Source organism: Ambystoma mexicanum, chromosome 10, assembly GCF_040938575.1.
Source record: "Ambystoma mexicanum isolate Mex_15411 chromosome 10, UKY_AmexF1_1, whole genome shotgun sequence".
Lineage (NCBI taxonomy): Eukaryota > Metazoa > Chordata > Amphibia > Caudata > Ambystomatidae > Ambystoma > Ambystoma mexicanum.
Window position 1 is genome coordinate 771,735,568 of NC_090932.1, and position 288,358 is coordinate 772,023,925.

Here is a 288,358-nt window from a genome sequence, read left to right on the forward strand (position 1 = left end):
GTCCCCGTTGCTGTATCCGTCGCCGTATCCTCTCTAGGGTCTGGCGAGGGGGATGAGGGGTCCACGGGCCTCGCGGGCACGAAGGGCGGAGAGGGGTGGACTCTCCTCTGCTTGTTCGGAGGGTTTCCCGACAGGCCCGGTTCTGGATCCTCCGTCGGGGTCCGTGGTAATCTCGTCCTTATCTCGGTACATAAGGATTGGATCGCCAACAAAATGGCCGCCGAGCTATCCTGGGGCTCGGGTAATGGCTGCGACGGACGAGATGGCTGCCCCATTGGGCCCTCTTCGTCGCCATCGTCGCTATCTTCGATCACGTCAGCGGGGACCGTTCCCTGGGATCGAACCTTCTCGAACCTCTCGTTGAGGCCTTTGAACCTCTCACTGAGGCCCTTCTCGGTTTCCACCAGCTCCTCCTCAGAGGCTGATTCAGAGTCTGTAATGGCCACCGCCCCCCCCCTCTTTTTCCGCCGGGGGCTTCCCGGGGGTCTTAACGATGGGCAGGAAAGAGGATTCCCTCTGCGGTGGCAGGGATGCTCTGGGCCCAGAGGCCATTTCCACTGGCGTAGTCTCAGCCGGCTTCGCCAGGGTCGCAGCGACCACTTCAATAGAGGCCTTTGCCGGCTGGATCAAAGCCCTCACCACCTTAGGTGCGTCCTGAGCCTTCGCCTTGGGGGGAGGGTCAGCACCTCGCTCCCCCTTCGAGATCAACCGGGGCCACTCCAGCATCTTACCCGGGTTCTCGGACTTCCTCTTCCCCGAACCAGAGCGCTGGCTCGTGGTTGAACGTGCCGGGGAAGTCGCGCCCTGCCTGGCAGCCGAAGAGTCCGACCTTTCGGCACTCCCGGTGCCTGCAGACTCGCAGTGCTTGGCCTTCTGTTGGGCCCCCGTCGCCGGGGCGCCCTCACAGGACTTAGAAGCCCGCTCAGACTTTTTCTTCGCCTTCTCACCTGCTGTGCCCTTCTCCAGCCAGGCGGCGAGGCGGGAACAACGATCTTGTTTGTTCCGTTCCGAAAGGTTCTTGCAGAACGCACAGTCCTTCTCCACGTGCGTCTTGTCCTCATGAAGGCAGTAGAGACATATGCTCGTCCTCCTTGAAAACGTTTTGTAATCCGCATCCAGGGCAGCACCTGAACAGCTTGGAACTGGGCGTCGAGCTTCCCTTGTCCTGGGCCATGTCCGTTGAGGTAGGCCGCAGATCTTCCGGAATCCTCCAAGAAGCGTAAACTTGATGAAAACTTCACCCTTGAGGGGCGTAGAAGAATTCCAAAACGGGTCCCCATTATCGGAAGTAGAAACGGTGGAGCTTGAGGCTCGATTAAACCGAAAAAATGAGAATCTCCTGGAAAAGTGCGAAAACACAGCAAAAACTCAAGAGCTAAAGCATGAGGACTCCCAACACTTGAGCGTGCGGTAAAAATCTGAGGATGGCTGCCAAAGGCGGGGCTTAGGGAGAGGGCAGTCATTGCCTGGGGCAGTATGACCCAGAGATCAGTGATTGGTTACTACTAAGAAAGACAGATCAGAAACGAAACTGGTACTGATTTTTTCTTTACCGAGGATTCCCAGCCTGACGACAGGGAATATTCATGAGCATGTGAATCCATGCCAGAGCCCATGCTGGAGAAACAAAAAGCCTTGTCCACCATACTGATACCCTTTCGAAAAACCTGTGTGGGCATTCAAGATTAGGTTGTTGTCATAAACCCTTTACAGAAAATGTTTCAGCAAAATTCTACCATGCACTTTTGAAAGACTGTCAATAAGTGAAAAAGGTCTATAATTACATGCAGATAGCTTATGCCCTTTCTTCAAATCTAAGCCCCTCCACCAGCAATCTGGCTACCTTTAGTTCCCGATACTCACCAATCCCCACTCATCGCTCTAATGCCCTACTTAATTTAATTGACCCAACCTACTCTTTGCTACCTCTAACTTTGAGTCCTCCACCCTTTTTGACCCATACCACTGGAACTTACTCCGGGCCCAATATCAAGAACATCACTACCATTATTTAATTCAAACCTGCCTTTAAACACCACTTTTTTTGCCCCTAAAGGAACACCTGCACTGGCCCTCCTTATCCCTTCACCCAACTAGCCTCATCTTTTAAAAAAGGTAGCAGGTGCCCCTCTCCAGAAAGAACATAGCATGATAACCTGTTCTGTGGTTTTTTCCCAATTTGAGAGTTCACAGCCATCGCTTTTTTGCTCACTGTACTTTTCACACTTGGGAAATAGCCATTTGCATATCAGTCTTTGTCCCGCCCACATGGGCAGTCCATCACTGAAATGCTATGGCAATTCCCCTCTGAACAAGAGTACCAACAGCAACCCCATACACGTGTTTCAGCCTTGTTGGGCCTCATCAGTGAGGTTGAGCTGTGCCTCTCTGTGCACAGCGAGTAGGGAGTCCACGTATGGGTTCCCCCAGGTAACTCAGGGCGACCAACCCCAAGTTCCTTGCAAATTTTTTAAAAAAAGGTAGCAGGAGCACCTTCTCCTTAAAGAACATGGCATGATAAACAGTTCTGTGTTTTCTTCCCACTTGGAGGGTTTGCAGCCATCGCTTTTTTCTCACTGTACCTTTCACATTTGCATATCAGTCTTTGTCCCACCCACATGGGCAGTCTAGCATATGGCTGCAAACTCTCAAAGTGGGAAAAACCACAGAACAGGTTATCATGCCATGTTCTTTCTGGAAAGGGGCGCCTGCTACCTTTTTTGAAAAACCACTAGACTCGAATGTAGTTTTTGTTTACTTAAAATCTGATAAGGAGAAACGTTTGATTCACAGTGTTATGATCAAAGAAATACATACAACTAAGTGGGCAGTAATACACACCAACTACAAGATTTAGTATCTTCATTATCCTTAAGTACTGACGCCACAACACATTAATTATTAAGTAGAACATTAGACAGTTTAATGTAATCACATTCTAGCCTGGACTGCATTAGCAGTCTACAAGCGATTCAGATTCCAGTAGCCTCCTTACAAAGTCTCAAAGTTGCAGGCCCAGGGTCTCTGACACAGAAGAGGAATGCAGCCGCTTCATGGAAAAAGATCCCTTCTAGCAGAGTCACATTTGTAGAGCAAGATTGGGTCCATGCCCTTGCCTTACGCAGCCCAAGGAAGTAGGGTAAACACATAGGCGTGCAACAGTGCCACCAGGGTGAGGTTGACAGGGTCGCCAGCAAGCAGTGGTGTGTTTTTCCAGGTGGACCAATGAAGATAATGATTCTGTAGTATAAGGCAATTCTGCCATGCTCAATATTTTAGAGACTTTTCATCCTACCTGGCAACATAAAGCCATATTCATGCCCAACTCTACCACAGACCTTTATCTTTATGAGGTCCCCTAGTTGAACTTTGACAAATGAAGGCTGGAAAATGTTTCACTAATATATATCATAATATGCTCCAATCAAACACAATTTGAGGACATTTTAAGTAACCTCAGTTTTCGGCCATATGACGAAGTCTCTTGCCTAGCTCTGCAGACAGATGTGAGAGTGGCCATGATGGCAGGGTGTATCCATGAGCCAGTGGATGGGCCCATGGTCAGAACAGGGAGAATCCCAGAGGCACTCTACTTCTGTCCAGGTCACTTAGTGTGGGTCAATCACAATAGCGATACTACACCCCTTGTCCAACACAGGCCAACAAAAACCAGGTCCCTCCCTCAAAACTGAACCATTGAAAGTCAATCGTATTCGCAATATCATAACCCCTCCCCAACATAGGTCAGCTAATACCAGTCCCTTCCTCCAAAACAGAATTCCTGAGAGCACTTCAGGATCTGCTGAACGAGATTCTGTTTCCTCAACCTAGAAGGTTGTGATTCCACCTTTTCACAGGTACGGCATGGGTCACGGCCCTGTCTGCATCAACGGACCAGAGTACAAAACGTGCAAATACTTTGCAATACTTTAAATACAGCATAGAGCATGGTAATAGTGGTAAAAACACCCCCAACTCTTCCCAATCTTCCTTATTAAACCAAGACCCAATGAGTGACAGTTCTCCTTGGTGCAACAGACACGCATCTGATTCCAAGATGGCCACTAGGTTAAAGGAAGCTCACACTGGCCCCCTCAGCCTCATTCTGACTCACAGGAAGCTGGGACCCACAGCCAATGCCAGCCCTTTAATACTTTGGGACAGATGCAGATCCTTCTCCATAGTCTCACACAGTAGGAGGGGGAATGTATATAACCTGGACAGTACAGCACAATAGTGCGAGTTGCAGGAGCAACAGGATCATACTTGTTGAAAGCTGGAAGCTGAAAGGAAGAGGAAGACCAGGAAGCAGCAAGAGCGAAGGAGACCGCAAAGGTGGCAGAAAAGGAGTGGAGGAGGAGATGGTGCAAAGGTGTGTTGAGGCAGGAGGCTGTATCATCTGCATTAGAATTCAAGGAGTTAGTAAAACCAGTTGGAGGGAGGCAGTAAAGTCAGGAGTGGATTAAAAGAAGTGATACTAACAGAATAACAAAGAGGTGTGGAAGTACCATCTCTAGTATGTTGGAAAAAGTGGAAAAGAACTGTAGTGGAAAGGAAGGAGGAGGGAATATCAGGAGTGGTAAGAGAGGATCTGATACCAACAGAGTAGACGGAAAGGAGGTGGTAATATAAAGAGTATAGAGGAAATAGGCAGTAATGTCAGAGGAGAGTGAGGGAGTCATGGCAGTCCAGAAAGTAGTAACATTAGGAGCTAAAGCTTAAAAGGGAGAAGATCAGATGACAGTGAAAGGAGAACCACCCTCCCACCCCCCTCAGACAAGGATGGGCGAGATCATCAAAGTAAAAGAGAAAGAAACTAGAAAAATATGGGTAGATCTAAGAGCTAGAAAGCCTCTGAGGAAGATCAGGGACTACCCAATCAGAATAGACAGGTTCCGGCATGACAGGCCAGCCCTAGGCAGGCTGAGATGGTAGGAGGAGGAATGCAAAAGTGTCAGGGAAATTCCGATCAGGATCGAGAAGAGGAGGGTAAAGTCTCCTGGGTTTGGCCACCACAGTCAAGCAACCCTTCTCTAGTTTTCACTGCCATCCACGCCCAATGACCCAGCTGCTGAAGAAATTTGGGAATTGCAGTAGTCGAGAGGTAAGAGACCCCGGTTAGCCGACAATTAAAACCAACCAAAGAAGAGGGTTTGGGATCCCTGTGAGTCTGCATGCAAGAGCAGAGGGCAGTGGAGCAGCCTTCAGAGGGCTCTAAAGACTGGGACTTTAATGCCACAGTTAAGGAGGCCTGAAAGCCGCACCCAACACAAAAGACATTTAGCTGGTGTCAGAAATGTCCTCTGTAGATTCACTTTGCCCAATCGGTACCCCTTCCTCCTTCTCCTCACCCGATTCTTCAGAATTCAATGAAGGTTTCCTTTCTTTTCTTTTTCATGATACCCTTTTCTTTTGGAAGAGATATGGCCTCCCTCGGATGGAAGCCACAATGTCACTGTACAAAGCACAGCTGACAGAGGGACAGTAAATGGCGGTGAAGCCTCCAGGAATAGCACAAGCGCCAGGAAGGCAGGCGCGTGACAGTATGCCAGGGGCGAACTACCAGGCTTGCCAGGGTGTGATCTATGATACAACCAAACCAAGACAGGTGCATGCACCTGAGAAACATGTTCCCAAGAATCCTCTTGCATGCAAGCAACCTTTTCAATGGATCAGGTATTCCAAACGCCCCTTCCTGTACCTGGAGTCCATAATTCTTGCCACCTCGTACTCCTCTGGGGTGTCGTCAACCGGTAGATGCGCTGACAGATTTGCCCTCGAGTAAGGATCCTCATGGTACTCCTTCAGTAAGGAAGAATGGAAAACAGGGTGTATGCACTTCATGCTCCTTGGCAGTTTTAGACAGTAAACTAGCAGATTGATCCTTTTGAGGATTGGGTAAGGACCCAGGTAATGGGGTGACAGTTTTGAAGGATGTAACCATCTCGGTAAGTATTTAGTTGATAGCCAAACTCGGGAACCAGGGGTCCAGGTAGGAGATTCTTGGCGATGTGGGCTGGTCTGGGCCCGGTAACGGTTTTGGCTGTCAAGAAGACCTTCCTTAGCGACCTTGCGAGCTTCTGAAATGCGGACTTACACAGCGTCCACTGAAGGCACAGAGGAGGCTTGCAGATCCTTAGGAAGGAGATCAAGACAATGGAATCCATAGTTACAGTAGAAGGGGCTTAGGTTAGTGGTAGAATGCTTTGTGTTGTTGTAGGAGAACTCAGCAGTAGATAACAGCGAAACCCAATTGTCTTGCTGATTATTGGTGAAGCAACTGAGATATTGTTCCAAAGACTAATTCAAACGCTCAGTCTGCCTGTTGGTGTGCGGGTGGAATCCTGAGGATAGAGTCCTTTCGATGCCTAACTTGCCACACAGGGCCTTCCAGAACCGAGAGGTATACTCGCTTCCCCTGTCAAAGGTGATCTTATCGGGTAAGCCGTGTAGTCTGAATATATCGCTAGCAAACACGGTCGCCATAGAATCAGCGTCAGGCACCCCAGGCAATGGAGAGAAGTGAGCCATCTTGGTAAAGGCATCCACCCTGACCATGATACAGGTACACCCATCCAAAGGGGGAAGATCAATGATGAAGTCTGTGGTGAGATGGCTCCACGGCCGTGTGGGGGGCTTATCCTGCTGGAGCAAACTGAGCAGTCTTTGGGTACTGTACTTTCCTCTACAACAAGTAAGACAGGAGGCGACATATCGTTTGACTTCTGTGGTAAGACCCGGCCACCAGAACTGTCGCTGAAGGATATCCACCGTAGAAGAAACCCCTCTATGTCCAGCCAGGGTACTATCGTGGCACCATTCCAGGGCAAACCGTCTTGAGACAGGATCAGGAAGGAAGAGGAGTTTGTTGATGAATATAAGTCTGTCTTGTCTGTGGACCGTATCCTGAGGTATAAACTGAGGTACCTGCTGGGTAGTGAGAGAGGCTTCCTTAACCTTCTGGAGAAATGAGGAAATGGAATACACAATCTTGTTACAAGGAAAAATGTATTCTGGTGTGTGTTCGATAGACACCCCTGGAGTGGGTATTCTGGAAAGGGAATCAGCCAGGACATTCTTACTCCCTGGTAGATAGGTTATTACTAAATCATATTGGGAGAAGAAGTGTGCCCATAGGGCCTGCTGGGAGTTGACGCACTCCATCTGTTGGATGACCTTGAGATTTTTATGGTCAGTTCTGAGTTGGAAAGGGTGTATGGCGCCTTACAGCAAGTGGTGCCACTCTTCGCATGCGGTTTTCATGGCTAGCAGTACCTTCTCTATAATGGAGTAATTTGCCTGTCTTGGGTTGAGCGTTCTGAAGAGATAGGCCACAGGATGTTCCACCCTGTCATGTTCTTGCAACAAGGGTGCCCCTAGGGATGCTGCTGAAGGGTCTGCCTCGACAATAAAAGGAAGAGTCTGATCAGGCTGGTGAAGAACAGGAGCAGAACAGAACAACTTTTTAAGGAGAACGAAAGCTTCTTCAGCCTTGCTTGACCAGACAAACAGAGCGGAAGTCTTCTTAAGGAGCGTGGTGATCGGGAGGACAGCCTCTGAGAATCGGGGTATGAAGCGACGATAGAAATTGGCTAATCCCAGGAATCTCTAGACCTCTTTGATGGAGGTAGGTGAAGGCCATGCAAGAACTGCAGACAGCTTCCTAGGATCCATCTCAACTCCTTGTTCGGTAAGGACAAAGCCCAGATAAGGTACCGTAGATTCCCCAAAAACACATTTCTTGGGGTTGACCAACAAGTGATGTTCCTGGAGACGTTGAAGGACCTGATGATGATGTTCCTGATGAGCCTGTTTAGTCGTAGAATATACCAGGAAGTCATCGAGGAACACGATGGTATGATGAAAAAGTAGGTCGGAATAAATACGGTCCATGAACCGCTGAAAGATGGCGGGTGCGTTCACCAAACCAAACGACATAACCTTATATTCATAGTGACCGAACGGGGTACGAAAAGTGTTCTTCCACTCATCCCCCACCCGGACACGTAGCAGATTGTAGGCTCATCTTAAGTCAAGTTTAGCGAAAACCACCGCTCATTCGACCACTTCCAGGATGTCTTTTTCAGAGGCATGGGATATCTATCCCTGATGGCAACTCGGTTAAGACCCCTGTAGTCAATGCATGGCCTTAACTCAAGGGTGTCCTTCTTTGGAACGAAGAATAGGGAGTCCCCAGCGGGTGAGCGAGAGGGTTGTATCAACCCGTTGTGCAGGTTTAAATAGAGGTACTTGCGGAGATCCTCCTTCTCCTTGAGGGAGAGCAAAAACATGTGCCCAAAAGGTACCAAAGCATCGGGTACCACATCTATGGTGCAATCATCCCGTCGATGTGGTGGTAGTTCTTGGGGAATTTCTCCAAAAAGACCTCACTTTACCTGCACAATTCAGTGGAAATATGATGAACTCCGAGAGCAGATGGAGAAGCTGTTGTGCCTTCTACGGCCTTCACTGTTTCATAGGCAGCACCATCGGAGCAAGACTTGCGACAAAACCCGGAAGTGAAAGCAATTTCGTTCTAAGACCAGTCGATCACCAGGTTGTGTTTACGAAGCCATGACACTCCCAGGATCACCGGAAAATGGGCTGCTCTGATAAGATCGAACTGGATGACCTCAGTGTGTTGCAAAATGTCCATTTCCATCATGATAGTGGTATGGGTAATCAAACCAGAACTTAGTGGTGTGCCATCAACACCCTCCCCCTTTTGGTCCTCTTCCTTTTCCACTCGGTTAATTTCCATCTTGTTGGCCCACAGGATATCCATGAAGTGGCCGGCGGCACCACAGTCGATGAGTGCCAGTGTGTCCACCAGTCCTTGCTTCATGAGCTTTATAGCCACCACCATAAGCCTGTTGTCTTCAGTGCGAACAGCAGAAGTGACTGTGATTGAAACATAGGGAGTTGGAACTAGGCCTCAGTAACTTGTCCCTATCATTTCTGAGGATGCCCGTTTCCCAGGCGACGAGGAGGCACCTCAGAACATTCCCGTAATAAATGCTGGTCTGAGCCGCAGAACATACATAGGCCTTTTTCTTTTGCCTCTTTCGTTCATCTGGTGTCAAAGAGCCTCTGGTGGTGCCTATCTTCCATCGGAAGACAAGGTGAAGAGGGAAGAATGGTAGAGACGTCGGGTAGAAGCATGGGGGTACATCCTTTTCTCCTTTCCGTTCTCCACTCAGATAAGCAAAAATCAATCTGTATTGTGGTGGTCAACAGCTCCGAGAACCCAGTAGGCCTGGGGGTACGTGCCAGCTCATCCTTGAGCTCTTCTCAAAGACCTTGTCTGAAGATGGTATATTGAGCAGCTTCAGGCCATCCCGCATCTGCAGCGATTCTCTTGTACTGAGTTATGTATGTGAGTAGATCGGATGTCCCCTGCCGGATATCGAGTAGCTCTTCACTGGCAACTTGTGTAGATTCTTGTCTCTCGAACACTTGTTTAAACTGGGCAGTAAATCCCCCATAATCCTGCAAGAGTGGACTGGCACTAGTAACGAGCGGAATGGCCCAAGCCAGAGCATTGCCAGTGAGATTAGAGACCAGAAAGCCTATCCGGGCTTGATCTGAGGCATATGTATGAGGCCGGAAGGTGTAGTGGATGATACATGCTTCCATGAACTCCTTAAAGCATCTCGCGTTACCCTTGTATTTGCCCAAGGCTAAAGGCAGAGGCGGTAGTTCCACACATGGTTGGTCCTGGGCTGTTACCATGTGCCGCAGCTTTGCGCTATCTGTCTTCAGGGTCTGGACCTCCTGTGAGACCCTATACGGCATTCACTAATTCTGTAATCTGCTCTGCGGTAGGTAGTGTTCGGGCAATGCAAACTGTCAGAAATGTCCTCTGTAGATTCACTTTGCCCAATCGGTACCTCTTCCTCCTTCTCCTCAACGGATTCTTCAGAAGTCAATGAAGGTTTCCTTTCTTTTCTTCTTCGTGATACCCTTTTCTTTTGGAAGAGATACGGCCTCTGGAAGCCACAATGTCACTGTACAAAGCACAGCTGACAGAGGATCCCCGACCGCGAGCGCCTGGGATAAGAGGAAAAAGCCAAAGGCTAAAAAAAAACTCTTGTGCATTTCCAGTTGCTTGATGGTAGGTGGTGATGTTGAAGGATTCTGGGAATTCGAGTTCTGTGATACAGGTAAGGTGATCCCAAATGAAGCCTTAGGTATGCAGAGGCTTTGAGGTACAAAACAATTCTCAAGCTGGAGTTTTAGAGAGGCCGGGAGCCTACAGGTTATGTACTGGCAGATGCGGTGTATACAATGCGTGCGAACGCACAAGAACAAGAGAAAATGAATACCGCAGAAAGCTGTGGTGAGGGGGAGAGAGAAACCCTGTATGAGGGAGTGGTAGAGAAGACCAGCAGAACAGAAAAGGATGGACCGCTGAAAGGAAAACAGTGCCCTGGCAAACACCAGAACAACCGAGAGGCGGAGAGGAAAGGAATTCCCGCGGTACCAAAGAGATACCATGGAGAACACAGGCTGGGAAGCAAGAACAAGGAAGACCGGCTGAGCCCGGAGGAAAGGCAAAGAGGACACGCTAGCACCTAGGAGAAAGGAAGACAGGAAAGTAAGGCAGCAGCAGCCACAAGAGGAAAAACACTTGCTAGCGTCGGACCCAAAGCAAAAGCACAGTGGGGTAGCAACGCGAAGCCCGGAAAGGGAGGCGGGGCTAAGAAGGGAAAGCAGGCACCCAACCTCAGAAGCTCGAGCGCAGCAAAACAAAAACGTGAGAAACGTTAAAGGACAGTCAATGGCGGCAAAGCCTCCAGGAATGCCACAAGCGCCAGGAAGGCAGGCGCTTGACAGCGGTAGAGGACCATCCTATGTTTTTGGTGACCTCTTTAGTTTATCTCCTATACATAGTATAAACCAGTGTACAAACGACAGTCTTGACATCCTTCTTGCTCCCATTGTCTCCAATGTGCGGCCTATAGAAATAACTTCCCTCCTTCGCGATTCATTTTATATCGGGAAGAGCTCCTAGGAGACAGTGTAAGATTATTAACTTGTACAGATGTAAATACATGTATCTATCATGTGACGGTTTTAGACAAGTGAAAACAATTGTTTCTGTGATTCCTGTTTTAGTGAACTGCAACTTTACCCTCTTCAATGTATATTATTAATCTTAGGAAGCAAATCTAATTAGTTATTTTCCTCTGCATATTCCATAAATTTATAAACAGACAGCTTATGGTGTTCCTTATTTTCTTTACTTTCTAAAAAACATGAGCATCCCATTTGTCAGTCGTTTTATCTGTTGCATTGCTGTATTGGTATTTAACCAAATTGCCACCTTTTCTGTATATGTCCTTTCTTTCCAAATGCCTTTCCCTTTTTTCTGGGCTTTCAATTCTGCTTGAAGTAATTTCTTCTGCAGCTTCCAGTAGAACGTAGAGTCTTGGTGTGGTCCATCAATGAGTGCAGTTCTACCCAGTCCTTGTCTCAAAACCTGTTCATTGACACAGACATTAAACAATCCACCCTATAAAATAAAATCAATTGTAAATATTGATATGCAACATCTTTTTTTTTCTGTTGAAGAAAATTACACCATTAATTATTCCATCATTCAGTTGACTACTTAACTTTTGAAAAGGACAAGACTCCAAAACATGCTTCAAAGTATTCATCAGCGAAGACCAGAACTACTCATAAAAACATACCTGACAATTTCCAGATAGTTGATGGTGAATGTGAAGATGGAAGAGCTGAGAGTAACAATGATCATGAATACAAACAAAAGCCTCCAGATAGGATAACAGAAAACTGAATAAAACAAAAATATCCACCTTGCCAGTCCCATTTTGTTAAAAGAAAAAGGCACTGACAACACCCCCAGAACCGACTGAGAAGCACCCACAGCACCTGGATGGGTGACGTCGGGCAGAATGAAACACAGGCGACACCCATAGAGACAGAGTTAACAACCCCAGCCAATCCCATCCAACATCTTCACTTGCCCCTTCGTTGCTACTAGGTACCAGAATGTTGTGGAATTACTGGGATATTGCCAATCACCATTCTAACTGAGTTGTGGACACTGGCAGGTGCAATGGCCATTTGAGTGGGTAGGGAGGACGGGTGGGGTTGTGAGGGAGGGAGGGTGGAGGTGGGAGAGATATGAGAAAGGGACACTGAATGCCAGACAGGCCCAGATCACGACAAAGGCGCAGGGTGCCTCCGTCCCATCTGGAGGGACTACACTAGCCCAACAGGCCAATTCAGGATAGAGATGCCAACTAACCAATTCCACTAACAATTTCCACCTCTGCATACGCCTCTCAAACTCCTGACCAAACACAACCACAAACTTACAGCACAACAAACCGCACAAACTTCACTACACTGAAACAACCAAAACAAAAAACACACATAGACTAGCACAACAGTACACAACGACTACCGGCCGCAAACACCCCAGGCCCAGCCAACGGACCCACCGGGCTGAGGCCGCCAACAGCACATCACTGCTCGCTTGCACTTTTCCAGCTTCCTCCCACTAACTCACCCTCCCTCCCTCCCTCTTTCAGAGCCGCCAGAGCGCCAGGGGACCACTCCGGTGGTGATAGTGCGCGGTACAAATGTCCTTTAACATTAACATTAACATTAACAATACTAAATGAAGATTTTTTCACATTTTCTTTTTGAATGGGCTTCAAGTATTTCAATTCATTTATTTAAAGGACAACAATTTTAATTTACATTTTTAAAGCACTCACACAGGCCTCGGGCATCGAGGCGCTGCTGTACAGGAACAATGGTAAAATATGTATGAATTTATTTACATTTGATTGGTGATTGTCAAATGTATTCTGCCAACAAAATCGTCTCTGGGCACAGAGTGAAATAGAGTAGGTGATGGCTACCAATGAGAGGATCAAGGCGTGGCCATATGTGGAGTGAAACCTGGTCCTATGGGTCAGAGATTAAACAATGTGATAGTATGTCCTACAAATTAAATGGGACTGGCAGAAGTGAGCAGCAATTGTTTTAAAAATCCGAAAGGTTTGTTATATGCAGCAAACAGTACGTTTAGCAGCATTTGGGAAGTTCAGTAATTAGGAATTGGCATAGTTAATTTTGGACAACAGTTGTGCCATGTAGTTCTAAGTCGACATTGGGGAGAACTCTGCAGTATTAATTTAGAGTGAACAAGGTTAATGTGATAACTGTGTTGACCTACAATGTTGTGCTCTGGTTGCTGCTAAGAGATGCAACCAAGATTTTGCAAATCCGGCATACTTGGTACTTTAGTTGAATAATGTAAAAGTATGGCAAAAGGTGGAATGAGATCTCAACAAGTGATGTGTGCACAGGGACAGAGCTTTATTTTTCTTTGATCCAGCTTTAATGTGATTTTCTTTATGCAGTCTGTTTGAAGCGTCCAGTCCTTTGGGTACATTGTGCACACACAGATGAAGGAAAGGGTGAAAATTCAGTACACCTTAGTCTATGTCGCCTACGGTCAGTTCTTCAGGAACCAGGCTATTAAGCTCAGCAACAGTTGGAGGGCTGAAGAATCTGGCCCACCTGCTGGCTGTTGAGATTGGGTCACTTGGTAAAAAACTAAGCAGGGGACAGAGCTAGGCTCAGGAGAACCTAACCTTAACTGGCTAGTTAAAGGCAATTTTGATCACACTACAATTCCAGCTTATTTCTTAAACTTGGACGGTATCTTTGCAACAAGGTAAAGGGAAGGAACACATATATGCTGGTGTTAGCCCAAAAAGGGGTCGGGCATCCCAGTCAGCAGATGGGACCCTGGCTCATCCAAGATGTGTATTACAGGCATTTGGAGTTGCTGCAAGTTACAAACAGGTGTGACCATGGATGAACATAACGCACAAGTCAGAAATGTGGTTTAACACCTTTATTTCCAAGTAAAAGGATGGAGTTTGGGTTGAACGCCTGTAGGGCCTAGCATGGTTCTACAACCTTTTGCTCGCCAGATGTTTTGCACTACAACTCCCATCGGCCATAACCATCCTACACAATAATGGGAACATCATGGAACTTGTAGTCAAAACATCTAGAGGACCGCAGATTGTAGATTCTTGGCTTAGGGTTTTCACCAAAACAAAAGCAGAGGAAACTACCCTAGAAAGTGTCAGGATTGGTTATTAAAACTGGTGCAAGGGCCTATCTAGGGGACCAGTGGCTCTTTCAGGATTCCCTTTTCTAACACACAGTCTCATGGATATAGAGCCCAGCTTGCCTGTTGGCTCAAAAGTCCCAGTGCCATGGATATAACTCCCAGCTTGCCCCATGACTTCACAGTCTCAGGGATATTTCACCCAGCTCACTGCTTAACTTTACAGTCCCCAGAAATAGATTGAACAGCTTTGTCTTGACTAACTCCTACCCTCAGGTATTTCCTCCACCTTTGCTTGTGTGCCACCATGGTGTACATATTCTCGCCCCTTTCGCTGAGGTTGGGTGGGGGGACTTTGTGCTGGGGAGTTGGTGGTGGGTGGGGGAGGGTAACTATGTGCTGGGGAGCTGGTGGGCAAAATGTCAGGTGTGATGCGGCATGAAAACGAGGCTCGGCTTCGTTTCGTTGCTAGGCAACGACTAATATCAGCAGAAACATCCGCCGGCAGGCGGAAGAGTCGGCCACGTCCAAGGCCAGCATAAGGCCCTGGTTGCCCCTGTTCGCACCAGGGCACGCCCAAAATGATCTTTCGTCAGCAGCCGCATCGATCTGAACTTCCCCTCTGAAACACTACGAACAATTTGGAACTTTTCGGATTTCTCCTGGCATACACAAGAGTGAGTACGCTTAACCCTGCTTTACAAGCCTAGCGCCCCACGCTTGTTTTCCGACACTGTATGAACATATACTATCTCGCCAGAGTACTATCGGCTATCCCACGCGAACACTAGCAACATTGTATGTTTAAACTCCCACCCGCAATCCCTGCTTGATTCCTAAATCTTACTCATTGCCCAACTTACCAGTGTTCCATATTAACTAACCCATAATTGTAACTGTACCACATTTGTCTATCGTCTATGGAGTTCCTATTCAATCCTGTAAGCCACGCTGCTCCCGCAAAGTTTTAATTACCTTAGCCCTCGAGTGAACGGCTCTCTTGTACCAGTCCTATACGATACACTACTACCATGCCCAATTGCAACAGTCCTTGCAATCCAATATTGCATGTTACAGTAACCATCTTGACTAAAACACATTTGCAGCACTCTGATGCCGAATTAGTTGTAGTTGTCTAGCGCACTGAGCCAGCGCACATGGATATACTTGGTTAAGCCCACTAAGTTCAACTCTACTTGCATACTTGAACTTTCCCACTGATCTCATTTGTATCGCCCCATATGAGACCAGCCCTCTGATTTCCACTGGATCTGTTTACTTCACACTAGCCTAATGATACCAATTGTATGCACCTATATCAACTGAGCCTTCTGAACTCAACTGCACTTGCCTATTTCAGACTAGCCTATTGATCCTAATTGTATTTGCCCATCTGAGACTAGCCGACTGTCTTAATTGTATCCGCCCATATCAGACTAGCTTACTGATCTCAATTGTATTTGCCTACATTGTCCAGCCCATTGGCCTATTGTATCTGCCTTTATGAGACTAGCCTACTGTTTAATTGTATTGGCCTACATCAGACTAGTTCATTGATCTCAACTGTATTTGCCCACATCTGACCATTTCATGAAGACTATTGTATCTGCCCTCACCAGACTAGACTAATATGTCTAACTAACCCATACCTGACTAGCTTATTGTATCAAAGGTCCTAGCATATGCCTAGCCTGCCCTACTTGCCGAACTATACTAGTCTATGCATATTTAACCCTCTATGCTGCACGATCTGGCTACTAGTACTGTGTAACTAGACCTACCTCTACTACACCTCAACACTACTCTGTGTCTCCCTGACCTGAAGCATTATGTACATCACCCAATCAATCATAGTCGCACTAGGCACGTTACTTAGCCTAATGGCAATAATGCGTTCTTCAAGCTCCCCTTCTCATTCACTACCCACTCATGATATTCCTATCACTATGTTTACATGCAACACTGCCTACAGAAACTCCAGGCTTCGAGCACGCCTGCCAAAACTGTTTGAACCCCCGACTAGATATCCGACCAGCCTAGACAATCAGAGGACAAGTTTATCAAATAATCCATTAACGAAAACCAAAAAAACATTCTTAACTTTAATGCCCAAATCAAACCACATATAACCAAGCCACATACTGGTGGTCATGCTGCTGGAGTTACTCCCAGCATCCCTACACCCCAACCCTACCAGAAAACTCAACATCTAACCTTAAAGGGACTCTAATAAATGCTAGATAACTAGTCGCGCATCACTGAGATAGCTGACCTCATCGCGTAGGCGTGAATCACGGGGAGGAGGCCTAGCTATCATCGCTAAAGCCAATCTCTCCATACAATTAGCCCCTTCGCCTGGCATAAAATCCTGCAAATCCCTATCAGTCAAACTTCCCACCGCCAACTCCCAAACCCTGAATATCCATCTCATACACAGACCGCCTGGACCTATTGGTACCTTCAATGAAGATATCTCCACTGTCCTGTCGGATAATCTAAAAAGTACCTCACAAACCCTACTGTTGGGAGATCTTAACTTGGGATTCAATGATGTGAAAGACCAACATGCAATCACCGTGGCCAACATATTGGTAGATCTCGGTTTCACCCAGAAAGTGAATACACCGACCCACAACAAGGGAAGAATTCTGGATTGGGTGGCAGATCACAATTGCAATGCATCTATCACTGCCATCTCCCCTCAAATCTGGACTGACCACCACCTCCTGGTATTCACACTGGCTACTAAAAGACCAGCCACCAAGTCTACCCTAACCCCCCCTACGCTAACCAGAAATAAAAAGAATATCACACCTGACAAACTCCTTCCTCGCATCCTACCCAATCTTAACTCACTACCTGACAATATGGACCGTAATCTACTAGTTGATGAATACAATAAAGCCATGTCCACCGCTCTTGATGAAAATTAAGAAATAGTAAACCTAAAAGTCACCTTAACACCTGGTTCACCCCACACTTGAAAAACTAAGGTTAGACAAGAGAAAATGAGAAACTGCGTGGAGACTACTCCCCTCTTTAGAAAACAAAACTAATTAAATCAATATATCAGCTCAATACAAGAAAGACATCCTCTTAGGGAAACAGGAAACCTATAATAACAGAATCCTGCAAGCTAACTCCAATATGAAACAATTATTTACAATACTAAAAGAATTAAAAGCTCCCATTCCTACAAAAGACAAGTGTGTCAAAAATAAAACTTGGTGCTCTAACATTCAGCATGCTCTAGCCAACAAAGTCTCCAATCTTCAGAATAAGATAGCATTAAAGAAAGCCTCCCTAATACCTTCCACCTCCTCTAACAAAACGCCTACGCTGCCTCTTAAACATCTAACCCGTTGCAGCTTCTCCAAAGTTTCCACGATAGAGGTGGAGAAGGTCATACTCGCACTCAAACCCTCAAATTGTCAGGGCGACCAGTGCCAAGCTCAACTAATCAAGGACGTACCAGAGATCGAGCTCCATTCATCTGCAAACTTATTAACGCCTCCTTTTCATCAGGTACCATCCCTTGCAACCTTAAAGAGTCGTGGGTACTCCCTCTTCTCAAGAAACAAACAATAGACCCCACTTTACCGACTAATTACAGGCCCATCACAACAGTGCCTTTCCTTCTAGGAATTTTAGACAAGGTAGCATACATCCAAATTCAGAATTTCTTGGAAACCAACAAACTCCTAGGACCCCGTCAATCTGGTTTCCGGCCACAACATGGCACCGAAACAGCCTTAATTGATCTCAAAGCTCAAATAGACGAACTTAGAGACAACGGAAAACTAGTGCTACTCCTCCTTCTTGACCTCTCGGCTGCATTTGTCTTAATTGTCCACAGGGTCTTATGCAGCCACTTGGACTCAGCAGCCCATTTCTCTAAGAAGGGCATAGTCTGGATATAGTCCTTTCTCAGTAATAGGACCATGAGAGTCTTCTCTCCCTCAGCAGCAGCAGACCTCATCCCCATCAATTGCAGGGTGCCCCAGGGATCATGTGTCTCGCTGATCCTATATAACGTATTTACCAAGCCCCTTTTTGATGATCTGGATCATCTGGGTATCACCTACACTAACTATGCAGATGATACTCAGATCCTCTTACCACTTACTGGGGATTATGATAAGGATTTGGACTTGGTAAATAGGGTTTATAGTATCGTTCAGGCATGGATGGCCAATCACGATCTCTGTCTGAACGATGACTCCTTGGCACTACCTCCATCCTTACCAGATTAGGCCCTGATTATTCCCCTTTCACCATTGATGGGAACTCCATTAAAGTGGCCAAAGAGGTAAAGACGTTAGGTTTCTACTTGGACTCCACTCTTTCACCAAACTGGTAAACGCCTTGGCTTCATCCACTGCATATACATGTAAATTAATTAGAGCAGGTAAGCAATTCCTATCTCCTAACAGCTGCATGATACTAGCCAGACCGCTCATCCTGTCCAAACTGGACTATTGTAATGCTCTCTACATAGGAGCCAACAAATACATCATAAAGATAATACAGATACTTCAGAACAACACCTCAGAGCAGCACTTAGAATAACTAAGAAAGAACATATTTCTGAGAATAGGAGACAACACAAGTGGCTATCCACTTACGATAAAATCCGATTGACAACAGTAGCTCTCATCCATAAATGCATAAATAAAAAGGCACCATGTTACTTAACAGAAAGAATCACCAGAAAATCCTCAAGCAGACCCACCAGAACAGCTAACTCGAACTGTCTCCTTGTAACACATTTCAAACTCTCTACAATTGGGGGAACCAGCTTCACGGTCAAGTCAGCACAACTGTGGAATTCCCTGCCACCACCCTTGAAAGCAACTCAAACATTTACCAATTTCAGCCAAAATCTGATTAACTGGTTTAAAGAAAACGACAAGTAAACCATTCCAGCCACACACCACCTGCAAACAACTTTAACTGCCTTGGATATCACATTTCTGCCTGTACATTGCTACAGTATCATACATGCATATATCTTCCTATGCCTGTATACCTTCTTTCGATCTCTGTATACTATGTTTTGTACTTTTACCACATGTAATAAGCTCAATGCTTGTCCTTTATCTTATGCCTGTATTACTTTGCTTGTCCTTATGCCTGTATTATTTGTCCTTATGCCTGCATTCTATGATCTGTATTTGCAACATATGTAACCAAGCTGAATGCCTTCTTGTAGCCTCTGCACCCTGATACCTCTGGGTCTGGCGCACACTATAAACAAACAAACAAACAGACTGGGCTTGGGAGTTGGTGGTGGGTCGGGGTAGGGAGGACTGGGTGCTGGGGAGTTGGTGGTGGGTGGTGGGGATGTGTACTGTGGTGGGCTAGGGGTTACAAATATATACATTAAAGCCAGTTCAAAAGTGAAATAATGCAAGGACATTCATGATTGTGTACTAGGTATCTCTATTCATATGCAGGTTGTGTATTGGGTCCGGTAACCCTGCTAAAAGAAATTATCTATCAGTGCCTGTCGGGCCAGCCTCTCATCCCTCACACCATCCCTGTGTGTATATCAGCCCTGGCTCCGGCCACATGGTCATTGTCATCATCATCAACTGGGGATTGCCTGTCTGCGTCGTGGGGCAGGATCCCACTACGCCTGAGGCAAATGTTGTGCAGGATTGCACATGTCAAGACAATTTTCCTAACTTTGTCTGGGGCATACATGAGGGCTCCTCCAGTGCGATCTAGCCACCTGGATTGTGCCTTGAAAAGTCCAAAAGTACGTTCCATGCAGATACGTGTCTGGTCGTGGGCATGGTTGTATGCGTGGACATGTGGTGTTCGTGGGTCACGCACAGGGGTCATCAGCCACGTGAGCTGCTGGTAACCGGAGTCACCTGCATGGGAGGGAATGACAACATCAGGCATTTGTGCCATGCATCGGTCTGCAGAATAAGAATATTTGGCCATTATGCACCGTGGGCATTCCTGTGAGCAACAGGCCCATGCAAAGTGTATGTGTGATGGGTGTATGTCCTTCCTGTTTCATGCCATGCATTATTTCTCCTGTACATGCACGCTGTGTTGTTGAGGTTGCTGTTCTGTGGCGGGGATGGGATGACTGCTGTGGCACGGGTGGACAGAGCACTACAGGTAAGGGGATGTATGGTCCACTTTCCCTCATTATGAATAGGCATGAGCTCACATTGAATTGTAATAGGATGTACTAAGACTCCCTGCATTATTTGGGCAAAGGACACCGGGAACGTTGTGCACCGGGTCCCACCTTTACCACTATATGGATATGTTTGGGCCGGTGGTGAATGGAGTACCACAGGATGGGGCTACTGTTATTACTAGCTGGGCAGGGGAAGTAGGCATTTGTCTTTTGATGTGCCTGGATCACTAAATGCTGATTAATGTTCAGTACATCGACAATTTCTTTTTACAGTTGATACATGCTTTTATGTGCTTATGGGATACTCTCTCTGAGGAATTGACTTACATGTTTACTCCTTGGGACTCATTTTACACAGTACTTTAGGGAATAGGGAGTGGTGTCCTCTGTCTTCGGATTCCTATCTGCGGCCCTGGGTGGACTCGCTGTTGGGTGATGGGGTGTGGATCTGCACAGCAGCACAATCAATGTGCATTGTGGTTATTGTGGTCTGATGTGTTGTTTTTGCAGCGGTAGCGGTGTGTCCCCATCACATATTTGGGTCCAAATGTGGCCGTCGTGTGCATGCGCCCTAGCATGCCCCCCGTAAATGGTGCAGGTGCTGCACAGGTGCTGCCAGTGCGTCCTCTTGCCATGCAATGCTTCCTGTGGCTACACCACTGCCCCGTTCTGACTTGTGCTTAAACATGCATTTGTGGCAGGGTTTGTAATCACCCACTATCCAGGTCTGTTGTCCTCTGTGCCTCTCCATGTGTCCTGGCAGTGTGCTGTTGCGTAGGACCATGGAGTCGTGGGTGGATCCAGAGTAGTGGGCACAGCAGTGGCTGATGATTAGGTCAGGCCCACAGGTCATCTGCACATTCAAAGACTGCCTCATGGGCCTTGGGCACAACCAATGCTACATGGCAGCAACGGCATTGGGCACTTGTGCTGTGGCATAGAAGCATGCCTTGAGGTCATTCACCTGGGCCTGGGTGGTGGACAGCGCGATGTGCATGTTGACATGGCACAGACGGTCATCCAGCACATGGCCCAGCACTGCACTTAATGTTGACTGGGCCATGCCATGCATTGCTGGAAAGTGCCAGTCCCCAGGAACTGCAGGACTACCACCAGCTTGACCAGTGGGGGCATGGCTGTGCAGATGGCAATCCTGCTCCCAATATCGTTTTCTATTATGACAAGCAGCTCAGTAATGTCACCCTATCCAGCCGGTACTCTGTTAGGAACTGGGTGTCACTGAGGGCCCAGGGTGATAGCCTGACCATGGGGATGGGTGCACGCCTTGCTGGGGCTGGTCTCCTCCTCCTCCTCCTCAGCCTCCCCTCACCCCCGTGCTCCCTGTGTCCTGCCCTGGTTGTCCAGCATCTGTAGCTCCAGGCGCAGCATGTGAAACTGCATGTCAAAGTTCCCAGCAGAGAATGGCAGCATGGTGTTGGAAAGTGTTTTTCGGGCCTGGGTGGGTCTTATGTAGCCCTCTGGTGTGCATTGTATACACCTGTGGCTTTATTCCTGGCACCTGGGGTATTATCGCTGGTAGGTTTTGGGGGCAATACCGCTGGACATGGAGTTGTGATAGGTCTGTGATAGCGCTCTGTGTTGATGGCGGTATTATACCACCGGCTGTAATAACGCCGGCTGTAATGACGCTGGTTCCATTTGGGTCCGGTGCTAATTTTGCTGGGTCATGATGGGCAGAGCAGTAGTCCAGGCACTAATACTGTTAATGCTGCATTTAAGGGTTACCCCCAACTCGTGATGAGGCCCTGTATGTATCATACTGACTTCTCTATGAGATTTATTGTGAAAAATGTATGAGGTTTCTAAGCTGGGGGCCAACCTTCTTGGGATCAGGATACTATGCTGGTTTGCCGACCCATTTCTTCATAGCTGTATGGAAGTAAATCTTGTCACTACCTGTTACGAAAGACTCAATGGAAGCAGCATATGAAACAATGATAAGGCAATCAAGACCAAGAAGTGGGACCACACCTCACTAATGGGAGGGGTAGCCTACCCTTGGGCCGGGAACCACTGACAAGAACCTACTTGAGACAGGGATGACGTGGTTCTTAACAATGAGGATGCCTAAAAGAGAGGCAGGATCGTCAACGAGTAATGGGACTAAGGAAACACGGAGATACCATTAAGGACTTGGCCTAGGATGTAATGCAACCCTCTACCCCCTGCCCACTCTCAGATGGGACCTCAGGAGTGAAACAACTACCAGGATGGCTAGTTTCGGCAGGTTTATAACACAAATGGGTCACTCCCTATCTGTGAGAGAGCTGGGAGGAAACATAGAAAAACACAAAATCGCTCTTTCCGAGTAAGCTTAAAGATGCTTGTTTCAAAGAAAAATGCATGTGGTTAAATTCCGTTGTAATTTTTTCCCGTATACTTTTTTAATATGAAAATATTTTTATGAATACACTTCACAAAGCCTGTATAAAGACATAATGTGACAAAGAAACAAAATAAATAAAATATGTATCTTTTACAAGCAATAAGTGCTGACTGAGTCAGCGTGTGAAAAGTATTGTGTAACCAAAAAACATGAAATTATTTTTAAGTAAATAATGTGTTAACATTTATCAACAAAGGAGTGCTAACACAGTCAGGTTAAGTGAAAAAACAAATACAATTAGAAATATATACATTGAGACATCCTTATGAATAAATTACAAAAAGACATGAATTTCTTTAACTAAGTTAGTCAATTGCATGAATAAAACTACAATGAAAACATAAATGTCTCACTTAGATGTGGGTTCAAGAAGATTGTCTGAAAATCACCAGTATTAGGAGAGAATACATCTTAATTGTTTACAAAATGTATTGGGCGAGTTTGGCAGAAACATGTTCTTGAAAATGACAAAAGCTGGAGCATATTCTCTCATTTAGATGTGTGCTCAACAAGATTGTTTGAAAATCGACACTATTTAGGGAAAGTGAAGTGAATTACAAGGACCCTAATCACAAGTTCGATCCCGCTCAGAAATCTACAAACCAGAATGCTTTACTTAAAAACTAATTTTAATACCCCTAATAGGGGACTGTGGTAGATCAGAATCCGGACTCGTGGTACAGGGTTTTTTATTTTCCCTCTTTCAAAGTCAAAGCCTACCCTTTACCTACTCTACAAGATCAAGCCCTATTCTATAGCAACAGTAAGTCAAAAAGAGTGCTTGTCAGGATGTCAATACACAAAAGAGTCATCAGTCCAGAAACCTTTTCCACCTAACCACTTTCCCTGTTCTACAAAAGAAAATGGAAAATGACAAATCCAACAGAAGTAGATTAGGGAACTAGCCCCTCAAAAGGGATTACTGCTGGCTTTCCACCACAATCCGTATCCATATTTTTCATAGGCCTCTCGCCTACGTTTGCAGTCGTCCAAGTTCATACAGCCTTTGGCAACTTGGATGTTGTACGGTTTCTCTAGCCCAGGTTTCTCTGGGTCTGGTCACTGTTTGGGTTTTCCTTCAGTCTCTTCCCCCTTCTTACACCCATAGAGACGTTATTCCATCCCTCCCCACTGTGGGACTTCTGTCCATCTTAAACCACACTTCAGAGTTATTTCAGTGCCTCCCCACACTGGGGTGTCTGTCCTTCTTACTCTACACTTGGGAGTTCTTTCAGTCTCACCTCACCCTGGAGATTTCCTCTTTCTCAGTCCCCAATGTGGACTTCTTTTTTATTGCTCTCCCAACTCCAGACTTTACTCTTTCTCACTCCCCACTTTGGGTTCTCTCTGCCCCTCCACTTTCCACCCTTCCTTCTCTTCCTCACTCGCCCACTCACTGGAGCTGTATCGGGTCAGGTTGGGTTTCCTGTTCCTGCGGAGCCCCTTACAGTACTCTTCAACTGGGCTCTGCATCAGCCTTTGGTGAGTCCACCGTCCTGCTCACTCGGTGCTAGGTTGTGTAGGCAGCTTCTCGGCTGCCTTGTGATTCGGCCCTCTGAGGTGCTCATTCTTGCCGCCTCTGGGGTGCTCTGGCCTCCCGTCCTCCTGGCCTTGCTGCACTCTTCCAATTCACATCACAGTGCCGTAGGCTGACACTGCTGCTCTCGTTCTCTCACCTTTCACACTTTCTATGATCTCCTTGATGTAGATAAACTCTGCGGGACATGCAGAGACTGTCTCCTGATTGGTTCTTCTATCACCACTCCTCCAGAGGGCTGGTCAATTCTTTCCTTTACCATCTTTCATGGTGATTGGGCATAGTTAGGCTCAGAAGGCGAGTCAGCCATAATAAAAGGGTGTATGGGTTTTGCACACCACCTAGTCCCTATTTATCCCAAAAAGTTGTTATGATCTGAGGGGCAGGGATGGTGACATGTATTCCTAAGGGGGAGTCACCTCTAGCAGGATCCCACTTACCCTGTCCCCTACTGGGTGCTAAGCATAGTAGGCTGACCTCCATTGTCCCAAAAGCAGTGGCTCCCCCTTGGGAAGAGGTGACAACTTTCCTGGATTCATCACAGGACCTTTTATTAATCCTAGCAACAGTGATCGACTTTTGGGCACACAGCCACTTGACACTTAGGGCCCTTCTTCAATCTCAGCCCTACATCTAGTCTTGCAATCGTTAGTTAGGCTATATGTGACGAATCCCAGGGTATCGTCACAGCTTCCATGGGGGAAGCCCCTTCCCATGAGACCAGGGAGGTGAGACCGCTACCCGATAGTCCCCCAGGGGTGGCACTTAGTGGGAGGACCTCATGGGGAGGGAATCCCAACATGGGACAAGTGATGATCACCTTGGGAGAACATGGTATTCAGCTTCTTTATTTCAGTCATTTTCTTCTTTAACCCTCACTCAGTCCCCTGTACTTTCCAACACCTCTACGTATCTTTGTAAAATAGGAAGATCTGCAGAGGAGGCAGAAGCCAATCGCAGAACCAACACACGTGGTACAGTCTATTACATATTGCATGTGAAGAATCGTATGTATCCCTCACTGAAACCCTCCATAAAAGTCTCATCCCAGGTGGCATGGGGAAGGCAGACACTTCCTGCTCCCAATCAAAAAATAGTCATAGGCGCCCCTCTGCGAGAACGAACACGGCTAAATCACCTGTTCTTTGGGAAGGTACCCACTTGAATCCGCAGCCACACTTTAGTTCACTGTACCTTTCACAGAAGGGAAATTATCCATTTGCATATCAGTCTTTGTCCCGCCGACACAGATGAGGCCCAACAAGGCTAAAGTGTGGCTGTGGACTCTCGAGTGTGTACCTTCCGAAAGAACAGGTCATTTAACCATGTTCATTCTTGCAGAGGAGCACCTATGACTATTTTTTGATTGTTTCAGGGAGTTATTTTTTTAATATAATTTCATTTATAAAATGGCATTTATTTAGAATTCTACAAACAGTTGTCTACCTCGCATTACAGACCCCTCACATATGGTGTCAGTAGTGGGATCGGAATCAGCTGATACAAACTGGCGATCCACAATGTATTTGGCAGACTCTAATCAAACTGAGGCTGAATCAGAGAAGGGTTGGTCTGAGCCTATTCCTCCTACGTCTGCCACTTGTACTTCCCATTCAAACCCTGGTTCTCATACCTCCTTACCACGGAGGAAAGGAGTTTTGATTCCTTTCCCAGCAAAGGAGCTGGGAAAATAAGAGAAGTCCCTTGTAATCAGTGGTCTCTTAATATGAATGTAGGAATACAAAATGTCAAAGTCTCAGGCAAAGCTATTCTTCCTAAAAGACAACAGGTTGAAGAGAATGTGCATCATCTATATTTCCCTCAGAATCATGTGCTACCAGGACAAGACGGAATGGTAGTGGCTTTGCTACTATAGGTAAAATTTCCCATTCATATATCTACCTATATTATACCTGAAAAAGGACCCAGATTTAATATTTATCCCCTTATATCTAGTGGAAAGGAATTGAAACTTATGGTTCTCAAATTTTCAACCCTTACTCGTGCAATACATTGAGGAGAAAGATTAGGCAGGTTGATGTATAATGTAGCTTGGGAGTCATGGCATCAGGAGAAAAATCCACCTGCAAATGCTTTGAATGACCATAGAACATTTGTTTCTACCTGTGAACTTTATGACACTTCTTCTAGTAAGATCAAACAGGAAGATCACCAGAACACCATGTTATATTGCATGAGGAAAGAGAGTTGGTGCCCTAACCTTGGACCACTGCATAAAACAAAAAACTAACATTTTCAGACTAGCATGCTATACAGACTCTTGAGAAAGACACTAGTCGCCCGGAACTTGAACCTCTTTATCAATAGCAAACAAGTGATACTTGGAATGTGGAGGAAGAGCAAAACCCGGATACCTTTGAGTAGACTATCAGATTTAGTGATAGAAGGTCAAATGGCTGTGCTTCTTTCTCTCTAACTAAAACATTTTCCACACAAGAGGAGAAAGATAGATCCTTACCACCAAGTCTTGATATATCTGAAAAATCTACTTCTAGAAGTTCACAGGAAAATACCTTTCCTATGAAAGATCTAGGTTTTTCAGAGAAAGATGTATCTCGCGATGTGGACATTTTGAACCACATGAGTATGGATGTAGAGCTTATCGTCCATACAGTGTCTTAAAAGATGAGCGGGGAAGAAGAAAATCAAGAAGTCTCTGAAAAAAGTATGGCATCTGTAAATATATCTAAATACAGGAGAGAAGACCAATCAGATAATATGTTCTGTACTGGGGAGACAACTAATTAAAGAATACCTGTAGTATTTCAAGTTAAAACGATTTGGGCACAGTTACAACCCAGGAGTAAAAACTCTTTATGCAAGCTAATTTTCTTCCCTCTAGTTGGAAAACTATAGGCTATAAGGAAATACATCGTGTACATGGTCAAATAGAGACACATCCTTTAACCATTCTTGATGTTATTATTATAGGGAAGAATTGTTCAATATTTGTGGCAATAATATATTAATTAAAGATAGCAGCCAGACAAAGCTCACCCTTGGAGACTCCTCAATTTTTTCAAATAAATTTGGTTGTCTAGGAGAGAAAATTCCCAAAAAGAGTGTGGCTGCCCCACAATCAAATAGTAACAATAGGTGCGAATGGGAATGATTCTCAAATGCGCAACATTTGAATTAAAAAAAGCGTAATTTTTTCAGGCAAGTCAAATATTGAAATAACAAGCTGACACTGGGCCTCATTATGACCCTGGCGGGGACGGTATGAACGGTGCCGGTAAGCCACCAGCACCGTTCATGCCATCCCGCCGCATTAAGAGTTCTGCTCGCAGGTTCCTGTCAGCCCGCCAGGTCCTACCTGGTGGGCTGTGAGGCACCCGTGAGCATAACTGGTAATTGCGCCGGCACAGTTATCAACGGTGCTGGTGCAGCCATGCTCCCCAACCCCATTCTGCCCTTTTGGGCAGAATGGGGATGGGGAGCCCGGCAATACTGCCACCCGCGAATGGGCAATTACCGGCCCATTCATCTCATAATGGGCCAGTTATTGCCCAATTGCGGGAGGCAGTGCCGGTAGCGAGCATGCGGTAGCCGTGCCTGCCATACAGGCACGGCTTTGGCCATGCTCGTAATGTGGCCCACTGAGTTGAATTGTTATAGAGTTTGTGCTCTATTTTAAATTTTATTGTTGATATGCTGGTGTTGCTTCACACCTTAGTCACTCAAGTTAATTGATTTCAAGTTTGTTCAATAATATAGATCTTAAAGATTTTCCTGATTGATTAATCTCTCAACACGTGTTTCCCCATTCTTGTTTGTGAATTTGCCCTTATAGAATTGTGTTCATTACTCCTAATGCAACTTCCACTCTCCGTTTCTCTTTGGTGATTACTGTGACAAGGGAGACTACTTCTAGTGCAATTTCCACACTCTGGGCCTCATCACGAGTTGGGCAGTATCCCCGGCGGTATTACCGTCATTACCGATAAACCCACCGGCAGTATTAGCGCGCAGTAATAGTGCCAGAAATCGGTAAAATCGCAGCAGATTTGCCCCCAGCTCAGAGCTGGGGGTAAATCCTGCCAAACGCGGGATTTGGTGGACCCTTAAATGCAGCGGTAACACTATTACTGCCGTATTTAAGGGTTACCGCCAAACTTGTGATGACCCCCTCTGTGTCTTCTTGGTAATTACTGTGACGAGGGAGATTATGCGCAATGCAACTTCCACTCTTTGTCTTCCCCAGGTTTCCCACAGTTCTGTTGCCTTGTTAGTGTTGGGAAAGTATGTTGGTTTTTCCCAGGGTTGCAGGCAGTTTGCTGTTCACTCGCCGCTTCCTTCTGGATCACCTGTACTGCTCTGCAAAGGCCTGGGCCCGGTGGTCTCAGTGTTGTTGTTGGACCCAGCGTTTCACCACCCTGAGGTCACGCCACCACCTCAACTTCCTCACCATGTAGTGAGTAGGCTCCCTACCGGCTCACAGGGTTCTTCTGCTGCTTCCACTCTTCTGCCTCCTCTCTTCAGAGGACCAGCTTCTTTGCACAGCTAACAGGTTTCCAGGTTCTAACCTCCCGGGCTTTGCTGCCTCATTGCCAGCTTCTCTTCTTCCTTCAGTCCTTTCTCATTTTGTATCTCCTAGCTGGGCACACCCCCACGCAGTGTTATCATCTTTCTGTTGTTTCCATGATGTACTCTTTATGCCTGCTTGTGGCCACCACTTCCCAGTACCCTTAGAAAAATTGTTGCATCATTCTTGCTCTTCCCCCTCTCAGTGGTGTCAAGTCTCAAGGAAGGAAGGGAGGGAATGTTACAGTAACACACAGTAGTACTTTCAGTTGCACTCTTTGCAGACCTTAGGGTTTTTATAGGTGCAAGGGCAAGAGGGTTAGGGAACTCCTTCATGGAACAGGAGTACTTATCCACATGAGGGGAGTCTCTCTCCATGTGAGGTCCCGGTTTCCACCACCCCTAGGGGGACTATTGGGTAGCGCCCTCGCCTCCCTAGCCTCACAGAGAAGGGCTCCCCTCCCGGGAGAAGTGATGAGCTCCCACGAATCGTCACAGTACATCGAAGATTGATCTAGAAACTATGAGACATTTACTTAGCGCCTACAAAGCTACATTGGACATTAGGAAACTATGTTTCTCAAAATATGTACATATATAAACTAACCTAGCCACTGAGCATCTTTGGCCACTTATGATGAAAGGACAAGTATCCTTAGCTTCAATTTTGTCTAGCTTTTTAACTCAATTGTCTGAAATTTTTAGATATGCAAATGAATTAAGATAATTTTTTCTTTGGATTGATATTTGTGTATGCCACATAAGAGGTGATATTTAAAAAAGAAAAGTGTTTGTTGTGAAAGTTTTAAAAAAAAAATACAATGAAGACATAAATAAAACACTGGCTCCTTGTCATGGGCCGTATATATACACGACCAGAGAGACCAATCGGAAATTCCATCTTCCTGTCATCATCCAAGGAGGCCAGTCAAAGCCTTATTAGGTTTGGGAAACAAAAAAACACCCATCAGGGCTGACTTAGTGATGCCTGAAGAGCTCAACCAGGGACCACTAACCCAAATTATCTCTGTCCATGGGTATTTGGATTTATACGTTCAAGCCCAAGTAGAGATAAAAGTTCTGGATACGACCCATTCAGTTACAATGATTGTAATGCTAGGACTGCCCAATGATTTTCTTCTCTGAACTGATCCCCTTTTTTTTTACCAATGTCTAAGATTTCTTTGGTCCAATCAAGGGAATCAAGGGAATTGCCTGACTCTTCAATTGCCTCATTTAGTTAGAGAGCCAGAGAAAGAGGGGTATTCAGAAGGAGGGGTGGACGTATGTGACAAGGTCAGGGCCATGAGCCTGTCAGGGGGGAGCAGGGATACTCTTGACCTGAGGCAGGAGGCCTACTAGGGTTTTCACCAGAGCCAGTCTTGCCCCAAGCGTGGGGTCAAGGAGTTGTGAGGGCCCTAATGTCTGCCCCCACTCCATGTGCCATTCTTGTTGAAAGTGGTACCACTGCGATCATCCAATGCCTGCTAAACCATATTCAGCACAGTATATTCTTTTTGTTTCATTAGAGGACTACCAGTCCCAGAAGGCCATGCAGCAACTGAAATCCCTGCATGAAGGCTTCGCAAGTGATTTAAGAACAGCAGCACCGGTCAAACAGAACATCCAAAAAACAAAAGGGAACTCATCCCATCTCTACGATAGCAGCACAGAAACCGAGCCCCATATCAGAGAGACCCATTCAACTGCTACACAAAAAAGAATGCAGGGATAAATGCAGGATTTACAACTCCCAGGTGTTGTGGCCAAAACCCGGAGTGAGGAGTAAGCCCAGATTGGTCCAAAGATTCAGATGAGCAGGGTGACCAATTGAAGGGGGAGGAAAGGAAGGCAAAGAAAATCACGGGTATAACAGTCCTGCGAGATCCATGAGTGATTTAAGGGTGTTCGCTGAGGTCAGCTGGAGTGGAGGCAGATGGAGAGACCAGGTGGAGGAACTATGATCAAGCAAAGCATTATAGAGATTGTTACAGATGAGGTGTTGATCGTAAGAGAGCGGTGTCTGATTGGGAGAGTGAGGCTATGAATGAGTGAGTATTTGATAGACCGTGTGAGAGGAGATAGGTGATGAGTAGAAGGCTGAATGAGTGCAAGAAGAGTAACTGAGGGAGTTAAAGGAGTGTATGAGAGTGTGGAGTGGGAAGAGGGGGGCAGAGAGGGGAGAGTACAGTTGTGAGGGTTGAGAGAGGGTATATGTGGAGAGTGGGAGAGGTGAGTAGAGAGGGAGAGGACAGTAGAGTGGAGAGGAGTGGAGAGGAGAGTTGAGAGCGGAGTTGAGAAGGGAGCAGATTGGTTAGGAGATTGAGGAGAGAATGCAGACACTGGGGACTGCGCTCGGGCCGATAATTTGGGCTTCTGGGCCGTTATCCCCTGTTCCAGCCCCTTAGAGCCATTTTTACCATTCTCAAAATATAAACCCTTGAACCGACTTTAAGAGTCTGGGAGTTATTGAAGCCCTCCATTACACTAGAATTGGTGGTAAACAAAGAATGTCATGTCTTTTTCAAGTACAGAATGATCATTGTCTGGACGGCTTTTTAATAAAAGTGGTAATTTCTATAATTACATGTTAATACAAATCCTTCAATTACTGTTTTGACTGCTTTCTTTATTTTAGAAATCATATTATTAAAAAAGTTTCAGAGAAGAACGGAGAAAGGCAATGTGGTTATGCATTACTAGGTGACACCTGATTCTTTATATACGCTAATGGAATGCTGTTCTCTGGCAGCCGCAGAAGTGAACACAAAGGGAATTTCCTCCAGTTTTGCAGCCAGAGTAGACAATGTTAGCGCTCCTGTGTGTGAATGTCTGTTACCACAAGATGGTCATGGCAAACAAGAGTGGCTAGCAGTGATAACTGCATTGAAATCTAAGCAATGATCCATATAAAACACATTTATAATACATCGCTATGATGTGTAGAGCAGGTGTACTGATGATTTATCGAGAAAAAGTATGGTTGCGCGGGTTGACCATTCAGTGATGAATCTGATGATTTCATCACTGCTTTCACTGAGATAACCTTTCCTCATGTGGCCAGCGTACAGTAGCTGCTACCTGATCCTGGCCCTGGGTTCCGCTATTTGAAGGAGGACCACATGGGGGGAGGTGACCCTCGGGGGGACGACATAACATCATCAGGTGAGACATGGTATTCCCCTTTCCCTTTTAGGGATATCCCCTCTATTCATCATGCCTTAATGGCTTACTGCTATAATCTGCCTCAACAATTCACCAAGTCTACTGACAGAACTCTTTGATTTCAGATAATGAACAAAGTAACTGAGGTGAGGAATGATGATGATGATTACTCCCAATGAGAACCAGCACCAGCAGTCTAGTAGCTGGAATAATCTGATTGGCCTGACACAGTTTAAAACCATGCCGAGAAGAGAAGCATGGAGTTTGTCTTCCTTTTCATTCTGGTGCAGATCGAGGAAGCTGCGAGAGCGTAGTGCGAGTACTGGCAGCAGTGCAGAAGACAGAGCAGCAACACAGAACGGGAAGGCAGCCTGGTGAGCGACATGCTCATGGAAGCACGGCGGAGGCTGTTTCAAAGCAGAAGGAACCAAGCCGTGCTTCTTGATAGCCGAGGGACCTGGGACGCCTACCGAGGACGGAACACCAGCCGGAAGTGCCTGCAGGCTCAGGAAGAGCCACAAACGGCAAAGAAGCACCCGATGCAGGGTAGGGAATGCAGAGAAGCTGCAGGATAAGAACTGGTGAGCCCAGGGAAAGGGTTGGGGCACCGAAGCACTATCGTGCAAGGCATCTGTAGCCCGAGACAGTGGGACTGGGATCTGGCACCCGCAGTACTAACTTGGGGAAGACCAAGATGGGAAAATCAGAGGGACGTTGTGCATAAGAAAGTCCTTGCAGGAGAGTATGCCCATGCAAAGCCACGAGGGTGTTAAGTCCTGGCAGGAGAGTATACTAGGCAAAGCTAAGTGAACTGCATAAGAAAGTCTTGGCAGGAAAGTATATCAGGCAAAGCCAAGAGTGTGTTAAGTGAACTGCATAAGAAAGTCCTGGAGGGAGAATATACCAGGCAAAGCCAAGAGTGTGAAGTGAACTGAATAAGAATGTCCTGCCTGGAGAGTAGACCAGACAAAGTGAATTATCTGAAGTGAATTGCATAAAAGGGCCTGGCAGGAGAGTATACCAGGCAAACCCAAGCATGGAGATTTTACTGAATGATAAAATCCCAGGTAAGAACCATACCAATAGAATTTAAAAATACATTGAATGTGGAAGAGAACCTGGCTGTGGAGTATACCATGTGTTCTGCGATTCTGGGAACTGCACCAAAGTTGTGGTATTGTACAAAATCCCAAGGAAGACACATGCCCTTAGGATTGTGAATTAAATTGAAAGTGGAAAGAAACCTGGAGAAGGGAGCCATTTCCCTGGGACTAGATTACAACACCACGAGAAGGGATCTATCCTCTTGATGTACAAAGAACTTGATAATTCTTTTGAACTTTTGTTTTTGTGGCCGAGAAACCTGGGGAAGGGAGTCGTTCCCTGGAGCTGTGAATATTTACCAGTTGAGACTTGTGTTGGCTTTTTACCTTTTTGGTTGGATTTAAACATTTTGTGCATTTTCGGGCTTCATTACAAGTGTACCGGTCTAGTAACAATGGTGCAGGTAGCCCCATACCGGCACCATTTACTGACCTGGCACATGCAGACCTTCGTGGCGTAAACACTGTCAGCGCAAAGTGACTCCCACAGTGCTACCGAACCCGTTATACCCATGACTGCAAACAGTGGGACGGCTCGCCGGACCTTCCTAAATTACCGGCACAGCGTTATACCGGGTACATTACGAGTACCATGTACACGGAAACACCTCCATAAAAATGGCGGTAACACCGTGAACTCTGCGCCTGTAATACCGGCCCCACGTACCAGGCATTAAATAGTGTCAGGTGAGCTGCACCAAGCCCTAGGTGTGCAATATTAGGCCAGCTGCACATCACTGCCCACTGGGAACCTACAAAAGAGCCACACCCACACCCAACCCATCTCCCAACACACACACATGGTGGCAGTCGGCCTAGCAGCAATTGGGATGGGGAACTTGCAAACAGCAGTGGAGTTAGAAGCAGCACTGAAGCAGAGAAAGAGGCGTAGGCGCAGGAGGCAAATGAGGAACCCGGTGGCCATCCCAAACATCAATGTACAGCAGGTACCACCCCACAGTCAGCCACCAATACCCCGCATCAGGCCCTCACCCTGGAACCTGACCCCAACTCAAATCCACACATTACACCGGCTTGACAGGGCCACAATAACATCAATTGTCACCCTCATCAATGAAGACATCAGCAGCATAATCAACATCCGGACTGCTATTCCACCCCTGCTGAAGGTAGTCTCGGTACTACACTTTCTTGCCACTGGAATCTATCAGCACACTGTTGGGGAGCTGCACGGGCTGTCACAACCCTGTTTTTCAAGGATACTCTTCCAGGTACTGGATGCGGTGCTGCGCCATGTGTCAGACTGCATTGCCCTATCCGAACCCCTGCACAGGTCAATGCCACCAAAGCGGCCTTCCATGCCCTTGCCAGCATGCCCAATTGCATTGGTGGATTAGATTGCACGCATGTGGAGCTGACTGTCAGACGTGCAATTGATGCGGTCTATTGCAATCAGAAGCAATTTCACTCACTGAACGTGCAGATGGTCTGTGATACATTGCTGTTCACGTTTCCCAGGGTCCACACACAACTCAATGGTATTACGGAACTCCACGTTGCCAGGGTACATGGCACGTTATGCGGAAGAAAGAACCTTGATGTTGGGTGAGTAGAACAACCAATGCATGACCTCTGTGTAGTGGGGGAGGGCAATAGACACTCACTGCAGTGTCCCTGGCTGTTGGGTGAGTAGAACAACCAATACATGACCTATGTGTAGTGGGGGAGGGCAATAGACACTCACCACAGTGTCCCTGGCTGTTGGGTGAGTAGAACAACCAATAGATGACCTCTGTGTAGTGGGGGAGGGCAATATACACTCACCACAGAGTCCCTGGCTGGTGGGTGAGTAGAACAACCAATGCATGACCTCTGTGTAGTGGGGGGGCAATAGACACTCACCACAGTGTCTTTGGATATTTGGTGAATAGAAGAACCAACGGATGACCTTTTGTGTAGTATGGGGGCAATAGACCCTCACCACAGTGTCCCTGGCTGTTGGATGAGTAGAACAACCAATGCATGCATGACCTCTGTGTAGTGGGGGGGGCAATAGGCACTCACCCCACTGTCCCTGGCTGTTGGGTGAGTAGAACAACCAAAGCATGACCTCTGTGTAGTGGGCAGGGGGGGGCAATAGACACTTACCACAGTGTCCCTGGCTGTTGGGTGAGTAGAACAACCAATGCATGACCTCTGTGTAGTGGAGGGGGGCAATAGACACTCACCAGAGTACACCCAGCTTACTGCTGCAACAGGCAAATGCCAGCATGCCATATCATGGGAATACATACCCTGGCTAATCGAAAAAAAACTCTAGCCATGGAGTGGCACACAATGCAATGCCAACATGAGGGAGCGAGTATCTCCACCGGTGAATAAATAGTAGGTACACCCATGTGCACGACGGCTACTCATTGTGCTGTGCGCAGTAGTCGCTCCAATCGTGTGGGCTGCGTCTGCCTGACGCAGATATTGTCAGCACCTTACAATACATGAGGCACCTCGTACATCTGAACACACCATTGTGTAAATTGTAATGAATGAGATATATAGTTGCCTATCAGCACATCACAAATGGAGACATCAGACAAAACAGTCTCAGTAGGAATGTGTGACCCAAGTGTGCAAAATTGAAAGGTTCATCAAAGTCAATATACCATATAGCACATTGACATCTGTGGTTTGTACTATGTTGTGTGCGGATCTTATATAGGGAGACTGTACATGCTATCATTGCCAAAAACAAACCACAAACACAAACATATCACCTTATTGTCACTCCCATGTAGGTTATGCCGGATACGCACTCATGCCATGGCTCATGACACCCATCCGACGGCAACGGAACAGGCATGAGGAGGCCTACAACCGGGCACACATACGGACACGGGGTATGATCGAGCAGACCTTTGGACTGCTGAAGGCCAGGTTCCACTGCCTCAGATGATCCGGCGGGGAATTGCTGTACAGCCTCGTGAAGGCAGGCAAAATTGTGCTGGCATGTGCCATGCTGCACAATATGTGTATACGCAGGAACATTCCACTGCACCCGGACATGGAGCCAGCAGATGAGGGTGAAGAGGATGAGGACGATGACGATGGGATGGGTGTACAACCAGGCCAGGGTGCCATTGATGGGCTACATGCACGGGAGCACTTATTGACAATTTTCTCGGATTAAATTCAAATGCACATGGTGCACATCAGTTTGTAACACTTACATTAAATGATTGATACATACACGAAATAAGATTGTCCACTCGTAATTCACATTTGCAAACCAGTGTATTAAGAAAACAACAAATAGGAACAGGTGCCTTGAGAAAACATGCCCACACGTACCCTCCCACCTCCCAAACGTACCCACCCACCGCCAAGGCCCCAACTACCTATTCCCACTATGGTCCACCCCCACCTCCCCAACGTACCCACCCACCGCCCAGGCCCCAACTACCTACTCCCACTATGGACCACCCCCACCTTCCCAACGTACCCACCCACCGCCCAGGCCCCAGCTACCTATTCCCACTATGGACCACCCCCACCTCCCCAACGTACCCACCCACTGCCCAGGCCCCAACTACCTATTCCCACTATGGACCACCCCCACCTCCCCAACGTCCCCACCCACCTCCCAAGCGCAAGGCACAATATATCAACATGTGAAACTTTGGCATGTCACACTACACTCTATTTCTTCCCACGCTTGGGCCCAGGTATGTCCCTCAGAGTTGACCCAGTCAGCCGTGTGGACCTCCTACTGGGGCTTCCAGCCTGCGAGCTAGATGGAGTGGTGCTTGTGGAGGGCATAGTGGGGTTATGTGTGGGTAGCCAGCTCATGATGGCCTGCAGGGCCAGTGACATAGTTTCTGCAATATTGGACTGCTCAATGTTTCCCTCACGTACCCGTCGGGAGATCAACATGTTCGAGGCGGCACAACGCCCAGTGGCACGGGCAACCCTGCTGCCTATTCTCTGGTTTCTCTCCCGCTGCAAGCGGGACTCCTCGCGTTGGAGCCTGGGCTCTTCCAGGTGTCACTCCACCAGTGCGGCCAGCATGTCCTGCCGTTGATCTATGCGCTGTAGACGGCTGGTTAACTCCTGGAGTGATGGTGGTGGGGAGCACATAGGATTCCTGAGGCCCGTTAGGCTGAATGTGCCCAGTCGGTAAGGGGTGGGTGGGTACCTCTCATTTCCTGATCCAGGTGCCTCACTGGCATGATGGTCTCGGGTGCTATCCATGCCATCGGACTCAGACTGGTCTGGTGGTGCTGCTGCACTCTCCGGTGTACTTGCTGTGGCAGCAGGGGTATTTGGCCGAGGTGCCTGCTGGTTTGCCGACGCTGCATGGGTATTTGGCTGAGGGGCCTGCTGGGTTGCCGACACTGCAGGGGTGGTGGTTTCCTGAGCGCAGTGCACCTGGACAGTCGTTACACCATGGGTGTCTGAGGTGCCAGCACCGGATGTCAATTGACGTCTTCGACGATGGGCACGTCTAATCCCCCTCGACGTCTCCAGGTGACCCCCGTTGGTCTCAGATGATGTTCCTGTAGGAGATTGAAAGGCATGCTGTTAGTGGTGTCACAGGATGTGTATGGTACAATTACATGCAACGCAACAAAGAGTATAGAGGCAGGTCTGATAGGTTAGGATAAATCCTGGAAGCTGGGGTTTACTTCCAGTGTTTAAAATCAATTTTAATCATCAAAATTAATCATACAAACATTAAAATATAAAAACTACAATTTAAATGTCATTATTATGTAGTCCAAATCTCGTATTCGTAATAATGCATTGAACACATTTCTAAAAATACCGCAGAGTTTGCCAGGGTAGTAGTTGTTGTTGTCCTTAAATATATCCTAGTATTCAGTAGTCTAGAGATATCATAGATTAACTGCATATACACTTATGGGGTTAATTGCACGTGTTTTCACAATGTCTTAACTATAGACAGTACACTTTCTCAGTGATATCTCTAGACTACTTAATACTAGGATATATTTAAGGACAACAACAACTACTGTCAAGCTACCCTGGCAAACTATGCAGTGTTTTTAGAAATGTGTTCAATGCAATGCAATGTGTTTGTGCTGCCGGCTCACTGGAATCCTGGAAGACATCTCCCTCGGTGGTTTTTGACTGTTACAGTAGCTGTGGGCCTTCTGGTACCAGAGGATTGCAGTGGATTGTGATTTATGTAACGGCCGCTGCTCTCTTTCCGGTTTCAGCGATAATGGTATTTCTGGCTCCGGTATTTCCACCTCTGCGTAGGCAGTGCTGCTATGTCCGGCATGCACGGGGCGGATACGGATGTACCACAGACATTTATGGTGGTGCATCCGTCTACTGGCGGTAGCCCCAGATTCACACTTTGCTGAGGCGCGCAGCCGCCAAACCATAATTTGACCTTGTTTCCGCCTCCACGCGTTGACGGAACCGGTGTCACCGCCATCACTGTAACACCGGATTTCTACTGCCAAACTTGTAATGAGGGCAAAATATCCCGTACACGTTAGAGTTACTTTTCGAATGTGAGGGCTAGGATAGGATGTCAGACACAGTACATTTTTGCTTTGGACATCTTGACACAGGACAGACCCTTAGTTTTGATTGAGGAAAGGACATACCTCTTAGATTAGTGATAGTGAGGCATTTTCCAAATTCTTTATTATTTAATAAGAGCCTATAACCAAAAACATGAGTTCTCGGTGTCTGCGTCTCATTCCTGGCTCTTCACAAATCCTTAAAGAAATTCCCAGCACAGTGTCAATTAATGAATTACATTTCTGCTGAGAACTACCATTCTTCACTCTGCATGTTTTAGCCACACTATGCTGTGAAATGCCACTACTGTAAATCAAGTGTAGATCAACCTAACTGAGAAGTATCAGTATTGCCTAAATATAAAATGGCAGTTCTGATAGAAAGTATTGATAGTAAAAATACACTGCACTTCAGAGAAGGTACTGAGTCATTAAAAATATAGTAAACCACCAGAGACGTATTTAAAACAAGGCTGAGGAGGCCCAGACCTAGGGCTGCAGATTGCCAGGGGAGCAGCATTTTATTGCAGTTTATTTTCAATTTACTGTTTGTCATTTTTTAAATATAAGGCCAATTTTGGTTCTCTGAGTCTGGCTGATCCACACCAGTGTGCGAGTAATTTTGAGCTGTTCGCAGTCATTCCACTCTGACAGCTAAACTCTTTCCTGACCAAACATAGATATATGCTAGATATTTGTTTTTAAAATTGTATTGTTAGGGTGACTATTAAGGAAATGCGTACCAAACCCATTGAGTTTTAGGTATTTAGTGATTCAGTCATACAACTCTCAGAGACATATGCCAGATATAAAGCTCTTTGGTCATTCTTATCTTCTCAAAATTCTCTTTAATATACAAAGCAGCCAAAACCTCATTGGTTTTATTGGTGACACTTCACCATATCTTTGGAGTTGTTTCTATTCAATACACACATCCACACAAATCCCGACTTCCTCAACCATGCAAATCTGCGTATTACGGTGCTAGTTGCCATGGCTCGGCTGATGCTATCAGCAGAACCCAGACCCGACTGAAGAGACTTGCACATGGCTTCTTTGCCGTCTCTAACAATAGCCAAGAATCTGTCTCTTTCCTCCCCCTCGGGGATATGCTCTGCCGTCATGGAAATACAGTCCCATAGAGTGAATGAGAATTTTGCTAAGGCACATGTGGAGTTGGCTGATTTAAGAGCCATGCTCCCTACAGAAAATAATGTCCTTGCCCATGCATCTACTCTCTTGTTATCCCTATCTGGAGGGATGCTAGGATAAGCAGCCTGTTTTGAAGTTGCCGTAGCTGCCTGCACCACCAGACTTTCTGGAGTGGGGTGTTTCGATAGGTGGTTTGGGTCACTACTAGATGGCCGGTACTTTCTAGTCAGGTTTGTGTTTACTGCCGGATTAGACTTGGGCGTTTCCCATTTGCAGACCCTTATCAAGGATGTCCGCCATATCATCCTGCTGGAAGGGGAGAGTGAGCATAGTCCACCCCAGGCAGTCTATAACTGTAGATACCAACTGTCTATATGAAGCATCTGTATGCTCACCAGCATCAGGCCTACCAAATTCAAGCTCTGGTGAAGTGTCCACCCCACTGGCTGTTTGCAGGTTGTCACAGAGATCTGTTAATCTAGATTCTTCTGAGATAAAACTCTCAGGGAAATTAGGTGTACCATATTGAAGCCCAAAAGGCGCATCAGTATATGAAGGCTTATTTTCCTCATAAATTGAGGTTAGTGACTTGAAGAATTCTTTCCTTGGAAAAGGAATATAGGTTTAATCATATTTGGCGCAATGCTGCCACCCAGAGGCCAGTTGCGCATAGTGACACTTGTATTTGCTATTAACGGTTTCTTTTCAATAAACAGAAATTCCCCCTACACATAATTAAAACTAACTACAAATCTGGCATGTTCAACTTTCAGAAGACATGGGGAATGGGACAGGAGGGACACACAGGGCCTCATTACAAGTTTTGTGGTAAAAAATTGAAAATAGCGGCATGCCGGTGCTACCGTGTCCGTGTGGCACTGCTGCCAGAATCAACTGTTTATTATGAGTCTGCGTGCGCGCGCATCCCGGCACACCGGAGATGGTAGCACTGGAATGCCAGTAACACCATCAAATGGCCCCAAAACCCCTATACCGGCATCCTCGCTGGCGCTGACTCCGTTTCTGGGTCAGAGCACACCGCTGTTATTGGCCACCAGTATTACTGTTACCGGAAATAACATCATCGCCAGAACAGGAAATGTATCGGTGGGCATTATAAAAACACAATCCATTGCAATCCTCAGTGCACAGGAGTCTGAGGCACAATCTGAACTGAAAATGCTGGTGGACACGCTGGTCGAGCACTCTGCAGAAGTCTTCTGCAATGACCTACGGCGCCAAACACAAATCAGAAAGGCGGCCATCTGGGAAGAGGTTGCCCAGAAGGTGTCGGCTGTGGGGACAACCTCCAGGACAGTGAGGGTCTGCAAAAAGAGGTGGGGCAATCTACGTCTACGTGTGCGGAACCTTCTTGCGGCAAGGCGCGCCCAAGGCACGGCCACAGGAGGGGGACCACCATCTCCAATAAAACTGCAGGCATGGGAGGAAACTTGCAGCAGTATAATGCATATGGAGGCAATAGAGGGAGTCGCAGAGGCTGGAGATGTCTCGTCCAATGATGCTGGTGAGTCCCCGTAAGCCCAATGTCACATCACACATCTTGTAGCCGCAATGCCAGTGTGTAGGCCTATATGTCAAGTGTGATGTACCCGAGGACAGTATAGCCCTGCTGGTATTCCACCCACCGTCAACCTCGTTGCACACATGCACATCGTACTTGCCTGCAACACACACCCATACACCACTCACACATCACACAGGTCCCTGTATTGCCCCTACAAGTTGCATCTGCAGGCACTCAGAAACACATCCCCTTGACACTGCACAACTGCTGTTGTCAACGCTGTTCTACCACATGCCCAAAGACACGTCAGTGTAACGTACCCCCACCACCAGCAGATGACAAGATGCACACATCAATGATACATGTGGCACACTTGTCCCACCAACCATGTCCCATCCCGCTAAATCACCATCTATGCAGAAACTGCCAGAGGCAGCAGTCACATGTGAAACACATCCATTTCACAATCAGAAACAACACCATGTCATAGTGTTTGTGTGGCACTCCCATAACACCCAAACAGCGATACACCAGTACCCCAGGCAACAGACATTGCTCAGACCATGTCCGCACAACACACATGCACCCACACAGCATCCCTGACACATGCATGTGTGCACCATGCCATGCCCACCACCATGTCCATAACAACGCGCATACATTGGAAAGTACTAGCACTGATGTCTGTCTGATGAATCCACACCCATCACTGATGCCCTGCCTTACTGTCCCACACAGGAACATCATCTGGCAATGACGGCGAACAGCCAAACACATCCAGGGCCACCAGGGCACAGCCCCCTCGCCGGACAATAACCACCTCCGGCCAGGATACAAACGCATCCACCAGCAGACGGGAGCGGGCAACTACACCTGCCGCCCAGCCACCCAACTAGCAGGATGAACCTGCCGCCCAGCCACCCCGCCTGCAGGATGAACATGCCGCCCAGCCACCCTGCCAACAGGATGAACCTGCACCACTTCCGCAAGGCGGCAGACTGGAAAAATATTGGGGAAGACGGTGGTGTCGACAACATACTCAGTGACCAGAGCTATGCAGATGCTGCTGGATTCAGTCACGTGGGCCCTTGTAGCCCCCAACCAAGATAACCACCACCCCTCCGCAATGCACGTGACATCGAGGGGCACCTCTCTAGGATGGAGGCACGACAGCAAGCCATGCACACAATGGTGCAACAATACCTGGCTGAGGCCCAGCTCATGCGGCACACTCTACAGGACACCTCCAGGAACACTGCACGCATGCTGGGCAGAGCCACAGAGGGAGTGTGGGGATGGTTGGATGGTATCGTAGAGGTAGTTTAAGCTAATCACAATTGTAAATAGGTATTCAAGTCACAATATATCTGGTGTTGCAAAAAGACACATGAGTGGACATTGATCTTTCAGTGTGAGTGCATTTATTCATGCACAGTGTGCAGTGCCCAGTGCGATCCATGTCCAGTCCCGTATGTTTGATAGGTGTTCAAAAGTAGTGGTATATAAGTTCTTGCCATGTGGCACGTCCATCATTGCCATTGCAACGATGTGCATCATCCTTGTTGGGGGGCAGGGGCACGTTGCGCTGGATGCACATGTTGTGAAACTTGGCACATGCCAGCACAATTTTGCTCACCTTCTCTGGGCTGTACATGAGAGCTCCCCCAGATCTGCTGAGGCAGCGGAATCTGGCCTTCAACAGGCCAAAATTATGCTCAATGGTGCAGCGAGTGCGTACATGGGCACGGTTGTACTCCCGTTTGTGCCTGTTGTGGGATTGGTATTGTACGAATGGACCAAAAAAAAGGTCTGACTACGAAAAGTCTGAAAATACAGGATAGTGAGCGGGGGTTGAGGGGACACCCCCGCTGCACACCCGACAAAGGGAAATAAATGTTAAAAAAAAAAAAAAACAGAGGCTGTCATTAGCCATGCCATCAGGGGATAACCAGCATCACATGCAAGGGAGCAAGAGAATGAGTCCATGTTAATTTCCTGGGCATTTCATGTTAGCACTGGCTGTATAGTGTTCATTTGAGGAGACTAACATTAATTTACATAGCATATGTTCTTTTTCGTGTTCCCGAAGGGTAAATTGTCAGGATGCGTGTGTGGGGTGTGTTGTGCAGTTGCTTTCACATGGACCATTCACAGACAACATGACCTCTAGGTATTTCCGTACATCTGACACAAATGTTTTTAAATGTCATTATTGTGTCACAAAAGAAAATCTAATGTCCATGTACAACGGTACTTTTAGCATTGAAATGATTTGCATTTGTGATTTAGTGGTAGTAACGAGATGCAGTCTTTATTAGCAATCCTTCCTCTAGACATCCTTATATATCGTTACCCATATGACGAAAACACATATTGATCTAATATGTGTGTGTGTGTGTGTGTGAGAGGGGTGAAGGGTTACATAATTGCAACCCTAATTGCAATAAGGGTGGGGGAGTGTATTTAGCATTGGGAAAGGCTGAATTGGGTGACAGCGCCACCTTCTAATCAAGTATTAGTGGTAGTTAAGTATTCTCTCTATTTGAAGGTGTTCCTTAAGGAGACATGACACGGTACTAACAGGCAGTCTACCTGTGGAATGTGTGTGCAGGCACAAATCATTTTTGTGCGGCAGCTTCTGGATTCTCTGGGCTGGTCATTGTCACTATGGTGTGCTGCATTCTGGTACATGTGGTTTTTGTTTATTACTGGCCAAACTAGATGTAGTAATGTATGCACTGTATGTATTACATACATGGAGACACGGCTGTCAAGGACTTGTGCTTTGGCATGCTACTACTGTGTTGTACCTTCAGCTACATCCAAACACTTGCACATTTCATGCCCTCACAACGCTGAGTATGGTCATGTCCCGTTCAATGTGTGAGGTTTATTATTGTGCAGATTGTGGGTAATGAGGTTCCTTGCTCTTATTCCTCATCTACCTTTGCCTTTTAATGACCTATACAGCCTCTGTGCACTTTCACAGAGGTTTGGTAAAGGTTGCAGGAAATTGCAGTAGGAATAATGATGGATTAATGCATGCAGTGTGCACATTCACTGGTTATCCATCTCATGCTGGGCCATAGTTCAACAGTCCACTGTAGTTAGCAGCCAGCTTTGCTATTGATGATTACTGCCCCCCGCTCTCCCCCAATTGAACAGTCCACATGGCCTTGTAGTCAGACTCACCCAGCAGCCAGCTCTGCTATGCTAATTACTACCCCCCCCCCCAATTCAAAAGTCCACATGGCCTTGTAGTTAGATACACCCAGCAGCCAGGTGCGAGGTCCAGCGTGTCGTGCCATGTAGCGTGGAGTTCTGCAGCACCATGGAGTCATGTGTAGAGTCAGGGAATCTTGCACAGCAATGTATGATGAGTTGGTGGGCATCACAGACCATCTGTACGTTGAGGGATTGTTACAGCTTCCTGTTGCGGTACACTACTCCCACAGCATGCCTGACCACCAGCTTCACATGTGTGCTGTCAACTGCACCAATTACATTAGGCATGCCTGCAAGTGCATGGAATGCTATTGTTGTGGCATTCACCTCCTCTGCAGTCTGTGGTAAGCTGATATAGTCGCGTACGTGGGACAGGAGTGCATCTAGTACCTGGAAGAGCACACGGGAGAACATGGTTTGGAGATACCATGCAGCTGCCCCACTGTGTGCTAATATGTGACTGTGGCAAGGAGGTGTATCACTGACACTACCTTCAGCAAGGGGTGGATGGCTGTCCAGATATTTATGACGCTCACCAGGTCATCATGTATCAGGTCCACTATAGTAGTGATGCATGCCACTTCTTCTCCTTCTATCATCTCTGTCTGTCTGCTATCCAGGAGTGGTGTGCCGCCAATGATCTCTGCCTTAATGCCAGTAAGACCAAGATTCTCCTCATCGGCACACCTGCTCCCTCCTTTCCTGTCACTCTCTGGCCGGCCTCTCTTGGCCCTCTTCCAGCTCCCAATTGTGAGGCTAAAAACCTTGGGGTCATCTTTGACTCCACACTCTCCTTCTCTCCTCACATCTCTGACGTCTCTAAGAAGTCACACTACCAGCTGCACCTCCTCAAAGTTATTATTCCTTTCCTCTCCTTCCCTAGAAGCTCACTGCCTCCAGAGCTCTGGTTCTCTCTAGGCTGGACTACTGCAACAGCCTCTTTCTAAATCTTCCTGCCTCTACTCTACGACCTCTGCAACTCATCCAAAACAGGACTGCAAGACTTGTCCTTGGCCTCAAGTCCAGGGATCGTATCTCTCCAGGAATTAAATCTCTGTACTGGCTCCCAGTGGCAGCAAGGATTATGTTCAAAACCTTCTGCATTGTCCACAAAGCCTTATGGGGCTTGGGGCCTCAATACCTTCAACTCTCTCTTCCTAAATATCTTCCTTCTCAAGCTCTTCGCTCAGCCACCTACAAATCTCTCAGGGTCAGTCGCTTCTCCAAGCAACGAGTTGGTGGTAGATCTCCTTCTTCTGCTGGGGCCTCCCTCTGGAACAGCCTCCCTGCCTCACTGAAACTTGAGGAGAACCATCTCCTGTTCTGGAAGCACCTCAAGACCTTCCACTTTGCTTCTGCTTTCTCTCCTCCTCTCCCCTGATGATCGCCTGGCTGAAACTGAAACTGCACTGGTTACCTGGCTACCCTCGATCTCAGGCCCAGGTACCCTCCCCGCCAGTTGCACACATGCACTGCCCTCTGGCAACCCTTGCACTCAGGGACTGTTCTGTATCCCTACAGCCCCCTACCAGCACTTGACACCTGGTGTCTGCACTTACCCTTGCACTTGCCACGAGCTGGCCGCACTTTTTATTTATTGTCTTTCTTTCTTTGTTTTACTGTTTATCCTATGCACTGCACTCCACACCCTCCCTTTCTCCCCGCACTTTTCCCTTTCCCCCCTCCCCTGCACTTGCGCGATCTCAATGTCACCTGGCCTAGTAAGATCGTTGTCTCTGTCTTCCCTCTGTTCCCCCTCCTTTACCTTGTCGCGTCTTGAAACACTGGTGTATAGGTGAGTTATAAATGCCATATCATATCATGGTGTCCCTGTTCAGCCGGTACAGGGTGTGGATCTGACCGGGGTTGAGATTGAATGGGGTGGCCCTTAGGCGAGGGATTGGTGGCTGCCTGCAGGATACAACCTGCTGCACATTGGGGATTTGCTGGGCCATGATGGCCCTCCTTCTCCTCATACGCCTTTGGTGTGTCCTTCGCCTCACTGCCTCTTTAATCAGTAGCTCTGCAGGCATTTCCTCCAGCTCCAGTACTGCTAGTGCTAATGGTAGCATTATGGTTTTGGAAGGGATGTGGGGTGTGGGAGTGTGCCCTTCTGTGCTGGGGCACAAACGATTGGGTCCACCTGTTCTGATTTTGAGCACCTGTGGTATGTTTCTACACACCAGAATCCACTTAACGCCTGGTCCGTGATGCCAGTGTTTCCGGCATCATGTGTCATGTTGTTACCGGCATGTCAATGCCGGTGGTTGCATGTCCGTGCACCTCAGAGTGTGTACGTACTTAAGCCATGCCGGTATCATTGGCATGGCTGCCGTGTGTCTCCGCAGATACCGGCAATGGTGTTGCCGGGCATGCCGGGTCCCTGACGATGCCAGTGTTACTGGCGTCACTACTCGGACTACACCAGTCTGGAAAAAGGTGCCGGTATGGATATACTGGCAATGCAATTTGCGGACCGGCATACTTGTAATGAGGCCCATAGTATTGTCAAGTTGTACAGCTTCTCACTACTTAACAGTACCAGATATGTTCAAAATAGAGAGCCTCAGCCCTTCAACTGGTATGACATGTCAAGTAAGCTCCAACATTTTCCAAGTGATTTCAGAAACATGCTGGCGGAGCAGTAGAGAGGAAGATTATAGTCTACACATGTAGTGCAGTTGCCCTAAACTGAAGATATTTTGTACTATATTTTGGAGTGTCGTTTAACAAATTCTAGCATATCATATTACAAACACATTAAAATAGACATACGGGGCTTCCATAATAATGGACACCAACTGGAAGAAAAGCGATCCCAACGACAAAAAGTCAGTGGCATGAAGAGTTTAGAAATATGTCGCCCATTGAACAAGGTCATTGAAGCGCTCATCCGATTGTGACAGACAACCCAGTGCTAGAAAAGCCCAACGAAGCTAAGTGCATTGACTCTGTCCGTAAAACAAAGGTGTGGAATTGCGGTGTGCAAAAAGAGGGTATGGTTTCATAAACATTGAGCACATTTAAACATTCGAAGAAGGGAGGTGGACATGTTTCCTATTTGTGTTGTTTAGTTCTGGAGCCGGGTTACTATTTACTTTCTTAACAGAAAGACCCAATTACACAGAGAAAAGAGGTTGGGATGTACTAGAAACGTAGGGACTCGGCATTGTTTTATTTAATGTAACGCGGTCAAATGTACAGCAAGGAATGTTAGAGTGCGTATACACTGACTGAGGCAATGTAAGGAGCATAACATATAGCCAAGTCCATTCAATTATGTATGTACTTACCCTGTTCACTAACACCAAGCAATCAAGCACTGAATCTTCTCGTCTAAGTAGTTGGAACCACAGCATTTGGGAAGGCTTCAAGTGCTCCTGAAGCCATGCTTGGCCATTCGGTGTCAGTTCTACTCCAGCAAGCCGGACTACCAAGGCACCATTTGACTGCCCTGAAGAAAAAAAAAAACATGTCATATTTGTCAGCCCGGGTTGTCAGCATACTTTATAAAAATGTAGGTTCCCAGAGCGAACGGGGGCCGACAGTAGGACTATTTTGGGTTTGACTAACCAAAAATTGACAAAACCATATGGTCAAAATGATTTTTATGATATGTTATCCTGCAGTTGTATACCGCCTCGTGCCATACGTTATGACGCTGAAGAGCTTTATTGTTCAGAAAGGTAAAGGAGGAGTATGATAGAACTTGCAGTAGTGGTAGGGAGGAGCAAAGTCGGGTAGATAGTTTAGGTGAGGGCAGAGGATAGGTGAGATACTCAGGAAAGCATGAGAAGGAAAAAGTCCAGGAGCAATGTGTTCAATTGGATTGGATTTATTGAGGGATTCATCTCCACTCTATTGTATTGTAGTAGTAAATTATATAGCGCCTTTTACCATTTGTATGGCCTCAAAGCACTTTGTGTAGGAACACCCTCAGGGACCCATGTCCAGGTAGGGGAAAGTCCTCAGAGGAGGCTTAAGATGCGTGTGTGCATTTGACCAAGATTCTGATGGCTGGCTAGGCGCCAGTAAGCAATCCAAGAGGTCAGGCATGTGGACAGGTGCTGAGGAAGGTCACAAGGGAGTGCAAGCGCAGGAGACTCGATATGTACCCAGCTAGACCGAAATTTGCTGTAGGTTGTTGCTGTATTCTAACGGCAAAGGTGTTGAGGCAAGTCCGGTGTTTCAGTGCAAGGCGGTTATGCGACTAACTAGATTAAATTTGTTGCAGCCGTAGCTGCATTCTGAAGTGCGTGGATATAGCTGTGCCTGCGGCAGATGTCCACCGAAGTGGTGTGTTTACACATACCTTAGGCTCAGAGGGAGCTTATCTTTAATGTTGCTGTGTCATCCTGTCTTCTGTGGGGAAGAAAAAGCCAACTACCTTTGCAGAGTTGACAGGATACCCTAAAGTCTAACAAGTGCAATATACTGGATGTCCTAGAACATCTTCTAGGCAGGGAAAGACAGGCTACCATAGAAACTACGATAATGGGATTCACTGAGCACAACAGGTTACCTTTATAGTCTTAATATATATCTTTCAAGTTCTACAAACGCTATCCAAAGGCGTCTAATAAGTGTGATATCAGGAATACCTGCATATAACCCCTGTGCATTACAAATAACTCAGCGGCAACATGCTCGCCTTGGAAACAAGACGACACGAAGCAACACAGGTTCGATCCCCAGGTCTGCGCTTAAAAACCTCTTCATATTAAGCGTGTTATAAATACGCAACTAAGACATATTCCTGTAACAGCACCTCGATGCCCCAGTGCTGTGTGAGCGCTTTAAAAATGCTAATAAAATTAAAATTAAATGGCTAACCTAAGCAGTTACCAGTGCAATGGAGGGTTACCAACATATATATTTGAGTGTCAAGGATGGGCTATATATTATAAGGTGTAAATGCTCTAAGTTTAACACATGTGTTAACCTGCATGTGGTTTCTTCTAGGTACAATGCCAGGCTACCCGCGTATATAGGTATAACCCCATGGCTGTCCTTATAGGTATTGTAAGCGTATAAGCAGGCTGAATATCAAGAAACTTTCAGGTCCAGTACCAAGTCTCCAGAGCAGTGGCAAGCTATTCTGACAGATCCTTAAGCACAGAAGGGGCAATCATCATACATCTTCTTGGTGCAAATGGGTCCGTCCTCAAAGGACTTCAAGTGCATCAGGCCAGTTCTCCCTATGATTTTCAGAGTTTTGGGGATATCATCATAAAACAGCTGTGTAAATTGACAGGCGGGCAAGACAGTGCTACACAATTCCTACCCCCCCTCCTAAAATCGATTCGGTGCGTCACAATTCCTACTCCCCAAAGTCCATCTAAGTTCACCACATTTCCTATCCAGAACTATCCATCTAAGTGCGTCACATTTTCCACCCAGCAAAATCCATTTTAGTGCATCACATTTCCTACCCCCAAAACTCCATCTAAGTGCGTTGCATTTCCTACCCACAAAAATCCAACTAGGTGCACCAAATTTTCTACCCCCATCAATCCATCTAATCGAACATTCTGTGTGCTTTTTGGCAATCCCTTTAGACATTGGGCCTCATTACGAGGTTGGAGGTAGCCATGGCGCTATTAGCGCCATGGCTGCCTCCAAACTCGTTCCGACTCCGCCCTGGTGAATGGAGCAATTACCGGTCCATTCCAAGGTTGGCGGGATTGGTAATTCCCCATTCACCAGGGCCATTCCCCATTCCCATTGAGTCCCTATAGGGCTCAATGGGAATGGGGAAGGCGCTAATAACGGTACCGCAAATTGCGGTCCTTAAAGCCTGGAAAAACCAGGCTTTAAGGGAGGACCCGCAAAGGGAACTCATAATAGGGCGGTACGGGATTACCGGCACCGGTGCCCTTACCAGTGCCGGTAATCCCTTACCGCCTACCTCGTAATGAGGCCCATTGACATGAGAAGGGCTACCAGTATAGGTCCTCTAGGTATAGAGCTGAGGCGGGTCTAAGGACAGGACCCCAGTGCATATTCCATGTCCTGATCGGATGTCGTGAAACCTTTCATTGGTAATGTACAAGCTACCATCAGACTGTCAGAGGTTCTATACCGTTAGCCTGAGCGCAGCAGTCAGAGCGAAGGAGGCCTAGGGGCTAAAGTGTGATCATGTTCAAAGTGTGGTCTCGGGGTTGATTTAGCAGGGTGGGCCACCGCGACAATGGCCAGCATCAGCCTGTGGGTTTGTGTATGAGAGGTTGCCAGTGATTGATGTGTGTAAGGTGGGCCGCCGCAACAACAGCTGGCATCCACTGCAAACGTGACTCATTGGTGTTTCGATGAGAGTGAGGCTGGTGCATGTGAAAGAGGCTATGGTGATGGAAATGAGTGGGGAAGAGGATTTCAGGTTATAGTGGGAATAGACAAGTTTTGAGGGCCTTTCTGAATGAGAGGTGGTTATCAATGGGGTGGATGTGGAGAAGAAGCGAGTTCCAGATGGCAGAGGCTAAGATGGAGAAAGAGGAGCCTCCCAATCTGGTGGAACTGTTATGGGGGATAAGGAGATGAAGAGACAGATCTGAGGTTACTGGTGTGTTGATACGCATGAGTTTATCCTAGAAGAATTTGGGTCCAGTCTTGTGGAGGGCACGGTAAGTGATGCACATGGCTTTAAAAGTAAACCTTTGACCGATAGGGAGCCAGTGTAGGACTCTGACTGCAGGGCTAATGTGTTCTCTAGGTGAGAGGCCAATAAGGAGACAGGCAGCAGCATCTTGGATTCTATGGAGTTTCCTGAGCTGGAATGTTGGGGCACCTAGATAAAGGCAGTTTGCATCATCTGTGCGGGAGAGGATGATGGCAATGATAGCAGAAATTCAGTGTGGGTAGGTGAGGTACAGGAAGATTTGCCTGAGGATGCGTAGGTGGAAGAAGTAGTTTCTGAACACAGAGTTGATGTGTTGGGAGAGGGATAGATTAGGGTCCAGCGTACATCCAAGGTTTTTCCACAGAGGTGGATGTTGCCAGGGGTCCTAGGGAGTGTGGCCAGGGGATTGGTTGGGGAAGTATGCAGTTTTGCCACATATTAGGATTTCTGTTTTGCCTGGGTTGAGTAGGAGTTTGTTGGGTGCAATCCAGTGGTCAATATCATAAAGGCAAGAGAAGTCCGGACGGGCGGAGGCTGGCGATTTTGGGATCTTGAGGATGATCTGGGTGTCATCTGCTTAGCTGTAAGAGATGAGGTTATGGGATCGAATGAGTACCGGGAGAGGGCTTAGGTAGATATTGAATAGGAGGGGAGACAGGGAAGCACAATGCAATACACCTTTCAGCACTGAGCAAAAGAGGGAGGAGAAAGGGCGGTGCAGCATGATTTGCAAGAGATTCACGATGAAGGAGGAGATCCATGTTTGAGTGGAGTCCTTGATTCCTAAGGAGTGTAGCCTGTCTGTGAGTATGGTATGGTCAATGATATTGAAGGCGGCAGATAGGTCGAGAAGGATAAGCGCTGCACTTCCTTCCGCGTCTGCTGTTCTTTTTAAGTCATCCCAAACCGACACAAGGGAGTACTCAGTTCCTCTGAGGGGCCTGAAGCCTGTTTGGGCTGAGTCAAGAAGGTTGTTGGATTCTGTGAAGTGGCAGAGCTGTTTATATGCAGTGCGGTCCAGGAGTTTGGCATTGATGCAGGTGTTGTAAATAGGCCGGTAGTTCTGGGGAATGAGTGACCGTAGCAAGGGTTTTTTGAGGAGAGGTTTGACATAGATATTTTGAAGGCTTTCGGGAACATCTCTGAGAGGGACCGGTTAAGGGTAGACAATGCAATGCTGGGTACTCAGGCTGTTGTTACGATGTTCTGAGGAAAGCGGGGGAGGACGCTGGAGAGCCAATGATCAAAGAGTTGAATGGCGGAGGAGCTTTTCTGGAGTGAGAATGCTGGGAGTGAGTTGAGGAGGGAATTGGCTATATCCGGGTTAATGGTGACTTTATTCCAGAGAGGGATGTGACAGGAAGTGGTTGGAGAGGGCAGGCTGCTGATCCCGGGACAAAGGGAGATGGGAGGAGAGAGGGGAGAAGAAGATTGTGGAGTGATCTATTCAGATTTTAGGACAGGGGTAGGGTAGATAGAAGGTTCGTGGCACTGAATACCACATCAAGGTTGTAGGTAGGGAGGGATATATTGTGTCAAGTTGAGGGCTTCTAGGTTATCCGTGCGTGAGCTGGTCACAGGGTTTGAGGGAGTGTCAAACCAGATGTTGAAGTCTCCTAGTATGGTGAGAGAAAGATGCTGATTTAAGTAGGTCAATAGTGCATCACTCAGGAAGTCTGCAAAATTCCTGTTGTAGCCAGGGAGTCTGTATAGGAGTAGAACCCTGAGGGAGATAGCAGGGGAGAGTTGGAATTTTACAAGCAATTATTCACAATCAGTGCTGCAGGCTAAGGTGTCCTTAAGTAGGACTGGGATCTGGTGTTTGTGTACGATGCCAGCCTTCCCCCTCTTCTGGGTCTGTTCTGAACAATCAGGTTGTACACGGGTGGAAGCCCTCATGTGCAATAGGTGCGCAGCGACAAGAGGAGAGATAACTGGAGAGACGTGTTCACCGCGCCAAGTGGGCTATCTGGAATATACTCACCCCTTGTATGTTATGTAATCCAATATTTACACTGCACCCATCACCACTTTAGTGGTCTTACGGCGCCTGACCTTATTCGAAAGTTGTACTATTACGACCCTGCCAGGGTGACAGCAATCATTTCTGAATTTGGCTGCACCCATGACCAACCAAGTGGTCTTATGACACATAACCTTTTCCGAAATATCCTTGTTACCAAACTTGGACCCCAACAGACTGTATAAGTATCATATTGAGCTTTATTTATTTATTTTAAAACGGTATGCTTATTTGCACTGATGATTTATACGGCTTATATCCCCCTGATATTTTATTATATATATATATATATATATATATATATATATATATTATATGATGTGGCAAAATCGAGTGCGTTACACATCATAATGCAGTGGTTGTACAAGTTAAAGAACTATAACGATAATCGTGTTTGGGATCTTCAGTATAAATAGCAGATATAGTAAACGACAATTGAATTACTGTTCCCAGAGTATGGTGAGCCAAACCTGATGACGAAGCACAGGCCATCACGTGACATTACTAATCTGTTTCTGTTCGTATAAAAAGGGTCAGAAATGGTGATCGCGTTTATGAACTATAAGGCAAGAAGACGAAAGTCCACTATCAAATAGTTAAGTGCAAATGCAGTAGCTAGGTCAATAATATTAGAACATTACTAATTAGATGAGCATGTAAATCTAATCCGAAGAAATCAATTTAGAAATGAAATAAGGGGCATTTAATTTGGTTTAAAGTATGTGTACCAAGAGCCATAGTAGGAGATAATAAGTTCCCTAATGGAAAGTGAAGGGTCATAACAGACAACGGAGGAAATATGTAATAGAATTTTATCTTCCCTTACAGGTATATAGGGATTTATCCCTGTTAGAATGAATGAAGAATAACGGATCGTCAAAGATCATAGAACAAAGTCAAGGAAGCAAAGGCTAAGTAGAACTTTGACATTATTAAGTCTGGATACAGGGTACTCTTAGGAAGTAGGCAAAAAGAAATAGACTTCCAAAAAGGAATCAATTATTATTACTAAACACAACAAATGCCTGTTTGTTCAAGCAAATGTTGACAGCACACAATTGATATAACAAATATGGGGCCTGGAACTAGTGGACTCTACATATGTGTTGCAATGAATACTTCAGAGGTTGATTAAATGCTAGGAGTATCTAACTGTTAATTTTATTTGAGAATGTTATCACTAAATATGGTATTTTCTATATTTTTCTTCATTTCCCTAATCAATCCTCCCTACGACCAATCCTTATTTTCTATCTCAACAATGTATAAATATACCAAATAATTATTGGGGATATTTATAAATATACTGACACACATAATTTTTGTCGTAGAATTGATTTCCTATAATTGTTACGCTCACCTTGTATCCACAGGGGCGCCACAGGATACTGGATGGAGGTCTAAGCGCTATCCCGGACCCCTCTCTGCTTGGTTATGTGCCAGACGTTGGGTAGCGCCTATAACAGGAGAATGGAGGGTTAAGATACTGGTTCTGTGATGGGTGGACTCCCACCTTCGTCTGGTCCAAATCCCCTCCCTTGGGGTTATTGCTCACCTTAGGTTTTTGTGCGTTGAACTCTCTGTCCTGTGTCTCTGTGCAGGGGCTCGTGGTTGGTGCGGGCATTCCGTGGACCTATTTGCTTCACTGGTCCGTGTGCCCTTATGTCGGGTCCAGACCGGCTGTGACTCCGACTCTGCTTGCTATCTTCCAGGTGAGTTACAATGTCTTTTCCGTCTTTATTCTGTCTCTTTCTTTCCCTCCGTTTTCTCTGTCTTCTCTGCTTCTTGCTCCACTACGCTGTTCCCCAACAATGTCTCTTTTTGTTTTCAGAAGGATGGTTGCGATCTCGGAGTTGCCGCGCCGATGGCGAAGACCATGGTGAGTTGTTGATGTGCGGAGCGCTGCGCTGTTTATTGGTGTTAACTGCTAACCTCTTCTCTTTGTACAGGTTGCAGTGATGTTCCGAAGTGATGAGCGATCGAAGCGCTGCTTGTCCAGGTAAGTGCTTTGTTAAGCCTGACCTTGTTCCTTCTCCCTTGCAGGTTGTGGTGAAACCCGGAGATGGGTGAGGTAAGAGAAGGGCAGGGTGCTGCCAGGACTCGCTGCTTGCCCAGGTAAGAATTGTTATTAATGCTGTCCTTGCTTCTTTGCCTTTGCAAGTTGGGCGAACTCCGGAGATGGGCGAGGTAAGCGAAGCGCAGGATGGATTCAAGACTGGTTACTTCACAGGTAAGTGTTCTTGCTTGCTAATGCTGTTCACTCTTCTTCCATGTTATTAATGGAATCTGGATCTAGGGCTTCAGGATCGGGCCGCCGGAGAAGCAGATGAGCAGGAGCTGGACACAGTGAGCATTACGGTGCAGGAGTGTGGAATAACGCGAGGCGTGTTCTGATGTTTGGGTGTGGTTTAAACAGCCCAGGTAAAGTAGTTCCAGGCCAAGTAGTTCCCGACCCAGCCACACCCAAAACACCAGACCGCAAGGCTTGGTTCTAAAGAACTGAGCTGTGTCATAGGCCTACATGTTGGATTAAGGTCCAAAACTGGTATTGCTTCATTCCTGATAATGAGCCTGACGCCAAAGCCGCCGGGACTGACTCCATGTATGTTTCTGATGGAGTTTTAAGGCCCTTGGGGCCAGTGTGAAGGGCTTTAGCCCCACTGCTGCCAGGGGGCTGTTATACCTGAGGGGGTCAGGGGCATGGATCGTGACAATAATAAATAAAGTGTAAATGCACAATAGCCAGTTTTAAAAAATGGTCAGGTGGCCAAAAGATGTGTAAACAGTTGGACACTAACATGGAATAAACAAACCTTCAAGAACTAAAAGAGGTTTTGAGATACCTTTTGTTTATGGCGCAACGTTAGAGTATATCATTTGTTATGTTATGTTATGTTATAGAGGAGTGGGTATCTCCTTTTACCCCCAAGAGTGCGACGTACAGATCTTCTAGGCACTTTCATGTGCAGAAGGAGGAATAATAGAAAAACTATAAAAGAGTAATTGATAATTGGGCAATGTTGTGAATAAATGAAATCTATCCCCAATGCTATTAAAATGAACCAATGTACACTGCATGATCTAATATGTTTATGATTAAAAAACAGCAAATGCTTGTTTATATATCAGCCCTCCTCATATGTACTGAATTTGAGATCTGAAGAAAAGTAACTTAGAGTAGCCTGTTTCTAGTTTACTATTCTAAATAAACAGATCAATATAAAATATGCATTTAACCCGATACATGACATGACTGTCCATCCAAATGTGCCCACCACAAAGGATGCATAGAGAGTCTACTATATAAGAGGCAAGTGTACGACAAATAGGGCTAAAAAAAGCCTAATGGTCCTTTTATTAACTATCTTAATTGGTCAAAACAGTTTCCTTGGGGCAGCTGCTCAATGGGAGGAAGCAGACCTTTCCCAAATATGGTCAAGTATCGCATACATACTACCCCGCCCCTAATTAGGGTGTGTCATAAGTAAAATGTAAATCTTTACAAAAAATGATATTACCCCCACATCCTCTCTTCCTCGTCCCAATCCTAACTGAATGAAGACCCCAGAAATGTTCCCTGAAAGGTGTTTTTTAACCCTTTCCCCTACACCAAGAGGGCAAGAAATGGCCACCGAACTTCAGGCAGCACTGTTTGCTCTGCTGCACCCCAGGCAGCCAGTTTAATGTAATGGAGCCTTCTGGGTCCACTTCTTTGCTTCATTAGTCACTGTGAGGATACACCCCCGGAGTCACCTAATTTGAACAGTGGCGGGACATCTAGCCCACTCACCAACATAAAGTTAACAGAACACCCTGTACCTGCAGTCATGGACAGTGAAAACATGCCGCACATAATGAAAAAACCAACTCTGCCAGGAGATTCCAAAATAAAATCTACAGAGACTACATGTCCGAAAACTACTTCTCCCACAATGCACTATGCTGAATCACGAAGAAAAGCTGCCAAATCACTTAGTTCCAAAATGCATAGTGACCTTCACCTACCTTATTACCTCAGCAGAAGAAAGGCATTCAGAACGGACAGAATATCAGGAGGGTGGGTGGAATCCAATAATAACCAGGGAGGTCAGGTGGGAGAGCCCAGAGAGAAAAGCGAGGAAAGGGTGGGGTTGATTCATGAGAGCACGGAAAGATTGAACACACCTGGACTTGGGAGGGGAGGACAGCATTTTTAACGCGTGCGTGTATTCAGAGAGGCTGTCTGTTCTTTCTTTATCCAGGGAGAAGGCGAGTGCAAGGAGAAATGGAAGGAGGAGGCAGCAGGTTTTAACTGGGCATACTGATTGCCAGAGCCACAGGCATGCAAGAAGTCCGTATGCGCAAACTCTCGCCGCAGAAAAACGCAGAGTCCCTCTGACAGGGGCTTACTTGAAAAGCACCATTTGGCCGGGATAAATGCTGGCTGTTAGACGACACGGGCATTGATTTATGGACTGTTTACTTTAACCCACGGAACCAAGGAAAGAAAAGGTTACCGGAATGGACATCTCTTTTTTTTATTGAACTTCAGATAGGAAGTCTGAAGCAACGCTTAGTGAGTGCCTTAGGAGGAAAAAGAAGCCCACAATAAAAGGCAAGGACATTTAAAAGACTTCTGTTTTTTTTTCTTTCTTCACATTAATTTGGCCTTAACCCGTGTCACAGCACCAACCCTGATTTAAGGCCTTGTTCAGGAAAGTGAAAGAAGTGCTTCCTTGAAAAAACGAAAATCGTGCTTGTGTTGAAAACTGCATTTAAAGTTTTTTTTTTTTGTTTGTTCTGAATAAAAGGATTTGGTGCATCCTCAAATACGCCTCCCGCCTGCTGATTAACAGTGGTGGCAGCGGTGGGATAAAGATAGCGCCTCGCCAACCACAAAACAATGGAAGCGGTAATAAAAACCTTGGCTGAGGGTCAGCAACAGTAACAGCAACTAATCCAGGTGCAGGGACACCAAGCACAAGTAGATCGCCAGGCCCTGCAGCAGGCAATCCAGGTACAGAATGCCGCCCAAGATCAAGGTAGAGAAGCACTACGAATACTGGGGGAAGCCGTAGCAGCAACAAGAACTCAACAGGCAGTTCCACCCACAGTACTTCAGAAATACCAAACGGGGGATGACCCAAGTTTTTTCTTTGTCAATTTTGAACGAATAGCAAGAGCCGCCCAATGGCCACAAGAGAGATGGGCTTTCTTTCTGGCCCCTTTGCTGACTGGGGTAATGCAGGGAGCCTATCAAGCAGCAAATCCCACAGGGGATACCCCATATGTCGAACTGAAAAAAACTATCCTAGAAAGACTGGGAATGGATGAAGAGTCCTATAGGATCAAGTATCGGGAGACCAGGCTCAAACCAGGAGAGAGCCCGAGACAACTATTTTATAGAATTCAGGACCTCGCAGAGAAATGGTTGCAGCCCAGCACCTCCACCATTGAGCAAATCAAAGACAAAATCATCCTTGAACAATTTGTAGAGGCCATGCCCGGACCTATACAGAGGTGGGTCAGACAACACCACCACCTAACACTACCAGAAGCCATAGACGTAGCAACTGCCTTCCAAAAAGCCGGTACCCCAAGGTCCTTCCTGACACCCCAAGTGAAACAAAGCGGAGACGCGGCCACCCTGCGCAATGGGCCTTACAGATCGATATCGGCAGAGCCCAGACCTCGGCCAGAGATCAGAGCGTCCTCAGGTAATGGGGGTCCGAGAACCCCTGGGGGCCCACAATGCTTTGAGTGTGGTGAATGGGGGCACATAGCAAGATTCTGCTCCCGAAAAGCAAAACCAGAACCGATGGATATTGGAACCATTCAGTCCCAGGAAATCCGAAGACGGCGACTCCCGTACGTGATAGAAGTAACAGTGGATGGACACACCGCCCAGGCCCTGATGGACAGCGGAAGTCGTCAAACAGCGATCCAGCCCCATGTAAGCAACCAAGAAGATAACCAGGTGAGCGGAGTAGTTGTGAAATGTGTGCATGGGGAAGTCAAAGAGTATCCTACCAGAGACATTACTTTGGGGATAGAGGGGGAGCAGATTCCAATAAAAGCAGCAGTGATACCTACACTACCAGCCCCAGTCCTGATAGGTACCGACTTACCCGGATTTGAAAAATGGCTAAAAGAAGCACCGTATTACGGATCAGAACTGAAAGGGTGCCCACTTCGGGAACGGTTGTCACGGGCACAGAAAAGAGAGAATAAGTGGGGATGGAGGGCAGAAGCCCAGGAAATAGCCCTGATAGATTGGAAAGTAGAGGATCATATACCCTCATTCCGCACCGAAACAGAAACGGATGACTCACTAAAACGGGCAAGAGAACAAGCTCATGACACAACCCAAAATACAGGCTCCACCCCATATTTTAGAGAGAAGCAGGGTCTTTACTACAGGATAACCAGATGGGTAGACCACACAGAAAAAGAACAACTATTGGTACCTCTGACCTATCGCAAGAATTTGGTGCAACTAGCACATGACCACAACACAGGGGGGCACCTGGCAGAAAATATGACTCTGAAAAGACTACTCCTGAACTTCTACTGGCCGGGGATATATGCAGAGGTGGCTAAGTATTGTCAGGAATGTTCCATCTGCCAAAAGACCAGTAATCGTATTCCGCCTCGAGCCCCGTTGCAGAGCATGCCCCTTATTAAAGAGCCTTTCCAACGAATCGGGATGGATATTGTCGGCCCCATAGAACCTAGCAGCCGAGGGTATAAGTTTCTCTTGGTGGTAGTGGACTATGCCACAAGATACCCGGAAGCGTTTCCCCTACGAGGTATCTCAGCTAAACAAGTCTGCGACGTCTTGCTCCCATATTACGCCCGAGTGGGAATACCCCAAGAAATAGTGACAGATCAAGGAAGCAATTTCATGTCCCTTGTAATGAAAGAAGTGTGTAAAACATTAGGAATAAAGCATCTGAAAACTTCTGTGTACCACCCACAAACTGATGGACTTGTGGAAAGATACAATCAGACTATAAAACAAATGTTAAGAAGGGCCACAAGTCCCACAGGATTGGGGTGGGACAGAACACTACCATGGGTACTAATGATACTGCGCGACACACCCCAATCCTCCACAGGACTTTCCCCTTTTGAACTGTTATTTGGAAGGCAACCAAGATCTATTCTGAAAGTGTTAAAGAACACGTGGGAGAATCAAGAAGAGAAAACGTTGTCTGAGTATGTAAATGACTTACAAGAACATTTGGGGCACCTCCGGGAATTTGCACAAGAGAGGTTAGGTCGAGCCCAACTACAACAAGAAAAATATTACGACCAAGGAACCCGATTACGCACCTTTAAAGTGGGAGACAAAGTCCTGGTCCTATTACCAACAACTACCAATAAAATGCTGGCACAGTGGAAGGGTCCTTATCAAGTCACAAAAGTCTTAGGACCGGTGAACTATGAAATAGCCCAGCCCGACAGAAAAGAAAAAAACAAAAATTATCATGTAAACCTGCTCAAATTGTGGAGAGAGGATACCCCACAAATACTTTGTGCAGCCCTCTCAGAATTATCGGTGGCAGAACAGTTGGTGCCCAACGCACCCAGTGGTTTACATGATGTGATGGTCGGGCAACAACTGAGTAAGAATCAACTAGCAGAGTTGTTTGGATACCTTGATCCTGTATCAAAAGTATTTTCCGGACTGCCGGGGCAAACCAACCTGGTGTCGCACCACATAAAAACAGAACCAGGCAAAATAGTCCGCCTCAGACCTTTTTGGATACCCGAGGCCAAACGGGAAGACATAAATAAGGAAATAAAGGAAATGCTGAGACTGGGCACCATCATACCATCCAAAAGCGCCTGGTGCTCACCAGTGGTACTCGTACCTAAGCCTGATGGGTCCACAAGATTTTGCATGGATTTTAGACAATTGTATGCAATATCTCGCTATGAAGCTTATCCCATGCCTAGAATTGATGAGTTATTAGAAAGGTTAGGAGCAGCAACATATCTAAGCACACTGGACCTCACAAAAGGGTATTGGCAAATACCACTGCACCCGGAGGATCAAGAAAAGACAGCGTTTGCAACCCCTCAAGGCCTCTTCCAGTTTACTGTCCTTCCTTTCGGTCTGCATGGGGCACCGGCCACTTTCCAAGCCCTGATGGACCAAATCCTATCACCACATGAACCATATGCAGCTGCCTACTTGGATGATATAGTTATTTTCAGTACCACCTGGGAGGAACACTTATCCCATCTTAAAAGAGAAGCCGGCTTGCACATAAACCCTAAAAAAAACCAAACTGGCAGCAAACACTACCAAATACTTAGGATACTCAGTGGGTGGAGGAGTGATAACACCTCTGTTAGACAAAGTACAAGCCATACAACAGCTCCAAGTGCCCACCACCCGGAAGGGGATACGAGCTTTTCTAGGATTTGTGGGATACTACAGAAGGTTCATTCCTCACTTTTCCTCTATAGCTGCCCCATTGACAGACGCCCTCAAAACCAACAAAACGCTAACAATCACCCCAGAAGTAACCCGGTCCTTTTATTCTCTGATCAAACTGATCGCTAACAGGCCGGTTCTACACTGCCCCGATTTTTCCAAGCCTTTCTTTTTACAAGCTGATGCTTCAGGGTGCGGCCTGGGGGCTGTACTATCACAGGGAACAGAAGATGAACTCATCCCATTTGTTTTTATAAGCAGAAAACTGTTATCACACGAACTTCCATATTCAACCCTGGAAAAGGAGTGCTTAGCCATAAAATGGGCAGTGGAATCTTTACGTTACTATCTGCTGGGTAGACAGTTCACCATTTTCACGGACCATGCTCCTTTACGGTGGCTAGCAACACAGAAAGATTCCAATCACAGGGTATTGCGATGGTTTCTTACATTACAGCCATTCCGATTTGTAACCGTGCACAAACCAGGAAAATATCAATTGGTAGCAAACTATCTGTCTCGTTCCCTAGATCAGCCCGATTGGCATGATTCCTTGAGGGAGGTATGTGAGGATACACCCCCCGGAGTCACCTAATTTGAACAGTGGCGGGGCATCTAGCCCACTCACCAACATAAAGTTAACAGAACACCCTGTACCTGCAGTCATGGACAGTGAAAACATGCCGCACATAATGAAAAAACCCACTCTGCCAGGAGATTCCAAAATAAAATCTACAGAGACTACATGTCAGAAAACTACTTCTCCCACAATGCACTATGCTGAATCACGAAGAAAAGCTGCCAAATCACTTAGTTCCAAAATGCATAGTGACCTTCACCTACCTTATTACCTCAGCAGAAGAAAGGCATTCAGAATGGACAGAATATCAGGAGGGCGGGTGGAATCCAATAATAACCAGGGAGGTCAGGTGGGAGAGCCCAGAGAGAAAAGCGAGGAAAGGGTGGGGTTGATTCATGAGAGCACGGAAAGATTGAACACACCTGGACTTGGGAGGGGAGGGGAGGACAGCATTTTTAACGCATGCGTGGATTCAGAGAGGCTGTCTGTTCTTTCTTTATCCAGGGAGAAGGCGAGTGCAAGGAGAAATGGAAGGAGGAGCAGCAGGTTTTAACTGGGCATACTGATTGCCAGAGCCACAGGCATGCAAGAAGTCCGTATGCGCGAACTCTCGCCGCAGAAAAACCTCTGACAGGGGCTTACTTGAAAAGCACCATTTGGCCGGGATAAATGCTGGCTATTAGACGACAAGGGCATTGATTTATGGACTGTTTACTTTAACCCACGGAACCAAGGAAAGAAAAGGTTACCGGAATGGACATCTCTTTTTTTTTTATTGAACTTCAGATAGGAAGTCTGAAGTAACGCTTAGTGAGTGCCTTAGGAGGAAAAAGAAGCCCACAATAAAAGGCAAGGACATTTAAAAGACTTCTGTTTTTTTTTCTTTCTTCACATTAATTTGGCCTTAACCTGTGTCACAGCACCAACCCTGATTTAAGGCCTTGTTCAGGAAAGTGAAAGAAGTGCTTCCTTGAAAAAACGAAAATCGTGCTTGTGTTGAAAACTGCATTTAAAGTTTTTCTTTTTTTGTTTGTTCTGAATAAAAGGATTTGGTGCATCCTCAAATACGCCTCCCGCCTGCTGATTAACAGTCACCAGTACACTTTAGTGAGTAGAGAGGCTGAGTTACCAAGATCAGGGCCACAGGGAAACTCCAGAAGGACTACTCCAGAAATGTGCCATGGATTACCCCAGGTTTCACAGCAATTATACATGGCTGGTAAGCAGTACTAATGTTCAACCTACCAGATCACATTGGAGCAGGGGGAGGAGTCTTACTCCAGCTTCTGCTTAAAGCCAGATTGCTATAGGTGGAGTGTATTGTGTTTGCAGCGTTTTGCCTTCCAAGCACAAAGAGAAACAAGACGCAGAGGAGCCTTCCATCGCCTGCTCTTCCAGCTCTCCTCCTCATACACCCAGGAAGAAAAAACAAAGGTCCAATCAGAAGTTAATATCCCTAATCAGAGAGAGTTTAGGGGAATAAAACAGGTCTGCTCTTCCCAGGGGCAGAGCCACGGTACACAGGACCGAGACTGTCTTTTCTCCCATTCCTCTTCCGCGTTTTCTCCTTGTACTCCATGGTCCTGTGTGATATCCCTGCAGTGCTGACCCAAGAGGGCAGTACTTTGATCAGGAAGCAAAAAAACTAAATGCTGTGAGCACGTGGCAGCTAGAATGCAGGTGTCTGGCAATGAAACTCAAGTCCTGACAGTCCAAAGATACTATCTAATCACTGATTAATAATATTAAGAACAAAGTCTTCCATGAATGGAAAGAGCCAGACCATATTTCCACTCTGAGGTTTATGGGGAATACCCCATTGGAGGTGAAGAACAGTCCAAGTCTTCAGAGGAAACAGCTGTTTGTGACTCCTGTAAGGGAGGCATGGTATCACAAGTATGACAAAGACACAAAAAGTACAATTTGTAAAACCTTTATTCAATTCTCGGGGTTTGGAAAAACTCCTACTTTGCCCTATAGCTAAGATAGGAGTAGTCTTTACCAGGCCTCCAGATAATGTGGGTACAGGGCCTTTTTACGCATGAAAATCTTGTAAATACGACAGCTTTATTATTTTTCTGGGTACATTTACACACAGGTTTAGAGCAGAGGGCAGTGAAAAGGTCAGGTTACTTGACAGAAACAGAAGACTTCTTTTGATTTTTATCTACATGGATGTAATTACAAGCCACCTCTGAAACAGCATGTATTTCTCTGAAGCCTTTCAAAAAAATAAACTGCACTCTCTGATATAAGGAATGGTTTCTTTCCATTCAGCTTTAGCAGCACTGTGCATGTTTTCCTAGAATTTTAGGATTGTATAATTAATAAGATGGAAAACTAAGTTTCCATTGAGAATTAATAAATTTTAAGTTATGCTTTTTTCCAGTGAAAGAAAACCAGTATTGCACAATTGTATTTTTCAGAGTTCCCGTGCTGTGTGCATAATCCTGCTGAGGCAGATCATTTTGACACTTATGATTTAATTTACACTCTAATTATAAAAACAGTGTGTAAAATGATGACTATGCACAGTCTATTTTACATCCATTCAACCTTGCAGTCAATGGGGTACGTTACTATAAACGGTCAGTGGCAGCAGAGTCTTTGCTCAAGGGTGAGTGATTCTCATTACACTGATCACAGGTGTTCTAGCCTCTCAAATCTTCAGGACTACGATGAAACCATCCAAAACCTGACCCTCCAGGAAGTGCAAGCGCTGTTCAAAAACAAACAAATGAAAGTTACATTGGTAATTGAAATAGAAACTCAGCAAAACCTGTCCCTGTGATAATCCAGATAGGTATTTAACTTTGTGTAGCGCTTCACAAATGGTTCGTCATACATCTAAGTACTGTGATTATTATACCTCAGTTGATACTAAGTTAACCAACCTCAGAAGGACGTTAGCCAATAAGATAGCTCAGCCGGTTGAGCAATCGTTGCTGCAATTTGTGCGTGATCTGTAGGTTGCGGGTTCTAATCCCGGCAAGTCCAACTCAGCCTTTCATCCTTTTGAGGTTGATAAAGGAGTACCGGTTTGGTGGTAATTGCGATAAATATGTTCTATGCACAGCGCTTTGCCAAAAGAGCTATATAAATAACCCTTTGACCACAAGATTAGATATATAATTTAGCATGGAGTCCTTGCCTCTCAGCACTGTTGTATCATAACACTGGCATACCATTAGGTAGTAATAGCTCCAGGAAATTAGGACTTTCATTAAACATCAAAAGACAATTCTGCTATTGAATCTCAAAACACACAATTCATGTTTGCCTTCCCTATATAATTGGCTAGGTTTTTGTGATTTCAACATTTAAATATATACAGGAGAGATCAAATGGACAGAAATATTCTTAAAGTTTAAAAATAGAGAGTAAAATACTCCCACCTCAAAATCTTATCTGGAGCACTGGTCTCTACTATCAAATAATAAAGAAAACGCAGCCCTAGTCAGTCTCTGTCAAATCAAAATGGCCTATACTAACAAAACCTAATGTCCGCCCTATCTCTATATGTATGCAAAGGAAAATCAGTGTTCGAATATAAAGAATTAAAGTGGCTGAGTCAACTCTCCTCCCCAGATTGGACAGCATGGAGTAAGGCGGTCCACGTAGATAGGATGACACACTCTGGCTCAGGTTCTTAAAACAAAGCAGTTTAAAACATGGATTGATGCCCGCCTGGCTTTCAACGTTAAAGTCACTTTTCCATTGTTCCAAAAGTTCCTTTGACAGTTCAACAAAAGGTTCACAGTTCAACAGAAGTTCACCTAGGCATCCCTCAATCGGTCTCGGACCTCTCACTCACAGCACTTGTATGGGTCCCCTTCCCCAAGCTTTATTCACCTTCGTTAGGGGTGCCATTCCCCTAACTTATCACACTTCACTTCTGGTCTCCCTCAGTCGGGCTCAGACCTTTTTTCAGACGTCGAAGGTGTTTGAATGTGCGAGGCTTTTACTATAGACCTCCAGAGGACCAATTCGACTTTCCCTTCAACTTGCACCCTTGTGTTATTTGTCCCAGTGTCTATGTAGTTCAATCACATGAGCACAAGAGTTCAATACTCCCAGGCCTATCTCCCAAGGGGTGATTTGAAACTGCCTACCCCACCATGATTTTACTCCTATTTGCCTGCATCTTTTAGTGGAATGCCTTCCTTTCCGAGCGAGTGCTCAAGCTGACCTCAAAAGTATCTGCTGGACCCATTTTGTGTGTGCTTTTGCATCTTTCCACCTCTTTTGCACTGCATTCTGTGTTCCTTTTGAAAATCGAATGAGCGGTGTGGGCTTTTACATCTTTGCACCTCTTTTGCACGGCATTCTGTGTTCCTTTTGAAAATCGAATTTAGCAGTGTGTGCTTTTACATCTGTGCATCTCTTTTGCACTGCATTCTGTGTCCCTTTTGAAAATCGAATTTAGCTGTGTGTGCTTTTACATCTGCGCACCTCTTTTGCACTGCATGCACCTCTTTTGCACTGCATTCTGTGTTCCTTTTGAAAATCTAATCTTGCACCCCTCATTTTGCATTGTATTTTTGTGCCCCTCCTGTTAATTACTAGGCCACCTGGTGAGTTTGAGTCCGGGTGGTGCAGTGCAGCCACCCCTCTTTCATTCATCTATCCTCTGCCACCCTGATGGCGCTCACCATCTCTCATATCTTCTCTAACTGCTACACTATCACCTATTTTCCCTCTCTCACGAAGTCTGTAAGGAAAAAGCACAAAAAAGACATCCTCAGTGCAAACCCTGGCCTACCCATCGCAAAAACAAAGAGGTGATGGCTGGAAGGTTTAGAATTAATCTTAGCCACTGGCAATGCTCTGGGCAACCCTCCAGACCACCGTTCTTCGCCTGCCAAGCCATTACAGAAGGGAAAGACCATATGCAAATCAGGCTTGGCCCCACCCCAAAAGGGGCAGTCCAGCCCGAACTGCTAGGCCACATCCCCTCTGCACGAGACCACAAGCATCCCCAAACATGTTTCGCCCTTGTTGAGGCTCATCAGTGAGGAGTAGCTTGGGTCTCTAGGCCCAGCAGGCACGGGACCCACGTCTGGGCATACCCGTCCCACTCGGGGTGACATAGCAAAAACAAAGAGGTGATGGCTGGAAGGTTTAGAATTAATCTTAGCCACTGGCAATGCTCTGGGCAACCCTCCAGACCACCGTTCTTCGCCTGCCAAGCCATTACAGAAGGGAAAGACCATATGCAAATCAGGCTTGGCCCCACCCCAAAAGGGGCAGTCCAGCCCGAACTGCTAGGCCACATCCCCTCTGCACGAGACCACAAGCATCCCCAAACATGTTTCGCCCTTGTTGAGGCTCATCAGTGAGGAGTAGCTTGGGTCTCTAGGCCCAGCAGGCACGGGACCCACGTCTGGGCATACCCGTCCCACTCGGGGTGACATAGCAAAAACAAAGAGGTGATGGCTGGAAGGTTTAGAATTAATCTTAGCCACTGGCAATGCTCTGGGCAACCCTCCAGACCACCGTTCTTCGCCTGCCAAGCCATTACAGAAGGGAAAGACCATATGCAAATCAGGCTTGGCCCCACCCCAAAAGGGGCAGTCCAGCCCGAACTGCTAGGCCACATCCCCTCTGCACGAGACCACAAGCATCCCCAAACATGTTTCGCCCTTGTTGAGGCTCATCAGTGAGGAGTAGCTTGGGTCTCTAGGCCCAGCAGGCCCGGGACCCACGTCTGGGCATACCCGTCCCACTCGGGGTGACATAGCAAAAACAAAGAGGTGATGGCTGGAAGGTTTAGAATTAATCTTAGCCACTGGCAATGCTCTGGGCAACCCTCCAGACCACCGTTCTTCGCCTGCCAAGCCATTACAGAAGGGAAAGACCATATGCAAATCAGGCTTGGCCCCACCCCAAAAGGGGCAGTCCAGCCCGAACTGCTAGGCCACATCCCCTCTGCACGAGACCACAAGCATCCCCAAACATGTTTCGCCCTTGTTGAGGCTCATCAGTGAGGAGTAGCTTGGGTCTCTAGGCCCAGCAGGCAAGGGACCCACGTCTGGGCATACCCGTCCCACTCGGGGTGACATAGCAAAAACAAAGAGGTGATGGCTGGAAGGTTTAGAATTAATCTTAGCCACTGGCAATGCTCTGGGCAACCCTCCAGACCACCGTTCTTCGCCTGCCAAGCCATTACAGAAGGGAAAGACCATATGCAAATCAGGCTTGGCCCCACCCCAAAAGGGGCAGTCCAGCCCGAACTGCTAGGCCACATCCCCTCTGCACGAGACCACAAGCATCCCCAAACATGTTTCGCCCTTGTTGAGGCTCATCAGTGAGGAGTAGCTTGGGTCTCTAGGCCCAGCAGGCACGGGACCCACGTCTGGGCATACCCGTCCCACTCGGGGTGACATAGCAAAAACAAAGAGGTGATGGCTGGAAGGTTTAGAATTAATCTTAGCCACTGGCAATGCTCTGGGCAACCCTCCAGACCACCGTTCTTCGCCTGCCAAGCCATTACAGAAGGGAAAGACCATATGCAAATCAGGCTTGGCCCCACCCCAAAAGGGGCAGTCCAGCCCGAACTGCTAGGCCACATCCCCTCTGCACGAGACCACAAGCATCCCCAAACATGTTTCGCCCTTGTTGAGGCTCATCAGTGAGGAGTAGCTTGGGTCTCTAGGCCCAGCAGGCACGGGACCCACGTCTGGGCATACCCGTCCCACTCGGGGTGACATAGCAAAAACAAAGAGGTGATGGCTGGAAGGTTTAGAATTAATCTTAGCCACTGGCAATGCTCTGGGCAACCCTCCAGACCACCGTTCTTCGCCTGCCAAGCCATTACAGAAGGGAAAGACCATATGCAAATCAGGCTTGGCCCCACCCCAAAAGGGGCAGTCCAGCCCGAACTGCTAGGCCACATCCCCTCTGCACGAGACCACAAGCATCCCCAAACATGTTTCGCCCTTGTTGAGGCTCATCAGTGAGGAGTAGCTTGGGTCTCTAGGCCCAGCAGGCACGGGACCCACGTCTGGGCATACCCGTCCCACTCGGGGTGACATAGCAAAAACAAAGAGGTGATGGCTGGAAGATTTAGAATTAATCTTAGCCACTGGCAATGCTCTGGGCAACCCTCCAGACCACCGTTCTTCGCCTGCCAAGCCATTACAGAAGGGAAAGACCATATGCAAATCAGGCTTGGCCCCACCCCAAAAGGGGCAGTCCAGCCCGAACTGCTAGGCCACATCCCCTCTGCACGAGACCACAAGCATCCCCAAACATGTTTCGCCCTTGTTGAGGCTCATCAGTGAGGAGTAGCTTGGGTCTCTAGGCCCAGCAGGCACGGGACCCACGTCTGGGCATACCCGTCCCACTCGGGGTGACATAGCAAAAACAAAGAGGTGATGGCTGGAAGGTTTAGAATTAATCTTAGCCACTGGCAATGCTCTGGGCAACCCTCCAGACCACCGTTCTTCGCCTGCCAAGCCATTACAGAAGGGAAAGACCATATGCAAATCAGGCTTGGCCCCACCCCAAAAGGGGCAGTCCAGCCCGAACTGCTAGGCCACATCCCCTCTGCACGAGACCACAAGCATCCCCAAACATGTTTCGCCCTTGTTGAGGCTCATCAGTGAGGAGTAGCTTGGGTCTCTAGGCCCAGCAGGCACGGGACCCACGTCTGGGCATACCCGTCCCACTCGGGGTGACATAGCAAAAACAAAGAGGTGATGGCTGGAAGGTTTAGAATTAATCTTAGCCACTGGCAATGCTCTGGGCAACCCTCCAGACCACCGTTCTTCGCCTGCCAAGCCATTACAGAAGGGAAAGACCATATGCAAATCAGGCTTGGCCCCACCCCAAAAGGGGCAGTCCAGCCCGAACTGCTAGGCCACATCCCCTCTGCACGAGACCACAAGCATCCCCAAACATGTTTCGCCCTTGTTGAGGCTCATCAGTGAGGAGTAGCTTGGGTCTCTAGGCCCAGCAGGCACGGGACCCACGTCTGGGCATACCCGTCCCACTCGGGGTGACATAGCAAAAACAAAGAGGTGATGGCTGGAAGGTTTAGAATTAATCTTAGCCACTGGCAATGCTCTGGGCAACCCTCCAGACCACCGTTCTTCGCCTGCCAAGCCATTACAGAAGGGAAAGACCATATGCAAATCAGGCTTGGCCCCACCCCAAAAGGGGCAGTCCAGCCCGAACTGCTAGGCCACATCCCCTCTGCACGAGACCACAAGCATCCCCAAACATGTTTCGCCCTTGTTGAGGCTCATCAGTGAGGAGTAGCTTGGGTCTCTAGGCCCAGCAGGCACGGGACCCACGTCTGGGCATACCCGTCCCACTCGGGGTGACATAGCAAAAACAAAGAGGTGATGGCTGGAAGGTTTAGAATTAATCTTAGCCACTGGCAATGCTCTGGGCAACCCTCCAGACCACCGTTCTTCGCCTGCCAAGCCATTACAGAAGGGAAAGACCATATGCAAATCAGGCTTGGCCCCACCCCAAAAGGGGCAGTCCAGCCCGAACTGCTAGGCCACATCCCCTCTGCACGAGACCACAAGCATCCCCAAACATGTTTCGCCCTTGTTGAGGCTCATCAGTGAGGAGTAGCTTGGGTCTCTAGGCCCAGCAGGCACGGGACCCACGTCTGGGCATACCCGTCCCACTCGGGGTGACATAGCAAAAACAAAGAGGTGATGGCTGGAAGGTTTAGAATTAATCTTAGCCACTGGCAATGCTCTGGGCAACCCTCCAGACCACCGTTCTTCGCCTGCCAAGCCATTACAGAAGGGAAAGACCATATGCAAATCAGGCTTGGCCCCACCCCAAAAGGGGCAGTCCAGCCCGAACTGCTAGGCCACATCCCCTCTGCACGAGACCACAAGCATCCCCAAACATGTTTCGCCCTTGTTGAGGCTCATCAGTGAGGAGTAGCTTGGGTCTCTAGGCCCAGCAGGGCACCTATGTCAGCGCAACTTCCAGACAGGTCTTCACCAATATCCTCTTCTCTGTCCCCTCCCCAGGTCTATGGACTCCTCATCTCATCTCTACTCTCTCCGCTTTCCCATCATCTTACATTAATGGTGGCACCAAGTGGGAAGTCCTCTTGGCAGGCTTCTTATCATCACACTGCATCATTAATGTCTACCACACTGGCACTATTTTGGTTCATGGTCCTCAACCCACCCTCCTTTTCTTTGATCAGCGCCTGCCATCCATCATCAACGTCCTTCCTTCACCTGCCTCTCCCCCATCTGCTATCTCTGTCCTTCCCCCTTCGAATGGTGTACCACGCCTCTGTACTCCTCCTCGGAAACCTTCAAAGGCGTAGACCTCCTTCACCTGGCTACTCTTAATGCCCTTTCAGCCAAGAAACACTTTGCCGACAACTGCCTCCTTCTTGAAGACACTGACCTCGACATTCTCGCTCTTACCAAGACTTGGTTCAATGCCAGCTCAGTCAGTGCTTTTGACTCCCTTCTTCCTCGTGGCTTCAAGATTGTTTCCAAGCCACAACCCCACTGTGCTAGCGGAGGGGTTGTCTTAATCTTCCCAGAGTGGGTCCCATCCTCCCTCATACCCAACCATCACTACTCTTCCTTTGAGAGCCTGGTCTGCAAGTTGGTCAACTCTCCCACCTCCTCTCTGATCATTGTCACTGTATACAGGCCCCCCGGCACTACCACCCTGTTACTCTCTGATTTATGTTCCTCTCTCCTCTCAACCACTGCCAACCTCCTCCTACTGGGCGACTTCAACATCCAATTGGACTCACCTGGCACAACGGCCACTCTCTTCCGTGACCTCTGCCCTTCTCTATTCCTCTCCATTCTCCCCTCGGCTGAAGCCACTCGGCTGGACACACTCTGGACGCCATCATAGACTCTGACCCCCCCAATCTCCTTCTGGTCACACCACTCTCTTGATCTGACCACTCGCTCCTCTCTTCTCACCTGGCTCCCCTTGGCCCAGACTGCACCTCCAGCCCTGCCAACCTTGTTTTATCAAACAGATGTTCGTGAACGAGTGTCAGCTGCTGCCTTCGCATCAACCTTCGCCACCCCTCCACCCACGACTCTACCACTGACTCTGCTCTCAGCAACCTCCACCTGGCCATAACAAACACTCTGGATATCCTTGCCCCAGTCATTCGGATCCACCTGAAACCTGCCTCTAAGCGTACCACCTGGTATGACTCCGAACTTGCAACCCGGAAACGCAAGTGCAGAGCTATGGAAAGGAAGTGGTAAACCTCAGGCAAACCCTCTGACAAATTAGCTTGCAGCCTGCTCTAGAGGCAATACAGACCCTCCATCCGTGCCAAGAAAAGGGCCCACATTCAGGCTCGGGTATCGGGTGCTTCCAACAACACGGCTGAACTCTTTAAAATCTGCAGGGAACTAGCCAAACCTTCTGCAGTGTCCTCCTCTCTTCTTCCTTCCCAGGCCCTGTGTAATGCACTGGCCGCACACTTCGCCACACAAACTCTGGACATCCTGAGCACCCTTGCTTCCCAATCCCCGGACCTCTCTCCACCCCCTGCCTCCTATGATCTCTCAACCTCCTTCCTCCTCACTCCCCTCCTTCTCCCCTGTCACACCTCATGAGGTTACCAGAGTTGTCCACTCTATGAAAGTGCTCCTCCAGAACCATCAAAGACAACATTGGCTCTCTTGCAACCGCTCTTGCTGATTTCTGTAACCATTCTTTTGCTACTGGATCCTTCTCCTCTTCCCTCAAGCACTCCCTTGTGTGCCCCTCCTGAAAAAACCTTTAGCAGATCCTTTTAACATGTCCAGATAACTACCACCCCATTTCTCCCTTCCTTGGGAAACTCCTGGAAAAGCTGGCCTTCCCCCAACTTACGTCACACACTGAACTTGTTGGCGGTCTCCACAACCATCAATCTGGAATACATACATCCAGAGGCACGGAAACAGCTCTTCCGAACACCCGTGAAGAACTGCTTGCATCCCTTGACTCCAACTCTCCAGCTGTCCTAATTCTACTTGATCTCTTCTATGCCTTTGACACAGTCAGCCACTCTAACCTCATAAACGACTCCACAACCTCGAAGTGGCCACTGGGCTGGCTGACCTCTTTCCTATCTGATCGACCGTCCCATGTTATTCTAGGCACCTTCTCCTCACCAATCTCCTTCTCCACCTGTGGTGTCTCCCAGGGCTCCAACCTCTCCCCCTGGCTATTTAACACTTAACTTGCTCCGCTGGCAAACATCATTTCCTCCTTCTCCCCCAATTTCCAGGCCTACGCAGATGGCACTTAACTCTTCTTCAAACCTCCTGCTGACTCTCTTGCCTTTTCCATCAGCCCAGACTGCCTATCTGCCATCCAGTACTGGTGCACTTCCTATGATCTCAGCCTTAATGCCAGCAAAGCTGAGACTTTTCCTATTGGGACCCCTGCTCCCTCCTTATTCCCCTCACTCTGGCCATCCTCCATGGGCTCTCCCCCTTCTCTTTCATCTAAAGCCAGAAACCTTGGAGTCGTCTTCAACTCCTCTATATCCTTCCTCCCTCACATCCAGGACATTGCCAAGAAGTACAACTTTCAACTCTTCCTTCTCAAAGGAATTCTCCCTTTTCTCACTTTCTCCCAGATGCTCAATGTCACCAGAGCTCTGGTTCGTTCTAGGCTTGACTACTGCAACAGCCTTCTCCTGAATCTACCTTCTTCCTGTCTTTGACCATTCCAGATAATCCAGAATAGTGCAGCAAGACTTATCCTTTGCCTCAAGCCCAGTGACCACATCTCTCCTGCCCTAAAAACTCTCCACTGGCTCCCGGTTGCTGCACGGATTAAATTCAAATCCCTCTGCATCATCCACAAGAGTATCTGGGGCTGGGGACCACGGTATCTGCAACTTGAGATTACTAAATATTGTCCCTCCAGACCTCTACGCTCCTCCGGAACCAACTCTCTTTGTGTGAAGCATTTCGCTAAACAGAGGGCCAGAGGCCATTCTCTTGCTTCTGCTGGTTCCCTCTTGTGGAACACCCTCCCCCTTCCTCTTCATCTTGAGCCGGACCTTCTCAAATTCTGGAAGCTCCTCAAGACTTTCCTTTTCACTTCCTCCTTCCTTTCCTCCCTCATCTGCTAACCTCACAGTCACTTTGATTGGTGACCAAGGCCCTTATGTGTCCTCGGGGCCCTGGCCTCCCACAACCAATCACCTCAGCTTCTGCTCACACAAAGCACTTGCCTCAGCACCCACTGGCCTACACCATTGTAGGCCTGCACTTATTTCAGCTCTATGCTCCCTTGCACTTACTTTATTCGTCACTTCTGCTGTTCACCCATGAGCACGGACACTCGAGCACTTACCCCGACTCCTTCTTCCCCGCTTCTCTCTCTGCACTTGCACGTTCTCAATACTCACAAGGCATAGTAAGTTTGCATCTTTTAACTTGTGTATACATTGCTTTTTCAATCCCATGTTCCCTCCCTGTTGCCATGTGGGTGCTTTGAAACACATTTACTTGTATAAGCGCCAAACAAATGAACAATAAATACATAAATACATAAATACTCTATGCTGACACAGTCGTTTACTCAAATTCTTTCTTTCCTATATTGTTCAGTTTTTATGTTGATTTAGTATTTTCTACTTTTAGAGCCAATTCTGTTATTTTTAATTGATAATGTCTACTCATTTTGTAGTTAGATTTGCAAAACATCTGCAGTTGTACGGAGAGTGTCAGTAGTCTGCATGATACAAATGTTAAAATAAAAGATATATGTACTTACATCTCTTTTGCCAAGATGAAAAAAAAGGAAGCGTAATGGGAACATGTTCAACTTCCAATCCTTTTTCAGTTATTTGGAGCAAGCGCCCTCGAAGTTTAACATTCTTTTCTATAAACTCAACTGGAATATCTAGCGCCTTTGTGAATTTAGATGTCTGTCAAAGAAACAAAAACAGCCAGCACATTAGACAAGATAGACTATTGTGAATGCTAGCCAAAGCCACTTTCAGATACACCTGTGAATACTAGCTTGAGTCCCATCTAGACAGGATTGCGAATACTAGCCAAAGCCACATTCAAATAGAACTGTGAATACTAGCCAAAGCCACATTCAGATAGAACTGTGAATATTAGCCAATGCCACATTCAGATGGAACCGTGAATACTAGCCAATGCTGCATTCAGATAGAAGAACAAGTTACTTAACCCTGGTAACGTTCTTTCGACTGGATGTTCCTCCCACGTATTCCTTATTTTTTGATATTTCCAATATCCAGCTTTGCTGCTTCTGAAAAAAAATGTCAGCAAGGGGCACTGTGCATAAATGCCTGTCGACTCGATGTCCCTCGGAGGCCTCCGTCACGATGTCAATCTCACCGAAGGTTTATGTAGCACGCCCAGCGCCCTTTGGCTTCAGTTCTGTTTTTACGAGTGAAGGATTTATCTTTTACCTGACGGTTACTCCTCCTGAGAAAGCGCAGACTGTAATCGCAAGGGAAATTCTACTGGAGGGTAGGTTGGGAGGGGCGATAAGGAATACATGGGAGGAACATCCAGTCGAAAAACGTTACCAGGGGTAAGTAACTTGCTCTTCAAATGGATTCTATCCTCCCACGTATTCCTTATCTTTTGATACACTCCAGAAGCAGTTTTACTGGAGGAGGGAGTCAGAATTTTATATGACAATTTAATAGTTTTCATTGTTGTGTGTGCACGGAATGCAACACTGCTTTGCCAAATACAGTTTCCTGACCTGCGGAAGAGTCTAAACTATAATGTTTAGTGAAGGTGTGTACAGACAACCATGTGGCAGCCGCACAGATTTCCTTTATTGGTACTCCCCTCTGTAAAGCAGAGGAAGTTGCCATGTCTCTAGTTAAATGAGCCCGTAGGCCTTCTGGAGGATCTTTTCCCGCCAGTCTGTAGCATTCTGATATTGCCAATACAATCCATCTGGATAATGTCTGTTTGGTGATAGCCATACCCAATTTGTGGCCTGAATAGCCCACAACTAATTGGTCATCCTGTCTTAACTTTGTCATTCTAGATATATAAAAGCTCAGTGCACGTTTAGGGTCAAGCCTGTGAAGCCCCTGCTCTTCCTTCCCAGGGTGAGGAGGAGGGTAAAATTATGGTAAAGTTATCTTTTGTGCGAGATGAAACTCAGAGACAATTTTGGGTAGAAAAGTGGGTTTTACCTTCAGCACCCCCTTATCTTTACAAATTACAGTGTAAGGAGGCTTGCTGAATAAAGCCTGAAGCTCACTCACCCTTCGGGCAGATGTAATAGCTACTAGAAAGATAGTTTTTAGGGTTAGCAGCTTCAAAGGACAGGAGCGTAAAGGCTCGAAAGGAGCACGCATCATAAACTTCAATACCAAGTTAAGATCCCAGACTGGGACTTGAAAAGGGATTGTAGGGAAACATTTGTCAGTCCCTTTAAAATGGTATTATTACAGGTATCTTAAAGTAAGAAACGTCTTCTGAAGTGACCTTAAAAATAGAAAGCGCCGCCAGATAGCCCTCGATGGCTCCAATCTGGACCCCCAGATTAGCTAGATGTAAGAAAAAGGATAACACCATCAGTGTATTACATGTAAATGGGTCAGCATTCTTATATCTACACCAGCTGCAGAACTTATTCCAATGACAGCGGTACAAAGATTTAGTTGCTGGCTTTCTGGCCTAAACCAAAATCTCCATTACGTCGTCCGGGATGTCCCAATACTTGTATCTCAGCCTCTCAGAAACAATGCGTGAAGGTTGAGCTTCTTGATATCCGGATGGAGAACTCGACCCTCCTCTTGCAAGAGAAGACCCTCTCTTTTGTGGAAGTCGTATTGGAGGGCAGATGGACATGTCCAGAAGGTCAGAGTACCACGTCCTCCTGCCCAATCTGGAGCAACTAGGATCATGGATTTCCTGAAATTTCCCAACCTCCTGATTATGTGAGGAATGATGGGGACTGGAGGAAACGCGTACAGGAGTGGGAACTCCCAGTCCACCACGAACATGTCTCCTAGAGCTCCACTTGGGGGAAATTCCCTTGAGCAGTAAAGCTTGCACTTCCGGTTGGCACCGGTCGCGAACAGATCCACTTGAGGGGTTCCCCAAAGGGTGAAGATCTCTTGGAGGAATTCCTGAGCTAGTTTCCACTCGTGGGAGACTGCGCTCTGCCTGCTCATGAGTGTCTGCCATTGTGTTGTGCTCTCCGGCTAGGTGAACTGCTGACAGAGAGATTCCCTCTTGTATTGCCCAGAACCAGAGCTGCATTGCCTCTCTGCACAGTGGTAGTGACCCTACAACTCCTCTATTGTTGAGGTAGTACATGTCCACTGCGCTGTCTGTCATTATCTTTCCCCGTACAGAGTGCAGAAAGGCCTTCAGCGCTAGTCTGATTGCCCTCAGCTCCAAAAGATTGATATGATATGATAGGTTATTTTTAATGCGCTTAATACTCAGAGGTTCCTAAGCACGGACCCGGGGATCAAACCTGTGTTACTCCATGTCGTCTTGCTTCCAAGGCGAGCACGTTGCCCCTGAGCTATCCTCCCGAGACATGTAGTGTGGACTCCGCTGATTGTCAGATCGTGGTATGGGATCCCCACCCGGTGAGTGAGGCATCCGTCACTACTGTTATCTGCGGTCATGGTTGCCAAAATGGTTCTCTTTTTTCAAAGATGTTCTCCTGAAAGGCCCACCACTGAAGGTTCTGTGAGACTCTGCTCGGAATTTGTAAGATGTCTGACATGCTTCCTGAGAATTGGGACAACTGAGTCCTGAGAGCCCATTGGAGAGATAATCATTCTCAGGCGAGCCTCTGGCACCAGAAAAATGCAGGATGCCACGAGGCCGAGCAACCTCAGAAAATCGAATGGAATTTGGTCTCCATCTGCGAAATTACTTGAGCCCTGACCACTGGTGGCAAGGCTTTTCCCAGGGATGGATCCAGGACTGCCTCAATGAATTGGAGTCTTTGTGATGGTATCATGTGGGACTTCTTGAAGTTGAGGGAGAAGCACAGTCTGTGAAGGGAGAGACAGGTGTAGCTGAGATGTTCCAGGGAACTGGCCCTAATCAGCCAATCGTCTAGGTAGGGGTAAACGTGAACTCCCCCTCTCTTAGGCTCGCTGCCACAAATGCCATCAGTTTGGTGAAAACCTTTGGGGAGGATATCAGCCCTAATGGCAGAACCCGAAACTGATCATGAGAACCGCCAACGGCAAACCTCAGGTACTGGCTGTGCTTGAGATGGATCGGAACATGAAAGTAACCATCCTGAAGGTACAATGATAACATCCAATCCTGAAACTGGAGGGCCTGAAGGATCTGAGAAACGGTTACCATCTCGAACTTGTCCTTCCTCAGGAACTTGTTCAAGTCCCTCTATCCTCCGTCCTTCTTGGGGATTAGATAGTAAGAGGAGTACCAACCCTTGTTCCTCTCCGCTACAGGTACTGGTTCTATAGCACCTTTCTCTAGCAGTGTTAGTATCTCCTGCATAAGGAGCGGATCTGGAACATTGTAAGGGTTGTTCCCCGGTGGATGACTCTCAGGCTTTTTTAGAAAGGGAAGGCAGTAACCTTGGGCAACTGTTTCCAATGCCCATGCATCTGTAGTAATAGCCTGCCATTCTGTCGGATGTTGTGACAGTAGGCCTCCCACAGCAGTCTTGCGAACCAAGTCCTCAGAGAGGCTTTGGGGCAGCTGACTCAGTGGCTGATGGTAAGGTAGCCGCTGCTGTTGCGGTCTTAGTACTTCTTCCCCGTCCACCACGGGAGAATGTTCTCTGGCCTCTTTGAGCTAGCTGTTCTGTGCCCCTTCCAAATGTGGAGTATCGACGAAAGGACCTAGCACCGCATGGTGCACCTGTGGGTCGGTTTGGAGGTTGTCTGATTGCAGCACCAAGTGATTTGGCTGCTGCCTTAGAAGTTTGCAGCTTCTCTAAACTCTCATCAGCCTTGCTTCCAAATAAATGAGTGCCGTCAAAGGGCATGTTGAGAAGTCTGGATTGTACGTCTGGAGCAAATCCTGACTTTCTCAACCAGGGACACAGAGAAAAAACACACAGTGGCTCAACTTCATTTCCAAATTTTAGAGGTAGTACCACGAGCACCAAAGGGCGGAGACCACGCTAAAAGAATTGACCAACGAGAACTCTATTGGATCGACAAGTTAGACAGCATGAGCCCTCATGGAATGAAGAAAGACTTTCATTTAGGAACTTTTCTATAAAAAACTGAAATATCCCTGAGGGTTTAGTATGGGGTTGTATTGCCCCACACAAGCAGTGGCGTAACACAAGATGTGGGGGCCCCCCTGGGAGCCATGCTGAGGGGGCCCCCCCAACTCAGTAACAAATCAAGGGTCGCGCCACACTCTGGGCCAGCCTAGATTATCACACTTGCGCAATACGCACAAACGTGCTGCTGAACGGATATGCCGCACACTGCACTAGGAGAAAGATATACATATGTGTTTTAATATAACATACAGCACACTGTCTGAGAAAAATTGGCTAAAAAGCCAGAGTGTTTCCAATTGTTTTGTAGGATAACACCAATCCAATAGGTGCAAGTCACCAACAGAGCACAGGAACATTAAAGTTTTGCTATTAAAAATGCCATGCCACAATGAAAACATGTCCAACTGGCTGCACAAGGTAGACCAGTGTCGACATGTAATAACAATATAGTAAAGCTTGCCAGGCCACATTTAGACATATCTAGACTGGTTGCACCAAAATGGCAGTCGAAGCAATAACACTCATCAAGAATAGTACACACATTCAAGCCTGTGTCTCTGTGGCCTCTAACAACACGGCCAAACTCTTTAAAATTTGAAAAGAACTGGTCAGTCCTGTTGAGGTCTTTACATCTCCTGTTCCCTTCCAGGCCCTCTGTATGGCTCTGTCATCTCACTTCTACGCTAAAACTCAGGACATCCTGTCCCCCATCTCCTCTTCCTCTCCCTCTTCCTCGCTCGGCCCTCCTTTGGCCATCTCTACCTCTCTTCCTCCTTTCTCCTCTTTCTCTCTGACAACACCTGACAAGGTTTCTAGACAAGTCCGATTTATGAAAGTGTCATCCAAAAGAGGTGCTCTCCTGCTCCACCAGAACCATCAAGAACCATATTGACACCCTCGCTCCAGGCTTGACCGATTTCTGTAATCGCTCTTTCCCCTCTCCCGTTAAGCACTCCCTTATGCACCCACTCCTCAAGAAGCTTTCTGCCGATCCTGCCTGCCCGGCAAACTATCGCCCAATCTCCATCACCCCTTTCCTGGGCAAACTGTTGAAAAAGCTGGCCATCTCCCAGCTTACTCTCCACACGGAATCTGTTGGTTGTCTTCATGACCATCAGTCCAGAGACACAGAAACTGCTGTCCTGAAAACCAGTGAAGTTCTGCTCTCTAACCTTGATTCCAGCATTCCTTCTGTCCTCATCCTCCTTGATCTTTCCTGTGCTTTCGACACGGTCAACTATGCCATCCTTATCAATCCTGATCAATCTACTCCATGAGAACCTGGGCATCACGGATCAGGCCCTTGAGTGGCTGACCTCCTTCCTCTTGGACTGCCCCTCCCAGGTCCAACTTGGTCCCTTTCTCCCCGCTCCATCCTCTCACTCTGGTTTTTCAACCTCTATGTGGCCCCTTTGACCCAACTGATCTCTACATTCTCCTCTAACTTTCAGTGTTATGCGGATGACACTCCGCTTTCCTTCAGGCTCCACTCAGACTCCTCATCTCTCGCTCATTCCCGACTGTCTATCCGCGATTCAGGATTGGTGTGCCTCCAACTATCTCTGCCTTAATGTCAGTAAGATGGAGATCCTTCTCATTTGGACTCCTGCCTCTGCTTTCTCTCACTCTGACCGCCCGCCTTGGGCCCTCTTCCTTCGCCTTCCTGTGAGGCAAACAACACTGGTGTCATCTTTGACTCCACTCTCTTTCTCTCCTCACATCTCAGACGTTGCCAAGAAGTCCCACTACCAGCTCCTGATCCTCAAAGGGACTCTTCCCTTTCACATTTTCCCCCAGAAGCTCACTGTCTGCAGAGCCCTGGTTCTCTCTAGGCTGGACTACTGCAACAGCCTCTTTCCCAATCTGCCTTCCTCTACTATCCAGCCCCTGCAACTAATCCAGAAAAGGACTGCAAGACTTATCCTTGGCCTCAAGCACAGGGATCGTATCTCTCCACTGGCTCCAAGTTGCTGCAAGTATCAAGTTCAAGACCCTCAAGGCTTTCTGGGCCCGGGGCCGGCACTGCATCCAACGCTCTCTTCCAAAATATCTTCCTTCTCAAGCCATTCGCTCAGCTACCTACAACTCTCTAAGGGTTAGACGCTTCTCCAGGAAGAGAGTGGGGGGTAGATCTCTCTCCTCTACAGGTGCCTCCCTCTGTAATAGCCCCCCTGCCCCTCTCAAGCTTTAGCAGACCACCTGAAGTTCTGGAAGCAGCTCAAAACTTTCCTCTTCTCCTCTGCTTTCTCTCTCTCCCTCTCCTGCTGGCCTACCTGACCTACCTATCTGCTGTACCGACTGGTTGCTTGGCTACCCTCAGAGTCTCACTGAGTCGAGACACTTTCTTGATCAGTCACCCTTGCACTGCCTCTGGTCCTACCATGCACTTAGGGGCTGTAACTGTAACCCTACAGTCCCTTGTACTCCTTGCACTACCCAGAGCTGTGCTGCCCTGACAGCACTTACTCAGAGCATTGCTGCCCTGTTTTTCCCCTCCCCTCTCCCTTGCACTTCCCCCGTCCCTTTGCCCTTGCGCTTATCGTTATCGCACTTGCACGATCTGTATGACAAGGCCTAGTATGATTGTTTGTCTTGTCCTCCCTCTATCTTCCATCCCATGTCTTGTCACGCCTAGAAACACTTGTGTGCAGGTGCGTTATAAATGACTTATATCATATCATTTGATCACAGATGCCCAGAAAAATATACAATGCTGCAGTAAGAAACGGCTGACTGGCAGCACCCAAATGGCAGTCTAGCCAGGTAATTCACTTAGCAGGACTGCTTTATCATAAATGCCCCATTAAAAAAAAGTCATACCAAACTGAGGAATGACTAGACTGGCTGCACCAAGATGCCTCTCTAGCCACTAATACCACATATCATGCCTGCTTAGCCTGGACATGGACAGCCATTATAATTTGTCGTATAATCCTGCCCCCCACACATCCCCTCTCCCTCCCACTCCAACCTCCAAAATCAGCTCCTTGGCCCAGAATTACCTCCACGTCCCGCTTCCTTGCGCCCGAGCTTACGTTTGAGGCTCCTTGCCTCGTAGGTAAGTACTGGGATGAGGAAGAGTGGGACTAGGAGTAATGAAGACTACAGGTAGCTAAATCAAGCATTACTTCCATGTACCTCTACCTCATCCCAGTACTTGTGTATGATGCAGAGTGCCTTATACACAAGTACTGTCTCATACGCACTGGGACGAGGAAGAATAGGGCTAGGAGTAATGAAGATTACCAATAAGTAATCCAGGCATTAAACACAAGTATTGGTGCAACACCATTGAGTTGACTGGGATTCAGCACTCCCCCATCCCCCTGAAATGTTGGGCTATGTTGACCAGACCTGGCTGACCTTCAGAGCAGTTGCCAGACAGAAAAGGACACAGATGTTAAACGGCACCTGGGTTTCTCTGTTAACAAGAACCCACCAATTACTAACATAAAGCAATTCATTGTTAGTACCTGCATTCAAATGCCAAATTCTTTAGGCAATTGAAATCGTCATGTGGGTTTAATACTTGCATGCCAAAGGGAGTGATTGGAAGGGTAGTTAGGGAACAGGAGACGACTCATTCTCACAGCAGTCCATAAGTGGGTGCTTTAAACCTTAAAGGAGAGAGTTAACTGCTTGTAACATTGAAGCTGCACTAGAATAGTCTCATAAAAATGCATAAAGAAATTAGATGACCCAAACAAATAAGTTTGCCCCTCCCCCACCGCCCATGAAGTTGGCACCCCTCCCAACATTTGAAGGGTTAGCCCCCGAAATGTAGGTTTTGTTGCGCCCCTGAATGCAAGCACACACACCATTCACCATATACACACACACACACACACACCCAGCCATCCATCCATTTAAGTGTGCACCCTTTCACCATACACTCACACAGGCAGCCACCTATACATTTAAGTGTGCACCCTTTCACCATACACTCACACAGGCAGCCACCTATATATTTAAGTGTGAACCCTTTCAACATACACTCACACACGCACACATCATGGGGTTGAGGGCAGCCCTAACACTTAAAAAAGAAATTGGGCCTCATTACAACTATGCCGGACTCTAAACAACGGTGCTGGTAAGCTCACCGGCACTGTTGTTTGCGGGCCGGCATGTTACAGCTCTGCGGGCGGTTGGCGTCCTGCCCAGCAGGTCAAACCTGCCGGGCAGAATGGCACCCACCTGCATAGTGTTCACGGAAGCACCGGCACCGTTATTAACGGTGCCGGTGCTTCTATGGTTCCCATTCCCATAGAGTCTGATAGGACTTTATGGAAATGGGCACTTACCATTTGCCAGCGCCTGACTTCCCAGACTGCCGGGGTTGTAATCCCCCGGTGTTACCGGGAAGTCGGGCGCAGGTAAATCATTACAGATCTGGCGGCAACCTGCTGGTAGCAATGGCACGGCTGCCGCCAAACCCGTAATGAGGCCCATCGTTTCTTTTTGAAGTCACTCTGACTTCATAAAGAAATAATTTCTGTTACAGAAATAATTTCTTTATAAATGCAGAGGGAATTCAAAAAGAAAAAAAAAAAATTCTACAAGTGGGGGCCCCTCTCAAGACATGTGCTGGCGGGTCCCCCCACCCCCGCACCGCGGGGGCCCCTGTTACGCCAGTGCACACAAGGGATACACAATGTGACTCAATGATCTCTTACATCACACAGAGAATGACTAACTGCAGCCAGTACACCATATGTTTTCATACTTTCTCCATGCCACTCCAGTGGTGTCGCTCCACTCCTTTATAAAGTTGCAACAATTGGACGCATAACTTAAAGATATTATTAGGTAGTAACCAGCAAAATGCATAGTGCATAAGTTTCAAAATTAAGATAAAGAGAATCTGGCTAGACCATATGGTCTCTACAACAAAATAGGGTGTATTGATACCCAGACTACTAAATGCAATAGTGAAGACATAATGTTCTAGAATGTCGGTTTTTCGCCAGGGTAGGTATGTCATGTCACCCAAAAAAATTGTCATTTTGATTGATCCTTGATGTTTATCTTCATCTCTGCTCATTCGGTAACTGTACTATGAATTAAGTGTCCTTTTGCCTCTTGGCACTCAACCTTTAGATTGTGAGCATAGGTGCCCCATGGGTGAATGAGTGATTCTATTAGGAGCACCATACAACATCAACTAAATTTCGTGTGAATTGGGACTTCGATCCCGCCTCCCTCATCTAAATTCTAAAATCCTTGATCATCTTGATCCCGTTATCCCTTAGTTTTGTAACTTCCTCTGAAACAGACTTTTTGCATCCAGTCACTCCTTCGGTTGCATAACGATGAAACCCACAGACTGCTGGCTGATACGTTTAACTATTCTTTCTTTAAATTAGTGTAGACGTGGGCGGACTCACGCAGGCGCTTCCCCATCCAATTGGATGATGTGCACCTATCCACCATTCAGCATTCAACCCACGTAAAACTCACAATTCCTCCCACCGCCCTGTCTGCCTCACAAAATCCAACAACACACTACTCCTCCTCCTGCCACTCACCCCGTCACCTCCCAACAAAGCCTTCCCACTCAACTCAGCCACACCCTGCGCAGACAATCAAACCCTCATCAATTCTCTCTCTACAGCATGTCTCTCACACCTAAACAGAAAATGTTCCACAGTCTCAGACACTCCACACACCGCACAGTCCCTCGACTCTCGCTTCCCCACTCTAAACAGACAGTCATTCAGCCCCATATGCCCTATTCTCAATCGATTCAGCATCACCTCCTCCCCCCTCCTCCATTCTAGACTTCCCAGATCCACCTTTACTGACACTTTCTCACGAATACCAAACATCCACCTGCCTTTCACCCCACTCACCCACTTCTCCTGCCACTCATCCATGACCCGCCTCACCATCACTGCCTTCATCTCATCCACACTCAAAGGCAACCTTACATCAACCGCTTCCCTTCTCATACCCTCACCCGCCGCCAGATCCACTAACTCATTTCCCAGAATGCCGCTATGACTGGGGACCCACGCCAACTCCAGATCCATCCCCCCACGCACACAGCGATCAATCTTTCTCCGGATATCCAAAATCACATCCTTCCTATCACCATCCCCTGCCACAATCGCCTGCAACCCACTCAATGAATCTGAAAATACCACTACTTTCTCAAACCTCAACTGCATACCCTTTCAATCGCCATTGCAATCGCCACCAACTCAGGCGTACAAATTGACACATCATCCGTCAGACGCCCCACTTTATACTCCCCAGTGCTTTCCAAATAATACGCCATTCCCACTCTTCCAGATACTGGATCCTTTGAACCATCCGTGAACACCCTGCACCCTTCTTTCTCTGCCACATATGCCTGACCCAAAGCTTTGATCTCACCCCGCAATCCCCGCTTCTTTGACACCACACTCGTCAACTCCAAGCACACCTTTGGAGACCCCATCAGCCACATCGGACACCTCACCAGATCCATATCTGTCACAACCATCAACTTGCCCACACCCCACTGCACCCCCTTCTCCCACATGTGAAACCCCAAAGTGCCCCCTTTCCTCCTCCAGCGATCCCCATAATAGTCAAACCTCCAATTATACCGCAAACATTCATATACCGGATGAGCCACACTCTTCGCACTACACTTCACCCACCACCTCTTATTCAACACATCCCTTCTCAATCCCAATGGCATCTCCCCCACAAGTACCTGAACCGCATTCATTGGAGAGGACCTCATCAAACCCGAACACACTCTCAATGCTCTCGCCTGCACCCGATCCAACCGCAACTTCTGACTCATTGTGAAACCCACTGCCACCTGACATCCAAAATCTAACACACTCAAAATCAATCCCTTATATAACATTCGTAAACACTTCTGCTGCGCACCCCACTCTTTCCCAGTCACCGCCCGCAACAAATTCAGCCTGCGTTTACACTTGTCCATCACTCCATCCACTTGCACGTTCCAATTCAACTTTCTATCCAGAATCACCCCCAAGTACCGGAACTCCTTCACACTCTTCACCCTCTCACCTTTCAAAACCAAGTTCAACTCCTGCTGCATTCTTCTCCTCGAAAACACCATACTCACACTTTTTTCCACAGACACCGAAAAGCCCCATTTCCCACACCACTCCTCCATGCGTACTATCACAGTTTGCAACTGACTCTGCACCATCAACAAACTCCGTCCTCTTACCCATACCACACCATCATCCGCAAAGAAATCTACCTGACACCCGATTCCCATCATAGCCCGAATCAGCCCATCCACCATCACATTAAACAGCATTGCACTAATCACACTTCCCTGCGGTGTCCCATTCTCCATCTTCCAAACTTCAGACAGCACCCCCCTCACTCTCACCTAAAAGGTCCTATCCGCCAAAAATGCCCTTATCCACCGAAACATCCTCCCCTTCACACCCATCTCCAACAATCTTACCAACAACCCACTCTTCCACACCATATCATAAGCCTTTTCCAAATCCAAAAAGAACGCTCCCACCAACTCTCCATCACATAATGCCTCCTCCACCCCAGTCACTAATCTCACTAATGGATCAGCCACCGACCGATTCTTCCTGAACCCACTCTGAAAGTCACTCAAACACCCATTTGACTCCAAATAAAACCCCAATCGCTCAACCACCATCCGTTCCATAACTTTACACATCACAACAGTCAACGCAATCGGCCTATACGACTTACACTCCGTTGGAACCTTTCCACCCTTCAAAATCACCACCACAATCGCTCTTTTCCACAACTTCGGCAAAACACCACTCTTCCAAATCTCATTGATCGGAGCTAATACTTCCAACTTACATTCTACCGGCAATTTCTCCAAAAATACATACATAACACCATCCACCCCTGGACTTGACCACTTCCTCTTCCGAATCGCACCATCCAACTCCAACATCGAAAACGAGACCTCATATTGCTCTTCCCAAGGCCCAACATTCGCCAACACCTCCCGCATCTCCTCCTCTACCACACCCATTCGTAACCTCACAACTTCTGGGAAGTTCTCCGAACTGTGCACCCCCGCAAAATACTCCCCCATCAAATTCCCCTTTTCCCCATCCTCACTAATCACCTCTTCTCCTTTCAACAACACTGACATTCCACCCTGTGGTCTCGTTAATCCAGACATTCGCTTGAACTGTTTCCATATCTCACCCACACCAGAATCACTCCCCAGGGACCCACAATAACCCCTCCAATAACCACGCTTCCGTTCCCCAATTACTCTCTGCACCATAGCTTTAGCCTTTTTATATGTCACCAAATCCACTATCATTCCTGACCTTACCGCCCTGGCCCTAGCCTTCTTACGTTCCGCCACAGCTCTCGAACATTCCACCGTCCACCAAGGTACCTCAATCTTCCCACTCTTCCCCTTCTCAATCTCTGGAACTGCCGCCTCAGTCGCTGCTCTCATTCCCTGCACCAAATATTCATTCCATTCATCCACCCCCCCATCTCTACCTCGAGGAACAATCACTTCCTGACACACTCTTTTATACATCTCCCAATCAGCCTTCTTAAAATTCAACCGTCTCCCAGTCATCCGTGTCCTGATCCCTACCTCACCCCTTACAGTCACCAAGATACCAGAATGATCACTCCCCATGTCCCCATCCACACGCACCTCCCAATCACATTCACCCGCTATAGCAGCAGACACCCAGGTCAAATCCAAGCACAACAACTTCCCAGTCCTCACATCCAACCGCGTACCTGAACCATCATTCAGCAAAACCAGACTCAATTCATCCACCATGTCCTCCAACAATTCCCCATTCGTATCTGTCCGATCGCTACCCCACAACGTGTTGGCACTGTTAAAATCGCCACACAAAACACAAGATCCCACATGTCCCCTTATCACTTCAGACAGCACACCCACTTCCACCACCTCACACGGATTATAATAATTCAGCATCAATACTTCCGATCCTCCTACCCGTATCCCCGCCCCAATCGCCTCTACTGCTCCATCCACCACAATCTCCCTTGCTACCAACCCCTTTCGAACCGCTAGAGCCACACCCCCCCTCTCCCTTCCAACCTATTCTTACGAAACAGCTCAAAACCCGGAATCACAAACCTCAGATCACCCCTCAACCACGTCTCCTGAATACAAACCACGTCAACTTTCAATTCCCCGCACAACACCGCTTTCAACTCCTGTCCATTCCTCAACAAACTCCTCGCGTTCCACTGCAAAATCCTCATGCCGGGACCCCACTCTGCTTCCGCATTTTAGCAACCATCTTAAATACAACCTCTTCCACCACATCCACAACACTCAAATACCTCCTCCCCGCTTCCACCACTCCTTTCGTAAGATCGGACACACTGATAAACGCATTCCTCTGAACCAACTCCAGCACACTCACTATGAAGCACATAAACTCAGCTTTCGAAACAATCACCATTTCTTTGCCTTTCACCTCACCCATCACTTTCTTCCTTCCCACACCCTCTTCCACTACCAGCTCTTTCGCACTCACATCACTTGCTACCCGTGCCGGTTTCACCTTTGCTACAGCCTCTGCATATGACAAACCTTCCGCCGCCCTAACCTGCACCACCTCTCTCGCCACCCTGTGACTCACACCCCCTAAACGCAGTAGAATGCCCTCCCCCACAATTCACACACTTCATCAGGGTCTCCACCTTGCATTCCTTAATATCATGATCCCCTCCACACCTTCCACAATGTCTCTCATTCCTGCATACTCTCGCCATATGCCCAAACTGTTGGCACTTATAACACCTTATTGGCATCGCTACATAAGCTTTCACACGGAACCTCTGATATCCCAACTCCACCATTTCCAGACACTCCTTCCTCGCAAATCTCACTGCTACTGTTGTGGATATTACATCCCCACGTGCATCTCTCCTCCCCAACCTCCACGCTTCCACCACCCCAACATCCACCAATTTATCTTCTATCTCAGACATATTCACAGCCACCGGCACTCCATACAACACCCCCTTACACGACACACCACTTTGATCAATCGCATGTACCGCATGTCTACCCAAACAACGCACCTCCAGAATCTTAGCCTTGCTATCAGCATTCGTTCCCTCCACTAGCAACCGACCCCCAGCCACCACTAGCACCCGAGTAACATCCCCCACAGCTGCCTCTATCCATCTAGCAATTTCCATTGGATTCACCCCCAGAAATGTCTTTTCGCGACTATCAGGCTTCAATACCACCTTCCACACACTATCACACTGCGTCTTCTCCGCCTCCAACACACCGCTCCCCAAAGCCCCCAGCTCCTCCAAACCACCTTTTTCCTGAGACTCCGACCCTGAGGTGTCCTGAACCAACCCTCCTTCATTATTCCTCTGAGGAGACCTGCTGCGAAGCCGTCCCCCATTTCCCCCTTTCCCCTCCTCCACAGATGAGGATCTCACAGATGACACCTTTCCCCTCTTCTCCCTTTCCTCCACCCCTCCTTTCTTTCCAGGCTTCCCGTCACCCTTTCCCATCCTTACCTCCTCCTCTGGACACACTTTCCCCTTGCTCCCGCCTAAGGAGACCTCTCAGCCTCCTCAAGCCCAACTCCCTCCTCCCAGTCACCGCTCCGCCCTGCCTGAGTCCGCCCACATGGGAAACCGGCAGCAACCCGGAAGTAGAACCAGCGCCAGCCCCTCTCCGTGCTCTGTCGCCGGTGTGCATCGGCCTGCGTACTGGCGGAAGAGCACTATCAGAAAATTCCAGGCCCTCCCGCACTGGACAGATCGACGGCGAAAATATTCATGTTCGGCGGGGAAACTCCGCTGCCAATCAAGGGCGTGTTCGTGACTCCGGTATCCAAGGGGGGGAAAACAATCAGGGCAAGATTTTTTGTCACGGACGTGAGTCCCCATTCTTTACTCAGTTGTGCAGCGTCCGAAGCACTGAACCTGGTGCATTTCGCATACGAGGTGTATTTGACGGACATTGACTCACTGCTTGTCAAGTTTGGGGGCATTTTCGAAGGGGTCGGAAAGTTGAAGGCACCCCCTGTGCGTCTGCACATTGACGAGTAAATTCGGCCAACAGCCCTGAAGCATAGGCGGATCCCTTTCCATCTAAGGGAGAAGGTGGAGGAGCTGCGGTCGCTCGTCAACATGGACATCATCGAGAGGGTGGAGGGCCCTACGCCCTGGGTGTCACCAATAGTGGTTGCACCCAAGCCGAAACAGCCTGGCGAGGTGAGGATATGTGTAGATATGCGCCTCCCTAACGCCGCAATCAAAAGGGAGAGGCACTTGACGCCCACCCTGGATGACATCGTAGGGGAGTTACAGGGGGCGAAAGTGTTCTCTAAATTGAATCTGCGGGCTGGCTACCACCAGCTTGAGCTCCATCCAGACTCGAGGTTCATCACCACATTTACGACGCACGAGGGTCTCTACCAATTCAAACGCCTGAGTTTTGGCATTTCGTCGGCCGCCGATGTGTTCCAAAACACCATCCGTGGAGCTTTGGCAGGCCTAAAAGGTGTGTTGAATATGAGTGATGATATTTTGGTGTTTGCCAACTCTGAAGCTGAACACATGAAAAGGCTCGAAGACACACTAAAAAGACTGCACGATCTGGGTCTCACTCTACACCGTCAAAAGTGCGAATTCTTTAAAGACTGAATTGGATTTTTCGGATTCATCTTTCACGCCGCCGGCATGTCGCCTGACCCGGCAAAGATCAGAGACATTCGAGAAGCGGCCGCGCCACAGTCTCCTACGGAGGTAAGGAGTTTCCTGGGTATGGTGACGTACTGCGGGCGTTTCATTAAGAGCTTGGCCTCGCTGGTGGAACCGCTCAGGGCTCTGACGCGGAATGATGCAGCATGGAAGTGGGAAGCTCGTGAACAGGAGGCATTTCAAGCCCTCAAAAATGCCCTGTCCGATGAAGACACGATGGCGTACTTCAATCCATCGGTGGAATCCGAGATCGTAGTGGATGCCAGCCCGGTAGGTGTGGGGGCGGTGTTGCTACAGCCAGACGAAAGAGGGGACATGCGACCGATTGCATACGCAAGTAAAGCCCTGTCCAGTACCGAGCTGAGGTACTCGCGAATTGAGAGGGAGGTCCTGGCCATCCTGTGGGCTGTCGGCATTTCCGCCTCTACATCTTGGGCAAGCCCGTCGTGGTAGTGACAGACCACAAACCGCTATTGCCCATATTGGCGGGAGTTTCGTCAAAACCACCACCAAGAATAGAGAGGTGGATGTTGGCCCTCATGGAATACGGGGTGCGGCTAATATACAGACCGGGAACCAACAACCCGGCGGACTATCTGTCGCGCCATCCCAACAAGGAGAATACGGAAGTGGAGAGCGGTGAAGAGGACTGCCAAGGTTTGCTCTGTCAGGTGGTGGAAGGGGCACTGCCAATGGCTCTCTCGAGACTGGCCATAGCGATGGAATCCTCCAAGGATGAGGTCTTTGCCATCATCAAAGGAGCGGAGATTGGAGGGAAGTGCTGCGCAATAACTCACGGCGCCACGAGGAGGCACGGAAGGACCTGCAAGTGCTCTGGCGAGTGAGAGATGAGCTATCTATCTCTGATGATGGACTCCTCCGCAGAGGGCAACAAATTGTCATACCACAGGCGCTAAGGAAAAGGGTGCTGGAACTGGCGCACATTGGTCATCAAGGGGTCGTCAAAACCAAGGTGAGGTTGAGGCCCAAGGTCTGGTTTCCAGAGCTGGAAGGTGAGGTTGAAAATTTTGTGAGAAGATGCCTGTCCTGCCAAGCAGCAACCCCGGGAGACAAGGCCCGCCAATATGCTCCATGGAGCATAGCACGAAGCCATGGGGGACGGTGCATGTGGACTTTGGCTTGACGGGTCGAGGCATGTACTTTCTGGTGGCCGTAGACCAGTGGTCGAGGTACCCGGAGGTCGAGGTGGTGGAGTCGACGTTCACCACCAGAGCGTTGGACAAAATGTTTGCGACGCATGGCTTCCCGGACATACTGTGTTCTGACAATGGACCCCCATTTACTGGCAGCCAGTTTGCCCAATTCCTCCGAGAAAGGGGGATACATCACCGCCGGGTGTCTCCACTATGGCCACGAGCTAATGGAGAGGCCGAAAGAATGATGCAGACACTCAACAAGGTACTGAGGATTTCAGCCAGTGGGGGTGAGAATCTGCGGACGAAGCTTGTGGAATTTCTGAGGGAGTATCGAGTAACGCCCCACCAGTCCACGGGGTTGCTCCCGCAGAGGCACTGTTTGGGCGGTGCCCGAGGGGAATGTTGCCAGAAGTGGAGGGCAGAGGACCCGGGGTCATCGACGACGTGAAAGTTCAGGAGGAACGGGAGGTGCGCAACCAGAAGGAAAGCGAGAGGAGGGGCTTGCGAGAAATGGAAATGCAAGTTGGAGATTCGGTGCTGGTTCGGAATCGGCACCCGAAGGGCAAGTTGTCTCTACCTTTTGAACCTCGCCCCTGGAAAGTAACGCATGTCAAAGGGACCATGGTGACGGCAGCGTGTGAGCAGGGCACCGTCACCCGCAACCGGTCTTTGTTCAAGAAAGTGGACATGCCGGAGGGAGCCCCCGGGTGAGACTGTAGGTCCGGAAAGGAACCCCCGAGCACACGAGGACGTGCCCTCGAGCGAGAGCACTCCTGCTGGAGAGGGTGACCGACCCCTGCCGACGGTCCCGCCCCGGTATCCTGTCCGGCGGGATCGCAAGCCACCCGTTCATCTCAAGGACTACGTCCTGGACTCAGGGGACTGAGCCTGCAGCAAGAGAGGCCGCTCCCGATTGGTGAGAAAAGTGTTCATGTTTACCTGTTATGGGGAGCCTGCGCACCCCTAGTGTTATACTGTTTCTCGTTAAAGAAAAAAAGGGATGCGACGTCCCAGTTAGTCTGTGCGCGCATGCGCGAGCCTCATTCGGGCCCGCAGGGTTAAATAAACTGCGTACGACGGCAGTTGCCGCCGGGACGCGCAAGCAGCAACAGCGCGTCCCGTGTCTCCGTTCCTGTGTGTGTGCGGGTGTGCCTGTTGGGCGTGTGTGTGGGCCACCGGAGGCCTGGGTGCCCCCCCACAACACAACAGCTGGTACCGCGTGGCACCATCACTATACCCAATTAAACAACTCCTAACTAGGACACTGCTCAGATATATTGGAACGCTCCATAAATGTTGTGTACACATTATAATTGTACCAACAATACCGACTATTGGCACTTAGCCTCTTTATATTTACATTCTATTTTGTTTTCAAAGCAACACTTTAGTCTAAGGGCCTCATTACAAGTTGTGCGGTAACGGATTAACATTACCGGTAAGGGAATACCGGTAACGTTAAATCCCCATGCCAATTACGACCCGAATTACCGCTATTAGCGGCACTGCTAACTACGGTGCCACTAATAGAGGTCAGTTCGCGTGCGCATGACCATTCATCCCGTAAATAGCGCCATGCCGCTAATAGCCCACCAGCCATGCGGACATGCTAATAGCGTCATGGTAAAGCCCCACAAACCCCTTACCAGCATGGCGCTAATACAGGCATCGCGAACCACCCATTAAAAGAACAGAGCAGTGTTCCCACCTGCCACAGGTGGACACAATCAGCACAGGTGGAGGCAATGGAGACTGTGGCAGCACAAAAGGAGCACACCACACCCCTTCCCACACCAAGATGGTTCCAAAACTAGCAGCATTACATGAGCTGGAGGACATGATTGCAGTGCAGCAGCAACAACAACAGGCAGCACAGAGGAGACACAGGAGGAAGAGAAGGAGGGCAAGACAGGCGCAGCAAGCACCACCAGAGTACCTAGTCACACCACAGAGGCAGCCACCAATCCCCAGGATCAGAGCAAGTCCATTTAACCTAACCCCTGAGCAGATACACACCCTGTATCGTCTGGACCGGGATACCATCACCAGCATCGTGGACATGATACATGACGACATTGTGAGCCTCATAAACATCAGAACTGCCATCCCCCCTCTACTGAAGGTGGTGACTGTGCTCCACTTCCTGGCCACAGGCACCTACCAGCATACAGTGGGGCAGATGCATGGCATCTCACAACCAGTATTCTCACGCACGCTGAACCAGGTACTGGATGCCCTCCTGAAGCATGCACGTGAACACATATTCCTGCCCCGGACTGCCCAGGAGATTGCAAACACCAAAGTTGGCTTCTGTTCACTGGCAGGCATCCCAAATTACATCGGGGCCATCGACTGCACCCACGTGGAATTGGTGGTCCCACATCACAATGAAGTAGTCTACCGAAATAGGAAGCAATTCCACTCCATCAATGTCCAAATGGTATGTGACGCTAACACGATAATCACACATTGTTGCGCCCGATTTCCCGGATCAACCCATGATTCCATGGTCCTGCGGAACTCAACCATACCACGCTACATGGAGCGACAAGCTGGACAACGTTTGTAGCTACTCCGTGAGTAGCCGGCTAAGCACATGGCAGTGTGATTGGCGGGGGGAGGGTGAGAGATACATACTCCAACTGGGTTTGTTTAGGGGGGGGAGAGATACGTACTCCAAATGGGTGTTGACTGTCGTCCGTAGGAGAAATGGACATACAGATGTACCCCAATGTCCATCAGTGAAGGCCGCAATGTACCTGACAATAACCCACATGCAATGATAAACTGCACAACATAGAAAACAATCCAGGTCAACGAATGCTACACATCCATCCACATTGCACACCATGCCACACCACATAATACACAAATCAGCAACATGGCGGCAAGATGGTAATACAGAATTAGCGCAGCACAACATCAATACAGAAATGTGCCCTTGAATGCATGCAAAGGGATCACCCCTAGCCATAGCATCCAACCACACACCTATGGCACCGGTGAAGTGATTCTACACAGCATTGCAACATCGATGTCAGAATGCCACTACACTAGCAGTGTGGTATCAAATTTGCCTGGGCCCAGGGACACCTACGACCTGGCCTCACCCAGGACATGTCAATTGGTGTCAGAGCCATGATTTGGGCATGTCCACTTGCAGGGTCAAGCTCACCTTTGCACATTGCAGTCACACAGATGGTCTGCATGCATGCTGATAGTCGTGGATATTAATCACAATGCAACGTCGATTTGTGTGATATGTACAGGCCACTCCAGAGGTGAACAGTAACAGGTCCCCATTCTTCCCCCCATACAGGAGATGCCGGCTATCCCCTGAAGAGGTGGCTCCTTACCCCTGTACGGAACCCACAGAACCGGCACACAGAGGACTACAATCGTGCACATAACCGTACCCGCGTCGTGATAGAGCAGACATTTGGCCTTTTGAAGACACGGTTTAGGTGCATTAGCAGGTCTGCTGGCGCTCTCCTGTACGGCCATGAGAAGGTGGCCAAGATCACCATGGCATGTGTCATGCTGCACAATATGTGTATCAGACGGAATGTGCCACTGCCCCCTGACGTTGAAATACAAGCACCTGATGAGGATGATGATGGTGGTGATGAGGACGGAGGTGACGGGGATGCATGTCATGCAAGAGGCGATGGCCAGGAGGGACGTGATGTGAGACAGCATCAGATCAACCAAATTTTCTGAGTAATATGGTTTCACTCTGTAGGATGGATATGGGTAGTAATGCACTGGTGTCTGTGTTGAAGCGCACAATGGACCCTGTCACCAATAAAGTACACATGCACAATGAAGAAGTCCAAGCCTGTGTTTTGAGTAATCACCACTGTATTAAGGAATATTAAGATGAAAAAGTGCATGTCCCCAACTATCCCACCAGCCTTCCCCCCTCCCCCCACAACAGTCCCGAAACACCCTTCCCCCTATCCCCCCACAACAGTCCCGAAACACCCTTCCCCCCTCCCCCCACAACAGTCCCGAAACACCCTTCCCCCCTCCCCCCACAACAGTCCCGAAACACCCTTCCCCCCCTCCCCCCACAACAGTCCCGAAACACCCTTCCCCCCTCAACAGTCCCGAAACACCCTTTACCCCCTCCACCCGACAACAACCCCTTATGTGTCTTGCACAATGTTGTTGTCCTGCTGCACACGTGGAAGGTAGACCCTGCAGTCCCTATTCCCCATTGCCACCACCAGCATTAGGAGGTTGGGTTGACGTGCGTCTCGTGGTGCGCGTGCAGCGGCGGAGGGGGCTTGACTGCCTCAAACTAGCAGATGATGAGGTGGCTGTCTGTCCCTGTGGTGGTGGTGGGAACTGGCGGTCCATCGCGTCCGCTATACGCGTGAGGACCTGCCTGAGGTGGCCAATCTCCACGCACAGCCTGTTGGTACAGGCTTCAATCGCCTCCCTCGAGTGCCCGACAGTCTCTGTTATCGCCCCCCTAAGACGGGCAGCCTCTTCCACATGCTGCCCAACCAGCACAGTAATGTCCTCCTGGCGCTGCCTGATGCTGGCCAGGTTAAGGGCACTGTGGCGTGCTCGTGGTGTAGCTGCTGTGCCTTCCTCTGCGTCCAGGACATCTGCTGAAGCCACCGGTGGGCTACTGCACCCTTTCGTGTTGTCCTCGCCAGACTGGCCATGGACACTGGACCCTGGTGTTTGCTGTGGAGTTGCCTCTGGTGTTCCTGGGGGGGTTGGGGTGTGCATTTCCATGGAGAACTCTATTGGGTCCTCCACATCTGAGAGCGGCGCTGTGGCTGCCGTCTCAACTGTGGAACTTGTGGCAGCGGAGGGTGGGCCCTCCGTGGCTGGAATCTGTGGTGGGGGGTTCACATCTGAAGGTGTGGCAGTTGTTGCTGGTGTGGACTGCGATATGGTAGCAGTGGCGCTCCGACGATGTTTGGCACTCTGCATGGGAACACTTCTCCCTTTGCCCCTTAATGTAGTGGGGGTGTCTCCTGTGGCCTGGGTTTTTTCTTGGCAGGGGGTGCCTGAGTCGCAGTGCCAGGTTCTTCACTGTCTGCATGTGAGCCTGTGGGGGACAAAGAGGGGGATGGCATTGGTGATGGTTCAATGTACTTCATGCGGAATACGTTAATCATGCTGTTGTGTGCATTGGGACTTCATTGGTAGGTATGCAGGTGATGGGTCTGTTGAGTGGGTCATCCATGCATGGTTCTGTGTGGCACTTGTCTGTGGTGATGCGTACATGTGTGTGTGTTTGGGTTTGACACTGACATGGCCAGGGTTGTATGGATGTTGGCGCATCCATGAGGTGTATGTGGGCTCACATTTGGGGGGGGGGACATCAACATTCACAGTGCATAGTTTCATGTGTACACTCACCTCCATCTGATGTAGTGGGCACACCATGCTCCCGACTACCTCGATTGATTCAACACCAAACGTGTTGGCGCAGGTCTCCTCCCACTCCTTCAATTTTATTGGCGATTCGGCACCACCTCCTGTGGCCATGGCCATGTTGCGATTCGCAGACAGTATGCTGCGAACCCGGAGGCGGAGATCATCCCACCGATTTCTGCACTCCCGGACAGTGCGGGTGGTGGTGCCCACCGCACTCACTTTCAGGGCAACCTCTGCCTAGATAGCCTTCTTCCGGATCAGGGTCTCCCGCCGCATGTCGTTGGCAAATACCACGTCGGCATTCGCTGCAAGGGTCTCAGTGAGCATTGTTAGCTCCTTGTTGGTGAACTTCTCCTTGCGCTGGCGGTCGGTTGTTTTTTTTAATGGCCTTAGGCATGGCAAGGGAATCCATGTGGCTTTAGAATGGCACAGTTCTCGAAACAGGTCCAGGGGGCAGAGGATGGCAATGGATTGTGTTTTTAAAGATGGCCGCCGTGCTCTTTCCCGTTCCTGTGCGATGACGATATTTCCGGTTCCGCTATTTAACGGTGGCCGCTAATTGCGATGGCCGCTATTAGCGGTGACCTCTGTCTGCATGTTGCGGGAGGTCGGAAGTGCTATCAGTGCTTTCATTGGTGTCGCTAAGGGTCTTTTTGGGGCCGTTAGCGGCATGGTGGTAGGGTCATTACCGGCATGGCGCTATGCTCGTGTCCGCGTACCCGTAATGGTATGCTATTAGCGGCCTCTTGCCAAGGCGGACACGTTAATAGCGCCATGCCGGTAAATGTCGATTTTTACCGCACAACGTGTAATGAGGCCCTAAATCTTCTTCTACTAACTAACATCCACATTAGAGATAGGCCAGATTCTCACTTCTTTTTTATTTTTGTTTCATTCATAAAGTCCCTTGGAGTCTCTCTTGATACTACTTCCAGAGTCTTTAACATAGTTGCTGAATACTTGAAGATCCCATTATATGCACAATGACTACAATCAAACTTGGACGCAGTAACCTGAGAGGCTAACCACTCATGACCTAGCTTCCCACTGGGAGGTAAGCCCAATTTGGTGTTTAACTTGCAGCTTAGGAGCCATAAGCACACAGTATCCCCTTCTAAACTATGCCGCACTTATTTTCCGTGAAAGAGAGTGGGGCTAAGCCCCCCATTATATATTCCCAACTGTCAGCGCCAAGAACTATGAGCAACCTCATGTGACTCCACAACAAATTCTCCTTTGACTCTGGATCCAACTTTTTGGACAGAGATATGTCATCAATCACTACTGTTTACATATTGACAGGAATAAGGGACTTTTTGAACCCTCGGGTACATTTAACCATGTACTTTTGGATATTCACAGGTAATCATTCTCTTAAAAAAATTAGACCCTTACCGAGTATAAAGACAGACAGAACCCCGGTGGGGCACCTATGCCAGGTATTGTTCGCAGCAATTAATTTCTCTAACCGAATATTTGTAAGCGTATTTGCTCCACCCAACTGAGAGATAATTATTAGTTATATAACTTGCAGGTATCAGAAATTGGGATTACAGAATATTTTGAATGTACCCACAAGTAACCACTCCTGACGAAGAAAAGAAGAAATTGTTTTTCAGAAACGCGTTGAGATTTTAGAATGAACCATCCCTGAAGGCATTGTATCAATATGAAAGGAATATTGTAACGCTGTTCTTACAGTTGGATTGTCTTTTGCTCTACCTTTTTGAGTTAAAATAAAAAATAATGTTTCAATTTTGAACCCATGTTTAACTAAGTAGACTTAGTATACATCCTGTCAAGTACTAACCATATGACCAGTCGGGTTGACTTATAATTACTAGAACTGTTAGAAATCCAAAAAACTCTTTTTCCATAAGAGGTTATATAACTTGAAAAAATTGATTGCTAATTTACTAATTACTAATTGAACTTCACTAACTTATTGTTTGTTACCATACAATCACTCGCATGTGCAGGGGACGTGAGTGATCCACAGACCATGGACACTTTATTTTTTGTACATTCTTCATCGCAACCCAGTGTCAGGGTTGCGTTACTCTCCTCTGCACCTCACTAATCCAATTATTCTTATCTAATTCTCATTAGACATTGGAGTGCACCCGTACAATCCTTTTCTTTTTCATCAAGTAGGTTAAAACCAGATTAAGATCCCAATCTGGGACAACAACGGGAGTTGGCAGAAACCTATTGAGAAGGCCCTTCAGGAATTGGGCCATGAGCAGAATAGTGAAGAAAGAACCTTGGTCCAGGGAACTTTTGAACACAGACAAGGCTGCCAAGTATCCTTTGACTGTACCTGAAGGCCTGTTGAGGCAAGTGACAGAAGAACTCCAACACTGTAGTGGTGGGGAAAGAAATGTGGTCAATCTTGCGTTCCCTGCACCACGCCTCAAATCTTCTCCACCTGCACACATACAGAGATCTTGTAGAAGGCCTGTGTGCAGCCAGAAACACCTCACGTACCTCCTCAGAGAGGTCCCAGTCATCATACCTCATCCTCTCAAGAGCCACGCATGTAGGTTGAGAGAATCTGGGGTCGGGTGGAGCACTCGACCTTCCGACTGGGTCAGGAGATCCAGACGCAGAGGCAAATGGTGAGGCGGACAGATGGTCAGATCCAAGAGATCAGAGTACCAGGTTCTCCCCGCCCAGTCTGGGGCGATCAAGATCATGGTTGCTCTAAATCTCTTCAACCTCCTAAGAACCCAAGGAATGATGGGAATCAGGGGGAAGGCGTAGTGGAGAGGGAAGGTCCAGTCTACCAGAAACGCATCCCCCAATGCACCGTTCGCTGGAAATTCCCTAGAGAAAACCGTTTGCACTTCCTGTTGGACTCTGTGGCAAACATATCCACTGTTGGGGTACCCCAGAGAGGGAAAACCTCCTCTAGGACTTCCTGGCACACTTTCCACTCATGTGAGACCGTGCTCTGCCTGCTCAGAGCATCCGTCAAAGTGTTCTCTGTCCCTGCCAGATGAACTGCTGAGCCCGAGATTTGGTTCTCCAGTAACTACAACTTCAGCTGTAACACCTCTGTGCAGAGGTGGGGGAGTGTACACCACCCTGCTTGTTTAAGTAGTGCATGACCACTGTGGTGTCCAGTAGAATGATGACATGCTTCCCTCTGAGAGGCAGGGCAAAGGCCCTCAGGGCTAACCTGATGGCCCGCAACTCCAGCCTGTTGATGTGCCACCTGGCTTATATTGCTGACCAGAGGCCACTCACCTGCAAATCCTTGCAGTGCGCGCCCAAACCCTTCAGAGAGACGCATCCGTGACCACTCAAGTCTGTGGCCAAGGAGGACAGAAGGGTTACCCCACCATAAGATTGTTGTGCCTGTCCCACCAGTCGCGGTCGCTCACCACTTGGTTGGACACAGAGAGGATCTGTGAGTGCTCCCAGGTACTGAGGCCCCTGGTCCCTCAGGAGCCACTGAATGATTCTCATGCACAGTCTGGCCTCAAGCACTCGAAAAATACATGAGGCAATGAGACCTAATGTTACACTTCGGCAGAGAAAAACTTCCCTGCGGTGTACATCCCATTCACAGGCTCCTTTGTGGAGCATATACAGGTTGCCATGGCGTCTGTACAAGCTACGGCGGAACCCGTGTCAGCTGACACGTCTCGTACGTGAAGAATGTACAACAAGGCACGCCCCCCCTTATGGGTTTAAAACTGCCGTCTTCCAGCGGGCTTGTTGCTGCTAATTAGTGTTTCTTACTATTTGCGGTTACATCCGTTTTCCTTCATAAAATCTCCTGGTTCCGACCCACGCCCAAACTTTTGGATTGTTACATCTCCTATTCCATTGGCACTTCTTATAGACCGCTACGGTATCGAACCGGACTGCCCCTGGACTGCTTTCTCTACACCCTTATCATTGTCGTGATCTTCTGGTATTTGACACAGAACGTTATTTGGATTCTCCTTCCCTGCTCCTGCTGTCTTTGCAACTCATTCATCAGCAGTTACTCGGAACACCTCAGTTGCTCCAACCCTCGTTTGGGAAGCGTGTGTTTCAGGTAACCAACTGTGTTTGTTTTCTGCTTTTCTGCCAGCGCCATCTTTGGCTATTGTACCTCATTTACCTACTGCTCTGTTGGTATTCCTCTCTACTGGATTTGGGACATTCATTGAACTACAGCACTCAACAAACTTATTTTCAAAGTGCATATTGACGCTCTCATGATCCTGCACCAACCCGGCTCTAGCACAACCCTCGTGCCGCCCGGGTTTACTTCCCTGTACTAACTTACCTGTTTATTATTTTTTCCTGTCGTTTTCTACAATCCTGGAAATCGTTAACTCTTGAGAGTCCCACAATTCAGGTCTGTAGTTTTGGCTAAAAACTCTCTATAGGAAGAATCCATTAGATTAATTCACTCATTTGGGTTTACTTCTTTACTTGTAGGTCCATTCCGGGGAAAGTTCCACTCCAATCCCTGCCTAGGTATTCGCTGTCCCATACTGTGCTTGATTGCTTACTTTTTTTCTCAGCACTGTCTAATAACTTTGTATTCCTTTGCAGCATTGGTATTGGCGGTGTGTGTTCTCCCCGCTCTTTTATTCAACTGACATCTCTGCAGCAGAGAGGTACGTTGTAAAGAAGAGCTCCTCTTTGATGAAACCTGAGTCTTGTACTCAGGGGAGCTGGAATTGGAGGCTGAATATCGATTCCTGTGTACATATCGTCTCCAAGGTCATCCATCTATCTTCCTGACCTATTTACGGAGCAGTGAGTAACACCTAAGAGGCGAAGGAAGAAAGCTGCTAGTAAGGTGGTGTGGTTCTGAAAAAAATGCACCATCTGTGCTATGTTGCTGACTCTCTCCTAGGGAGGAAAAGCCTTCTCTACCCGAGTGTCTAGGACTGCTCTGATGAAATGAAGTCTTTGAACTGGCGTCAAATGGGAATGCTTTCAGTTCAGGGAGGAGCCCAGCCCAAGCATTAGTAGGCAGGTGTCCTCCAGATGAGACAAGACTTTCCCTTCTGACTTTTTCTGAATCAGCCAGTCGTCCAGATAAGGAAATACATGGACCCTGGATCTCCTGAGATGAGCAGCAACTATCGCCATGAGCTTGGTGAAGACCCTGGGAGCTGAGGTCAACCTAAAGGGAAGCACCTTGAACTGATAGTGCTTGTCCCCTATGATGAACCCTAGACACCTCCTGTGCGTGAGATGTATTGGCACATGGAAATAGGCGTCCTGCAAGTCTGTTGACATCAGCCAGTCCTGAAGTTGGAGAGCGTGGAGAATTCATTCAACATCACCATCCTGAATTTGTCTTTCCTCAGGAACTTGTTTAGAGCCCTGAGGTCCAGAATGGGACAGAGACCTCCTCTCTTTTTGGGTACTAGGAAAATACCAGGAATACCAGCCCGATCCTCTCAGTTCGGGAGGTACCTCTTCCACAGCACCCTTTGACAACTGGCTCTCAGTTCTTCCTGGAGCTCCTGTCCCAGTTGGATTGGGGGCGGCTGGGGTCTGTCCGGTGGTCTTCTCAAAAAGGGCAGACAATAACCCCACTAAATCAACTACAGAGCCCAGGCATCAGAGGTTATCTCTTGCCACTGGGGCCAATGCCCTGCCAACCACCGTCCACTAACCGGTGCATTGTGGGAGGGGAAATCAAAGCGGCTTAGAGGGTGCGGATTACCCTGCTGCTGCTTGTTGGCCTCTAGAAGCCCCTTTGCCCCTCACGGGGGACCGAGAAACACATGTGCCCCTGCCCTGGCTTGAGGGAGCTGCGTCTTTTTGCCATAGGGTACATAGCACCTATAGCCTCTGCCTCTTGAGGCAAAGCGGAAGGCAGGCTTGGCCGGATGTGCAGCTACGCCCAATGATTTAGCTGCAATTTTAGACTCTTTAAATTTTTCTAAAGAGTCTTCAGCTTTTTGACTGAAAAGCATGTCTCCCTCAAAGGGCATGTCCAGTAGCCTATTTTGAACATTTGGGGAGAAACCAGAGGTTTTTAGGTAGGCCTGTCTCCCTATCACTACTACCGACCCCCTAGAGCGGGCAAAGCAGTCCGCTACGTCCAGGCCCATTTGCAATGACTGCTTGGCGACCTCTTTCCCATCCCCCACCAGCTGTGAAAATGTGTCCCGCATTGCACCCTCAGGGACGTATTCAGCAGCATGCTCTACAGATTTCCACAAGCCAAAGGAATACTTTGCAAATCCACAGGCTATGTTGGTGGCCTTGAGCGACATGCTGCCCGAGTGAAAACTTTCTTGGACAATGTATCAGAATTCTTTCCCTTCCTATCCGGAGGCAGATTGGAAGTGGATGACGCAGGTCTGGTGAAAATTTTGGCAGATTGCCCAACCAGCCCTTGTGGGGAAGGGTGTATAGCGAGGAAAGAAGGATCTCCTCTTGCCGTTCTATACTTACCCGTAAAATTTGCGTTCACAGGGGAAATATCGCAAGGGTGTTGCCTTAAGGAGGCTAAGGGGTCTGCAATAGCTGGGCTAAATGGCATATTATGCTCAACTGTGGGACCCTCGTCCAGTATGTCTGTGAGCTTGTATCCCTGAAGGGGTGTGGCAGGGGACTTTAAACCAAGGGTACCTACAACCCTGTCAAAGCCCTGAATTTCGCATTAGCATGCGTGTAGGGCTTGCTTTGATGTAATTTGAGATCTGGGGATGCATCTAGGCCACTAGCGTCTTGCAAACCATGAGCTAGTGCTAACAAATCGGCCTGATCATCGAAATAATCGACAACCGCTTGGTCATCGGTGTAGAAGATTGATTTCATGGAGTCGAAGAACCCCGACCTTCACAGCGGTATGAAGGAACCATTGCCAAGAGTCGGCGCTGAGGGTTTTACTGCTGATGGAAAGGCTTTTGAAGTCAATGGGACTTTCGGCGCCAATGGTTCTTTCGGCACTGAGGGAAGCTCGGAAGACTGATGGATGCTGTGGGTATCGGACTCATGCCCTTCTGGTGACTTTCACGCCTTTGTCGGCGTGGAGTCCAAAGACACTTTCAACATCAATGCGAGGACGAGCTGGACTCGCGCCGATAATGGTGGCGCTGCTTCTTTCGCGAGGAAGACGAGGAATGGCTCCTAGAATGGGGCCACTTCTTAGTCTTTTTGCAATGTCTTTCCTTCCCTCTGTCGGGGGTGGGCTCCTCAGCTTCGGCCTGGGAAGACCGGACAAGAGACCGTGCCGGAGATTTTGCAGACAGTCAGCACAAAGCTAGTTTCGGGGCTCTCTCACGTAGGAATATCAGCTGCATTTTCAAGCACGACGCATAGGCCTCCATGTCGTCACTTGCACCTATGCACCACAGACAAATGTTGGGGGGGTCGGTTACAGACATTTTGGCCTCGCAGTCGTGGTATCGCTTGAAAGCTGAAATCTGTTGAGATTACATCACGTTGAGGTTTTCTGAGGAAAACTGAAAATGTTGTACAAATAAACATAAAGAAAACTCGAAGTCCTGTTGCCGATGCAGCGTTCAAACGCATGGAAAAAAGGAACTGAAGCATGGGGCGTAGTGACGTGTTATATATATGATGCCTGACATCACTTCCGGAGCCATCCATAGAGCAACGAGCAAAACGGATCGACGTCCGAGTCGAGGTCCACTACGCCCCCTGTCGAAAGGTTTCTGAGCAGCAAAGCTGGATGGTGAATATCTATCAAGATGAGGAATCTGCGGGGGAAAAGCAATCCATTGAAACTAGTTACACTGGGGATTCAGGTTAATATAGTAAGACTGGTTCACCTCTATAATGATCAGACAAAGACGGCAGTCAGATAGGGAGGAGTAGGTGATAACACAATTTTCTTTGAGACTAACAGGGGGTAAAACAGGGTTGCCTGCCTGTGCCACTCCTCTTTATACTCTTCATGACAGATTTTGACCTGGCAAGATACAACAATAAGGTGTGCCCGCGAGGCTGGGTAATAACGAAAATAGTGATTTAATTATTCTATTTATTTTTAGTGTCGCTCTCATGTACTGAACTGCCCCCTTTCCCCTACCCCATGCACTTTTACCCTTCCCCTGCACTTGCGCCAACTCAATGTCACCTGGCCTAGTAAGATCGTTGTCTCTGTCTTCCCTCTGTTCCCCTCCCTTGCCTTGTCACGCCTTGAAACACTTGTGTATAAGTGCGTTATAAATGCCATAGCATATCATATCATTTACTTTACACCAACGACACTGTCATTTTGGCGCTGACCCCAGCTGGCCCCAAGCAAGGGCTCAATTATGACATGGATTTCTTGGAAGCACATAAACCAAGGTTAAATAAAGAAAACACCAGAATAGTACATAATGGATCCTAGGTTGCAAGCTCAGTGAAGTTTAAAGTAGATTCTGTCCTGGATAGAGCCATTTGTATCTCCTTCTTATTTCAGAGATATGGTCCTTTCTTGGAATGCCCAGTGCAGTTCTTAATGCGTTATTTTGCAAGGTTTGAAGTTTATTTAGCACTTGTTTGTTTGCTCCTGCGTAGAGTGTGTTGCAATAATGAAGTTTGGACAAGATTAGAGCACGTGCTAATTTCATGCCGCTATTGGTGGAGAGGTAATTTTTGCATGCATGAACAAGTTTGCAAGTATAACGGAGAGACATTGTATTATTGATACTTGCACTGCATATTTGGTTTGTATTGGTTTTTGTTTGTCGAAAATGCAATAAAATTGTAAAAAAAAAAAGTTTGCAAGTATAAGCGGTCGCTGTCGCCTTGGCATTAACTTGTTTCCTAAGGTTCAGAGCGGAATCGAGATGGAAGCCTAAAGTCTTTGTTTCTTTAGCCGTTATGATCAGGTTACCATCTATGTTGAACGAATAGTATTTAGGGCTGAGTTTTTTGAGGTAGGTGGGGGCACCTAAAATGAGAATTTCAGTCTTCTCGTCATTCAGGCATATGCTGTGGGTGGCCATCCAGGCCTGAATGACAAGGTAAATTTTGTTTAGTAAGTCATTGTCCACGTCAAAGTTGCCCGAAAGTGGGATCAGTATCTGGGTGTCATCTGCATAGTTAGTGTAGATGACACCCATACGGTCCAGGATGCCGAATAAAGGTTTAGTAAACACATTATATAGTGTAGGGGAGATGCAAGATCCTTGTGTAACTCCGCAAGAGATGGGAATGGGGTCGGCAGCATCTGAAGGAGAGAAGACTCATCATTCTGTTATTTAGAAATGACTTGATCCATGTTGCAGCCTCAGGTGAGAGGTTTGCTGTTGATGAGAGATGCTCGCAGAGTATCCTGTGGTCTACCAAATTGAAGGCTGCAGATAGGTCCAATAAAAGAAGGAGTGCACATTGTATATTGTCTTTTATTAGGTTTATCTGAGTTTTCAGGTCTAATAGCGCTGTTTCACTGCCATGGAGGGGTCTGAATCCCAATTGCGTAAGCCCTAAGAGATTGTTTACCTCTAGGTATGTCTGGATTTAGATGTAGGCTGCTTTGTCAATGATTTTAAGTAGGAAGGGGACTATGGTTATCAGTCCGTCTTTCAGGTAAGATGCTACCTGGCAAGATTTAAAGGAGGCATGTTTTAACCTGGTAATGAAAGGAGCAAGATCTCTCACTGCATCTTTTATGATTTGGGCAGGACAGATGTCCCCTTAGCAACGCAAGGGTTTTCAAAGAGGTTATGATTGTTTCGACTTCCATAGTTGTGACTTGGGTGAATTTGAATTCTGGTAGGGTATTAGTCAGGTCGGTGGTGTCCGGTTTCTGAAGCGTATCAGTGCCATTTATGGTAAGTCTTTTTAGGGCAATTTTCTTTTGCAAGGTGGTGATTTTATTGGCCAGGGCGTTTTGGATGCCCGTGCACCAATCTTTATTTTTAGGGTGAGAATCATCAGGGGCTATAGATGATTCTGTCACAAGTCTCTCCCCTTCTCACCTGTTTTTCTTATTTGCTCGTGACCTTCTTTGGTGACTTCTTTCGCACGGTTCGGGATTTATATAAGCCTGTGTGCTGGTCTTCGGATTCCAGCGTGAGAAAGATGTTTCAATTCCAGGATACGTTCAGAAGTCCAGGACGGATCCAAGAAGGAATAGTGTACGAGCACGGGGGCACGGAACGCTGTGACTGGAGCGCGGGTGAAAATCCAGGAAGTTCGGAGGTAAGTTAGAGGGAGGGAAGGAAGGAGAGGGATTCAAGGAACTGGTAAACAGGAGTGAGGAAAAAGCCCCGAGCGAACTCCGGCAACACACGTCCAACTACAGCGAGCGGTAGCGTTGAGACGCGGAGCGCTGCGTGGGCGTGTCTGTTCAGTAGTGTGCAAAGCGTGGAGCGCAAAGACTGGCAGGATGCGTTCCGTATCAGGCAGCCATGTTGGGAGGATTACTGCATTCAGTCCTCTATGGGTCAGGGACCAGGAAGTCCAGAATGGACGCAGGCGACGGTTCATGACAGTATGCCTCATCTGAAGCCGAGCTCCTCTGGGTTTGCCTGGATGGATAAGATGGTATCTCCGAATCAGCCTGGGGGCATTCATGTTTGGCATGGGTTCCCAGGTGCGTTCACTAGGAGGATACCCTTTCCATTCGACCAAATATTGTAGTTGACCACGTCGGTACCTAGAGTAACAAATTCTGGAGACCTCGTATTCGAGTTGGTCATTGACAATCACTGGGGTAGATCTTGGAGCAGTTCGAGAGGGCTGAACATATGGTTTCAACAGAGAAGTGTGGAAGACTGGATGGATCCTCTTCCATGATTCTGGTAGACGGAGTCGAAAGGCCACTGGATTGACAATTTATTTTATAGAAAAGCGTCTGTAAAACCTGGGAGCCAATTTATTTGGCTATAGGTGACGTGGTAGGAGTTTTGAGGATAGCCAGACCTTATCGTCTATTGAATAGGAAGGTCCTGGTCTTCTTTTGGAGTTGGCATAATGTTTAACGTCTCTTTGTGCCTTTTCTAGGTGTTCTTTAGCTTCCTTGTGCACATTGATTAATGTCTCAATCCAGGAATCAACTGCGGGAACTGGGGTAGGGTGAGAAAGAATGGACGGCAGTACTGAAGGACTACAGAAGAAAGGACTAGTCTTGATAGCTGAATGATCCGAATTGTTGTATGCGAACTCAGCGACAGGTATTAGGAGTGACCAATCATCCTGGACCTTGGAGGCAAAGCAATGAAGATATTGCTCCAGGGTTTGGTTTACTCGTTCAGTAACTCCATTGCTCTGTGGGTGATAACCCAAAGACAAAGCACGTTGGATTCCCAGTATACGACATAACTGTTTCCAGAACTGGGATATGTACTGGGGTCCTCGGTCAGAAATGATCTTGGAAGGTAGTCCATGAAGCCGGAATATGTGTTCTAGGAAAATTCCAGCAAGTTCAGATGAGGATGGTAGCTTGTTTAAAGGTGTAAAATGAGCCATATGTGTGAACAGATCTATGGTAACCATTATAGTTGTGTAGCCTCTGGAAGACGGTAGTTCCACGATGAAATCTGTGGCGATGATTTCCCAGGGTCTTGTTGGTATTGCCGGTTGGAGCAGGAGACCTGCTGGTCTTTTATTGTCGTGTTTGCTCTGGTTAGAGACTGCACAAGTCTGGATGTGGATCTTGATATCGCCCTTCATCCTTGGCCACCAAAACTCCCTTTGTATTAGATGGAGGGTGTTGGTGATGCCACGGTGTCCTGAATGGAAGGTATCATGACATAAGCTTGTGATCTTTTGTCTCAATCTAGGAGTGGGGATAATCAATCGATTATCCTTGAATAGATATCCGTCTTTTGTTTTGAGTTTCCATCGGTTGTTTCTCCTAAACTCCTTCCAAGGTTCCGAGGACTGAGTTTGGATTTGGATATCCTCCAGGAGAGTAATTGGTTGAGCAACAAATATAGTGTTGGGAAACATCTTAGGAAAGGTCCGGTCTTCAAGGGTTTCATAATCAGGACGTCTGGACAAGGCACCGGCTATAATGTTCTGTGTTCCAGGAAAATGATGGATTTATAATTGGTATTGGGCAAAAAAGAAAGCCCAACAGGCTTGACAACTGTTTCTATTCTAGGGATTGTAGGGCTTGAAGGTTCCGATGGTCCGTGCAGACTTGTACTGAATGTTTGTCTCCTAGAAGGAGATGACGCCAATCAGTGAAGGCCTGACGGATGGCTAAAAATTCCTTCTCCAGGATGGAATAATGAGTTTCACTGGGAGTCAAGGTGCGGGAAAGATAGGCGATGGGGTGTTCTAACTTGTCAGCAAGTTCCTGTTTCAGGCTGCCCCAATGGCGTAGTTGGAGGCATCAGTTTCAACAATGAAGGGTCGGTCAGTGTCGGGTTGAGCAAGGATGGGAGCTTGTGTGAACTCCGTGAAACGGCCCGAATCTTGGGCTGAGGTCCACTGAAAAGGAGTGTCTTTCTTTAGTAATGTAACTATAGGATGCACGATCTCAGAAAAAGTTGGAATTCATTTTCTGTAGAAGTTAGCAAGCCCCAGGAAGGATTGAATTTGCTTTACAGTAGTGGGAACAGGCCAAGAAAGAATGGAATCAACCTTCGAAGAGTCCATTCCTATCCCCTTTTGGCTAAGAACGAATCAGAGGTAGTGAACAGTAGATACATGGAAAAGGCACTTCTCTGGTTTGGCCAGGAGTTTGTGTTCACGTAGACATTGTAAGACTGCCCTTACGTGCTTTTCATGTTTTGTATGGTCTTTGGAGTAGATTAGTATGTTGTCTAGATATACAATGACGAAGAGGAACAGCATGTCATAAAATACCCGATCCATAAAACGTTGGAAGACTGCTGGGGCATTAGCAAGTCCAAAGGGCATAACCAGGTATTCAAAATGGCCGAAGGGTGTTCTAAAGGCTGTCTTCCATTTGTCACCCTCCTTTATACGAATAAGATGGTAGGCGCCCCTGAGATCTAATTTTGTGAAGATGACTGCACCTCTGACCGCTTCCAGGATGTCTGAGTTGAGAGGCAATGGATAACGGTCCTTGAGAGTGCATTGGTTAAGACCGCGGTAATCCAGGCATGGCCTAAGCTCCTTGGAATCCTACTTGGGAACAAAAAACAGAGAAGCGCCTGCCAGAGATTTGGATGGGCGAATAGTTCCATTTTCCAAATTGGTATGCAGGTATTCCCGGAGGGCCCTTTTTTTCAGGTTCTGACAAAATAAACATTCTTCCAAAAGGAATAACTGCCAAAGGTTCAGTATCGATGGCACAATCCTCAGGTCTGTGGGGTGGTAAGACTTGAACAATGGCTGTTGAGAACACATCTGCGTAAGCCTGGTAGGCCCTGGGAATCTGGATGACGTTGACTGGTGCTTGCTGAGTTTCTTGGAGGTCCTCAGGGGGCTTTGGTAAGGTGTTTAGGGACAAACAGTGGGACATGCAATGTTCCGAAGCAAGAAACAAAGAGCCTGCAGTTCAATTAATGTAGGGGTTGTGCTTCTGTAGCCAGGGCATACCTAGAACCATAGGATATTGTACAGATCTTATAATATCAAATTTAATCCTCTCTTGGTGGTGGTTAATGGAAAGAAGAAGCTCCTTGGTTTAAAGGGTTATGGGTCCTGAAGACAGGGGTCTTCCATCGATAGCTTCAACAGGCTGCATAGTCTCTCGTGTTTTGTATATGGAATGTGAGGAGTAGTGACCCAATCATGATCTATGAATATGCCCATGGCTCCACAATCCACTAATGCCATGATGGGGTAGGATTCTCTCTTGGAAGGCGATAGGAATGCCTGTAGAATCACAAGGTTGTTTTGTCCAGGAGAGTTCAAGGAAGGAATTGATGTGGAGCAGACACCACTCTCCCGAAAATGTTCCCCATCTGGGATCGGGAGCTGGCGTTTCCCGAACGCCGTGGGGGAGCGATAGGGCATTCTCTCACAAGATGTTTATCGGAGGCGAAATACATGCAGAGACCAGTGTGAATACAGCGCATCCTTTCTTGTCGGGTAATGGGTCCACGGAAGGCCCCCAGTTGCATGGGTTCTTGATCCGAGGTCGGAGAGACTGCGGGCTCTGGACTGGAAGGATGGTCTATGGCAGTTTTTTGGAATGAAGATTTAGACTTCTTTTTCTCCGCCCTTCTTTCCTGGATTCGAAAGTCGTTTTGCAGGGAAAGGTCCAAAAGGGCCTGGAAGGAGTTTGGGCGAGCTACCCTGGCTAACCCGTCCTTTTTTTCTTCATTCAGGCCTCTTCAAAAGAGGGTGAAGCTGGCCTTTTGGACCAATCAGCTCCCTTCATAAGTTGTTTGAAACGAGTCACATATGTAAGCATATCATGGGATCTTTGTCAAGTAGACGTTCTTGAGCGCTGTAAACCTGTTCAGGGCGATCAAACATGGCTTTTAGGGCTTCCACAAACCCATTGTAATCATCCAGGAGGGCGTCGCCCGAATTGACTAGGGGTATTGACCAGGTCAAGGTGTTACCAGTGAGGTGTGATATCATAAACCCCACTTTTGCTCTCGGAGTGGAAAAGTAGCAGGGCTTGAAGATGAAATGTACCAAACATGAATCAAGGAAGGCACGAAGGGTCTTTGGAGAACCATCATATTTGTCCACTATTCCACCCAACAAGACACTTTCCTTAGTAGCAGAATCACGAGACAGGACTAGCTGCTTTAAAGCAGCATTCTCTGCCTTTAGATTTTGAAGTTCTGTGATGAGTTCCTGCATGCCTCGCATGAGATCTTGGACCACGGCTTCCATCTCTGTATCTGTATGGTTCTTTAGGCGTCTCAATCTGTCACAAGTCTCTCCCCTTCTCACCTGTTTTTCTTGTTTGCTTGTGACCTTCTTTGGTGACATCTTTTGCACGGTCCAGGATTTATATAAGCCTGTGTGCTGATCTTCAGATTCCAGCGTGAGAAAGAGGTTTCAATTCCAGGATACGTTCAGAAGTCCAGAACAGAACCAGGAAGGAATAGTGTCCGGGCTCAGAGGCACGGAACGCCGTGACTCGAGGGCGGGCGAAAATCCAGGAAGTTCGGAGGTAAGTTAGAGGGAAGAAAGGAAGGAGAGGGATTCAAGGAACTAGAAAACAGGAGTGAGGAAAAAGCCCCGAGCGAACTCCGGCAACACACGTCCAACTACAGCGAGCGGTAGCGTTGAGACGCGGAACGCAGCGGGGGCATTTCTGTTTAGTAGTGTGCAAAGCGTGGAGCGCAAAGACTGGCAGGCTGCGTTCCGTATCAGGCGGCCATGTTGGGAGGATTACTGCATTCAGTCCTCTATGGGTCAGGGACCATGAAGTCCAGAATGGACGCAGGTGACGGTTCATGACAGATTCTAATTGCCTTAGGATTCCGAATAGTTCCTTGATACTGGAACCGGCATTCTGGATCCTGTCGTTGTATGTTTCCTGTTTAGTTCTAATGATCTCTGCTTTGTAGCGAGTGGAGATTTCTGTCACTAAGTCTTTGTTCTCTTTAGAAGGTACATTTTTCCATAAAGCTTCACATTCCCTTTTTTCAGACCTCAAGACTTTCAAATGTAGTGTATACCAGGTATTGCAGTGGTCTTTAGGCTTACTCTTAAGGAGTTTCAAAGGAGCAATTGAGCCCAAGGCCATTGTCATCGTATTATTGAAGAGATCTATTAGTTCTTCAGGTTCTTTGGTGCTATTAGCGTTCAGTATTGGGATTAAGATAGGGGTGAGATTTTCAGCACTAATGTTACACTTGTTTCTTATGAGTAGAGGAGGCGCGATAGTCTTAGTTATAGTGGTTGAACGGTTCGCGTTAATGGAAAAAGCGATAAAAGAGTGGTCAGTCGAAGGTTGTGGTTCAATGGTGGTAACGGTCATGGCACAATTATGGTCTGCTAACCAATCCAAGGTTTGTCCTTTCGTTTGGGTAGGTTGGTTGATTCTCAGTGTGAAGTTCAGTTCATTTAGTGATTCCTCCAGGGATTTGGCAGCCTGGTCGTTAGGGTATGAGAGGCCTAAATTGAGGTCACCTAGTATTACGATTTGTGATGTTGGTTTAGTGTTGCCTGAAAGCAGTGTGAAAATGTCCTCCTCAAAGTCAACTGTGGGGCCAGGAGGCCTATATATAAGGTGGACAGTAAGTGTGCTGGAATGAGACGTTTTTATTTTAGCTGTGAGGAGTTTGCAAGATTTAAACGATAGGGTGGTCGATGGTCTGAGTGGCAAGTTTTCTCGAGCTATAAAGGCGACCCCTCTGCCTTTGGCATTTTCTCTGTCTACTCGGGTGATGTTGTAGGAGTCCGGAATGGCAAGCATGAGAGACGGCCCTGTGGCAGCATGGAGCCATGTTTCCGACACTGCTAGGAAGTCAATATCATTGTCATTAATTAGGTCTGCTATGTCAGTTGCGTGTGCAATGACAGATCTTGCCTTAATCAGAGTGCCTTTGATGACAGGGGGCTTAGTCTGAGCTTGTAGGTGTGGCTGGTTAGGCTGGGGTGTTGGGATGAGTGGTTTATCTCACTTCAGTTTAAGTTTTTTAGGTGGTAAGCAAGTAGTGGTCAGACATGGGGGGGCTCCATGTAAGGCTAGGGTGAATGTTGAGGGTGGGTGTTTTTTCCTGGTAAATGCTGACTAAGGGTGCTCCAATGGTAAACCTGGAGGCAAGTATTTTATTTCTGTGGATGCCACAGCATGGTTGGTTAGGGGTAGGCTTAGTTGTGAAACGCTAAATCTATTGCAGGGGGTAAGTGTAGATAGGCTGCTAAGGCTAGTTTGCTTAGTTTGATATCTGCCTAGGTTAGACAGAAGATTAGGTAGGAAAGGGGTAGGTTTAATGGAGCCCGAATGTGGGGTTGCTTGTAATGGAGGAAGAGTGTAGGTTTGGCAACGGAAAGGCCAGGCATTTTCATGGTGAAATGCAGAGCGGGCTGCACTGCTAGCAGGTGTAAGCACACTATGAGGAGGCCTAGTAAGGCATCAAGGGCTAGCTTGGAGAAAACCATAATAATTTAGCTGAATGGCTAGGCTAATGTGAGTCAGAAGCGGGTTGCCAGGGTAGCACGTGTGGGCGCAAGATTGGGCTAAAAGCAGGTTGCTGAGACGCCATTAGGAAGTGACTTTGCTATGGTGAGTGCTAGGTGGAGAGTGCCAGCATAGGGTAAAATGCAAGTCTAGGATACAGTTGTTCTAGGTTAAGCACAGTATAGGCTATATACATAGTACAGGTAACGTAAGATACTATACTAGAAGCCACGTATGCACAACGATAGGTTATAAAAGGCTTTGCACAGAAGAGGTACAATATGTGTTGAAAGCGCAATGCGGGCAGTGTTACAGAGCTAGGCTAGATGCAGAATACCACAGTAATAGGTCGTAAGCCAATTTGCCCGAATAATGTACAGTATATGTTAGGCTATGAGGCAATTTCTCTAGGTGCGACACAAAATATGCTAGATGCACAATGCAGGCAAAGATACAGTACTAGGCGAAATACAGATAATAAACATGAGGCGCAATCATGGTAATGTAGGTGCAGGCATGGCTTACTAGTCTTACAAATACCAGCACTTGCGGTTTGCAGACTCGGGTTGATCTATGTACTCTTTACCTCATCCTTTGAAGGTTTGCCCACACCCCTATGCCATTATCTTGATTCCAAAAAGTATTTTGATAGTACAGATTCTCTCAATAGACAGGTTACCACTAATGTCGAGACTAGCCGTTCTTTAGGGAGGTCCAAAGGCTGTATCCTTACCTATCTAACTCCTTCAGGGACTTTCTAAATAACCTAGTGGGTTAGTCTGTTTGCCATGGTGCCTTTCCTCTGGATGATCACCTTTAAACTTTTCTTCACTCTCCTCCACCTATGCCTGCTCCTTTCTCTCTCCACACTCCTCTCGCCTCTCTGCACTCCATCTCCTGAAGCCACCCCCTCTTTCCCCATCGCCTGTCTCCACCCTGCAGCTGCCTCCTGATCCCTGTACCCTCTGTCCTTGGTCACCTGATCTTATCACTCTTTCTCTCTCTCCTCCCTCCTCCTATCTCTACTCTCTAGCTCCCTCCAGATCACACTCCTTCCCACGTTACCCTGCCTCTGCTTTCCTGTCTCTCAATTGCCCCTCTCTCCCCTGCTTTCAACTCATCTCCAGCTCTCCCTCCTCCAGAATTACCTCCAACCACTTTCTCACTCAAACCCAATTGATACCCCTTTTCTCATCCCAAACACCTTACCTCCTTCCCTTGTAAACACTCCAAAGTATCCCCCAAGTTGTACTCCAGCTGCTACACACTCCTCACCGATCGTTTGGTCCATCTTTGTCTGCTCTCTCACCACACCCATACACCTCTTACTGAGGTTCACTGTACGCCCATGCTCAAATCAGCTGTTTCCCTGGGCAAAACACTAGCTAAACTACTCCCAACTCCACCCTTTGTGGACTAGAATTTCTCCAGGATGTTTTCTTAAGGGACCTTACTCCTGCCCCCTTTTCAGCTTTTATTCACTGTAGCTTGCCATGCGGTCTACTGAATCATATGTTCTCTGTTTCAAGTAAGTCAATGTCCATAACATTCTCCTAGTCTTGTGCAGTTCTCTGCTGGTTTTAGCTGATCGCCAGCCCCCTGCAGCATGCTAGCACAGAGATTTATATAGAATCAGACCTCATCAACAAAACTCTAAAGATGATTACAGTTACTTTGGAGGTAAACAAGGCAATGACCCATGAATAAACCAGGAAGAGTAATTGTAATTGTTTATTTGTAAAGCGCTTATACACAAGTGAAGTGCTACAAAGCGCTTCAAGGCGGGAAGGGAATAAGGGAATACAGTCATCATTCTTAGCCCTTGAAGATTCCGAATGATCAAACAAAAAAAGATAGCATACTAGGCTGGAGGCATATCTACTAGTAAAGTGCTTAAAGAGTGAGGGGAGAAAAAGGGGAGAGGGGAGAGGAAGATACAGATCGATAAACTACAGAGCTGGCCTTGCGCCATTTCAGATTGCTTGGTGGTTGGTCATCCAATGCGCCTATGCATGAGTATTTCATGCATGACCAAGCTAGGGAGGGGAGACAGAGAGGGGACGGGCAGACAGACTCACAAGGCATGGAACATTCAGGTAAAAGTCGTGCAAGTGCGCAGAACAGGAGCTGCAAAGGAGTCGGAGGGGGACAAGGGCGCCACGTCCAGCAGGGGCCTGGATTAAGTGCAGAGAGGTTGCCCCTCTGATGGAGCATATTGCAGTAGTGTCAGGCAAAGTGCAGAGGTCCGGAGGCAAGTGCAGGACTGGCAGGGGAGCCTGGAACCTGTGAGGCTCTGGAGGTGCACCAGGCGACCAGTCAGCGATCTGAGCAGGTTGAGGAAGAGGAGGAAAGGAGGGGAAGAAGCGAAGAGAAAGGAGGTTAGCAGAGGAGAGGGAGAGAGAAAGAGGAAGAGAAGAGGTAGGTGTTGAGGAATTTCCAGAATTTAAGGAGGTCCGTATCAAGACAGAGAGAGGTAGGTAGGCTGTTCCAGAGGGAGGCACCTGCAGAGGATAAGGACCTACCCTAAATCCCTGTTTGGAGAAGCGGCGCACCTGCAGAGAGTTTGAGGAGGCCGAGCGGAGGCGTCTAGAACTGGAGTATTTGGGAAGAGAGCGTTGTAGATAGTAAGGGCTCCAGCCTCAGGAGGCCTTGTGGACTTTGCAGAGAATCTTGATCCTTGCAGCCACGGGGAGCCATTGGAGTAATTTCAACACCAGAGAGATGCGGCCTTGGACTTGAGGCCAAGGATAAGTCTTGCGGTTCTGGTCTGGATAGGTTGAAGAGGACGGATAGAAGAAGTAGGAAGATTGAGAAAGAGACTGTTGCAGTAGTCGAGTCTGGAGAGAACTAGGGCTCTGGAGACAGTGAGCCTCTGGGGGAAGGTGAAAACATGTAGAATACCTCTGAGGAGGTGCAGCTGGCAGTGTGACTTTATGTTCGAGATGAGAAAAGAAGGAGAGAGTAGAGTCAAAGATGACCCCCAGATTTTTTGCCTCACGGGTGGGTCGGGGCAGGACCAAGAGAGGCCGGCCAGAGTGAGAGTGAGAGTGGGAAAGTGGGACCAGGGGTCCCAATTAGGATGATCTCTGTCTTGCTGGCATTAAGGCAGAGATTGTTAGCAGCACACCAGGACTGGATTGCGCACAGACAGTCAGGAATGAGCGAGGAGGAGGAAGAGGCCGAGGGTAGCCTGAAAGAGAGCTGTGTGCCATCCGCATAACACTGAACTTTGGAGGTGAAGGCAGAGATCTTGTGTGCCAAAGGTGCCATGTAGACATTGAAAAACCGGGGGGATAGGTTAGATCCCCGGGGACACCACAAGGGGAGAGAGTGATAGCAGAGAGAAAGGACCCAAGTTCCACTTGGGAAGGACGGTCAGAGAGAAAGAGCGCAAGCCACGCCAGGGCCTGATCTGTGATGCCCATGGTATCACAGAAACGGGAAACCAGGATGTTGTGGTTAACTGTATCAAAAGCAGAGGGGAGGACAAGGACAAATTGAACAGAGGGAGTCAAGGTTTGAGAACCGGTCTTCACAGGTGTTCAGAAGAGCAGTTTCCGTGCCTCTGAATGCTCTAAAGCCAGACTGATGGTCATGGAGTCAACCAACAGATTCAGTATGGAGGGTAAACTGAGAGATAGCCTACTTGTCCTGGAGTTTGCCCAGGAAAGGAGTGATGAGTTCGGGCGATAGTTAGCTGGAAAAGAAGGGTTGGCAGAGGTTTTTTTGGAGCAGAGGGTGCACAAGAGAATGCTTGAGGGAAGTGGGGAAAACTCCAGTGGTGAAGGAGAGGTTGCAGAGGTCTGCAAAGGCTGGCGCCAGAGAGTCAAAGTTGTCCTTGATAGTTTTGGAGGGGTATGGGTCAACCTGGTTTGAAGAGGCTTTCATAGACATGTGTGGGATATATTGACCCACTCAACGGCATTGCCCCGCATCATTAAGCTGCATTTGTGTAAGAAACAGCAACCTGGCTGTGCTGGCTCCTGTGTGCACCAGGACCTCAAAACTGCATTTTGGCAGCAACAAAAAAATGGCTGCACCATCCTGCCTAGCACACCTCAGGCAAGATGAAACAAGGGGACACACTGAAAAAATATGCCAATGTGTTCTGAGACATATAAATGGAATCAAGTGGAAAGGCAGCCCTGCTTTGCTACAAACGCCAAAAATCCCGTTCAAAATGAAACATATTCACCCTTTAAAAATGCTGTTTTGATGCTAAGTCCATCTGTTCATTCTGAAACCACTGTGATTCAAAAGGCCCGGTCATGCCCAGGATATTTCACTGTGCTTCACCAAAACCAGGCATAATTCCTCAGTGACAGGCCCAGTCAAACCAACTCTCAGAGAAATCAATCAGCAACTTCATTTTCACACGCAAAATGTATCCAGGCCCAGCAGTTGAAAGAGACGTTTACTCTCTGACAAAGGTCAGTGGCAAATGCATCTATACTTTAGATAAAACTCCTTCATTCAAGGAAATGACTACAGCTGCAAAGACAGTATGGGCATCTGGGGGAGCTGCAAAACCGAATTTAAAGAAAAAAAATGCTAGAAGTTTTAACACATGTGGAAAAATGGGTTTTGCTGACTGAAGAAAAATTGGCCTGTTTAAAAATAATGTGTTGAATAAAAACCTGCTTACCTAGCAATGTAAAGGGATTCCGTTAGTGGTGATAATACACACATAGGCTATCTTCTTTCTCAGGTTGTTTTAATTCAGGACCCAAAATAAGAAATTAAAGATTTTAAAACACATGGGCCGGATTTGCAAGCTCTCAGAAAAAACAGTCATTCCAGTTGCCAGCCATGAAACTTCCCCCAAGGAAGGGAGACACATCATAAATCCAGGACACGTACATGAAATTTGCCAGCTTGAAAAACTTTGAATGGGCTAGGACAAAGAAAGTTCACACGCTCATCAGACATTCGTCTGTGCTCCAGGCTGGGACAATAGAAGTCCTCGGACACTAACCTGTCAAGTGTAAGGGGCAAAGACTATTTTATAAAGAAACTCTAAAGACTTTTTATCTCTACAGCAAGAATTAGTAAAAATGTAAAAGGTTTGCAGTTTTAAATCTAATTTTATGGGCTTTCTTTTAAAACGTGGTAGAACTCATTGCCGCATGGGGAACAGAAGTTACAAAATATGACAGATTCCGAGGAAAGTATTAATGTTGCAAACATAACATTTTGTACATACATCCCTGGGGATAATTCGCATCTGTGTATAAAATTGTGGAATTTTAGTCTGAATCTTCAATGTGTAAAATTACCAAAATATATTCGAAGGGTGAAACAAGGTCCCACAGACCTGAGGAATGGACTGATCTTTGCTACACATAATATGTAACCTGTGGGTATAATTAGCCAAGAGATTGCAAGTGTGTAAATGTATGTTTGTGGCAAATTCAGATTTTAAGTAAAGTAAATGTGGGAGTTTTAGGACATTGTAAAACTCTCCTCATAAACCTGACATCATTCCCTTGGAAATCCAACCAGATGAGAGCAAGGTCGGAGACTAGCACCACTGCCCAATCCAAGTAGTTTAGGGACGTGCATAGTTAACCCTGCCCAGCCTCTACCTTGATGATGTCATTTTGCATTATAAATAAGGGTCCCTGACAAGACCCTAGAGACACACACACACACACACACACACACACACACACACTCTTCCTGATTTCCTGCGCTGTGTTCCTGTACCTGTCATCTATGCAGACTCCAGATCCCAACTACAAGGCCAAGCATTGCTGACTCTGCTCCAGAAAGGCCTACAATATAAACAAACCCACTAATCTTGCATTAACAAGGAGAAAACTGTGGTACTTTTGGCATCCTGATTGGCTTGCTGCCACTCACTGCATGCTGCTGCCATCCTGCTACCCTGATACCCTATCGTATCCAGTGACCAGAAGTGCTACGCGGTAACCAGTCCATGCCCAGCTGATTCTGTGCCGCTGATTTTGTCCGACTGTCCTTTGTTAGACCAGATCCGTGTGATGACCAGAGTGCTGACTGTCCAAAATCCAAAAACTAAAAAGTAGACTTTGAGTATCAATAGGAAGCATAGAAAACCATAGTAAACCTTGCCTTGCCTTGTCCTTAGTTCCCCCTCTAAGTCATCCTATACTTATCCTGATAAATTGTAATATTATCAAAATCATTCTTACCACCCTGCCTTTGATTCCTAGTGTTAGCACCGATTTTCTCTTCGTTTTTGTTTTGCTAGAACATAAGCCAGTAGCAATTTTGATTAAATAAATTAATTGTTCATAAAGGAAACAGGGTACACCACATGAAGAGTTACAAGGGCTGCGTAACTGTGGAGATTCACGGGTGGCATTCTCTTTTTCTTAATCATTAAATCCAGTTTAAGTAAAATTTGCAATCCATTTTAAAGCTGTTTTTCCTGTTGCTTCTCTGCTCTATTTTCCTACAAACAAACCTCACTAGATCTTGCATAACTCACTCATTTTCCAGCTAGAGACTTAATTTCACTTCCATATTGTACCTATGATCTATAGCTACACCCCCAATACAAAAACCGTGTTGCGATTTACCATATTTCACCCGTTTTTATTAAAAGTCGTTTTGGTAATTTCAGGTGGGAATTGCAAAGTTTGCAAGTTTCCAACGTGTCATTTGCTGCAACATGTTTTAAAACCTGCCACTCATTTTCGAACTGTATGCTCTTGGTTATGCATTGCTTGTGATCGTTTGTACTTCTACATGGTTGCTGTAGTGAGGAATAATATTTGTTTCAAGCTTTTTACACACATTCATTCATTCATTCATCCCTTTTCGAGTGTCATTTCTAGCATTGCCAGGGTTTAAAATCCGTTTTTCTCTCTTGTTTGGGGAGGCAAGGTCCGATTTCCATTCTGTTTTCTATTTGTCATTCCTGATTACCTGCTGCTTTTGTTTATCCCTTAGAATTGATTATTTGTGGGTTGAGTGAACATTGCAGGGGGAAATTCTAACTTAAGTGCTATCTTACCTAAAATCAAAAAGTTCTCCTATTCCCTGGTGTTTTGTAGATGTGTCATTAGAAGGTTAAACTAAGTGCATTGCTTATATTCCTATTGTCATTATCACCCCATTGGTGACTGCTGCCCCATATTACAAATTGTATGATTTCTTTTAATTTTCAAATAAATAAATATTATATTTTACCAACTAGCTTGGTTCACGGTCCATTGTGACCCTGGGTATTTGAAAAGGGGGTGAGATATGAGTGGTGTACCATCTCAATATTGAATCTAAAATAAACATAAGCATTTCAATTGTGCGCTTCATACTGGGCCGAGACTAAGGTGTGCATCGCCTGATTGAAATCCTTAACACGTTTGGGGGCTCGTCCGGGATTGCTTTGGTTACCACCCGCGACAGTCTAACACAGCAGACTAACCTGCAAGGTAGTAATACTTTATGTGGTGTGAATACTGGGTTACACTGTAAAAGCGCCTCTCAAAGCAAATACTCTAAGTACCAGGCGTGTCTATAAAAATAAAAGTAAATCAACCCTGAAATAATTAATAAAGAAAGAACATTTCCAAAATGGCTGTTCCAGTAGGGAACAATATGGCTAGGGAGCACATTCTGTACAAGCTATTTGTCAGAGGTGAGTGGCAAGAACAGAATGAAAAAGTCCGGCTACAAGAAATAACCCAACAGGTCATCGCCATGGACCTGGATACATGACAGGACAGTGGCCTATTACACCAAGCTCTCAGTGAGCTATAGTGACCCCAAAAATTAAAGAGGAGCAAAGCAAAATTGCCAGAATCACAGCGTACCTATACCTCCACACGTGAGTGATGTGGGAAAGGCAGGAGGAAAATGTAAGTTTACTGCAGAATCAATCTGAACTGTTAAATAAAATGCAGATTGATTTAAGTTTAGCGGAACAAACATTACAAAAGAGCCAAGAGTTAGAGGTAGAATCTGCAAATTACATCATAAAATTAAAAGAGGATTTGGCTCGCCAACAGCAGAACAATGCAGACCAAGAGGCCCAACTAGAAGAAGCAAAAATAGAGTGTCAGGAGAAGTTTGAACGGAAGCTGACTCAACAGTTAACCTATAATGGGATCTGCGCAGAGCAGATAATTACTCTACAAAATCAGATAGATGAATTAAAAGAGGAAAATAATGAGTTAATCTTGAGAGACCTGCACTCTCAAACAGAATTTGATGAAGAGCGCCAGAAATCCAATGCCATCAAAAAAACAAAGGGATGACCTGGCTGAACACAGGGGCACCCCAAATGAAGAGAAAGACGCCCTAGGCCAGGAAACAAGCAAGTTAAAAACAGAGTTAAAGGGAAGAGTTAGCCCTCCAGGAGCTAAAGGAACTGAAAACAGAGTATGGGAATCTACTGGAGCACACCAGACGGGTAGAGGGTCGCCGGAAGAGAACACCCAGACCAAAGATGCTAAAAATCAGGAGGTGAGTCTCCTGCAGCAGAAATTGTCCCAGTATTCCCAGACCATACAGGAAGCGCAGAGAGACAATGAGGCTCTCTGTGAAAAGAATGATGGGCTCAACCAACAAGTGGCAATGCAAGAGTGGGTCATAGAGGCCAGTAAAGCCTTGATAGCTGAACAAAAAGCTCAGATCTTTGCTTCTTATCTAGAAGCAGGGGCTCAAAAGGAGAAACTAGCAAAGTTGGAGAAAGAGGATGCTAGATTTTATCTTTACTGGAGAGACCCCGAACAGGTAGAGAGGGACAGGGTAACCCCGAAACATAATATAAGGACCTCTATGCTAAGGGACTCCAACCCATTTAATATTGTGAACACTGCCAGCTTCATGTCTACCGTTCACATGAGCCAGAAACCACGAGGCCGGCAGAATTCAATAGACCAAGCTTGATGGAAATAGCAGACCAGCGCCCCACAGAAAATGATGTGAGGGCATCTCTGTATAGAAACGCTAACATTCAGGCTGATGTGTCTGACAAGGAAGTCTCCTATGAGGGGAGGGTCAGGGAATTAGATCCACCGAAATATTATTTTCCAAGGGACCAGTTGGTCTAATTTAATGAAAAACCCAATGAAATAAGGCTCAAAAAGAGTATCCTGAAGACCTCTACGCAATTAGGGCAGTGTAGGGAATACTCTGCCAGCCCTTGGAGTAAGGAGGAGTAAGAAGACTACTCTCCTGTTGCCCACAGGAGTGGAGAAACTAGGCCCAACCATTTTGCGAGCCCCTCTCAGGCTCACAGAATCCGGGAGAGCCTAGATGATCAAGAGGGGACCTCAGCTAGTAGCGCCTCTGAGTCTGAGAGCGAGTGAACTCGGGTGACTAAGCCAAAGAAGGCAAACAAACTCAAGCAAGTTATGACTTAAGACCCCATTAGGCAGAATAAGGCCCTTAGGAGTGTCATAACACCCTACCCATAACACCCTACCATAGAAATGCAAAGTATTCTGTTTGGGGACACATAGAGCTATATGAGCAGAAGATGGACAATTTTCATATGAAAGAAAAACACAAAGGGGTAGTACTGCTACTAGTAGGTTCAACCCAACTTCTTCCTCAGGGGAAAAAAACCTGTTTATTATATTGGGGACCCTTTCTACATAAACTCAAGGAATATATCCCAAACTTAGTTGCCCATGAAATTGTCAAGGAAGAAAAAACACACATACACAGAGGGGGCTGTTTCATAAAATATGCTTAATTGTATTTTGACGAAAAATGAAATTTCCTTATAAACACCTGCATGTAAAGCACATTACAAGACTGTAAAAGAAAACATATATAGGTGTCAGACTGAGGGACAACATAAACCATATCCTAGTTAGAAGACTAGTGCAGTTGAAGGGAAAAACAAATTCACAACATAAACTGAAAGAATAACATATATAGTGGATACACCTCTTAGTTTTACAACTAAGGTTATTGTGTTTTGTGTCCAAATTCCAAGTATCTGGTGAATAAATTTTAGTTAAATTACATAGTACATCATGAATTATTCAAGTGCCTAAAGATTTATAATGGTCATACATCTAGCTGATCAATTTTACAGAGAAAAGTATAAATAATTCTGATGGTCATGTGCCAACGTCGCCGGGGGTGAAGTGTGGTTAAACCACCAAATGGTGTTTGAATCACATGAAAGAGTCAATCGAAAGTGCCCATAACATTGGGCTAGCAGTTCCCCCTCGCATAAACTGGACGTTTCGGCGGCAGTGACATCCGTCTTGAAACAGAGTAAGAAGGATCGCTTATTTTTTCATCATAATAGCCGCCTTCTTCAGGGCGATTAACAAAGAAACCAAAAGGGGAAAACATTATAAATATAATATCCTCTTGGTAGAGTGTGTTTCCTTTCTGGATATTTCTGGGCTAATTGGTAAGGAAAAAACACACTTAATGCAAAAAAGAAGAAAAACATTTCATTCATGAACAAAATTTCATAAGAACTGGGCTGGTGGAGGGTCAGGGTAATTAGGTCATAAGTGGGCATGTACCTCTGACGGTCTGGGGTGGACATGATTAGTAGGTGTCTCACCGCAGATATCTAGTAGGAAGTCTCTTCGAGTTGCATGCTTCTGGGCCGTAGATTTGCAGATAGCGGGACCGCCTGTTACAAACCGGTGTGGGTAGGATGCCCTGAAGAAAGCTGCATCCAGGGTCATCAGTCGCTAAGTAAGAAGAGGGAAAAGACAAGAGATGGGAAGGAGTGTAAGTACTAGCTGTGAGTACCCCGGTTATCGAGCTAAAGAAGAAGGTAAACTAAGAATGGAGTACCTGGATGGAGCCAGTGTGCAGATGGTTTGCCAGGTAATCACCCCGAGGTATAGACAGATGGATTGGGACACGTTTGGTGTCTAATTGCTTGTGGCAGCCACGGTCCTCAGATCACAGAACCATCATTGTGCTGCCTGTTAAAAAAGAGGGGGAGAGAAAGGAGAAGGGAATTAGGAACCAGCTCGACTGTGAAAGGAGCGTGCTTGAGTAGAGAAGCTTTACTGGCTAGTATGGTGTTCGCCGTTCTGATTACCTGCAAAAATGCGTGTCTGCATAGGGGTGCGCGTAGCTCCGCGGTTCGAGGTAGTTCTGCAACGGTGAACTGCCTCGTAGGACGGCTGGGCAAAAGTCTGCAGCTCAGCTCCGCCGCGGCCGTGCGATGTCCGCAGAGTGTGCCGTCGGATAATGCTCAGAGCTTAGTCTGGGCGGGGTTAAAAGGGTGTGTGTGGACCACCCAATCGGGATCCACAATATCCGATGCTTGGATTGGTGGTGACGTCTCGAATGCGGAAGCAATCATTTCCGCACCAAACGAGCCCTGAAGGGGCACATCATCCGTGGTCCAATCACGGTCTAGTCGCAAGGAGAGAGAGTCCGTGGTTGGTTGTATTGCTCAGTGCCAGGAAGTGTGTCCGCGTAGCTGGTGCAACGGCCCTCTGTGATACGGGGACACTTGCTTAGCTGATAAAGAGCTGTAATAAACTCGACTCGATGTTCGGGTGAGTCAAAGTCTATAATGAATTGTAATAATGCTAAAATAGATGAGCAGGCGGATAGTTTAGGCGCACCAAACGGGCACGTCACCCGTGATCCAATCACGGTTTAGTCACGAGAGAGAGACAGTGGTTGGTTGTTTTGCTCAGTGCCAGGAAATGTGTCCGTGTAGCCGGGCAACGGCCCTCGGTGATACGAGGACACTTGCTTAGCTGATAAAAGAGCTGTAATAGACTCGCCTCGATGTTCAGGTGAGTCAGAGTGTATAATGGTTTGTAATAAGGCTAAAAATGGACGAGCAGGCGTATAGTTTAGTCCTGTGTATTCTCATCTGCACAGTGGTAATGGGATACACTAGACAACCTGTTGGGGCTTCATCTCGAAAAGCCCCTTATTTGTATCCTGATGTCCCAGTGCCCAATGGTTCCTGATTTGGAAGCATGAAGACAGGGAGTGGAGTTAATCTATCCACTTCTGGTGCAGTCTGCCAGGATACAACCGGACTGGCAGGTCGAAAACCTGTGTGTAGGCAAACTGGCCACATGATACCTTAATGTGGGAAAAGTTGTTGTTCATTAAGCCCGTGGGTTACAGAGTCCATTCTATGTATCCACTTGCATTCCAGATCCAAAAGTCTTCCTTGGATGTTGGGGCCACTGCAGACCCGTTCAATGACCCACCATTTGATATCCTGTGGGCTATGGCCGTGTTCTGTGTAATGTTGTACTAAGAGGGATGTAAGATTCTTACACCGGATCCGTGACCTGTGTTCCGAGATCCGTGTGCCCACACTGCGTATTGTTTGCCCCACATAGCATAGTTGGCATGGGCACTTGATGCAGTATACAACATGGTTGGTTTTACAATTCGATACATCTCTCAGGGTCCAGGTTTTTGCTCCAAAATGAAACTGTTGTATTTTTGAAGTGAATTGACAGAACGAGCATGACCCACAGGGGTAATGTCCTTTGAGAGGTTGGAGGTTCCAAAGGTTCCATTGATTCGGTTTCTTAAAGTACATGGAATGTACCAAATGTTCTCTTAAATTCCGTGCCCTCTTGAAGGCAAATCTGGGTTTTTGTAGATCAGACAAACAAAGTCTGGCTATAGGCCAGTATTTGTGGATGATCTTTTTGATTTCAAAGGCATGTTGGCCGTGGGTTATCACACACGTGATGTGGTCATCCCCAGTTTTAGATGTTTTTGGGGTAAGAAGTGAGTCGCGGCACATGAACCTTGCCCTTGTCAAAGATCTTGACACCAATTTCTTTGGGTAGCCTCTTTCGCGCAATCTGTTGCTTAAGAGGGTGGCATTGTGGTAAAAGTCATCCAAAGAGGTGCAGTTTCTTCGAATCCTTAAAAATTGTCCATATGGTAAGTTTTCTTTGATGTGTTGAGGCTGATCACTATCAAAGTGCATAAGAGTATTGCGATCTGTGGGTTTACGGAAAGTATTGCAAGTTAGTTTGCCTTGGTTGTGTCCAATGGTTAGGTCGCAAAAGTGAATAGTTGAATTACTGTGTTCCATCGTGAATTGGATGTCAGGGCTGCATGTTTTTAGCCAGGAGAAGAAGTCATTCAGTGATTCCTCTGTGCCCTCCCACAAGCACATAACGTCATCTATTGTCACGCCGCGCGCGTCACTCTCACCTGTGCTGGGGGTCGGGGTCCCCGGCTTCGGCGGTCTCCTTCTTGGAGGCATCTTCCTTTACGATGTCCCGCGGTCCGGGCTGGCTCCATGGGCGCGGCCATCTTGCATGTCCTGCGCATGCACGGAAAGTCAGTATCCGACGTTTCGCGCATGCGCAGTGACAGACGTGTGTTCCGGGCCTCGCTCTGGTCCCGGGCTATAAAGAGCCCAGCAGACCCGGAAACAACGCGTCTCAACGCAGTTTGCTCCGTGTATGCGCTCCTGGAGTCCTGCTTGCCTGCGTCTCCGGCCCTACTCCGGCATCTTCCTTGTGGCTTGCCCCGTGTTCTTCCTGCCTTGCCTGTCCTCTTGGGCTCCAGTCCTGCTCTGGACACCTTGTCCTCCTGGGTTCCTGTCTGGTCCTTGGTCCTTGGTGTTAGGCTGGTCCCTGCCTGGGGTTCCTCTGTCCAGCCCCATTATTGGGTTAGGAAGGGGTCTGGTCCTGGGGTAGTTAGTCCTTATCCCATCATTTCCTTTATTCTTGGAGGGTCTGCCTTCTCAATTCCTACTACTGGTCTTGTGTCCTGCCGGTATCTGTGCCAATTCTACTACCAAGGACTCACTGAACATCCGTCCCTTGATCACCTGGTACCGCAGTGGACTTCACCTGGCCTTTTCTGTCAGTGTTTACACTGTCCTGACGTCACGTAAATCAGAGAAGTGCTACCCGTGGCGTTGAGAGCTGGTTCAGCTCAATCCTGTCATTTATTGTCAGGAGGGTGTTGGGTCGGTTCCCCGCGTTGCTGTCATCTTGCACTGATTCATCGACAGACTGGCAGCCGCACCTCCTCGCTCCTCAGGAAGAAAAGGTAACCAGCGATCTCGTGACGCCTTGTATAACAGATTGAAACGCCTCTCCACCAGCTCCGACATGGATGACATGCAAGAACTACGTGAAGAATTACAGGCCATGCGTCTCGAGATGACCACTCTTCGCCAGGAGAACGACAGCCTTCGGCAGGCAATACGTCAGCGTTTGAATGTTGCTCCACAGGCTGAGAATTCTATGGCCCACACAACTCCTATGAAGTTCGATGGTGATCCACGTCGAGTGGCAGAGTACTGTACTCATTGTCGGATCCATTTCCATTTTCGGGTAAGTCATTTCAATCAAGACAAGGCCAATATTGGGTACATCCTAGGTAACTTGACCGGCAACGCTCTTGCTTGGGCCGCTCCCCTGGTTTCCTCCAACAGTCCCTTGTTGAGTGATTTTGCTGCTTTTGAAAAGGCCTTTTTGGATGTCTTCAAACCGCCAAACTTGGCAGCCATGGCTCAGAACCAGCTGATGGAAATCAAACAGGGATCCAGTGACATCATTAACTATATAAGTCGGTTTCGGCAGCTGGCAACTGACTCCCAATGGCCCGAAATCACTCAGAAGACATTGTTCCGTGGTGGATTGCGAGATGAATACAAGGATGAATTGCTGCATATTCCTGAGCCAGAAACTTTACCCGCATTGTTGGATCAGGTCCTCCGTATCGACCACAGACTGGCTGAAAGGAGAAGCGAACGTCGTTGAACGAAGAGATACCATCCGGGGCTCTCAGTACATCCTTCAGGATCTACTACCTAAACTGATGGGGGTCCTGAGCCCATGCAACTGGGAGCTATTCGTGGACCGTTATCCGAGGCGGAGAAGAAAAGAAGACGTCAGCAAAACCTATGTCTGTACTGTGGAGGTGCTGGCCATTATCTGGGTACCTGTCCTCTACGTCCTTTGAGGAAGTCGGAAAACTAACGGGCCCGCTGTATGGTGAGAAGGCAGCGGCGGGCCGTCGTTTAGAATCAGACCTTCCTCCTATGCACTTAGTGCCCTTGTTGGTCTTGGAAGTCGGTATTGCCTGGCAAGGGAAATGCGTGAAGACCACAGCTCTCTTGGATTGTGGAGCATCGGGAAATTACATAGATGCCTCGTTTGCGGTTTCCAACGGGATCCACCTGCAGCGCAAGGAACTTTCAGCAGTGGTTGAGGTAATCGACGGTATGCCCCCTTGTCTTCTGGTCCGGTGTGCCAACATTCAGGGCACTTATGGCTATCAGTGGAAGGACATCTTGAAAAGATTTTGTTGGATGTGATCAAGTCTCCCTCCTTTCCAGTGGTACTCGGCTTGCCTTGGCTGCTTTATCACAATCTACAGGTTAAACGGACTTCCCAAAACCTGGTCTTTTCTTCTGCACATTGTTCTCGGGAATGCGGTCTTCATGATACCTTTCCGGCAAAATCTGGTTTGGGGCTACTCACTCCCGGAAACACCCCTGTCCGCCTTTTGTGTCACACAATACCTCAGGAATACACTGGGTTTCTTAAAGTGTTTTCCAAACCAGAGGACATTCCGTTAACTCCTCACAGACAATTCGACTGCTCCACTGATATTCTGCCTGATGCAGTCATTCCTCATGGCAAGATATATTCCTTGACGCAGTCAGAAAAGGGTGTTCTACTGGAGTACATCGAGGATTGCCTTAATAAAGGGCTACATTGTACCATCTAAATCCCCGGCGGGATTTCCGCTTTTCTTTGTCAAGAAGAAGGAGGGTACATTGCGGCCTTGTATTGATTATCACCAGTTGAATGAAATCACGTGCAAAGACAGATATCCCCTGCCGCTCATCCGGGACATCATTGAATCCTTGAAATCTGCTCAGATCTTCACCAAGTTGGATTTGAGAGGAGCCTACCAGTTGGTGCGGATTAAAGAGGGTGATGAGTGGAAGACGGCCTTCAAAACTCCCTTTGGTCATGCCGTTATGACTCTGCAATGCCCCGGCCGTCTTCCAACGGTTCGTGGATGTTGTCTTTTCAGATCTTGTTGGAGTGTCAGTATGGGTATATCTAGACGACATCTTGGTTTTTTCTTCTACTTGCATGGCTCATGTTACACATGTTCAGGAAGTCCTCCGTAGATTAACTGCCAATCATTTGTATGCCAAGGCTGAGAAATGTCAATTCCATCAGGAAAGCGTGGAATTCCTGGGCTATGTGATCAGCAGCACAGGCGTGCAGATGGATCCTACGAAGCTGCAAGCCATACAGGAATGGAAACAGCCCCATGATGTTAAGTCACTGCAACGGTTCCTGGACTTTGCTCATTTCTATCGACGCTTCATACCTCATTTCTCTCACTTAGCTGCCATGTTGACCCATCTGACTAGCAATAAGATCCCCTTTTTCTGGGATTCTCAGGCCGAAGTGGCATTCCAGGAATTAAAGAAAACCTTCATGTCTGCTCCTATTTTGACTTATCCGGATGACGAAAAACCATTCTTAGTCGAAGCGGATGCTTCAGACTATGCAATTGGTGCAGTCTTGCTGCAGCATGATCCAGTTATGGAAACAGAACGCCCTGTGGCCTATTATTCGCGGAAGCTGTCACCCAGCGAAAGAAACTAAGCTGTGATCGAGAAAGAACTTTTGGCGATAAAAGCAGCCATCGAGGAATGGCGACATCACTTGCTGGGTGGAAGATATCCAGTGGAAGTGTGCACAGACCACCGTAACCTTCAATTCTTACATTCCTTGCAATGCAGAACCTCACGGCATGCATGTTGGGCCTTTTTCTTTTCTCAGTTCGATTTCATGGTGACTTACCTACCTTGCTCCCAGAATATAAAGGCCGATGCACTGTCCCGATCTCTGGGGAACAACATTGACAGAGCCAAGAGCAAGGAACCTTTGATTGCTTCGAAGCATTTCCTGTAAATGTTAACTCCCCGGCTTCAGCAACTCTTGGATGCCAATCGGACGGATCCCTCCAGGTTCCAGATACTGCAACATTATGATACCAGTGAACGCGACGGATTTCTTTTCTTCAAGGATCGCCTGTATGTCCCCTCTTTGGAACTTCAGAGGACTGTCCTACAGAATTATCACGATTCCGTTGTCTGTGGTCATCGAGGGGTCAATACCACCCAGGAATTGGTTGCACGACAATTCTGGTGGACGGGATGGGCCAAACAGGTTAAGCAATATGTGGATTCCTCCCCTGTTTCTGCTCAAGTGAAGATTCCAAGCAAGAAACCCCTTGGTCTTCTGCAGCCTACGCCTACACCACCATACCCATGGCATACCATTGCCACGGATTTCATCATCGATTTACCACTCTCTGGCGGGTATACATGTATCATGGTTGTGGTGGATTGTTTCTCCAAATTGGCTCACTTCATACCCTTTCCAAAGTTGCCCACTGCCTCCCAGATGGCGCGACGTTTCTTACATGAGGTGCATCGTCTTCACGGTCTCCCTGAGAAGATACCGTCAGATCATGGGTCGCAGTTTATTTCTTCTTTTTGGGATCAACTGTGTTGTCATTTGGACATTCAGCGCGCTCTAAGTTCTGGTTACCATCCCCAAACCAATGGGCAAACCGAGCAGCCCAATCAAACCCTCGAACAGTACTTGCGATGTTACGCCAATGCCACTCAAGACAACTGGTCAGATTGTTTGGACACCGCGGAGGTGGCTTACAACAACGCTGTTCATTCTGCTACTGGACTTAGCCCCTTTGTTTGTTCTGTTGGCCTGCACCCCGAGTTGCTGCCTGTTGGTCCGACGCCTCCGAGTGCTGTTCCGTCGGCTGATGCCATGGTGTCTCTTATCCACGATCAACATCACCTGGCGGCCGGTACCTTAGCAGTGGCACAAGCACGTATGAAGGATCATGCCGATAAACGGCAGAGGCCTGAGCCTGACCTTCGGGTTGGTGATATGGTATGGCTATCCTCCAAGAATCTGCCAGTTCGCAATCTACCCTTGAAATTGGCTCCCCGCTTTTTTGGTCCCTTTCACATCATTGGACGCATTTCCCATGTTGCTTTTTGTTTGTCCTTGCCCCATTCTTGGTGGATTCATCCTGTTTTTCATGTCTCTCTTTTGAAGCCCTGCGTACCCGATGTTTGTGGCCGTCCCTGTTCCCGCCCTGCCCCGGTTTTGGTTTGGGGGGTCCCTGAGTTTGAGGTGCAGGACATTTGTGATTTGCGGATTAGGCATGGGGTGCTCCAGTTTTTGGTCAGTTGGAAAGGATATCCGGCTTGTGACCGTACTTGGGAGCCTCACTCCTTTGTGCATGCCCCATGCTTGGTCCGGGACTTTTACCTCCGCTATCCCTGGAAACCTGGTGCCCCGGGGTTGTCCGGGAGGGGGTATGGTGTCACGCCGTGTGCCCCACTCAACTGTGCTGGGGTTCGGGGTCCACGGCTTCGGCGGTCTCCTTCTTGGAGATTGTATCCGCGTCGGCGTCTTCCTTTACGACGTCCCGCGGTCCGGGCCGGCTCCCTGGGCGCGGCCATCTTGAATGTCCTGCGCATGCGCGGAACGTCAGTATCCGATGTTTCGCGCATGCGCAGTGACGGAGACGTGCATTCCGGGCCTCGCTCTGGTCCCGGGCTATAAAGAGCCCCGCAGACCCAGAAACAACGCATCTCAACACAGTTTGCTCCATTTATGCACTCCTGGAGTCCTGCTTGCCTGTGTCTCCGGCCCTACTCCGGCATCTTCCTTGTCGCTTGCCCTGTGTTCTTCCTGCCTTGCCTGTGCTCTTGGGCTCCAGTCCTGCTCTGGTCACCTTGTCCTCCTGGGTTCCTGTATGGTCCTTGGTGTTAGGCTGGTCCCTGCCTGGGGTTCCTCTGTCCAGCCCCATTCTTGGGTTAGGAAGGAGTCTGGTCCTGGGGTAGTTAGTCCTTATCCCATTCATGTCCTTTATTCTTGGAGGGTCTGCCTTCTCAATTCCTACTACTGGTCTTGTGTCCTGCCGGTATCTGTGCCAATTCTACTACCAATGACTTGACGAACATCCGTCCCTTGATCACCTGGTACCGCAGTGGACTTCACCTGGCCTTCTCTGTCAGTGTTTACACTGTCCTGACATCACGTAAGTCCGAGAAGTGCTACCCATGGTGTTGGGAGCTGGTTCAGCTCAATCCTGTCATTTATTGTCAGGAGGGTGTTGGGTCGGTTCCCCGCATTGCTCTGTTATCTTGCACTGATTCATTGACAGACTGGCAGCCGCACATCCTCGCTCCCCAGGAAGAAAAGGTAACCAGCGATCTCATGACGCCTTGTATAACATCTATATACCTGCGCCATTGTTTTATATTCCCCCTCCACCTGTTGGTTTGATTAAATAGGAACTTCTGCTCAAAAGAGGCCATAAACAGAATTGCTAGGCTGGGGGCTAATGATGCCCCTATGGCAGGTCCCTTAGTTTGTAAATAGAACTGTTTATCAAACTCAAAAAGGTTTTTACATAGGGCCAGAGTCATTACTTTGATGATGAATTCTGGTGGGGCTTTTGTTTGTATGTTTGCTGTAATGAGATGTTCATACACACAGTCAATTGCAGCCTGTTGGGGGAGGCTGGTATATAGTGACTTAATGTCCAGAGTCACCAATCGCTGTTTCAGAAGGTCAAAGTCTAAATTTTCAAACAACTGAATTGTGTGCATCGTGTCCCGGATGTATGATTCCGTTGTCACACTGATGGGTTTTAAAAAGTAGTTGACAAATTTACACAAGGGTTCTAATATAGACCCACATCCTGAAACAATTGGTCTCTCTGGAGGATTGATACGATCTTTATGTATCTTGGGTAGGGCACATAGGCAGGGAGTTCTGCCCTGTGATGTTGAGAGAAATTCAGATTCTTTGTGTGGTATCCAGTCTCTTTCTAATGCAAAGGAGACCATTGCAGTAATTTCTGTTTTTAAATCTTTTGTTGGATCTTTTTTTAATAATTTGTAACTTTCCCGATCTTTCAAAAGTTCCATGACCATAAGGTAATACTGTTCAGTTTTCATGATAACAATTCCACCCCCTTTGTCGGCGGGTTTGATAATCAATTCAGGTTTTTTCGATAATTCAGAGAGGGCTTCTCTTTCTGCATGTGTCAGGTTTTGTTGTCTTTTGGGGCAGTTCTTTTTACTCATAGCTCTGAGGTCTTTCAGTATGCATCTTTCAAAAGTCAGTAGATCATTCGGGATCTGATTGTCCAAAAGAGTAAATGTGGATTTTGGGTATAGTCTGGTGTCATTTGGGGCTTCAATTTCTTCATGTTCCTGGAAAAATGCACGTAACTTCACAGTGTGTAAAAATCGGCGTATTTCCGTTTCTGAATTATACCAATCAGTATTGATTGATGGTACAAAGGACAAGCCCTTAGAAAGTACTGAAATTTGTGTGGCTGTTAGTTGGGCATTGTCCAAATTAAAGATTGGTCGATCGTTAATGACTTCGGGGATTACCTCCTCTGTCGTCTCGGTCGTCTGCGTTGGCCCTGAAAAGGGGGGTTCCATGGTGGAGGACCCCGGCCTCTACCTATCCCTCCTCGTCCTAAAAAAGGGGGAGGAGGTGGTTGCGGATATCCCTGTGATTGATGTTGACCAAACTAATTATATTGGAAGGGGTTATAATTGTAATTGGAGTTGCAACTTGGTGAACTGCTGCTTGACCCAGAGAAAGTCACCCCTCGCTTTTTTAATCTTTGTTGTCCTGGTTGGGTATTGCCTGGCTGTTTGACGGATTTAGAGTATTCTTCAGTAATGTACGGGTAAACCAGTTCTAGTTTGAACTCTTTAATGTCTTTGTGTAATGTATTCTTTTTTCTTGTCAATGTATTTGCTTTAAAAGTGGCAAATTGTTTGTTTATTGCCTCTATTTGATTTCTTGCATCCATAATCAAAGTGCTGTTAACAAATTTTGTTTCTTCCGCATCCAACGTTTTCTGAAGCTCAGAGCTTATCCTTTGTGCAGTACTTTTTGTGAGGGCCATAAGGTCCCTACTGCATTTAGTGGCGATGTAACTGAAATTTGTGGTATATTCTTTGTCTTCTAGAAACAGTCAGGGTTCATCGCGCACAATTGGACCAGTTGGGATAATACTGCTCTCAAGTATTCACGGAGAAAGTGCCCATGCAGTTCTGTCCGAAATACCTTTTTCTTGAGTTTCAAAAGATCATCACCTGTGCCTGTCTGGGTCTGTGGGGTCAAATAATGACGGTCCTGATAGTAAGTCTGTTGTCTGTTCTTCAGTATAGCTTATAGTGGCACTTTCTTCCATGGTATATGTGAGAAGTGGTCCCGCTATCCAACCGGCCAAAAGCGCCTGACCACTCTAAAGAGAATTCTATAAATACTGTAGTATGCTGAGGCCCAAGTAGTATGCACATAAAAAAGATCCCTTCTTCAGAAGTGCAGTGAAGGGTAGGGAAATGACGCAATGTATTAGGTCCTCACAAACCTCATGCCTATTTTTATCACCTTTGCGGAATGCCCGGTGAGAAGTAGCAGACTCAGGCATAAAAAGTAAGAAAAACACAAAGGGGTAGTACTGCTACTAGTAGGCTCCACCCAACTTCTTCCTCAGGGGGAAAAACCCTTTTTATTATATTGAGGGGCCTTTCTACTTAAATTCAAGGAATATAACCCAAAGTTAGTTGCCCATGAGATTGTCAAGGAAGAAAAAACACACATACACAGAGGGGGCTGTTTCATAAAATATGCTTAATTGTATTTTGATAAAAAATGAAATTTCCTTATAAACACCTGCATGTAAAACACATTACTAGACTGTAAAAGAAAACATATATAGGTGCCATAGACTGAGGGACAACATAAACCATATCCTAGTCAGAAGGCTAGTGCAGTTGAAGGGGAAAAACAAATTCACAACATAAACTGAAAGAATAACATATATATGGCCTCATTACACGGATGGCGCTAAGGGATTACCGGCACTGGTAAGGGTACCGGTTCCGGTAATCCCTTAGCGCCATACTACGAGGTCCCTCAGCGGGTCCCGTCCTTAACGTGTGGCCAGACCACACGTTAAGGAAGGGACCCGCTGAGGGACTTCAGGGCAAATAAGGGTACCGCTAACAGCGGTACCGTTATTTGATCCTTCCCCATTCCCATTGAGCCCTATGGGGGCTCAAAGGGAATGGGGAAGGGCCTTGGTGAATGGGGAATAACCGCCCCGCCAACCTTGAAATGGGGCGGTAATTCCCCCATTCACCAAGGCGGAATCGGTAAAATACCGGCGTCAACCATGGCGCTAATAGCGCCATGGTTACTGCAATCCGTGTAATGAGGCCCATAGTGGATACACCTCTTAGTTTTGCACCTAAAGTTATTGTGTTTTGTGTCCAGATTCCAAGTATCTGGTGCATACATTTTAGTTAAATTACATAGTAAATCATGAATTATTCAAGTGCCTAGAGAGTTATAATGGTCATATGAAAGACAACCAAAACTGCAATTTTCCCCTGAATACTCCAGTTTCTTTGCGGGACTGGGGGACCAGAACCATTCAAGATGGTCCACCTATAGGGCGGCCATCTTGAAACACTTATCTGCCCAACGAAATCCCCAGGTGGCACGCAAAGCAGCCTACAATGTGCAGTGCGGGGAAGATCATGCCCCACAAGAGTTTGTACAGGAGCTCAAACGCTCCTTTGCTCAGACAACTAGGAGGGTGCGCACAGATAACACAGAGTTTGTGACCACCTTCTTTCATGCACTCCCTAAGTATATTATGACCCAGCTGGTGAGGGACTTCCATGAGAAAAAAACGCTGGACTGGGTCTTAGAGTAGGCGACCCACATTTATGAGGTCCAAAAACCTGCAGAAAATAAAAATCTGAATAAGAACCCCAAACCAGCAAACACTCCTGCTGCTGCCAAAGTGGGGGAGGTGAAGGTTGCCCCCATTTTAAACTTAGAGATGGGGGAGCCTAAAAATACACCTGCACAAAGTCAGCAGAATCCCAGACCCAGAAGGCCTTCTGGCCAATCACAAACAGGTGGCAGTCTGGGAGGTAATTCCCCTAATGGGCCCCTAACTCCCCTGATTATATCAGCCCCCGATACAAGGAAAACAGACCAATCCTGGGGTATGTCTGGACTCCCCCGGGCCAAGGGCGGTTCAACCAGGTAAGTGCTGCCTCTGAAAACTTCCCTCCTAACTTCCCTCAGGAGGGCAGGAATGCCCCGAATGCTGTGTAAATTTTCTTTCCCCAATACCCACAAAACCCCAACCAACAGGACAACCCTCCTTTCATTCCCTGCTATCGGGAACCCAGACAACCCAATGCGGGAGAGGGGAGGCCAAGGGTGGAGGGTTACCAGAATGCGCCATATCCTGGGTACTATGGGAGAAGGGATAGTTAACCTTCCTGTAATCCACCTAGGGTTGACCAGAGACCCCGTACCAGCCGGAACGGGTGTCCCAACTGGAGTGCCAGGATCTGGGTCGTATGTTGAGAACTCAACAGAACCCTCAGACAAACATGGCGGCTCAGAAGAAATCCACAAACCAAGTATTTGGCAACCCAGAACAATGATGGGGCGAGAACCCCGACAACTCACCGCTTCTAGAGGAGGCGGCATGGGGGAAAGGAGGGTGTAAAGCCCTAGAAGAAGCTTCCTTCCTCACTCGTGAAAGGCCCCTGGACACCCAGGAACCGGAACCAAAATCTCCTGCCCCCAAAAACCTGCAACCCAAGGAACAGAGGGCGGGTGGGAGAAATGAAGAACCCAAAAAGACCAATTTTGTGGAGGAAGTTAGTGTCCTCCAACTTGAAGGAGAGGAATCCTCAGAGGATTCTGGGAAAAAGATCTTCTCCTTCAGGGAAGGGGGGACTCCTCCCAAAGAAAACTTAGTCCCAAGGGATTTAAATGAAGACTGGGTGGGAGTGGGGACTGATTCTGAATCGCCCATCCTAGAACTCCAGAATGAGCAAGACATAATCTTAAAAGGGAGTTCCCAAACTTCCGAAAGCAATTCTGGTGACTGTCTCCAAAAAGGTGGGGGGGGGGCAGCCCAGAATCAGAAAATGAGGAGCCCGAAACTCCTGGAATCTCCCAGTGCAAAATTGTTCTTTCAGATTCCCAAACTCCAACACAGACTTATGCCCAGACTACCTCTGTGTCGGAGTCAAAAATAAGAAAATTGACCACCCAGCTTGCCCAGAATGCCCATTACCTTTGCCCATTGGAGGAGAAAGAAGGTAGATTCTACGCCTCCGTGCAAGGGGAATGTGCAATTCCAGCCCTGGTGGACACTGGATCCCAAGCCACTCTTCTGTCAAAAAGGGCTTTTGAGCAGCTAAATTCAGGAAGGGGGGAGAGATACTAGATCCCTCTGACCCCTCTTCCTGGACAACTCCAGAACTTTGATGGGAATTAAAATCTTGTCAAGGGGACTGCAGAGCTGGAAATAAAATTTGGGCGACATAAGGTGAAACACCCTGTCATAGTCATAACTCCAGAGGGCACAACCTGTCTACTAGGGAATGACATCCTGCGAAGGTTGTCCCCCTTAATAGACTGTGTGAACAAGGTCCTGTGGACCCAGACTAGCAGGCCGATAAAATTTAAACAGAGTGTCAACCATGCTAGTTTAAATGGCACATGCCACACGGTTGAACAAAAATCTGATCATATTGAGTTTAATGTCCAGAATAACCAAATACCTGAAGTGACAATAATTGCTCTAGGACAAGAAACTGGTGATGGGAACTCCTCTCCATTCCTGAAAATCAACCTTCCTACCAGTATCAAGTGGCATTCCACACTGGAAGGAAATACTCTGAAATTCTATACCAATTCACAATCTGAAAATCCAAATTCCATAGCCAAAAGTGATGAGAAACCAGCTCAAAGTTTAGCTGATATTCAGAAAATTAGAGAACAGTTATTCATCCCTATTCAGTTAAATGAGGGGAAGGAATCTGTTCTCGCCCAAGTGTGCGTGAACAACGGTAAGAGCTTCATCAGCGAAGACATGTTCTGGCAGCTCCCCAAAGATCCAGCCATTCACACATTTAAATTTTTCAATAAGTGGGAAATAGGCCTGGAAACTCCCAATTCCAAACATCTCCTGCCTAGCAGGTATATGCTCAAAATCTCTATCAGAAAAAAAATCATAGTACAATAGTACATCATTGTTGGGTCGTGCGAGATGTCCCTGCTGCATTCTATCTAGGCAGTGACATTCTAAATCGGTTTGCCATTAATTTGGACCTGATAAATCACAAAGCCTGGTCCCAACTAGGCGGCAATCCCATGGACTTTGATGAGTCAGAAAAAGCATTTCGGTCAGCCCAATTGCTGCTGTATACAGTTGAAGTTCAAATTGGAGAGGAGGTCACCATCCCAGGATGGACATGATGTCAGAGAAGTGCTTGACTGCGTAGCAAGAGTTAAGTGTGGCAACATGGAGCAGATTGCAATTTCTTAAGGACTTACGGGGGGGGTGCAGTGGACAGAGGTCCCAACCGTAAGTGGCACGTGTGCCAAAGAGATAGGGGCAAGAGAAGGCAGGGGGCGGAAGGAAGTGCAGGCTATGGAGCTGATACAGTAGTAGATGGCAAAGGAGCCAGTGAAGGAAGGGCCACAGGGGGCAAGAGAGCCCCAGATGCGTCGTCCCTGGGTGGCAAGGGCTCCAGCATGGGAGAGGCTGACAAGGATGCTAGTGCTGTGTGTGTGGGCAAGGAAGTAAGGATAGTAGAAGATGTCAATGGAGCCATAGTAAGAGAGGTGGTGTTCCCAGGTGGAGGCAAGGAAGCCAAAGAGGCCCTGGGTGAAGTTGGCAATGGAGCCAGTGAAGAGGAAGGTGGAAAGTTGATAAGGCGAGGTAGGAGCCAATCAAAAAGAAGGAGGTTGGGTTGAGGCCCTTGTACCAATATGTTACAATTTCGATAGACATTAATGATGACCCTGGAGGTCGAGGGGGAAGCAAAAAGGACCTCCCAGCGGGTGCCACCACTGATATGTAAGGAGGAGTAGGAAGAGAGCAGAGCAACCATATGAGTCCATAGGTCGGGGGAAGGAACGACAAAGAGGATGTCCGTGTGAATCTCTCTGGTGGAAGCACTGGCGTAGGTGTTATTGATAAGAAGGCCTGGGCTAGAGCCAAGTGTGTCCTTCTTAAGTTTCTTCCTGCTAGACCTAGTGAGCGGTGAAGGGTAGGAGATAGAGAAACAGTTGGAGCAGATAGAAGAGATAGAGAGCGACATGAGGGGGCATAGAGCAGCTGAGGCACATGGGAGAGAGTAACAGGAGGGTGCAAGAGAACAAAGAAACACAATTGGATGGGAAGAAACAGTGGGAGCTGAGGGACGGAAACAAAACAGAGAAGAAGGGAGTAGGATTTGAACTAGCAGAGCAAACAAATGCAGGATGGGAGCAAACCTAAATTCAATTTTTAAACAGTCACAATCAATGCATGAGGAAAGCACACCTAAATTTGATTTTTAAACAGTCACAATCACTGCATCAGGAGAGCACGCCTACATTTGATTTTCAAACAAACAGTCACAATTAATGCATGAGGAAAGCATGCCTACATTCGATTTTCAAACAGTCACAATCAATGCATGAGGAAAGCACACCTAAATTTGATTATTGTGATACAGGTATTAAAGCACAGCAGTACAGGAGTGTTGGAAGTGTGGTGGGAGTTGTGGAAAGGAAGGAATCAATTTAGGAGGTAGATCATCTGTATAAGGGAACATAAGTCAACAGACATAGGGCAATGAGAACTGCCTGGAAGGCGCTGTCATGATGCCTACCCCCGGAGCACCAGGCCAGGCCCAGCACCCACGGGTAAAAGCCCAGCGGCCCTTTATAGGGGCTCTTTGGACTCTGTCCTGGCGCCGTTGGCGCCAGGCTCATGTTGGACATCAGTCATAAGGGGAAGTGTTTGGTGCACTTACCTAGAGCAGACCATGCTGCACACTCACCTGATGCAGACCATGCTGCATGAAGAACCAAGCCAAATGAGGCTTAGGAGGGACTATTTTTCTGAAGGAACTATTTTGTTACTTGGGTGGGGCTGTGGAAGAATACTCACCTGGAACTTTTTCCAAAGCTATTTAAGCCACGCCCGGACAGCCACACGTGCTTCGCGTTGTTCTGCATCCCAGCAGCTGAACGCTCACCGTGTCTGCTCCTGCACCTGGACTCCAGCCACACCCGCCTCGAACCTGGAACACCTGTAAGGGAATAAGAGAAGAGAAAGGTGAAAACCAAGAACTTATTCAACCTTCTTACCTGCATCCGGAATCTTCACGCCAGCATTCCTGAAGGAAGACTTTCAGTTAAAAGCACTGCGTTGCTCGCTGCAGCGCCGCGCTTCACTCACCTGTTCCCGAGACGCCGCCCGGCTCCATCGCGGCTCTCAGCACCAGTCGCCACATCTCTGCACCTAGGGGAGAGAAGAAGAGACAAAAGGTGAGCAAGGGAACACAAGAGGAAAGCCGAATTTTCAGCGATATTACTTACCGGCTTTTCTTGGTGAACCATTCCACATCTCGGGTCGGCGCCGCATCTTTGGCAGGTACTGCATCCCGGCCCCTATGGGGAAAGGACAAAAGACATTACTGGGGAATTCTAAAGACATTTAGAGGGGTCGCCCTCATCACCAACTCACCTGATTTTACCACCGGCAATTTAACCCCTCAACGCATCGCCTTTGTTCTGCACCTGAAATAAAGGACAGAAAAGACAACATAAAAGGAGGCTCACACTTGGACTTTTGCATCTTCATACTTACGGCGTATCGCTCAGAAAAGTCAAGTGGATGTGCCAGCGCCATTCTGAAAACCAGTGAAGTAACTGGACGAACGCGTGCCCCTGCACCAGAAGCAGGATGGAGAGTTCATCCTTCCAAACCATAAGGTGAGCTTAAACCGGGGGTTTTGGAGGAATCAGAGAAGAACGAAGGGAGGAAGGGGGGAGCAAGCACACTATTCAGCAGACAGTTAATCCCCTTTCTCGTCTGCAGAAGGATATTCCTACGGGCCCGACAAGCAAGATTTGGGGGTCCTGTTTAATCGGTGGTCCGAATTCTGCGCATCACACTTGAAGAGGCCACAGCAACCCTGACCAGACCAGCGCCTCCGTGGGAGCCAGGTGAGCGTTACAGGCAGAGGGTAGGAGCCAAGGAGAGATGGGGCAGGCCTTTGAGCAACAGACAGTACTCACGTGATGGCAGACGGGATGCCACAGTCCAAGAGCGCTAGGATGCAGTGCCCAGCATTTTCCATATCTTTGCAAGCAGTAGCAAAGAGTGGGGCCACAGGCCCAGACAGGGCCTAGTTTTGGGTCTTTGGAGGGGAGGCGGCTAAAGCCTGCTGGTGCCCCTGATAGGCCTAATTAGGGCAGCCCTACCCAATCGCAGTGCGGGAGGTGGGAGCTGGAAGCCACCAAGGCTTCTGCCAATTCTGTGCTGTAGGGGGCGGCCATGTTCGAAGTGCTACGAGGAGCACCGGGCAGTGACTTTGTGCACTGAAGTGAAACACTTTCAGCAAAATCCACATAGATCTGGCCCTAAAGGAAGCTGGAAGCCAGGCTGACCAAACATAGGTGGAGCAGAGTTTAGAACTCTCTGTCATCAAACCCTCACAGCGTCCTTGGGCATTGCCGATAGTCTGTCACAAAGCCAGGTGGATCATGGAGATTCCATTCAGACTTTACAAGGTCCATATCATTGGAACATTCAATGCTTATCTGAAGCAATGCATTAATGAGATGATAGAAAAGACGTGCCATGCTTATCTTTCTGTTTGTAGTCTCTAGTATCCTGCTCCTGGCAATACCATATTCTTGTTTCAAAAGAGGTTGGTTGTCATGCAAAATGTACTATCCCTGTTGTGGGACTGCTCCACAGCTAGAAGGTTAAGAAGACTAGAAGTGGGGATAAACAGTATTTGTGCCAACTAGAAGAGTTGTGATCCCTTATTTGTGGTGTGTCAATAAAGGGAACTACTGCTTGTAGATAGCATAAAGAATAGTTTATTTTTTCATTTTCTTCAATTTTTTTATATCGGTTATCAATTGTCAGATAAAATTTCTCTCAACACGTGTTTCACCATTCAATAATTCTTAAATGGATCATAAGGAGAGATTAGCAAGGAGAAAATGGGTTTGGTTCCTAAAGAAAAACACAGAAAATCAAAAATCAAAGCAATCTTGATTCACCTTATTCAGATAGCTGCATAATTCTACAAACTATAGTGGATTTTAGTGAAATTATAACTTACCCTAAAAGTGGGTTTAATCCTTAAATTACATTTTTTGCTTGATTTCAAATTATGCACGTAGTGCAATACAATATCAATTCGCTTTCAAATGGATACTTGTCAAAATATACAAATATCCAAGGTCAACTGGCTGTTTACTCTAGTGTGCCCAAATAAGCGAAGGAAAAAGTAAAGAAAACAGAGAAAGAGTTGTCATTTGTAAAGGAAAAATTCCAATATATTCCTAAAAGTCCCTTTGGAGAAAGGGGGGGATGTGGGGAGAAAAGAGAGGTTCAAATTTAGTCCAATCTGATTGCCTAATAAGGCCTTACCTGAGAGTCCGTTTTTGTAGCAGAAATGTGGGGCATGAGGCTCTGGGTCCGCCTGGTAGCTTCATGATGCTTTCTGTTGGAGGCATAGTTAAGGATTGAAGATTTGCACTATTTATAGCGCGTTTAGAGTGATGTGATGATGTCATACGTCACCACACTAGTGTGCTTTGACCTCATGATGTCATCTCGTTTGCGGCATGACGTCATTACGTGCGCTGGACACGGCTAAATGTTACATGCTATTCCTAGTATGCATTGATGAGATGATTCAGTTCAAATTAACATTTTTAAAATGTTTTTTCCCCTATTTAGGTAGATTTTACTGGAGTTGAAAGAATATGCACAATTTAGGTAAGGAAAAGAGGCCTGAAACTTAGAGAGAGCAAGAAACCATGAAAATCATTGTGTAAGTACTGTCTTTATGGGCGATTAATTCTGAAATGTGTTGATTATACGTATGATAGTTAGAACAATTACAAGTTTGTGAAAATTGCTGTTTATAAAATGATGCATGAAGAAAGGAAAGAAGTGAGAGAAGAAGTGAGAGAAGAAAGAGAAGAGCTCAGTGAAACATCATAAATGCATAAATGTTGCCATTAGAGCCAATTGAACATCTCTGTGTCAAAATTGAGGCCATTGGTGACCGTGTCCATTTCACAAATCCATTTCGCTTCATTTAGCTTCAGTTTTCCGGAGGAGGATTTCTCTGTTGCCTCCCCTCAGCTGTTTTTTAACGTTTTCTAACCCAAACACTTTGAGGTTTTCCTCTTTAAAGTTTTCATGTTCCATAAGCACATGTTGTGATAGTGGATACCTGAGATCCTTGTTTCTTATTGACCTCAAGTGTTTGAAAATTCTGGTTTTCAGGGCTCTTTTAGTGCTTCCAATATACATTTTCAAGCAAGTACATTCAATTCCATAGATTATGTGTGTCGTATTACAATTTATACATTGTCTCAATTTCTTCAAAAAACCATTAGGAAGTTTAATGTCTTTCTTTCCATGATCCATGAGGAGTCCTAGGGCCTCATTACGACCGTGGCGGTCCGGAAATAACGGTGGCGGTAAACCTGCCGCCACCGTTGTTTCCGGACCGCCTGATCCCGACCCCTGCAGGCGGGAGGTGATGTTCCCGCCAGGTCTGACCTGGCGGGTTTAACACCGCCCGCCAGCAGGCGGACCAGGAAACACCGGCAGCATTACGAGATGCTGCCGGTGTTTCCATGATCCCGATTCCCATTGAGTCCCATAGGACTCAATGGGAATGGGGATTTACACCATTCCGCCTCCGTGATTCCCGGAAAACCGGGGTTGTGATGCCCCGGTAATTCCGGGAATCACGGAGGCGGAATGGTAATACGAGTCCGGCGTTAACCAGGCGGTTTTACCGCCTCGGTTAACGCCGGACTCGTAATGAGGCCCATAGTCTACAATTGCCACATTTGTAGTTCCCAAAAAGTGTTTGTGTAAAAATTTCTGTTTGTTGTAATTTTGTGTTTGGGTGCAGAAAACTAGGACTGATTTTGTTCCTGATTGTTGGTGCTCGTCGAAATCAAATGCTAGTTCTGTCCTCCAGATGTTTTTTGACATTAGGATCTGTTTCTAAAAAATGTTCCAATGCTTTTTTAAGATTTTGATTATTGTTTTTGCTTCCGTGTTATATGTTGTAATGAATTTGGTTTTAGGAAGTCAGGTGTCTCTTTTGGTTTGTCGGTGAGAAGGTAGTTTCTTGAGACCTTTTCGGCTTTCCGTACTGCTTTCTTGATTAAATTTGGACAATATCCTCGTTGATGAAATTTGACGACTGTTTTGTCTGAACTTTCTTGATGTCAGGAATCTGGGGTGGTGGAGGCAGCCCTTTTGGTGTTTCGTAGTCCTTGCTGTGCGTGCATATGGCCAGCTGTTCTTAATTAGTAACAGCTTATCAAGGGCCAACGGCGCACGGCAGGTGTGGCTTATTGTTTTCATGAGGCAAAACCATGCCGGAGGTTCGTGCGGTCTCGCGCACGCTCTAATAGGATTCAGGGTATGTGGCAGCAGCAGCACACGGAGAACTACGTGGTTCATGAGAGAACGAGCGGCGGAGCACGGGAAGTGTAAGGAGGACGCGCGCCGCCTCGTTTCAACTCCGCTCTCATCTCGGTGCTGACACTGTGAATGGGGCTGCCGCCTCGTTCAAGCTCTGCTCCCCTACCAGCGGTGACACTGTGAACAGGGCTTCATCTCAAGGCGTCATCATTCTTCGTCTGGGACGGTTTGCAAGTCTCCCAGACACACAGATAAGTGCTTTATGAGTTTGTTTGCTCTCGTGAGTTAACATGGGGCTATGTTTGCATTATTATCTTTTTGAGAGACTTCAAGAGCATGTCATATGGGCAGAACACTATGATTAATCAATTTCTAAGGAAACACTAAGTGGGCATGCAGTGCAACCTACGGCTTAGTATTACAGTGTATATGTTTGTTGGAATCCATTCTCTGTTGGAATCAAATTCACACCTTTGGTCCTACATGTTCTATGAGTGTTTTATGTTACCTATGCTTGCCCAAAAGGCCATGTGTCATGTTCTTCATATTGGGAATCACATCCCATGAGTTTGTTTCATTTGTGCTTGCATACATGCATTCTATGTCCTGGTAATTACTACATGTGCCTGTATCAAGGGGCTATTAGAGAGCACAACTACACTAGCTAGGTACTATTTTGGCCTGTATTAAGGGGGTCATATGTTGTGACCTATGTGTGAGTTATGTTTCATGGTACATTATCTACGCATTAGACAGTGTAGGGTTTTTCCCTGTTCTTTCCCCTATCCTATCCATTTTAGGTGTTTCCTAACCCTCTATCCGGTGTCCCTAAACTCCCCCTCCCCGTCCACAACCTCTCCCTAACCCTCTTCCCCCCCATTGGCTGCAACGTGGTATCCTGTGTTTTGAATATCAGGTATCTGTGCCAACCACGGGTGGAGGGTCAACTTCATTCGGCTTCTGTGGTTCGGGGGAGAGTGTCGACACTTTCCTCCCCTATGGTGTTGTTGACACATTTGATAGGGTTGGTTTAAGCTACAATTTATTTTACTCCTTAGCATCTCTCCATACGGTATGTTATTAATAACATGTTTAGGATGATTGGAGGTCGCGAAAAGAAGACTATTGCCTGCGGTAGGTTTTGAAAAGAGTTTTGTGTGGATTTCTTGATTTTCCACATAGAGCTCTAAGTCCAAATACTCGATGCTTATCGAGGTTTCTTTTTCTGTAAATGAAAGATTGTACTCATTTGTATTAAGATATCTTACATAGGTGTCCAGGATATCTACATCACTTTCCCAAATAATCAGTATATCGTCTATATACCTGCCCCAAAAGTTTATGTAGTTGCTAAAGGATGTGTGGTTCCAAGCATGTTTGATTTCAAATAGGCCCATGAACAAATTGGCATAAGGTGGGGCAAATTTAGACCCCATCGCCATGCTTTGTAGTTGTTTAATCAAAACAAAAGATGTTATTTTCTAGAGAAAATTTTAGCATTCTTAAAATCATTTCATTTTGTTGTCTAAATGATATGGAATGTGTTTTGATAAAATAGGTAGTGCTTTCTATTCCTTTGATATGCTGTATGCTGTTAAAGAGTTGAACAACATCCAAGGTGACAAAGCGAAAGTTTTGTAATTGAGCTGCTGTATTATATGTTTCGTGTCCTTGACAAAAGAGGAGAATCCTGATGTTAAGGGTTGCAAATAAAGATCAATGTATTGAGAGATTTTCTCCGTTGAAGATCCATTTCCATTAATGATTGGTCGAAGTGTGGGAAAATGATTGTACTCTTTGTGTATCTTTGGGAGAAAATAGATTGTTGCCATAATCAAATCTTTGCTTAGCATATAATGATATTCTTCTTCAGAGAGGAGTCCTTGGTCAAACCATGACTTATTCATTTGGTTCCATTGTAGCCTAAGTCAGGTAGAGGATTTTGGTTTCGTTTTTGGTAACAATTCTTATCATATAGATTTTTTTTACTTCAGGTACATAGTTTTTTCTGTTTATCAATATAATTTTGCCTATCTTGTCTGCTGGTTCTGTTATTATTGATTCATCTTTTGCTAGTTCATCAAGAGCAAGTTTCTCATTCTTAGTGAGGTTATCACGTATCTTTGATTTTTTGTTTTTAAGGTAGTTGTTGCGTATATCTCCACTTACAGCCTTATGAAAGAGGTCTATTAAATTGTCAGTTGGTAGGCATGGTATACATTTTTATGCTGGTCTTAGAGTTGTTACTTCTCTAGGTTTGACAAAATTCCTTTTTTTTCTAGAAATCTGTTTGTAGTTTATTCCTGATCCTCTGTAATATTCAACAGCCAAGTAGTGTTGTCAACAATCGATTCTGATAGTGCTGAAATTGGTAATCTTTTTCTTATGGTCGAAGCATTTGTTTTTTCGGTGGCTTCTTCAAAAAAATGTTTTAACTTTAACCGCCTACAAAATTTGTAGATATCCAATTGGCTTTGGAAGTAGTTACCATGGAAGGTTGGACTGAATGTTAAACCTTTACTTAATGCAGAAGTTAGTGCTAGTTTTACTGAAAAACTTGAAAGATTAACGATAAGGTCCACCTCCTGTTGCCCAATCGTTGGAATCTTGTTTTTACTCCTGGTTGGCTTTCTTTTAGATTTCTTGATTCCTCCCCTCTTCCCTCTGAGGCGCTTGGGATTGAGGTATTTTGAGGTATTTTGTTTTGTTCCATACATTGGCATTGTATTTCTGTTTGGTTGACTGTAGGAACGAGAGCTATTTCTGTAACTTAAAAGTTCTTCTAAAAAAGGACAATCTTGAGGAGTGGTTTCCGATTGGTTGGATACCGATTCTGGTTCTGCTCATTGGTCTGTGGGTCTAGAGTCTGAATCACTAGCAGTTTCTATGTCAGTTGAGGAAGATAGTGATATGTTGCTTGCTGCTTGTGGTTTAGTTTTAGATTTATCCATGATTTTTCCAGTTAAATTAGATTTTCTTTGAGAGGTGTAAATCCTATGATTTTTGTAATCATTCTCATCCTTTATAAATGTTTTTTGTTCTTAAGTTCCTTTTAATAATTTGTAATATAGTCATCAAGTATCTGGTAATTTTTAAATGTAATCTCTGGAAGATTGAGTTTTTTAATTTGGTCTTTAATTGTTTCAATTTTGTTCATTGTTTGTTCATGTACCTTTGCGGATTGATTTATTATTTGTATCATCATCTCTTTTGATGTATTATTCAATAGGTCATGCCAATCATTTAGTGCTGCTTTATCATCCTCATCGAATATGGGGAAGATACAGATTCTGAGAACCCTTGGGATCCTCCCAACTTCTAAGTACATGTTTAGGGTTTTGATTTCCGACCTCTTATTCATTTCCAGTTTGTTCAGTGATTCTAGATGTTCAAATACGTTTCTTAAGGTGCCCTGCTACCTACATCTCTTCGTTCGGTTAAGCAAACGCTACTTGCAAATACCCTTGCCCCCAGAAGATCAGGATAAAACTGCTTTTTCAATCTCGACTTCCTTGAGTCTAAGCCACTTTTCAGCATATGATGGATTATAATGTGCAGCCTCATCAGAAATAACCCAAATCATGTTTCGATGATGATATATACTGTCAAACCTGGTCAGGACACAATGGTCACTTAGTAACTCAATGCCTGCAAAAAGCAAGCTCCAAGCTTTCTGGGTCTGGTAGGCTACAACCGACAATTTATCCTGCACTTTTCAAATGTGTCAGAACCTCTCATCATTCTCAGAGGGTCTAAGTACAACAAGATCACCTGGACTAACATGACCCAGGAGCCTTTAAGAACTCACTAACCCATCCGCACCTTCTCATAATGCTAGACTTCCACCAGATATTTATTCTGCAGTCTGATGTTCTAGAGTTGGACTTGGTGCCATCATGGGACAAGAATAAAACAGCTTTGAGCAACCCATCCTCTCCAAACCCGCAAAACCACCTCTAGAGAAAGGAACAACGCTGTTTTAGAATGTCTGGCTATAACAAGGGCTACATAGGCTCTAAAGTATTACATTATGGGGCGCAAATTCACCCTAATTAGTAATCATGAACTAGCCAGAAGCAAGGACGCAAATCTTCTGGTTTTCATGTGTTTCCTGGCTTTACAACTGTTCCAATTCACTAAAGTCCAAGGAGATGGGTGCTTGCATGTACATGTGGCTTTGAAAGCAGACATCCCATCGATTGCATTGGGGGAGCTGAGAGGAAAGAGAGAATATGTGACAAAGTCCCCTTCCCCTGCCCGACTCTTGGAGTAAGAGGTGGGGTACAATTTCATACACAGACATAGAAAATAAACCAAATATTGTTTTGCATTTGATTGCATCTCTTCTGTAATGGTCACAAGGATTACATAGCTTGCAAAGGATTTTGATACGTTTGGTATGACTATACACTGAGCAGGACCCACAACAACAACAACAACAAAATGTTTTTTTGTAGCCAAAACGTGATGCCTGTTTTCTGTGTATCAAAAAAACTGTAGCGATCAAGTCATGATGCATGACATTTCCTTCCATCGGTGTGAGGACGACACTCGATTGTATTTTCAAATATCATCAGAAGGTTATATAATCAGATAACAGAAATGTTTGCTTGATGTCGAGGCCTGGATGAAATCGGTACATTTCAAATGTAATAATTGTAAAACCGAATGCATATGGATTGGCACAAGGAACATTCTGGATACTGTCTCTCTTTGCCTTCAATACCTATTTCCAGGTAATTTTCAATTGAATTTAAAGTCAACTGAAAAATCTTTAGGATTCCTTCTGGATCCCAAGCTTTCCGTATAAAAACACATATATACAAGAAAGTGCAAACAGCCCATTACCAACTATCAGCACTTTGACAAATTAAGTAATGTTTACCATTGAGTTGTTTCCACACTCTTGTTCAATCCCTGGTTCTCTCACATGTGGATGAAGTGAATTCCTTACTCATGGGAGTGCATGCTTCTGCTTTAAAACCCCTGCAAATAGCTTTTCATAGTGCAGCCAAATTGATTGCTGGAGCCAGAAAGTTTGATTCAGTAATGCCAATTTTAGGGTTCCTACATTGGCTTCCCTTACAGGCTCGAGTTCTTTTTAAATTAGGCTGCCTGACTTTTAAAAATCTTCTTTTAGGCCACCCAAATTATGTTTCTGAAAAATTATCTATTTTATGCAGAAATGAGAATTCTTTAAATAAAGATAAGTTGGTACTTGTTGTTCTGAAGGCAAAGAAAGCTTGAACAAAAAAACAAGCATTCTAGATAGCCACCCCCAACTTTTTGGAATGTGCTTCCCATTCATAGTCGTAAAGCTGATTCTTTTAGTATTTCTAGTGTTTTTATTGAATTGTATTTTTAAAACCATACTATGTTTTATATATGGTCCTTTTCTATTTTGCTATGTTTTTTAATGTTTGTATTGGAATTGTACTTTTACATGAACAGTAGTACAACATTGTGTATGTCATCTGTTGGTTATGTTCTGAGTTCTGTCTTTTTAATCTTGTTGTTCTCACTTTGTTAGATTGTATTTCTTTTAACTCTACAGTGCTACGTATATCACGTGTTGGTAAGGTTCTGGCTATATAAAAAAATTAAATAAATATAAAAGCCACCAATATATTTTCCTCTTTTAAACAAAATACCTAGTTATTTCCCAGTTTTGTTTTTCAAATCTTCACTTTCATCCAGGAAATGCCAATGGGTATGTAATAGCTCCATTAACACATCTTAATGGTGACATCTCCTAAATGTCCTGTTTATGTACAGCAGTGGGCTTTCTCTTTCCTTCAAGTTGGCATTAGGCCGTGCCAATGTAAAGGTTTCATTAGGGTGCACTCTTTTCTGGCATCTTTGCGTATTCTCCTATGTACGGTGTACCTCTGATGTTACTGATAGATGGGACTTGCAGCTGGGACATGTATGATAGAATTAACAACATTATCTATCAGTACTTACCAACTTGATACTCCTCGCAAATAAGATAACCCCAGCTATAGCCATCCCAGTGCTGATGTTCTGTGGAAGATGAAAACAAATATATATATTGTAGTAAAAATTCTTTCCAGCTCATTTTAAAGGAATACAAACACCGTTCCTTCCTTATTTCACACCTGTGCAAACAATTATGGCACACAAATCACACAAATTGCTGCCTTTACATACTAAAATCTTTTATAATGCACTTTTAAAAAAATAAAAGGTGGTGAATATGAATATTCACTGTTTTGACTGGGGTGTAGAGGAACGGACAATATTGCTTAGATAAGCAGTAGGTGCCAGGTCAGGTGGGTTCAAACCTTTCTACCAGTGCTGTACCTTTTGTATGTTACTGTTTCTTCACCAAAAGACAGTCAACGACTTACTCAGGCTGTAGGCGTTGCTTTTGTCTCATATCGTGGTTGGCAAGCTCTTGAATGGCACACCACAATGTTAGTCAGACTTTACTGTGCTTTGGCACACAAACGCCCCTCTTCCCAGTGAAACATGTCACTCTCAAGTGCTTTCAAATCCTGGATAGAAGTTGTAGAATACTGTGTAAACGATTATTTTCTTTCTGTATTTAGAAGGCCACTTTCTGTGTTAACCGTTTCTAGGTTGACTGAGAGGAGAGTTGTAACTTGAGCAGGGGCAAATGAACAAAACCTCAACTTTGTGTACAACGTTTGTGTACAGTACAATAATGATATGGTACTGCAATGTCTTAGGATTCCACTTATGATAAATAGCATGAAAAAGTAAAAGTGGGTACAGCAAGAAACTGGCTGAAACAGGCAAAGATGTCACAGACATGCTTTTCATCCAGAAAACATCCATCATACTTGGACATTTCAACACCATTATGTTCTTTTGGAAGGGAGGACAACTTGCCAGCCAGTAAACCATGGCCAAGACATCTAGCAAAAGTGCCTCTCTAGGGGACATCTCAAAACATGGCAGAGGAGGGCAGGCCCACAAAATAGGCATGAGGCAAGTTCAACACCTTCATTTAAAAAACACAACAGTCTAGGGTGGGACGAACGGCTTTAAGGTTAGGAGAAGGCTCAGGGAAAACAAACACAGCATATCTGGCCGGGGCTAAGCAACCAGTGATTAGGATGGCAAAGGTGAAGGTTACATTATTTCTCCAGCGTTTCCCCAGCTTCTGGAAAACACACCAGGTGGCCTAGGGTGAGGTTCATCAATATTTCCACCTTCTGCCCAATGATCTAAGTCACTCATACAGTACTGAAAGGGACTAATGCCCACCTGACCTTTTCAGCTCTCCTGATCTCTCCCCTAGCTCTGGGTTAACACCTCTACTATATGTGTACACACCAGCTTCCCTTCACCCAGAAGGAAGAAACACAGCTTCCTGTATACTGCCTAAGTCTGGCGCCTATTCACTGATCGGAAAGGAGGGTCAGATACTTACCTGCAGTAGCCTGACTGGGAGTGATGCTTTGTAGTTTAGAAATCAAGTGAGGACAATTTAAAACGGCTGGTGGACATTTTTATTTAATGGCAGGTGCTTTTGGAGTTTGTTTGTGGAGCCGCTTGCTCCACTCTCTCCCTGGTGTACTATCATCTTTGCAGGTAACGGTGTTTAAACCTGGAGAATTTCACATTTCTCTGACCTACTTCCTTTCCTTTTACTTAGGAATTTCGAAATTCTGTTTATATTATTTTTTTAAAGCTAGATAACTGTTTTTGTATATACCGTAAAACCTGGTGCTGAATGGGGAGGCAGTAGGTGTCCCTTTGTGCTGGTACTGCTGAATGAGGGGAAGATACTATCAGTGCCTAAGTATAAGAACGTGTTATTCTTTCTCTTTGTCTAGTGTTTGGTGTACCTTGCTTTTGGTCTTTAGGGGATGGAGCCTGTAGATCCATTTAAAGCACAGCATCTTGCTGCACATTAGAGTTGTGGGGAGGTTGCCTGCATACTGTCTGGGTTTCGGGAACAGTGGGGCATGTTGAGAGAATCTGGAGGACCACCATTTACCATCCCTAGGCAGCTTTGTCGGCAGGGCATTTATGAAGAGTTAGTTAAACCAAGATTCTCAATCGTATAGAAATGATCAGGGTGTCGCTCAAGGCTTATCTGAAGTGCTTTAACAAACCATGAACACCCCCCACACCCTCTCCCATGGGAGTTCAGCCCCAGCCCACTCCCCTGTTGGGGGGGCAGCCATTGGCATCAAGCCGGCCCCCTGTGGGTGCTATATGACACCAGCACCACGGAGGTCCAGTGCCTCACAGGGTTGCCAGGGGATACCCGGTCTTGGATGGGGGCAAGGCAGACCTTGCCCAGCACATGCAGACCCTGGCCACTTTGCTGGCAAGAGGGCCCCATGGCAACATGGCCTGCAGGCCCGTGCTCACACGGTATGGGCTTGCAGGCCTCAATGAGACACAGACTCAAGTCATTCCATCTCGGAGTCTGCAGCCGGTCTACTGCACCAGCCTGCAGGGACTCCTTTTATTAGTATGGGCCACGACACAGTCACAGCCCATCTTTAAAGTGCAATACACGTGGGAGGGACACATCCTCTTAAAAGGGTAATACCTGTGGGAGGGTCACAGCACACAACTCCTCCTTTTTCATAACAAACAAACAAAGATTACTACACCATAAATGATTCCCTCCCCCCTTTACAGAACAACATTACTTGGGCTACTTCAGAGTCATGGGACCAACCACAAATAGGATATGCCACTGACACACACATGGGGTTCACATAGTTATAGACATACAACACATAACCCGGAGGTGACAGTCGCGGTTGGCGAACCGCCGGTGAAATGTTGGCAGTTCAACCACATGTTACAAAACCCTTTATTAACCTGGGGTGTGGAACTGCAACCACTGAATGACACCTTTGTTAGCTGTGAGCACCATATAGGGCACACCTACAAACGGCAAGATCACAGCTTCACGTAACAGTTCTTTACTGAAGCCACTTTAAGCATGTGGCTAATATGCAGGCTCACAGAATCAAAACATGTGTTTACTGAGTCCTCTTGAAGGAATTTCAAGACTGCAGGAGACCAGTTCACTTTCCATCAGTATCTGTTCAGGATAGTCACTTCCACAGGTCCAGGTCCATTGATGGTACAGTTCAAAGGCCGGTCAGGGGCCACATCGGCTTAGTCCCTTGATGTTGGGGCAGGCAGCGAGACGCAGGTAGCAGGGCGTCTATGCTGTACCACATGATGTTGACAGGGTATGGGGTGACAGGATATCACTCACCCCTCTTTTCCTTGGTCATGCTCCCCCAGTCAGGAGTGTCCCTTTGCTACTGGGGGCACAGGTGGTCGCACAGGCACTCGCGCAAAGCTGCAACCCTTGCCTTGCCTGTTGCACCGCTTCTTGCTGGCGGGTGTCAGGGATCTGCCTATGGCCTGGGGTGCCGGGGTAGCACAATGACATTATCGCAGGCAGGGAGACATTAGTGGCCGGCAGGCAGGGAGACATTAGTGGCCGGCAGTCAGGGCCACTAGACGCCTGGTTCTTAGATGGTGTGTCAGGCAGGGGATATTAGTGGCACGGTGTCGGGTGGTGCGGTACAGTCCCTCTACTCCCTCCTTTAAGCAGGAGCCACATCCATTTCTTGGTGCAGTTCTCACTGCTCCACTGCACAGGCACAAATGTACCCTGTCTCACCCCCTCTCAAACAGGGGTCATTGGCACGACTCTGCCAGCACATTCACTCCCCCAGGCAGGAGGTTGTTGGCCTGGTACTGTCAGCAGTAGGGCGCACACCCTGGTAGGGTGACAGTGGTGGGGTGTCAGCAGCCACTTCCCTCTTATTTAGCAAACCTGCCTCTCAGTTAGCTCCCACAATGAGCTCTTTAAATGTCACCTCCCTGTGCAGCCCGGGATTTTCAGAGGGCCTTATTCACTTTGTTACATTCGCTCTTTCGTGGAGGACATCAGAACAAAATTCACTGCCTCCTGGCCCAGGTACATACAGAGAGTGCCGGCATGAAGTCTTGCGATTAACATCTTTCTCTGACATCACCATTTGCCGCTGGTAGGGCCCGGGATCACTGTTGGGGCCTCCTGCACAGCGAGCTTGCAGACAGCTGTGATGGTCTCAGACCGCGGGCAGCTGCATTATCGATCTGCATTGCCCCCAACATGGAGCCTTCACTGTTCACCGCCCTGACAGCCCAGGATCTTGAATAGGCGCTCCACCTTGGAGCTGCATCTTGGATCACCACCACTGAGCCTGGGATCGATGCCGTAGGGACGCGGGCAACCGCAGGTCTTGTTTCGCTTCACTCTAGATTGGAGCAATCATTTGTTACCACCTGCCAGCCCAGGATCTCGATGGGGGCTGCCGGCACAGCTAATAAATTGCTGTCGGTGCCGCCTACGGGGATGAGGGTGGGCTCTCACCTTCTCCTTTGCTAGGCGGCGTTGCCGCTTTCCTTCCCAGTTTCCCCGACGGACTTCAGCTCAGCGTCAGGGCACAACTCCTTTCTTCTGGGGGCAAATGCGGCAAGGGCGGTCGCAAAGTTCTTTATTCTTCTGGCGGCGGCGGAAGGGGTTTGCAGGCTGGCTCTCCTTCCATGATGCGGCAAAGGCTGCCCCTTCACTTCTCTTTCCCCTGGGGGCAGCACAACTCTGTCCCCAGGCAGGAGGTCCTGTTCTTTCTGGGCTGTGGACGCTCCATTCTTTTCACCTCACGGCGGCGGATGCCACAGAGGCTGTGGGCAGACCCCCAACCCTGGTCACAAGAGCACAGTCTTCTCAGAGGGCCACAGCCTAGGAGGATCTGCCGGCAGGACCGCTAGGTATGGCATCCACCCCTCTCTTCCGCCTTTCTCCCTCCTCCTTCTGATGAAGAAAAATGAGGGACAACAGTGGAACGGGGCACACAGCAGGGGTTCCACTCCTCGTCACCATTGTTGGGGGGGCCAGCCATTGGCATCAAGCCAGCCTCCTGTGGGTGCTATATGACATCAGCACAACGGAGGCCCAGTGCCTCAGGGAGTTGCTGGGGGGACACCGTTCTTGGATGGGGGTAGGGCAGACCTTGCCCAGCACATGCAGACCCTGGCCACTTTGCTGGCAAGAGGGCCCCATGGCAACATACCGTGTGAGCAAGGGCCTGCAGGCCTCAATAAGACAGGGACTCAAGTCTTTCCATCTTGGAGTCTGCATCCGGTCTACTGCACGTGCCTGCAGGGGCTCCTTTTATTCTTTTATTAGCTTGGGCAGCACCACATCCCCCACCCCCACCCTCTCCCATGGGATTTGTACATAGAACACACACACCAACACACACGCAGGCGCACACACTAGCCCGTTCTCCAAGTCCTCCACTTCCCGGTCCGGAGAAGCCTGTCAGCCCCTGCACGCCCCAGAGCAGTCTTTCTAAAGCGACCTTTTATTGAAAAGATCTTTTGAAAAAGATTTTTTCACTGGGAACGGTCAAATGGCATGGAAACGTTTTGGTCGGAGGAGCCTTACAAGGACATCTGCTACAGGAAAACGGCACATGTGAAAAGGTGCTTCCAGTCGAATGGGACACAGTGAATATGTAAGCCTGAATACCAATGACTGAAATATGATGTATTTGAACTTCGAATATGTTATTTTCATCAGGTTGAGCCAAATAAATAAGAGATACTGCATAAAATGTTAGGTTGAGTCGTCCCTCAGATTTAAGCCACCAAACAGTGATTCCTGCCGTCCTTAAACATCCATACATCCGCCAGCCTCCTGCACAGAACAAAAGGCAACATTATAACAACTGGATCCTATAGAAAGAACCTCCTATCATAGGGACTAAAATAAAGATTTGCTGAGCTGGAGCTAAATTAAATTCTTGTGTATATGATGTTACCCAGTAAGAGAGAGTTACCTGTGGGGAACGATGAGCTGGTGTATATAGCTTAGCGAAAAACTAACTTTCACATGATGCAAACCATTCATTTTTATGCAATGCCATACAACGATTAGGCTTTAGATGCCTTTTATATGTGCCCTCCTGCTCCTTTTTTCTTAGGGCCACATTACGACCCAGGCGTTGGACCATGGTGCTAATAGCACCATGGTCCATGCCGGTAACTTACTGACTCCGCCATGGTGGAATGGGGAATTACCACCTCATTCCGAGGTTGGCGGGGCGCTAATTCCCCATGCGGCCATGGCCCTTCCCCATTCCCATTTTTGCCCCATAGGGCTCAATGGGAATGGGGAAGGCACTAATTACGGCGCCGTAAATTACGGTGCCGTAATTAGCTCCTAGGTCCCTTTGCGGGTTGTTTTTTTAACGCCTGCTAAGAGCAGGCGTTAAAGTGCAACCCGCAAAGGGACCTCGTAATCAGGCGTTAAGGGTTTAACGGCGCTGACGCCTTTTACGGCGCCGTTAACCCCTTAACGCCTGGGTTGTAATGAGGCCCTTAGTCCCAAACATATAGAGTTATTGTCACAGTTATTTTTCTACAGATGGCGGCGTGGCACTAGTTGGCTTGGAAGTCATAGAAGCACCTAGTAGCTGTTGGTGTCAAGTTAACAAGGCTCATTTAGGCTATAAGTATAAGTTAAATAACGCCCACCAATTCTGAATCCTGCATCACCTTATAACTTACAGCCACAACAATGCCAACTTGCCGCATCCACAGAGTGCAAAGAACACAAAGCTCAGGTTGCTTCTGCTCATCCTCCCTCACTGGGGAGCATTTATGAAAAAGAACCCAATATGTGCAATTGTTACCCAGAGACTGAATATTTCTTTAAAGGAAAAATCCCCCTCAGCTGGGACTAGGAAGATTATATACAGAGGAGGAGAGGCTTCATACGAGAGAGAAAGGGGAAGATCTGGATGTACGCTGGGGAAGTCCCAACATTATACCACGCAACAGAAGGGGGCAGACTGGTGAATAGAAAAGCCTGCTAGTTACAAAAAAAGCAGAAAGACTGCATGATGCAGGGAGGGAGCTGGATGTGCGGCATGCAGTGACCAGAAAGGAACCCAAAACAGATTTAGTCACGCAGCGTCTTACCTGGAGGAAAGCGAGAGACATGAAAGCGAAGGCAGAGCTTCCAGGAGTCCTGAGAGAGAGAAATGAAGAAGGTGGTGGCGTGACCACAAAAGACTTGTGGTGGACCAGGAGTCCAATAAACACTGAAACTACGTGAGAAGTGGAGAGGCAGAACCTAGTGGTATTAGAAATACTGTGTGACCATCCTAGATGCCGATACGAGAGTAGAAACATTGCAGCAACATGAGAGTCTGCACTGGCCTAGGAGAGAACAAACCCTGAGCAAGTAGAAGTCCTTGTGAGGTTATCCCTAGGCACACATGGTAACAGGGAAAACAGGAGACCTGGTAGGGGAACAGAGAATCATTGTGGAACAAATCATACTCGTCCCAGTCAAAGTAAAGAAACTGTCATACTTAAAGCCAGAGGAGTGAATGAGAATCATACTCGTCCCAGTCCCAGTCAAAGTAAAGAGACTTTGATATTTAAAAGCAGGAGTGAATAAGAATGACCGTGGGACCAATCTTACTCATCCCAGTAGAAGTAAAGAGACAATGAAACATTAGATAACTTTACCATGGGAAGAGCGCAGAACAACTCTCTGTAACAAGAATCCAGAGGAGAATAATGAAACCATAAGTAATCATCAAAGAGAGAGGAAACCAAAGCACAGTAAAGTATTGAATTAGTCAAATTAGTCACCAGAGACTATCTGAAAATCAGTTACTAAAAAAGAACTTTGCAAGAAGCAAAAACCCAGGAGAAGGGAGTCATTCTCCTGTCTTTAGTTTTTATTATTTTGGTATTGTCACCTAGGCTTAGTTTAAATGGAGGACCTTTTCTGTTAAGACATTCACGGATGACACACAAGCACCCTAGCTAGTTTTGTTAGGTAGAGACACCTCATACTGGAGGTTAAGATAGGCCTTTTTCCTTTTCTTTAATAACCCTCTTAGTGAAATGGTTTATCAGACTGTGTCTTTCTTCTGACCCACAAGATATGGTGTCAGAGGTAGGATTGTAAAAGTCACTAAACTGAGACAACTCATACCCTCTCAGGAGCACCTGGCCACACCCATTGATGAATGACCCACCTTCACCAAAAAGAATAACCTGGTACCAGTTGACCCTACTCCCTTGAGTTCACAATTACCTGACAACTCATAAGATAGGTTCGATAGCACAGCAAGTAGAGTGCTCACTTTGACATCTGTGCAGAGCCTGCTAATGCAGGTTCGAATCCCAGCAGAGCCAAATTCAGCCTGTCATCCTTCCGAGGTCGATAAATGAGCACCACACACTGTGGGTAATAATAAGCAGCGCTCAGATACCCGAGGGTTTGTAGGGCTATATAAAAAAATGCAAAAAAAATAAATAAGAGGAGGTAGAGGATAGAGCGGTTAATAGTGAGGAATCAAACACGTGGGAGAATACTGAGAGTGAAAATTCCCAATATTCGGCAGTCAGAGATAAAATAGACAACACCGTAAATACATTAGAAACTTTACTGAATTGTCTAGTAAACCATCAGATACAGGCAGACCAATGCCTCCAGGAAGGGTTAGACCAAATAGGATCAGGGCCGCAACACTTCATAGATCCCAATGGTATATTGCACCCCGATCAGGAAGGAGAAGATCTAGGGGCCTTCTTTACTAATTTTTAAAGGCTTACTACCTAGTTTACCTGGGATGAAGGAGTAAAAACATGCTACTTAGCCCCACTGTTAAAAGGAGACATTTGGTAACATCTTGTCCAGCCCTGACCTCGGTGAGAACTTTGTAACTAAAGGAGCATGTTAGAAATGTTAGTACATTGTCAGTAGATGAATGTTGGAGCAGGTTTCTTGTGTTTGTAGGTATATCTTTTTTGGATAAAGTTTTTAATGTGTAAATGGGGAGTGGTTTGTGTGGTGAATGTTGGGATGCCATTATGGATAATGATGGATTTTATATTTTGATGTGTTTTTAAGATGTAAAAAGTTTGTAATGAACTAACCACAATTAAAATAAGGAAAAAAAAAGAAATTGTGTTGGTTTGTCTTGCATTGTATCTTTTGCGAAATCTATTACTTTAAATAAATCACAGCAGTTGTTTTTACATAAGTTATCCATTTATTTATTGATGGATTGTGGTCTTAGCCATCTCTCAAATCAGAGTTAAAATGTGATCCTTTATATGTACATCATTTGGCTGTCCCTCACTACGCAGAGGTCACAATTAGTGTGGCTCCAATTTATTTGGTTATGGAGTGTTAAGCCTTCTGAATTGCCTAAAACCTACCCCTCTCACTCTCCCTGCCATACTTTTCTTAACCAGGGATTTGCAGGCATACTTGACAGGTTCGGCTTCCTGGCCCATCTCCTGTGTCTTTGCAGTCAAATGAGTCAATGCCCCGTGAGCCTCCAACTTTGTTGTGATCCGGTATTCCTCACTGCCAAACTTAAAACATAAAGCGAACGGGAACCCCCACCTACATCTGATATCTTGATTCTTGAGTCATGTAGAAAGAGTTTTGCACTCGATGCGTTTCGCTAACATGAGGGACGACCGATCCTGATAAATGCTCACCCTCGATCCCTCAAAGGCAAAGTCCTGCACCAATATATCTTCCTTGTCCCTATAATAGTGGAACTTTGCTAGAATAGAGGACGTCCCACCAGACGGGCCCCCGCTCTATGAATCCTATCAAAGGTAAAGTCTCAATGTGCGTCTCCCTCCTCAATGAATAGCGCCTTCAGCATCATCTTGATCCCCAACTCCAGACCCTTAGAACTTTCACCTACTTTCTCTTTAATTCCGTATATATGAATAATTTGCGAGGTCATCCACCTTTAGTAGCATGTCGTATTCCTTATCTTCCAGATCTCTCATCCTAGCATCCAGTCTCATTTCAAGTATGTCAGCTGTTAATTCGTTACTCTCCAGAACCTCCATTTTCCCCTCAATTTAGTCTGCTATTCCTTTCATCTCCGTGGAGGTCTGGAGGTCATTACACATGGATTGGACTTCTGCCAAGAGCACATTTATATCCACCTTCATTGCATTCGCCTCTGCCGTGGTTCACTGCGGATTAACTTCCTGCAACAGTTCCATATTATTTCCCTCCACTGGCATCCTTCTATATTTCTGTATACCCAAAGGCAGCTGTCCTACTTTCGTTTTTCGTCCCTCACCTTCCACTAATCCTTCACCAGGGCCGTTGGGTGCAACAATTTCCATCCCGATCTGCCAAGGTGCGGGGGCCAATCCCAGAAGTGGCAGTGTCTACCAGTATGCAACTTGGTACATCAAAGACACCAGGACACCACCCTGCACCACAACTCACAAACAGGCACTTCCCTATGGGCCTCATCCTGGTCTCGCACACACTGTTCCTCCACCTGAGATGTCAGGCAGTTCATCCACTGCCCTTACTCCCACTTCATTGCACAGGGGATATGTTCCCTCATATACTTGGCCCCGGGACAGCTTGCATCAGTTTCCCCACCTCTGGCCTTTATTCAAAGGGCTTCAAATTGGACTGATTCTGGCGGGGGCCCAGATCCACCACGCAAACAAGTCTGTACTGATGCACGCTCCCTGGGGCTCTCCTCACCCCTCTCCTCCTCGCCAGGTAATTCAGATATGGCCCTTTCTGCTGCTAGAAAGGGTGTTCCACTTTCACCACCGGCCCAGCACAGATACACGAACACAGGGATGTTCAGTGTCTGTTCTGTACACAAGGTACTTTTTCAGGATAGTTACCACCTCCAAGCAGTGTAAATAGCATCACTTGCACGTCCTGCACCGAATAAGTCCACACAGAAACACAGCCTACACAATGCTCTTGCCCAGCGCTGCCACCTTTAATTTCTCAAGGGAAGGCTACGCCAGGCTCCTCCTTGGCTCCCCCATCACCTCAGGACCAAGCACGGCACATCCTTAATTCTACACCAGGTCTCACACAGTGTCTTCCGCTATCCGACCCGTGTACGTCACCCTTCAATACACTGTCTTCTGAAAGTTCACCACAACTTCTGTTCGCTGCCTGGCGGCACGACTTCACAAGGAACACCTTGTGGCTTCTGTCGGGTGTATCCTCACCTTTATTTATTTATTTATTTCCATTTGTAAAGCGTGCGGAACCCGCAGATATCTGGGCGCTAGTTGTTGTACATAGATGTAGTAGTTACACTGCATAATATAGAAGAGGTAATCAAAGTCCGATCCAGCAGTGACAAAGGTGGGGCAGCTTAATAGTGTGAGCTAGGAGTCTTGTGTAAAGAGCCAGGTTTTGTTTTTTGCAGAAGGAATAGAGCCTTTACATCGCAGCTTTTACTTCAATAACCAGGGTGCCATGGAGGAGCTTGATGTTCAGGTAGCCATCTTGCCTGTGCCGTCTTGTGGTCTAATGGGGATTTTTAGTTTGAATGTTTATTGACAACTGGATCTACTGCAGTTGCCTATGCATTTCACTAAGCATTCTCTGATAAATTGATTTTTCATATACTTTTTTCTTATAGGTCAGTAGGCAAAACTATTAAATTGTTTTTACTGAGCCGCTCTATAATTTATAACTTTATCTTTGAACAAGAGTATACCTGTGAAGAAATGGAAGCAAGACAAAATCAAGACCTCCTACTCCAATTTCCTACACTTCAATCAACGCATTTGGATGATGTATCCACTTGGTGCCAATGTAAGCATTGTGAACAAATGCCTACATTACTGGAAAACGCCTGTTGCCAGGAGGGTTCGTTTGTAGGACCTATTTATCCAAAGAAGATCAGACACAACAATGCATTATTTTACAGAGGGATTTTCAGGCACCGTGTCTTACCCTCTCGGTTCTTTATATATGTACAGTGCCTCGATGCCTTTGGGTTGTAATTTTGAAAATGACTGTCTCTATGATCAAAATATTTTGAAAATCAGTCATAGAGGTCTTAAACATGGTTTTGTTTTGGTTCCCTTGCTTTTTAGCCTCCATATTGCCGTCAGAGGTGGACGCAGATTTTCATCTTAACTGGGTAATGTCCATGTTCCGAATTGGGGCTTTGCAGATGAGTGTAATATTTGCTTGTAGACCTATTGGCTTAGAAAGGGCCTTCACAGCCGTTAGTATCTTTTCTTTGAACCATGAATTAGTAATTAAACCTATTAAATATGTGGTTCACGAATAAATGTAAGCTAAACACTTATGAATAAACGATTAAAGGGATTCCCATTGATATTATGCACAATTATAAATAACGTGGGATACTATTTTGATGATGAAAGCACCTGGAATAAACAAGGCATATTGCCACTAAATTAACACACATCATGAAGGTGGTTGGTTAATTTCACCAACCATATAGTGGATATACTATGCTGCCTTGTATATAGTCTTATAAGCACAACATGATTAAAATGGTTATGCATGGACCTGAAATGTGGGTGTTTTGAAAAAGATTTATGGTTGAGAAAGCCAGAGGGGCTCTGTTGGAGGATGGCCTGTGGACGAATGGCCACTTTCAAAATCCTATGTATTACCCACCGAGCAGTGCACAAGACCGGCACATCATACCTACAAGAGACGATTACACCCTACCACCCAACGCACCCTAACGTCAAGCACTGCCCTCTTAATAGTGATTCCAGCCTCCAAATCAACCAGGATTGGAGGGTCCGCCTACTCAACCTTGGCTCCAACTCTGTGGCACTCACTCCCTCCTCACATTCGACACACCCAAGATTACATGGCCTTCTGTAAAGCTCTAAAAACTTGGATTTTTCCTTAAACCATGATTAGGACCGTCGAAAGCTAACGAAACTCACCAAAATTATAGAATCATGAGTTCAATGACATTACATTGGAAAGTAATTACAGCCAGCCAACAAGTGTTCCGGCCAACTAGGGATACCGAGGGATGGGACCACAGAAACCGACCAATAAGACATCAAGGCGGATTTAGGAACTGTGAGGCCACAGTTGGCAACCTTAGTGTCCTGCAGGCTCTAGGATATGCATCTACTGGGTATCCACTTCCTAATACTACTAAACAGGCCTAGCAGCCTCGTGTGCCGTCAAGTTGATCATACCCATTCACTCCCTACCTTGCCCGACTACCTACCCAAGATATAAACCCTTCCAAGGCACTAAAACAACCGGGCTCTACAATGCCTCTGTCCAGCTTGTCCTTAGCACCACTGCCTCGGTAGGACTTCGTTGCTGCAAGATATATCCTGACCTATGACCAGAATCATGCCTAGACCTACCCTGTAACCCACCATAAAACCCAACCAGGGACCCAGAAAATGGGCTCCCTGACACATAGTGCTGAGCCTAAGAATAATGACCCTCTGACCATCCAAATCATAACTTACTCCGGTCCAACCTGTGAATCTACCTCAGAGTACTGCTACGCGAAACATATGGACAATCACTGCCGGCTCATCCAGAACCACAAAGTAAACAGGAACAGTGGGCTGCAAATAGTACATCAACCACTCCAGACACTCGTTTCTCTGACCACTATGCTCACTCTCCACTTTACACCAACAAACAATAGAGCGCAGCTATACCCCTCGATCAATTTTGGCCTAGCTGCACACATACGAACAATTCTCCATGAACACCTCAACAATCTGTCAGAATGCAGCTATACCCCACGAAAATATCGGCCTAGCTGCACTCATAAACAAAACTGAAAACCATTAACCAGAGCCAGATGCCTTTAACCATCTTCTTCCGTCATCGGATTGTGCGTGTTTTTGTCAAAGTATTGCAATTGAAATTCAAAACTGCCCAGGATGTTCCCATCTAGCTGTAAAACAACATGTCATAGGCAGCACTACACCCTTTCATGCACCATTTTAGCTAGACGTGGTAATTAAATTATTCACGTACATATTGTTCTTGATTCTATTTGCTTTTCAAAGTTATACAGTCTTCAGAGCCATTCCATAAACTGCCCGCCAACATCAACACAACAGAACTTGCTAATACAACTAAGCTGAATGTCCCACCGGGGTGTGGTACAAGTCTTCAAAGATGGCACAACAGCCCTCTTTTTACCATAAAATGTACTTGTGAAAGATAAAAAGCTTCAATTACATGCCACTATCAGCTCGACTACACCCCAAGGCATCTTTACAAATGGTGTGTCATACTGGTCAAATCCAGATGGTGAAAATACACGAAAATAAGGGAACAGACCATCCTGGCTCTGCCTAAATGTTTCATACGTACATCAAGAGACCAGCTTAAACATTCAAAATGAGCACTAGTTGATTGAATACAGCAGGATGTTCCACCATGTTGGGTGAATACCGGGATGTGGTGCAAGTCTTTGGAGGTGGGCACCACACCCATTTGGTTACATGTTCCCTTGATTACGTCATGTGACTTTGTGATGCTATTGAACACATGGCTCCATTTGTTTGAATAGCTTTAAAGACATTCCACAATCCGCCCATCTGATATCATCTTTTCAGATCAGGTGTCTGGCATATCAACAGCAGACCAGTCAAATAAACAAAACTAAAGGCCTGCCCACCTGGTGTTCACCCAAATTTCACATATACACACCCCCCCCCCGGGCAGTGGGTATAAAATAGGGTTTAAGTAAAAAATGACATAATTATTGAATCTTTTGGGCACGCGCTGCTAGCCATGCCAGCAATTTCCTACAGCACCAAGCACCAAAGCCAAGCTAATATTTTGATTATTTATGAGTTAAAAATGGTTCCATGGACTAAGATTATTGCGCTTCTGTTTTAGGTAAATAGGAAATATATACATGTATTACTATGAACTGTGTTTTAACATGGATTTACAGTTTTTGAAATTGCTAATTTGATATTTGCAATGATGTTTATGACTTGGACCATTTTCATATTAGATGTTCTTTTGTGCAACTGCATTGTGTATTCTTAAATCCCCACTTTTTTCATTCCAGAACTTGATCTTGTTATTAAAATGCCATCTTGCATTACCAAAGGATGTACCCAACACTACACAAACCAAGAAGCATGGGACAGTACTACACATTGTCGAAAAACCTATTCTACTGATCTGAAAATAGCTGCTCAACGCTGGCGTTCAAACAAATGACACAGATAGACGAACCAAAGAGGTCTTAGGAGATGTATGAGGAAATCTAATCTGCATATGCAATCAACATTTCAGAGTAGAGAGGTATGAATCAGCTGAATTTCAAAAGAGTGGCCACCACAGACGGAGCAGGAGATTACTTGCAGTAGCTGTACCAACGAACCTTTCCACATCAACGTGGGCTAGTGAGGAGAATATAGATCCATGATATGACATCATAAGTGTGGATCAGTTTCATGTGTATTTTTGTATGTCTGTTTCCACTTTTGGCCCTTTTTATTTCATGACCAAATGAAAAGACTCAGCCAGCCATTTCTGTTTTAGTTCCCTCCAACATATTGTACTCAAAGTATCTATGTCATACACATTTGTATTGTGAATTAGAGTACATTTTTGGTTGAGTTATAATTGAGAGGTCATGTCACTCTGTGTAGTGTCTAGGCCCAGTGGAAGGTATTGCCCTATCACATTTGCTCATGCCATGGCTGTCTTTTTCTCTTGGCCTTTTTAATTTCTATGCCACTGAAGGAGACTGGGATGGGCAGTGATTTCATTGCGCCATCCAACACTTCTCTCAGAGCAAAGGTATGCCACTCACAGTCTCTTTGTGCATGGGGGAGGTCCGACCGTGTTGTTAAAATTGAAAGCAGGCACGTCACCATTACATGTAGGGGTAGTGTCTAGGCTAGATGGAAAGTATTGACTCACCAAATGTGCTTGTGTCATAACTGTCCCTTTGCCTCTTGGCCTATTTCATTTCTTTTTCACAGAAGGTAGGCATGGATGTCCAGTGCTTTCAACGCACCATCTGACACAACTGAAAAACAGTCCCTGGTCTTACTACTGATAACATCTATGCCACTATTATCTGTGTGTGTATTGTCCAGGCTGTGTGAAATGTATTGCCCTATTTCATTTGATCTTGTGTTAATAGTTGCTTTGCCACAGGGCTCATTTAATTTGTCAGCATGAAAGTCTTAGTTCTGTGCTATTTCGTTACCAATCGACAAATTATGTATGCCATCCACGGTTGTTTTGTGCATTACTATTAATTTGTTTCGTGGTTTGCAACTGAAAGCAGGGACGTTACTTATATCGGTCTAGGTCTTGTAGAAGGTACTGATCCATCATTTTGGCTCGTGTCTTAATTGTGTCTTTCTCTTGGCTCCTTTCTTTTCTTTGCCACACGAGTAGATCAGGGTGTTAAGAGTTTTTGCAGAAAGCCATGACACATCAATCTCAAGTTTTCCACTCTGGGATACTTTATGCTTAGGGAGGCCTGTTTCTGGAGTATAACACATCATGAATGTCAGTAATATCAGTCTATGTCATTTCTTGGCCGAGTGGAATACATTGTCTCATCCCAATTGCTCATGTCATAACTGTGTCTTTGCCACATGGCTAATTTAATTTCTCGTCTGCAGGAAATAACGTGCCCAGCCAGTGCTTTTTCATTACTTTACGAAACCTTGCACTTAAAACATGTATGCCAGTCACAGTTGTTTTGTTTATTAGTGCTAATTGATTTTCGTGGGTTAGAACTGAGAACAGGCATGCCACTAATAGTTGTCACGGTAGTATCCATGCCTAGTAGAAAGTAGAATCCCATCACATTTGCTTGTGTCATAACTGTGCATTTTGCTTTGGGTACCTTCCATTTATTTGACACACGAGAATACCATGACAGGCAGCACTTCACAGCACTCTCCGAAACATCACATGTAGTGCATTTATGATACTCAGGGTTGCTTTGAGCATTAGAATGGAGGGCATGCATGTCACTAATATTGGGCTAATTAGTGTCTATGCCCATCCTGTTTCCTCAGGTCATTAGGGTGCCTTTGCCATTTAGCTCATTTCATTTCTTGTCCTTATGGAAAGACCATGAAGGCCAGTGTTTTCACAGGACCAACCGACATCGCTGGGTTGAAAGGTATGCCACTCAGCAGTACTTTGTTGAAGGAAAAGAATATTGTAATACTTCTAGAAACTATCTTCCAAGAAATGAAAAATCAGCATATAAAAACTATGAATCATTTTAGTCTGCTCTGTATAGATAAAAGTAATACACTTCGATGTTTGTCTAATTTCATTTTTTTTGGTGTAGCCTGAGACTGCCAAAGGCAGAAGTTCAGTTGTTCCGACCCATTTCACCCAAAAACAAGTACCAAACAAACTGCACTGGAACTTGTTAAAATCATGCTCTCCTTGACATGCTCATACTGCCGAATTACTTGGTTAGTATTTTTACCAAGAATCATTTTTATGTTTAAAAACAACTGTAAATGGTACATGTACATTTAATTTTCAAAGGTATTGCACACCATTCACAATACTGAACTGTGGTACTTTAAAATAGAGGCAATGGGGAAAAGGAAAGGAAAACACATGGACACAACACATCACAAACAAAGGATGCAGGCTGTCAAACAGCAGTGATTAGGAAATAACTGTTGCAACAATCTAAACCATTGTGGAGTGTTCTCACGAAGGATGCCTATGTTCAGTGGAGTGAATTCAAAAGATCTTTTATGAAGCTACAGAAGAGCTTCACGACATTACGGATAATAAATAATTTGAAACAGGCTACACTATGTCTGGAGAAGAAAATATTACTGCTTGAGGCTGAAGAAAGGGAATTGACAAACAAAGGGATACTGTGGGAACCTAAATATATTGCGTTTAAGGGCTGCCTGTTGGATATTTTAAAAGATGCTGAAATGCACTACATTAACTCACTGTAGTACTTGTGGCAAATATTCATTGGGTTTAAGAAAAATGTAAATTGCAACCAACTTGACAATTGAACCGCTCCTTGGGAATGTTCCTGAAGGCAATGTGCCAAGTTCATGCATTCCTTTGTTTGGTGGGTCAACATTCTCAAAGTTCTCAACTTTGAAAAACCTTTTAGCACTACAGTTCATATCAAATAACTCATATCAAAATACCTCGGCCCTACAAAAGAAGAGGTATGGTAGCACTTGACAATGTACTTGCAGGAGAAAGGCTTTAGTTGTTATGCTCCTTGTGGTTCAATCAATGTACTTCCTCTGTTGCAATGGAGAAGCATGGTTTTGTATAACTGATTGAACATCCTCAATCCAAAGGTTTTAAAGTCGAACTGATAGCCACCAACAGACACGCAAGGATAGCCTAAGACTTGCGAGAGGTTGGCACAGATCAGGTATCAATTCAAAATTGAGCATGTGTAAAAAAAAAAAAAATAAACGCTGCAGGAAAAAAAGATTCTTATGAAAAAATGCAATGGTCACAGTCAATAAGTAATCTTCACTGGTGGAGTCTCGCAATTGTTAACAATCAGAAGACCTAGTGGTCGAAAAATAGCAATCACTTCTGCACCATACATCCAAAAAACATTCATAGAAAGCCATCGCACACTATCACGCAAGTGCACATCTGCCAGTGAGCGAGGAACAGGAGAGGAGAAAGACAGGGCAAGAACCTGGGTTACTATAGCCCATGTGAAGATTGTATGCAACAACGGGCCAACCAGGGATTTGAAATTCCTGACAGAATTTCGGCATGCTGGGGATTTTGAAGTATTCCATACATTCCGTCCTAAAAAGGTTGCATTTCAGGATCAATGATATCGGGGCAAGGACATGCCTAGCAGTGTTGGCACATAATGATTATGTGGATAATGTGGCGGGACAGAAGAAGAACACAAATTCTGACTTTTCATCTCACTGCTGTTTAGTAACAGAGCGGTAAGAACGCCTATCTTTCCGTATACTAATCGCGTTCCCTACCTAATCAGTTAAGTAAGGAGCTTGTCAATCGTCAGTGAGAGTCAAAATCAAGATTAGTCCACTGTCCAAATGAACCTATCCTAACTCTAAAGCTAATAGAACATCCAAATGTACAGGAGAATGATTCAATTCTCCCATGAGGTGATTTCCACCAAGTTCAGTTCAATCAAGTATCCATAGGTAGTTCTTGGTAACTACTTTTATCAAATTATAGAGTTCTGAACCTGGGCTCTTCAAGGTCTCAACTGACTTTTTCAGTTGATAATTCCCCTTTCCTTATTATTCTTTTCTTGCTCTATTCCAGTAAATTTTGACCCTCTCCTTTCATGGGACAAGTATGTTCCTTTCTCGTTATTCAAACATAAGACCTTCCTTTTATTTAATGTCCACTCTTTATCTTGACTCGTACAACTTTGAGGGTTTCAGTATTGGTTCTCACTCTTTTCTTGTATTGTTGACACTTTATCTGGACTGGGATGAGTATTAGCGTTCCAGTAATGATTCTCACTCTCTTCAGGTATTCTTAATATTTTATCTCCACTAGGATGAGTATGAGCGTGCCAGTGATGATTCTCACTCTCTTCATGTATTCTTAACACTTTATCCTGACTTGGATGAGTATGAGTGTTGAAATAATGATTTTCAGTCCCCCTCCCGGTTCTCCCACTTTCCCAGCTACCTGGTTCATTCAAGGATAACGTCACCGGGGCTTGTATCAGGCTGGGACCTTCACTTGTTCACCTCAGAGTTACTAAACTAGATTCTTCAACAGCATTAAGAACAGTCTCTTAGTTCCTTCCTTAGTCGGCTCATTCCACGATATCTCAATGAGAGTGGTATCATCATTGTTAACGGACCTCCAGATTCACTACTGCATGTCTGCGGTCACGCCACGCCACTTGTTTCCTATTCAGGCTCAAGGCGCCTGATATTCTCCTCAGTCGCCTCTCTTTCCCACGCCGTGCAGTGGCAGCTGCACTTAAACTTCTTTCCAGGATTGGACACTGCACGTCCCGGTTATTCTCAGCATACCTCATCCAGGTGATTTGAAACTCCCAGTCTCACTCATTCCCAAGGTCTCCATCTCCAAGTTTTATGACGCTGCTGTGGGACTTCACTGACATACTGTCAAAGTCCTTCTTCTCTCTCTGACTCATACTCTGTATTCTTCCAATGGTTTTCTTCTTCTCAGTACCATATAGGTTTCCCGTCACATGTACCATTAGTTTATTTGAATGACAATAACAGATTCTACTTTGTAATTCATCTCTTTGTTCACAGGATATTAGGAAGTTTAGTGATGTGTTGCTTAGGTAGTTCCTGTCCCCAGAGGGGGAGTCTCTCCAGCTGAGGTCCTGCTTGCCTCTACCCAGAGGGAGGATATTGCCTGGCAGGTTCACCTCCCTAGCTTTCACAGGGAACGGCTCTGTTGTGGTCTCCATTACAGGTCTATTTAATTATCATATACTCCAATGCCATATGTGTCTAATGTATAAAATAAATGTATTGCATTCAATAAAATGAACCAGTGTAGTCTTTGTAAATATCATCGGCTAGCATACTGTACATATGCTATGAGGGACTTTTGATGAATGTAAATAATAGGTGAATGCAAATATGTTGGAGTAGATAGCTCTGTGGGTGAACTGCAATACTTTCTGCAGTGATATATGTTCATGTGTAAGACTAGAATGTTGTGCTCAGATTCTCTCAAAAGGGTGGATCATAAACATATATAGTAGTGGCATTTTGAAAATGCATTCAAGTCTTTTGTGCGAGTGAAAAAGGCCATGCATGCACTGGACACACAGTTTAAGAGGGGCCACCACATGCCCGCCGGCTTCAAAGCACTGTGTGCCACATGTTTTGTCAACAAAATGTAACACACATCAAGATTAGTTGCACAGCAGTTCTCAGGCCATCAGCTTTGATACTACGGCATGACTGCTTTTGCTAAGTAAATTTTGATATGATCCATTTAGCCTGTATTGTGACAAGGTTTTCAATGAGTCACATGACACTGTAAATACATTTCCAACTTGTATTCTAAAATAAATATGTACAAAAGAAACAATGTACATAAACTATAAGGGGTCTTCTAATTGTTTTTATTTATGTGTGCATTCAGCTAATAAAGCTTTTTGCACCATAAAAGAACAGGAAGCACCATTAAAAATACAATAACCACAAATAATCTTACATATAGTACGTACAAATGTGTACACACAAAGTATTCATCTACAATTCATTCAACAGATATTGTTAATCATATTTGCAATTTCTAATAAAGCCGTTTAGGAAGAGGAAATGTACCCATGCACCTAACTCAGACTAATTCCGGGACAATTTATGCTAATATGTGATAGTTTTGCTTGTTCTAATTCAACTATTGATGTAATTCGTTTTTGAGATAAAAGCCAGATGTGATAAGCCGCTGCAGTGATAACAATCGAGTCAGCTGAATATATTGTAGACCAGAACTGATCAGTTTCCAGACTGTTTAATGATCTATAGAAATCACTGTAGCTCTTCCAGTAATCCACTCTTCATTGGGAGCATCCCGTGAGAATAGGTCTGGACGTTTATAGCTCAAGATTGCACAGTCGAGAGAGACGCTTTTTGGGCTCAATGCTGCACCATGCCCCTGTAAATTCAAATACTGGCAGTATGTGTAAGCATAAGTCAGTAATGAAGCGAAGAAGCCTGAGAAAGCAGAACTTTGTCAAGTATGTTCTCGGGACACCTGATGAATAGCCCTGTTTGGAATACTCTAAATATCACTCTTTTCTTGTTAGTGCATCACTGTTATGGACTCTGTCCCATTCAAGCGATTTAGTTTTAAGTTATTTCCCAAAATACCACGTTCATTTTCTGTTGGTATGACCAGTCCCAGTTCATCTAGATGTTATCGGGCAGTTGGGTACAAGGTCAGTGGACGCTAAAAAAAAATTGGATTACTCTTTTGCTTTTTTTTCCAAACCATTATTCAGACAGGATGGACATTAAGGTACCACAGTGCTCTTCCTTGTGCTGAAGTTTAACATTCAGCTTACAACGAGCAGTCTTCCAGAGCATGTGGAGGGAAGTCAGCCCCAGTTGCAGGCGCATAGACTCCACTGGGACTGAGTTTGGTAATCCCCGTATTGAACAAAGCAGTTTTCCTACCAAAGCCTGGACCCATCCAATATGCCTCTTGGGTAGGGTTTCTAAGCCATAGAGTATACAAGGAACTATACTTTTAATGTACACCTCCAGCAAGGCTTCAACTGATCCCCCTCATTTCTGAATAATGTAATTCTTTGTCACCTGCCAGCGCCCAGTTACTTTTGCATGGGTTGTGTCTTTATAATATGATGTTACAGGATAGGTGCAAATAGGTCGTCCTAAATATACATAGGAATTGACGACCTCTAATCTTTCTCCACCATTATACCAAGTGAATCGGAGTCTTCGATGTTTGATTTCATCAAGGGTCATAATCTTGGTCTTATTTCGGTTAACCCTCAACCCATTCTCTTTCGCATATCCATTTAGACACATGATCAACCTCTGTAGTCCCAGTGGGGTTTGATCAATTAAGACTGTGTCCTCCGCATAACACAGTCACCCTACGCTCCTTCCATCAGTTTAGGAGGAAAATTGGGACACCTCTCGAGCTCCATGCTAAGATCAAACACATACAAATTGTAAAGGGCATGGGCAAGGATGCAGCCTGGTTTTAGTCCCACATTTGTGTTGGTGTAGTTGGTTAGTGCTCCATCCTGCAAGGCCCCAACTGCAGCACTTGTATTGGTTTATAAGGCCTGAATAGAATCAAGCAGATCTGCGTCAATCCCCCACTTTGCAAGTTTTTCCCACAAATGGTCTCAGATAACGCAATCAAATGCACAGGAATAGTCTATAAAACATACGTCTGGCTTCTGCCACCAGCAGTTGTAGTTCCCATATACTGTGCATAGTGCTGCATCCCGTTCTGCAGCCCGTGCGGGGGCTGAGCAACTTCTTTTCCTCCACCCATTTGTTCATCTGTTTTAACAATATTTTCACAAAGATTTTACTGCTGGAATCCAGCATTGCCAGAAGACTGAAGTTGCTGGGCTCAGTTAGCAAGCCTTTTTTGTGTACCGGTATTAGGATGGAGCGACACCAACTGTCAGGAATATACCCACTATCAATAATCACCCTGAAACTATTGTACAATATTTTGGCCCATACACCCAGGTTTTGCTTAGTTACTATATTGGGCAAATTGCCTGGGCCAGGGGCATTGAACGGTTTAAGTCTCATAATGATCTATGCTCCCTTCATCAAATACGATATTTTTAGCTCGCCATTCATTCACGATTTGTACTCCATAGTTTGCCTCTTGTGCATTATTCCAATACAAGCTACCAATATATTCACACCAACGCTTCTCAGATATAGGGCTAATTTCTTTAGGAGTTTGCCCAAGAATATAGGTGCCACATCTTTTTTGCATCATGAGCTCTTATCAGCCCATACAACAATTTCCAATTAGCCGAATTCTGATTGAGTTTATGGGACTCTACCCACCGATTATAATTCACTCAAAGTTTGTTTATCTTATTCTTTTTCCATTCTAGGCATAGGTTCTTAGAAGCCTTTACATTGTAAATGAACTTGTGATACAGTTTCTTGGCTTTATGTATTTCGATGTCAAATAAGGCTGGATTTGAATGCTTATAAATAATAACTGAGTGCAAATATCTTGGAGTAGATAGCTCTGTGGGTGAACCGCAATACTTTCTGTGGTGATCTGTGTTCCTGTGTAACACTGCTATTTTGTATGCGGATTCCCACAAACGTGTGGATCATAAAAATATATAGTAGTGGCATGTTGAAACTGCATTTAAGTCTTTTGTGTTAGTGAACGGTATATGTCCTGGGCACATACCTTAAGAGCGAGAAGTCCTTGAGGGAGTCAGATCGATAAGGCTATTGCATTTAGGCCTCCCAAAAATCTCGGGGAGAGTTAGCGGAAGGGACAACCAATGCTATTGTACACCAATCTTGAAACATGCCGTTTTGTAATAGGGAGGTGGGTGCGCCCTCCAAGATCGAGCGAAAGGGTACAGGGACGCCCCTACCCTAGGAAACCCAATTGTATCTTTGTACATCGTTATTTAAGAATAAAAGCTGAAAACATATTTACAATGTCACGTGACTCATAGAAAACCTTGTCACACACAATACAGGCTAAAGGGATGATCGTATTGGCATGCACTTGTCAAACCAGTCAGTCCACAGTTTCAGATCTGATAGCATGAGCACTGCTCTGAAACTAATCTTGACACGTGTTACATCATGTTAAAAAAATGTGTGGCACTCAGCATGCTCAAAAAGATTTAAATGTGCATTAATATTCCACTAGTTGATACACATCTTTCGTATTATCAGCACGTTATAGACTCTCACGCCGCATTTTGAGTAAACAGTCCATTCCTCCTGCAGGGTTCTGTTCATTGGACCTTGGTGTATTGTGGTACTTGTAGTCCCAGTTCTTTATGTTGTGCTGTTTGCCAGGATCCACAATCCATTGTAGGTTTCTTAGGTGTCTGTTGCATGCTGGTCACTGTAGTTTATGAGGAAGCACCAGAAAGAGAGACTCATTGGCATTGGCTTAGAGATGGAGGCACCAATGCACAAACACCTTTCCACACCTACTAGGCAGTCAGAGAGCGGGGGTGGGGGGCACTCAACTTGCCCACTTCCCTGCTGGAGTCCTTAGTCCAGCCAAGCTTGACTGGGTAAAACCCATGACTCTGTAACCTGTTCTATGTTCACAGTAGTAAAGCCATACCTCTACTCATTCACTTTGCTAATGTGAGAACAAGCACAACACACACATGAACAGAGTTTCAGAAATGAGAACTGTATTCTGTGTGCTATATACCTTCCTGCGGTGGGATTTGATTTTTTCTAGTCACAGGGAAATGGTAACTTCGGTATTAGGCCATCATTTGAAATGCTAAGTGTCAAGACATTGGGCCTCATTATACCTTTGCGGGTATCCTGGTGGTAAGTCCACCAGGATACCGGCAAATGGTACTATTGTTACCAGCACTCGGTCTAGCGGTATTACCGCCAGATTCTGAGTGCCGAGGTGACGTTGTTAATCCCCATTCATGGAGTCCCATAGGACTCCACGGGGGATTTGCCAGTATTACAAGTGCCGGTATTACCAGCGATTTTTGCCGGTGGAGTGGAGGAATTACCTCTAGCTATTAGCTGGAGGCAATTCCTCCACCCCACCGGCAAACTCGTAGTTGGCCGGTGCAGTAACGTGCGAGTATACGTAATTACCAGCCCATTAATACCACACCGGCCAACCCGTAATGAGGCCCATTGACTAAGAAGTCTGGTCTTTGCATATGGGCACTTATGTCCATTCTACTTGGCAAGCCACTTAATTCATGCAGAATATCTTCACTTGATCCAAACTACAATGACATGTTAATACAAATCAGAGATGAATAGACAGGCAATGTTGATTTGCATTACTAGGCAGAGCATCTTCCGCATTTGCGTGTTATGTTATGTTGGTGGTTTTTATAAAGCGCACGTTCGCCAGGTCCCTCAAGGTGCTAGGGGGCATCAACAACAAGAGGGCCTAGAACAGAAGTGTTTTCAGAAGTTGACGAAAGGCAGGGTGTTCAGCAGTTGCCCAGAGAGACAAAGGCAAAGCTTGGCCGGTGCGCATGAAAAAGAGCAGCCACCTACCTGATCCAGCCAAAACTGAGGGATGGCCAAGAGCCGGGGATCACACAATCTCAAAAGACAACCAAGTTGATAGTGCTGAAATTTCTCCTGCAGGAATTCTGCTCGTATTCCATAATAGGCCTAGTGGACAATAAAGAGGGATTTTAAGAGAATTCGCTTCTGAACCGGAAGCCGATGGAGTGAGTACAGAACCGGGGAGATAGGAGCATCGTAAGGGGTGTTGGTTGCAATAAGAGCTGCAAGGTTTTGCAGTAGCTGCAACCGATGGAGGATGTAGGTTGATTTGAGTCAAAAATAGAAAGCAGTAGTCGAGCTGGATCAGCACCAAGAAGGAGACCACAAGAGGACAGAGCTTAGTAGTGAGGAAAGGCAGGACTTTCCTTAATACCCAGAGCTGAAAATATCCTGTTTTACATATCAAGCTGACTTGGGCTGCAGCTGATAGAGATTCAGAGAACATGAAGCCCAGATTCCTCACTGAAGAGAAAGGTGAGGGAGGGGCCGAGCTCTGGGGCCACCAAGCAGAGGACCACAGTGATAAGGAAAGTGAGGAAACAAGGAGTGCGGGAGGGGGAGGAAAGACCCACCACCAGTATCTCCGTCTTGTCCCCATTAAGCTTCAGCCTGTTACTCCCTAGCCAATTACCCATTGCCGCCAGACAACCCCTAAACTAAGATGCAGTGTCCGGCTAAACAAGGTCAAGCCGGACGATGATTTGAGTTTCATCAGCATAGAAGTAAGAGCAGAAGGCGTGGGAATGGATTAGCAGCAAAAGTGGCTGAATGTAGATATTAAATAATGCAGCAGACAAAGTGGAGCCTTGCGGGACACCACAAGAAAGTGTGCTAGATTGGGAACAAAATGGTACAAGAGAGAGGATCGGAGTCCTGTCTGTCAAGAAAGATACAAACCAGGGAAGAACATGGCCTGAGAAACCAGCCTGGAAGAGACAGTGAAGGCACTTGGTTGCCCTTATAATGTCAGATGAGGTAAACAACAGAAAGGTAGACCACCTTTCAGTGTCAACTGCAGGAGGGGGTAAAAAGATCATATTACTCATAGGCCGTCCAGTGGCTGCGATCGATGTACGTATATTGCGACCTTAGTGCCAAAGAAGTCAGCCAGGGAGTCACACAATACTTGCGGCGGGGTGATACCTGCTAAATAATCTGTCTTGGTGGAGAAAGAAAATACCAGAGTAAAGAGCTCATTTGGTTTATTCAGTGCACCTTCTACTTTGTTGGTGTAAAAATTAGTTTTACTAAGGCGAATCACCTGATAAGCATTGGAAGAACCTCTGAATAGGAGTCTGTCTTCCAGGAAATAGGAAGAGTGCCACCTATGTTCCATTCTGTGTTTTTTTTTTGCAAAGAGTTTTCAACTCATCACTGAACCATGGCTCTGAGGGGTGGGATGTAGCCTTGCACCTTCAGGGGGCTAGAGAGTAGGAAGCAGCTGTAAGGATGTGTCCTATGCAAGCTTGAGCATTAGAAACAATGTCTTCATTAGATACCCTATGCCAGCTATGCGCGGTGACACATGACTGCATAATTATGCTTAGAGTACATTCTTCTACAAAGGCAGCAGATGTCACCAACTGTGGTATTTGCTCTGGTGTATACCACCAGGACAGATGATGTCAGCATGCCACAAGATAGCTTTTAATAGATTGCTTATTTCGCTATAAGGTTGGGAGCTAGTATAGTGATGATTTAGGGAGAAAAATATTGGGAGGTGACCATTCCTTTAATCAGGGGAAGGCCATTGACTGTTGGAGGCGGGAGTTGTCAAATTTTAACCTCCTCAAATGTTAAAAGGTACAGCCATTTCCAGAAAGCACATTTGATGGAAGGACATGGATAAGACATATAGGCTAGGAATACCTTTATCCAACATTATCCTTTTAATATCTTTCCCTGAGGCATCATATAGGTCTTCCTCATGTCCCTTCTTGAGACTGATGACATTTAGGAGGAACCTCTGAAACAGCGTCTGCCCTGTCCAGCACTGATCTTATAGTTCGCTCCAATAGCACTTCTAATAATTCAGGAGAAAAAGATGGGTCCATAGAGACAGAAGGCATTACATTACAGTAGCTACATTACAGTAGCGTAGGCAGCTTTTGGTGCCAGGGGCTGCAAATAAGGTGCCAGCAAGAGGATGGGGGCGCACTGGACACCAAGGGGAGCGAGGAGGGGCAACCCCCTTCCCCACTAGCTCTGCCACTGTTACAGTAGGGAACACATGGCAAGCAATAAAACTAGATATAGGTTTCCTCGTGTCGTTGGACATTTCAGTAGAAGCAAAAGAACAGTCCTTCAATTTGTTTAAATTAAAAATCATTCGATTTTTTTAAAATTACAAATAGAATTCTGGCCTTCACAAGCTTGAGGTTAAATTTGAGAGCACCATTCTGCACTCAAATGAGGGTCTAAGGTTGGCATGTCAATGGATCATTCACAATGGGTTTTCAGGTGCTATCCTCAACAGAAAGCCCACTAGAGCAATGCTTGCAGGTCCAGCATGTTAGGTTTAGACGCTCATTAACTCGTTGTGTCCCTCACTCAGAGTTCTCAAGTGTCCCCAATCTATGCTTGAGAAAGCCATTTAGTTTTTTTCTGGAAAGGTCAAAACTACAACTTTGGCAATTCCAAGCAAGGAAAAAGAGGACTGGTTGGCTTTCTAAAGTATGGAATGGGGAATCTTAAGAGTTCTGCCCACTGAAGTCTACTATGGCAGGTCCTGTAGACGTCAAAGGGGGATACATAGCTGTCAAGTGGACCTGTGTTATGAGTCACACATTGAGCCAATCCTTGTTTTTCCCACTGTACTGCATTAGGGGTTCTCCAAAGGCAAGTAGTGACTGGAACAGCAGAGAAATCCAAAAAGGAGCGTACACCTATCCAAAAGTAACACAGTTTATTACAGATCCAGACACAGCTGGGCGAGCACAATTAAAACAGCACAGTGGAATGAAGGGAGCTGTCGATGCTGCATACTGCGGGCAAACGTATCCATTCCCCACATAATTAGCATAGCAATAATTGTAGCAGTTAGTCAAACCATCATACAAAGCTTATTGGTGGGACTATGTCGGTCTCGTATAGCTAAACATACCATACTAACCCATGATTGGAGGAAGCCCTCCTTATCCACGCTATCCAATACCACGTCTCGTGACGTCACAACCCTCCCCACACCACCCCCAAGATGACTCATTACATTACATGATTGTGCTGACTACTGGAACTTTATTAATCTGTCAGTTGCCAGTTCTCATGAGACACACAAGACAACCTGAGCTTGGCAATGAGGTGCCCTGCTGACATCGGCAAGGACACAAACACTTTTTCACCATAGGGATGCTGAAACCCTCTCGATGATTGGTCCCCTTCCGGCTCACCCCCTTGCCCCACAGCCCTCCCAGGCCCATCTGCCAATGGCTGATTTAAAACTGCTTATCTCACCTAGATTTTACTCCTATGTGCCTGTATTTATTAGTTTAATCCCTTAATTTCCCAGCGAGCGCCCAGGTGCCTTGCTCACGGACCCCGAAAGTATCGGCTGGACCCATTTCCAAGCGACTATGGTCTCCTAACGGTCAGCATACAACATTTCTCCAGCACACTGCTGTGGCCGAGCGCTCGAGAATTTCATGTCTTCCCAAAACACTTGGCCTGTGATTGCGAAAAAAGACAAGTGGTTTACTTACCTGCGGCCAATGCTCCCAAAATGGCGGTTCTGTGGTTCATATTAGCACTACCACTGTTACCCTTTGCCCAAGCCCCAAATCCCTACCCCGGTGAGCCCACCTGGTTGCCCCAACTCGCACTCTTCCCCCCGGATATCTCTAGCTGCACCTGTGTGCACGGTGCATAAGTTACACTTTGAAGCTGTCAATGATATCCCCTCTTTAGGGATGCCCCTTCTCCTTTCCCATCACTCCCACAACTGGTAGGTGCCCCCCCGCTAGCAACACTGAATATGCACCTTTACTGCATTTCCCCCTTCGAGCGAACTATCGATCGCCACCATTTTTCCCACCATATTCTTACTTACCATTTTCGGCATCCACAACCTCGTCATCCTGTTCATGTCCCCCACGTGGCCCTCACATTCCACCAGGGAGAAGTCAATTACCATACACTCCTGCCCATTAACTGAGCACACCACCCAAAAAGCATCATACTCGTCCACATTTGCAGGCGGCACTGTAATTACTACTTGTGCATCACACGCGGTTGCTCCAGATTGTGTGGCATTTACTTTTTGACCCTGTGTCTAACCCTCCTCCCGCCAACATTCATGGACTTTATATAGCTTCTTCTCCCTTTTTTACATTTATAATGACGCAATATCGGGTGGCCTGCACAGAAGGTGATGAGCACCAGAACGAGCACTGGGACAGTCACTTTAAATATGTTTGCGAACCACATGGGGAGCCAGGCAAACAGCGAATCGAACGAACTGTCCGACGAGACAGCATGCATTTCTCTTGGCATTTTCTCATGGAGTGTGTGAATTTCCTCGATGGCTACGGTTAGCGTCCCATTGGCTTCTTCATTTGCCTTGATAACGATGCAGTAATGTTCAACACGTAGCGATTTTGAAGTGCCACCAGTCTTATTGCACAAATCTCTTCCCTCACTGCATTGAGTGCCTTATCCGTCAGGTTTTCTACCTGTAGCACTTCATAGCGCATCACTTGCAGCCACTTGGCGTTAGTGGCTGCTTGGACCCCAGGGAGCAAGAGAGATGCGAAGAAAACAGAAGCCTTTGAAAATAGTCAGAAGGGAGATGGGATTGCTTCCAAACTTTGTAATGATGCTGCCGACCAGTAATTACTGCTGTGCCTTCTCCTGTTCAATGTGTGCTCCCGCCCTTCTTGTGCCTTTTCTTCCTCCTTTATTTTTCTTTTCAACATTGACGGGTGGTCGTTGAAGGACATCAGGTCTGCTCGGGAAAACTACTAGGGCAGGGCTGTGAAGTGAGACAAGGGAATACAGTCGCCCCCCAATCAGGAGGCAGCTGGGCGTACGCCTCGGTCCCACATGCCCTCCAATGGTCCATCACTGCCGCTATCCTGCTCTGCAGTGCTGAGATGCTCATCACCTTGATGCAGCCGGGATTAGCCCCCAGATATGTTGACACTGTGGACCTGAAATATAAGGAAAATTGTGTAAGAGGTTTTATGTGGACCGGTTGATGTCGCTCATCTATCCGGGTCATTGCATGTATATATTTGGACCATACTGCCCTGCAGCTATCATTGATTTTTGCTAGCACCTCCTCCTCAAACCTCACCAATCCCTCTGCCCGACAATGCACTATTCCCCCCCTCTCATTTGCCGTCATGAAATACTGATCCCTGCATCCTCATGAATGGCCTTCTGTGGCAACATGGAATATCATGTCCCAGCGAGTTTCTGGAGTGCAGTCTGCTGTGAGTTGTGAACCGTTTCTCTCCTTTCTTTGCACAATCCGTTATATATTCTAATATTATGTGCTTTGTAGTCTTGGTTGTGGATATTTTCCCTAGCTGTATGTAGTTGTCTGCATATACATTTTCTCCTTCATCTATCAGTGAACAGACACTGCCTGTCTCTGAAAAAGGCCTCGCGTTTTATATGTCAAGTGCATTATGCACCCCTCCTCCCCTGCTTTCACTTCCTGGTGTAGAAAAAGCTTGGGTGTCTCTGTGACGTGGGATGAGAGATCACACATAACAAGTGTCATTAGCCCTCTCTTGCCCCACACGCCGCATATCATCATACCATACATTGCCACATGCCATGTCATGACTTACCCCAACTTGCATCATGAAATATGTGTGCAATTAATACTCCTTTTTGTTCTTATATTTTTATCATTGGCTTTGGTCGTGCTGCCTGACCCTTTATGTCACAAAAACCAGAGAAATGAAAGAGACAGAAAAACACAGAAAAAAGCCAGAACAAACCACAGCACATTATTTTTCTGCTTTCTATTGTTACCAACACTATTGCGAGGCAAATCGGTCTACTACCTCACAGGCCTTTTATAAAACCTAATAGCAGAGAAAGAAGGCAATGAAAGTTGGCTCATTCTTCCCATCAAGTTGTGCTCCTCTCCTCTTCTCCGTGGGAGCCAGTGCTGTTGTCTTGACGGACGTTGGTGAGGTGGATCCATGGCTTCCTGTCAGTCACTTTCACTGCAATGGGTGTAGCGCAGACAACGGTGTGAGGGCTGGTAAAGCGCAGTTCTTTCAACTTTCTTATGAAGTTGCTTGTGTAGATTCTGTTGCTTCTTCTACTTGCTTAACTATGGGTGATGTCTCTGTAGCTGGCCTGCTTGGACGTGGGTTCAGCGGACAAGATATACACTTAACAGCATTTGTACGTTCTGTCAAGTAGGTGTGGAATTCTTCACCGAGGATCTGGGCCAGGCTGCTAGCATCCGTAATTGTCAGTGCAGGAGTGAGAGGCACATGCATTAATCTGGCAGTAACACTTTCGTGCTGGGTCAAATGATCATCTGCGCCAGGCGAGTTGCGTAAGGCAAATACAGCAAGCAGTAAACAGTGAAGTCAGTTTTTGCCAAGCGTCACCGTCAGCTTTTTATTATTATGATTATGGTATTTATTCAGCGCAGACCTGGCTTCAAGAAGTGACAGAGCACTTTACAGAGGTATACAACAGTACATATGCATAACCGAGCACTTTTGCAGAGGTAACATTACAGATGTACAGTGGGGGGTGGGATACAGAGGAGGGGTACAGCTGTACCAGGTGGCAGGGAGGAGAGGGGCTGGCGGCGTCTAGTGAGTCAGTGGTGCGAGGGGCGATGTGATGGTCTAGGTGTTGAGGCAGAGAGATTCCTTGAAGAGCTGGGTCTCGAGTTCCTTTTCTGAATTCTAGGAGCGTGGGGGAAGAGTCTGAGGCTGACAGGGAGGAGGTTCCATGTTCTTGGGCCGTAGACAGAGAAGGCTTGTTTTCAGGTCCTTTCCTTTTTTGAAGTATCCGATTTCAAGTCTGCACATGTCTTGACTTCTGGTAGTGCGCTCTCCACCGAAGAGGCTGAGTTTTTCTGCAAGGTAGTTGGGTGACTTGAGGGCAACTGCCTTATAGATGATGCAGCAAGACTTGAAGGTGATTCAAGCATGCAGTGAGAGCCAGTGTAAGGTCAATGAGGGTCGGGGTGATGTGGTCATATCTGCATAGGCACTTGATGAGGCGTGCGGCCATGTACAGGACACTTTGCAGGGGCACAACGGTGGGCGGCGGGAGGCCTTAGAGCAGTGCATTGCCCCATCAAGTTGGGCCAGGACCAGTGCTTGAACAGTGGATCTAAAGCTTTCCAGAGGGATCGGAAGGGCTTGACTTTTCACAGGAGGGAGAGCGGATACTAAGCTGTCTGAATTTTCTTAGCTATGTGTGTCCTGAAGTAAAGCGGTTTCTCAATGTGGAACCCGAGGGACTTGGCCCAGGAGGTGAGCTGAGGTGTGAATCTCTCAGAGTTCACGGTTGATAGCCCGGTCTGTACGTCTGGGTGTTCGGCGTTGTTGGTGAGGAGTAGGAATTTGGTCTTGGAGGAGTTGAGCTTCAAATATGCACTGGACATCCAACACTGGATCAGCGAGAGGCAAGTTTTAAGCATATGGATGTCCTTGATGGAGTCGATCTTCAGGTATAGTTGTGTGTCGTCAATAGTATTGGTGGAAGTTTGTTTGTTTGTTTGATTATTTATATTGCCCGCCAGACGCGTGGGTATCAGGGCGCATAGCATAAGACAACTTTCAGCTTAGTTACACAGTGATATAGTAGAGTATAGTATAATACAGTGCATGTGATTTACACACAATATAGGGGAAACACATGTGGGGGCACACAATATAAGTCAGAGCAGAAAGGTATAGTTATACATACATCGGTCATGAACCATCGGATATGCCCCTTCTGGGCCTCATGGTCCTTGATGCGTTGGGGCTTACACTCTGTTGTACTTCCAACATGGCCGTAAGCACAGAACGCTGCTTACCAGCCTTCACGTCCGATGCAGCACGTTCTATAAATTAGCCACACCCCCGCGGCCCCGCACGTCTCAACGCTACTGTTAGCTGTGGCTAGACGTGTGCTACGTAGTTCCCCTTCGCGGAACTCTGTTGTTTCCTGGTTCCCCGATCCTACGCTTTCCCCTACTATCCTTTCTCGTTCTTATTCAGCCTTTTCCCGGATTCCGTGCACCCGCCTCCGAGTGCACCTTCTCCTTATCCTGGACTTCCTGGAGTTTCCTATTGATCCCGGACATTGAAGCTGAACGAACACTGGAAGCCGAAGACGGCCGAGCGGGCTTGTACAAGACCCGTACCGTACGGAAGAAAACTCCTCCTAAAGAGTCCATCAAGCAGCGAAAACAGGTGAGAAAAGGGGAAACCTGTGACAGATTGAGACGCCACCGAACTGAAGTCGATACAGACATGGAGGCGGCCATTCAAGATCTTATGCGCGGCATGCAAGAACTAACGACCGAAGCACAAAACCTAAAGGCAGAGAATGCCGCGTTAAAACAGTTGGTCTTATCCCGTGACTCTGCCACGAAGGAAAGTGTACTATTGGGCGGCATTGTAGACAAATACGATGGGACAGCAAAAAACCTTTGTGGATTCCTTGATTCCTGTTTGGTCCACTTTACTTTTAACCCCTATTATTTCTCTACCCCCATGGCTAAGGTGGGCTTTATTATTTCGCACCTTTCCGGGAATGCATTAACCTGGGTGTTAAGATGGATTTCTGAACTCTGTCCTGGAGGGGCAGAGGTTCAGAAGGCCAGCCTAGTTTCTGGGAACAGGGTAACCTCTGGACAAGCCAGACCAATCAGGGTAGCGATGGCGGCGGTCAAGACTAGGTCTCAAGAGGGGTGAGGGTGACTGAAAGCCCGCAATGAGCACACAAAGCAAGGACGCTTACAAATTACTCCAGACAGGCGTTATATTAAAAATATAGACACATTTATTACAAGGCCTTTGTAACATCGACCATAGTAAAGAATCACGGTAAAACTCCAATAAACCAACACATCACAAGCAATACAATATATATACAAGACCAAGGGGTCTAAGGAATTAGAAGCACGAAATATGCAGACCACCTAGATGGGGAGGAAAACAGGCAGTGCAAGTAATCGTTAGACCCAGTTTGACATCAGAGGCTACCTAACTAGAAGGAAGTCTGAGCCCTACGAAGAGTGGAGCCTTGTGCTCAAAAGTACCTGCACACGTGGGTGCCAACAGGCAAAGGGGAGTCTCTTCAGGGAGATCAGGCAGTTCAAAGAGGTGAACAAAACGATGATGAACAGTTCGCCGCTACTCAAGCGCAGCCTCCACTCGTGGGCAGAAGCAGGGCGCGAGTGCGGAAAAGGGTTGCTGTTTACGACAGCGATGGAAAGCCACAGGCTCCTGCGGGAGGGCGACGGGTTAGGGTATTGACTACTCACCGGTCCCCGATGCAGGCAGATCCAGGCTTCTCCGGTTCCGTTTCGGTACTGGCAGGTTCAGATGCGATCAGCAGGATGTCTGGACACTGTGTAGATTCCGCAACAGCAAGAGTCAGGGTCGAGGGTGTCCCAAATGCAGCTAACACTCACAGGTTTGTTACCACAGCAGGGCAACTCGGCAACCGCATGTATTCCGGTCCCAAAGCACACGTCTCACTTCAGACCTGGGAATGCCAAGTGTACGAATCGTGTGAGAGTGCCGAGGACACGTGATTAGCAGTAAGCCAGACGGCGGTGACAGAGCAAGGTTCCAGTGTAGGCTGGTCAGTCCACTGGATGGCCCATGGACGCTTCCGAAGGCTAACGTACAGGATTTGGTGAAGATGCCGAGAATAGTTGTTCCCACTATTCTAAAGGGTCGAAGCGCCAGTACAGGCCTTCTCGTACGATCAGAGGCAGAGGGGTCTCACAGGACGACAGCAGTGCAGGGTGCCAAACCTTCAGCGGGTCACCAGCGATTCCTCGACTCAGCTTCTTAGTTGCAGGATACTTGGCTCCTTATCCTTCATTCGTGAGAACTCAGGAGATCGACATGGTAGTGGTGTTTCCAGCCTCCTCTTATCCAGAGTTCCCTTCGCGCCAAAACGGAGAGGACCCAATGGGAGATCTGCTCACAAAACACTCACACCGTACGTGGACCAATCACGGACCACCGTGGTCCCAGGCACTCAGGACACTCTAGACTCTCTGGCACCCAGGATGTGTATTGGGAACAGACATCCCAGCCGACATCCTGGAGGCACACACAAGACATGCCTAAGCCCGCGAAAGCGTTGTGTTTCGCGGGAAAGTGCATGACCAAATAAGGACTGCCCCAGGTCAGCTCGACCTGGGGAAAGGTGAAGGGGCAAGACGGTCAGCCGACAGGACAAAGAACCTTGTGGCATGGCCATTTTGGAGGCAAGGCCACCGATTTGGCCCAAACGTGGGAAGCGCGGTTAACATGGCAAAAAGGGGTTTAAAACACAAAGAAACAATAGCTGCCACCAGTCCCGTCCGTGACACACTTGCACATTTCATGATAAATCCAGCGAGAGTTTCTAGGGCCGTTGGAATGACCCAAGAGCGCGGTAATGTAAGTTACGGTGCACTCTTGTTTCATGTTGCTCAAAAGCTGCAACATGAGGAAAGGACGAAGGGAAACAAAGTCTCCCGGTACTGACCGTCTTAAGGGCATGTCAGTTTCCCCCGTAAGAATTGAGCGAAAGCCCAGAGGAGTGCGGCGGAAGGCTGCGCTTCTCTGGTAAAGTCTAGATCAGGGTGTAAAACAACAGCAAAAAGTTTGGGGGTTGCCACATGGAAGGAAAATTACCTACAATTATGAAATCTTTCCTAACACTGGGCCACACCATTAGTTAATGCTGGAGATGCCCTCCTGGATGATTATGACGGATTCATTCAAGCCCTTAAGACCATGTTTGACCACCCAGAACAGGTCTAAAGTGCTCAGGAACGTTTACTCGATTTCCAGCAGGGCTCCCAGGACATGCTCACGTATGTAACACGATTCAAGCAATTGGCTAAAGAAGTGGACTGGTCCTCTGAAGCCTGCTTCACTCTCTTTAGAAAGGACTAAATGAGGACATCAAGGATGAACTAGCCAGAGTGGCACGGCCAAGTTCATACCAAGCCCTTATGGATCTCGCTCTACAGATTGACTTCCGCATCCAGGAAAGGAAGGCAGAGAAAAAGAAGACCAAGTTACACTTCCACAAGAGCCCCATTGAGACCTCCTCAAAAACCGAATGTGCTTCTGTTCCTAGTAACGAACCCGAACCTATGCAAATAGGGGCCTTCCGTGGACCCATATCCCCCCCATGAAAGGTTGCGAAGGATCCATACCGGTTTATGCATGTATTGTGCCTCGGACAGACATTTAGTGAGAGAGTGTCCTATAGCCCCTCCACAGCATTCGGGAAACGCCAGCTCCCGATCCTAGATGGAGCACAGTGTTGGGAGAGATATGTTTGCTCCACATCTATTCCATCCTTGAACTCTCCTGGACAAAACAATCTGGTAATTTTACAGGCCTTTCTATCGCCATCCAAGAAGGAGACCTACCCCATTCTGGCGTTGGTGGATTGTGGGGCCATGGGAATATTCATTGATCAAGAATGGGTCTTTAAACACCATATTCCTTTCGAATCCCGGAATATTATGCAACCTGTAGAAGCAATTGATGGGAGACCTCTTTCTTCAGGACCCATAACCCTTCAGACCAAGGAAGTTAAGCTCGCAATAAACCACCATCGAGAGAAGATAAAGTTTGACATCATAAAGTCTGTCCATTACCCAATGGTTTTAGGAATGCCCTGGCTACAAAGAAACAATCCATGCATCAATTGGGCAGCAGGTTCCTTGTTCCTGGGTTCCGAGCATTGCATGTCTCATTGCCTACTCCTGGACCATGCTTCGACACCATCGGAAGGACATTCAGCAAACCATCAAGGCCCACTCACAGTTTCAAACATCATCCGGGTTCCTAAAGTCTATCAGGAATACTCTGATGTGTTCTCTTCTGCTATTGTTCAAACCTTACCTCCTCATAGACTAGAAGACTGTGCTATTGAAACCGAACCTTCAGCTGTGATTCCCTTTGGAAAAATGTTCATTTTATCCGAATCGGAGAAAAAGGCCCTCTGTGAATATCTGGATACTAACCATGAAAATGGCACCATACAACAATCCAAATCCCCAGCCGGAGCATCACTGTTTTTTGTTCCTAAGAAAGACACCAATGAGCTCAGACCTTGTCTTGATTATCGAGGTTTAAATCAGAGCACCCTTAAGGATCGCTATCCTTTGCCCTTGATCTCAGATATCGTGGAAGCAGTAAGAGGAGCCGTAATATTCACCAAATTGGATCTCAGAGGTGCCTACCATCTGATCAGTATTAGAGAAGGTGACGAATGGAAGACAGCCTTTAGAACACCCTTTGGTTATTTTGAATACTTGGTCATGCCCTTTGGACTTGCAAATGCCCCGGCGGTCTTCCAACGCATCATGGATCGGGTGTTTTCAGACATGCTGTTCCTCTTCGTCAACGCGTATCTGGACGATATCTTAATATTCTCCAAGGACCCTCTTAAGCAGTATTACAGCAACTACATGAAAACAAGCGCCTGACAAAACCCGAGAAGTGCCTTTTCCATGCTTTACTGTCCACTATCTAGGATTCGTCCTTAGCCCAGAAGGTATTGGAATGGATCAATCCAAGGTTAAGGCCATACTATCTTGGCCAAGTCCGACCACCGCGAAACAGATCCAGTCTTTCCTAGGCTTGGCTAACTTCTATAGGAAATTCATACCTTCCTTTTCCGAGATAGTCCAACCGATCATTGCCTTGTTGAAAAAAACAAGTCACTCCCTTTCATTGGAAATCAGCCCAAGAGGAGGCCTTCCAATGGTTAAAAACAGAGTTTACACAAGCTCTCATCCTGGCTCAAGCTGACATCAACCGGCAATTCCTAGTGGAGACAGACGCATCTAACTATGCCATTGGAGCAGTCCTAAAACAGGAATTCGACACAAGCTGGAACATCCTATTGCTTACCTTTCACGGACATTAACTCCCAGTGAAACCCATTACTCTGTTTTAGAAAAGGAACTGCTAGCCATCCGTCAAGCCTTCACAGATTGGCGTCATTTACTTCTAGGAGCAAAACATCCTGTCCAGGTTCGCACAGACCATTGAAATCTTCAAGTGTTACAGGCCCTTGGAATGTAGGAATAGCCGTCAAGCCCGTTGGGCCTTCTTCTTTGCCTAATACCAGTTCCAGATTAATCATGTCCATGGAACACAGAATATAACTGCTCAATGTCCTGACTACGAAACCCTTGAAGACCGGTCAGTCCCTAAAATGTTTCCACACACGATATTCGTAGCTCAAGCAATCAGTTTCCTGGACAAGGTTCAGATACAAACACAGTCCTCTGAACTTTGGAAAGAATTTTCAGGAAAGAACCGATGGAATCTCAGAACTAAGGATGGATTTCTTTTCAAGGATAAAGGTTTAGTCATCCCCACACAGAAACTACAGCAAAGGATAATAAACCTTTGTCACGATACCCTTCACTCCGGACATCGTGGCATCACAAACACCCTTCATCTAATACAAAGACAATTTTGGTGGCCGAGAATGAAGACTGACTTACGAATGTACATTCAAGCTTGTGCAGTTTGCAGTCAAAACAAACATGATAACAAGAGACCGGCGGGCCTCCTACTGCAGCCCACACTACCAACAAGGCCCTGGGAAATTATTGCTAAGGACTTCATTGTACCTTCACTCCACCTTCCAGGGGGTATACAACTATAATGGTCACCATAGATTTATTCACTCATATGGCTCATTTCACACCGTTATACAAGCTACCTTCTTCCTCAGAACTTGCTGGAATTTTCCTGGAACACATATTTAGATTCCATGGACTCCCTTCCAAGATCATATCAGACATAGGACCGCAATACATATCTCAATTTTGGAAACATCTTTGCCGAATACTAGGAATACAGCGTGCCCTCTCTTCAGGGTATCATCCACAGACTAATGGGGCTACTGAACGTGTGAATCAAACCCTGGAACAATATCTTCGTTGTTTCACTACCAAAGTCCAGGATGATTGGTCGCTTCTGATACCTCTGGCGGAATTCTCCTATAACAATTCGTATCATTCGGCTGTCAAGACTAGCCCTTTTTTCTGCAGTCAAGGACTTCATCCCTCAGTGCTACCTTCCACCCTTCCACACCCTACACCTGTTCCTACAGTCGATTCCTGGATTGAAACACTCATCAATATTCAAAGAGAAGCAAAAGAACAATTAGAAAGGGCACAGACTCATACCAAGCATTATGCAGATTCCAAGAGAAGACCAGGGCCCTCCTACGCACTAGGAGATAAGGTATGGCTATCCTCGAAACTACTACCGCGACATCTACGGCCAAATAAACTGGCCCCCCAGTATTATGGGCCTTTTCCCATAAAAGAAATCATTAACCCAGTGGCCTTTCGGCTCAAATTACCAGACTCCTGGAAGAAAATTCACCCAGTTTTTCATACATCTCTACTGAAACCATACATCCAGACCTCTCGGACTAACCTCAGACCCAATCCTGTACTTGTCAATGACCAACTGGAATATGTAGTCTCCAAGATATGTGACTCCAGATATAAACGTGGTCAGCTCCAGTACTTGGTTTAATGGAAAGGATACCCTCCCAGTGAACGCATGTGGGAACCTATCTCAAATTTAAATTCCCCCAGGTTACTCAGAAGGTTCCATCTCATACACCCGGACAAAACCGGCAGGACGGGTTTTCGGAGGAGGCATGCTGTCATGAACCATCGGACACACCCCTTTTGGGCCTCCTGGTCCTTGACGCGTCGGGGCTTACACTCTGTTGTACTTCCAACATGGCCGTAAGCACAGAACGCTGCTTACCAGCCTTCACGTCCGATGCAGCGCGTTCTATAAATTATCCACACCCCCGCGGCCCCGCGTGTCTCAATGCTACTGTCAGCTGTGGCTAGACGTGTGTTACGTAGTTCGCCTTTGCGGAACTTTGTTGTTTCCTGGTTCCCGGATCCTCCGCTTTCCCCTACTATCCTTTGTCCTTCTTATTCAGCCTTCTTCCCGGATTCCGTGCACCCGCCTCCGAGTGCACCTTCTCCTTATCCTGGACTTCCTGGAGTTTCCTACTGATCCCGGACATTGAAGCTGAACGAACACTGAAAGCCGAAGACGGCCGAGCGGGCTTGTACAAGACCCGTACCATACGGAAGAAAACTCCTCCTAAAGAGTCCATCAAGCAGCGAAAACAGGTGAGAAAGGGGGAAACCTGTGACAACATCAAGCTCGGATACAGAGCAGCATAACATGATTAAAAGACTGGACACTTACAGTGGCTAGTCAAAAGTACATATAGAGTAACAGGTAAATGGGATTTATATACAGAGTTTTTACAGGTAGCAGACGAGGGGATCAAATGTTTGTGTCAGGAGCAGGCTTTATTTGTCAGAGACTTTGTCAGAGACTTTGAGCCATCTTAGGTTTTGGCAGACGTTCAGGTAAGGTTGGTCTGCTCTTAATGGTGGGGGTAAGGAGTTCCAAAATTGGGCTGCCTTGACCGTGAAGCTATTACCACCGACTGTGGATAGCTTGAATCTTGGGACTTGAAGGCAGTTAGTATTAGATAGCCTGGTAGTTCTTGTGGAGGATTTTCGAATAAGTCTTTCAGTCAAATAGCAAGGTGCTGCGTTGTTCAGGCATTTATATGTGAGTGAGGCCACTTTTAAATTGATTTTTCCCTGGGTGGAAAGACAATTATTAGCTCTTCTAATCTGGGCCATGTGTTCTCTCCTGGCAATTCCGAGTGCTGCTCTCAGGGCATTGTTCTGAAGGAATTGGATTTTCTTAATAGTTTGTTTGTTGGCTACGTACAGTGCATTACAGTAGTCTAGTTTAGATAAAATAAGTGTTCTGGCCAGAGTAATGCAACTGTTGTTGGACAAAAAGGGTAACCTGCTCTGATCAGTTTGCATGTATAAGATGTGGCAGAGGCCATGGCATTTACCAGCTTGCTAAGGGACAAGGTAGAGTCTAGGTAGAACCCCAAAGTTTTCACCTCCTTAGGAACAGTGATGATGTTGTTGTCGATATTGAAGGCAGTGTAGTTGGGACTCCGTTTTTTTAGGGTTGAAGTCGTGCCCAGGATGATGATCTCCGTCTTGTCATCATTCAGGCATAGTCCATGGGTAGCCATCCATGCCTGGATGATGAGATATACCCTATTCAGTAAGACCAAATCCTTGTAATCCTCAGTAAGTGGTAGGAGGATCTGAGTATGAGGTGGATGTTGTGTGTGGCTAGGAGGGCTCCCAGTGCTCCATGTATAGATTGAAGATCACCGGGGAGAGGATGGGACCCTGCAGAGCTCCACAGGTGACGGGTAGCATTGGTGATCTAGAGAGTCCACCTGATCAACCTACTGGCGGTTGGCGAGGTAGGACTTGAGCCAGCGTAGGACAAGGTTGCTGATCCCCATGCAACGATGTAGGGTGTCTGTAAGCGCCTGGTGGTTAACTGTGTCAAAAGCAGGCAAAAGGTCAAATAGAACCAGGAGGCAGGGGTGGCTGTCATCAAGGACGCTGCGGGTGTCATCGACCACCTGCATGGTTGCGGTCTCCATGCTGAATCTGGGTCTGAACCCGTATTGGTAGGTTTGGAGGAGAATGTTGGTGTCAATGTGGTGCTGCAGTTGTGCGGCTACCGCTTTCTCAATGATCTTACCTAGGAAGGGAAGATGGGTGATGGGGCGAGAGTTACCTAGATTGTCAGGATCCAGAGTGGGTTTATATAGTAGAGGGAGGATTTGTCTTATTTTTAGGGGTGATGGGATGGTGCCTTAAGTTAGGGAGCTGTTGATGGTCTCCAAGTAGGGAAGGAGAGCTTCTGCAGGGAGGGTCTTGAGGATGGATGCTGGGAGGATGTCGTGTGTATAGGATGCTGTTTTTGGGGCGGCCAGGGTTTCTACCAGGTCCTCTGTCGAGAGTGTCTTGAATGTTGTCCAAGGTGTGGAGATTTTGCAGGGAGGGACTCAAGGTGTGTTTGTGGATGCAGAGCTGGTGTCTATGTGCTGGCGAATCTTGCTGATTTTGTTGATGACGAGGAGAGCTTCCGAGTAGAGCTTTGCTAAGCGTTCTTTAAGCAAGTCATTTAATCTCTCTATAAACTGTTGACTTTAGGTGGTACACTGAGCATAGACAATGCTTTATCCCCAGGAGGTCTGTAACCTCATTGAAGAGATCATTGGCAAAGTGTTGCACACTGTCTGACCGCAACTCATCAAATATGCCCCACCTCGGAAATACCTCCTGTACCAAGAATGTGGCTGCTGATTTTGCATCATTGTGGGTACAGGGACCCGCCTCAAGCTAACGTGAAAAAAGGACAAGCTACAACAAGCATTTATCTATAAGAGACACACCTATCTTGCATATCGACACAGTCAATATGCAAGTGCTGGAAGGTCCCTTTCAGTCGCAGCAGCGTTGCCCTGACCGTTTTCAATGTGTCCCCAGCCAAACATTTTTGACACGTTATACAATTGCCTGTGTATTCAGCCACTAATTCATAAAGCTTTCCCCGTACTATTTTGTCTCCACACCAGAGAGAAAACCCCCTCTCTATCTATGGTTCCTTTTTCTCCTGGAGTGCTTCTCCCTGCAGTTCAATTATCTTAACAATGGGTAGTGCATTGAAGGGCTCTGTAGTATCAGTGCTTGTGGTTTGCTTGGACCCCTGTGCCATCATAGGTGCTTTCTCTTTTGTAAGCTGGATACAACTTGATTGTGCCTTCAGGCAGGTAGGCCGCTTCTTTGGCTGCTCGGTCAGCCATATAATTTCCTTGGGAAATAAAGTCCTGGCCGCTTGTGTGGGCGGCGCACTTTATTGTTGCTATATCTACAGGGAGCATCAGTACCTCAATTAGCCGCGCCAGCAACTCTGCATGCTGGACCAATGACCCATCACTCCTTCTGAACCCCCTCCTTTCCCATCGGGCCAACCCTAAGTGCACTGTGGAGGTGACGTAAGCAGAGTCTGAACACTTTTTGACCATGTGCCCCTCTGACATGTCTAATGCGCTTATTTGGGCCAATAATTCTGCCACCTGTGCTGAATAATGAGCCGGCAATCACACCTGCGAGCAAATGCGAAACTCTCTTCCCATGTGACCCACCACTGCTGCACCTGTATCCAATGCAGGAATCTATCATCGATGACCCGTCAACAAAGAGCATGTCTCACCCCCTCTATTACTTACTCCTTCACCTGCAGGTTCCCTTCCATTCTGTCCATGGAAGATGTGCAGTCGTGACCATATTCTCCCGGTGCAGCGGGTTGTGCTATGAGTTATTCTGGCTTCACCACACAACATCTAACAACCTCAATTGCTGGATTTGCCAGTATCACCTCGTATCCCAAGGCCCTTTGAGTGGTAAGCGTGGATTTTGACTTCTCAAGTATTGCGAAAAGTGTATGCTCCATGTATAAAACTATGCAGCGCCCCATTGTTACCATTGCTGCCTTCTCTTTGGCGAACGCTGCTGCCGCAAGGGCTTGTTCGCAACGGAAGTGAGCCTGCATCACTGGGTCTAACAGACCACTGTAGTACACCAAAGACTTGTGCCCCTGTGGCTTTTTCTGGATAAGGACAGCCATCATAACTGTGCCGTCAGAATGTTAGAACAAGTAGAACTTCTCTTTACAGTTGGGGGTTGCCAACACTGGAGCGTGTGCCAGTGCCTCCTTGAGTTCAGCAACATTTTCATTCATCTTTATGTCCATTTAATATGACCCTTAACCTTTTGGGCTTCTTTCAGTGCTTGCAGGAGACGCTTTGTGAAGGCTGAATAATCAAACACCCCTGCCCTGCAGTCATTACACAGTCCTAAGAACTGCTGCGTCTCTTACCGTGCAGGGTGGTGGGGTCCTATTATTGCTTCTACTCTTCTGGTGTTATCCTTCGCACATCTATAGATATTATCTGTTCTAGGTAGACCACCTCTTCCTGGCAATACTGTAGCTTCTCCTCATCTACTTTGTGCCCCTTGTCTGCTTGCAGGGTCAAAAGAAGGATGGAATCTGCCCTGCACTACTCCTCTGTCACACTGCATTTTAGGAGGTCATCCACATACTGTATCTCAGTCCTAGGGACCTGCAAATTACTCAGATCCATCTGGATCACTCTGTTGAACACACTGGCGGACTCGCAGTACCCCTCGGGTAACCTTGTGTGTTCAAACCAGACCTAGAATCAGAGTGCAAGGATGGAAAAGAAAGCATTCTTGAGATCGATCATAGTGAAATATTTTGCGTTTGCTGGAATATAGAACATTATTGTAGCAGGGTTCAGTACATGTGGAAACTTGGCCTCTACCACATTGTTCAGGGGGTGGAGATCCTGTATGAATCTCCAGGCCCCTCCTTTTGCCTTTTTAATCAGATATATGGGCGTTTCATGGGGATGTTGACGTTTGTATTATACCCTGCTGACACAGTGCAAGGAGTGTGTCCTAAATGCCCTCATCTGCTTCACAGGAAAGGGGGTACCGTTTTACCTGGTGCAGCAATGCCCCTTCCTTTAGCTTTATGCTGAACGCCCAGCTGCTTTGAGCAGCCCCACATCATAGGACCCTTTTGTCTATAATATTTCCAGAACCCTCTTCAAATCTTCTCAAAGGTAGCTGGCTTGCATTTTTACTATCTGTGTCAGTTGCAGAACTAGCCTTTCTATCACTTGTATAGGGCATGTGGTGCGTAGTTGGAACACCACTTCTCACTCCTCTTCCTTATCTGTAAAAAGCTCTACATCAGCCATGTCAGTCAATGTGCAATCAATACAGAGTACGGTACGCCATTCTATGTCATCCCCATCTGTCCCACATATCTATGTGCCTTTTTGTGTAATCACTTCCTCCAAGTACAACAATATTCATGTACCCCGGGGTAATATCTTAAGTGATCTAAGTACTAACAGAGAGCTACTTCATGTGAATCCTGGCAAAGTAAAATCCTTATTATGGCAACAAGATTGGATCGACACAGTTGACATTCGAGGAGCTCACAGAATCATGAAAACTTGCCCAGCAGAAGCAAGAAAACTGAATGCTACTCAATCTTACTTGTTAAAATTTCCAGACACCACACGTAGACTTCTGTACATGAAATTTCGTTTAAATCAATTTCCAACAAGGGAAATGCTAGCAATTCGCCAAACTAATGGCGATCCAATGCTGTCCTGTCGCTTATGTGGGGAAGAATTCGAAACCTTAAAGCATCTCACATTGTTTTGCCCTCAACTGCGACATGAGCGATCTATTCATTTCAGACGACATATTATGACACGACCAACCATGTCTATTGAGGATTGGTGGGCCTTGATGCATCAAGACTCGGAACGTAGCCTAACGTTCGAACTAACTTTTTTTTTTGGGAAAAAATGAACGAAAAACTGGAAAAATACGAAAAAGACAGTAAAGCTGTCCTAATCTCAGCCTGAATCAACAGCAATCGAAGACCTGGCACGGGCTGTGAAGACTTATGTCGTGGATTTATATCTCTTTCATCCTAATTTCTTTTTTTTTTAATCTTATTATCTATTTATGCTCTACTCTAAGATTGGAGCGCCTCTCATGGACCTATTAAGAACGAATCTTCTAATGCTCCTCTTGTTTTTCTTTCTTTCGCTTTCTCTTTTTCTTTACATTTTTTTTAAAGGTTTGTAACAAACCAATAAAAATAAAAAATAAAAAAATTAAAAAAAAAATATTCTGCCACAAGGTCCTGAACAGAAATTCTGTGGGTAGTCGGAATGTCTTTCCTTTTATCCCTGGCGCCCATCCCAATAGTATTTGGACCCGATATAGGAACACATCTGGGTGCATGTGCGGCCCTCGTAAGGTGCAGTGGGTATAGTAGGCCTGTATGATGGTGGCTACCCTTGCTGGGTACATTCCAGAAGTTGAACACACCGTACCTTTTTCTGTAAATAAAATAGATGCATTTAGCTTGCTATCTTTTGAGTACAGTAGAGGCGCTACAAGGTGTTGTGTGCCTATCGTTAAGGGTCAATCCTACATAGCTGGAACCATGACAATAGCCCGAGAGAAGCACTGTGTGTCCATAACTTTGTTTGACAGTGGAAACCCACCCTCCTTAATGCAAGATTTGGTTGCCCCGTATCTATCAAGAAGGAGAAATCTTTCTGTCCTATCTTCACTGCTACTTCAGGTTCCCCATCTGGGTCTTCAGTTACTGCAAGGACTGGACACACATGCACTTTCTGTGGGCACTCCTATTGGGGCGTTATATTCTGTGCAAAAGGAAAAAGATCCCTCCCAAAACAGTTACTTGAATGTAGTGGGGTAAAACGTTCTGGCCCAACAGTGTACTATCCCCTTGTAGGTGTTTTTGCGCTGGGGAATGCAAAGCATTTGTGGGCGTCCCCGGGATCCCTACTGGCCCTGCTTCAGCAAATGTCCGCACTTGCTGGGATGGGGGTTGCTGGGGCTGTGGATTGGTGGGCACCACCTGCTGCAATGGTGGGGCCTGCTGCTGTGTCAGCTGGCTCTCGAGCTGCGGTCCCCTGGGATTGTAATATACTTTCTGTCCAAAGGGATACATTCATGCAAAGTGGCCCTGTTGGCCACAGAGAAAACATGGCTCAAAGAACTTAGGCCCCTCTGCGGGTACCCTTTACCTTGTGGGTAATATCCCATTGGCTGATAAGCCCCCCCTTTTGAGTTAAAGCCGGGCGGCGGGGTCCCCACGGTGGGGCACACTGTGGCTGTATGTACCCTCCTTGCTGTGGCCCTCCCCTCACTGGGAACCCCCACTGTTGGGCGGTGGCTACATTTACATGGCCTGGGGTGAGCACTGCCCTTCCATGGAGAGCTTACCTTGCTTCTTTTTTACTAGCTTGATCTCTGCTTTTGTGGCGTTACCCACTGACTCCCTCTCTCTTGATTGCTTTCTTTTACAATAGTTGATTGTATCTCTGGATACCCTTTTGCTTCTATCACCACTATTTTATCTAGGGAGGTCTGCATGTCCAGAAGAAGCCCTCGGACCATTATATATGGTAGAAAATGAGTATGTATTAATCCCAAAATAGATTTTTGTGTCTCTAACGTCCAAAGCTCCTGTATCTGTCGTATATATTCTGTGGGGTCCTCATCTGGCTTCCTCTTGTGGGCCATCACGTCCCCCAGATCCAAGGTATGGGGATACATACTTCTTAGCAACTTCCACCTGTGGGCGTGGAAGTTATTAAAGGGTGCTCCAAAGTATACAGCTGTAACAAACGTATCACTTATATCAAATGTACCGAGCAGTGATCACTAACCTTGCAGTCAGATAATCCTTGATGACAGGAAAAATCCCCCTGGGCTCCTTACCTCCCTCTGCCTGAAATGAGACAGGAATCGGAGGTAAGTAAACTGCCCAGAGAAACCCTCTGGGGGAAAAAACCCTGGCCTGGAATTGAGAGCGTTGGGGATGAGGTCTTCCTTTTCTTTAGTATTCACAATCAGGCTGAAACTGGTTCAGAAGTCTCAGGGGCTGGCTGAGAGTCTTGTCTATTAGGAAGAAGACACAGACGGTAAATATCGACAAGATTTGGAAACAGAAAATAAAGGACAAGAGAAGGAACGGGACCGGCACCTGTAATTTGCACAGGAAGTTCCCCAATATGATGTTTTGCTCAAGTATGAAGACTGTAACCTAGAGTCCAAAGAATGAATGAGAGAAGTGCCTGATCTAAAGGCTATCCCTGCCCTCTAGATTCTACTTACTGCAGAAGAGTCGCAGCCCCGATTAGTGTCTTCCACGCCGGGGGCATGGATATTGAACGCCGATAAATAGTTTCCCTGGTACGGGTTCTGAAGGGAGACACTGAATTAGAGTATGCTATTTACTAGAAAAGGTTTCCCTCTCCGATAGAGACTGAAGCCTGGACTCACATACGGAACTGCTTGTGGAGAAGAATAGCCGCCTCTGCGAATGCTTCGTAAAGCTGCCACAGTCGTACGCGTGGGAGAGCAGGATCTAAAGATAAGAAAGGTAAGTAGTATAGGAAGAATAGAATATTCAAATAACAAATTCCCTGGACCACAAACTTATGGAGCGTCTTCTAAGGGAGTAGCGACGCAAGTGTAACCAGGAACTGCCGGTATAAGGGTCACATGACCTAAGGTAGGCGGGACACCTGAGGGAACTGGAGAGGATGCATGAGGCAAAGAAAGAAGGTGCGAACCGGCGGCCATGTTGGAATCCCTAATCGTGGCAGCAAAACAAACACGGCCACGGTGCCACAACGACCAGCGGCAGTAGAGAGATGTAACAATAGTTGTACTCAGCTAAACCCCTTTGTATCCTGCTTGCTCCCATACATGGCCCCTCGTTCCCCCATTATCGCTGCAAACAAGCTTTTCAAGTCCCCAATTGCCAGAATGACCACTGCTGTCTTCTTCTTGAGAGCGTATTTTCATTTGCACGCTCCTGCCATAAGGAGGGGAAGCTGTAAATCAAGTTATCCTTGTCCATCGTCTGTTATGGCACATACCTTCTGTAACAGGGGCATTTGAGTTGTCCGGGGCCCTGGGTCCAGGCACCACTCGTGACCTCCACCATCCCTATCTTTGCCTTTCTATGGCAGCAGCATGTTGACCAGTTTCTACTTGTTTCTCCCATCCCTCTTTTTCCTTTGGTTTTGTCCCATCTCTTTCTCTTGGTCTGCAACCCAGGGATCGTCGTCCATTGCTGCTCTCTGCTTCATCCTGCTCCTCGTCTGTGACTGCATAGTCTTTGTCAGACATGTCCATTTCTTCCTCCCCCTTGTCAGACTCCTCTTTATCCAATTTGAACTTTATCTTCCCAAAAGTCCACCCATCACCACCACCCTGCAGCCGCTGTTCCTTCTCCTTCTTCTACACTTCTTTTTAAATCATCCTTTCTGCCTCCTTGAACATAGTGTCCAACTGTTGCTCCATGCTTTTTTCTATGTCTCACAGGTACTTTCGATCACCCTTGTCCTCTGGTTCCCCAGCCCTGCCCTCCTTGCTATTCTTTCGAACCATGTCTGGGTCCACCTTGCCTGGGGACACGTGCTGTGGGTTGGTGTACCCTGAGACAGGTTTCAACGTGGGATACAACCAATAGGGGGGGGGGGGGCGGAACACTAGGGGTTCTGTCATATCACAGCCCTATCCACCAGTCTTCCCAGGCTCCTCTTTTTTCTTCTCGAAGAGCTTCCAAAGCCCTAAAATATATTGCAGACTCTTAAGCTTTGATCCTTTATTTGTTGCTAGCAAGTACAAGAACATATGATCTATTATTACACTATCAAACGTTCCCTCGCCTGGCCATTCGTGGAAGCATTGTACTGCAGTGTCTTAAGACCACTGAAAGTGGTATTATAATACTTTATCATGATATTGGGGCAACTAATAACAGAAATGGTGCAGGGGCATGACCGTCCAAAAAGCCATTTCCACCCCCTACTTCCTCCAACTATACTATCGTCTGAAATTCCTTTCCTTCTATTTATGTTAAATCTTCCCCACAGCCCCTAATACTTTTAAACCCGTCAGACCTCCTCTGAAATACCCTCTTCGCACTCTCCCCTTTCACCCCCCACCTTCTCCTCACAAGTCCATACTAACCATTCCTTCAACTCACGTCCTATCCGCATTCACTTGCCCTCTCCACAGGCATGCCTACTCACACCTATCAGGCTCACCGGCCTTCTCCTAAGGCCTGCCCACTCACTCTCTCTTAGTACAATATTGGTCCTCTCCACAGGCCCACCTGTTTCTTAATAATCAAACACCTGTTCACGCCTCCCCTCCCCCCGGCCTTGTGGCTGCCACTACTAAGCCAAGCGCCACTATATACATGTTTTTTCTGGTGTCGACCCTTTCACCTCGGCTGACTCTACGCTAACCAACAAATACTCCGACCACTACAAAAGGAACCAAACACCAAATGTCAGACCAACGGACACACCCGACAAATGCTACCCTAATTGTGCGCCCTCCTTCAACACTGCAACAAATCATAAATACCCCGTCCCCAAAAATGATGCAACTATACAATTGCCTGCATTAATCGCAACTCCCATTGAATGGGGTCCACCACCTTCTACGCACCCTTCTGCTCGAACGCAGGCATGCCCGCCAAACACCCACTCCCCATCGGAAGGGGGTGGAACTAAACTCTACGACTACTACAGCCCATTATCCTCCCCCACTGCAGGATGCACCTTAAACACCATTAAAAAAATCCCTCCCCCCTGAGTTGGCATGCAACCACTGTGTCGCGCGTTCATGCAAGGGCACTCATGTGTCTTAGAGATCTTTGAGTCCTTCTGGCACAAGCCTAACTTATAGCTCACCCCTCCACCTGAGTGTGGCAGGGCTCAGGACCAGGCAGACCTTTGTGAACTCTGCGTCTGCAGGGTCTCCCCGATTGGGCATGTGTGTAACGCAAACCTGACATCCACTGAGGCGCCACACGATACTGGATGGCGGTCTAAGCGCTATCCCAGACCCCTCTCTGCTTGGTTATGTGCCAGACGTTGGGTAGCGCCTATAACAGGAGAATGGAGGGTTAAGATACTGGTTCTGTGATGGGTGGACTCCCACCTCCCTCTGGTCCAAATCCCCTCCATTGGGGTTATTGCTCACCTTAGGTTTTTGTGCGTTGAACTCTCCGTCCTGCGTCTCTGTGCAGGGACACATGGTTGGTGCGGGCGTTCCGTGAACCTATTTGCTTCACTGGTCCATGTGCCCTTATGTCGGGTCCAGACCAGCTGTGACTCCGACTCTGCTTGCTGTCTTCCAGGTGAGTTATAATGTCTTTTCCGTCTTTATTCTGTCTCTTTCTTTCCCTCCGTTTTCTCTGTCTTCTCGGCGTTTGCTCCACTATGCTGTTCCCTAACAATGTCTCTTTTTGTTTTCACAGGGATGGGTGCGATCTCAGAGTTGCCGTGCGATTGCGAAGACCACGGTGAGTTATTGATGCGCGGAGTGCTGCACTGTTTATTGGTGTTAATTGCTAACCTGTGTTCACTTCTCTTTGTACAGGTTGCGGCGATGTTCCGGAGTGATGAGCGATCGAAGCGATGCTTGCCCAGGTAAGAGCTTTGTTAATGCTGACCTTGTTCCTTCTCCCTTGCAGGTAGCGGTGAAACCCAGAGATGGGCGAGGAAAGAGGAGCGCAGGGTGCTGCCCAGACTCGCTGCTTGCCCAGGTAAGAATTGTTATTAATGCTGTCCTTGTTTCTTTATGGGGATGTGTGTGGGTACAACCTCTTCTGTTGGCGACCTTAGATTAATTTAAAAACTTTTCAGCCGTGTCGCATTTGTGTGGCAATTGTTGGAGGAACCAATCCCCTACCTCTTAGGTTTGAAAATAGATCAAAGTGGCCTGCCACACAATGATTGCGCCACACGTTTCCAAAACCATCTTGCTTTATATTTCGCAAATTTGGTCATATACAGCAAATCTTTGTGCAGGTTTTAGAGTTTTCCATTTGAAATCACAAAGCCCTCTATTCCTAGTTAACACGTCTTTCGGCTGCTCAAGAGCCTTTTTCAAAACAAATAGGGCAATAACACAAAGCAATCATATTCTGTATGCATAGTTGATAAGACAGATTCATATATTTCACCAGAAAAGGAAAAAGAAAATGGATGGAGGGTTGGGTTGCAAATTTGTTGCACACATTTAAAAAATAAACAAAAAATATATAAATTCAAATCAGAGAAATCGTACACAAACAGTAAAGGTAAAATAATGTCATTCAGTAAAAGTAAATATACATAGAACACAGGCAGGAGAAAAAATAAAAAACAGAGAAAACAAAAAAGAATTGTTTAGCATAATTTGTCATATGTTAATGTGTAAGTCACTTTTTCCATTATTTGTTCCTATAATTCCCATATTAGCCTCTTTTCAACTTCCCATTCCACCATATTCCATGTACTGATAAATTACATTTAAAGGCCATTACATTATTATATATCTTTTTTCACAATAATCACGGGTAAATCCCTATAGTCAATGAAATATGGGATCATTTTTAGTCTAATCGCACTTTCATCACAGTAACATTTTAGTGTTTTGAATATATGTCAACCTTGTTTGTGCACTATTAGTGTATCTCTCCTTTTAATATTAGCCAACATAGTGCGGATAATTACGGGTCCTGTTTTATGTGAAAACATGCTTAGTTGTAGATAAAAGTTAAGTAACGTGCCAGTGCCTCATATATAATTCATCACTCAATCATTCAAATATGTGTCCGCGATGCGTACTATGAGGCGCGCTCCACATTATCTATCGGACTGAAGACAATACGTACATCCCTCTGTGTTACCATTTGTACCACGATGTGAGCATAGAAAAACGTCTCCTTATCCCTGCTTCACGGCCCACAGTGTCTGTTTACCTTGAGCACTTCTAATCCCGATTCCTCACATCGGCCTTGCTCTGAAATATTGTGGTGGAATATATGAATCTGTCTTTTCAACTATGCACACAGAATATGATTGATTTGTGTTATTGCCCTATTTGTTTGGAAAAGGCTCTTGAGCAGCCAAAACATGTGTTAACTAGGAATAGAGGGCTTTGTGATTTCAAATGGAAAACTCTAAAACCTGCACAAAGATTTGCTGCATATAACCAAATTTGCGAAATATAAAGGAAGTTGGTATGGAAACATATGGGTGGCGCAATCATTGTGTGGCAGGCCACTTTGATCTTGTTTCTTTACCTTTGCAGGTTGCGGCAAACTCCAGAGATGGGCGAGGTAAGCAAAGCGCAGGATGGATTCAAGACCGGTTACTTCACAGGTAAGTGTTCTTTCTCGCTAATTCTGTTCTTGTTCTTCCAGGTTATTAATGGAATCCGGATCTAGGGCTTCAGGATCGGGCCGCTGAAGAAGCAGATGAGCAGGAGCTGGACACGGTGAGCTTTACGCTGCAGGAGTGCAGAATAACGCAAAGCATGTTCTGCTGTTTGGGTGTGGTTTAAATAGCCCAAATAAAGTAGTTCCAGGCCAAAAGTTCCAGGCCCAGCCACACCCAAAACACTAGACCACATGGCTTGGTTTTAAAGAACTGAGCTGTGTAATAGGCCTCCATGTTGGATTAAGGTCCAAAACTGGTATCGCTTTATTCCAGATAATGAGCCTGGCGCCGACTGACTCCATGTATGTTTCTGATGGAGTTTTAAGGCCCTTGGGGCCAGTGTGAAGGGCTTTAGCCCCACTGCTGCCAGGGGGCTGTTATACCTGAGGGGGTCAGGGGCATGGATCGTGACAATGAGAGACTGGTCTGCGCTCACCTGAACTGTCACCCCCGGCGGGGCGGCCGGAATGTATCAGGGGAGCTCCAAAGGCAAGTAACGACTGGAACACCAGAGTAATCCAAAAAGGAGCGTACACCAAGAAGGAAGTAACAGTTTCTTACAGGTCCAGACAGCTGGGAGAGCACAATTCAAACACCACAGTGGAACAGAACTGAATGGAGGGAGCTGTCAACACCTCCTACTGTGGGCAAACTTTTTATCCACTCCTCACATATTTAGCATAGCAAAAATGTTAGCAGTTGGTTAAACCATCCTATGCGCCCAGATGCCCTTGGGCCCAGCGCGCTATATAAATAAACAAAATACAATTACAAATACAAAGCTTAATGGTGGGACTACATATGTCGCCTATAGCTAAACATACCATACCAACTCATGATTTCAGTAGGCACTCTTTACAAACGCTGGCCAACAACACCTGTTATGTCTTCACAAATCTTCTCACACAGACCCTAAAATGATGTTGATTACATTACGTGATTGTGCTGACCACTGGAACTTTATTAATCTGCCAGTGGCCAGTTCTCCTGAGGCACACAAGACAACCTGAGCTTGGCAACGAGGAGACATTCACACAGCATCCAACCAATGAGGTGCCCTGCTGATATCGGCAAGCACACACCCCGCCCCACAGCCCTCTTCCCAGGCCCATCACCCAAGAGGCGATTTGAAACTGCTTATCCCACCATGATTTTACTCCATTTGCCTGTATTCATTAGTTTAATCCCTTCATTTTCCAGCACGCGCCCAGGTGCCTGGCTTGCTGACCTCAAAAGTATCGGCTGCACCCATTTCCCAGCAACTATGGTCTCCTGGGAACGGTTAGCTTGCAACATTTCTCCAGCACACTGATGTGGCTGGATTCTCGAGAAATTCATGTCTGCCCAAAACACAGGGCCTGCGAGTGCGAAAAGACAAGTAGTTTACTTACCTGCGGCCAATGCCCCAAAATGGTGGTTCTGTGGTCCATAATATTATAATGTATTATCACTTTGCCCCTGCCCTGGATCCCTACACCCTGCATGTCCCATTTGCCTCCGTCCATGGCTCTTTCCCACCAGACTTCTCTCGCTGCACCTGCACACACGGCGCATAAGTTACACGTTGCAGCTGTCAATGATGTCCCCCCTCTAGGGATGCCCCTTCCCCAACACTCCTGCAACTGGTAGGTGCCCCCGACCCCTTGGCTACGCTGAAACTACATCTTTACCGCAATATCATGGGACTTGGATTTTAATTTTTCCACAGGATGCAATGGAAAAAACATGAGGCGTCACACATGGCAACTTGGCAGCTATGTGGAACACTAACCAAGGAGGGTGCCCCAACACTCCTGTACATTTACGCTGTCCTGGTGACAGCGCAGTCAGGCCATCCAGTCCTGTTTTTTTCCCTTTGGATTCTGAGACTGTTCCTTTTCTTTTTCAAATTTAGGAAAACTACAAATACCAGAAAAACAGGACATGATGACCTTCTGACACATGGTGATGAGAAACCTAAGGACTCTGTTTAAGGTGGAGCGGGGATTTATGTTCTGATTACTTACCGGTAATCTTCATTACTCCTAGTCCTACTCTTCCTCGTCACAGTACTTACCTCATGAGGCACCCGCCTCCGACACAGGACCTTCTTCTATTTCTTCTTATTTCTATAACTCCTCCCCCACACCCACGTCACTTAGTTTCATATTACCAAGCCGTAGCATGGGACCTTCCCCGCAGGGAGGGTGAGGAGGGTCGTCAGTACTGTGACGAGGAAGAGTAGGACTAGGAGTAATGAAGATTACCGGTAAGTAATCAGAACATTACCTCCACGTCCACTCTTCCTCGTCCCAGTACTTACCTCATGAGGTATACCAAAGCAACAAACGGGGAAAAAGGTCCCAATGAGACAAGAGTCAAAACAGTGCAGAAACACACACCTTTAATAACTCCAATATTACATCCCCACAGACAAAACTCCAACCCCGAAGGAACCAACCCCCGAGTGGGAGACATTCAACCTATAGTGGTTGATGAAGGTGCTCTGATCAGCCCAAGTGGCAGCTCTACATATCTCCTGTAGAGAAACCCCCCTAGCATCGGCCCATGAGGCCGCCAAACCTCTGGTGGACCGCCCCTGAACGTGCGCAGGCACAGGCAGGCCCGAAGCCACATAGGCCATGGAGACCACAAGACGGATCCATCGGCTAATGGACACTACAGATGCCTTACGCCCAGCCCCAGCCGGGCCAAAAGTAATCAGAAGACTGTCAGAGCGGCGGAAAGGGGCAGTTCTAGCCAAGTACTCCAACACCGCCCGCCGCACATCAATGCTATGCCAAGCCACTTCTTCTGGCGTTTGCGGATTTTGAAAAAAGGCAGGGAGAACCAGATCCTGAGAGGTGTGAAAACGAGAAACAACTTTAGGGAGAAACTTCGGATCACACCTCAGCACCACCGAGTCTGGCAGAACCCTCAGGAAAGGGGGGTGACATAACAGAGCCCCAATCTCCCCAAGCCTACGGGCAGAAGTTATGGCAATCAGAAAAGCAGTCTTCAGCGTCAGATGTTTCATATCAATTTCGGAAATGGGCTCAAAAGGAGGCCCTTGAAGAAACTTTAAGACAAGAGGGAGATCCCAAGGAGGAAGCCCCTTATAAGTACAAGGACGGGAAGAAGAAAAACCCCTGAGCAACTTCCCCACCAACACCTCCCCATCCAAGTGCCCATCAGAGTCCCCCAAAAGGAATTTTATGGAGGCCCACTGAGAGCGAAGCGTGGAAACCGCCAGGCCCTTGTCAAACCCATCCCGGAGGAATTGAAGGATAGCGGGGAGGCCAGAACGCAGGGGTGGAATCCCAGACCGCCCACACCAGTCCCGGAAATGGCTCCAATGTCTGCCGTAAGCCTTCAGAGTGGAAGGTCTAAGAGCATTCATTATGGAATCCACCACAGGACCAGAAAACCCCTGAGATATCAGCCTAGCCCGTGCAATATCCACACTGCCCATTGTATCTGGCGGACCCCCAACCGTAGCTCCCCCAGAAGGGGACAAGGCCACTTCGGAACCAGCCAAGGCTCCTGGCACCGAAGCTCCAACAGAGAGGGGAACCAACTCCGGCGGGGCCAGTACGGAGCGAACAACAATACAGTCACCCTGGATATTCTGATGCGCTGAACCACCCGAGGCAGAAGAGGAATAGGTGGAAAAGCATAAAGGAGACCCTGAGGCCACTGCACAGAGAGGGCGTCCACCCCCCACGCACCCTCTGTCTGAAAACGAGAGCAGAAGAGGGGAACTTTTGCTGAGGCTGGAGACGCAAACAGGTCCAGAATAGGGGTCCCGAACCTGACACAGATCTCTGCAAAAACCTGGGTCGAGAGGACCAGTTCCACCGAGGAGGGAAACCGGCGGCTGAGTAGATCCGCCCGAACATTGTCCACCCCCCTGATATGTGAAGCCACCAGGGACACCAGATGTGATTCCCCCCAAGCACCTATCTGAGCTGCCAGGGCATTCAAGGAGCGGCCGGAACCCCCTTGGCGGTTGACGTAAGCCAAAGCTGTCGTATTGTCCGTCCGGACCAAAACTGCCCGGCCCATCAGCAACCTCCTGAAGTACACCAGAGCCCGGAGAATGGCACACAACTCTCGCCAATTTGATGTCCGATGGCTCTCTTCCGGATCCCACAACCCCTGAGCAGAGAGAACTCCCAACGTAGCTCCCCAGCCCCTTCCACTGGCGTCGGTAGTAAGTGTGGTCACCGGAGGAATGATCAGGGACACCCCAGCCCGTAGATTCGGAACCCTCAACCACCACTGCAGGGAGACCCGCAGCGCCAGAGACACCGGAATCAAAGCCTCGAAAGCTTGAGATGAAGGGAGCCAGTGGGAGAGAAGGTAGGACACCAGGGGGCGTAGATGAAGACGGGCCCAGGGAACTAGAAACACGCAAGAAGCCATGTGCCCCTGCAATTTCAGCAATAGGCGGGCCGGGACATACTGCCTCCCGAGAACCCTGCCCAGAACAGTCAGCAAGCGACGGACCCTCTCCAGGGACAGGAACACCTTCCCCATCCTGGTGCAAACCTGTGCACCAATGAAAACTAGATCCTGAGAAGCCTCCAGTTGGGATTTCTGCCAGTTGACCAGGAAACCCCAGTCCTGTAATGCCTGGCAGACCAATCGGAGATGAGAAATGACAGTCTGCCGGCAGGACGCTTTGACCAACCAATCGTCCAGGTAGGGAAATATCTGAATGCCCCGCAGATGTAAGTGCGCCACCAGGGGAGCCACCAACTTGGTGAAAACTCTGGGGGCAGATCGCAGTCCGAACGGGAGCACCCTGAACTGAAAATGTCGGGATCCCACTGCAAAGCGGAAGAACTGCATGTGCCAGGGACGGAGAGCCACATGGTAATAAGCGTCCTGGAGATCCAGAGATGTCATCCAATCCCCCTTTATTAACATCGGAAGAATGTTCTGTAAAGTCTCCATCTTGAAGTGTTCCTTTTGGACGAAGCAGTTCAGGGCTTTGAGGTCCAGAATTAGACGGTACTTCCCCGAAGGTTTGGGGACCAGGAACACCCGTGAGTAGAACCCCTGACCCTGCACAGGGAGAGGAACGGGCATGATGGCCGCCTTCAACATTAATTCGGAGAGCGCGGCGTCCATGGCCAACCTCTTGAGCCGAGACCTGGGAACCACAGTCCGAACCATGCAATGCTGGATAGGAGGAGACAGGAAATGCACTCGATACCCCCATTGTACTGTGTCCAGAACCCATGAGTCGGAACACCACCTTTCCCATACTGGAAAAAACTGCCAGAGCCGCCCGCCCACCGGCAATTCCAAACCGTCAGGACTTAGGTGCCGGGCCAGGACGTGAAGAGCGTGGAGGACCCCGACCCCCCCTAGCCCTCCGAAAAGAATGTGATGAGGAGCCAGGAAAAGACCTGCTGGTCACTGGACCAGCCCCAGAGGAAGATTTCTTGGCCGTTGAAGGAGGCTTGCGTCGAAGTTTGTCAGCATGTTTGTCCGCCCTAAAAACTTTGTGCACCTTATCCTCAAGGCAATCACCAAAAAGCCTGGACCCAGTGAAAGGAAGTTTCAGGGCAGCCGCCTTCTGAGACCCATCAGTCTTCCAGTCCCTTAGGTGCAAATGCCTCCGGGCAGATATACCAGCCCCCATGGCCATGGCTGAACCACGCACCCCATCAAAAGCCAGATCAGCCAAAAACTCAACCTGTCTCTGCATGTCTGTAAGCAAAGGGGCACAATCAGAGCCTTCATTGACAGCCTTTTTCAACTCCCTGAAACCATTCAACACTGTTTCAGCTGTGTAGGAACCATAGATATTTGCTCGAAGGGCCAGATGCGCCCCTGCATGAACCTTCTTAAGGCCGGAATTAACTCGGCGGTCCACTGGATCCCGGACGGCCGCCTCCTCGGCCGACATAGAGGAGCGACCCACCAGGCTGGCGAGGATAACGTCGACCTCAACTGGATCAGACAGCAAAGTCTCGCCCTTCAAAGGGTAAAGTTTGGACATGAAGCGGGGCATTGCAATCTTCTCCGGGTCATGCCATTCCCGGAGGATTTTTTCCCGGATATCGGAAACCAAAGGCAACCCCTTCCTAGGTGTATGCCTATACTGGCGAATAGAAGGGTCGTCCGCCTCCACCGGCACCAGGGGCTCTGAAAATCCCATGCAATCTCCAACTTGAGCCAGCACCTCCTCCACTCCCTCTCTGTCCAGATACTTCCCTTCAGCATCAGCCAAAGAGGAACAAGAAGAGGCCGAAGACTCAGCGCCAGAAGAAGAGGAGGATGAGGAAGACAGACGCCTGCGCTTGTGTCCATGAGCGTGTGTGCGACTCCCTCTACGATGCTTAAGCAGCTTCTTCAAATCCTTTCTGGTCAGGGAAAAACGCTTAGCCTTCTTCTTTCTCTTTCTGTGTAAATCAGGAGAAGAGGAAGACGAAGAAGAAGAAGACAGGACCAGATGCCTGCTCTTTGCAGAATGTTTTCCCATGTTGAGTAAGCCAAAAAACAGTGACCAAGGAAGCCTGCTTCACCAAAGACCCCTGCACACTGAACCAAGGCTCCACATACAAACAATTGCTCACGTGCCTCTCCCACATTCAAATAGAGGCCAGAAAGAACAATAACCAATAGGAACAACATCAATTAATTCCTATGGCAACATGCCTGCAGCATCAGAGGAGGAGCCCACCCTCCTCCTGAGCACCAAACAAGAAAAAGGAGCCGCCAATCCGTGCACAGCCGCCCATGCGCATGGCCATGCAACAGGAAAAACATGCCCCCCTTCTCCTTACCTGAACCCGGTCCGTTCTCCCAGAACCCGGGCCACGATGCCCTGCGCTGGCCAAAGCCCAGCAGAAACCAGGCAAGGCAGCCTGACTCAACCGGGTCCCAAGCCCCGCAGGGAACCCAGGAGTCTTGCCACACCTGAAGGAGCCGAAGGCCCCGCCACACAGCCCCACCAGGGGGCCAGCATTCGGAGCTCCCCAGCGCCCCGCGCGGGGAAGAAAAAACAAGCCCAACCTGCCGGAGGCAGGAAAAATTAAACTAAGTGACGTGGGTGTGGGGGAGGAGTTATAGAAATAAGAAGAAATAGAAGAAGGTCCTGTGTCGGAGGCGGGTGCCTCATGAGGTAAGTACTGGGACGAGGAAGAGTGGACGTGGAGGTAATGCTCTTTCTCACAAAGCCAATGCGCTTTAGACAAGCATCAGCAATACCAACAGTTTGGGCAGGCATGGGAAAGGAACTTGCCATTGATGGTAGCAGATGTAAAATGGTACGAGGACCCAGGCATCTGCAGTGCCTGGCAAATGCCTAATACTTATACATAAACCAACCGTTGGCTTTGTCAATGCTTGTTTTTACTAGGACTTCCGTGAAGGACACGCCTAGTGCTTATAAATGGAGTAGCTGAAGGCAGACCTTGTTAGACATTTTGTTACAACAGCAGTGCTTCTGCAGTGACAATTAAGTAATTAACTACCAGAAGACTGCTTTGAAGAAACATTGGTAGCCATTTCGAATGTAAAGTTTGATGGTATAAGGAGGTATTTTGGGCGGGCAGGGACTGGGTGGGAATTAACATTGCCAGTTAATGGGTGGTCGCTTTTTACATACAGAGAGGTGACATGTGAGAGTGTTGCTGTTTTAGAGGTGTAATCATCTCCTTGATAAGGGATGGCACGGGAAGAACGACGATGAGTCGTGCAGTGCCATGCACGACTAGGTAATCCAGACCTTATTTTATTATTGGCATTATGGTACTTGTAGTTTTGCTTTTCCCTTTTACCGTCAGAACTGTGCCTTTTCAAATTTCAATTTGAGAACTACAAGACTCGGAATACAAGAAATAACACAACAGTGATATGTTAAAGTATACAATAACACGTTGGTTGGCTTGCCGTTCTCACGTGCTGACGTCACACACGCTGCTTTACCCGTATGAGCTGTAAGTGCGCGTCCGCCCACTCGGACACCTTGGCGATGGCGCTAGCAGCATCCCCTGATTTCGCCATCGTTTAGGTCGGAAGTACTTCAAGGAGTCAAACGAACCACGTGATTAAAGAAAAACAAGCTCCTCTGCATAAACCTCTGTTATTAGACAACGTACTGGTTCCTATTAGAGGAAAGGCCCTAAAGCGTATATCATGTGACTTGCACGTTCCTTGCGCTATACCACATACTCTAGCTCGGCAGGAATGCTCTGATTACTTACCGGTAATCTTCATTACTCCTAGTCCTACCCTTCCTCGTCACAGTACTTACTTCATGAGGCACCTGCCTCCGACACAGGACCTTCTTCTATTTCTTTAAATCTCTATAACTCCTCCCCCACATCCATGTCACTCAGTTTCATATTACCAAGCCGGAGCATGGGACCTTCCCCGGAGGGAGGGTTAGGAGTGTGGCGTGGCCCCTTTAAGGGCAAGCACGCGACAGAGTGACGTTCACTCCGTCGCGTGCCATATAAATAAAGGGGCGTCGCCCGGCGGCAGCAGAGCCACCGGGGAGCCCACACGAACAGCATCGGTCTCCGTGTGTCTCTGTGTACACGGGGGTGGGGGGCTCACGGGGGCGGCGGGCTTGCCCGCTAACAATGGCGACGAGGTCGGATCCATCCCTGGGACAGGTGGCAACATTTTCGCATTGCGCAGATGATCGCGTGTGAGCGCATCCGTAAATGTTGGCCGCGGAGAGGGGAGAGACACGCGTGGCCGGCGGCCATTTTGACGACAAGGCCTCGGAAACTCGCGGCTTCATAACGAAGCATCCGTGAGAGATCCGGACCCAATTTTTGGATATTCCAGTGGCGGACAGTCACTGCTTGCAACACGTGCTGGTGGAAATGCAAGTCATTTGCATTTTCACTGTTTTTCATCCGAGTTTAAGGGTGGAGCTACCTGGAGGCCTACTGGATGCACACTGGGGCCTACCCTGCTCAATTTTTGGATTCTTCCATCCTACACCGGCTGAAGTCTGGAACCTGGTAGTCCTACATTTGCCTGGAAAACCCTCGAACCTGGACATCATCTGAATCACCTGAGGGGCTGGAATCCTCATCAAGGTACTGGGTGTGTTTGGTGTCTAAGTTGCGGCCCCATCACGGGGTGCCTGTGCGCTATTCACCATGGATCAAGGTGCCGCGGCCGCCGGGGCCCAACAGCAGGCTGCTGCTCCAGCCCAACCCCTGCCTGCCCTTCCACCAAGACCATTGCAGAGACCTCCCGGTACCCTACAGCCAATGCCAGAGTTTGATGTCACGGGCACGCCATCAAGCCTAGGACAGAGGTGGAAGATGTGGATGGACAGGCTCGAAATGTACTTTAGGGCCACGATGGAGACAAGTGACGACAGTAAGTTGGCCACTCTCCTATATTCTGCAGGCCCTGCTGTGCATGAGATCTTCTTGTCTTTGCAACCGGCGGATGGGTCTTTTAATGCTGCCAAAACTGCGCTCCACAATCACTTCCTGCCCATGGCCAATGTGGATTACGAACGTTTCCTAATGGGCAACACCAGACAGAAAGATGACGAGACTTTGGATGTGTTTTATGGGCGGCTGCGCAGGCTGGCGGCACCTTGTGCTTGGAATGACCCTGAGGATATGATTCGCAACCACCTCATTCAGGGCTGTTCCTCTGGTAAGCTGAGGCGTCAAATCCTGCGTGAGCCTGGTATAACACTTCCCCGCATCCTAGAACTGGGGAGGTGCCACGAGGTGTCGGAGCTGCGGGCATCAAGGATGGAAGCGGGTGTGCGCCCTGGTAGGGTGGAAGAGGTATGCGCAGTCGGAAGAGGTCGCGGATCAAGACGCCCCATGAATACTCAAGGTCCACGGCCCCAAGTGGCGCAGTCCTCGTGCCTAAAGTGTGGATATGACCTCCCGCACCCAGCAGACTGTCCAGCAGCGGGAGTGAAGTGTGGACGATGTGGGGGCACAGACCATTTTGCAAGAGTGTGCAGATCGACGGTCCCGAAAATGGTCCCCAGGGGACCTGTCCGGGCTGGCTCTTTCCGCCCCCAGAGAACATCCAACGTTGCCCAGGTGGACCAGGCCGACGATGGACCCCCTCAAGAAGGTGAGGAGGAAGAAGAAGATGAAGAGAATGTTTTCTTCGTGTCATGCATAAAAATGCTGAAATCGCATTCCAAGAGACAGCCCAGATGTGACGTGCTGGTCAATGGAGATTCAGTACCCATGTTGGTGGACACGGGGGCGTCCGTGAACGTGATGGCCAGGCAACACTATGATGCCATGCAGGCACCACCACCGCTGGCGGTACCGAGAGCGCGCATATTCACATTTGGAGGCAACCATCCAATCCCACTGGATGGCGTGTTTGTGGCTGACACTCAATATGGCAACTCAGGCATTCGGGCAAGGTTTTACGTCACGCCGGTGAGCACCAACACGCTCCTCTGCTGCGCAGCTGCTGAAGCTTTGGGGATTGTGACATTCGCATACAACGTGTATCTGGACGACATCCAGGAGCTCCTGGAGAAGCACACATCCCTTTTTGAAGGCATTGGACAGTTGGTGGGGGAACCAGTCCGCTTGCACATTGATGAGTCCATACAACCTGTGGCTCTGAAGCACCGGCGCATACCATTTCACCTCAGAGATCTGGTAGACCAGGAATTGGACAACCTTGTCCAGCTTGACATTATTGAGAAGGTGGAAGGCCCCACTCCTTGGGTCTCACCCATTGTCGTCGCACGAAAGCCCAAACAACCAGATGCAGTAAGGATTTGTGTCGACATGCGCCTGCCCAACAAGGCGATCAAAAGAGAGAGACACCTAACCCCCACCATGGACGACATCATTGCAGAATTACAGGGGGCGAGGTTCTTCTCCAAGCTGGACTTGAGGGCAGGGTATCATCAGGTGGTTCTGCACCCTGAGTCCCGATACATCACCACCTTCACCACCCATCGGGGCCTGTATCGGTATAAGAGGCTGAGTTTTGGGGTGTCCTCTGCAGCGGAAGTTTTTCAAAATATCATAAGAGGGGCACTAGCAGATCTGGATGGGGTCATCAACATCAGTGACGACATCTTAGTACACTCCAAATCTGAGGCAGAACATATGGCCCGCCTTGCAAAGACATTTGAGCGCCTTCGTCTTTTGGGACTTACCTTACACAAGGAGAAATGCGAATTCCTCAGGACAACAATTGAGTTCTTTGGGTTCGTGTTTAAGGCAGATGGGGTGTCACCCGATCCCCGGAAGGTGAAGGACATTAGAGAGGCCCGCCCACCTGAAAATGTCGCTGAGGTGAGGAGCTTTTTGGGCATGGTCACTTATTGTGGCCGCTTCATTAGGAATCTAGCGTCCCGCTCTGAGCCTCTAAGATCTTTAACAAAGAAAGACTCTGTGTGGCAGTGGGGGCCCCTCGAGCAGGCGGCATTTGATGACATCCGGGGTGCCCTAGCGGCAGAGGACACCATGGCGTTCTTTGACCCTAGCCTGCAGACGGAAATAATCGTGGACGCCAGTCCCTATGGTCTGGGGGCGGTCCTCACTCAAGTGGGGCGCGAGCAGGAAGTTCGGCCAATAGCCTATGCGAGCAAGGCACTCTCGGATACTGAACAACGCTACTCGCAAATCGAGAGGGAGGCCCTGGCAGTATTGTGGGGTTGCAGGCATTTTCGCCTATACATTTTAGGGCGTCCCGTGACTGTTATCACTGACCACAAACCACTGCTACCCATCATGGCGGGCTCCTCCTCCAGACCACCAGTAAGGATAGAGCGCTGGATGCTTGCCCTGCTTGAATACGGCGTGTCACTGGTGTATCGGCCTGGGGTAAGCAACGCTGCAGACTATCTGTCACGTCACCCATGTGGGGATGCCTGGGCGTCTGTGTCCGCGGAGGAGGCTGTTGAATACATTCGTCTCGTCGTTGAGTCTGCCACCCCCAACTCCATGCAGGTGGAAGAGCTGGAGCTGGCATCGAAGGATGACGAGTGCTTCGCCATTCTAAGACTGGCCATGCAACAAGGTGCGTGGAAGACGGTGCTGGAAGCGCTTGACCGTCGAACATGCGAAGCCAGAGTGGCACTGGAACAGCTCTGGAAGGTGCGGGAAGAGCTTGCATTCTCGGAATCGGGACTCCTGCTGAGAGGCGACAGAATAGTGGTGCCACAGACGAAGATCCCACAGATAATCGCTCTCGCCCACCAGGGCCATCAAGGGGCGCCCAAAACAAAGGCTAGGCTTCGCCAGAAGGTGTGGTTCCCGGAGCTAGAGCGGAGGGTAGAAGAGTTTGTGGCCTCGTGTCTGTGGTGTCAGGCCGCATCCCCAGCCCGGCGGGATCCATCCATTGAGACAATGCCTAGGGGAACCAAGCCATGGGAAGTAGTGCATGCCGACTTCGGCTCTACATCTAGAGGGACGCACTTCCTGGTGATGGTCGACGAGTGGTCGCGATACCCGGAGGTGGAATTTGTAGAGTCGCTGGCGTTTGGTGACGTGGTGATCGCCGTGGAAAAGATCTTCGCCACCCATGGCCTTCCATCGGTTGTGTGCACTGACAATGGAGCACCGTATCAGGGTGAGAGTTTTGCTGAACTTTTAAAGAACTATGGCATTCAGCACAGGAAGGTCACACCCCTCTGGCCCCGGGCAAACGGGGAGGCCGAGCGCATGATGCGCACCCTTAACAAGGTGTTCCGGATCGCCCAAGGCAAGGGTGAATGTCTGCAGAGGGCCCTGTATGTGTTCCTACGGGGATACAGAACCACTCCCCATTCATCGACGGGGGTAGCACCGGCGGAGGCCCTCTTCCAGAGGTGCCCTCGGGATGTCGTACCTGAGGTAGGGGCCCGAGAGCCCGCCATCATTGACAATGAGCAGGTGGAGGAAGATCGGTTGGCAAGAACTCGGGCGGAGAACATGAGAAGAGGACTGAGGCCGCCCGACATTGCCCCAGGGGATGAGGTATTAGTGAGGAACCGTCATCCGCAGGGCAAGCTCTCCCTCACATATGAGCCCGCCCCCCTGGATGTTGTGGCGGTGAAGGGGTCTATGGTGACTGCATCAGATGGGACATCGTCGGTGACCAGAAATGCCAGTTTCTTTAGGAGACTGGGTGAACCAGGAGCGAATCGAGGAGAGGCTGGCGAAGAACTACCCGACGAGAGTGGAGGAGATGTCCCCACCATGGACTCGCCTGTTCGCGGAAGAACCGACTCAAGTACTCCGGTAAGGGACAATGGCAGGAGGTACCCCCTGAGAACAGGGCGTGGGAAACCTGCCCACATGAGTGACTATGTGACGGACTGATCTGGGGTCATGGTGGCGATGGGTCGCCGGACCGTGTGAAGGCACCGCTGGGGGATCCAGGGTGGTTGCTAATAAATGGGGGATTCCTAATGTGCATGCTGCGAAGTAGTGATTAGTCAGTTTTGAGTGCTGTAGAAAGTAGAACAATTGTATCCTCCTTTGTGTTTGTTGTTATGGAAAAGGAGGAGTGTGGCGTGGCCCCTTTAAGGGCAAGCACGCGACGGAGTGACGTTCACTCCGTCGCGTGCCATATAAATAAAGGGGCGTCGCCCGGCGGCAGCAGAGCCACCGGGGAGCCCACACGAACAGCATCGGTCTCCGTGTGTCTCTGTGTACACGGGGGTGGGGGGCTCACGGGGGCGGCGGGATTGCCCGCTAACAAGGAGGGTCGTCAGTACTGTGACGAGGAAGAGTAGGACTAGGAGTAATGAAGATTACCGGTAAGTAATCAGAGCATTACCTCCACGTCCACTCTTCCTCGTCCCAGTACTTACTTCATGAGGTATACCAAAGCAGCAACGGGGAAAAGGTCCCAATGAGACACAGAGCCAAAAACAGTGCAGCAAAACACACCCACAATAACTCTTAAATCACATCCCCACAGACAAAACTCCAACCACGAAGGAACCAACCCCTGAGTGGGAGAAACTCAACCCATAGCGGTTGATGAAAATGCCTAGACCAGCCAAGGCGGCAGCCATACAAATCTCTTGCAGAGAAAAACCCTCCTTGCATCGGCCCAGGAAGCCGCCAAACCCCTGGCAGACCGCCCCCGATTGTGCGCAGGCACAGGCAGGCCAGAAGCCACATAGGCCCTAGAGATCACAACCCGGAACCACCGGAAAATGGAAACCACAGATGCGTTATGCCCAGCCCCAGCTGGACCACAAGCAATCAGAAGACTATCAGATTGGTGGAAAAAGCAAACCAAGCCAAATACTCCAACGCGTCCCGTCGGACATCAATGTTAAGCCGAGCCACCTCCTCAGGCGTTCTTGGATCATGAAAGAAGTCAGGGAGAACCAGACCCTGAGAGGTGTGAAAACCGAGAGACAACTGAAGGGAGAAACATCGGACCACACCCCGGCACCACCGAGTCTGGCAGCACCCTCAGGAAAGGAGCGTGACAGAAGAGAGCCCCAATCTCCCCAAGCCTACGGGCAGAAGTGAGGGCAATAAGAAAAGCAGATTTCAGTGTAAGATGTTTGATATCAATCTTGGAAATGGGCTCAAAAGGAGGCCCGTGAAGGAACCGTAATACAAGAGGGAGATCCCAAGAGGAAAGCCCTTTATCAGCACAAGGACGGGAAGAAGAAAAACCCTGGATCAATTTCCCCACCAACACCTCCCCATCCAAGTGACCGTCAGAGTCCCCCAAAAGTAATTTCATGGAGGCCTACTGAGAGCGAAGCCTGGAAAAACTGCCAGGCCCCTGTCAAAACCCCTCCTGGAAGAACTGAAGGATGGCAGAGGCCAGAACGCAGGGGAGGGATCCCAGACCGCCCATACCAGTCTTGGAAATGGCCCCAGTGTCTGCCTAACACCTTCAGAGTGGAGGGTCTAAGAGCATCCATTTGGACCCAACTACAGGATCTGAGAACCCCTGAGATATCAACCTAGACTGAGCAATAGCCACACCGCCCATTGCATCTGGTGGAATTCCAACCGCAGATCCCCTTGAAGGGGACACGGCCACCTCGGAACCAGCCAAGGTTCCTAGGACCGAAGCTCCAACAGAGAGGGGAGCCAACTCCGGCGGGACCAGAACGGAGCTAACAACACCACAGTCACCCTGGACACTCTGATGCGCCAAACCACCCGGGGCAGAAGGGGAATAGGCGGAAAGGCATAAAGGAAAACCCCAAGGCCACTGTACAGAGAGGGCGTCCATCCCCCAATCCCCTCAGCCTGAAACCTGGAGCAGAAGAGGGGAACTTCTGCTGAGGCCGGGGATGCAAACAGGTTTAGAAGCAGGGACCCTAATCTGACACAGGTCACCGCAAAGACCTGGGCCAACAGGACCAGTTCCGCATAGGAGTGAAAACCGGCGTCTGACATAGCTCTCAACTCACACGCTTTTGGCGGGTGTCACCCGCCTTGTAAAGGGCTGACTCACCCGCCAAGCCTCCTGCACGCCCATTCATTTCAATGGGCTTCTCACCCGCCAAAAACAAAATCTGGTGATTTCACCCGCCTTTGCAACAGAAATGGTTGAGAGCTATGGCGTCTGAGAAGATCTGCTTGAACATTGTCCACCCTTCTGATACGTGAGGCCACCAGAGACACCAGATGAGAGTCCTCCCAGGTGCCTATCAGCGCTGCCAGAGCATTCAAGGAGTGGCCGGAACCCCTTTTGCAGTTGACATATGCCAAGGCCGTCGTATTGTCCGATCGGACCAAAAACCGCCGTCCGTCCAGCAACTCCTCGAAGTACACCAGAGCTTGGACAATGGCACAACTCTTGCCAATTGGATGATCGCCGGCTCTCCCCAGATCTCACAACCCTTGAGCTGAGAGGACCCCCAATGTAGACCCTTTCTGCTGGTGTTGGTAGTAGGACAGGCCACAGGAGGAAGGACCATGCACACCTCAGCCTGTAGACCTGAAACCCCCCGCCACCATAGCAGGGACACTCGCAGCGCTGGGGACACTGAAAACAAAACTACGAAAGCTGAGATGTCGGGAGACAGTGGGAGAGAGTACAAGACACCAGGAGACGTAACCGAAGACGGGCTCAAGGAACTGGAAAACATGCAAGACGCCACGTGCCCCGTAACTTCAGCAACAGGCGAGCCAAGAAATACTGCCTTCTGCGAACCCAGAACAGCCAGCAAGCGCCCCCCCTGCACAACATCCGGAGTACGCTCTCCTCAGACGTCCGGACAAGCAGTGCAGGGCCTTGAGACCCATAAGCAGGTGACACATCCTAGAAGGCATAGGGACCAGGAACACCCGCAAGTAGAAAACTTGACCCTGAACAGGGAGAGGAACGGGCAAGACGGTAACCCACAACAACCGTTAGGAGAGAACGGATCCCATGGCCAACTACTTGGACCGTGAGCTGGGTACCAAAGTCCTAACCATGCAAACCTGGACAGGAGGAGACAGGAACGGCAACTGATGCCCCCTCCAGAAGGAGCCCATTACCCAGGAAGCCGAACCCCACCGGTCCCATACACCTCCGAGAAGATAGAGACGAGGAGCCAGGGAAAACCGCCAGTCACTGCACTTGCACCAGAGGGAAATCACAGGACGTTGAAACAGGCCTGCGCCACAATATAACAGCATGCTTGCCAGCCCACAAAAAGATCTGACCTATCAAAAGGAAGATACTGGACAGCCCAGAAGTCCAGCAGACTATGGCCCCCTCAGCTGACAGAGGAGCCACCAGGCTGGCGTCAAAAGGGCAGAGTACTGTCACAAAGCGGGGCAAAGCAATCCATCCCGGATAGCTGACATCAAAGGCAACCCCCTACCTGAGGTATGCCTATACTGGAAAACCCACTGAAGTGACATCCCCCCCCACCGGCACCAGGGGCTCTGAGAACCCCTCTAAGCACAGACATGTGCCACCATGTGCCCTATCACTTCCCACAAGTCTGAGAGGAGGCGTGAAAGCAACACGTCGGCACCGGAGGACCTAGGCCCTAAAAGAAGAGACACTGGGAACCCCCTGCATGGCCGTTACTTCCATGATGCATTTTCCATAATCCCATGCCGGACAAGGGAAAAGCAAATCAACTCCTTCGACTTTCCCTCGCGCAGTTTAGAGGAAGAGGACAGGACAAGGAGTCTGCGTCCATAGCTAGCACAGACCCAAACACACCACTAACACGCCACATGACTGAGAGGTGGCTTGAGCCCTGTATCCAGTAGCTGGTAGCCCCATGCTCTAGATCGTTCCAATGCATCGGTCTAGGAAGGTTGAAGGACCGAGTCAGCACCGCTGATACTCGAACCCGAAGTGTAGACTATGCCAGGCCGGTACCCTTCCGGCCGCTTGCAGACGTGTCCAAATCTGCGCCGTATTCACAGGCAGCAGGCAAGGAATGCAGCCAACATCCGGTGCATCCTGGGCTGTGTGTGTCTGAGGAGCGGGTGGTATGTGACATGCCTGTGACAGTACAGAGCCCCCACACTTTCAAATACTCTGTCACAGACACCCCACGACAAGAAGCAGAGAGGCCTCACAACAAAAAGGGAAGGCTAGCCCATACTGCCAAGTGCTTGCCATCATTTCCAATAAAGATGTGTACACAGAGCACGAGGTAACGGCCTTTCGAAGGAGTCAAGATGGCCATACCAGCAAGAGAGGGGAAAACATCAAGCACAGTCCTCCCCTCTCCTTACCTTCCCCCAGATAATGCAGCTAACATCCGGTGCATCCTGGGCCGTGTGTCTCTGAGGAGCGGGTGGTATGTGACATGCCTGCGACAGAACAGAGCCCCCGCACTTTCAAATACTCTGTCATAGTCACCCCACGACAAGAAGCAGAGAGGCCTCACAACAAAAGGGAAGGCTTAGCCCATACTGCCAAGTGCTTGCCATCATTTCCAATAAAGATGTGCACACAAGGCACAAGGAAAACGGCATGTTGAAGGAGTCAAGATGGCCATACCAGCAGGAGAGGGGAAAAATATCAAGCACAGTCCTCCCCTCTCCTTACCTTCCCCCAGATAATGCAGCTAACATCCGGTGCATCCTGGGCCGTGTGTCTCTGAGGAGCGGGTGGTATGTGACATGCCTGCGACAGAACAGAGCCCCCGCACTTTCAAATACTCTGTCATAGTCACCCCACGACAAGAAGCAGAGAGGCCTCACAACAAAAGGGAAGGCTAGCCCATACTGCCAAGTCGAATCAAGACGGCCAAAACAGGAGGAGAGGGGAAAAACATCAAGCCCAGTCCTCCCCTCTCCTTACCTTCCCGGGGCCGTGCAGGACCCGGGACACAATGCTCACGCTGCGGTCCGGAGCCCAGCAAAGAACCGAGCGAGGCAATCCAGCTCAACTGTGACCCCAAGCCCCACAGGGGGCCCAGGAGCAGCGCCGCACCTGAGGGAGCCGAGGGCCCCGCCACACAGCCCCCCCCCAGGGGGCCAGCAATCGGTGCTCCCTGGTGCCCCGCACCCGGAAGAAAAAGTCCAACCTGCCGGAGGCAGGAAAAATTAAACTGAGTGACATGGATGTGGGGGAGGAGTTATAGAGATTTAAAGAAATAGAAGAAGGTCCTGTGTCGGAGGCAGGTGCCTCATGAAGTAAGTACTGGGACGAGGAAGAGTGGACGTGGAGGTAATACCTATGTTCCTCGCTCTTTAATGCTCAAAAGCCTTTGTAACGCAAATTGTGAGTGTGCTGGTTAGAGTTATTTTGTGCTACTCGGCAAGGCAGTGGTTTGGAAGTGTTAATACAAAGCTTTCGTGCTTGCTAATAGTTCCTTTTAATTTGAAAGTGCATACTTTAGTTCAAATGCTCATGAAAAGCAGTGCAACCAGCCAAGCGAGGGGTTGGGGGGCAAAGACGGCGATTTGATTAATGGGTTAAAATGGTGCATTATAATGCATACTTTGTGAAAAATAGGACATCATTGCTAGACCGTTTGCTGTTGATTTTGTAGGTTAACTCCAGTCCAGAAACCAAATAGATGCAAGTCAGCAACAGTCATACATAATATTTGGAAGCACATGCATGGGAAATTTCGTTACAAAAAGCGGGAGAAATTAATACTCCCATAGCATTGTGGTTAGAATTATTTTAGGCAAGAGAAAGAAAACCAGCAATGTTTTTAATTGACAAAGCAGGATTGTAAATCGGGAGGCTTGGCTTGGAGGAACAGTGCACAGCAGCATATCCCAACACATTATAATGATGCCTTTGCCATGCATCCGAACCCTCCCGATTTCAGTTAAAAATAGTGCTATTTTTTACTGTCTCGCCCCTAAAATAATTACAGCCCCAATGCAATCCAATGGTAAAAATACATTCTCCCGATTTCTGTCGTGAAATCTCCCTCTCAGGGTCTCCAGAATGTTAGCATGTATGCTTTGCATATAACATATGCCAGTATAAAACAATTTTCAAGCTGGCTGTGCCCATACATTTCCTTGCTGGCGGCACCAATATATGCCAGTATTCCCATCATGTTTTCGTTGCGCATAATGCTAATATTAATACTATAAGAAAACTGGTCCATTCTAGCTCTGCCAGTATATGGCAGTATCCCCATGTTGGCTTTGCCATTATAAATGCCATGCCACAATTAGAAAACCTGCACACTGATTCAACAATGTAGGCCAGTCTACACACAAAATAACACTTATCATGTTTGTTTTACCCTTGATGCCCAGTAAGAAATGCCATACTACAATAAGAAATAGATAGACTGGCTGCACCAAAATGGCAGTCTAGCCACAAAATAACACTTATCATGATTGCTTAATCATAAATGCCCAGAAAAAAATGCCATGCCACAATAAGAAGTAGCTAGAGTGGTGGCACCAAAATGCCAGTCTGCCCACGTAATAACAGATCATGCTTGCTCTGATTTGATTTTTTCATTTATAATGCACCGGAGCCCGCAGGCATCAGGGCGCAGCTCTATGATATGATATATGATTGTTTATTTATATAGCGCCTATACACAATGTGTTTTAAAGCACTTCAAGGCAAGAGAGGGAACAATGGAAAATACAATGACATTCTTACAGGCCATGAACAGTAAGGATGTGAATTTAACGTTCATACTCGGCCTGACAACATTTCAGATAGTGCAAGAGCTAAGACATAGATAAGGAAGAGAGTGGGAGAGTGGGAAGGAAATGGAAACAGACAGGCGACTACCGTGGTAGGCCTGAAGACATTTCTGGTAGAGCTTGAGAAAACAAAAGGTGAGGGAGAAGGGTGCAGAAAGGGAGGGGAGGAACAAAACAAGAGACTATCGTACTAGGCCTGATGACATTTCAGATAGTGCTGAAGGGTGGGGGGTAGGAAAAAAACAAGGGGAGTGGGGAGGAGACAGACGAGGTTGCTATCATACTGGGTTCAGGGACAGGTCTGATGGCGTAAGTGCATAGAAGAAAGGAAGGGAAGGAGATAAGAAAAGGGAGAGGAGGAGAGAACAGAAAGTAAGCAGTCAAAAAGAGTGGAGAAGCAAGAGTGGAGAGCAAATACAATTGCAGAAGTCAGTTGTAACACATAATTTTGCAAGCTTGGATACAAGATGAAGATGGTAACAGCATGATTCTGGGCCACCATGAGAAAGGGTGATGCACCGTGAATCAATGAAGTCCATAAAAGACAAATCCAGCATTGACAACAACAGAGTGATTGTGAAACCAGAATTTATCAGGACAGACTTCTGCAGAAGTAGGCTGGAGGGGGTCAGGGGGAACAGGGTAGAAGAATCACAGAAAACAGGCGACACCTGTGTTTGAAAAGGGGGGGCACAAGGGAATATCTGTTACGCTCACCTGACTCCCACGGAGGCGCTGGCCTGGTTCGCGCTGCTGTGACCTCTTCTAAGGTGATGCGCAGGGTTCAGAAGATGGACTGGACCGGGCCCCCAAATCTGGCTCCCACTTTCCCCTCTCACCCTCCTTGAACCCCTTCTGTGATTTCTCGTAGCATCTCACCTTAGGGTCTGGAAGGACGAGCTCTCCATCCTGCTTCTGATGCAGGGGCGCGTTGATATCCAGTTACTTCACTGGATTTTCGGATTGGTGAGAACCAAACTTGCTTGGCTTCCAGGTAAGTTTTTTGATCAGAGGTTCCCCTTGTGTCCATGCATTAATGTACTAATGCTAGTGTCTTTTTCCCCATAGGGGCCGGGGTACGGAATTCCGGGGGACAGGCACCGACCCAAGATGAGAGGTGAAATCCTTGTAGAAATCAGGTAAGTCTTTAATGAGCGTTTTTTGGTAATGTCTTTTCATTCGCTCATTAACGCTGATGTCTCTGTTTCCCCTTAGGGGCCGGGGTCTGGAAATGCCAGGATGCGGCGCGGACCCGAAATGAAGAGGGAATGAATCAACAGGTAAGTCTTAACATGGAGATTTAGCTTTCCTTATTCCCTTCTCTCTCTCACCTTTTGTTCTGGTGTTTTTCTCCCTAGGCGCTGGGGCGTGACTGCGAATCCGGATGATCGCTGCTGAACATGGAGGCGCCCTGTAAAGGTGAGTGGAATGCGGCGCTGCAGCGATCGACGCGATGAGCTTTTAAATTAAAGTCTTCCTTTTCAGGATTGTCGGCGAGATGTCTCCGGGATGCGGATTTAGCAGGTAAGGACTTTTCCTTCTTCTGTTCTCTTCTTCTTTTCCTTTGCAGGTGATCCAGGATACTGGCAGGCGTGGCAGAAGTCAGGATGCAGGAGCAGACACGGTGAGCGTCCAGCTGCTAGATGCAGAGCAACGCGAAGCACGTGTGGCTGTTCGGGTGGGGTTTAAATAGCCTTGGAAGAAGTTCCAGGTATGTATCCTTCCTCCAATCAGGTATGTATCCTTCCCCGACCACGCCCGGATGGTAAATTAGTTCCACAGGTAAAGTAGTTCCTTTCAGACCTCAAGGAGGCCGGGATCCTGCAGCATGGTCTGCATCAGGTAAGTGCACCCAAGCATTCCCATAATGAGCCTGGCGCCTATGGCGCCAGGACTGATGTCTTTTATGAGCCAGGACACTGTCCAAAGGGCCCCTATATGGGGTTGCTGGGTCCTTCCTTGGGGACTGGATGTCCGCTTTCGGGGACGCCGGGCTTGAACCGGCTCCCCGGGAGCGGGCATCATGACAATATCAGAGGGGGACCAGAGGGGTGGGGATGGCCTGTGGGGACAGAGGGAGTAAACACATGTTGGTGCATTCTTACCTGCTGTCTAAGCAGAGGTCCGAGCCTTGGATCCTCCTGGTCCAAACAGGAATTGCCCTTTTCTTTGTCTGCCTTCACTTCAGAAGCCCTGGTGAGACAAGCCCTTGATCTAAGTTAAGAGCAGGAAGGAAGAGGCAGTTCTAAGAAGGTGGGTGGGGCTTAGGCCAGGTGACCAAGATCCACTTGCACCTGCTCCCCATCTGCAAAGGAAAAGAGGCTGGAGGGCTCCGTAAGTAGGGAGAAAGAGCGGCAACCAGGAAGGCACAAGGTAGGTGGGGCTTGCTAAGTGGGGAAAAAGAGCAGCAAGCAGGAAGGCACCAGATGGGCAGGGCTTAGGCCAGGTGACCAAGATCCACTTGCACCTGCTCCACATCTGCAAAGGAAAAGAGGGTGGAGGGCTCCTTAAGTAGGGAAATAGAGCGGCAACCAAGAAGGCACCAGGTGGGCGGGGTTTGCTAAGTGGGGAAAAAGAGCAGCAACCAGGAAGGCACCAGTTGGGCGGGGCTTAGGCCAGGTAACTAAGGTCCACTTGGACCTGCTCCCCATCTGCAAAGGAAAAGAGGCTGGAGGGCTCCTTAAGTAGGGAGAAAGAACGGCAACCAGGAAGGCACCAGATGGGCGGGGCTTGCTAAGTGGTGAAAAAGAGTAGCAAGCAAGAAAGGCACCAGGTGGGCGGGGCTTAGGCCAGGTGACCAAGATCCACTTGCACCTGCTCCCCATCTGCAAAGGAACAAAGGCTGGAGGTCTCCTTAAGTAGGGAAATAGAGCGGCAACCAGGAAGGCACCAGGTGGGCGGTGCTTGCTAAGTGGGGAAAAAAGCAAAAGCGGCAACCAGGAAGGCACCAGTTGGGCGGGGCTTAGGCCAGGTGACCAAGATCCACTTACATCTGCTCCCCATCTGCAAAGGAAAAGAGGCTGGAGGACCCCTTAAGTAGGGGAAAAAGTGCGGCAACCAGGAAGGCAACAGGTGGGCGGAGCTTAGGCCAGGTGACAGGGAGCCACTTGCACCTGTTCCTCATCTGCAAAGGAAAAGAGGCTGGAGGGCTCCTTAAGTAAGGACAAAGAGCGGCAACCAAGAAGGCACCAGGTGGACGGGGCTTAGGCCAGGTGACCAAGATTCACTTGCACCTGCTCCCCATCTGCAAGGGAAAAGAGGCTGGAGGGTGCCTTAAATAGGGATAAAGAGCGGCAACCAGTAAGGCACCAGGTGGGCAGGGCTTGCTAAGTGGGGAAAAAGAGCGGCAACCAGGAAGGCCCCAGGTGGGCAGGGCTTAGGCCAGGTGACCAAGATCCACTTGTACCTGCTCCCCATCTGCAAAGGAAAAGAGGCTAGAGGGCTCCTTAAGTAGGGAAAAAGAGTGGCAACCAGGAAGGCACCAGGTGGGCAGGGTTTGCTAAGTGGGGAAAAAGAGCAGCAACCAGGAAGGCACCAGGTGGGTGGGGTTCAGGTCAGGTGACCAAGATCCACTTGCACCTGCTCCCCATCTGCAAAGGAAAAGAGGCTGGGGAGCTCCTTAAGTAGGGAAAAAGAGCGGCAACCAAGAATGCACCATGTGGGTGGAGCTTGCTAAGTGGGGAAAAAGAGCAGCAACCAGGAAGGCACCAGGTGTGCGGGGCTTAGGCCAGGTGACCAAGATCCACTTACACCTGCTCCCCAGATGTCCAGTAAAAAATTCTTAGACCGGCTGCATCAAAATGCGTGCCTAGCCAGATAATAATACCATGCTTGCTTTATCATAGATCCCTTAAAAATGTCATGCTACACTAAGACATGGCTATACTGGCTGCACCAAAAGTCCAGTAGTGCCATCTAATAACATGTCACCCTTGCTTTATCAACAGCATTTTTTACTAGGTGTCTATGATAGAAGCCCAGTAAAAAAATTACATTGTTGCAGCCCCTCCCCCTTTTCTGATCCCCAACCGTATTAGCCTAAATCAGCTCCACGGCCCAGCACCAACACACACACATTCACATAACATTCACTCGCTAATTCACACACAGCATTCTCTCGTTCATTCACACCCGCACACATACATTATGCACTCACTCATTCACAACACATGACATAATAATATATCATAAAATGCATAATACATGCAGGGCCAGTCCGCCCTCTACTGTGCTTTGCCAGCTCCTCCTCAAACGCCCTCTGGCTCCCGCAAAGCACAAACAGGAACCACAAAGCAAAGAGCACACATGTGCGCAGGAGCCACAGAGCTCGATTGTCAGCGCCCCAATCGGTTTGAATGTGCAGGGATGCGCAGCCCTCCCTCGCACATTCAGACATACAGTACCACAGCCTGCATCTCCAATGGGCCATGCAAGGATCGGGAAGCAAACCCCCCTGCCTTGCATGGTCCATTAGACATGTGTGCTGGGAAACTAAACTGTCAAAGGGAAACAACGTTTCTCTTTGACAGTTTAAGCCAGCCAGGAGTGCTCCCTCAGCTGCTACTCGCGGCACAGCACCCCTCCCCGGTTATGGACGAGCCTCTCCTGTTAAAAAGAGAGACACATTTAGAATCAGCTCTGCTCGGATGGGCAAGCATTGCCCATTACATTTACAATCCTCTTCCTGATCCCATTATTTGTGAGACCACCCTCCTCCATTCAGGGGCTCGGACAAGGTGGAAGAAAATATGCTGAGTATTCCTCTGCGGAGTGGGAACTCAGTCAGGAAGTTCTTCTCAACATTTGCAAAATATTTCGGATCCTGAGCGTGGATCTCTTTGACCCCCCACAATGTATAAAAACTACCAGGGCTTGTTCCAGGTTCTCTAGCCCAAAATCCAGCACATGAAATGAGGAGGCCAGATGGCCTGTTTTTTGCATGTCCACCTCTTCCCCAGATCATGACAGCGGTCATAAAATCCAAGAGTCAGTGGCAGAACTAATTCCGACTGCTGTGTTTGAGCCCGGGTTTTCCCATCTTTGGGAATGTGCAATGCCTACAGCATTTCTTCTTTTGTTACTCCAATATCCCTTAAAACAGGGCCAAAGAATACCAGGGTCAAATTTTCTGGTCTGGAGGGGCCTGGCAGCTGAGTGGGAACGTTTTCAGCTCTGGGGTCTGTCCCATGAATCGGTCCAATGTAGCTAGAATGATAAGAGCCACTCAAGATAGAGCACTTTTTAAAGGCTTTAGGACACTTCCTGAGTGGATGCCAGAGGAGTGTGGCATCAAAAGTCCTGTCCTACTCACCTACTTCGCTCAGTAAGGGTTTACTTTGAAGTTATCAGTCTCTAAACTAGGAAGCCCAGTTGGTGGCTGGTCGAGCATTTGGGGGGAAGAGGGACTTAGAGGTCATGTATGGATTACTTACCGGTAATCTTCATTACTCCTAGTGCTGCTCTTCCTTGCCACAGTGCTTATTTTCCACCTCGCCCGACCGGGATGAAATGGGCCGAAATAGTTGTCCACCATGGCTGCCGTCCCTTTCTTGAGATCTGGGATGTATAATATTTTGTTGCACCTTCTGTTGGTCCCCACAAGGACGCTTCTTTCATTGTAAAAACACAGTTCGTATTCTTCCTGCTTTTTTACCTTCACTGGTTTTTCCATTGCCTCAAATCCAGGTGAGTTTTGCTACTAGCTCATTCCAGTACCCACTGCATACTGTGTTCACTGTTTCGATCACATCTTCTCTAAATCCTAACAGTCCATCTGCTATACAGCTCATTGTAGTTTCTTGCCACCTGCTTGCACAAACTTCACGCCTTCCAATTTTAGATAGGGTCTTTGCAGGCACTGTATACTTTTGAGATTTTGGGCACATTGCTGTTGATCAGGGTCCGTTACTTCGAGTTGCTTGCTTCGTGCCTGGAAAGTGATTTGCAACATGCACAAGGAATGATGGAGTAACTTTTGAGGCTCCACAATCAGAATTTCCTGTGTCAGTAATATCTTGGGTACCCTGACGTGTGTGAAATCAAGGAACAAACATAACAACTTCCATTTACTTCCATTTTCCCTACTGAGCTCATGTCTGTACACCAGCTATTACCTAACTCTGGATGGTGCACATCTTCTATTGTCTTTAACCAAAGTCCTTGGTACTGGTCGGTCATAGTCGGTCCTTCTAGCTTGTCTTTTAAAATGTTTTTGACCTCTGGAATATTAAATACTAGAAAAGAAAGTATAATTTGCTATTATGTTAGAAAACACATTAAAAAATAACAATAACATGAGTACATTTTCTGAGATTCCCTATAGGTTGCTGGGTGACGCATGTATCATAAACAGATGCATTAGATTGCATATTGGGGACCGTGGCCACAGTATTATTCGTTTCGGTCACATTTGCAACATTGTCATGTATTAAAGAACCGAAAGAGCCATTGGTAAAAGATCCATTAGTAATAGTTCAGTTTCTTATCCCCCTTTTTATATGACCACCCCATATAAAACTACACCCTAAATATATTCCTAATCCAAACATAGAAATAGCAAATGTACCAGCTACACAATGCATTACATACGTGTATGTGGGGGAAAACACAGTTGTAAGAGAATCTTTCTGACATTGAGAACATTGCTTTTTGTAGATGCAGTTGTTGGACCCATGTACATCCATTGCGAGGTAAACTATATGATATGATATGATATGGCATTTATAACGTGCCTATACACAAGTGTTCCAAGGCGTGACAAGGCAAGGGAGGGAGAACAGAGGGAAGACAAAGACAACAATTTTACTAGGCCAGGTGACATTCAGATCGCGCAAATGCAGGAGGAAAGGGGGGGGGGCAGTGCAATACATAAAATTCGATACATAGATTAGAGTGAGACAAAAGAGGGAAACAATGGAGAGAGAGAAATAGAGAGATCTCTCTCATTGCAAACAATAAATAAAGTAAAAAACACATCAGGAAGATTTTTATCAGGAGAAGAGTTTTTACTGGCAGGCACTTTACATGTACTATTTAGTACTGTACTGAGTTTGGATATTCTAACTCAAGTGCTATCTTACCTAAAATAAAAAAGTGCTCCTATTCCCTGGTGTTTTGTAGATGTGTCAGTAGAAGGTTAACTAAGTGCATTGCTTACATTCCTATTGTTCTTATCACGCCATTGGTGATTGCTGCCCCATATTAAAAATTGTATGATTTCTTTTGAATTTTAAAATACATAAATAAATATTATATTTTACCAACCAGCCTGGTTCATGGTCCATTGTGACCCAGGGTATTTGAAAAGGGGTGTGATATGAGTGGTGTACGTAATATTGAATCTAACATAAAAAAGTAAGCATTTCAATTGCGCGCTGCATACTAGGCCAAGACTAAGGTGTGTGTCACCTGATTGAAATCCGTAACAATTTTCCTTCTCTATCGTTGAGTAGGGCAACTCAAGGGGCACGAGTTTCCTACTTACAAAACAAACTGGGCGGAGGACCCCATCATATTCCTGTGAAATTATGGCCCCCAACCCTTGGTCCGATGCATCAGTCTGGAGTTAGAAGTGCTTCTGAAAATCGGGGCACGTCAGAACGGGATCCAAGGCGATCCTTTGCTTCAGTGTCTCATTAGCCTTCAGCGCAGCCTCGTTGCTGGTTAAGTTGAAAGATTTGTTGCGTATCAATTCGTCCGTCAAGGGTGCCACCGGTTATAAACCTGCAGTAATATCCAACAAATCCAAGAAATGCCCTAATCTGTTTTCCGGTGGAGGGTGTCGGGATTCGATGGATAGCCTCGACCTTGGAGATCTGTGGCCGAAGGACTCCCCCTCCGACTAGATGTGCTAAGTATTTCGTTTCTTGTGCTCCTATTACTGTTTTTGTAGGATTCATTTGCAATACGGCCTTTATAAAGCCTCAACCACCATCTCCAAGTGTTGTGAATGGTCCTCCCACGTCTTGCTATAGACCAAGATATCATCGAGGTACGCTGCAGCATAACCATTGTGGGGCCTTAGTATTTCGTCCATCAATCTTTGGAACGTCGCTGGTACTCCATGTAACCCAGAGGGTAGGACTTTGAAGTGATACAGCCCTTGTGGTGTGAAGAAGGCTGTCTTCTCTCGATCTGGGCCTCGTAAGGGGATTTGTCAATAACCCTTAGTCATGGTCTAATGTGCTCAGGAAGTGTGCAGATCCAAGTCTTTCCAGTTACTGATCTATTCTTGTCATGGGATCTGCCGCATATTGGGACACTGCATTCGGTTGTCGATTGTCCATTCAAAATCGGATAGAGCCGCCCGGTTTCGGAACACACACTATCAGGAACACCATACACTATTCAAGGGTTCAATAATGTCTAACCGTAAAAAGGCCTCCACTTCGGCTTTTATTATTTTGGCGTCTGGTTTCTGGGATCCTATAAGGTCTGAGCCTGACGGTTTGTCCCGGTTCTGTCTCAATGCAATGTTTGATAAAACCGGTTCTCCCAGGAAGAGAAGAGAATGCTCCTGCGTAGGGTGATAGCCTAGTCATCATGACAGCCTAGTCATCAGACCTGTTTTCATTGTAGACATCAAGGTAATTACCCACTGGATGTCTTCCAAGTGTTCCTGCGTTTTGGTTATGGTTTGGTCAGACTCCTCTGCCTCAAATGTGTCCATGATGGCCATAGGGAGTGGCTTTATCCATTCTTTCAAAAGGTTTACGGTAAACCTTGTCCGTGGGTGTTCAGTCATGTTGGTGTACTCGATAATTTACAGGACCTCAGTAGGTAGACCCACTCTCGCAAAAAATGGTATCAGCTGGTCACAAATCTGGTGGACTGAGGTTCTCTTTAGGGGGAAGGTTTAGGGGGAAGGCCTCTGGGTACCATGTGGCATAGTCGACGATCACCAGTAGGTACTTATTCCCTCTACATGCCGGTTCAAGGGACCCCACTACATCCATGCTGATTCTTTGAAATGGAACAGTCATAAGCGGCATACGTTGCAAGGGAGCCTTTTGCGGGTACCACTCCCTAGTCATCTGACAAGTAACACATCCCTTGCAAAACTTGGCCACTTCTCTGTATACTCCTGGCCAATAGAAGCTTTTTAGAATATTCTCTTGAGTTTTTAGCGATGCCATGTGACCTCCACAGGGGTGATTATGGGCCAACTGTAATATCATCCGATGGGCCTTGGGCACCACCGACTGTTCTCTGGTTACCCCATCTTCGGCCTTGTACACATGATACAGTAACCCATAGCTAAATACACATCCTGGTCCCTTAGGTACTCAGGGTCTACTTCTTGGATAGCCCTTTCTCTGGCTACTCAAATAGTGGGGTTTATCAGGGTCTCCCCTCGAATGGAATCCTCATGGTCCTCGATATTCCAGTCGATTGGTCGGGTCATATAGCTGACCTGACACCAGGCTAGGTAATTCTTCCATTTGTTGCTTTGTGATTTCATAGGACCCTTATCGGTAGTCCCTAGGGTATCGTGTCTATGGGGGGCTTCCTTCCACCATTCTCCTTCAAAATATTTCATTGCTTGTTCAAAGAGGAGTAGATCAGTTCCTATAACAACCAGGGTGGGGGGAGAGGGTAGGATGGCAGCTCTTAATGTGGTTACTTTTTTGTCTCAACTTGTATATTCTTCATATGGTAAGTTTTTACGTCCCCATGAATGCAGCGTATGGGCATCACTACATTTTTTAAAGAGCTACTCACGGTTGGTGATATAGCGGTCTGCTTAATGTCGCTATCCAGTAGTGCCCCAGTTGGCCTTCCATCATCTCGTATGTCCACTATGTACGGGCCAGGAAAATGCTCTTCCGGTTCTGCCTTCATGTAGTTGATTTCCATGGGTTCTGTACCCCTCTTCCTTGGACAGAACCTTGCGATGTGGCCCCATTCACCACAATCAAAGCATTGGGGCTGTCAGTATCCGGTAGGTGTAGGAGTTGATTTCTCTTCTGTGCTGGGTCTTTTATCTTCCGGTTGTTTTGGATGTTCATCCGATTGCCTACATCTCAGCAATATGGTTCTTGTTCCCTTCGGAAGTTGTGTTTCTAAGTTAGGTACGAATGTATGCCCCAGAGTATTTGTTGCAGGTATCCTATTGAGCCCAGCCTTCTGGTATGCAGATGCTATGTCCACTGCTTCTGCCAGTGTTTGCCGGTGGTGCTGTCTTACCCATCTCTGCATTGGTCCCGGAAGGGCTTCGATAAACTGTTCGAAGGTAATTTTATCCAATACTTCCTGGTTAGCAGGGGAGGAGGTTGTAACTATTTCTCTACTAGGTCGTTGATGTAGTATAGCTGCCGTGGGCTCTACCCACTCTTTAATTTAGTGTCCCAAAGCTGTAAGCAATAGGCTTCTTCATCTAGGCCCAACCTGTCTACTACAGCCGCCTTCTTTTCTCCATAAGGGGTGCTTCCATTAGGGTTAACGGCCTGGTAGGCCCCTTGCATCACTGCAGACAGGAAAGGTGCCACATATTGTCCCCAACGTTCAGGAGGCCATTAGGCGTGCCTTGCTATCCTCTCGAAACTCGTAAAGAAAAAAGCGGGGTCCTCCCCGTCCTTGTATTTTTGTAGCAAGGCAGATGGCACCAAAGGCTGATTCCTGGTGCTAACAACAGCATCAGTAAGCCTGATTATATTCTTGTGCTGTTTGTCCTGGGCCAAAGTCTGCAGCGAGCCCTATAGCTGTATGGCTTGTTGGGATGCTTTACAGTCAGCAACAGCTTGTTGGGACTGTAGTTGAATGAGCTGTTGTAGCTGCTGTAGTCCTTCTGACAATGTTTTGATTAGGTTCTCCATAGCGCTGTCGGTATCCCACCTTTGTCGCCACATGTGGAATAAATAGACAGTAGATTTGGATAGATGCAGAAATAATATCATTAATTCTGAATTCAACAAAAATCCAGATTGTCCCTTGGCAGTTCCTTTACTGGTTAAAGTCTTTCGCTGGTTGGGTAAAGGTTGCTGTTCAACTTTCTTCTATTCATTTGTGGCCGGATAGGCCCACCATTCAGTTCGCCTCTCTCTCTCCTGTCTGACGTTCTGTAAGGAGTCAACAAACCCTGGTAAATTCCCAGCCTTTTATTTTGTACTTCCTCCTTGTTTCCACATCAATCAGAACTGCCCCTGCTCAGATTACTCCTGATAGGCGGGATCCGCAAAGACCCGCCTCATAAAAGAGCTGCTGTACGGGCCTCTTCTTCTGGCCCTTCCCTGTTGCTACGTACTGTGTCCTTTCCCATTCTCCCTGTCTTATGTTGCTCCTGTGTCCGCTGGAGCCGAACAAGTGCGCCATATGGGTGAGCTCCGCCCCCCAAATGGCCCATTCCAGCGCAGCGTCTATCCCTCACACGAGAGATGTGTTTGCAACGCCGTCCATGAGGCATCCCTTCAGGCGTCCGTGTCTCGGCATAGGGAGACGTGTTGGTGTACCCTTGAGGTGAGTTTGAAATGGACAAGACTGTTTGTTCACCACTCTTCCTTGGGCCATACAACGGTGTTCGTATGCTCTCCCACCCCGCTCTCAGAATCTACAGCTGTATCCTGTGTAACCATGCACACCTCCTCCTCTGTCTCCTCACCTGTGTCTTCTGAGGTTACGTCTGGGGTCTCGTACTTCTTTTTCCTTCTTTGGGTGGTTGTCTTCTTGACCTTCTTCTTTTGGAAGAGGTAGGGGCAAGCTCCCCCAGAGGCCACTTTGCCTTATGAGCAATCTACCAGGCAGTGGGGATCCCGGGGAGCCAAAGCCTGTCCAGAGGAAAGCCGTTAGGTTGAAAACCATGGTATTGATGAACTGATGCAGGTAAGTAGAGCTAACTCCTGTTTTCCATTAAAGGTGCTCCGAGATCTCAAGGACCAAACAGAGAATGCAAAAGGTAATGGGTCCTGCTCCGAGCAGTCACAGCAATGCATTTTGGCAAACGAGATCCAGCAATCCAGGTTCCAGAATGCACCAGAGTGAACCGAGCACAGTTTAAGCAAAGGCAGTTCTAGTATGGGAATGCGACCAGAATGAAGGAGAGGATGCCAATCCAAATGAGGGAGAAAAGGAGCTGTACCGTAGCAACAGAAAGACACAGTCACCCAACACAGCAGCTACAGCCAGCAGGTGTAAGCGCAAACAGGACAAGTGAAACCAAGGAAGCGTCGAGATGCTGAAGGATAGAGACCAAAACCATGCATGAGCGCGCAGAGAAAAGGGAGAGAAAGCAGCTTGCACCGGGGGTGCCGGCACACAGAGGGGACAGCAAGGAAGAGCAGAACAGAAAGCAAGTGTGAACTCTGTAGCGTCTGGCCCAGGAGGAAACGAGGGTTGCAACACACATGAGCGATGCACTCGTGCTGGTAAATACATGGCGGTGGCCATGTTGGGGGAACACTGGACCGTTAAAACCTGTTCCAATTAGAGTGTGTCGGTACTTAGAGAAATTTCCGACGGTTCCATGTCTTCCATGGCAGATTTGTGACACCCACCTCCTCTGGGCAACGGGTACTGTTTAGCCCAGGGTCACACTCAAGCCAAACAGTGCCCACGCTAAACAGTACCCGTTGTCCAGAGAGGCAGAAGATGGCATACGGGGCACCATTGTGGGCACTTCTGAATTATAGAATACTAGTGCCATCCACCTCCCCATGCGACACAGCTATCTATCCGATAAAGAAGGACCGGTGTCACCCCCTGCAAGAGCCCTGGATCATGAGCATTAGTTGTCAATAATCTCTCTGGGATCTGCTCCAAGTCACTGTCAGTCAAGGGGGCGGAGTATCAAGGGCCATCAAGGAACACTGCACCTTTCAATATTGCACCATAATGTCACGAGGGATGCAAATTGTTAACACAATCTCCCCATCTTCAACCCGATCTTCAAACAATTCTGCATCTGTTACTTCTTTGAGGGACACAGTTCGATCAATGCACAATACAGTACGCCACTTGCACCATCAGAGTCCGGGCCCACCACAACAATCCTTTTAGCTGACACAAGCAGACCCTGTAAATCTAGCGAAGGTATTGTAGCTGCCACAAGCTCTTGGGTTACCATGGGTCAAAAGATGATATCTGATGGTAACCACCAGCACGCCTTGCCAATCTGGGGTACTGCATCAAGCAATACTGTAATCCTGTACACATGCATGTCCGTGTCCCCGAGGATGCTGTGAACCACCACCTCCCTCCTCTGGCCTGTATGATGACACATGCCTGGGGTGGCAGATACCACCCAAAGGTCTGTGAAGGAAATGGTCATGTTCAGTTTGCTCAACAAATCTCATCCCAACAAATTTATCGGGAAGGACTCAGAATACAGTAAGGGTGCATGCACCACTTTTCATCCCATTTTGATAGCTACCTCTTCTGTGTAGGGAACTGTTGCAACAATCCCACAGAATCCCTGTGTGTTAAAGAGTTTCACCTGATAATGGAAAGTCTCCCTCACTGATGCATGATTTAGTGGCACCTGTGTCGACAATAAAGATGAATAGCTTATTACCTATCTCAGTGCCCAGCAAGGGTTCTTCGTCAGAGTGGTTAATTATGGGCAGGACTGGGCATGCAAGAGATTCCTGGGGCTGTCCTAAGCAGGATACGTAGTAGTACCTGGGAGCATGAAGGGGTTTCTGACCATGACACTGTCCACTCGGTAAGGTGCGACTGTTCCATTCAGCACTGCATCGGGTGTGGGCATTTGGCCTCTGCACAAGGTGTTCTGTTCAGCCGCTTGTGATTGTACATTAGGCGGTGCTTGAGACTGCATGTGTGGGAGGTTTGTTGGCAGCTGGGTGTAGGCCTGGTGAATTCTATAAGGAATGGAGGTGAACCTGGGTGATTGTGGTAGTGCTGGGGCAGATTTATTGTATGCATTATATCCCTCCCCTGCCTGCTTCTACACTCTATTGCAAATTGTCCCCACTTCCCACAGCTGCAACACTGAGACAGTCCCATACCACCTCTGGGTCCCATTCTGCCGAACCCCCCTCAGCCCCCTCTTCTCCCTTGAAAACCTCCTCTTCACCGCTGCTGACCTCCTTGGTGCCACTCTGGATACTGAAGCGGGGGTTCGCCACCCCACTGCCCCTGTTCTCTACCTGGTCAAAATTCTGCTGTCCTTATATCTGGGCGAGCTGCAGCCTGTTCTCCTGAATTTGTCTCAGTGTTCGCTGTCACCACCCCTTCCACTGCTATTTTAGCTAACTTCTTCTGCACTAGGTTTGCTTCCTCCACCTGCAACCTTTGAGCTGTTTCTTTTTCTCGTTCTTTAGGCCTTTTGCTTATAGTCTGATTTTCAGCCCGCCCCTTCCCCTCTATGCCAACTATCTTGTCAGGTGCTTTCTGAACTTCCTTGGTCAATCCCCTCTTGATAACCAAATAGAAAAGAGAAACTGATCGGTCCCACTGGTCACCCATCTCTGCTTGCCACATCACCTGCACTTTTAAAATGTACTAATCAGCACCTTCATCATCCCCCATTGTGTACAGCATTATGGACTGCTAGTCCAGTGTGTCAGAGTACCCCTGCTGCAGTGCGCCCCACAACTGCGTTCTAATATTGTTAAATGGGGCACCATTGTGCACGTCATCATGTAACTTCACTCCTGGATATCCTGCCTTTATCCACACTTCCCCAGCCTGGTCCCCCACAATTGCAATAAGTAAACTCTTCATGTCTCCCACCACCAAAGGTATTCCTGTGGCCTGCTTCTCAAATGTATATAACCACTTCCCAGCCCCGGCTACAGGGGCGGGAGCGTTTTGATCAAATTAATCTTATCTACCTGTGCCCACGGTACATAATGCGCCCTTCCAGGTCCCTTATGCAATACGGCAGTTGTGTGCCCACTTCCTGTCTCACTCTCCACCCATCACTTCCCTTTTTCATTGCTACTGCTACCTGCCCAAACCTGCTCCTCAATCGCTCACCCCATAAGCTTTCTACCCCTTGTGCCTCACCTTCCTCATCCTCGAATTCTTCCACACTGTCCGAGTCTCCTTCTTGCACCTCTTGATGTGCCTTCCTGTCCAACCTCACCGTCCCATAACCTGTGATTTCTACCTCTTGCTCTCCTCCACTACTATGCTTCTCAACATGCACATCCTTAACAGCAGTGCTATCCAATCTAAACTAAATGTCTCCAGCCCTCCACTCCTCCAACCCACACCTCAGTTTGCTCTCCCCTTCTTTTATTGCCCTCAAACGGGCCAACTCCACTTGTGTCGCCTTTAATGCCTTCCTCTAACTTTTTCTGTGATTTGGTCTTCCACTGTGTAATGCTGTTTGGGGTTGGTCGATATGGTGGGGTCACATATGTTGGGTTGGGGAATCCTATGGCTGGGTGGGCGGTAAGTGGATGAAGCCCCTCTCTTGGCACAGGCTGTGGCGCTTCCTGTGGCGTTTTGTTTACTATATTTTAGGTGGCAGTATCTTTGTGTTAGGCTATACACCCAGCGGTGTCCTCTACATGCTCTAGTTTTTTCCACAAGTCTAAAATGTATTTTCACTTCTGCCATTGTTTAGCTTTATACTTAGCAGTTAGGAACATGCTCATGTGCTCTAATATTTCTCTGTTAGTATTACCGTGATCTGGTCGGGGGCGGGGCATTCCCCCATGGGTCTCTACCATTCACTGCTTGTGGTACTTCTCTATCTTATCCTTGTACAATGGCAACGCACTATAAATGTACTCTGGCAGAGTCATCACCCCCATATTGACAATTACATATACAAAAGAAGCTTCTAGTTATGCGTTACTGTCACACCACTTACCCGGAGACTGGGGTTGTCTGTCCCCATCCGGCCTGTCTTCTCTTGGTGGATTTATCTGCACTTCCGTGCTTGGGGCTACACTCACCAGGTTGCTTCCGGGTTTCGTGGTTCCTTTCCTGGTTTTTAGGTGTGTCTAAATATTGTTTAGACTTTATTAACATTATATACGTATAATAATACAATGAATTTTTGTGATTAATCTTCTCTATACAATTGTTTCTTGAGATGGCAACACTATGTTTACTCCATCACCCTGTTTTTTTGGTTTCATGTTTAATTAATCCTGTTCTCTTTATATTTTACGAATTATCTGTCCTGGTGACCGTAGACATTAGGGAATAGTAGGTTTGGCAATACACCTGTTCTAGGGGTCATTTTCCCAACGTACACCATTTTTACATATAGCTATCTTCAAACAGGTGCCATACTTTGATCTAGTTACAACAACTGACATTACAAAAATGTAGCTGCCACTGGTTGGGAGCCACACAAATTGGGCACTTGTGGAATTTGCCTCACCCTTGACGGTGGCACTTTTGAAGATGCATGTGGACCTTTTCACTGAACTGGGTCTGTCCCTGATAATATGCAGGAAAGCAAAGAAACTAAAAAGGTGGGAACTAATGTTAGAGAAGCTAAAGCAAACTCTGATACTGAAGTTCAAATCTCTGACATAGAGGCACTGCAAGCCCTACAGGTTCAAACCAATGACGAAAGTGCTACAGTGCCAGAAATACAATACTGAAAGCTTGAACACCCTACAAATGGGGCAAATTGACTCCCTCCTACTATAAGGAAATGAAAATGGATGTCCTGGAATACGCAGGGCTACCGGTCATTCCAGGTTCTGTTTATATATTACTAAAAAACTGTTTGAAGATAGCCAGGAGACGGGATCTGTTTAAAAAAAGGGCTGTGATCCGTTGGATTTATTTCTTTGAAGATGATCCACCTCCCCAAATCTTTAAGTGCATTTGCAGTGATTATGGGTTTGTCTGCTGGTTTAGATCCTATGCAAGTATCAACATGGGGTTTGGTTTCCAGCCAAGATGAACTGATGGTAAGGCTAGTGTCACTTTCCCAGTAGACTTATTTGGGTGTTGGGTAGACTTATCGTCGACTGAATCGCGAGGTGACAGATTCCCGATTTTCCTACCCTGATCTAAGTTTTTGCAACACAGCCAAGCCTTTTCTTCTGTCAACGTAAGGGCCATGTTATTTTACTTGCCATACTGAGCCATCTAATAATTTATTAGTTATCATGGTTTGAGGAATCGGGGCCTGAAAATGTTGGATGTGGCCTTCTTTTCCGATGTTTTTGGAAAAGTCTCAGGGTTGTCAAATTTCACTTGTTTTGTCGAGTTTACAGAAGTCATAGCATGTTCAACTCGGTTGGAGATGGTATATGAATTTCCTCATAGTCCCGGTCATTATATGTCTGCCAGCTTACCCTGTACCAGCAGGGTGCTTTTTAAAACTTGTTTTTGAAATCTTATTTTTTCCTTTTTGCCAATCAGTGTTGGATGGTATTTTTCTTGTCAGCACCGATATTCTTTCAGTTACTTTGGTCAGCGTTTATTTAACCTCTTGCTGATTTCTTGCTATAGTCGCTATTAATGATGTTAAGGCAGCAACCTTTGAAATTATTGTATTTATGCCAGTTAAAACTATTCTCAAATTGGACACGTTTGCTTCTTTTCATTTGGATTTGGGGCCTCACAGTCACAGCTAGTTTTGAAGAGTTCGGAGGAGCCAAAGATGATGCAAAGACAGCCAGGTCAGGTGAATTTGATAAATTAATATCTATAATGTTTCCTCACAAAATTGGCTGGGTAACTCTTTTTCACCACCAAGTGAAGCTCGTTGCAAATTAACCACCATGTTCAATAAGGAGTTGTTATTATCGAATGTATGCCAAAGTGTCTGGTCTAATGTTTCAATGGTGGATATCGAAGAGCCATTATTCTTATTTCTGGATTTAGCTTAAAAAGAAAATGTAATTTCTGGTTGAGAGTGTCTTGATGGCGTTGGTACTTCAGGTTTGCTTGTTTTATTCCTTGGCCTTAAAGTTCTACTTTGTTTTTTACCCATTCGTGAGTTTATGGCAGTAGCACTGTGTAGTGTAGATTTCCGATTTGATGGCATCTTATATGTAGGTTTGGAACCAGGGTCAGTGCAACAGGCTTTTCCTCAATTAATAACAAGCCAGGCACGCGTGAAACTAGACACAAGTCACTTGGCGCACACCCGGCACATTTCTTCATCTATTAACTGGACGGGCCAAGCAGTTCAAAGGCCACCCAGGCGTACAGCCACCACTTGATAATTTGTAAAGTTCAGCCGCTGAATGTTCTGATTACTTACCGGTAATCTTCATTACTCCTAGTCATACTCTTCCTCGTCACAGTACTTACCTCATGAGGCACCCGCCTCCGACACAGGACCTTCTTCTATTTCTTAACTCCTCCCCCACACCCACGTCACTTAGTTTCATATTACCAAGCCGTAGCATGGGACCTTCCCCGCAGGGAGGGTGAGGAGGGTCGTCAGTACTGTGACGAGGAAGAGTAGGACTATGAGTAATGAAGATTACTGGTAAGTAATCAGAACATTACCTCCACGTCCACTCTTCCTCGTCCCAGTACTTACCTCATGAGGTATACCAAAGCAACAAACGGGGAAAAAGGTCCCAATGAGACACAGAGTCAAAACAGTGCAGAAACACACACCTTTAATAACTCCAATTTTACATCCCCACAGACAAAACTCCAACCCCGAAGGAACCAACCCCCGAGTGGGAGACATTCAACCTATAGTGGTTGATGAAGGTGCTCTGATCAGCCCAAGTGGCAGCTCTACATATCTCCTGTAGAGAAACCCCCCTAGCATCGGCCCAGGAGGCCGCCAAACCTCTGGTGGACCGCCCCTGAACGTGCGCAGGCACAGGCAGGCCCGAAGCCACATAGGCCATGGAGACCACAAGACGGATCCATCGGCTAATGGACACTAGAGATGCCTTACGCCCAGCCCCAGCCGGGCCAAAAGTAATCAGAAGACTGTCAGAGCGGTGGAAAGGGGCAGTTCTAGCCAAGTACTCCAACATCGCCTGCCGCACATCAATGTTATGCCAAGCCACTTCCTCTGGCGTTTGCAGATTTTGAAAAAAGGCAGGGAGAACCAGATCCTGAGTGGTGTGAAAACGAGAAACAACTTTAGGGAGAAACTTCGGATCACACCTCAGCACCACCGAGTCCGGCAGAACCCTCAGGAAAGGGGGTGACATAACAGAGCCCCAATCTCCCCAAGCCTACGGGCAGAAGTTATGGCAATCAGAAAAGCAGTCTTCAGCGTCAGATGTTTCATATCAATTTCGGAAATGGCCTCAAAGGGAGGCCCTTGAAGAAACTTTAAGACAAGAGGGAGATCCCAAGGAGGAAGCCCCTTATAAGTACAAGGACGGGAAGAAGAAAAACCCCTGAGCAACTTCCCCACCAACACCTCCCCATCCAAGTGCCCATCAGAGTCCCCCAAAAGGAATTTTATGGAGGCCCATTGAGAGCGAAGCGTGGAAACCGCCAGGCCCTTTCAAACCCATCCCGGAGGAATTGAAGGATAGCGGGGAGGCCAGAACGCAGGGGGGGGGATCCCAGACCGCCCACACCAGTCCCGGAAATGGCTCCAATGTCTGCCGTAAGCCTTCAGAGTGGAGGGTCTAAGAGCATTCATTATGGAATCCACCACAGGATCAGAAAACCCCTGAGATATCAGCCTAGCCCGTGCAATATCCACACTGCCCATTGTATCTGGCGGACCCCCAACCGTAGCTCCCCCAGAAGGTGACAAGGCCACTTCGGAACCAGCCAAGGCTCCTGGCACCGAAGCTCCAACAGGGAGGGGAACCAACTCCGGCGGGGCCAGTACGGAGCGAACAACAATACAGTCACCCTGGATATTCTGATGCGCTGAACCACCCGAGGCAGAAGAGGAATATGTGGAAAAGCATAAAGGAGACCCTGAGGCCACTGCACAGAGAGGGCGTCCACCCCATATGCACCCTCTTTCTGAAAACGAGAGCAGAAGAGGGGAACTTTTGCTGAGGCTGGAGACGCAAAAAGGTCCAGAATAGGGGTCCTGAACCTGACACAGATCTCTGCAAAAACCTGGGTCGAGAGGACCAGTTCCACCGAGGAGGGAAACCGGCGGCTGAGTAGATCCGCCCGAACATTGTCCACCCCCCTGATATGTGAAGCCACCAGGGACACCAGATGTGATTCCCCCCAAGCACCTATCTGAGCTGCCAGGGCATTGTCCGTCCGGACCAAAACTGCCCGGCCCATCAGCAACCTCCTGAAGTACACCAGAGCCCAGAGAATGGTACACAACTCTCGCCAATTGGATGTCCGATGGCTCTCTTCCGGATCCCACAACCCCTGAGCAGAGAGGACTCCCAACGTAGCTCCCCAGCCCCTTCCACTGGCGTTGGTAGTAAGTGTGGTCACAGGAGGAATGATCAGGGACACCCCAGCCCGTAGTTTCGGAACCCTCAACCACCACTGCAGGGAGACCCGCAGCGCCAGAGACACCGGAATCAAAGCCTCGAAAGCTTGAGATGAAGGGAGCCAGTGGGAGAGAAGGTAGGACACCAGGGGGGGTAGATGAAGACGGGCCCAGGGAACTAGAAACACGCAAGAAGCCATGTGCCCCTGCAATTTCAGCAATAGGCGGGCCGGGACATACTGCCTCCCGAGAACCCTGCCCAGAACAGTCAGCAAGCGACGGACCCTCTCCAGAGACAGGAACACCTTCCCCATCCTGGTGCAAACCTGTGCACCAATGAAAACTAGATCCTGAGAAGCCTCCAGTTGGGACTTCTGCCAGTTCACCAGGAAACCCCAGTCCTGCAATGCCTGGCAGACCAATCGGAGAGGAGAAATGACAGTCTGCCGGCAGGATGCTTTGATCAACCAATCGTCCAGGTAGGGAAATATCTGAATGCCCCGGAGATGTAAGTGCGCCACCAGCTTGGTGAAAACTCTGGGGGCAGATTGCAGTCCAAACAGTAGCACCCTGAACTGAAAATGTCGGGATCCCACTGCAAAGCAGAAGAACTGCATGTGCCAGGGACGGAGAGCCACATGGTAATAAGCGTCCTGGAGATCCAGAGATGTCATCCAATCCCCCTTTAATAACATCGGAAGAATGTTCTGTAAAGTCTCCATCTTGAAGTGTTCCTTTTGGTCGAAGCAGTTCAGGGCTTTGAGGTCCAGAATTAGACGGTACTTCCCCGAAGGTTTGGGGACCAGGAACACCCGTGAGTGGAACCCCTGACCCTGCACAGGGAGAGGAATGGGCATGATGGCCGCCTTCAACACTAATTCGGAGAGCGCGGCGTCCATGGCCAACCTCTTGAGCCGAGACCTGGAAACCACAGTCCGAACCATGCAATGCTGGACAGGAGGAGACAGGAAATGCACTCGATACCCCCATCGTACTGTGTCCAGAACCCATGAGTCGGAACACCACCTTTCCCATACTGGAAAAAACTGCCGGAGCCGCCCGCTCACCGGCAATTCCAAACCATCAAGACTTAGGTGCCGGCCCAGGACGTGAAGAGCGGGAGGACCCCGACCCCCCCCTAGCTCTCCGAAAAGAATGTGATGAGGAGCCAAGAAAAGACCTGCTAGTCACCGGACCAGCCCCAGAGGAAGATTTCTTGGCCGTTGAAGGAGGCTTGCGTCGAAGTTTGTCAGCATGTTTGTCCGCCCTTAAAACTTTGTGCACCTTATCCTCAAGGCAATCACCAAAAAGCCTGGACCCAGTGAAAGGAAGTTTCAGGGCAGCCGCCTTTTGAGACCCATCAGTCTTCCAGTCCCTTAGGTGCAAATGCCTCCGGCAGATATACCAGCCCCCATGGTCATGCCTGAACCACGCACCCCATCAAAAGCCAGATCGGCCAAAAACTCAACCTGTCTCTGCATGCCTGTAAGCAAAGGGGCACAATCAGAGCCTTCATTGACAGCCTTTTTCAACTCCCTGAAACCATTCAACACTGTTTCAGCCGTGTAGGAACCATAGACATTTTCTCGAAGGGCCAGATGCGCCCCTGCATGAACCTTCTTAAGGCCGGAAATAACTCGGCAGTCCACTGGATCCCGGACGGCCGTCTCCTCAGCCGACATAGAGGAGCGACCCACCAGGCTGGCGAGGATATCTTCGACCTCAACTGGATCAGACAGCAAAGTCTCGCCCTTCAAAGGGTAAAGTTTGGACATGAAGCGGGGCATTGCAATCTTCTCCGGGTCATGCCATTCACGGAGGATTTTTTCCCGGATATCGGAAACCAATGGCAACCCCTTCCTAGGTGTATGCCTATACTGGCGAATAGAAGGGTCGGCCCCCTCCACCGGCACCAGGGGCTCTGGAAATCCCATGCAATCCCCAACTTGAGCCAGCACCTCCTCCACTCCATCCCTGTCCAGATACTTCCCTTCAGCATCAGCCAAAGAGGAACAAGAAGAGGCCGATGACTCAGCGCCAGAAGAAGAGGAGGATGAGGAAGACAGACGCCTGCGCTTGTGTCCATGAGCACGTGTGCGACTCCCTCTACGATGCTTAAGCAGCTTCTTCAACTCCTTTCTGGTCAGGGAAAAACGCTTAGCCTTCTTCTTTCTCTTTCTGTGTAAATCAGGAGAAGAGGAAGACGAAGAAGAAGAAGATAGGACCAGATGCCTGCTCTTTGCAGAATGTTTTCCCATGTTGAATAAGCTCAAAAACAGTGACCAAGGAAGCCTGCTTCACCAAAGACCCCTGTACACCGAATCAAGGCTCCACATACAAACAATTGCTAACGTTCCTCTCCCACATTCAAATAGAAGCCAGAAAGAACAACAACCAATAGGAACAACAATTAATTCCCATGGCAACATGCCTGCAGCACCAGAGGAGGAGCCCACCCTCCTCCGGAGCACGTGGCTCAAACAAGAAAAAGGAGCCGCCAATCCGTGCACAGCCGCCCATGCAGCATGGCCATGCAACAGGAAAAACATGCCCCCCTTCTCCTTACCTTAACACGGGTCCGTTCTCCCAGAACCCGGGCCACGATGCCCTGCGCTGGCCAAAGCCCAGCAGAAACCAGGCAAGGCAGCATGACTCAACCGGGTCCCAAGCTCTGCAGGGAACCCAGGAGTCTTGCCACACCTGAAGGAGCCGAAGGCCCCACCACACAGCCCCACCAGGGGGCCAGCATTCGGAGCTCCCCAGCGCCCCGCGCCGGGAAGAAAAAACAAGCCCAACCTGCCGGAGGCAGGAAAAATTAAACTAAGTGACGTGGGTGTGGGGGAGGAGTTATAGAAATAAGAAGAAATAGAAGAAGGTCCTGTGTCGGAGGCGGGTGCCTCATGAGGTAAGTACTGGGACGAGGAAGAGTGGACATGGAGGTAATGAAGCTTTGCCGGCTCTGTGTGTGATTTTTGTTGTGCTCTAGAGCCAGTCAGGCTTTTCAGGGCTAAGGGGACGACTATCGCCCCCACCAGCAAGCACTGGTTTCAATTTAAAGGCGTCCCGATTTTGGGTAGTATTCGCGTCACTACGTGTATCATTGCTTTTTGTGAAAGTTGTAAAAGGAGTGTTCAACAGACAAGACCATGTGTGCCAGAGAGTGGCTTACCTGAGAAAGAGCCAAAAATGTTTCAGGCAGCTGAGTCACTGACAAGTCGCGTCCACAGGGAAGGCTATGCCGTCTTCCCACGGCAAACCACGGTCAACCGCACTCTCTGCAACACTCCGCGCAGCCCTATCGCGCTGCAAAAATGGTTTTGAACATCTTCAGGTAAAAGTCTCTGCATCCAACGATAGCAACCGAAAAGAGACTGGTTTGGATAGTGGCTCCAACCACGGGCAACCACACTCTCCGCAACACTCTGCGATGCCTGTTTTGCATATGTTCGAGCTTGATGTTTCTAACTTTTCATACCTTTCCCTGCCCAAAACACATCCTGCTAGGATCTGTTTGGCTAGCTTTATCAAGCTGGAGAAAACTTTATGCTCGAAGTGCCTGTCAGTGTTATTTCAAATGTGTCTTCGGAGAGTTAATGGCTTAATTGCAGCTGTACACATGCTACTTGTGTAAAAGAAATGTCTTAGCCAAGCGTACCTTCAGCCACTTGATGTATAAGCATTATGCATGTCCTTTGCTGAAGTCCTGTTAAAAACAAGCATTGGCAAATAAAACAGTTTTGGCTCATTTATGCCAGGCACCCCTATCATATGCCCAAGTCCTCACACCATTTTCCATTAACCATTAACCATTAACGGCCTGTTAGTATCATTCGAAAATGCCTACACAAAAGCGAAAACTGTTGGCATTGCTAATGCTTGTTTTTAATTGAATATCTTATTTCTTACCCTTTTCACTTTTTGTTCTCTTTCGTTTTCTTAATGTTTTATATATAGCTTCTGCATATAAGTACCAGTCTAGTAGTACTTTTGTGGCTATTTAGCCATGTTCTGCCCCATTCCGACCCTTTTTAGAGGTGCAACCAATGAGCCACTCTGGATCCTGAGGAAGGGCGTTTACACCTAATAAAACGTTTGATCTTGTAGCTGTACTTCTGAGACCTTTGAGATTTTGCATTAACATGTTATACTGCTGGGTTAAACACTTTGCACTAGTGCAAGTTACCTTCATGAGCTTTATGACTGCCCTTTATTTTGAATAAAATAGCAGGAGACAGATATGTAAATAAAGTCGTCTGCGCTGGGAACTCCCGTTATGAACGGCCCTGGACTTGTTTGTGCTCCAAAATACAAGGGGCGTGAATCACAGAGTGTTTTCCAATGGGATTGCACCATTGTAAAAGGCTTCTGTGAATCAGGCCCTAAGTTGTTTGGTGTGTGCCACGGCCCTTCCTGTGGTTTCTTTAATCTATTTATATGCATTTATAATTTCCGTTAATAAAGAAATACAGAATATTTAATCTATCATAACAAAGTGACCTACATCTGGGGGACCCTGCATAGGTCTGTTATTCATTTTCACTCGTCCCGCCACAGTGGAACCAGTCAGCGATTCCACACAACTCCACTCATATCATAATCCACATCAAGCAGCCACTTGTCTCCTGTTTCTCCTCTCTCGCTGCACCATGACCCCGCAGGACCACCACTCCAAAGTCCATCTGTGACTATCTTTCACCAACCCAGCATTTCCACAGAGCACAGCATTTACTACGGTACGTGGGATCGGAAAATGTCTTCAAATTATAAACACACAATGCCTTACCCCCGGCCTTACCCAACCACCCCCTCTTAATGTACCTATGTTTGCTCCTTTTTTGACATTATAGTGTCACAAGCTTCTTTCTTTCTCACCTGTTTTTCCTTGCTTGTGGTCTTCTTGGAAGCACTTTCCTTCTTCCTCACTGCCCGAGACTTGTACAGGTTGGAGCGCGAGTCTTCGGGTTCCAGCGTGAGGGAGCCGGCTGCCTAAGCCGGATAGCGTTCAGTATCCAGGAATGTTTAGCAATGGATCCAGGAAGGAGGAGGAGCAAGTGTCCTATGCTCGGATAGGGCCCGGGGGACCGCAGCACCGAACACAAAACGGCATCCGGAATGAGGGGATATAGGCTAGCAGGTAAAATGCAGGAATCAAGAGAGGGTTCCAGGAAGGAAGAAAAAAAGGGGTAAGGAACTGGAGATGGTACGGTATACGGACTCGAAACACACGCCTAACAACGCCAAGCAGTTGCGTTGAGACGCGCAGAGCCGCGGGAGTGTGCCTGTTTTCTAGGAAGCAGAGAGTTGTGCGCAAAGACTAGAGCGCAGCGTTCCTGGGCCGTCGGCCATGTTGGAAGAATCACTGACCTCATGCTGCGGTGCATCATGGACCACGAAGTCCAGAAGGGCCCCAATTGGTGGTTCATGACACATTGTATCACTTGCTGTTCTTTTAGATTTTCTTCCAACCCACTTTGTAATGAGGTCAAGATCAACAACTCAGGAACTTATTTTTTTAAATGGTCACATGGCTTAAGACGTGTGCTCAGACACCTTTCCTTCATGATATGATATGATAGGGTATTTATAACGTGCTTAATACCCAGAGGTTTCTAAGCACGGACCCAGGGATCGAACCTGTGTTGCTCCATGCCTTCTTGCTTCCAAGGCAAACATGTTGCCCCTGAACTATCCTCCAGAGACATGGGTTGAAAGGTTGCTCTGTATGTGAACTTGTGCTCTCCAGTTTTGTAACTCGAAAGTTCCTGTTCCACCCTCGCCTATGGTTCTCTTGCTTCTATGCTCAATTGAACAGCCACCTTCAGCATCCTGTAAAACATTTCTACTAGACCATTACTGCTGGAATGAAGAAGAACCATTCTATGATGCTGAATATTACACTCTTTGAGAAAGCCATACATTTCACAGGAATACGACTGGACAGCACTGTCAGTGACCAAATGTTCAGGAGAGGGCTTAAAAATTCCAGTATCATAATGATGTATGTCCCTTCCCTCCCCTTCTTCCCCTGCTCTCTTGTTTGTCTCCTGTTTTGTCCCCCTGTTCTCCCCCTCCAGGTCTTTTGCTCATGATTGTGTCTTGCGTGCAGACTATTGGTGCACAGGAATCTCCTTACTAATTGACTACATTGCTTCACTTTTTTGCTAGCATTTCATAGATTATTTTATCTTGTGACCTTCGCTTATTCTATGATTATCATTGCTTTTTATTATTGTCTGCACTATTATCACTATTCATTGTTATTTACTTCTTATAATCTTAATAAAGATTATTAAACAAATAAAAATAAGTATAAATGTACAACAGTTCCCAGAAAAATAGGAAGGACGTTTCCCTTCCCCTAGAATATTACACAATGTTCCAGTGCTCAAACATTCTAACAATCCAAGTTGCTTATTAGGTCCTTTGAGAAAACATGGTGTACCTGCAACCAGGAATTCCAATTCTCCTTAAACAGTTACAGGTTCCTTTATTAACAAAAGAAGATTTGGATGAATGTCTATCTTTCCCTACAGCTATGAGGGGTTTCCCTGCGACAATAAAACTAACAAAGGGAACAAACAGGATGTCAAAGTAAAAAGACTTTTGTTGCATGTCCAACACTCTAATCTGACCCTCACACTTTAAGCATAACAAGACGTGATAGGGATAACCTTCTTTAGCCACCCTCTTAAGGCTTTAGCCTAGTAGATAAAATACAAAGTTGCAAACATGATAAAACAAAGTACAAAGGGGGCGTGGCCTGACACCGCGGAAAGTGGCCGCCTGATCCTGTGGCTCTGTCCCACCTCAACTAATAAATAGCATTTAAATCAATTTTCGGCCCCGCTCTGCCTCTCATCTTTCTCCCAGGACTGTTGCTGGGCTTTGGCAGCTCACTCCGTGAAGCCTGCGGTCAGCAAAGAAGTTTTGCCGAAGTGCCCTGCAGACCATCTTACTGAGCGCCTGCCGCTTCCGACGACGGTCGCCTCTTGTGAGGTAATCTTCGGCGTTGTTCTTCGTTCTTCTCTTCTCAGCGCCACCGCATGGCAAATCATATTATTACAGCCACATTGAAAGCTTCTACGCACAGCTAAGCTTTTATTTTTTTACATTTTTTATTTTTCTTTCCTTATTTTTGCCTCAAGACAAATGGATATGAGTGTCTCTGCACTTCACATATGAAAAGTGTCTAACACATTGGGCCTCATCACGACTTTGGCGGTAACCCTTAAATCCGGCGGTAGTGCTATAACCGCTGGATTTAAGGGTCCGCCAAATCAGGACTTCGGCGGATTTCGCCCCAGCTCTGAGCTGTTGAGAAATCCACCGAAAACTCACGCTCATACCGCCGGCGGGAAATCCGCTGGCGGAATTAGCACAAAATGTCCCCATTGAGCCCAATGGGGAATGGGGCATTCCCGAATGGGCTCAATGGGGAATGGGGAGTAACATTACCGCCGAACTCGTGATCCGGCGCTATTAGCGCCGGGGAGTTCGGCGGTAGGGCAGATAGCGCCGGCGCTAAAAGCGCTGGCGTTACCGCCCAAGTCGTGATGAGGCCCATTATCTTGTTACTGCACACTCCTCAAACCTCTTCCACAATAAGACCTGAACCTGATCTTTTCACAAACAATGGTTGGTTTTTGGAAGCGTGAATGACTATTAATTGTGTGTCGTCATGAGCGCTGGTTGATGTATCTACTCCTACAGGATATCATATTAAGACTGCTTGACTTTTTTGATTAAGCTGGTTCTTCTTGGCATTTTGTGGTAAATTTCTTGGTCGCTACATATTTCTTCCGAATTTTAAAGCTGCCCTGTGTACTTTTTAGCGCCCTTTTTTTTCCTGTCACACTGTGTAGTGTCTGACATAATGGCGTGTGGTAAGGGCAATCAAAAATTGCCGACTATCAGTAAGGAATCAACCCTTGCCTCAGCTAATCTTAAAAGACCAAAAGTGACTCTCCTCCACTGCTCTCCCCTGCTGATCCTGCCATTGAGGCTACCTTGCAGGAATTTAGAGCATTACAACCCTTCATTGAGACCACCAACCAAAAGTTACAACAGTTAGACTAATAGATGGAAGGGGTTTGAGAACCGAATGGATGAAGTGCAGAGGACAGTTGGCATTGTCGAGGATTTTTCTCCTGGGGTTGTGCTGCTAGAAAAAGTAGTTCAAGATCTTCAGAAACACAACGAGGAGCTGAAAAATAGGAGTAGGCGTAATAATCTACCCATATCTGGCTTGCCAGAGGGATGTGAAGGGTCTGACCCTATTGACTTTCTTCAGAAAATACTGCCTGCCCTGCTTCACCTTCCACCGGAATCATCGTTTAACATTCAGCGTGCCCATCGCATTGGTCCTGTTATAAATTCTACTTCCTCTCACCTGTCTCCTCGTACGCTCATATTCTACCTACTTAAGTATACCCAACTTCAACTCATACGCCCTCATTACGACCCAGGCGCTAATGGTTTAACGGCGCCGTAAAAGGCGGCGGCGCCGTTAAACCATTAGCGCTTGATTACAAGGTCCCTTTGCGGGACCCGTACTTAACGGCTGGTGTAGACCAGCCGTTCAAGTGGGTGCCGCAAAGGGACCTTGGTGATAATTACGGCAACCGCTATTAGCGGTGCCGTAATTATCGCCTTCCCCATTCCCATTATGCCCTATGGGGCAAAATGGGAATGGGGAAGGGCAAATGGTGAATGGGGAATTACCGCCCCCGCCAACCTTGTGATGGGGGCGGTAATTACACCATCCACCATGGCGGAGACCGGCATGGACCATGGTGCTAATAGCACCATGGTCCAACACCAGGGTCGTAATGAGGGCCATAATATCCAAAGTCAAAGAGAAGAACTCTTTCAATTGGCATGGAAGCAAACTTCACATCTCACAGGATGTGGCAAAGATCACTGCCCAATGCAGAAAATAATTTTTATCCCTCCGCCCTACTTTGAAGCAGCTTAATGTGCGATATGGCTTATACCATCCCTGCTCCTTCAAGGTCACGCATGAGGGGCGAACCACCATCTTTGATGATCCTAACGATTTGAAGTCATTTATTCGCTCCATTAAAACTGAAGGAATGGATACATCGCTTCCCTTGAATCCTTCTCTCTCCTCTGGAACTTGATGACTTTTATACCTGGCCATTGATCTACATTTATTCTATTTTATGCTATTGCTAATTTTTGTTCTATAACATTGGTGGGTCGGACGCAGGCATGATGTCTGTCTCCTGCTGTGAGTCGTCTTTTTTTCCTTTTTCAATGACTCTGTAGGTGTTACCTACCCTTGTTGCCTTTTTTCCTTCACTTTTTCCATGTATCCCAGTCTGATCCCAGTCTGATCATTCTTTTTTCTAGTACTATATACCTTTTCATGCATTCTTTGGTCATTTTCAATTACCTTCTCCTCACTGTATTTTTCAAAGTTTGCAGTTTTTGGTCAGATTTTTGCTCCCTTTTCCCTCACCCTCTTGTGTTTCATTTACCTGTTTGGATCCTGTGTTTACTTGACTGTACATCATTAATTCAATTGAACAATGTAATGCTTGTACTATCTTGGCTTGTTTTCCCTCCTTGTTACTTACTGGTCCATATGCTGTTCTTACCTGTGCCGCCATGGTCTTTAAGTGTGTATCTTGGAACATCAAAGGATGTAATAATCCCATAAAGAGACATAAAATAATTTCCCATCTCAACAAACTGAAGCCATCTGTGGCTTGTATACAGGAGACCCATCTATCAATGGTAGAGGCCTTGAAGCTCAAATCCTTTGTGATCAAGGATGTTATTTCTAGTCCTGCAATAGGTAAGAAAAATGGTGTTGCTATACTTCTTAGCAAGCAATTGTCATATAAAATCTTAGGTCAATATGTGGACTCCAATGGACTATGGGCATGGGTTAATCTGTTAATTGGCTCTGATTATGTCTCTATAGTGAACATCTATGGCCCCACCCTTCCTGGTCCGGATTTCTGGGTCTCCATAAAGCAATTAATTTTCAATTGTGGTCTGACCAATCTTATCCTATGCAGAGATGTCAATCGGGTAATGGACCCCTTTTTAGATAGAAATCTAAATGTTTGTTCAAAAGCTCCAAAACCCATGAATCCTTTTTAAACTGTCTTGCAGAAACTGGTCTGGTTAACACATGGAGACTCTCCCATCCGACTCAATTAGACTATACCTTCCACTCACCTCCCCACAAGACACTTTCACGCCTGGATTATATCTTTTCTTCAAAAATGTTCACCATTACTATTATTTACTCTAATATCTCTAATACCATAATCTCTGATCATGCCACAGTTACCACCTCCTTTAATTTAGCAGATATTAAAAGACCATCTTCCAGATGGAGATTTAACAATTGTCTGCTACAGGATCAACAATTTATTCTGTCATGTCAGACATTTCAACAACAGTATAGCTCCGATAACCTTGATTCTGGCACGTTAGTGGTCAATAACTGGGATGCTGCACTTACGGGTCATATTATTGCCTTTGCTAGCAGGAAAAAGAAGCTGCTTAAGAAACATCTTGACGACTTATATCTTTGTTTATCTAATGCTGAAAAACGATTCTATCAGGACCCATACAATACAAACCTCCGCTCAGTCTTAGAGTTGCATTTTCAAATTATTAATGAGCTTACCAAAATGGCCTCTGGTACTCTATTAAAATATAAAGCCAAGATCTATCAGACCTCAAACAACGCTGGCAAATCGCTTGCCTCTTACCTTAAGACCAAGAAGAAAAGAACATATATCGCACACATTAAAGACAAAACTGTTACCGCCCTTACACACCCTGATAATATTCTGAATTGCTATAAACAATTTTATTCCAACCTGTATACACCCGAGACCTCTGTATCTTCTGTAAGCATCGACTCCTTCCTCAGCAACATCATTAGACATTCATATACCCAGACTGATCTTAACCATTTGAATGGTGATACAACACTTCAGGAAATCAATAGTGCCATTAAGGGATTGAGTTAAGGGAAAGCCCCAGGCCCGGATGATTTCTCGATTGAATTCTTTGAAAAATGTACCCACGATCTCACCCCCAGACCTAAATCGTTATACTCTGACATTGCTTCCCAGAAATCCTCTTCTGGTTCCTTTTCCAAGGCGTTACTTATTCTATTCCCCAAAACTGACAAAGATCCCGCTCTCTCCTTTAATTATAGACCTATCTACCTCATTAATGTTGAAAGCAAGATCTTTGCCAGGGTCCTTGCTAATAGAATTGAATCCTCTCTACCTGCCCTCATTAAATCCGATCAAGATGGCTGTGTTAAGGGCAGGAACATATCTGCTAATGCAAGACTACTGCTCAATACTTTGCATGTTGTTTCAAAGGATAAGAACTATAAACAGGGTTATGCGGCCATTGCACTTGACGCCGAGAAAGTCTTTGATCGGCTCAACTGGGATTTCATGTTCCAATCTCTTTGTTGGCATGGCTGCAGTGAAAACTTTATCTTCCTCATCAAACTTCTTTATTAATTCCCCAGATCGTCCACCTGCATAAATGGTCAATCTTCACTCTTCTTTCCTCTATGCATAGGAACTAGACAAGGTTGTCCCTTGCCCCCTATTCTTTACATCTTATCTCTTGAACCCTTATTGGAACTCATCAGATCCGATAGGAACATTCCGGGAATCTCTGGTGGGAAATCTAATTTCAAAATTGCTGCATGTGCAGATGATGTTCTTATCTTCATTAAAAATCCCAAACTGTTAGGCGATCCTCTGCACACCGATCCACTGCACACCAGAACACTGCTCACATTTCCCCAACACCTCCCTCCAGGGTTCGAGGCTCATGTGATTCGGTTTTCCCAAAGGACCAAAAGCTCCGTACCAGGTATGATTTACGGGCTCGATTGCAACCCTTCCTGCACTGGCAGTTGCCATGGAGAACTTACAACAGAAGAGGCGGCGTTACATCTCCACGCCGATCGTTCACTTGCTCACGTGATTCAGAGTGGCATTCCTCACGTGACCTTGGTGGACGTCACATGACCCCGAAACGCTCAGTATATAAGGCTTGAGACACAGAACACTCATTGCTTCTCAGCTGTCTTCAGACCCTGTTTGGCGTTACGTTTTGCTTTGTTTTCCTGTTTACCTTGATCTCGGAACTCTATCTCGGACTCCTTCTGATTACCCCTTTGTACCTTTGCTTGGAACCGTTTACCTGTTGCTGGATTTTGGACACGACCCTGACTTGCCTTTGGATCATCCCTTGATACCTTGTTGAACTTTTACGCCATTTCCCTTTTTGGGATTCAAGTCACGCCTTCAGTCCTACAGGTGGTCTATCCTGCATCCACAATTGTCTGTGGTCCTCATGTTCTAGGGACCGCCTCACCTGAGTCTCGAACCTCCCTCCTAGGTTTCCTGGGTTTTCCAAACACCGGATAGGTAAGGATATTCAGACCCTTTGGTTATTGTGATTATATACTGTAATTGCCTTGTACTTAACCTCGCTCTTTTTGACAGCAGCATTGGTGTTCCAGAGGTTCCGTGGATCCGGGATGTAACATCTCCCACCTGTGGCCCCAAAGGTCGCACAGCGGGTTTCTTTTAGTTCCCCTGTGCGTCACTTGAGGATGGAGGTATCAACGGTCTACACGAAACTCAAGTCAGAACAGACTGAGAAGCCATATAGCCATATAGTCGTGTTAGACAATGCAGGGGTCCACGGAAGAACCCATAGCTGCTTTAGTGCAGGCGATTACAGTATTAAGGGCAGATATGGCCGCCGCTAACACGGTGATTCACCAGAGGTTAGATTCTATACAGAGTGTTCAGCATTCTCTCCCAGCAGACCCTGAGTTCGGGGATGCTAGCACTTCAACCACACCGCCTCCGTTGGCAAGTACCCCAACTCCAGCTCCGGTGGTCCTTCCAACCCCTTCCCCTTTGGCTGCTCCTGAACGCTATCAAGGCGATCCCAAGAAGTTCAGGACTTTCATCAATCAGTGCAAATTACATTTCGTGTGCAGACCTCTGGCATTTCCTAATACCACCGCCAAAGCCGCTTTTGCCCTTTCCCATCTGGCTGGGACAGCTGCCACTTGGGCTAACCCTTTATTGGAGAACAATAGCCCGGTTCTTTATGATTTTGATTTGTTAGTTCTAGAAATGTCTCGAGTCTTTGATACCAGACACACGGCACAGTCTAGGGATTTGGAGTTGTTAGAACTAACCCAGGGCAGAGGGACTTTGATAGATTACATCACCCGGTTCAATCAATTGGTTGCTGAGACATCATGGCCAGACAGCAAGCGGGCAGTTATCTTTTATAGGGGGTTGAATAACGCAATGAAAGATGCTTTAGCAGTGATACCTTCCATACCCACTCAGTATCAGGAACTAGTGGATCTTGCCCTGCAGGTAGATGCACGGCGATCAGAGCGCAGAGCTGAGTTGGGGGTTTCTTCCCACCCTACAGTTGTCAGAACGTAGAAGGGTGGATAATGCATGCTTTTATTGTGGCACCACGGGACATTATGTGAAGGAATGTCCTCAACGTCCCAAGAAGGGTCAGGTTTTTCGGACAGCTCGACCTTAGATCCGGAGACCAGGTCGAGTGTTCAGTCTTCATCTCCGGGTACCCCTCTTGCCTTTGCTCGTTTCCAGCCCATCTTTGTACAGGCCACTCTTTGTCCCTCTACAGGTATTTCCCATGCAGTCACAATCATCATTGACTCAGGTGTCACTGGGAACTACATAGACATTGCGTTAGCCCATTCCCTCAATCTACCTTTAGTGGTAAAAACCCGACCTGAACCTGTTCAGGCCGTAGATGGCACTGCATTAGTCTCTGGTCCTGTTAGACACCAAACTGCACCTCTATTGTTGACCATACAAGACATTCACACAGAGACGTTAAGTTTTGACTTGATTACCACACCTCAATTCGGTATCATATTAGGAATACCATGGTTACGTGAACACAATCCTCTGATTAATTGGCAATCAGGCACGGTGCTCTTCGAGTCTGAGATTTGTCAGAACTATTGTCTCCCAACCCATCAAGCAACCGATACTCCTTCTCGGGCCTTGGGAGCCCTAGCTCAACTCACGCTGAATGATGATGGATCAGAGGTTGTGAAATCCCATACCGTTGGGGGGGTGGTGTCAGGGATTCCATCTGAGTATAAAGCATTCGAATCAGTTTTCGATCGCGGTTCTTCCGAGGTACTTCCTCCACACAGACCATATGACTGCCCAATTGAATTAATCCCTGATTCCACCATTCCTTCGGGCAGGATTTATTCCTTGTCTCCCTCGGAAGAACAAGCATTGAAACAGTATGTACAGAATGCCCTACGATTAGGACACATCCGCCCCTCTACTTCACCAGCTGCAAGCCCTATATTTTTTGTACCTAAGAAAGAGGGGGATTTACATCCCTGTGTGGATTATCGGCATCTTAATGCTATCACGAAAAAGGATAGATATCCAATTCCGTTAATCACACCCCTTCTGGACCACTTATCTCATGCTTCTGTTTTCACCAAGCTGGATCTTCGCGGCGCATACAATCTAGTGCGCGTTCGTGAAGGCGATGAGTGGAAAACTGCTTTTTGTACCCGTTACGGCTTGTATGAATATCTAGTCATACCCTTCGGCCTATGTAACGCCCCGGCAACATTCCAGCGTTTTATGAATGACATATTCAGGGACATTCTGGACGTGTACATGGTTGTTTATTTGGACGACATCTTGATCTTTTCACGGAATCTTGATGACCATGTAAAGCATGTCCGAGAAGTATTATCCCGTCTGAGGGAACATTCCCTATTTGCCAAACCCGAGAAATGTCAGTTCCATAAAACGTCTGTTGAGTTTCTGGGATTCCTCATTACCCCTGGGGCATTATCCATGAACGAATCCAAGGTTAAAGCAGTCCTAGATTGGCCAGTTCCTCAAACACTCAAGTCCTTGCAGGCCTTTTTGGGTTTCGCCAACTTTTATAGGCGTTTTATTTCCTCCTTTCCACAATTGTTGCCCCACTCACGGCTCTGACCAGCCCTCAGGTACCCTATCGATGGCAGAGGGAACATCAGGAATCTTTTGAGGCTTTGAAAACCGCTTTCACTACCACACCGGTGCTCCAACACCCCAATCCCGATCTTCCGTTCATAGTTGAGGCGGATGCCTCTTCTTTTGCTCTTGGTGCAGTATTGTCTCAGACATGTCCTACAACAGGAAAATTGCACCCGGTGGCATACCATTCCCGTAAGTTCTCCAATACTGAGACCCATTATACCGTAACGGAGAAGGAACTCCTGGCTGTCATGGACGCCTTTCGTGTCTGGCGCCATCATCTTCTGGGGGCTAAGCATCCAATCACTGTATACTCAGATCATCGAAATCTACAGGATCTGGCCTCATTGAAGTGCATCAATAGCAGACAGGTCCGGTGGCATCTTTTCTTTTCCTCTTTTGATTTCCATATTATGCATCGTCCTGGAACCTCACATGGAAAAGCGGACTCCTTGTCACATTCCCCGGGTGGGGTCGAGTTGCCAACCTTTCCTGACACTGTTCTCGGAAAGAGTCATGTGATTTGTCTCTGCACTCCCTCTTTGTCATTGTTAGATTCTGTACGAGCTTGGACTAGCAATCATTCTGACCAATTGCGGGATTGGGACCCCGTTTATTCTGATGGTTTGCCTTTCGTGCATGAACCTCTGTTTCTTCCCACACCTGACACTCGGAACTTGGCCCTTGAGTGGTCTCATGATGCTCCCTTCAGTGCCCATCCCGGTCAAGAGCGCACTTTGGATCTCCTAAAGCGCTGGTGTTGGTGGCCCTCTATGAAGCGCGATGTGGAATGCTATGTCAATTCATGCGCTGTTTGTGCTCAGGCTAAACATCGAAGAGGACGACCGGTTGGGCTGCTGCTTCTGCTTCCGGTACCTCCAAGACCTTGGCATACACTGACAATGGATTTCGTTACCGATCTCCCCAAGGTACAAGGTTTTGACACCATCTGGGTGGTGGTGGACACGTTCACAAAAATGGCTCGTTTTGTTCCTTGTAAGGGTATTCCTTCGGCCCCGGTCTTGGCAGACTTGTTTTTTGAACATGTGTTCGTGTTATTTGGACTCCCTTCGGTCATTGTATCCGATCGAGGATCACAGTTCACCTCTCGTTTTTGGAGGTCATTGACTAAATTACTGGGCATAGATACCAGGTATTCTTCGGCCTATCATCCTGAGACTGATGGGCAGACCGAAAGGACGAATCAATCTATGGAGCAGTATCTTCGGTGTCTTATATTACAACAGCAGACCTCCTGGTTGACCGCTTTACGGCTTGCTGAGTTCGCATACAATAACACGGCTCATTCTGCTACAGGTTTTTCTCCATTCTACGTCCTCTACGGTCAACACCCCAAGGTCTTGCCTGTCCCTGATGCTTCTGTTTCTTTGAATCCTGCGGCCACGGCTTGTCTTAGGGATCTGTCTGCTGTTCATGCTAGTACTGTGGTCCATCTTACTGAAGCTAAGGCTTCTATGAAGGCTCGCGTTGACGGCAAGCGTCTGGCTGCTCCTCCCCTGGTGGTGGGTTCTAGGGTGTGGTTGCCTTCACGTCACCTTCGCCTAGTGGGTTGCCGGAAACTGCTACCTCGTTTCGTTGGCCCATATGTGATCTCTCAGGTTGTGAATCCGGTGGCTTTTCGTCTAGTTCTCCCAAGTTCTTGGCGTATCCATCCTGTATTTCATGTCTCTCTCCTCAAGCCTTGTCCTGATTCTTCCCGCCTCCGGGCCCCTGTTGCTCTGGTGTCCCTGGCCTCTCCTGATGTTTTTGAAGTGTCGGCCATTTTGGGTTCCCATTGGTTTAGGGGTAGGCTCCAGTATTTAGTGGATTGGAAGGGCTACGGACCAGAGGAGCGTTCTTGGGTTTCCGCTTTGGATCTTGACGCTCCTCGGTTGGTAGCTCGCTTCCATAGGGATCACCCGTCCTGCCCACGGGGTCGTGGGCCGTTGGGGGGGCTATGTTAGGCGATCCTCTGCACACCGATCCACTGCACACCAGAACACTGCTCACATTTCCCCAACACCCCCCTCCAGGGTTCGAGGCTCATGTGATTCGGTTTTCCCAAAGGACCGAAAGCTCCGTACCAGGTATGATTTACGGGCTCGATTGCAACCCTTCCTGCACTGGCAGTTGCCATGGAGAATTTACAGCAGAAGAGGCGGCGTTACATCTCCACGCCGATCGTTCACTTGCTCACGTGATCCAGAGTGGCATTCCTCACGTGACCTTGGTGGACGTCACATGACCCCGAAACGCTCAGTATATAAGGCTTGAGACACGGAACACTCATTGCTTCTCAGCTGTCTTCAGACCCTGTTTTTGGCGTTACGTTTTGCTTTGTTTTCCTGTTTACCTTGATCTTGGAACTCTATCTTGGACTCCTTCGGATTACCCCTTTGTACCTTTGCTTGGAACCATTTACCTGTTGCTGGATTTTGGACACGACCCTGACTTGCCTTTGGATCATCCCTTGATACCTTGTTGAACTTTTACGCCATTTCCCTTTTTGGGATTCAAGTCACGCCTTCAGTCCTACAGGTGGTCTATCCTGCATCCACAATTGTCTGTGGTCCTCATGTTCTAGGGACCGCCTCACCTGAGTCTCGAACCTCCCTCCTAGGTTTCCTGGGTTTTCCAAACACCGGATAGGTAAGGATATTCAGACCCTTTGGTTATTGTGATTATATACTGTAATTGCCTTGTACTTAACCTCGCTCTTTTTGACAGCAGCATTGGTGTTCCAGAGGTTCCGTGGATCCGGGAAGTAACATCTCCCACCTGTGGCCCCAAAGGTCGCACAGCGGGTTTCTTTTAGTTCCCCTGTGCGTCACTTGAGGACGGAGGTATCAACGGTCTACACGACACTCAAGTCAGAACACAAACTCCATCTCCCTCATCTACTAAATAGACTTCACCAATTTTCCCTAGTTTCTGTTTATAAGCTTAACAAAGAAAAATCTGAAATATTACCTCTTAACTCATTTTGTATTAAACATGATGTGGATCTGCTTGGGTTTTAATTGTGCAGCAAATCAATTAAATACTTAGGCCTTCGCTTCACCTCCACCGTGAATGATTCCATACACAATTACTGCTCAACAAACTTAAAGATCTTACCTCAAGGTGGTCACCTCTTCATTTATCCTGGTGGGGTCAGCTCAACACTATTAAAATGATGCTATCGCCAATTGTCTTATATCATTTACAATTACTCCCGATTCCCCTGCCCCCTTAATTTTTCACATCCTTCAATGCAATCCTCCTCAACTTCTTATGGGGCCGAGGGAAATGTAAAAGAATTGCAGCTTCCAAGCTAAAAACTCCATATGACCAAGGAGGAATTAGGTACCCAGACTTCAAACTTTATCATTCTGCATTTCTTCTCAAACAATCCCGCTGCTGGTTTGCCCCTTCTGAATGCTCTGACACTCCCCCTTGGTGCGAATTAGAAAAACAACTGGAACACCCTTGTGATGTTGCCGATCTCATCTATGTTTTTAGCCACTCCTCTGTGGGATTCTCGGTCCCTATCAAGGCATCTATCTTTGCTCTTAGACTATTTCTCTTCCCCCCAGCAAAACCCTGTCAAAAGACCTTTCTACATTTGTATGGCAAAATAAATCTAATACTATTAATGAGAGAGCTCTGTATTGCAAATCCTGGTTAAACAAAGGCATCAGATTTATCCAACAGATTTTAAATGGTCTATCCATTCTTTCCTTCCAACAGCTTAGAGAAATATTTTCCATACCCATTTCGGATTTCAACTTTTATAATAATCTTGTCAATGGGTGCCTAGATGCCCTTCAACGGTCAGCTGGTGCCACCCTTACGCCTGATGCCTCCAGACTTCTGCTTTTGACCATGGCTTCCGATATTAAGGCCTCCAAATGATACAATTTATTGACAAATGTGGACTTTAAATGACCATACCTGGTCTCTTTTATATTCCACAATCAGGGGTATCTCTGCTTCTGCCAACATTTTACTACATTTGTACTTCTTCACTCATAAAGCCTTCATCAGACCTTTGAAATTATCGAAATCTAAGGCCGGGGCAGATAATAAATGCTGGTCATGTGGTGGTGCACCTGCTTCCTACAAACATATGTTTTTTTACTGTTCTTTTGTATTTAAGTTTTGGCAGGAGGTATGGAGATTTCTTAATCTTATCTTTACTGTTAATGTCCCATTATCATTTTTGAATGTGTTCCTTGGTAGCCTGGCTATCAATGATTGCAATTTACATGCTTCCACCAAGTTGTACGATTTGTTCATTGCTCTTGTTCTCAAGCTCATCACCACCAACTGGAAAAACTTGCAAAATCTATCCATTAAAAGTTGGTGAAATAGCATCTGTCATGTGCAAAGAATTGAATGATGTATGGCTACTCACTTAGATACGATTCATAAGTACAATGCAAAATGGTCTCATCTCATTAGTCATCTGGACTACTTTAGCACGTCATATCATGTTTAATGAGCAGCACATATTTTCATTGACACATTTTCATTAATATATTTTCATTAATATTTCGCAAACTGTTGTGCTCAAAGTATGCTACATTATCTGATCTCATTAATGTTATGAATTAATTATTCCAATATCATAATGATTTATGTCCCTTCCATCCCCTTCTTCCCCTGCTCTCTTGTTTGTGTCCTGTTTTGTGCCCCTTTTCGACCCCCACACTCTCCGTAGGTCTTTTGCTCATGATTGTGTCTTGCTTGCAGACTATTGGTGCATATGAGTCTCCTTACCAATTGACTACATTGCTTCACTTTTTTGTTAGCATTTCATAGATTATTTTATCTTGTGACCTTTGCTTATTCTATGATTATCACTGCTTTTTATTATTGTCTGCACTATTATCACTATTCATTGTTATTTACTTCTTATAATCTTAATAAAGATTATTATACAACAAAAAAATAAGTATGAATGTACAACAGTTCCCAGAAAAATAGGAAGGACTTTTCCCTTCCCCTAGAATATTACACAATGTTCCAGCGCTCAAACATTCTAACAATCCAAGTTGCTTATTATGTCCTTTGAGAAAACATGGTGTACCTGCAACCAGGAATTCCAATTCTCCTTAAACAGTTACAGGTTCCATTAGAATGCCTGGTAGATTCTCATGCCAGGATTCCCAGTTCTTTATTAAACAATCTTTGCTTTGTCACGATTAATCAGGCGGTCACTCTCAACTCAGGGAGTTCCTTTCCCCCCTAAGCAAGGTGGCGCGCACCAAATCCGCTTAAACAGGTTAAACTTTAGTGAGGCCTCCCGCTTATTTTGCACCACCCCAACAAATACCCAATGTACCACCGATAAGCTAGGAACCGGGGCGGTGTATAGTAAGAATACATATTTATTTAAGATTTGACAAAGAAGACTAGCAAGCAGGAGATCAACCACCAATGCTGTGGCACTACACAAGATCACAAATTCAAAGTTCTTGCACCAATTGACTGACTTATATTTCTAATGAACCTACAGATACTACATACACCACACAGGTAACAGTTTGAAGTTGGCAGTCACAATTTACATCAGATTTCTTGCAAATGAATCAATAGTAAACATACAAAACACATAGGGATTGCTTAGTTTGGCACACTACTCCTTTCTCCGAGCAACCCTCACCCATCAATTAGATATACCACCTAGGCATCAATTAGATATAACACCTCTGATCTGAAGGCAAAGTACAGGGAGTGGGAATACAGTAGCAAAATTGTTTTGGGGGTTTTAATTGAAAGACAAAGTCAGGAAAGGAACTCAATGGGAAAATCGTTTTGGGCTGTTTAGTTGGATGAAAGGCAAAGCCAGGAAAGGAACTCGATCAGAAAATCGTTTTGGGCTGTTTAGTTGCATGAAAGACAAAGTCAGGAAAGGGACTCCAATGGGAAAATAGTTTTGGGCTGTTCAGTTGCATGAAAGGCAAAGGGCATCTTCACTAGTTGTGCAGTAGCCCAAATGCGGCAGTAACGGTATTACCACTGCATTTAAGGGCTGTCCTTATCATGAGTCTGGCGTGTTTAAACACAGCTCACAGCTGCCCATTTTCGGCACAATTACCGCCGGCGGTATTACCGTTCAGTAATTGCACCTAAAATTCCCCATTGGGTCCATGGATCCAATGGGGAATGGGGATTTACAGTTAGCGCCGGACCGGTGGGTGCTAAAGCTAATAAAGTTGGGCAGTATTACAGCCCAGATACCACCTAACTTGTGATGAGGCCCAAAGACAGGAACGGAACTCAATGGGAAAATTGTTTTGGGCTGTTTAATTGCATGAAATGCAGGGCCTTGGGAAAATCATTTTGAGATGGAAGTAAATAAATGGGAAATTTCATTTTGCACCCTCTACATTGACTTGAATAGCAGTGTTTTAGGGTTACTTATTTTGGGTTTATAGACACCTCCTTTGGTACAGAAGACAGGGGTTTCAGAAAGGTAGAGTCACCCAAGTACTTTATAGTCTATACCGGCTCTGACACACTGGACATGAACTTTGTTAGTTTCAAACTCTAACAACACTCATCCTGTGATTTTCTATATGGGAATTAATTGATTTAACTTTAATTCAATGCGCTAAGGATCTACACAGCTTCCCCCCCTCCCCACAATGTAATGGAAAGTATTAAGGCAGGCTGTTCCCAACACACATCTATTTAAATGAATAGGGTAATGTTCTATAGTGGAATTAATTTGGGTTGGATTTAATAAAATGTGGCAAGGATCTCCCCATTTCCACCCCCTACCCGCTTTGCGAGATGGAGAATAAGGCTAGCAGATTCACCCCATGCTTTTTTGGGCATTCAGATTGGTCTACTTAAGTGGGAGGCTTTGATTATGAGGCTTCCAGGGAAATAGCAGGGCTCCTCTGAGGACAGCACAGATCTGCTCACAGGCTTCAGTTGAGGGGAATCCCCATGCACCCACACTTCCTCTGGCTTCTCAAATGGCAGGCCTAGTTAGCTTCTAGATTTCCCAGTCTCTGTCTCCCACGCAATGTTTAAGGCATTGGTAGCTCTCCTGTCTCTCTGCTAGTTCTCTGTAAGAGTCCAGAAACAGACTACCTTTCATGGCCACTTGTTCAGGATCACAGGAGCTGCACCATCAAGTGGAGGGAGCAGGAGGCATCATGGTTCATGCACGTCCCTTTGGGACGTTTATACATGGGGGGCCTTGTTGGACGCAGTCCTGGCGCTTTTGGCGCCAGTCTCATGGAAGAACTTAAACAAGACATTTTCATTATGGGCAGAAGTGCTTATGGAACATGAACTCTTTTATTATGGGCAGGAATACTCTCAAGAACTCTCATTTGTGTGTAACTAGTCCGGGTGTTGTCTCCATCTGCATCTGCACGTGCAACTTCTAGGAGTGGCAGGGTGTGGCATGCAGGACTGAGCTAACAGGCGTGGCCTTAAGAGCCCAGCTATAAAAGCCAGTACAACACCAAGGCACACGCTTAACGTTATTCTGCACCTCCGTGCAGCGTAACGCTCACCGTCGCCTGGGATTCATCTTACCTGAAAAGATCCTGCCATCAACATCTGTACTTACCATCTGGAGGATCCTGCTCTCACCTGTACACTTCTTCCTGACACTGTGGCTCACCTGCAAACATCTCGGAGCGCAGACATCTTCTTCCTGGCACCGCGGCTCACCTGCAAACATCTCGGAGTGCAGACATCTTCTTCCTAGCACCGCGGCTCACCTGCAAACATCTCGGAGTGCAGACATTAAAACTCGCGCTTTCCCTAAAGCCATCACTCACCTCCTGCTGGACATCGTGGTCGCATCCATCTTCCGCTCAGCCGCATTCCACACCTCCACACCCATTGTTAGGCCACATTTCCACCCATTTGGGAGAAAACACAGAGCAACGTTATTCAGTGAAAAACAACAACATTGAGAGCAATAACATCAAGACATTGAGAGAAAGAAGAAAGAGGGAAAAGACAAGAGACATTGAGAGAAAGCAGAAAGAGGGGAAAAGACAAAAGACATTGAGAGAAAGCAGAAAGAGGAACTTAGTCGCAGCTTGACTGGACTATAACTCAGGAATCAGTGAAGGAACTCGATTCCATCAACAAGCGCCCCGCCAGAAGTAGCAGGGAGGAGAGCTCATCATCCACACTTACCAGGTGAGCCTGATGGGCCGGTACATGCCCACAGAAATTGCACCTTGGGTTGAAGGGGTTGGGAGATACCACAGTTACTTATCAGCGCATTCACGTTTTCCCATATGCACACAGGAGCAGTGCCACCGATTGTCGCCGCCCATAGCTGATCTGCAGGGGATGAAATCAGAAGGGGGTGATATAACTCCAGGGAGGGCTGCAACCATGCCCCAATGCATCCGCAGAGACCAGGTGAGCATCACACTACCTCCAGCAATAGAGTGGGAAAGTCAAGGGAAAAATCAAAAGTCCAAAGAAAGGTCCTAAGAGTCAAAAAGTCAAAGAAAGATCAGCAAGTCAGTCCCTCTCAGATAGAAAACTGAGCTCTTATAGGGCTGGTGACACTCCATTATTATCATATTTCCCACGCTCTGGATTGACCAGTATTCTCCCTTCACCTCCTACCAAGACAGCCACTGACTGCTGATAGGTCCAGAAGGTGGGAGGTAGGGCTTATGGGAGCTGGGAGAGGAGAAAAAATACATCATTTCAAAATGACGGGTGGGTTTTACCTTTTTGTGTTGAATAATCTCACAACGTGGCAGCTACCCTGATTTTTCAGATAAATGCATGAACCTATATATTTTTGGATTCTACATTTTATGGCTAGTTGGACAATATTAATTTTATGTCAGCATGCCCTTCCTGTGCGGAGCTACTGTTTGTCGTGATTTGCCCCTGAGCCAAAATAGTGACAAATCTGCCCCTTCCTGATTCAACCGTTAGTTCCATAACCTATCATCACAACAACTTTCTATTCCCTCAGAATTATGAGAAGTCCGGAATCATAATTTTTCTCAAAACGCAAGTTGTATCCATCACACAAAATTCAATTTTACATGGTCCTGTTGGGCTTTCTATCCCCTTTAATCGGAATCTGCGGTGAGCTCACTGGGAAATACGATTCTCTTTTAATTAAAGGAAAGGTGGCCCAATGCTAATCAATGGGAAGGATTATGCTAGAGGGGTTATAACGTGGATAGCACCACATGTCCTGTTTAAACTATTACAGTACACCATAGAGATGGACAGAAGGATGGTACTGATTAAAAGGGTTGGTGGAAAACAGAGAGGTGAATATTATCAACATCTATGCCCCGAATCATGATACCACTGCTTACTTTAAGAACCTATATGTGAAGATCAGCCCATATATAGACGGCAGTTACATTGGAGGAGACCTCAACTGCACTCTGGATCCCAAGCTCGATAGATCGGATGTGAGGGTCACCAGGCCTACCCCAGTGGCGAGGGCCTTGGGGACTCTATTAATTGATTTTCGAATAGGAGACGTATGGAGGATGCATCATCCGCAAAGCAGAGAATATTTGCACTACTCTGCGCCATAAAACTTGCACACCCGATCAGATTATATATTTGTTACACCAGAAATAATGGGAGAGATAGGAAGCGCCAAATACAAGGCTGCGGTCCTCTCAGACCATGTGTCATCCGCCGCCGTGATTGGTGACTACTTCCGCGTTGGCAATTGCAGCGCAGCATACAACCCCAGGTGTTCCATCACGCTTCCTCCATTTCCTCAGGGTAACATTCTAGTTTTTTCACGCGCGGTGTCCGCTGGGAGGTACTAATTCCTCTTCCTCCCAGTGAACTCTGCGTTGCAACCCCTTGGAATCGCTTTCCGTTTTGGGTCAGACGCTAGTGTTTTCTTTCACTACCTGTACTTCGCTTGGGAAATATCCTGCTCTTTTGCTGCTCTGCCCCTTTGTGGAGCTTTGCACTTCTGCTGTTGTTTTTCGCTTCTTTTCTTCAGGTTTCATGGGCTTCCTGATAAGATTATCTCAGATAGAGGCAGTCAATACGTGTCCAAGTTTTGGAGGGCCCTCTGTACCCGGGTTGGCATCGAAAGGGCACTCTCCTCAGGATTTCATCCCCAATCCAATGGACAGACTGAACATCTCAACGCTACTCTGGAACAATATTTGCGGTGTTATAGCAACCAGTACCAAGACAACTGGGTCTCCTTGCTTCCTACAGCGGAATTCACTTACAATAATACCAAACATTCCGCTATTAGCTAAACTCCTTTCTATTGTACCTATGGTGTTCACCAAAGATCTTTCTTACCAATAATTCCCAGCTCTACCAACTCTCTGGCAGCTGAGGAGATACTGCAGAACATCACAGAAGCCCACACTAATGCCTTAAATTGTCTGGAAACTAGCAGAAGACACAATAAGATGCAAGCCGACAAACACCGTAAAGATTGTCCAGATTGGAAGAAGGGAGACAAGGTGTGGTTGTCTACTAAGTTCTTATCCCGATGGGTACATCCTTCCAAACTCTCTCCTTGTTTCTTGGGACCTTTTCCCATTCTTTCAAGAATCAATCCTGTCTCTTTTAGACTGACGCTCCCTCCTTACTTCAGGCGCATACACCCAGTCTTCCATCCTACTGTGCTGACCCATACCATAGGCCAGTTCCCCACCAGGCTACATTCCACCGGAAGGAAAGTGATGAGTATGAGGTCTCTGATAAGAGAGAGGGGCGAGAGTGCACAGCTTACTTTCTTAATAGTGTATTTCGTTTCCAATGGAATGTTATTTTGTTAATAAATATATTAATGGGGTGCAGCCCACTATCATGTGCCACCGTGTTGGGCACAGAAAATGAACATGGAGAAAAAGAGACCGAGGCAAAAGTGCCTTCGGTGTGGGCCGCACACCCTTGATTCCCACTAAGGGTTAATCGATTTCTTTTGTGATCGTTATTCAGTTAATAAAATCCAACTTCAATCGTAATTCACAGATGTGTATATTTTTTAATTTTTCAATTGCTGTGTTTATAAAGCTCATAAAAAATTGTGCTTAATTGGTTAAACTTCACCAAAAAAGCTAATTATCTCAGTTGAGGCAAAACAGAAAACCCATCTGGCTAATGCATTTCGGATTGTATCCTTCGTCAGAGCCAGGTTAGTACTACACACATAATAATGCATTATAGGTGGATTTAGAAGGTTTACAATGTTTAAATTAATAATTGTTCCGTACATCATGTGTAACAACCAGATATTCAAGAATTAATAACAAAAACAATCATAATAAACAAAACAATCATAATAAACAAACAGGGCGCCCACAAGGACAAACAAATATTTAACAAAAAAGTGAGATTGGAGAAAGGAGAAAAAATAAACAAGTAAGCATACATGATTGTAGACAGTAAAAATACAATATTTGCACAGATAATGATATTGCTCTATAATTCAAACAATTAATGGAACTAATCAACTGCGTACTAAAATTGCTGATTAAGCCTTTTTGGTGACTATGGTGCTTAGAGGTAAAGTTAGGCGGCGTGTGCTTATTGTGCCAGAGTGTTGATTGTCGTACTATATTGTGTGAGAATACCTGTGGCTAGTTAAACATTTCACTAACCTGTGTATCAGTATGCAACCCACGCGTGCTGTCCGCGTGTGGTGTTTCTCTATGAAGCACTGCCTAGTGTGGGGAGAACAAATGTGTTATCTCCTCCGAGTAATTAGTTGCTATTGATCTATACGCGATCTTACTTCGCGTCGCTTTGTGCAAAGGTATGGCTTACCTGGAGCGTTCTGAGCTACGTCTTGCTCGATCAACTCCGAACAGCGTCTGAGACTCGCGGTTCGTGTCGTTGCCCTGGGCAACGTTATGTAAACAAAATGGCCGTTTGTGTATAACCAAGTCGGCCATATTGGTAGAGGCAATACTGGGACATGAGTGGCATAGAGTGTGAAATATAAATGGCAAATGTAAGGGATGTGAATGTTAGGATATTAATTGCACATGTAAAGATATTAAAGCCTCATGATATCTGTGTATTTAAGTTGTACCTCTAGCACATGTATGTTCTGATAGTATCGTCGTGTACCTCATGGCTAATTGGCTAATTGGCCATTAATGTAAGTCATATAGCGTAAAGATATACTGTCTAGTATACATCAACAAAGGAAAATACAAACTAATAAATAATAAATGTTTACAACAAATGGTTATAGCAGAAAGCAACAGTGTTTTCAAATCGAGTAGTGATTTATACTTATTGCATGAGCATGAGACAATTTAGCATGTTCATTATTGATATTGCACGGTGAACAAATAGTGACATCATTACAAAAAGCAGTTGAGATCAAATTCCTCGTTGAGCCCTCGTGGTGCCAAGGAATCGAGACGATCTATCCAATAGGCTTCTCTTTGTTGCCTTCTTTTTTTCAAATCAGCATATATGCTTGTCATTTCCAGGGTTTCCAAAATTTGGAACTTGACTTGAGAGATATTATGTTGCTTTGCATTAAAGTGTCTTGCTACGGCTGAATTGATGTTCTTATTGCGTATACATGATTTATGTTCATTCATCCGAATTCTCAGTTTACGCCCTGTTTCACCTACATAGTAAAGTCCACATGGGCAACGTATGCAGTAAATGCAATTTTCGGTATTGCAGGTGCCATAGCTTTTTATCATGATCTTTTCTCCCGTGTATGGATGGGGAACCACTCCTCCTTTAATAATGTTATTGCAATTACTGCAATTTAAACATGGAAATGTTCCCGTCTTTTTTGGTTTGATCCTTTTGGTTCTGGTATCTCTTGTGTTAACTAGATAATCCCTAAGGTTGCTGGATCTTTGATAAGCAAACGTTGGGGTCTCTAAGAAGAGATTCTTAGTTCTTTCGTCATTTTTAAGTATTGTCCAATGTTTATTTATACATCTTTTGATCTGCATACTTTGGGATGAATATTTGGACACATATACAAGTGATGGGGATTGCTTTTTGTCCTTTGGTGCTAGAGTGCTGGTTCTTGTTATTTTTTGTACCTTTTCTTTTGCTGTCTGTAGATCTTCATTCGGGTATCCCCTATCTTTAAGTTTTTTGCTTAGTTTTTCAAGTTCTTGTTCGTACTCTCTGTCATCACTGATAATTCTTTTTAATCGCAACATTTGACCATAAGGTAAATTCTTCAGAGTGTTTTGTGGATGGAAACTCATACGGTGTAATAGATTGTTCCTATCTGTAGGTTTTGTAAACAAAGAGGTAGTGATTTGTTGGTTGTTTACGTTCACCAGGATATCCAGATAATGGATTCCTGGATTGCCAATTTCTGAGGTGAACTGAATACGCGGGTCTATATTGTTGATATAACTTATAAACTCATTAAGTTCTTCTCTTGTGCCTTGCCAAATACCGAATATATCATCTATATAACGCACCCATGTTTTCAATTTGTTCTGCCATTCAGGTTTTTGCAAGATATGGGTCGTCTCGAATTGGTACATAAACGCATTAGCGTAAGATGGTGCCATTGTTGCTCCCATGGCTGTTCCGGAAGTTTGGATGTAAAATTCATTCTTATATTCAAAATATGAATTCATTGCGATAAAAGAGAGTAGTGATAAGATGAATTCTTTCACTGCTCCTATATCGTTCTCCTGTAACAGGAGCCACTCTACCGCTTCCTGTCCCAAGTCATGTGGAATGCTTGTGTAGAGGTTAACCACATCTATGGTGAAAAGTATGTCGTTCTCTGTAAGTTGGACTCCCTCTATGATGTTCAGAAAGTGTGTACTGTCTTTCACATACGTGGATGTCTTCTGTATTAAAGGGTTCAAAAAATAGTCTATGTATGTTCCTAGTGGTTGTAAAATCCCTCCTGTGGCTGCTACTATCGGTCTTCCAGGTGGATTATTAAGACTTTTATGGATTTTAGGCAGCAAGTAAAAATGAGGAATGTTTGGTTTTAAGTTCAATAGAAAGGCCTTTGTCTTATGTGTTATCATCTCTCTTTCTTCTGCTTTTGTAAGAAGTTCATCTAGATCTTTTAATATTCCCATAGTCGGGTTGTGATCTATTTTAACATAAACATTATGATTGTCCAGTTGTCTTTTGCATTCATTTTCGTAATCTGAGGTGTTTAATAATACCAATGCACCCCCTTTATCTGCTGGTCTAATAGTTATTTTTTCATCAGAGTATAGGTTCTGAACAATTGACATTTCCCCTCTGCTGAGGTTTCTGTTCTTTGTCATTCCATATTTGATCTTTTTAAGATCTGTTATAACCATTTTTTCAAAAATGTCGATTGCTGGTACATTAATTGGAGGAGAGAAGGTACTTTTTGGTTTGAATTCTACTAATTCTGATGGTTCTGGTGAAGAATTAGTATTTTCCAATTCCGCAAAGAAAACTTTGAGTTTGAGCTTTCTAGTCAATTTGTGAAGCTCTACCTTAGTGTTGAATAAATTGGTATTATAAGTCGGTACAAATTTCAAACCTTTCTGTAACACCTCTTCTTCCTGTTTAGTTAGTATTCTGTTTGAAATGTTGACCACTAGGTTGCTCGTGCTTGGAATCTTGTTTGGACTCCGGTGCCCCTTCCTCTTGCCCCTCCTCGTTCGTTTCTTCCTTCTCGGTTGTCTAAAAAAGACGTTTGTCGTGATGTTGATGCGCTGGTACTCGGGGTAGCTCTGTTGTGACCACTGTCTCCTTCCGCTCTTTGTTGTTGAGGTTGTGCAGTCTGTTCGTCTCTGTTAGAATCTGTGTCTGAACTGCTGTTTTCTGAGTTCCGGTTGGGATTGTGTGGCCTCTGAGGTTGATTTTGAAATCTGTCCGCCCACGTATAAACTTCGTCTCTCAAATAGTCAAACGTGTCACGCCTAAACTTCCTTATTTTTCTTGCTTCCAAATCAGTTTTATATCCCTCTAATCTTGTGTTGATATCTGCTAATATCTCATCCAATGAATCTTTGCTTGTAAGATCTGTGATTTCAACAGATAAAATCTGTATCTCTTGTTCTAGATTCTGTATGTTCATAGAGAGCTCTTTGATCGTGAGTAGAATTAAGTCCAAAGAGCATTTATTAAGAATCTGCTCCCATTTGTGTACAAATTCCTTGCTTTCTTTGCACAAAGTCGGTTTAAGTCCAATTCGTAAACCTCTAGGGATCCTTTGTGCCTTGTAATAACGGCCTAATGTCACTGCGTGCAATTTTCGGTTAATTGTTTTTCGAATGGTGTATTCAAGTTGTTTTATCCTTCTGTTAGGATCTGCATCCTTTAGTGTGCTGCTGGTTTCCTTAATTAGGCCTAGGATTGCGTTTGCCTCTTCTGTTGAGAAACCTAGAGTTGTTGCTCTCGTGTCCGTTAGTTTTTCAATTTCTTCATAGGACATAATCGCGTGCTTCCTCTCAAATAGTTACACGGAAGTGAAAATATTGATAAGAGAGAGGGGCGAGAGTGCACAGCTTACTTTCTTAATAGTGTATTTCGTTTCCAATGGAATGTTATTGAGTATGAGGTCTCTGCCATACGTGACTCTAGGTACTACCGGGGCCATCTTGAATACTTGATATCATGGAAGGGTTACCCTGAGTCGGAGGACTCTTGGGAACCGGCTTTGCATGTTCATGCCCCCACACTTCTTGCTCCCTTTCATCTCTTGCACCCGGGTAAGCCTGGGGTCCTTTGCACTGGAAGAGGGCATACTGTCATCCGCCGCCGTGATTGGCGACTACTTCCGCGTTGGCAATTGCGGCTCAGAGTACAGCCCCAGGTGTTCCATCACATTTCCTCCATTTCCTCAGAGTAACGTCCTAGTTTTTCCATGCGCGGCGTCTGCTGTGAGGTACTAATTCCTCTTCCTCCCTACGAACTCCACGTTGCAACCCCTTGGAATCGCTTTCCGCTTTGGGTCAGACGCTAGTGTTTTCTTTCACTACCTGTACTTCGCTTGGGAAGTATCCTGCTCTTTTGCTGCTCCGTCCCTTTGCGGAGCTTTGCACTTCTGCTGTTGTTTTTTGCTTCTTTTCTTCTGGGGCCGCTCCGCTTCTCCCGGAACCCGGCTTCTGCTCTCCTTCTCTCCTTATCGTTTGTCTCCTTTTCCTTTCTTTTTCCCCCCATATTGTTCCCGTCGCCTCTCGGTGGCTTCGGTTCCCTCTCACCCTCACTTACCTGCGGAGGGCTCTGTGCCTCTTGGTTTTCTCACATGAACAGTACTGCAACCACACCGCCCAGCTTCTGTCTTCACTACGTTCACCGAGACTCTTCCCGGCTGTAACTTCACGGCTCCGCTGGAAACATCATTTTGGAGGAGGATCCAATTCTTCATCGTACAAGGGTTTTTTATGCCTTTTGGCTTTTTCCCTTACTTCAGCCCGATCACGGGAACGGAGCCACAGGTCTGCTGTTCTACATGCATTCACTGTGGCTTCCTTCCGTGGAAGGCAGATTCCTCTAAAAAAAGAGAAAGACTACTTGACTAGACGGCACCTTCAGTCTGAGGACCTTGACTCCAACAGTTCAGGTGAGGAGAGTGTGGAAGAGAGGGAGGTGGAGGCAGCCACAGGTTCAGATTTAGGACACCATGATCCATTGGTAGTGGCATGGCAGAATACACCACCTAGGATGAAAATCCGAACATGGAGACTCAGAGCTGAGGCATTGAAAGATATAGGGCCTCATTATGAGGCTTGCGCTGACGGAATGAAGGAGGCCGGTATAGGACCAGCCCCCTTCATTCCGTCAGGGCTGATTACGAGCATCCCATCGCGGGACCCAGATCGGAAGCCTGGTAAAACCAGGCGTCCTTTCCGGGTCCCCCGAGGGAAATGGGAGGTAACAACGGGACACTTATAATGTGCCCGTTGTTACCTCCATCCCCATTGAGCCCTGTGGGGGCTCAAATGGGAATGGGGAATGGGCCCTGCAAGGAGGACTTACCGGGTCCTCCTATGTCGGAATGACCCGGTAAGTCCCCATTGCAGGAACCCGGAAAAGGAGCCTGGTTTGGAGGCAGCCATGGAGCTAATAGCTCCATGGCTGCCTCCAAACTCGTAATGAGGCCCATAGTGTTTAGAGAAGATCTGTGGGAGGAAATACAGATGTACTTCGAACATAATGCTGGCAGCTTAAGATCTGCTGGCACATTATGGGAGGCATTTAAGGTTGTAGTGAGAGGGGCGGCAATATCCAAATCGAAAGGGCTACAAGGCGGTATACTACAGAAACTTCAAGACACAGAAAAGAGGATAGAAACTGAAATGAGGAAGGGGGTGTGCTCCCTAGAGGAGACTGAGACTATAAGCCAATTACAACAGGATTGCAGGGATCACTGGGAGAGACTATGGGGGTCATTACGACCTTGGAGGTAACCATGCTGCAATTTGCGGCATGGTTACCCCCTTACCGGGTACCTGGTCCGGGTTCCTTGAATGAGGAATTACCGGGCCATTCCAACCTTGGAGGACCCGGTAATTCCTCATTCCAGGAACCCGGACCCGTTACATCCCCATTCTCATTCGAGCCCCCATAGAGCTCAATGGGAATGGGGAGGGAGTTAACAACGGGCCCGTTAATAACGGGCCTGTTGTTAGCTCCCTGGCCTGCTAGCGGGACCCGCTAAGGGTGCCTGGTTTTTCCAGGCGCCCTTTGCGGGTCCCGCAAGCAGACTTGTAATGGGGCAGTAAGGGGTTGACAGCTCCGACACCATTGCTGGCGCCGTTATCCCCTTACCGCCAAGGTCGTTATGACCCCCTATGTAACTTAAATTATAGAAAATACATAGAGAGGCAGCACGTGGAAGGAGACAAGCCAGGCAGACTGCTGGCCTGACTATATAAAAGCGAGACCCCTAGACAGGCAATCACAGAAGTGCATGGGGAGGATGGGCAGATGCTAGACACTCAAGAAGGAGTCAACAAAGGATTTTTGGAGTATTATCAAAAATTATATACAGACACTGTTGAGGAGGAGAAAATTGATGTGGTGGAAGCATTGACTGAGATTAACCTACCCAAACTAGAGGCAGCAGATAGGGAGAACCTAGAGGCCCCACTTACGCTGGAAGAGCTGGAACGAGTGATTCAAGATCTGCCCACTAATAAGACCCATCGGGCGGATGGGCTCCTGAGTGAATTCTATAAAACATATGACAGATCTGCTCCCCCCAATGCTAGCTATGTTGAATGAGGCGTTTGAGAAAGACATGCTGCCTGAATCTCTTAGAAAAGTGATTATCATTCCTCTCCTCAAACCCAATAAACCAGACACAGACGGGGGATCGTACAGACCGCTATCGATGCACAATTAGGACAGCAAGATACTTACAGCAGTGATGGCCAATAGACTAAGACCAGTTGTAAATAAACCTATCCATCCTGACCAGACAGGGTACGTCCCAGGCAGAGGTATATCTGACAATCTCAGAAGGCTACATCATGTTATAGATCAGACGAAAGGGGACTCTTAGGAAGTAGCAGTAATCTCACTAGATGCAGTGAAAGCCTTCAAATCAGTCAAATGGCCCTGGCTAATGGCGGTCTTAAAGGGATACAGGATTGGGCCCGCTTATCTGAAGTGGGCTCAATTATTATACAGCAGACCATTAGCTCGTGTCAAAACAGGAGCGATTATATCGGACCAGTGGACACTGAGTAGAGGCACCGAAAAGGATGCCGTGGTCCCCGATGCTTTTTATTTTAGCACTTGAGCCCCAGGCAATATATTTGAGACAGCAATATGAGGAGGTTGGGATAAGCACGAAGGGTGGACAGCACCTGATATCCATGTACGCAGATGACATGCTGCTGTACTTGAAATATCCCAAAGAGAATCTGCAATACATTTTGGAGGTAATGGAACGGTATGCAATGCTCACGGGCATAACAATTAATTCCAGGAAGTCTAGCATATTCTCGTTAGGCGGATATGTTGGAATACCGCGACATAGACTGCCAGTGTTGCAGATTGAATGGGCAACTGAAATGTTTAGATACCTATGAATAAATGTATACCACGATGTGGAGGTTGAGCATGAACAAAACACAGAAAAGACAGTAGCCAAAATTAAAAACAGTATGACATTTTGGGCTAGGCTACCATTAACTATGATGGGGAGGGTGGCACTATTTAAGATGGTGGTACTGCCCAGTATATTACACTACTTTCCAAACATCCCATTCATGATACCCAAGCGGTTCTTCGCCAAAGTCCAGATTATATGTAGGGGGTTCATATGGCACTATTCTAGAAACAGAATAGCTTTGTGGAAGTTACAAAACCCATATGAGCAAGGGGGCATTAAGTCACCTAATTTTGATGTGTATTTCTTAGCCAGCCAACTACAATACGTAGCAAGGTGGTCTTCAGAGGATCCTACACCGGAGGCCAAATTGATGAGAGTTGAGTGCATATTTTCTGAATGAATGGATGTGGTTGCCTAAATTGCAATGGAAAGCTGGGAATAGATTGTTTGAGCTGGGTAGGAATATGTGGCGAAGAGCCTGTTGGGTAATGGGAAACCCGTCCCCATGCTCCCCACAGATACCACTGTTGGCACTGGAAGGGATGGATATACAAATGAGGAGAACATCAGAGGGCATTGAGAACCATCAGGTATTGTGACCCTGGGGGATGTATGGCAAGACAGGAAGATGACAGAGTTTGATACACTAAAAGAGGATACAGGGTTACATCAAGGACAATATATCACATACGTTAGACTAGTAAAAATGATAAAAGGCATGTGGACAGAGGCAGACTTGGCCCAACAACCGGATGCTGCTATTGAGACATTTTGTGATATATCGGACAGAGGCCACGAGGTCTCCCGAATATACAAACTAGTGATGTCCAAAGCTGGGAAGGATGTCATTCAGATGAGACAAGGGTGGGAGGAAGAGGCAGGGGAGGCAATGGAAGATGCATTATGGGCCAGGGTACAGAGATACCATAAGAAAGTGTCGAGGAATGCGAGGTTGCAACAGATTCAGTTGTATGTCACTCATAGGGCATATATGGCGCCGAAGAAGATAGCCAAGTTTCACAATGCCGGAACACAGACATGTCCGAAATGTGGGGAGGTGGATGCAGGGATGATACATAAATTCTGGGCATGCCAGGAAATAAGGAGATTCTGGAGGGAGGCGGATCACCTCTTACCAGGGAAAGAGATACATTTGGATGTGGACTCGAGGGTTCCCCAGGCCGAGTAAACTCAAAAATGTGAGTAAACTTAAAGATTTGGCAAATATACTGGCTGAACACAGGATAATGATGTGCTGGAAAAAGAGCAACAGACCAAAGTAGAAGCTTGGTGGCGGGATCTACAGAAATGGGTAGATGCTGAAACAGTGGTGTGGAGTGAAGCAGTGAACAGGGGAGGAGAGGATGAAGGAGACATGTTGATGGTCTGGAGACACTTAGTGGCCACGCTGTCGGGGCCTGTACAGACGGACCCGAAAAGGGACAGCCCTATTGGTGGAGGGGAAGGAGAGGAGCCCATAGGAGAGGTTGAGGTGTTTGAGGTGTGAGTTAGGCTTGGGGTAGGGGTGGATTAGTTGGGGGGAAGGGAGAAAATGACATGAAGCTATTTATGACTGTTGATATGTATCTTGTCAGTACACTGTATGTGATCATGTCGAAATTAATTAAAATAGTTTTTAAAAAATGCTAATCAATGAGAAGGCATCACATGGATCCCTCAGTTTCAGATAGCTCCCACCAAGTCTTAGGTTTCATTTCCCTTCTATGACCTGATCAGGACATCTGGTTGGCCCATGTGATAATGTCCTCCCCTCCTTGGCTTCAAAGGTTTTTGTTCGAAGCTAATGCACAGTTAATGGGGGACCTGTCATTTGATATGATGATGGTTAAGTCTCTTTATTTCTGATGAACGCAATTCATCACTTTATTTCTTAAATGTCAGGCATCATTCCTTCAAAGTATATTTTCACATGGGTACTGCAGCAGGTTTGAGTCTACAAAGTGGTGACATTCCCAGTTTACACGAAGTCAGCATCTGCAGCACCTGTCTTTTTGTTTGCCTCCGTTAGACACAGTTACAATCACAGTGCTAAAGCACACTATCCTTCAACTCAGTCAGTGTCATTCCGAGGTTGGAGGTAAGGGATTACCAGCGCCTGTAAGGGCACCGATGGTGGTAATCCCTTACCTCCGTATTCCGAGTTCCCTTTGCGGGTCCCTCTTTACCTCCTGCTTTTAGCAGGAGTAAATTACGGGACCCGCAAAGTGACCTTGGAGTAAATTACGGCACCATAATTTACGGTGCCGTAATTACCTCCTTCCCCATTCCCATTGAGCCCTATGGGGGCAGAAATGGGGAAGGGTTATGGTGAATGGGGAATTACCGGTCCATCCAACCTTGGAATGGACCGGAAATTACTCCATTCACCATGCCGGTATTCCATGGAGTAAATAGCTCCATGGTTGCCAACCATGGAGCTATTTACTCCATGGTGTAGTCCTAACTCGGAATGAGGGCCAGTATTTTACTGAAATTGCAATAGGCCTATTTTTGTTCATTCGATAGGACTTACATCAGAAAACAATGTTTTGTACTGACTTTTATATTTTAATGGAACTCCACATTAACCAGCTTCATTCGCACAATAGAGGCCTAGCATTGCCTCTCCATGTTAGGGCACCCACCTGGACGGCGGCGGGACGCTGCCAACCCTGGCAGTTCTATCCTAGATTTCGGCTCGCTGGGAGAGGAGTCTCCCGACGTCCGAACTTGCTTCCCTGTTCTGTTCCGGGCCCACGCATGTCCCGCGGTACACGGAGACCGACGGCTTGTGTGTCAAGCCTCGTTCTCGCCCCTGGTAGGACTGCGGCGCATGCGTGGGCTGGCCCGCGTCTCAAGCCTCGGCTTCATGCCGTGGACTTTAAATAGCGGTTGAGTGCAGGAAATTGCGTCTTAACGCAGTTTGTTCCTGACTCGCCGTTGTTTTTCGCTTCGCTTGCCTGCACCTGCTGCCTTACCTGGATCCTGCTCTCCCCAGCTTCCTTTGGCTTCAGTCCTAGCCTGATCTGGGTTCCTGATTCTCCCCTCCTTGGTTTTCCCAGCTTCCCTTGGGAGGGTCTCTCTCTCCTTTTGGGGTTCCTTCCCTGTGGCCCCTCTCTGATTACCTGCCTGGGGTTTCCCTTGCTGTCAGTTAGACCTGGGTACCAGCTCTGCCTGTTGCCTTACTTTTGGCCTTGCTTCACTGTGCTCCAGCCTTGGCCTCTCCATCTGATTCTCCTCTCCTGCTCTTCCCGGATTCCAACGCCTGGACTTCTTTTCACCAGTTGTCATTAGCTCCTACAGATTTCAGTTATCGACTTTGCACTTGGCTCTATATTGGACTGTGTGTGCCTATTCCACCGCAAGATACTGAGGTCAACCTCCTCCACCTTCTACTTGAATACTGAGGTCCTTGGACGTACCGTGAAGAGCACACCTTCCCTGTCAGTGCCTGCACTGTCTTGGCGTCACGTAAATCAGCAGGGAAGAGAGTTTGTGGCGTCAGGAGGTGGTCCCCATCCACCCCTGTCTATCAGGGCTGGGCTGGGGCTGCTTCCTTGCGTCACATTTTTCATCAACGGCTCCTGACCTACCAGAGTGGCCTCTCCAGCAAGGACGTCTTCCAGAAACCCAGGTACAACACGATCACGTGACGCAAAGCTTAACACTCCATCTCTGTCACTCTGGGGCTGTCTTTTTACCCCAAAAGTTTCCTTTGGTATACCTGGTGTACTCTCCTGTCAGGATTCCCAGTATTTAATGAAGCAAGTTTACTTTCCCAGACCTGGTATATTCGCCTGCCAGGTGCATTGTATACTACTGCAGAAGACACAATACACATTGGGTGTGTATTCTTTAAATTATATTTTGTCCTGATGAAGGCCACTAAACTGTGAAACCTCAGCTGGGTGAAGACGGCCGAAAGGCATCGTGTAGACCTCCATATACAACTACCTCCAACACTGCTTAAATTAGGGCAGGTCAAATATAAAGAAAAGAAGAAAGTGAAAAAAAGGGACAGTGGAAAATACTGGTGGCCGGAAAGTATGTCTGATTTAGATATATGTTGTTAGGATTGCACACATTGTTTTGTTTATGAATGTCTATAAATGAATGATTTATGAAAGATGTGTGTCATTCTGGTACAAAATAAAAAAAACAGATGATTTTAATAGAAACCAAGAATTCTATGGTACTGGTTTGAATAAGTAGAGAGAGGGAGTGTGACATAATAGCCTTGGTTACTTTTGTTTTCTGGTATACTCTCCAGCCAGGACTTGCCCAAACCCTAGAAGTTTTCCTTTTCTCCAGTATTGGGTCCTTGACCCTCCTCTCTTGACGCTTGACAAGATTACTCCAATTTGGTACTCTGCTCTTCGCTGGGTTTTCCACCTTTCAATGGATTCCCAAATGTCTTTTATCAAGGATTGCCTCCCATCTTGGATAACTTTAATTGAGTTTTTAACCTTTTAGCTATGGTCTTTGGCCAATGCTCGTTTAACTCCTTGATTTATCTCTGTTGTGTTTTCAGCATTATAACCATTGGGTTATACAATGCTAGTCCTTTTGCTTTCCTTCCTTTCCATGTATGTTCAATGTCATTAATATAGGCTTTAGACAATACTTGTGCATTCACTCAGTTTCCTTTCTGTGGATGTTTAATGTCACCAATATTGGCTTTTGACAATGTTTGATCAAACTATTGCCCGATCTCCATCACTCTTGTCCTGGGCAAACTCCAGGAAAAGCTGGCCATCTCCCAGCTTAATCTACATACTGAATCTGTTGGTTGTCTCCACAACCACCAGTTTGGCTTCAGAGCAACCAGAAGCACGGAGATTGCTCTCCTGAACACCCATGAAGACTTGCTCTCCAATCTTGACTTTAAATGTCCTTCTGTCCTCATCCTCCTTGATCAATCCTCTGCTTTTGACACAGTCAACCATGCTGTCTTACTCAATCATCTCAGTGACAACCTGGGTATCTCTGGTCAGGCCCTTGCCTGGTTGACCTCCTTTCTCACTGATCAACACACCCAGGTCCGACTTTGGTCTTTCCTCTCTTCTATCTCTCTCTACTTGTGGTGTCCCCCAGGGGTTTAACATCTCTCCCTGGCTCTTTAACCACTACCTGACACCTCTGGCCAACCCTATCTCTACCTTCTGTCCTATCTTTCAGCCTTATGTGGATGACACCCAGCTCTCCTTCAGGCTCCCCTCGGCCTCTTCTTCTCCTTCTCTCATACCAGACTGTTTGTCCACAATTGAGGAATGGTGTGCTCCAACGATCTCTGCCTTGATGCCAGTAAGACTGAGATCCTCTTCATTGGGACACCTGCTCTCGCCTTCCCTCTCTCACTCTGGCTGCCCACCCTGGGCCCTCTACCTGCTCCCACCTGTGAGTCTAAGAACCTTGGGGTCATCTTCAACTCCACCCTCTCCTTCTCTCCTCACATCGCTGACATCTCTAAGAAGTCACACTTTCAGATGCACCTCCTCAGAGGTATTCTTCCTTTTCTCACTTTCCCCCAGAAGCTCACTGCCTCCAGAGCCCTGGTCCTCTCTATGCTGGACTACTGCAACAGCCTCTTTCTTAATCTACCTGCCTCTACTCTTCGTCCTTTACAAATTATCCAGAACAGGACTGCAAGACTTGTCTTTGGCCTCAAGCCCAGGGATCATATCTCTCCAGCCCTGAAATCTCTCCACTGGCTCCCTGTGGCTGCGAGGATCAAGTTCAAGACTCTCTGCATCATTCACAAGGCTTTCTGGGGCCAGGGACCACACTATCTCCAACTTTCTCTTCCTAAACATTTTCCTTCTCGAGCCCTCCACTCATCCACCTCTAACTCTCTGAGTGTCAGACGCTTCTCCAGGCAGAGAGTGAGTGGTAGATATCTGTCCTTGGCTGAGGCCTCCCGCTAGAACAGCCTTCCTGCCTCTCTCAAACTTGAACAGGACCACTTAAGGTTCCAGAAGCAACTCAAGACCTTCCTTTTCGCTTCCACTTTCTCTCTCCCTCTCCCTTGCTGATGTCCCTGTCTGCTGCACATACTGGCTACCTGGCCACTCACTGAAGTTACGGGACTCGACTCCTGCATGACCAGTTGCCCTTGCACTGCCTCCGGACCTTCCAACCAACTAAGGGTCTGTATCTGCAACCCTACAGCCCCCTGACTCTCTGCACTCACAAGCCAACTACCAGCAGCACTTACGAGTTACCTTGAAGTCTCCCCTCCCCCTACCCCCTTGGCACTTCTCCCCTTCCCTCCGCCTCCCACTTGCACAGTCTGAATGACATATGGCCTAGTAAGATTGTTGTTTTTGTCTTCCTTCGATCCTCCCTTCCTTGTCTTGTCACGCCTAGAAAAACCTGTGTACAGGCGCATTAAACATGACTTATCATATCATATCATTTATCATATTCACTCGGTTTCCTTTCTTTAAACCTTCAACGTCATCACTATTGGCTTTAGACAATGTTTGATCATTCGGTTTCATTTCTTTAAAGCTTCAATGTCATCACTATTGACTTTTGACAATGTTTGATCATTCACTCTGTTTCTTTGTTTAAACCTTCTATGCCATCACTATTACCATTTCACAATGTTTGATCATTCACTCGGTTTTCTTTCTTTAGACTTTCAATGTCCTTACTATTGACTTTGGACAATGCTTGTTCGTTCATTTGTTTACTTATCTCTGTTGTGCGTATGCTGGCTTCTACGGCTGGTTCGTGGTACATGTACCAAAGCACCCCGATGCCTTTATGGCTTCACCCAGGCTCACCGGACTTCTTGGTGACTTCTGCTTCCTCCACTGTGTGAGAGCATGTGGCTTGAACCTCCTCCTTCTTGCAGTGAATGCTCCAGCCCTTTGCGGACCACTCACTGCTTCAGCCTTCACTCTGAAGCTTCCGTTGCTCCTAGCCTTGCGAGTGTGGGTTCTCCGAATCGGAATCTTTGCCACAGGGTTTTTCTGGTTATCTTCCGTCTGCCTCTCAACACCACGCCTTTGCTGCTTCCCAAACCGCTTCGGGATTCAAGAGACTCCATCTTCTCGGTTATCTCGCATTTTTAAAGTTCCCGGTATTGATCACATGATAAAAGCAACTAGTATGCGTCAGTGGCTTCTCTGAAGGAGTAATCTTCATTACCTGGTTGTTCTTCTTCATCTCAGTGTATTTTTCCTGACACAATCTAGAGTTTCCCCTGCATCCACTATCATACAATATTACATACAGCCAGGGGCTAGGGTAAAGTTACAGTTGTTATTGTGACCTAGAGGGGAATTGTATGTTTCCTTTTATAATAAGGAACTCTCGTCTTCCCAGGGTCGGTCTTTCCCCAGGTGGTCGGCCCGCAGATAGCCACCCCCAGGCTTGCTGTCAGGTAGCTACTGCCCTTCCCTGGGCACCTGGGAAGAGGCTTTTCCATGGCACCTGGAACAGAATTTCCCAGAGAAATTAGTGATGTTACCTACAGGTTCATCACACACCGAATACCTGTCTCACATGATATTGGCCAAGTCTTCTGTATTTCTTGTCAAATACCTACCTCTACCAGCATGCACAGCATCAAAGAAACCAACAAGCCAATAAACAGAGAGAGAAATAGGAGGGGGAGACAGCTGCAAGCTACAGTGCCGCTGAACAGAAAACTGGCAGATCCTCCACAATATGCGACCCTCACCACCGAGAACCTGTAGAGCTGCCCAGGCAGTGTTTTCACCCACTCGGCACTCAAATCCATTCAGAGACATTTCATTCTTATGACAAGACAATGGGGCTGGGACCATGTAATCCTGGTTTATGAACTGTCCAGGCAGGACATTACAGGAGCTGGAACTGGGCTGCCATTGCCTATCCATGGTGGACCAGCACGAAAGAAAGAAGCAGGGCTTAGACCCCCTTTTGCGAATTGCAATATTGGCCAGGGGACCAGAAGGGGAGAGCCAATGGGAAGAAAATGGGGAGCAAAGATAGGAAACAAGAAGTTGTAGGTTGTTCAGAGGAGGTCAGAGGAAGTGGAAGTGGACCAATAAACCAGACAGAGGTAGGGTGGTGGAGAGGAGCGTGGAGGCAATTTCTGGAAAAGGCAAAGTGTTGGTTGGTTAGAGAACGTGGTACCATGGTGTAAGTGTGCATGAAAACAATGTGCGTGATACTGGTAGAGCAGAGTAGGGTGTGATTAAAAGGGTGATTGAGGGAGTGTAAGGAGATTGACCATGCAGAAGGCAGGGCGGAGAAGTAATAGCATGGTGGTGAGAGTAGTGGTGTGAAGAGGGGAGAGTAGTAATAGTATTGTATTGTGATGGAGAGTGCAGAGCAGTTCTAGTGTGCAGAGGAGAG

At 47.0% G+C, this 288,358-nt stretch overlaps 1 protein-coding gene across 3 annotated transcripts; it reads right to left on the reverse strand.

The window, feature by feature from the left end:
- Positions 1–11,221: 11,221 nt before the first annotated feature.
- On the reverse strand, positions 11,222–213,757 carry C10H3orf33 (chromosome 10 C3orf33 homolog). Of its 3 annotated transcripts, none has more exons than XM_069618425.1 (5): positions 213,569–213,757; positions 152,030–152,089; positions 74,843–74,996; positions 47,748–47,908; positions 11,222–11,515 (listed from the first exon to the last, which is right to left on the reverse strand). In XM_069618425.1, exons 1-5 carry the CDS (start codon positions 213,644–213,646, stop codon positions 11,243–11,245), a joined length of 726 nt encoding a protein of 241 aa, XP_069474526.1. In that variant the 5' UTR covers positions 213,647–213,757; the 3' UTR covers positions 11,222–11,242. The 3 variants fall into 3 exon arrangements, with proteins under 3 accessions (XP_069474526.1, XP_069474527.1, XP_069474528.1); XM_069618426.1 differs by having other exon boundaries at positions 213,533–213,658; XM_069618427.1 differs by lacking the exon at positions 11,222–11,515 and adding an exon at positions 36,621–37,553.
- Between the last annotated feature and the right edge of the window lie 74,601 nt (positions 213,758–288,358).

Bases quoted from the DNA above. Each gene is read 5' to 3' on its own strand.
- C10H3orf33 (XM_069618425.1), bottom strand. From the start codon at position 213,646: ATGGCGAAATCAGGGGATGCTGCTAGCGCCATCGCCAAGGTGTCCGAG. The intron at 47,909-74,842 runs GTAAGTACATAT...TTTTTTCTTCAG, and splicing joins TTCATCTTGGCAAAAGAGAT to GGCAGTCAAATGGTGCCTTG. The intron at 11,516-47,747 runs GTAAGTACATAC...TTTATTTTATAG, and splicing joins GCTTGGTGTTAGTGAACAGG to GGTGGATTGTTTAATGTCTG.